Source organism: Anabrus simplex, chromosome 8 (genome assembly GCF_040414725.1).
Source record: "Anabrus simplex isolate iqAnaSimp1 chromosome 8, ASM4041472v1, whole genome shotgun sequence".
Classification (NCBI taxonomy): Eukaryota; Metazoa; Arthropoda; class Insecta; order Orthoptera; family Tettigoniidae; genus Anabrus; species Anabrus simplex.
In genome coordinates, this window is record NC_090272.1 from 98,299,621 (window position 1) to 98,587,978 (window position 288,358).

General features: G+C 41.8%; 1 protein-coding gene across 1 annotated transcript; it reads left to right on the top strand.

The window, feature by feature from the left end:
• Positions 1-12,884: 12,884 nt before the first annotated feature.
• On the top strand, positions 12,885-184,737 carry LOC136879166 (repetin). Its single transcript, XM_067152926.2, has 5 exons — positions 12,885-13,037; positions 112,111-112,216; positions 161,855-162,144; positions 172,091-172,243; positions 181,957-184,737. The coding sequence occupies exons 1-5, from the start codon at positions 13,005-13,007 to the stop codon at positions 182,137-182,139; spliced, it is 765 nt and encodes a 254-aa protein (XP_067009027.2). The 5' UTR covers positions 12,885-13,004; the 3' UTR covers positions 182,140-184,737.
• Positions 184,738-288,358: the final 103,621 nt, after the last annotated feature.

The window sequence follows — 288,358 nt, forward strand, 5'->3', positions numbered from 1 at the left end:
TAGGAGAAATGCAGAAATAAACCTGGAGAGAGCAGGCGTTAAATAAGGCGAGATCGTTAAGTTTAAAAGATCTATGGGGTGGGAAAAAGACTCTGGCACGGAAAAGGGGAAGGATGGGGGGGAGAAGAAAGAGAGGGATGGGGTGGAGTCAAAAGGAAGAATCACGAGAAGTAAGGGGGGACGTGGTGAAATGCAGAAGTATAGGGAGGGAGGGGGAGGAAATAAATAACTAGATATGGTGATGGGGATGCTGAATATTGAGGGGTTTATGGGGAAGTTCGGGAATAAGGAAATTGTGGATTTTGTGAAAGATTTTGAGATTATTGCTCTAGTAGAGACGTGGTTAGGGAAGGGGGTTGAAATTACATGGGACGGTTATAGAGTAGTTAACGTGTTAAGGGAAGAGGGGCCGAAACCCAGGGGGCATAGTAGTTTTAATAAGAAATGAGATAGCTGAATGGGTGGAGACGTTACAGACTAGGGTAGAAGGGGTAGTGTGGTCGAGAGTAAAAATGGGGAAGAGGGCAGCGGAAGCAATTTGTCTGGCACTGCTTTATAACCATCCGAGCGATTCAGTTTATGCAAATAAACATTTTTTGACGAACTGATTGAAGAAATAAACACAATTAAAGGAATGTATGTAGAAGATAGGATGATTTTATTGGGGGATTGGAATGCGAGAGTGAGCAATAGAGGAGCGGTGTACGGGAAAGAAGTAAAAGTAGACGGGGTACTGCAAAGGAAGAGTAAGGATGATGTTGTAAATAGTTATGGAGAAAGGTTATTAGAGTTATGTGCTATAGAACATTTATTTATTTTAAATGGGTGGATGAAGGGGGATAGTGTGGGAGATTTGAGGTACATTACAACAAATGGAGGGAGTGTAGTGGATATAGGAATAAGCTCAGAGATAGCGTTAAGGAGAATAATGAGTTTTGAGGTGTTAGAATGTGGGTTGACGGAACATATGCCTATCAAAATAAAATTGAGAACTTTGGTTGCTGATGAGAAGGGAAAGATGGAGGAAAGTAAGGAGAGATATAGGAATGGAGGATGGAAGTACGTATGGGATGATAATACTAAAGAGAAATTAAGACGGCATTTGAAAGTGGAGGGAGATATATTAAGGGTAGGAATTGAAAGGGCGGTAGAAGGGAATGATATGGATAACGTGCTAAAATTAATAGAACTCCCTGTATGGAGGGTGGGGAAGAAAGTGAGGAGAAGGGTAGAGGGAAAAAAGAATAAAATGAATGGATGGTTTGATGAAGATTGTAGGAGAAAACGTGAGGTTGTAATGAGAGCCCTAGCGGAGTTTAGGAAGGAGGGTGTGCAAGAAAAAAGGAAGGAATATTGTAAATTGAAAAGGGAATATAAGGAGGTATTGAATGAGAAGAAAAGAGGATGGAAGGAGGCGGAAGCTGAAAAAATAAATATATATTGTAGAGAGAAGAAATTTGAGAGGATTTGGGAGTCAATAAACAAGATCAGAAGAACGAAACCGGTGGGGATGGGGGTTAAAATAGGAGAAAACGAGTGGGTTAGGCATTTTAAAAGGCTTTTAGAAGGGGAGGGGAAATTGGGTAGAGAAATAGACAAATCACAAATTGGAAGGGAACTGGAAGTAGGCATTACAATATTGGATGGGGAGATAACAAGGCAGGAGGTAATTACAGTATTAAAAAATGCTTGACCCAAGGCTGCAGGAGGTGTGAATAGTATTTCCAATAGTGTATGGAAGGAGGTTGGGGCAAATGAACCGATGTTGAGAGAGATTGTGAAATTCTTTAATAGGTTGCTGGAAACGGGGAAATTTCCTAGAGATTGGAGGAAGGGGGTATTATGCCCTATTTATAAAAATAAAAGAGCTAGTAGTGATCCAAACAACTATAGAGGAATTACACTCCTAGACTCGCTGTCAAAGGTGTACACAGGGGGTGGCGGCGAAATTTAGCAAGATCATGATGGACCTCCAGAATTGTACAGCCAATGCCGGGGCCAGATTAGTCTGTAAAGAATAGGATAAATTGGGCGGGACAGTACGGTAGGATATCTGAGTTCAAAAATGGATTTAAGAAAGGACGTAATACAGTCGATAATGTTTGGATTCTGGACACTTTGATTACAAAGTATGTGAGGATAGCAGGGCGTAAATTATTTATGGCAGCGATTGACTTAGAAAAAGCCTTTATACGGTCAGTAGGGAGGCGCTAGTTTTGAGATTAGGGGAGGTTGGAATGTCGAAAAAATGAGGGTGGCAATAGAAACTATTTATGAGGAAGTGTTTGTGATGATTAAATTGCAGGATGGAAGGTTGAGTAAGTGTTTTGAATCGAAAAGCAGGGTGAGACAGGGATGTAAGCTACCCCGATATTATTTATATTATTTATAAATAATATTTTAGAGGGTCATGGTGGAGACGCATGGCAATGCCCTTGGGTAGGGAAAATGGAGGTTCCGGGGTTGCTATTCGCGGATGACCTATTGATTTTGGCTATGACGGCAAGTGGGTTGCAAAAAGGGTTGGACAAAGTAGTTGAATATACTAGGAAATGGTCTCTCAGAGTAAATGTAAGAAGGACTCAGATAATGGTGTGTAGGAAAAGGGGTGGGAGAAAGAATAATGAAGTCTCGAGACTAGATCAGGAAGAAATTAAACCAGGGGGAAAAATTGAGTACCTAGGTGTAATAATTAATAAGAATGCTTCTTGGAAAAAACAGTGTAAGAATGCAAAATTTAAAGGAAGAGGAGCGCTTGTGGCAGTGGGGGTATTAGAAAAGAAATTTCCAGACGTTAAATACAAAATTCAGAAAACGGTGTTTAAATCACTGGTAATGGGCAAAATGCTATTTGGGGTTGAAGTATGGGGAATGGAGGAGGGCAGGAGTGAACTAAACCAGGTGGCGGCGAAATTTAGCAAGATCATGATGGACCTCCAGAATTGTACAGCCAATGCCGGGGCCAGATTAGTCTGTAAAGAATCGATAGAGGTTGAAATAGCTAAGAGGGTGTTCAAGTACTGGATTAGATTGGAGGAAGGGAAGGGTGGGGCGTTAGTACAAGAAACGTTCAGTTTTCAGAAAGGTATGACGAATGAAGGTTACTGGGTGAATAAGTGCAAAAAATTGTTACAAAAGATTGGATTGGGGGTATATGGAGAGGTCTGGGGGGAAGGTAGGAATAAATGGGTATGGGAAAGGATAAAGATATACTAGATATTGAAAGACAGAGCTTAATAGGGGAATGTAGAGAGAGAGTCTCTTTATCAGTATTAAATACATTGGTGGAAGTAATAAACCCGAAAACGGAGTTTGAGGGTAGAAGGGATAAGAGAGGTTTGTATTGGTGGGTATTGGGATGGGTAGGTAGTGAGAATAGGGATAGATGTGTGTTATGTGGAGAGAAGTGGGAGGACCTGCATATTTTTAATCAATGCCGACCATTGGCGGAGATAAAGATCAAACTACTAAGTAAGAAGGAGCTGCATATGGTAGAGGAAAGCTATAAGATAACATCTTGGTTATGTAGAGAGTGGGAGAAAGGAACGAATATAGCGAAATTCTTAAATGTGGCCAGAGCTACATTTATAAAGAAATTGAGGGAGTAACAGGGGTTGTGCAGATAATGTGGTTCGTGCCGAGGGAGAAAGGGCGAAGGCATTCTGCTCAGAGGAATGGATCTCCGCCCTGAGCAGATGCGGGAAGGGTATCATGGTAATCATGATATCAGAAGAGGGGGCTGTAGTGTTAGGGGGAAGGGGGAGAGCACCTTGCCCTGTGGAAAGGTGAACCGCCTGGGGCCAAGGGAAAGCCTGAGAAAATTAGGTAAGAGTTGAGAAAAAGGGAGGTTGAGTAGGTTTGAGGGTAGTGTAAATTTAAGAAGTTGGTATATAGTTTAAGTTTATCGTGGATAGTTGAAATGAAGCTTAGGTGGAAGCAAAATAAAGTGAGTTGAATGAGTGAACTAATAGACTTGGAATGGAATACAGTCTGTTGGTGTGTAAATGAGGAGTGGAAAAAATGGATTGTTTAAGTGTATTTGTGTGAGGAGGGAGTATAAAGAAGGTGTATGTGATAGAATTGAGATAGATTAAGTGGGAATGTAGTCAAGGAGAAAATGTTGGCAGTATGGAAATTATGAAAGTAGGTCATATGAAAAAAAATGTTAAATGGTGTAGATGCCATGATGAGGGGTGTAAAATTGAGGGATTCTTGATGTTTATGTATTACGTTTAATAGGATGGAAGAAATGGGATGTCTAACAGTTTGATGTAATTAAGGTGCTGTAGACTGAAAAGACGGAGTGAACTAATGGATCTGGAATGGAAGCTGTTTGTTTGTGTGTAAGTTAAATGTTAAAAAAAGTTAAATTGTTTTAAGTGCGATGATGAGGGATGTAAAATGATTGTTAGTTGATGTTTAAGTCTGAAGCTTAATAAGGTGAGACGGTTTGATATGTGAAGTGTGGTGCGGTAGGCGGAGAAGACTGAGTGAACTAATGGACTACGAATGAAAACTGTGTGTCTGTGTAAAAAAAAGTTAATTGTTTTAGGTGCGTTGATGAGGAATGTTAAATGGTTGTTAGCTGATGTTTAAGTCTTAAGTTTTATAAGGTGAGATGTAGTGAGCGGGAGTAGTGCGTGAGAGGTGAGGGTGACGTATCAAGAGAAGAGGGAGGGGTGGGGACTTGACCCCACTCCAAAGAAGTTAGACTTGAGCATGTCTGTACGGAAAGGAAAAGGAAAGGGAAGGTAGTGTGCTGACATTGGACAAGAGTATGTGTGACGTACATAGCGGAAGTGTGTGGCAGGCCACCTGTTGGGTCTGGATTCAGCTAGGGTGGCTTGTAACACATGATAAGGGAAGGAACACAGTGTTTGTCAGCGAGTGTCGGTGAGATACGATACCAGTTCTCACGTGGCAAGGCTGGTTGCTGCTGTAGACGGGTTGGTGGGCGTGTGTTCCATACCAGGGCTGTTGCAGCGACCAGTCTAATTAATTTTTTTAGGTGGTAGTCAGGGGTTGGGCTTAGGGTAGTTAGTAGTGCGGTATCGTCCTGCATGTGTGCTGAATATCCGCGTACGTGTGGGATGATACTGAGTAGATGTAAAGGTAGTTAATGTAGTTAAGTAGTTTTAAGGGAGAATGGGTTGCTATTATTGCTTGTTTTCCTTTGTTTCGCTCTGTCTGTCTTTATTGCCTGTAAGCCGATGGTGTACACTAGGGTGGGCAATAAAGATATGTATGTATGTATGTATGTATATGTATGAAAGGCATTATTATTGTTGGGAATGGCTGCTCTGGAGAAATTATTTCATTCGTGGTAGTTTCATAGGTCCTGAGTTAGTTTTCCCCCTTTCAATGCACTGAGCCCTACACTTGTCGACTCCAAATTTCATACATATATCTCTCGAAAACCATTCGTTAGATGTATTCTCGAGGTCCGAAAGTTGTAGTAACAGTAAAAATAAAGAGGTATATTTTTATAGGTGTTGTTTTTCACAAGAGGATTGAGATTTGAAAAAGGTCCTGAAATATAAGAAAAATGGATTGAGAGCGAAGAATTTATATATGTGGAGATAAGAGTGGTAGAAATATTGAAGGCGAAAGGGAGCCTGGATTTTACGTAATACCGCCGGGAAAAGGCCAGGAGAATGAGTTTTTGAGACAGGCTATGTTTGCCGAGGAAGGATTTTTGAGACAGGCTGTATAGTAAATGTGAGATTTATGTGGCAGGCTGTAGTATATTCCGCTAATCCGAAAGCTGGGACCTGGAGAAGGTCGGTCCGAGATAATTATTGTGTGAAGCACAGTAAATGTCAAATAAGATCCCAAGTGAAAAACGACGATTTTGGTGGGTGACTCTTGGTAGTAACATTTCAAGTGACTAGTTACGTAAAGTCAGTAATGAATATTAGAATAATATGACCTCAAGGATAAAAAAGCATTTTGTATACACGTTGGTGTTGTTTGACTGTAAGGACGAGTTTCCAATCAGTAGAGTTCATAAATTACAACGCGGTAATTTATCAGTAAATAGGAGCATTTGTGGAATAAGATATTCGACGTTTTAAAGCGATATGTTTGACTGTGTAAATTTATTGAATTTCGTTTCAATGGATAGTCATGGATATGTATATTTGGAAAATGACGGTAGGCGATTGGAGGGCCTCGCCCCAAAATTATAGTATGGATTTCTGCGCTGGTGATGATTATTATTTTTGACGACATCCACTAAATGTTAAACGTGTGTTGGAAGATATTATTCTTTCCTAAACTTCATTGCGCGTGCTGAGATCATGTTTGAGTTGGGGGATTGTTTGCCACGCAATATTTATTTTCAAGTTCACGTTTCTTTTTTTTGCAACAAGATAGAAACTTATTGCATTTTCGACTTGCATTCGTTCTGTGACAGGAGTTGTTTCGTTGTATGTTATTCGTTTCGACCAGATCTAAAGTTTAAAATATCAGAGTTTGTTTGAAATTACGGGTTCGCCTGATGTGCTAGGGGAAGCATATACGACCCAGTTTCCGCCCGACAATAGATTTAGGACGTCACATGTTATCCTAGGAGTATACTGATGATGAGACGTCCTAGTTCACGCTCAACGATAGAATTAGGAAGGTACGTGTATATAGAGGTTAGTGTTAGGGTGTACAGATGTTAAGTAAGCCCGACGATAGGTCTGGGATGTCAGCTGTACATACTCAAGTCTTAGATTAGATGTTTTTGCGAATGACCTGATCAAAGATAGCGTCTGCAGTAATCTACGAAATATGAAGAATGTTAGCTCGGTAATAATGAGGCCAAACTTGCGCGCAGCTCCCAACAGCTGGAAGGTGTTCCCTAAGATTATGGGACCGCTATCGGCAAATGAGGGTTGTCCAACATTGGGTACTGAGCTAATGGTGATTGAATATTCTTCTGTAATTCTCCATGCGTGTTGAGTTCAAATAACTTCGGTATTTTATTTTATTTTACGGACTTAATTGTTTTGTCGTTCTGACATCCGTTTCGCTTTGATAGTGTGCATGTTGACACTCAATGTATTAGTGTGAGACTTGAGTTACGAATACGGATTCGATTCGTCAGCCAGTAATATATTTTATTTTCAATCTTTGTCGTTCTTTCATTTTATACGTAGTTGAGTTCGATGAATTGCTAGCTTTGTAGGTAGTGTGTTGGGACAAACAATAAGTAGATGGATCTGTGATGGTAGTCATTGTTAAGTAGGAAAGAATTCTTTAATTCTGTAATTTGTGTATTTTTTCTTTGTGGACTTGTAATTTTATTAATCGTAACGTAACCATTCATAACCTGAAAGTCGGTTTTATAATAATATTTTTCAAGTGATTTACCACTTTTTTTAATTATTAACTTCAGTGTTTGGCATTTCTTCTAAATGCGTGATGAATAAGTGTTTCCTGCATTTCGCAGTTTTGTTCCTTCAGAACGACGTAACGTAAGATCCTCGCAAATTGTGTTGTTGTTGGTTCCTTTTGAACATCTGTTTGGGTGATGCACGTTCAGCATCGGGATTATTTTATCACTTAAGGGTGTCATGAAATGACAAATATATGGTGGAATTTTGTTTTAATTGTGAATGCTGCTGTTAACTTGTAGTGAACACCATGCTTTCCAATAATATTTCGCAACCTATCCAAAGCAATTAATAGTCAATTTGGTTCGATTAAGGGTCCATTCGGCGGGTGTTCCGTATCCGAAAGGGTATTCGACTGGTGGATAACCTTAATTGAGAGTAAATCAGGCGTTCTACATGTTGAAGGTCAGATTTTCCACGGATCGTGTGGATTAATTCTCAGTTATCGTTTGGATTAATAGGTGCCCGATTTTTCAGGTTTTCCTTTCATTTTTTTTTGTTTCGCCGTCCACTAATTTATGATATTCCTACTTTCACCGAAGCAAATTCTTCGATATTGTAAAAGAAAATATAGACGATATGCAATGTGACTGCGTTGAAACATTTCATAATTACTAATTAATTGTTGTTCCAGGATTTATATAAATAACATTTTTTTGTGCCATTAAGATTTTAATAAAATTTGGTAAGCACATATTTGCTCCTCATTTCAAGTAGTTAGGTTCTCTTATGAACCCCATCGTTTGGTTAAGATCGTGACCGAAACATTCCCGCAACGATCCCAAGATTTAAGAGTTCGATATTGCTCTGCTGTAGCAGCTGTGGCCGACCAACGATGGAACGGTAAGTCAAGGGTTCAACATGGACGATAACTAGCTCAGAAAGAAAGAGAATAGAAGCTTTTGAAATGTGGTGTTACAGAAGAATGCTGAAGGTGAGATGGATAGATCAGATCACAAATTAAGAGATACTGAATCGAATTGGCGAGAGGAGAAGAGATATTGAATCGAATTGGCGAGAGGAGATCGATTTGGCTAAATTTGACGAGAAGGAGAGATAGAATGGTAGGACATATCTTAAGACACCCAGAACTTGTTCAGTTGGTTTTTGAAGGAAGTGTAGGTGGTAATAACGGTAGGGGTAGACTAAGGTATGAATATGACAGGCAGATTAGAGCAGACGCAGGATGCAATAGTTACGTAGAAATGGAAAGGTTAGCACAGGATAGGGTGGCATGGAGAGCTGCATCAAACCAGTCTATGGATTAATGAATCAAACATCAACAATTCGTGTAGAAATTATCTGATTACTGTACTTTATTTTTGGTGTGACTATGGTGTAAAATGTCACTTCTCGCGCACCAATTTCTTTGGTAAAATATTGTGTAAATTAATGTGAAAAAATGTGTGTTGTAATTATGGTGCAGTTTGGTGCATTTTTCATTGGTGTTAAATCGGTGCATCCTCTGTCGCTTTTGCACCAAATTAACAGAGAAGCCTTCTTGACTGGAAACCCATCTCCGACTGATGACAGCTCGATTCAAGTTCCGGGTTCGCAATGTGACAATGATCCAGTGTTATGCCCCCACAGAAATGTCAGAGATTACAAAAAAGGAAGAATTCTACTGCCAGCTAAATGAGACTATTAAGAGAGTGGAAAAGAGGGATATTATTATTGTGCTGAGGGATTTAAATGCAAAGGTTGGTTCTAACAGTGAGGGGCTGGAACAAATTATGCGAGTACGTGGAGTTGGTGACTAACAAAATGCATGCACCAACCTGCCCTATGAGCTACATTTTCACACCATTCATAAGAGGGACTGGCTGCATAAGAATCGGTATTACTAGAATAGCACATACCTTGGTCACTTTCATATCGTGAAAGCCAAAGATGACACTGAGACAGGTCAATGAAAGTAACAAATTTATTCTAGCCCATACCAGAAGACATAGTAAACACTACATCCTGCCAGCAAAGGCATAAGATTACTTGAGTGTCGCCAAATCATGTTACAGAAAACCAGATAGACCACACCGCCATAAGTACAAAGTTTAGAAGATCAACGGCTGATGTGAGAAATAAACGAGGGGCAGATATAGGAAGTGATCATCCCTTGGTAGTTGCAGAGTTTAGAATGAAAATTGTGGCAAGTGGAAGGAAATTCGAAAGGCGAAAAAAGAAATTTGATTTAAGTAAATTGCAAGATGAAAGCAAAAGGAAAGAATTCCAGATAGAATTAAGAAACCGTTTTGAAGCTCTTGCTGTTGAACCAAAACATATGATGGATGTTGAATTATCATGGAAGAAAGTCAAGGACACATATTTAGAATTTAGGGAGAAGGTGCTTGGATTTCACAATTATCTCAAGAAGGAATGGATGTCTAATGGTACTTGGAAAAAAAATTGAGGCTAGGAAGCTAGTTAAGGTAAATATTAATATGTGTAAAACAAGACAACAGAAAGCCACTGCACAAAAGTAATATGTGGAAGCTGATAAGAGTGTGATGAAAAGCGTAGGAAAGGATCATCATATACACTGGGTAGATGAACAAGCACGAATGGAAGAAGCGTCATCAGCAAGGGGAGATGCTAAGGAGTTGTATAGTATCACAATGAAATTGTCAAGGAGAGGATTTACCAGGAATAAACCCGTTAAGCCAACGGCCGTAGCCGTGTTGAAGCACCGGATCCCGTGAGAACTCCGAAGTTAAGCAACATTGGGCGTGGTCAGGAGTTGGATGGGTTGCCACGCGCTGTTGGTTGGGGGCATGGGAATGGAGGAGCGGAAAGGAACTGGCCACCCTACTGCACGTAAACTCCGGCTCAGGAACACCTCTGCGGAGGTTCGGACCTGCCTTCGGGCAGAATAACCCTTACCTTAAACCCGTTAAAACAAGAGAGGTGAACTACGGACCACCCAGAAATAAAAGTTACAGAGATGGAAGGAACATTTCTCAGAGTGGCTCAATAGAGATAGAGATAGAGATAGAGATATAGAACAGAATGGTAACCAACAAACGGTCCCAGTAGATAATAACCAAGGAATAAATTTATATTCCCCAACCTGTTCATAAATAGAGAAAGCCTTATAACAGACAAGAACTGGAAAAGCACCAGGTATGGATAATATCTCGCCAGAAATACTTAAAGCAGATATTGAGACCTCGGCAAAATTTGTAAACCCCTGTTGGAAAGGAACTGGAGTGAAGAAAAGTTACCAACTGAATGGAAGAAAGGCCCGATTGTTAAGACACCAAAAAAGGGTATATTACTATGATAATTGGAGGGGAATTACATTGTTGTCGGTACCAAGTAAGGTGCTTTCAAGATTATTATTTTAGAGCGGGTGAAGGATGTTGTGGAACTGCGCCTTAGAAGGGAACAGGCTGGTTTTCGTAAACACCGTAGCTGTGTCGATCTCATAAACACTCTGAGAATTATCTTGGAACAAAATACGGTATGGAATGGCAAAACACCCTCTACTTCGACTCTGTAAATAAAAAAGTTATGTGGCAAACAGTTGTAGAATAAGGTATACCACGAAAGATCCTGAATCTTATAAAAGGATGTGCACGAGGGTCATAAATGTCAGAGATCTTACTGCGGCTATAGATGTGACCTCCGGAGTTCGACAGGACTGTATTCTTTCTCCGATGCTTTTCCTACTTGTATTGGATAGTGCGCTGAGGAGAGTGTATCGAGGTCGGAAATGGGGGATCTAGTGGGGCTTACAAGATAGGTTAGAAGACCTTGTTTTTGTAGATGACTTCTGCCTACTGGCTGAACGGTTCAGAGACATGGAAGAGAAGATTAGGCGGTTGAAGGAAGAGGCTGAGGATGCTGAGGATTAATAAGACCAAGGAGATGAGGGTCAGTTCCAAGATTGATGATAAATTGTCTATAGATGATAAAAAGATAGAACAAGTAGACACCTTCGTATATCTTGGGAGTATGGTTACTACAACTGTAGGAGCAGAAGAAGAGTCGTATCAGGAAAGCAAATGGTGCTTTTGTTCAATTGTATCCTATATGGAGAAACAAGAACATTTCTAGAAAGGCTAAGCTACGATATTTTAATACAAATGTTAAGTCCGCTCTTACACCTGTGAAACGTGAAATGTTACCCAGAAGATGACTAAACAACTGCAAGTCTTCGTGAATCGCTGTCTAAGACAGAAGATGGCCGAACGTTATTTCATATGAAGGCCTATGGGAAGAAACTAATCAGGAGCCAATTGAAATACAGATAAGGGAGAGAAAATGGCGTTGGATAGGACATGCTTTAAGAAAGCCCGCTGGAGCCATTGAAAACACAGCGCTCAACTGGAACCCCCAAGGTGCTAGAATGTGCGAATGTTCGAAAAAGACCTAGAAAAAGACGATCGAAGAGGATTGTCTAGCAGTGGGAAAGACTTGGAACGAAGTGAAGAGGTTAGCCAACAATAGGAACAGATGGAAGTGTTTCACGGAAGCCCTATGCTCCAGGGGGAGCAACACGAAATAATTAAGCATATTAACTGATGGGCCAGGCAGGGTGGCTCAGATGGTAGAGCCCAAGTTGACGGGTTCGGTCCTGGTTCAAGCCGTTCGTATTTGAGGATAAAATACATCACCATCGTGTTGTTACATTTATCGGCATGTAAAATAACTCTAGCGGGACATATTTCCAGCACATCAGCGTCTCCAAAAACCGTTAGATTAGCATTAATAACTGGGACGTAAAACCGGAATTATTAGTTTATTATTATTATTATTATTATTATTATTATTATTATTATTATTATTATTATTATTATTATTATTATTATTATTATTATTATTATTATTGACTGCTAAGCATAGGCTATGGTGAATTGTGGAAGTTCTCCACAAAGATCGATAAAGATCGATACAGTCGATAACTGTTACAGTTACTGAAAAAGAGGAAAACGAGAGACAGTGGAGTAATGCTATTTTTATGCTACTTCTTCACAATCGTTCAGGAAGCGTCGATATATCTGGCACTGTTTTGTTTTTAAGATGTTGCAGGCTCTGGAGAGCAACGACCGGGGCGACCGACACTTCCCTTTTTTTTTTCTCTTGGGGAGCACTCAGTCATAACTTACCGAAGAATGTAAACAAAACCTTTCTCAATCCAACAGACTTGTGGACAACACGACTTTCTGATAGTGAAATATATTTGGCAACGATAAAATTGAACGATTACTTAAATAATTATTGAGTTTAAGCAATTCCTTTTACCCAATTATCCACGAAATAATGATGCAACAGACTGTACTGTTATATAATGATGAACATGAGAAACTATTCATGTAATTTTAAAAGATATAATATAACCTTCGTGCCTCGGTTCACATGTTCATGGCTGAATGAACAGCGGCGGGATACGCTACACACTGGCATTGGAGAAGGCCATGGCAAGCGAACTCCAGTATCTTGGGGGGCTCATGCAGATGGTCGAGGTGCTGCCAGTGTTGGGAGGGGAATATGAGGGGGGAAAGGAGAAAGGAAAGTGAGAAGCCTGAAGACTGGTCGCCATATAAACGTAGCAGGAACCAGCGCGCGAACTGATTTAGTGAACACCGCACAGTGTAGTCCAGTGAGGTGCTGTGAATAGTCGCCATGAAGGGATATTGTTACTTCGTAGCCTTCTGGGTAAGTAGAGCATGTGTGTTTGGGTGCAGTAAGGACCTATAAGAGTCGGCCCGAGGCTTTCTTGTGGCAAGTTGATTTCGTTTTCTTACTGTTGTATTAAGAAACGTATACAGCTTCTGTCAATATTTTTAGCAAAGTGTTCCGCAGTGTCCACTTCAATATCTTGAGTGTAGCCATAGATGGAAAAAAAAAATATTTGGAGTGGGAGATAATAAACTGAAAGGAAGTAAATCATTACAAAAATAGATTGTTTCTCGATGAATTACATAACGTTATAACTGTATAGTTGTATATTCAGTACCCTCTTTTTAACAGAGTGTTCTGTAGTGACCATTTTAATAATTTTGATTATAGCCATGAGTGTAGCTAGAAAGAAATTCGAACTGCACTGGTAACAAGCTGAAAGGAAGATGATGATTATAAAAAATAAAATGTACATATTTCTAGTTTCATATTATTACAACAGACTTTATTATGAACGACACCATCGATAAACACGAATTAAGTACATTTTACTATCGATTAATAATAATGCTGTTCAATACAGTTTTATAGCTGGAATGACTGCAAATTATAATGTACAGTCCAATCCTTCCTTCCTTTTCTATTCTTTTCTCAAAATTTTGTTCAAAAGGATATTAGAACAGGTGCACATATTTGCCAACAACACATAGCGACAGAATGGACCAGTTCAAATAGCATGTGCTATGCAACGTTGTTTAATGGCAGTGAATGAAATTTGAAACATATTCACGTGAAATATCGTCAACGATGATCTCTTTTATTCCAGGCGTTTACTTTCCTATGGCACTCATTCCTTCTTCGCGTAAATCGACTGTATAGATTTTCAACAGCCTGGCTACGCTCTTGAAAGCAGCATATTTTGTGGATAGAGCCTCCGTGGCTCAGGCGGCAGCGCGCAGGCCTCTAACCGTTGGGTTCCGTGGTTCAAATCCCAGTCACTCCATGTGAGATTTATGCTCGACAAAGCGGAGGCGGGACAGGTTTTTCCCCGGGTACTCCGGTTTTCCCTGTCATATTTCATTCAAGCAACACTCTCCAATATCATTTCATCTGTCATTCAATAATCATTGCCCCAGAGGAGTGCGACAGGTTTCGGCAGCCAGCACAATTCCTATCCTCGCCACTAGATGGATGCTTCATTCATTCCATTCCTGACCCGGTCGAATGACTGGAGACGGGCTGTGGATTTTCATTTTCATATTGTGTGGATGGAATGTACTATGCACCTTGTCAACTTTTCTGTACGAATATACTAATACGACATGCTTAATACGGATATTGCCAATTATTAACATATATAAGAAGACAAGTCTCTTTGGCATTTAGTCTGTGGACAAAACAATCGATCAACCACAAACCACGTTCGTAGTTGTTTAATCATAACTCTCCATAAGACTGGAATGGAAGACCATTCGGATATCCAAGGCTCAAATTCTAATACTGAGTGTTAATCTCCGGGTATTTCCATAGCCCCCCTTCGGAAAGTTAAGAAAATTAGCACTCTATTTAACTTCTAGTCATTGTCCTAAACCCAATCCTATTGTATACACCAGCTTAGACGACCTAACTGCTGAATATAAGACAGGTGTTTCACACACTTGGGTGAGATGCAAGAATGCTCTAAGCCATTAAAACGAGTTTACAACATCAGACGTCAAGGCGGGAGTACCCAGCGATCACAATTTAGGGCAAGGGCGTGTCTAGCAATACAATGGAGGACGTGGGAGAGCTCTTACTTGATCATGTTCAAACACACGATGATTTGTCAACGACCACGAACTTACGCCTATGAATACACATCATCATAATACGCCATTTCATTTCATTTCATTTCATTTACTATACTACACAGAAACACGTAATAGAGAATACATACCTCCATAAATGGTTGGTGTGAGGAAGAGCATCCAACAGTAAAACAAGGTCAAATCCACATCAGTTGTCCACCCCAATAAATTGGAAAAAGGTCGAAGAAGATAAGATCAACTTGGATTTTAATATGCATACTCATAGTGTAGGTCTTCGATTATTTTACAGAATTATTGATTTTGTATGTCTACCGTGCAGTTTATTGTCGAATTTTGTATGGATAGTTTAAGAGTCAATAAGTAATTTAACTATTTTAAACTTGATTTGACGTCTTGTTTACCAACTTACATTATCATTATTGGTATTTTTTAAATTATTATTGATTATTATTTACTGGCATTATCATTAAAGTCCGGCTCCTTGAGTAAATAGTCAGCGTATTGGTCTTCGGTTCAGACGGTGCCAGGCTCGGATCCCGGTCAGACCGAGGAATTAAAAAATGGGCAGTTCTTACGGTTCGGAGACTGGGTGCTGATGTCCATCTTAATGCACTTCTCTTTATCTCCATATAACGCACTACACTAAACGTCCGGCTCCATGGCTAAATGGTTAGCGTGCTGACCTTTGGTCACAGGGGTCCCGGGTTCGATTCCCGGCAGGGTCGGGAATTTTAACCTAATTAGTTAATTCCGTTGGCACTGGGGCTGGGTGTCTGTGTCGTCTTCATCATCATTTCATCCTCATCATGACACGCAGGTCGCCTACGGGGGTCAAATTAAAAGACCTGCATCTGGCTAACCGAACTTGTCCTCGAACACTCCCAGCACTAAAAGCCATACGCCATTTCATTTCATTTACTACACGACACAGAAACACATAATAGGAAATACATACCTCCATAAATGGTTGGTGTGAGGAAGAGCATCCAACAGTAAAACAAGGTCAAATCCACATCAGTTGCCCACCCCAATGAATTGGGAATAGGTCGAAGAAGATAAGATCAACATAGATTTTAATATGCATACTCATAGTGTAGGTCTGATTATTTTACAGAATTATTGAAGAACCCTCAATATTTCCAAAACAGTTAAAACAGTTAACGCTAGTATCATTGAAACGCAATTACTACTGAATTATAACAGTTTTTTACGTCACATCAACGCAGATAGGTCCTAGTTCCAGTCATTTAACTGGGTCAGGAATGGAATGAAGCCCCCATCTAGCGGCGAGAGAAGTGTGCCGACTGCCGAAGCCCATCGTACTCCTCTGGGGCAATGATTAATGACTGACAGATGAAATGCTATTGTAGAATTTTGCTCGAATGAAAGACGACAGGGAAAACCTGAGTACCCGGAGAAAATCCTGTCCCGCCTACGCTTTGTCCAGCACAATTTTCCTCGTTGTTTCTTTTGCCTTTATGTTTTGTTGTTAATTGTTGTATCTTTACAGTTATGTTGTTAGTTTTTAATTTCTTCTATTTTTTTAATTAGATGTTTTTTCCTCATTGTTTTTCCACTTATTTTATGTCTGCATTGTGTTACTCCATTGTAAATATATTTTTCATTGCGGAACTCCATAATTCGGCTTCTCGCTGTTTTGGTTTCCAAAATAAACAAATAAATAAATAAATCTCACATGGAACCAAGCGGTGAAAGGCCGGCGCGCTGCCGCCTGAGCCATGGAAGCCAGCAACAGTACCATCTGTTTAATATTTTCCGTCCCCAGTGACGTCCTGAAAATTAATTGTGCAACATATTTAAAATCAGTATAACATGGTGAAATACATATCCGAAAATTTATTTACTTTTACAACAAGGCGTTATTCTGACGTCGATAATCGATAGTAACTTTTCTCTTTGCTTGTGGTCCAACGCCGCATAACTCAGAAAGGCTTTCGATGACATGGGTGACGATTGCGCTAGGACTGGGAAGGAAGCAACTGTGGCATCAATTGAGTTATAACCCCAGCATTTGCTTGCTGTGAAATTGGGAAACCACGGAAAACATCTTCAAGTCTGCCAATGGTGGAGTTCGAATCTACCATCTCATCATTGTGAAATCACGCAGCCAATTCGCTCGGCACGAATTATAGTAAGCTACTCAAATTTAGTGTAATGTTTCTCATTTCTTTGAATCAGACCATTCTTGATAGTCAGTTTTAACCTCCCGCAGGTTTTCATGGCATTGGGATTTACTTTCACTGCTTATTCAGGTGTCAACGCCGCCATTTAAATTTTAGTTTTCACATTGTTCATTTCTCTTCAGAGTTTGTCATAATCTACATGTACAGATCGTTATGTAAACAAAACAGAGGCGATTCTATCTATAATATTCCTAGCCGTAAGATGAATAAAAATTATAACTTCGCCAGTATTAGTATTAGTATTTAGTATTTATTTATGAACAAACAGGCTTTCCGCCCCATTACATGTTCACAAAGCAATAAGACACAATATTAATAATTATAATAATAAAAAAATAATAATAATAAAAATAATAATAAAATAATGATAATAATAATATAATACATAAAAATATAATAATGATAGGAATAAATAATAACAAAAATGATAACAATTCTGTAGCAGTCCTCAGCTCGAGGATCCAGCAAACTCATCACTTGTCCTTATGCCTACAGCAACTTTCGTCACATTCATTTTCCCTGACATACTCCCGATCAATACCAAAACATCGACAGTCAGCACTTACATTCTAACCAGCCATAACACAAACAAAAGTCCTCCACGTTCACAACAATAAATAACACAATCCTAACCCAGCAGAAAATCATAATAACTTACAATCAAATTTCAACACTGGTCTCCCTCCACACTTACCTTAAATACCACTTTTATTTCAATGCATTACTACCTCTCATGTTTCAACTTGACCATTCTTTAGCCATGCTTAATCTCATTTTAAAACCCAAGCCATGCTCAACATTACATTTGCTATCGCAACCACCACTCATTACGTGTCCTTGTGGATTCAGCACATACGTCCTCTTCATTGTCCTCTAACTTACTCTCTGTCCAAACCATAACAACCAACATTCCGCAATTGCCCTTCAGTCCATCATACACTATATTTACCAACCCGCACTTAATACAATCATCTCTCCAACTCCAAAAGTTTCAGCAATAAATTAAACCATCTCATTACCAAACCATCTTCGCCTATACCAACACTTCTCCCACACCACATTTTGTTTCAATTGATAAATCTAAACTAATTCAGCAATAAATAAACCATCTACATACCAACTCCCGGATTCAGATACCACCTCTTACCCACAATTTCCATTCCAGATCCACCTCATATACCTTCCACAATACACCACTAAATCTAAATTTACAACATCTCAGATTTACAAAATAACACCGCTTAACACCGCTTCTCACCATATTTCAACCATAGTCCTCAATAACTGCGACCATTTTATACCACCACTTCTCCAACACCTCATTTCAGCAATATGACACATCTTACCTTAATCGTATCTAGATACCAGGCCATCTTCACCTTAAAATACCAAACACTCATATACCATCTCTTCACCAACACCACATTCCAATCTCTACCATCCAAAACTCTTGTCCCTCTTAACACTCACTTAGTTAGCAATAAATAAACCTCCTACCAAACCAAAAGCTAATACAGCTACCCTTCAATACCAACACATCGCTTCATATGCCACCTCTCAATCTCATACCACACTATCATGCTATCCTCTCTCTTATATACATCAACAATAAATATACCACTTCACCACTGCCACATTTCCGCCTTCACAAATAATTACCATCATAACCTGATAAATTTACAGTGAATAACAATTACTGACATATCATAAAACTTACCAATCAGCGTCAACTCCAAATATCACAATAAATATATCACTTCACCCTTACCACGTCTCAGTCTTCACAAATTATTTACCATATTTCAGTCTTCACAAATGGTTACCATCATAACCTAATAAAATTACAATGAATAACAATTACTGACATATCATAAAACCAACAGACCATGCCATCCTGTCCTCTTACCCAACTCCCCTAACTAAATACTCAGTCCCTATATACACTAACCATTAAAATTTTAACCTACTATCTCCTTCCCTTATACAGATAACTATTCTACCCCCCTATTCCCCTGCCCACCCTCTAACTCACTCTCCTTCATTTTACTCTCGCAGGCCTTTTTTGTCGCACAAAAATACCTGTTCAATTCTCCCCCTTTTTCCCATTGTTTAAGAATCCATCTCAGTATTGCGTTCTCATCCCCTCTCCCCAGTATTTCCCGATGCTCGGCACTCAATAATCTATGTCTTAACCCCCTCGTTCCCTCACAGTCTCTTAGCAAGTGAAACTCATCATTCACATCTCCACAAAGTACACACCTTGTCTTATCCCTGCCCTGTAACCAGCCCTTATTCCTTGGCAGACCTACAAGCCACCACATCATCCCATATCGATTTGACCTATCAACGTATCTAATATTCAACCCTGCTATCTCCTCTATTTTCGTCAAAACAATCAGCGAATTTCTTAGTCTGCTTTCCCCCAATAATTTCTGCCTATGGATATCCCTAATTCTCCTTTCCAGTATTTTCATCCCTCTCACTTCTGTCTTTGACCAAACCTCCCCCCACAGGTTCCCTAATCCTATCCTCTCTAAATATCCTTTTATTTTTTCTAACCATCCCCCCTTATACATGCTCTTAACTTGCTGTACATATGCAGCCTGTAAAACTCTCCCACCTTCCTGTCTTTTTAAATTCATCCAATATCTAACTATTCTTTTCACACCCTCTGATTCTAAATCCTCCCCACACATTAATTCCGCCCCTACATTTGCTGTACACCTCGGTAAGCCCATCACTAACTTAGCAAAACTACTAACAATCTTTCTTAGTTCCTCTCTTTTTTCATCCAGCCCCCAAACTTCTGCTCCGTATAATACCCTCCCCACTATTACCGACCTGAACACGAGTCTCAGTGTTTTATAACTGATCCCCGGGAACTTGAGTAGCAAATTTCTGACTGAGGCTAGGGCTGCCAAGCCTCTATATTTCATTCTTTTGATCTGGTCACTCCAAGTTCCTTTATCATTAAAAATAACTCCTAGATATTCCAGCTTCCTTACCTGTTCCAATCTTTCTCCCTGTATTACCCAATTCCCTTCCATCTTTCTTCTTTTGTTCACCTGTACTATCAATATTTTAGACTTATTTCCATTAATTTTCAATCCCCATTTCCTCGCAAATAGCATCACTGACTCTAAGGCCCTATTCATCGCCCCTGAAGTTAACGTCATCAATAACACATCATCCGCAAATATCAGTCCTGGCACTTCCAAACCATTAATTACCGGTACAGCCCAATTTCCTGCCCCAAACCCCTCTAAAATATCGTTTATAAATAAAATAAACAGTATGGGCGATAACTTGCAACCTTGTTTTAAACCCACCCTGGACTCCAATGGTCCACTCATTCTCCCTTCTCCCAATTTTACACAAAACCTGACGTCCCTGTATATTCCTTCCACTGCCCTCAACATCTTCTCCGAAATCCCTAGCCTACCTAATTTCTCTCGTAGGGCCTCTCTATTTACCTTATCAAAAGCTTTCTCAAAATCTATTGCTGCTACATAAACCGTACTTCTATTCATATTCTTATACTTTTCTAAAATAGTCTTTACTATCATTATATTATCCACTGTTCTTTTCTTTTTCCTAAATCCCCCTTGGTAATCTGTCAAAATTCCATTTTCTTCCGCCCACCCACTTATTCTGTTCGCTAGCACCCCAGTATATATTTTACTCAGAGAATCCAACAGAGATATACCCCTATAACTGTTCACATCGTTCCTACTACCCTTTCCCTTGTATATAGGGCATATAATTCCTGTTTCCCATTCCCTAGGGTAATTTCCTCCCTCGAATATCCTATTGAATAGTTTCACCATGCCCTCTATCATTATCTCATTTTTACTAATTTCCTTCCAGAACTTATTATTTATACCATTACACCCCCCGGCCGACTTCGCTCTGGCTCTACTTATCACTCCCCGGATTTCCTCTCTTGTGATTTCTTTATCCAAGTCATAAATTGCCACTCCCCTATTACTCCAAATTACTTCTTCTCCCGAACCTCTCCATCTATCACCCCCCTTTTTTCCTAGTAATTCCTCGAAGTGCCTGACCCATTGCACTTCCTCAATACTCGTTCTCTCCATATTCCTTCCACCCTTAATAATTCTATTAATCTTATCCCAGACTCTCTCAAAATTGTTAGTCTTGCAGTCATTATTTATGGCTTCCATTTGTTCCTCTAACCACGTCTTTTTTGTCTCAGAAATTTTCTTTTTATACTCCTTCCTCAATCTACAGAAAAACTCCCTTTCTTGGCTTCCACCTTTCCTTCTATATTCTCCTAAAGCGTCCATCACCCTCCTCCGCAATCCTTCACACTCCCTATTAAACCATTCTTCTCCCTCTTTCTTATTTCCTTTTCTAGCTTTCACCTTCTGCGCTATCATCTTTATTGGATGTAGCAACAATTCCAAGGCTTTATCAGTATCATTCTCTTCTAACGCCCCTTCCCACCCATATTTCAGAAGATGTAACTCCTCCTTTACTACCCTATTCCAATCCCGGCCTACCTTCTCTGTCCATTTGTACTTATTATAACCCCTCCCTCGTTTATCCTTTGTCTCATTTTCCTTCATTGTACGCTTCTCTACCTCTCTTTTCAGCATAACCCTCACCGGAAAATGGTGTGACTCAATCCAATCTCCTATTTCCATACTTACAACTTCCTCAATCATCCCTTCCGAACTCAGAACCATATCTATCACACTACCCCCTTTCTCCGTAACATATGTCAATTTCCCCGTCCTGTCACCCTCTATCCACCCATTCAGAATATACAAGTTTCCCACAGCACACATCTCTAGGAGCTTCTCTCCATAACTATTTGTAATTTTGTCCTCACTCCTTCTGCTTTCTAACCAACACATTCCATCCTCCCTACTATAAATTGGGCTCTGTTCTCCTATCCTCGCGTTCCAATCCCCAAATAACAACATATCCTCCTCCCCTGGATACATTCCCCTTATCCTACCAATATCCACCAATAACTCTTCAAAAAAATATTTATTTGCATATTCTGAATTACTAGGATGGCAGTAAACAAAAGCTAGATTTATTTTCTTCCTCCGTCCCTCTCTCTCTCCCAAATTCAATCTCAGCCATATGGTTTCCATCATATCGGTCTCTATATCCTCTACTCTTTCACTAATTTCTTCCCTAATTAGAACTATCATCCCTCCAGGTGCTCGTCCCTTATTCCTCTCTTTTCTTCTATATTTATATTTTATCTCAAACCCCTTCCATGTAATCTCCCTCCCTGTTTCCAACCACGTCTCTAAGAGTGCCACAACATCGAAACTTTCAATTACTTCCCTAACTTTCTTGTTTCCTAATTTGCTCCTTACTCCTTCAATATTCACACATCCTATCTTCCAAAATTGTTATAACTTTCCCTCCCTCCCTTCTAGGTCTCCCACTCTATTCTTACTTCTAGTATTTATCGACCTCTCTCCCTCTGTATCCTCCATCCCTTTACGTACTTTTCCCCATATGTCTTTTAAGCTCTTACTCCTGACTTTACTCATAAGTTTTTTACCTTCTTGTCGATCTGTCTCCTCTTGACCTTTCTTTTTCGCTACACCACTGCACCCTGCACTCACCTCTTCTTGCTGCTCACCCCCACTCTCCCCCTCCCTATTTTGGACTTCTGAATCCATCTCCCTTTGTCCTTTCTTACTCACTGCCCCACTACACTCTCCTCTCCCAGTTTCTTGCGGTCCACTCTCACCGTCCACTTCACTATCTTGATCTTCTGTCTCCCGGCTGCACTGCCCATTCTCTTCCGAGATGCCCTGCTCTCCTGCCACGTCCCTCCTCCTCTTCTTTTCTTCTTTCTTCTTCCCATCTTGCCTTGACCTCTCACCACTCTCAACCCTCTCGTTTTCGTCCATTTCCTTTAGCTTAGAAACTGAATGAACTCTGACCCATCGCCCGTTCGTCACCTCCAACCTCAGACCTCTTATTCGGGCCTTTAGCCCCTGGTTCCTCGCTCTCCAAAGGTGCCTATTCAAGATCTTCGCGTTCTCACTTCCTTCTCTTCCCATGTCTCCTTTCACCCCTATTTTCCGCCCTTGTAAATTCTTGCTGTTTCTTAACACAGAATCTGCCATTAGGGTTGAGAACAATGTAACCCTAATTGGCCTCCGACCTTTGATTCTACCAACTCTCTCTACATCATCAATGTCTACCTCACTAAAGTTTACCTTCATAACATCACGTATAGCTTCCACCACCTTAAATATCAGCTCAATCTTGCTCTCTCTCGCCCCTTCCTCAATTCCATATAAAAATATGGCTTTTTTCAATCTCTCCTGCCTGTACCCCTCCTCTTCTTTCTTCATCTTCATCACCTCGTCTTTCAGATGCTTCACTTCCCCTCTCAATAACTCGATTTCTTTCTCGTTATTGACCACTCTCCTGCTCGATTCCTCTGTCTTCGTTTCAAGCCATTTCTTCATGTTCCCTATCTCCCTTCTCTGCTCCTCCATCATGTCCTTTATTTCCTGCACCTTATCCCATTGACACTTTTCCTGCATCACTTCACTTACAACCACCCTGAGTGCGGCCAAATCCTCTGCGCTAAATTTTCCACTGGTATTTGGGCCTGGGTTTACTTCCACCCCCCCAATAACCAGTAACACTGCTATCACTGTCACCACCAGCACCGCTTCACTCATTTTCAATCCGTCCGTCACCAATCCATTCCTGACCTCCTTCTTCTGCCTTGCCTGCCATTTCCCAATAGCGGCCCGGTACTGTTCAATGCCAACCATGTTTACAGCACGCACTTCGCTACGCAACCTCTCTCCTCGACTGCTCGAGCTAGACTGAACTTCGCCAGTCCTCCACTGTTTATTTCTAAATGATATTTGTTCGTGGCGTTGACCTCTGAAGATATTTTGCCAGTACTTTCACCATATGATAGGAACCTGCGTGTAAGTGAAATGGTGGAAGTGTAGAGTGTTTAATGCGAGGAAAGGAACGTTAAGGACGACACAAACACCTAGTCCCCAGGCCAGGGATATTAATCATTTGCAATTAAAAACACCTGACCCGGCCGGAAATCGAACCTGGGGCCACCGGGTGACAGGCGGACGGATTGCCCCCTACACGACGGAGCCAGACTCCTCCACTGTTACTTATCTTTTCAATCCGAGAGTTGAAACTTCCACGGTCAGTTAAATATCTAATATACTTTTTTTTTCCCGAGTTCCTCCGAATTGTTAGTCTAAATGCAATATGCAGAGGTGGATGACGTTTCGAATACCTTAAAGTATTCCTCATGAAGTCTGCTCCATCCGTGGTAATCAGTCTCTTTAGGCAGCTGACATCGACTATCATTATCTCCAATGTTAGAAAGTGTTTTACAAACGTACCTTCAGATTCAGAGAGATCATCATCAGTCAGTGTTCTTCCTAGCGACAGATTTCCATTTGATCGCCCTCCGTTCTTCTCTCCCATTCGCCTTCCCCTCTTCATTCTTTCATACTCTCCTTCTGTTCTACTACTATCACCTAACGTCTGCTATCATTTTCTTCCTCTGACTCTTTCCTCGTATCAATCCTTCGAGTACCACGGCTTGCCAGCATCCCTTTCTTAAATTGTGTCCTACCCAGTTCCTTTTTCTGTTATTCACGATCTGTAGTAGGCTTCTTTTACTTCTTTCCTCTACAATGGTTATTTTCCAATTTTCATGAAATCCATATTTCAAGTGCTTCGATTTTCCCTCAACCTCTTTCTTCCTCGTCCAGGTTTCCGCCCCATACAACGCAACTTTCCACACCAAGTACTTCGCCAGACGTTTCCTAATTTATCCGTTCGGATTACCACAAAGCAGCCTCTTCTTGGCCTGCCAAGGACCTTGGCCTACCAAGCGACTGCTGCTCAGTCCGAAGGCCTGCGGATTAAGAGGTGTCGTGTGGTGAGCACGACGAATCCTCTCGGCCGTTCTTCTTGGCTTCCTAGACCGGGATCGCTATCTCACCGTCAAATAGCTTCTCAACTCTAATCACGCAGGCTGAGTGGACCTCGAACCAGCCCTCAGATCCAGGTAAAAATCCCTTACCTGGCCGGGAATCGAACCCGGGGCCTCCGGGTAAGAGGCAGGCACGCTACCCCTACACCACGGGGCCGGCCTAGCCATTCCTAAACTGACTGATTTCTTGTCCACATTTCATGTCCTCCATTGTCCAGCTTCCCAGATACTTGAAGGCCTCTACTTGTTCCATTTCCTCTTGTCCTATCATGTAGGCCTTCTGTCCTTTAAGCTTATAACCATCTATTTTGTTTTCCCTTTATTTATGTTCTTTGAACATCCTCGTATGCCTCACTTGAATCACTTAACATGTCATTCAATGTCCTTTCGCTTTCTGCTTAAAGCGCGACGTCACCAGCAAATCTGATGCATTCAACCATTTTTCTACCAACACTGATACCTCTTTACCCATCCAAGCACGATCCTACAATCTCGTCCAAATCATCATCATCAGTCGGTTTACTCATTGCTGAGCGTCGTGACCTCATTTCTTCACTTCATTAGTAACTGCATCCTTAACGAGATTTTTCCATCCAGAGCGGTCTTCAGCTCTTCTTAAGATATTGTGAAGAGGTAGCCCGGTGATCTTCTTTGCTTGCTCTAACCATCTACTTGTTGTTCTACCTCTTGGTCTGGTGCCTTCAATTTTGCCTTGCAGATTGTATGTTGTTTAGGCCTCAGCTTTAAGGATGGTTGGATCCTCAACAGCTCCGCCATCAGCTGTCATAGATGGCCTAGGCGTCACTGAAGAGTCGTACTAAGGAAATTAGGAGCGAGGTAGTTTCCCGTTGCTTTCCTCACCGAGCCAAAAGTTGCTATTACGTATCAGTCTGCCAAGCCCACTGAAATGCATGGACCAACCGACTCTATGAGCAATATTTTCACACCATTCATAACAGGGACTGGCTGCAGACGGAATGGCATTACTAGCATCACTCATACCATCACTTTCATTTTGTCAAAGCCAAGGATAAAGCTGAGACAGATCAATGAAAGTAACAAAATTGCTCTAGCCCATACCAGAAGACATAGTGCACTGTAAACTCTAGGTTCCGCCAGCAAAGGCACAGGTCTTTTCTAAATTGTCTCCTTCTCTCCTCAAAATAAAAAAATAAAAAACTGTATATATATTGGAATATTGAATAGGGTTGGGGAGGAACAGCAACACTGTCTAACACCTCTACCAACCTTGTCGTCTTGCGACGTCTTATTCTTTATCCACACTCTTGCTTCCTATTTCATTTACAAATTCTTAATCAGCCTTCGTTATTTCCAGTCCACACAGTTTCTTCTCACAATCTCTATCAGCTTCATAAATGGTCTATAGATGTTCCTAGTCGTAAGAGAAATTACGATTAATCGTTAATTAATGAGAAGAAAACAGGAAAGGCAAAGCAAACCCGTCTCTGTATAGACTATCAAAGCCCTTTGAAGAATGGAAGGTGAAGGGTTCCGTAAACTCGATGCTATCAATAAGCTCATATTGAAACCTACCTTCAATTTCTGCTAGAATCATCTACGTCCTGTAGGAAGTTCACTTAACAAAAAATAGCTGTTCCGAGGTTGAACCTTGAATATGTTGCGTGAAAGCAATGTGTGAGCAAGAGTTGGACATCCCTGAACAGCTCCAGAAACTCGAGCTTGACCGCAGCATGCGTGCATGTGCTCACCTATACTGCTAATAATAAGAGTTGGCGTCTGACATTTCTTAGAGGGAGGTCCGTCTACTGCCTGCCGAGGCGGGATAAAGGGAGTAGCTGTGTGGTTGCCATGGAAACGAGGGTGGGGCGACTGCGGTTGCCATGGAGATAACACTTCAGGGCAGCTCGTCTTGCTGGGAGTTGCCAAACCTGTCACTGTCACTGATAAGAACCTGATTGTTTGTATAAGAGTGATCGCAAATGGGACGACACCGCCTAGCCAGGTAGTCTACAACAGATCACAGCGGCCAGAATGAAGGAGGGAACAAGTGAGCCGGAAGCGAGGGGAAAGAGCATGTAGAAAGGAATGCAGGAATGTGGCAACATCGTGAAATGGCACGTGCAGTGCTCCTCCCTCCAACCTTACCTGTCAGACGCCAACTCTTATTATTAGCAGTATAGTAATCAGGTAATCCGGTTTCTACTTCAGATCCTTCCAGTTAATACTCGCAGTTAATGTTTTGGTATGTGAGCTTCCTAGAAGACGTAGATTATTTTCTTAAATTGTAAGGTAGGTTTCGATATGAAGTTACTGATAGTTCCCTTGTAAGTGGGATAGAGTGGTTAGCACTTATATCCAGTCATCGCCGTCCGCTGGGAATCATTTATAGTGAAGGATGAACAGACGTTAAGACCATGTGCAACTCCAGAGGTGAAAATCTCGTTTCTAATTTTTTCGGCTTCTGGCCGCGAATCGAAGCAATATTCTTCCAAATGAATCGAGCACGATTTTACCGCCTCGGCTATGCAACGCCCAACAAGAAGGAAGTCAACAGCTCATTTCCTTGTTTGTTAACCTTGTTTTTGTTGTTGTTTGCGTCATCAGTCCCTAGACTTATTCGATGCAGCGGTCCATGTACCCTAACAATAAAATTCCATCTAATCTGTTGCACTGTTAGATGCCCATTCATTTTCTGTACTGAAGTCCATGGGATTGAATCCTAGCAGTTTTAATTGACATTTCAGATTATATAATTAGGAGAGAGAGACAAAATCATGTCAGTACATTTAATTGTACCTTAAAGAACCCATTTATAGGAAAAAATGTACGCACTCGTATATCATTTAAGATCGACGTTAAACACATTCGAATTATTATATATATCATTCGCTGGGGCCATCAAGGACCACGTTAAGTCTTGTTGCATTTGACACTGAACTTGGCCTTCTTTAGAGCCCAAATTTCCCTCATTCTTTGTGAGTGGGCCTGCTTACGCTCCTCTGTCCAAGGGGCACCGTGTCTTCTCTTCGGTTGCTCGTCTCGGTTTAGCCCGTTCGTCAATATTTTCTTGCGGAAGAGATCTCTGTTAAGGGCGTCTTCAGCTGAGATATGTAGCATTTGCAGGTCTTCTTTGGTATTTCTAAACCAGGGAATTGTAGTTTTGGGGTTTGAATCAAAAAAGTGAAAGATTTCTTTAGTTAACTTTCTTCCATCCATTCTTTTCAGATGACCGTAAAACCGTGCCCGTCTTTTTCTGATTGTGTCGGTAATTTTCTCTATTTTGCTGTAGACTTCCTTGTTGGATCTCTTTTGATGGATTCCATTTCTGTACTTTGATCCCAAGATTCCTCTCACAATTTTGCGTTCTCTTTTCTCCAGTTCTTCAAGGAGTCCTTTGTTGGCATTTAGAGACAGGGTTTCGGCTGCATATAGAACTACTGGCTTCAGAACTATTTCATAGTGACGTATCTTGGTGTTTTGGGAAAGGCATTTTTTGTTGTAGATTGTGCGGGATGTTTGGTAGGCTATTTCCAGTTTGCGTACTCGCTCCTGAAGTGCTTCTTTGTCCAGTCCATTTTTCATGATGATCTCACCCAGGTATCTGAATTTGTCTACTCGGGTGATGTCCCCGTATTTTGTATGGAGTTTTGGTGGAGCCTCTTTGATGTTAGTCATTACTTCTGTTTTCTCAAACGATATCTGCAAACCAGTTTGTTCGGCAATTTCCTTTAAAACTTGAGCTCTAGCGGTTTCTATGTCGTTTGAGAGAACAGCAATATCATCGGCAAATGCTAAGCAGTCTGTTGCGATCCCCTTGGATTTTGTTCCTATTCTCAATTGACTGTAGATGGTTTCCTGTAATCTCACCCGCCAGGTTCTGATGATCTTTTCAAGATCACAGTTGAAGAGTATCGGGGATAGCCCATCACCTTGTCGGAATCCTGTTTTGATGTCAAAGGAATGCGAGAAACATCCGTGGAACTTCACCTTGGATTTTGTATCGGTCAGGGTGGCTCTAATTAATGCCAGCAGTTTCAAATCAACTCCAAATTCATTTAAGATGTTTTGCAGGACTTCCCGTTCAATGGGGTCGTACGCTTTCTTAAAGTCCACAAAGACAGACACATACTGCTTGGACCTTAGTGTACAATATCTGATGATCGTTTTGAGATTTTGGATCTGTTCAGCTGTTGAGCGACCTTTTCTGAACCCTCCTTGGTATTCACCTGTTTGATGTTCGACTTGTGCTTCCAAACGCTCCAGGATGGCAAGTGATAGAATTTTGTAAGTCACGGGTAGCAAAGATATTCCTCTGTAGTTGTTGATGTTCTTCATGCTGCCTTTTTTGTGTAATAGATGGATCAAAGCTATTTTCCAATCTTCGGGTAGGGTCTGCTTGTTCCAAATTTCTTCTATTTGGTTTTGCAAGATATCAAGTGATTCCTCTGGGGCATATTTCCATAGTTCTGCTACTACTGAGTCTTCCCCCGGCGCTTTGTTATTTTTGAGACGGGCAATATGGCGCTTGATCTCATCTCTGTCGGGTGGTCTGGAATCTGGGTACCTGAGTAAGGGTTCCTTGGTCTCAATGGCGCTTTGCGGTTTAGAGCAATTAAGTAAATTCTTGAAGTAATCTGCCAGAATGCTGCAATTTTCTTCATTTGACGTCGCCAGTGTGCCGTCCTTTCGCTCAAAGCATAGAGATGGTGGTTTATAGCCAGTGAGTTTGCGTTTGAAGGCTCTGTAGTACTCTCTGCTTTCATTCTTCCTAAAGTTTTGTTCTATCTTTTCAATGAGAGATTTTTCGTATTTACGTTTCTCAGTTGTGAACACCCTAGCTGCTTGGGCACGTTGGGTTTTGTATGTTTCCCAATCACATCCAGCCTGTGCTATTCCTTGGTTTTATTGTACAGCAATCACATGAAAACTTGAATTCGCCTGGATATTATATTCTGCTCGAATACATGGTACTTAACATTATAACGCACACAGATCGGTCAAGCTTAATTATTTCGCTAAGTTAACTAAATAAAATGTTCTTGTCTTTCAACATGGAACAAAATATGTGTTCATCCTTTAAATTTAAAACTTCATACCGTTACCTACTCCCTGCATTTCTCGCTTAATTTTAACGATGTACGAGTTTCTGATAATCCCAGATCCGTTTCTATGTTTTCTGATATGGATTGGAATAAAATTTCACCCTGTCTCAGTCTCATCCTTCGCTTTGACGATATGAAAGTGACTGAGGTGTGAGTGATACTAATTACACCATTCTTAATGCAGCCAGTGTCTGCGATAAATGATATAAAAATTCACTCGAACAGTCATTTGGTGAGGACATTTCAGTGGGCTTGGCAGAATGATGCCTTCAGGGTCAGCGAGGAAGGCAACGGGAAATTACATCATTTCTCATTTCGCTAGTACGCCTCTTCTCTGACGTCGAGGTTGTCCATGGTATCGGTTTATGGAGTTGTCAGGCTTCCAGTCAGGCTTCTGGTGGAGGACTCAACATAAACTCTTGATAGTATCTCTGGTAGTACAGTAGACCATCAGCATACATATGCCAGGCGTCTGAGAAATATTTACTCATTAATAATAAATTAGCATTATAATTAATTAAATGTTATATATCGCCATAATCCTGTCTAGAAAGTCAAGCAAAATATCAATCAATCAATCAATCAATCAATCAATCAATCAATCAATCAATCACCACTGATTTGCAATTAGAGCAGTCGCCCAGGTGGCAGAATCCCTATCTGTTTATACCTTGTCTTTTCTTAAAAAATTTCAAAGAATTTTGATATTTATTGAACATCTCCCTTGGTTCCAATCCTAACTCCTCTCCCCATAAGCGAATATTTGCCGTAATTTGTCCTCTTAAATTCTAACTTTATCTTAATATTTTGATCGTCCCTACTTTTAAAAACACCACTCAAAGGTATACATCTAATGTCTTTCCACGCCATGCTGACCACGTGACTTTCAATACCTTAAGACCACCTGCTTGCAGAGTAGTCGTCTTGGAAGACAAAGGCTGGTGATGGACTGTATGCACCTCGTTTATTTTTCATATTTAGATAATTGTAAGTGAAGGTTCTTGATGCTAGAATGAGGTGCTTTCTTTGTGAGACACTCCCAGCAACGAACGATTCCGGTCAATGACATCACAAGCAGACTGCCGGGCCTATGTTTACGTCATTAAATGGCCCAGTTTCCTGTTTTTTCTGGCGCTCCTAGTTCACTTCCTCCGCTTGAAAGGTTACTGGAGCATGTTTTAAGAGAAAAGAAACATGTGCACTAACAAATTAACATTCCTGTAAGACCATCGGGAAAGCTGATGTCGTTCTGAAGACATACGAATATATCCAGCGCCGGCTTCAGAAGGGGGGTGAGGCGTTCCTCCCTCTAGGGCGGTAGGATTTAGGGCCGGTAGAATACTAAAATATGAACAATAAATGCATTAACATAATAATACTTAATTTGGGGATATTAGGTCGCATAATGTTAATAATCTGCAAACGCGTTTTCTTCAGAGGAATAACAGATAATGTATTGACAACTGTCACTCCATAGTAACCAGACTCAAGATAGAGAGACCTTGCTAGAAATATAGTTCATTGCATGGCCTCCAGAGTCAAGGAGAAAGATGTTGACGAATTAACGATGGAGGGTAGCCATGATAGGCTCCGTGGCTCAGGCGGCAGCGCGTCATCCTCTCACCGCTGGGTTCCGTGGTTCAAATCCCGGTCACTCCATGTGAGATTTGTGCTGGACAAAGCGGAGGCCGGACAGGTTCTTCTCCGGCTACTCCGATTTTCTCTGTCATCTTTCATTCCAGCAACACTCTCCATTATCATTCAATTTCATCTGTCAGTCACTATACTAGACTTAACTAAAGTTGGCGCCTGACAGGTAAGGTTGGAGAGAGGAACACTGCACGTGCCATTTCACGACGTTGCCACATTCCAGCATTCCTTTCTACATACTCTTACCCCTCGCTTCCGGCTCACTTGTTCCCTCCTTCATTCTGACTGCTGTGATCTGCTGTAGACTACCTGGCCAGGTGGTGTCGTCCCATTAGGGATCACTCTTATACATACAATCAGGTTCTTATCAGTGACAGTGACAGGTTTGGCAACTCCCAGCAAGACGAGCTGCCCTGAATGTTTATCTCCATGGCAACCGCAGTCGCCCTACCCTCGTTTCCATGGCAACCACACAGCCACTCCCTTTATCCCGCCTCGGCAGGCAGTAAACGGACCTCCCTCTAAGAAATGCCAGACTCCAACTCTTATTATTAGCCGTATAATCATTGCCTCAGAGGAGTGTGACAAGCCTCGGCAGCTGGCACAATTCGTATCATCGCCGCAGGATGGGGGCTTCATTCGTTCTATCCCTGACCCGGTTAATGCCTGGAAAACAGGTTGTGTAGGTAGTCATGATCTACTCAGTATATGACAGGATTGACAGGGGTCAGCAGATTATTAACATTACGCGATCTAATATCCCCAAATTAATTATTATTATGTCGTTTAGAGGCCGTGAAAGTCTACGTATTAACAAATGCATTGTTTAAATAGATGAATTATATTTGATAATGGAAAGTTCGTATCACTGAAGATATGTGACAAAATTACTGGATTACATGGAACTCATGAATGACACATGAATTTGACAGCACTGCACACCCCTCAATAAAAACACGGCTGGTGATTTTTCTGAGTAATTGCATTACGCGAAATACTTTTAAGAGTTCATTTTCACGAGCTGTAAACCACTTTTTAATGTGTTTCGAAAACGGGATAAAATGCTAAATTTACTCAAAAAGCGAAACTTGAGTAATAAAAGGCTACATAAATACGGAAGTGACGATTTATCGTTATACTTCTTCTGTAAACTTAATCCATAAAATTCGTGCTCCCTTGGATCGCCTACAATTGCTGTTGGCAGTTAAGCTCAGTTACTCCAAGTTTGCTAAAACGGTTTTGTGATGTACTCGCGGTATTGAAAAAACGATTTTCACTAAATTTCAGAGAACAAAATAAATACAGGTTATAATAGAGGCATTTCTCGCCGTTATCTATGCACCTTTCCCATCGTTCCGGCAAGTTCTGAATTTGCGCAGCAGAATATCCCACACCATTAATGGAAAACCGCCTGAAGCTCGTCATTCCAAGTTAACTTCTTACTACGCTAGGGACAATATCCGGCGAGTTTGGTTGTTGAGACCGCACGGTGTGACAATGGACTGCAGACTGCCATGTGGCCGCAAGTGGTCATTTTAGAGAACGACATGCGCCCACAACATTTTCCGTAGTGTTTTGCTGAATGCGTCGGTAGAGTTGTAGCAGTGGATTGCAGTACCGATCACTGTCGATGGTCGGATTGGGGAGCAAGCAACCCAATAGAAGGATCCCCTCCTTATCCCAGAGCAAAGCCATCATTTGGCCCAGGCGAATAGTCCCGGGCGTGACTTCTCGGCAGAAGTGTTCCCAGCCTACTTGTACTCTATGGACTGGCGTTTTTTTCTGGAGAGTTATACCAGAACCATGAGTCGCCAATCATCTCAATTATCTCCGCTGGATTCGTGCTGTACAGTTGCAGCAACTGTTGGCATATCTCCTTAAACTTCTGCTTCTGCGCAATGATTGGTGACAGAATGGAGTACCTATTAAGCGCAGGCCATTCTCTAGAGCTCCTCATTATCCATTGCTATTGCTATTGACTTTACGTCGCACTGACACACATAGGTCTTATGGCGACGTTGGGACAGGAAAGGTCTAGTAGTGGGAAGGAAGCGGCCGTGGCCTTAAGGTACGCCATTTGCCTGGTGTGGAAATGGGAAACCACGGAAAACCATCTTCAGGGCTGCCGACAGTGGGGTTCGAACCCACAATCTCCCGAATACTGGATACTGGCCGCACTTAAGCGACTGCAGCCAATGAGCTCGGTACTCATTATCCTGTACATGAATAAACGTGTATTCTATACATATCATAAGGTATCAATCAAAGTCAGTGATCTAACAATAGTGAATCTTTACAAACCTCCATTTATACAACCTCTTTCAAAGTTACAACAGTATAGCATCATTGACGAAGACTTCAATAGTTATTATATCCTCTGAGGATACCTAGAGAATGATAATGGAGTCGCAAAGGTGTCGAAAATTTATTCTACAGTAGTGGCTTTACGAGCCAGAAAACGTACCGATACGAGGCTTGAGCACCTTTAGATACCACCGGACTGAACCAGGATGGAACCCACCAACTTGAACTCAGAAGGCCAATGACCTTTCATCGGAGCCACTCAGCCTGACTTACTATTATTACTACCTACAAATTGACCGCACTGTATAGGTCACATAACTCTAACCTTATATTCGGTAGATGATGGATTTGAACCCCACTGTTAGCAGCCGTGAGATGTATTTTTTCCTGGTTTCCCATTTTAAAACCAGGCATATGTCGAGGCTCTACCTTTATTATGGCCACGGTCGCCTCCTTCCCGATTCTAGCACTTTCCTGGCCCATCGTCGCCGTAGGACCTATGACGGCGCGACGTAAAACAAATAGCAAAGAAAATTATTATTATTATTAAATTCATGCATACATCTGACTTCAGTCCCAAAATGAGTGGACATATTAGAGTTATAAAGATAAAAGGAAAATTTTATGCATTTTGTAAAGGCTTAGCAATTCGTGAATATTAATTATATTTACATTTTATTAGATAGACACTTTTATTATCTATTAGACTCACGTCAAACTGCAGCAGAATCGTCCTGCCTTCACTTCATTTCTTTGATAGGCAGATAGCTGGTAACAAAGCAGGGGGATAATCAGAATGGATAGCATGACACGTGTCTTCAAATTGAATGCATTATTCATCAAGGAGCCTGAGGCCTCAAGGTGACGGTAGGAAGGGTTCGGAATGATTCAGACTGCTAACTATCCACACAAGCCTTCAAGGAGCCGAGAGTGGTTACTTTCAAGTTTCCGAACCTAAACAGCCGCTGAAGTGCGGCCAGTAATCGGGAGATGGAGGATTCGAACCCCACTATCGGCAGCCCTGAAGATGGTTTTCCGTGGTTCCCCATTTTCACACGAGGCAAATGCTGGGGCTGTACCTTAATTAAGGCCACGACTGCTTCCTTCCCATTCTTAGGCCTTTCCCATCCAACCATCGCCATAAGACCTATCTGTGTCGGTGCGACGTAAAGCAAATAGCAAAAGCGAACCTAAACAAAAGTAAACCGTTTAGAAACTCGACTTCTATGAATGTTAATTTGCCTATACCTTGGTCAGAAATTAATTTAAAAAAGCTGTTATTTGTTTTCTTTGTGATCGGCTCCTTGGCTGAATGACCAACATACTGTTCTTTGGTTCAGTGGCACACTGGGTTCTATTCTGGGCCAGGTCTGGGATTCAGACTGTGTATAGTTCATACCCCTGGTTCGGGAACTGGGTGTTTGTTTCAGCACACCTCACATTACAAACCAGCACAAAAACACGCATTAGAGGATGTTTCCCTTCACTCGTTAAGGCGTGAAATCTGTACGGTCTGACACCGAGGTTAGCCGGTTCGTTTCCCATTGGTCGAAAAAATTTTCACCATCAGAATATTGGCCGGCAAAGTAGGAAAGGTGGTAGGTACTATACAAATTCTGATCACTAGATGGGGTGCCAAAAGCCTGGATTCAACTCCACACCTCTCTGCAGTGCTCATATTGAGGGCATATGACGCTATTGATGGTGATTGATCCGTCGGATGGGGACGTTAAACATCGAGCAGACTCCTTGGTGCTATTCGACAGGAGTAGTCTATGTGCCGGCACCGCATTTCACCCTCTCCCTTCCTGCTATCACATATCACGTCATTTATTTTAATTTCATTCTGATGAAGTTGACGTCAGGAAGGGCATCTGATCGTAAAATGTCGCTAGGAAGATTCATCTCACTTTACACCCAATGCCTTAGCGAAACGGGACAAGGATTCGTCACACACATACAGTTGTCGTCGGGAAAGGGATCCGAGCATAAAATTGGGCTGAATGCACAGAAAGTGCTGATTCCGGGTAACTGGGAATCGGCCAAAAAGAAGAAGAAGAAAAAGAAATTTGTCTGTATTGTTCGTCCGGAAAAGGAAGCAAATGCAATTCTGAACTCACCGAGGTGAATCAAAGGATACTACGCCGGAGTCCAGAGATATGCTAATTGTTAACCTTTAGTAGCTCAACATGGTGGCGCTATTGCATCCGAGACCAGACTCCTTTTGTAGGGTATACTGATCCTTCCCCTCTACAGCGAGATAACTGTCGTCGCGCATAAACATAGAAAGAATATTCGATTCTCAATCTGTCATATTTTTGGAACGCTCATTGGTCCGAGTACGCTTCTGTAACTACGGCCGCATTCTACGTAAAAGAACGTTTGAGGAGAAGGTTTTTTTTTAATAATAATAATAATAATAATAATAATAATAATAATAATACATTTTTCTACCGTTAATTGAGGATTTCTGCGCAATAAGGACCCACAGTGCTGAAGGATTTTCTCAGAATGTTTTATTTTGATTACGTTGTCGCCCTTTATAACGTCGTTTCGCCCAGGAAAACAGCTACGTGTTAATTAATGTTTCAGCTTAGAACTCTGACTAGAAAGGTTCAGTATTGCATGAACTTGGTCAACGAATTTTCGTTCTAAGTCAAACATGTGCTGCGGGTCAGTATCTCTCCCCTCAACATTGTCACACATTGGTGTTTCGGGAGCGGAACGGCGATATTCTCACCAAATAGATAGTTTTCTTTTAAAACCTCGCGTGTCCCAATGCTCTTCCTCTCTAGGGTGACCAGACGTCCACTTTTATCCGAACATGTCCTCCTTTTTAGACCATTGTCCGGGGTCCGAGTGGATTATTTAAAACAACCGAAATGTCATTGTTTAGCCGTGGCTGCTGCTTGTATCTGAAGCTGGGTGTTGCACCAAAATTTTCATTGTCACATTTTTATAATCAGAAGTTTTACGGAAACTCTATTATCGTTAAGCTAAGAACTACATTCCTGTTAAATCTTATATATATCCGGCAATTAAAACACACGAAATAAGAGGCCAATTATTTATTTATTTATTTATTTATTTATTTATTTATTTATTTACTGCGCACTACAGGATTTCTAATCCCAAATTACAGTGGCAGATGTTTACACGTGTTTCTTTTTAATGTTTCAATCAGTCTAATAACTTAATATCTAAACTATACTAATATTATATTTACGTTGATATATTTACAATGAGAAGGGAACAGTAGTCCACATCTAATCTAATTTAATCTTTACATGAAAGAGTAAAATAAAAAATAAAAATCGTAATTGCATATCTAAACTGTTATTTTCTTCTAGTTCTAACACTTATAATTACATTTATGGGATAGGGCTTAATGTACAATGTTTATAATATATTTTGTGGTTCAAATCATCATTACAAATTAGAGAGTTTTCGCAGAGATGCTGAATTGTTTTAAAAACAGGTCTAGAGGTACACAAAAGTCTAAAGAAATATTTTTCTGAACTGCACTGTTGTAGACATTGCATAGCCTGTAGAGTGGGGAATTTTTTTGAGCGGTTGTTCTGACTTTTCTGTTATGAAAAGTTACATTTGTGCGCATTAAAGCGGGACACGTGGAAGCTCTTCACTCAGCCGCCATCATATTATACAATATAACTACAGTTATTCTTACCTCACTTAAAAATGTTTACCCTCCTGTTCTTCATTGCTGCAGAATGATGGTAATATTGTGGGCGGTCCTGTATGACATACCCTTGTGGCGAGGAAAAGTAATCACCGTTGCTAGAGGAGAAATAGCAGGGAGGAAGTCATCTCCGCAGAGTGGTGCAATCTAACGGGGACACCGGAATTGATTCACGATAGGGGGCTTGCTGCTCTCGTGCAACACCCAATGACCGATATTGGCGAGCGTGCTACCTGATGCTACGGACGGGCTAGGCTCGTCCCTGCTGAAACTGCATTGCGCAGCGCTGTCCGCTAGGGAGTTGCCGTATGAAAGCGAACCCCCTGAGTTTGTTTCGAAGCCGGCAGCGCTTATTGGTCCATTACAAAGCATTAGTACATCGAGCAGCCAAAGCTGCTTGATTTTAACGTATCTTACAATATATGTTAAACTTATTAAACTAGAAATTAGAAGAAAAGACGACAAATGAATTGTAAAATCATTGGAAGTTATGCAACACTGCAACAATACCACGCACCGCCCCTGTTTTTTAGTGAATTAGGGGTCCAGGTGGATTATTAAAACAACGAAATTTCCACATTTTTTAGTCAATCTGCATATTTTGGGACAATCTATTTTACTAATTCATTTTTACAAGTATTCTTCATTACGCAACGGCATCATCGATATCGTATCGATATATAGAAATTTGATTATGGATATACAGTACATTCGATTATTTTATGCATGCATTGTATTGTGATAACACAAGCTATTTACCTCTCTGTATACTGCATGCTTCTCTCTCGGCAATATCCCGTCAGCTAACAACGTGACAAGCAACAGGAGGTAACGGGATTTGAAGTCTGTTTTAAAAGGATAGAGATGAAAAGTGATATTGATTATTGTGACGTTGAAAATTATTTTCTGTATTTGTAATCTAAATCATTTCAAATTAATGATGTAATATATCTTTATCGTCTCTGCAATTGGAAACAATTTCTGAATGAGAGTAGTCATAAAATGATCCTGAATTTAACAACTTACCTTTTAGTCAGAAATGGGCAATGTATTTCAATTCACGTTTGACTGTATTTGACAGTTATTAAAACTTGAAGAATAATTTTGTGTCTGTACGAGGGCGGAATTCAAATGTAGGAAGACTATTTTCATTGATCTCAGCACAATGGACTGATTATAGGAACCGTTTCAAAGTAGAATCTGTGAATATCTTCTTATATAATCTAAAGAAATTTGCATGTGCATCTTTTTATTAGTGTATGTTAGACACGCCAAAACTCCTGAAGGCAACTGAATCTTCATAAAAGTACCAGCGAGGCGTGCAAATTAGTTTCACTGTTTAAATTTTGTAAGAATTTACTGTATAATATGAAACTTCAGACTCTCAATGGAAGATTTTTGTGTCCTGTTTATTTCGGCATTGTCCTCCTTTTTAAATAGTGTTGTCCTTTTTTATCTACTTGCATCTGGTCACCCAATTCCCACCCATGTTATTCCTTAAGACTGATCACGCCTCCCAGTCAAATGTATATGCAGTCCATCAGAATAATTTTATTTTCATTCGTTTTCCTATGCTAATGTGTAATGAAAAATGGACCTCACCATACCGTATTGTAGGGATGTTGTTTGCATGACGAATTTACACACTCCTACAGTATAATGTACTGTATTTAATATTTCCCTTTACACATTAGCGTTAGAAAATGACCTCAACGAAAACCATTCTGATGGACTGTATATAAATATATGGCTGGAAAGCGTGAACAGTCTTAAGGAATATCATGGATAGCTAGAACACGTGGACATACGTGGTTTTAAAAGAAAGCATTCAAAATGTTCATTCAATAGGTTACCTCTAGAGCGCAGTAGAGTTTGACGTGAAAACGACTCATTAGTCTGGCTAGTGCTGAAATGTCTGTCACAAAACGTGGGTGTCGATAGATTTACTCGCACGTGAAAGAACTCCTGTGGGACAAAATTCCGGTACTTCGGCGTCTCCGAAATCTGTACATGTTGTTAGTGGGATGTAAAATCAATAACATTATTATTATTATTATTATTATTATTATTATTATTATTACCAATATGGCGCTATTTTACAACGCTAATTTATCCGTATCTATTAGCGGAATTATATCGTTGCAAACTACAATTTGTTGACACTAAAAAATTCCTGTGACGTCACGCGTCAAAATAGGATGGCCGCCAAATAAGACCTCACATTTTTATTGGCGTACCGCGCTCGAGTTCGATCGTTATAACTTCGGAACAGTCAGTTCGGTTTCAAAAAAATATTGTCGTTTGGAAACCTATATAACAGGCCTACCTTACGAATAAAGTAATCATGTAAGTTGGTGAAGCCGTTAGGAACGGACATCTCTTTGGAAAAACTGAAAAGTTGTGAAATTTTCGATGAACTTCCATAATGTCTAACTTAAAACTACAATAAAGTATGCGAAAACGTCCGAATACTCCACTAAACATAAGAAGACTAAATTACAAACAAAATGAGACCATAAGCATTACTTCTTCTTCTTCTTCTTCTTCTTCTTCTTTTCCTGCCGCTTTTCCCACACCTGTGGGGTCGCGGGTGCGAACTGTGTCGCACATGTGGATTTGGCCCTGTTTTACGGCCGGATGCCCTTCCTGACGCCAACCCTCTATGGAGGGATGTAAGCACTATTGCGTGTTTCTGTGGTGGTTGGTAGTGTAGTATGTTGTCTGAAGATGATGAGGAGAGTGTTGGGACGGACATATACACCCAGTCCCCGAGCCAGAAGAATTAATCAGAAGCGATTAAAATCCCCGACCCGGCCGGGAATCGAACCCGGGACCCTCTGAACCGAAGGCCAGGACGCTGACCATTCAGCCAACGAGTCGGACAGACCATAAGCATTACTACAGAACATTAATCATGTGGACAGCGCTCAAAAGAATATCTCAGCGCAAGAAGAATGTTGAACAACTAAATTAATTCTTGGCAAGTTCGATTCTAGCCTGGTCCAACGGTATTTGAAGGTGCTCAAATACGTCAGCCTCGTGTCGGTAGATTTACTGGTATGTAAAAGAACTTCTGCACGACTACATTACCGCACCTTGGCGTCTCCAAAAGCCGTAAAAATCGTTAGTGAGACGTAAAGCCGATACCGTTATTATTATCTTTATAATTTTTACCTTCTACTCATCTTCGTGCTATAATCTCAATGAATAGAAAGTGATTTGAAGGTCAGTTAACAATTAAAAGAAATTATGAAATCAAAATATCGATGACCTAAGTTCTAATACCAAGTATCTGAGGATGTTCTTCCTAGCCATTATTTTCCTTAAGACTGGTCACGCCTCCCACCCACATTTCGATATGCAGTCCATCAGAGCAATATTTCGTTGTGTTCATTTTCCTTTGCGTGTGTTTGCAGGAAAATGAACCGTAAATACTGCAGGAGTGCGTAAATACGCCATGCAACATCCATTCCTAAAGTGTGGTACGGTAAGGTTCATTTTCCTTTACATGTAAGCATTTATGTTGCTGGGAGGCGTGAATAGTCTTAAGGGAAATGATAGAAAGAAGAGCTTTGTCAGATATGTGGTATTAGAACTAGGCCATCGGCATTTTTTAGATATTTTTACGCCTTTAAAGTTAACGGCAGAATGGCACTGCCTCTCTCGACTTTTCTCCCCTTGATCTTATGGACTAAATTGCGCGAAACAGAGACCTACCTGTATTCTTTTGAAGTTCATCATGACATAGAAAGCATCGGAAATTTGGAAAAAGCATTGCAAAGCTATTTTATAAACACATCTGAAGTAAATGATATATTTAAGATTCAAGTCTCGTTATAATGAAGTGCAAGTCTGGGGAGTTCCTAAGTTACAGCTCCTTTTCACGTCTGTACGTGAAATTTTCCTAAACATCTTGTGTATGGTAACGAGAGACATGAATGATGCCCTTTCAATTCTGTGACTTTATTAAAAGCTAGGGATGAAAACCAGAGACATAAACTTTTAAAAATCGGAATACATGTTAATGCTCATTGCTTTTAATTTGTTTTCGTGTTTCTATAATTGCTTACGTATGGCTTAGAAAGTGTCTTTGAAATTGCCTTCCTTCTCCACATTGTCTCCAAAACGTACATTATGTACAAAAAAGACCCATAATGCTTCTAGTTAATACTTGCATTTGAAAAATTCTGAGAGGTTCTTCTACCATAATATTGAAATAAATGAACCATTCGCACTTTATATAAACAGTTTATTAAAAGCAGATAGACTTTTTGGAACAACAATAAATGTCATACGTAGAAAACCTTTTATATCCGTTTTCTAAAAAAAAGAAAAGCTACTTTTGGTCCATAATCCCTTCTTCCCCTTTTTTTTTGCTAGTTGTTTTACCTCCCACCGACACAGATAGGTCTTACGGCGACGATGAGACAGGAAAGGGCTAGGAGTGGGAAGGAAGCAGCCGTGGCCTTAATTAAGGTACAGCCCCAGCATTTGCCTGGTGTGAAAATGGGAAACCACGGAAAACCATTCTCAGGGCTGCCGACAGTGGGATTCGAACCTACTATCTCCCGAATACTGGACACTGGCCGCACTTAAGCGACTTCAGCTATCGAGCTCGGTCCCTTCTTCCCTAAAACTGCTTAATTATACATTCTGTGGTGCTTGGTAGTGTAGTGCGTTGTCTGAATATGAATAGTGTGCCGAACCCCTCCCTTACAGATAGCATAAGATGTAAATGAAACAAACGTAACGGGAGAATGAGGTGCGGACCGCGATTAGGGAAGGCAGTAAACGGCCCTGAGCTCAAGATGGCCCTCGTTATTAACCAACGAGGACGATTATAGAAGACTACTAAAAATGAAACGCTGAATAAACATAAGGACACGGTTTATTAATAAATTAATAATAGAATCAAAACATGGAAAAAGAAGCCAATCGAATAACAGAGAAAAAATCTTAAGACATAAACATACCTTCACAAGCGTCCCTGCCGAGATCGTGGAGTGAGCTCAACATAAATTATCATAACACACACCAAATATTTCATTATCAGCTCACTGATACAGTAGTGACCTCATTACCATTAGTATTTCGATTAAATTTGCTGTGCGCACGGTAGTACAGGCAATATCCTTTTTTCACTTCAGATTACATTATTCACAGCGCATATCTTTCCATTCTCAATTCGCGCGACAACAATAGAAGCCTCCTACTACAAAAACATTTTAACCCACGTGACCAGAGAGATCAACATAAGACGCAAGGAATAAAGGAAGGAATCAGCCAAAAGCGCTGAGTACAGCATCTTTGGTCCAGCAATATAAAACAGGCATGCGAAAAATAAGAATACCAACATGGCCGACCGGCGGTTAGGCCGAGCCCAAACAAACACATGGCCAAGTAAATAACAAATCTGTACCAAGAAAAGAAAATGGGGTACCAAAACAAAATCGAAATGAAACTGAAATAAAACATGAATAAACCAATCGATAGCCCATCTTTTACTTGCATCAGACACCAGCATTCACTCGTAACATTCACACGAGGTACAAATACACATCACATGACTCACCTTAACACAGCTCCAGATCTCGCATATTCAACTAATAACGTGCACTATGGGAGCACAATATAAGAGTATATGTATTTTATATAATCGGGCAAACAGGCAGGATCGTGCACCAAATCACATTAAGCTTGAGTTTCGTACGACTTCAAATAAAACCTTGTCGACACGAAAGTCGTTGCTTCGAAGACGGCCAGGTACAACCAAAACAAATGCACCCGAACAAGTGCACCAAAAATGTGATGGGTTCGAGACCAAATTTCCAAATCAGCAGTAATCATAATATTAACCTCTCACAGTCACACACGCCATTTACACGGACCGAAGTAGAAGATGCACATCGACCGGCCATCAAGGATCGTAAAAAAAAAAGTTATGCAAACGTAGTAATAATAAAGTGACAACTGAAAGCACATACCTGTTAAATCAATACATTACTTACGGCATGAATGGTGGTAAACGCTCATTTAAATAAGGTAAAAATCCACCTAAAGCAAAGGAAGGCGATTTCACATCGTCTAGCCTCCATTGTTAAAAAAAAATCACGAGTGAGGAAGGCAAAGATATGCGTCAAAAGATGAAAACAGTAGTCTCGTACGGCAAAAGATCGTCAATACACATCACGCAGAGTGCTGCGCTCTGTGGCCTATCAAGGGATATACGCAGGTTTTTCCTCGAACTGAGGTCCACAAAACTTGTATGAGTAGTTAAACATAACATATGAGAAACATGCTAAAGGAGCATGGTTCAATAGGAAGGTGTTGGAATAAACACAAATACGGAGCTCCATTGACTACAAGATATGAGATCGAACGTAACTGTAAACAAAGAGATTATTAAAGTGCATACGCTGAAAAGGAGTACGGTATAAAAGATTGAGACTGGTAACCCTGTCAGAACAAAAGATCTGTCTACCTAATCAAACATTGGTGTAAGATTTCCTGAGCGTACTCTGCTGCCAGTATCCACTTGTCATTGTCCCGAGCATTACCGGAAATGAAACAGCAACACGACTTATTGTTGACGTACACTCGCTGTTCCTTGAATCAAGAATGTTCCCTGTTGGGCTAGGCTAATCAGTAACCCGAAGATGTGCGGACTACCTGTTTAGTAACAAAGACTTGGTTTATATCTACGGAGCAGATCATCAAGAAGAAGGCGAACTGAAAAAAGAAGAAAGAAAAAAAAAGACTTCGTCATTTGCATAACTAGAGAAGAATTGTAATTGTGTCAGAAAGGCAAATTTTCAAAAGAGCAAAATATTTTCTTCCCTCGTGTCATATTGGGTGCTACACACTTCACAGAACCAGATTTCTAAACACTGCAAGTTAATACAATATTTCCAAGAGAAGGAGAAAGAATAATAATAATAATAAGAAGAAATATTTCAGAGCATCCTAATTTTTGGAGCACCGAGCGATTTGGCTGTGTGGTTAGGATCGCATAACTGTGAGTAAGCATTCGGAAGAGGGTGGTTTCGAACTCCATCAGCCCTGAAAACAGTTTTCCGTAGTTTTCCATTTTCAGGCCAGGCCGTACCTTAATTAAGGCAAATCTTAGCCCTTTCCCATCCTTGAGTCATCAAAAACCTTCAGTGTGTTAATGAGAGTAGCGTATTTATATTGAGGGTGAATTTGCCCCTCATATTCCTTGGATTTTGAGTCCGACTCATTGGATGAATGGTCAACGTTGAGGCCTTCGGCTCAGAGAGTCCTGGTTCGATTCTCGGCTGGGTTGGAGATTTTAATCGCGTTTGATTAATTCTTCTGGCTCGGGGATTGGGTATTTGTGTTTATTCCAACACCTTCCTATTCATATTCAAACAACGCACTACACTACCAAGCACCACAGAAACATGCAATAGTAATTGCATCCCTCCATATAGGGTTGGTTGGCGTCAGGAAGGATATCCGGCCGTAAAACAGGGCCAAATCCACCTGTAGGGCAAAGTTGCACCCGCAACCCCACATATGTGGGAAAAGCGGTGGAAGAAGCAGAAGATTCTTTGGAATTCGACTAAATAGATTTGAATTTGGACCCGTAACTGTCCAAAGTTACATTTTGGTACAACGTTATGAACATTTCCTTCTTCTTCTTCTTATTATTATTATTATTTTCTTTTTTTTTCTTCTTTTTCATATACCATAACCGTTCTCCCAGACGATGGCGGCAGTAGCTCTGTAATATGGTCCCCTGTCGATTGTCAGAACATCTGTACTGTAAATATAAACTTGTATCTTCGTTTTCCTCGAGGGGGCGCAGATGTTTTCAGGCACATTCCGAAGACAGGTGAGCTGCCTGAGCCTCTTTTAAACAACGTGGCAATCCTCCTGCCAATGTTAAATTTCTACCGGTACCGAGAATTGAACTCGAGAGCTACTGCGGGCGACAGCTAAAACTAATCATTACAATATGAAAGTGGACAACTTGTACTGTTGCCAGTCCACTCCTTGGCGTCGTCGAGCCGTGATATCCTCCTCTTTGCATTCCCTTGCAGTCCCACTTCTTCCCTTGGAATATGAGCTACAGAATAAAGGGAAAAAAATGCTTCCTCGCCCGACGTGACTGTAGTATTCAAACTGTCAACGCTTAATTTTGAATAATAATTGAGAGTTCCCTTTAGTTCCTTGCAGAGCTTAAGAGTTCTTCAACTTGGGTCCTTAAAACGGGGTGGATTCTTCTGCGAATCCACGATTCTAAAGCTTCTTGACTTCACTGTGCCGCCAAAGTTCATGACTCTACATCGTACAACAAAGAACTGTTCGTAATAATAATTTCGTATGGCTATTTCTAGCCCTGGTAAGGCAGACCCTCCGATGAGGGTGGGCGGCATCTGCCATGTGTAGGTAACTGCGTGTTATTGTGGTGGAGGGTAGTGTTACGTGTGGTGTGTGAGTTGCAGGGATGTTGGGGACAGCACAAACACCCAGTCCCCGGGCCATTCGAATTAACCCATGAAGGTTAAAATCCCCGACCCGGCCGGGAATCGAACTCGGAACCCTCTGAACCGGAGGCCAGTACGATGACCATTCAGCCAACGAGTCGGGTGTGGTAAAACACCGAGTCCTGCTGCGTGATGAAATCCTGTTGCACATCCTCATCCGACAGGAAGCGTCGACCTTTCCAAGACCTTTTTGAGGGGACCAAAGGCATGGGGAGATATCAGGTCTACAGGGCCTCATCGCCTCATCCACCGCCCGCTTGATGTCGTCCGTAACGTCTCAGAGTCTACTTTTACGGGTTTTGTAGATGTCGATGTGTGGGAATTTTGTCTCGCGAGAATTATTTTTACATGCTAGTAAATCTACTAACTTTTCTTTCTTAGAGAATAACGTTGGCCGCAACTGTATGCTCACTACATTAGCTCGATCTCACTTACTACACTGCCATCATAGCTTATGTACTGGCAATGATCCTCCTGTTTCAGGTTTGTATTCCCAACGTAAATTCAGCCTCTTAAGTCTCTTCCCAACCAACATAACTTTCGCCTAGAAAATGCTAATTTTCATATCTTACTTGCTACGCACAATACCTTGTAGAAAAATAGCCAAACTTGTGGATAACATGTTAACGAATCGCAGATTCCAAGTAATTTTGGGAAACACCATCAGTAATAAGAAGAAACTTGACAATGGGCTGCCTCAAGGCTCTGTCTTGGCCCCACTTCTTGACTTTCTTACCTACGATGCAAGCTTTCAGCGCAGTTTAGCATTAACACCAAGTGGTCGGAATAGGCCAACGTGCTCACTACCTTTCCACGCAGCTGTAGAATCCCTTACTCATACTCCATGCCGTTCATGAAGTGATCCATGTAAACTGCGAACAATAAGGGTGATAGATTACAGCCTTGTCTTACCCCTGTAACTACTGTACATTGAACAAAGAACTCATTCTGCTTTAATTGCCAATATTTAATTCCTTTTAAAAATTAGCCATACAAAATAGCTATACACAATAACATTATCTCTATAATTATAAAAGGAAGTGTTTGTCTGTCTGTCTGTCTGTCTGTCTGTCTGTCTGTCTGTCTGTCTGTCTGTCTGTCTGTCTGTCTGTCTGTCTGTCTGTCTGTGCGCGATGCTCAGCAAAATCTACAGCACGCAGAGATCTGAAATTTTCAACATGGGTCGATGGATTTATTTATTTAGCGTTTGGCTGTACATATCAATATTAGTCAGGAAAAAAAAAACATTTTTACATTATTTACAGTTTGACTTTCAAGTTGTTAATAAAGTCTATTACAGCTGGACCTGCTTCCACAAAGTCACTGAAGTTGCCACTATAGGAATACGTCGGGCAGTCATTCACTATGTGCCGTATGGTCTGTCTGGGAGCACCACAACTGCATTCTGGCGAAGGTATATGTCCCCAATTGTAGAGAAGATCTGCACATCTGCCATGGTTTGTTCTTATCCTGTTCAGTGTTGACCATGTTTTCCGGGGTAGGTGAAAGCCACTTGGTGGTGTTGTGATGTCTTGCAGCTGACATGGAATGCTTTTTATTAATTCATCCTTCCAGGTTTGTAAGAGGTTGAAATTATTGTTCACCAGGTGTCTCGCTGTCCGGGATTCCGCGAACGTAAACGCCTGGCTTCAGCAGCAATGATGTCCTGGTGTATTGGTAGCTGGTCGTTTGCATTTATCTTCTTAAACTCCCGGAGTAAGGCGTGTTTTCGTTTAAGTTCCGCTGGTGGAATGTGACTCAGTGCTGGTAACCAGAATGTAGGTGTTGATTTTACTGTGCCAGATACAATTCTCATTGCCTGATTCAATTGGGCATCGACAAGTTTGGTATAGCTGCTATTGAGCCACACTGGAGAACAGTACTCAGCTGTTGAGTAGACCAGACTGAGGGCGGTGGTGCGTAAAGTGTCAGCTGACGAACCCCATGTAGTGCCACACAGTTTCTGAAGTATGTTGTTTCTAGACTTCAGTTTTTCAGCAGTTTTCTTCAGGTGTTTCTTGAAGGAGAGGGTTCTATCTAATGTGATTCCCAGATAGTTTGCTTCATTGGTGTGGGTCAAGCGATTTTTACCCAGGTACACTTCTAGTTCACGATTAGCTAGCTTATTGCATAAGTGGAAACATGTCACTGTAGTTTTGTTTGGATTTGGCTTCAGCCTCCATTTTCGGAAGTATTCTTCAAGAGTGCATAAATCAGTAGTTAGGGTATGTTCTGTGTTTTCGATCTGTCTATCCTGAATAGCAATTGCCCAGTCATCTGCATAACCAAACTTTCTTGATATGGTTGCAGGCGTGTCAGAGATATAGAGGCTGAAGAGAAGTGGGGCCAAGACAGAGCCTTGAGGCAGCCCATTGTCAAGTTTCTTCTTATTACTGATAGTGTTTCCCAAAATTACTTGGAATCTGCGATTCGTTAACATGTTATCCACAAGTCTGGCTATTTTTCTACAAGGTATTGTGCGTAGGAGTTTATAGATCATGCCATGCCTCCAGACAGTGTCGTAAGCAGATGTCAGGTCAATGAATGGAACTGATGTCTTAAGTCTTTTCTGGAATCCGGCTTCAGTGTGGGTGGTCAGTGATAGTACTTGATCGACACAGCTGCGATTTGGTCGAAATCCAGCTTGTTCCATAGGTACTTGTTCAAGAATTATAGAGCTTATCCTGTTGTACAGAAGTACAAGGAAAGGGGAAAGGGGACCGAATGCACCTCGAAGCCGGAATTTTCATTTTCACTTTCGTTTGTGAGTTATGAACGAAAAACCATCGGAAAACGTGCATGGGGATATGACAATCCAACGTGCTGTCACCGAGATTAAATGCATAGAGTCGCTGTCGCTAGGCAACGTACGTAAGATAGGTAGAGAGCACAATATTTAAGGAGCCATTTTACGTCCAGAGCGTAGGAAACCGTTTTTGGTCTTATATGGTCTGAGGGCATATGAAGCTGTTGATAGTGATTCGTCCGTCGGATCGGGACGTAAAGTTTTGAGCTATTCGAGAGGAGTGGGCTATGTGCCGGCGCCGGGTTTCATCCTCTTCATTCTTACTATTTTATTTATTTAGTCTAATCCAGGACACCCTAGATTTTCCATAAGACACAGAATAATACACAATAACAATTTTGAGGGAAGATAAAGAAAATGAATGTTTAAAAAATGTGATAGGTTACAATTAACCATGTTAAATGGCATGAACTCCATATAAATGGTGACGAATGTCATTCATTTCATCTCATTAACTCACCTGATTAGGCTGACGTCATGAAAGTCATCCGGTCGTAAAAATTCGCTACGAAGATTCATCTCACTTCATATCCAAACCCCGTAGAGAAAAGAGACAAGGATTGGACACTTATACACTTAGAGGAAACATAAATGACACAAGCAGGATGCCATTGTAAGTCCGTAGTAGGAAGCCATTTTCCTTCAATCCATGATGTTTGTCTCTCTATCCGCCTGTATTCATGTGTGCGATGACCATCCAAATCCACGGCAAACAAAGATCTAAAATTTTTGTCATAGGTGGGCATAGGTTTTCACTTCAGACGAATGGCTGTGTCTGAGAACAATTCTTACACCAAGACATGAAGCTGTCAACGTCATCAACAAGCAACACTCACAAGAATTATCCAGTTTCCTATAAATTGAAAAGTCTATCGACACGACATGTCATACAGATGAGGCTGTCAACTACACGACAGAGATTTTGAACAATTTGGAGTCACCTGGAGCAGGGGTGGACGATTGTGGCACCGATTAACCTTCTCAGAAATATGAATCCTTCCCTCTGCAATGAACATGGCTCTGAAACTGATGACGAATATTATTGAAGCCACCATCATGACTGAGCATGCCGCGGGCGAAGTAGTATTCCTCGGATTGTAAGTCCATTGTCTAGGAAGCCATTTTCGGCCCGCGACACGAAGAGCCACCAGCCCGTAATATTCGGGACATAATGAAAATAAAATAATGTATTTCATGCAACTTACGTCAAAAAGATGTGAGTTAATAAATATAATGCTTTAATGTGCTTTTAAATAAAGAGTTTAGAAATATCTAACGGTTGAATTACTAAACGCGGGCAAAGCCGCGGGCACATGCTAGTAGGTTCATAAGACCTCAGCAGCGTCCTCCAAATAAAACACATTAATACACTCTGCTTCCCTCAACTGTTCAATTAACTTGTATTGATTTTGTTAAATGTGTCGTGTTTTGATACAGCCAGTGTTGGGATATATATTTTTCAATTAATTGAGGGAAGAATGATCCAAGAATAGTTTAAGAAAACAAATCATAGGAAATATATTCTATAATTGTTGAGAGGGGAATTCAAAACCCCTTCTCTTCTCTTTCATTCTTACGAGATTCACTGCAAAATGACCCAACTCGTGATATACCTCTAAGTACGTGCTGTATCAGAGGAGATCTCATAGCAAATGTTTACAGGATTTGAGAGTAATCCTTACAACGGGGTATTTTTATCTCGGAGCAGTAAACTCTTGAGAAACAAATACACGACCGTCAGCCTCTTTCTTAGTAGACACAATGTAAATACAGGTCTATTCCTGGAAACTTTCAAAGGTATTTGCTGTTCAAGATGTGTAATAGAACACTTTGTTCTTCCCTAGGCATTAAATAAACTAAGAGGAAATACAGGATGGTCGGAAACAACGTGAACAGAGTATTTGAGTGTTAGAAGGTTGGTCATACTGATAATAAGTTTGAAAAGAAATAATTTGATATTTCCACCGTGGTCATTTTATGAGCTCCTGAAGTTAGCCAATCAGCGTTGATAAATCTGCACGTGGCTCAAGCCCGTGTCACCGTAGTGTACTTGCTTCGGCGCGATCCTGTCAGCTCGGAGGTCTGTGTTCACTCCCCTCATCTAGCGAAGTTTTATTCTTCGACTGGTGCTCTCATGCCGGTCTCAAACCTCGCACGGATTTAGCAACAGTGCCGCGCAAAGCCTATTTGAATTCGCCCGCGAAGCGATCTGATTGGCTAAGTTCAGCAGCTGATAAAATTACAACGGTGCGAGACAATGGATTTTTTTTTTCAAATTATTTATCAGCGTGACGAACCTTCTAACGCTCATATCCTCGGCTCACGTTATTTACGACCACCCTGTACACAGATAGGTCTTATGACGAATGAGATAGAAAAGGTCCAGGAGTGGGATGGAAGCGACCGTGGCCTTAATTATGGAACAGCCCCCAGCATTTGCCTGGTGTGATAATGGGAAACCACGGAAAACCATCTTCAAGGCTGCCGACAGTGGATTTCGAACCCACTATCTCCCGTATGAAAGCTCACAGCTGCGCACCCCTAACCGCACGGCCAACTCGCCCACTAAAGTATCTTTTGTTAACTATTTTAGGAAACTTGCTATCTTATTTAATAACAACACGTTATTATGTTATTGGCTTTACGTCCCTCTAACTTCTTTTACGGTTTTTGGAGACGCCGACGTGCCGTAATTTAGTCCGGCATGAGTTTTTTCACGGCCGGCCCCGTGGTGTAGTGATAGCGTGCCTGCCTCTTACTCAGAGGACCTGAGTTCGATTCCCGGCCAGGTCAGGGATTTTTACCTGGATCTGAGGGCTGGTTCGAGATCCAGTCAGCCTGCGTGATTAGAATTGAGGAGCTAGCTGACGGTGAGATAGCGGCCCCGGTCTAGAAAGCAAAGAATAACGGCCGAGAGGATTCGTCGTGTTAACCACATGACACCTCGTAATCTGCAGACCTTCGGGCTGAGCAGCGGTCACTTGGTAGGCCAAGGCCCTTCAAGGACTGTAGTACCATGGAGTTTTGTTTGGTTTATGAGTTCTTTCACGTGCCAGTAAATCTACCGACATGAGTTTGACGTACTTGAGCACCTTCAAATATCACCGGACTGAGCCAGGATCTAACCTGCCAAGTTTGGGTCAGAAGGCCAGTGCCTTAACCGTCAGAGCCACTCAGCCCGGCAACAACATTTCATTGACTATATAAAACAGCTTCTTAAAAATGTTTGTAATTAAAGCATTAGCATACACAGGGCACAAATCGGTGTTATGACAACAGAAGTGGAATTATTAATACAATAAAGTAATATACATTTATTTTACGTAAATCACATTAACCAATTTTGTAAATGTTATGCTATGACACTTCATCATTTGTCCTATTTACAGTAGTGAAGAATGTGACTAGACTAATATGTCATTATACACAATTTATTACCACGTCTCATCATTTTTTGTAATGGGCAATGGAAACTGTAATTAGTACTGTGTCAATTAATTTCGAAGGATTTATTGAATATCGCGCATTGACGTGAAATATAGAAGAGTTTATTTTATATAGAAGCTCAAAACATTTTTTAATATGTACGTACATTAAAATATTATCGATATTAACACACAATTCTGGAAGAAACTCTTAGTTCAAAGAATGCTTCAAATCTTTATATTCAGTGCATTCATGTGGAATACAAGTAAATTGTAAGAATATGTACGTAAAATATTTTGTTGGATGGGCTCATTACAGGGAATTGATAAACGTATAATAGAGATTCCATCACCGGGTACAATATGTCCGACTTGTTGGCTGAACGGTCAGCGTACTGGCCTTCGGTTCAGAGGGTCCCTGGTTCGATTCCTGGCCGGGTCGGAGATTTTAACCTTAATTGGTTAATTCCAATGGCACGGGGGCTGTGTGTATGTGTTGTCTTCATCATCATTTCATCCTCATCACGACGCGCAGGTCGCCTACGGGAGTCAAATAGAAAGACCTGCACCTGGCGAGCCGAACCCGTCCTAGGATATCCCGGCACTAAAAGCCATACGACATTTCAATTTACCGGGTACAATATTACAGTACTGGATGCACCAATATTACATGAAATAAATCTATAGGTGAATAAGTCGTAAACATTCCTATAACATTTTCTAATTCAAGTAAATATTTGCAAGAATCATATTACGTATTTTTCAGTAGACTGTAATAATTGTTTTTTTTACGTCACACCGACAAGGAGAGGTCTTATGGTGACGATGGGATATAAAAGGGTTAGGAGTGGGGAGGAAGCGACCGTGTCGTTAATTCAGCTCCAGCATTAGTCTGGTGTGAAAATGGATAGCCACGGAAAACCGTCTCTCGAATACAAGCTGAAGGCGTAATTAAAATTCGAAGCACTAATGATAAATAAAGCTCTTTCAGTTGTACCGTGCGAATTGGCTGTGCGGTTAGGGGCATGCAGCTTTGAGCTTGCATCCGGGAGATAGTGGGTTCGAACCCCTATGTCGGCAGCCCTGATTATGGTTTTTCATGGTTTCCCAGTTTCTCACCAGGCATATGATGGGGCTGTACCTTAATTAAGCCCACAGTCGCTTCTTTCCCACTCCTAGCCCTTCCCTATCCCATCGTCGCCATAAGACTTATCTGTGTCGGTGCGACGTAAAGTAAATTCTGTTCTTCCAGCGGTCTCCGAAAACCGTAAAAAAGGCAGTTAGAGGGACGTACGTGCCATTATTAATATTATTATCATTCATTCTTTCTTTCATTCTTGTTGTTTCGGTCAACTAAGGTCCACGTCATTTCAACTCTCTCTTTACCCGGGCTTTAACATTTGCCCAGTACTACCGGTGTTGTTTCTTTCCTTCCTTCTTTCTTTGTTTCTTTGTTTCTTTCTTTCTTTCTTTCTTTCTTTCTTTCTTTCTTTCTTCGATCCACTCCTTCTCTGTTTTCATCTTCGACTTTTCTTGGAAATTTTTGTAGTCTTGAAGTTTCCTCTTAAGTGGGTTGAGCTCCAGGATATCATCGTGTGTGATGCCCACCTGTTGTAGATCTTTCTCTACTTCACTGAACTACGCTCCTTTTGTCTTCTTATCTTGGAAGTAGGAGAAGATCCGCTTGGCTGACCTTGCAGGACTCAGTTTTGTCACGTAGCCATAGAATGCAATCCTTCTCTTCCGCATTGTATCGGTTATATTTTCTATTATTATTATTATTATTATTATTATTATTATTATTATTATTATTATTATTATTATTATTATTATTTCCATAGAATCAACAGGAATTTATTCGTTTCAGTTCAAATCGCTAGTGATCCTTGCCAGCTAAATTGTTAACTGCTCGGCAGAAAATAGATACATTTTGTAACTCGATTCATAATTGAAGAACATTTCCCCCCCCCCCCCACCTTTTTTTAGAAAAGAACATTAATTTTTTTAAATATTAATGGCGGTGAAAGGTTGTTTCAGTTACTTATTCACGAAATATCTTGCCTTGCATGTCTGCACTAGGCTGTTAAATCTCTTCTTCGGCCAAGCCATATTATTACTTGAGTTTCAAACATATCTTTTTAGGAAAGAACTACATTGAATTTCATTACATTCCCAGAAATAACTGTTTATTTTTGGCACTATCATTCAAGTGAAATTTTAATGTATGGAATTTCCTGCCATCATCATAGCCTTATCCATTTATTGTTCTCAGCGCAAAGTACGGTTTCTTTGAAATCCGACTTAAGAGAAAATACACAGACTATGTCGAAATTTCGGCCAAAGGTTTTACGGTGTAAGATACGTCTTTCTGCCAGAAATTAAGAAGTTGAATTAAATGTAGGAACACTATTTATTGAATATGATTTCAGAATCAAAGGTAGGCATCTTCCCTTTCACGAGGTGAGTGCAACAGCAGCTTCATGTGAAGAAGTTAGTTAAATCTGCGAAGACAATCTCGGGCCCAGTACAGTGCCTCTATCGCCCTGGCAGTTGGGTATCTCAAGTCCTTTCTGTACCACAATCGAACTGACTGTCTCTAAACACTGCATTAAAGAGCGGCAGCTTGCCAAATACTTCCAAACTCGGCCCCTAGGCACGTCTCTTCCACGAGCCGCTCGAGGTTATGGCTTGTCTGCGAGAGGTCTCCAAGCGGCTGCTTCGTCATCACTAGAGCTCTGCACGGATGCGGATATCTGCGAAGTTACTGTCTTGGCGGATGCAAACTGTATGCCAGTGCGGAGAATTTTTCTGATAATTGATAAATAATGTTTATTCATTTTCACTCAGATATACTCTTATTTTTGCTTGTGGTTAGGTGACCCTTGACAGTGGTATGGGAGAATGGTGATATATAAAGAGCATTGAGACCATAAAGCCGTAAATATGCCCGCAATTAATGGGAGGAAGGAACAAAGGCCAATACGTTGGTAGTTGCCGCAAGAGAAAACCCCTCATAAACCTGAGACTGTGGGGGGTCTGGTGCCAGGTATCTAACCTATTAACAGATCTATCCGTTTCAATACCTTGGGTGTAATACACTGTACTTAAATATTTACAGTGTCCGCAGATAACCCTTCGCGGATGCGAATGTGCATGAAGTGCGGATGTGGAACGGATGCGGGTAATATTTTGTATATCCGCGCAGAGCTCAAGTCATCAGCAGCCAACTTCCAGTCCACAGGCTCGAGGCGCCATAGAAGTGCAGGGCTATACGAACCGCAGCGCGGATGCCCCCCCCCCCCCCATCCCATTTTCTTGCTAGTTCTTCTTCTTCTTCTTCTTCTTCTTCTTTCGTTGCGGCCTCTGTAGGGGCACGGGCAGCTTTGTCATGGTTTGGGTTTTCTACTTCTCCTTCCAGAACCTTTTCATCCTCTCCCGTTCTTCAACTGATATTTTCAGTATCCACTTCCCTTGTCTCCCCCACTGGTGCTTTTCTATCGAATTCCTGTACCTTTCTCAGTCATTGAGCTCTGGCATATTGGTTGGTGTTTATTTATTTCTCCAGTTCTCTGTCCCCTTCTACCTTAATCTCCATCTCAGTGCATTCCTTCCGGAGGTCAACAACCCACTTAGCTCCAGTCCTCTTTTGTCTATCAGTTGTCTCACTCACTAATCCAGTCATCCTCTCCACGTCCATCCTCATCACATGTCCAGCAAATCTTGCTCTTCTGAGTCTTATTTCTTCGGAGACTCTCCTCATGATTCGGTACAGTTCATCCCTTGATCTTCGTTACCATTATTCACCTCCTCTTTTCGGCCCAAGTTTCATTCTTAGAAGTTTTCTTTCTTCTTTCTCCAGTTGCTCTGCCCCAAATCTTCCATGTCATCGTCTCGGCCTCGTACAATACTGCGTTCCTCACTGTTGCCTTCTAATGCCGGAGCTTTGCGTATGTTGATATCTTTCTTTTATTGTACACCTCCCTGGTCGCAAGGTAGGTAGTCATAATCATTTTCACCCTCATTTTTAGCCCATACTGCTTCTGTTCCTTCCTGTTACATATTCTCGAAAGTATTATTATTATTATTCATGTTTATTATTTTTCTCGAGATCTACAGTAAACAAATACTCTTTTGATCTGATAAAATAATGAGAAAAATAACAATGTAAAACCTTCAGCCATATTTAAATTAAAATGATATAAACAACAAATGCTGATAAATGGCCATGCATAACCTTTCCGGAGATGCAATGGCCATGGCATTACGGTAGTAACGGCACAAACAGGCAAAAATAAATTGTTAGATATTCTCCAAAGTAGCCCTACGTTCTGCTGCAAACTTCTTGAGCTTACTCGATTCCTCAGATTTCTCTCTATCCTCCAGAATGCATTTAAGGCACTTTATGATACATTTAAACCGAATATATGTAGACATTCTGCAAATTAAAATGTTGAATTTTTCAATTTACCTCCTCACTAATTTATGAATAATATTGATGGAGTTCTGCAAGAAAAAATATAACGATACCACTGGAAACACTCTAGCTCAGAATGGCAAGCTGTGCTAATTTTTGGTGCACCGCGACCAATCTCGATTTCACCATAAAGTGGCGCACTCCATCACCATTCGCCATGACGTCAATTATTATTGAAACTAATATTACAAAGAATATTTTCATCTTTTACCTCTTTAACCGTACATTGTCCGGCTCCATGGTTAAATAATTAGCGTGCTGGCCTTTGATCCAAAGGATCTCGAGTTCGATTCTCAGGTAGGTTGGTGATTTTAACCTTAATTGGTTAATTCCCTTGGCTTGGATGCTGGGTGTTTGTGCCATCTTCAGCATTAGAATTCATCATAGGTAGAGCCCGACGCGCAGGTCGTCTATACGGTGTCAACTCGAAAGACCTGCTCCAGGCCTCTCCGGAAGCTACGCCCCATTATTATACCGTGCATTAATTATTTAGATGTCATTTAGAGTTACAAAGCTATGCAGCCGAGCTTTAAAAAAATGTTATTTGTTCGTGGCGTCGACCTCTGCAGATCTTTTGCCACTTCTTTCACCTTATGAGAGGAACCTGCGTGTAATTGCGAAAACGTAAAGTGTTGAATGTGAGGAAAGGAACATTAAGGACAAACACCCAGTCTCCAGGCCAGGGATATTAATCATTTACAATTAAAAAACCCTGACCCGGCCGGGAACCGAATCCGGGGCCGCCGGGTGAAAGGCGCACGCGTTGCCCGCCATACCGCGGAGCCGGACAAGCCGAGCTTACTATACATTCTAGAGTGACGCTGGAAATTCTACGCGCGGTACACGAACGAAACGGAAGTCGCTTTCTGCGTGAAGATTCAAACGGAGCTGTGTCGGTGTAATGCTACAAGTTTTGACGCAAAACAGTGCCTACATAGTAGGTGGTAAGTATTGTCGAAATAGAAGTGCCTAGACAGCATGGGTATGAAATTTTATTGTTGATAGTTCATTTCTTACAACCATGAGTTCCAAATCATTTTCCACAAATGGGGCAGTAGATGTGCTCCGCTTGAGGTCCAGCAGCGTGGTGCTCTCATCACGGTACTCGGCCGCCTTAACTTGAAATCCTTCCGACAAGCATTTTCAAGCGTCATTGATTTAAAAAATATTCTGATAAGCTGGTGTGTGTTCTTGATCTGATCTGATCTCATCTGAACTCTTTGCATCCAAGTGGATAAATGAAGAGTGGGACCACCGAGACAGGTTGTATGCCCCATATCTGCTGGTTGGTAGGTTACTTCCTATTTTCGACGTCACTGACTAGATATAATGTAGACGTGGTATATTACGTCGTTGCAACTATGTGCCCTATTTTCCAGTATTTCAGGAAAGGTAGGAGTATTGGAGAGGTGGAGTAAATGAAATGTGGAGTTGGCAAATTGACTTACCGTTGAGACGGGTTTAAAAGTGTTTCAGACTAATATTGTAATTTCAGAAGGCACTTGCCATCTGTCTGGCTTGCATTGAGGTCTCCAAGGAGATCGGTTATGTTGTGCGGGTATTTCACGGATTGGTGGGGGGGCGTTGTAGTTTAGAAATGTGTGGTTTCTTGAGTCAGGAATTACAGGGGGTTGATTCTGAGTTTTATGAGAGACAGAAGTTGATGGCTTGGTGGTTGAGAACGTTGCAAGTTATTGCTACCGATATAGTGGGCTTTGACTGCTTTTTTGAAAAATAGGCATCCAGAGTACCTGTCTGTCTGCTGAGTCTTCACCCAGGGGCTGGTTGGATCCTCTAATAGCACCACCAAAGGTTATGCGGTTATAGGGCATCTGCAAAAACTGAAGGTGTCACCAAAATGAAGCGTACTAGGCAAGATAATGAGTTTGCCATTGCTTTCCTCACTGGACCAGAAAGTGCTGTTGCAGTACGACTGACCCTATGAGCAACACTGACGCACCGGTCGTGCTCTGGATGTCGCTGCACAGCACTCCACATACCCCAGCAGCTTCCACACAGTCACAGCCATGAATGTGACTGGACTTCCGTGGAAGATACACTTTACTTTGGTCTGTGCCCAGAGACAGGTGCAAAAGTACTGCATCCATCAATGAATGTGTGCTCGATAGTTTTGAAATGATTTATTGTCCGTATGCCACGACATCGCGAAAGAAAGGAATGTTTTGCACTTCTTTATATCATAATTTTCTTGAAAACTTAGTATTTAATTTTGTTTTCGTCATAAACTGGTAGTACTCATTTGAATTAAACGACGCCTCGCACGCCCATTCTACCACGGCGGAGTCCAGTGCTACACTAATAGGCCCTCTACACACGGAGCTACTCATTAGAAACGTGACTGGTTTGTAACCGGGGTCACAAACTGGTTAGTAACTGAATAGTGACTCGGCTCCACACACGAAGCGACTGTACGGTGACGGATTCTTCCTGATTAGCCATTTGATTGAAGTTTGGTGCGGACTCGCTAAATCGCTTCTTAACTTTGCTAGAATGTCAACCACTGACTCGTGACGAAGAAGACATGATTGTGTTTCATTATTTCAGGAGAAAAAATAGAAGAAGGTATTGGGTTCACCCATATCTTGAAAAGAACTGCAGATTATTCATAGCAGTAAAGAAGTTCGAACAAACGGATGCTGAATTTATTTATTTTTATCGTATGACCAAACACAGTTATATGGACTTGGTGCAGCTTATTGCGCCTACCATTCCACAGCGAAATACAAATATGAGGGAATGTGTGAGTGCTGAAGAAAGAGTGCTAATAACTCTGAGGTAAGAAAAGTGAACTTTATTTTTACAAAAAATTTAAAAGCTTAGAAAATAATTCCATGCTTTCTTCGTAATGTCCTTTCTTGCGTAATCCTTCTGTGTACAATTTATTGTACACTAACTTTATGTTGAAAACTTGTTCGTTCACCATCGTAAAAAGGCACTTGATCACTGGGAACTGAGAAACTAAACTCGCTGGTGACTGGCTCCGCGAGTCACCTGGAACTGATCACAAACTAGTTACTAACCGATTACTAACTGGTAGCGCCGTGTGTGGCTTTCCATTGAAATACACAGGAAGTGACACTCAAGTAGTCGGCCGGAAACTTCAGTTACCAATCAATTACTAATGAGTAGCTCCGTGTGTAGATGGCCTATTACTGTTAGTTGCACGACACGGTGATTTTAGTTCCTCAAGATGACGGTGCTTTTTCATCACCCCATGACGTCATACTGAGACCAGACTCTTGTTGCTGGATACATTGATCCTTCCTCTTTACGATGAGGAACTGAACTCTTTCGTCGCACGTGTAATCTAGAAATTATTTCGATTGTAAAACTTCCATGATTTTGTAATGCCCGTCGGCCCAAGCACGGTTTCGAAATTACCACATTAAAAAATCTGGGCGGAGTCCGTTCCTGACACCCGAGGGATGTGCAGGTGGTAAGAAAGGTAGGGATAGACCAAGGTATGAATATGACGAACAGATTAGAGTAGATGTAGGATGTAGGCGTTACATAGAAATGTAAAGTTTGGTAGGGTGGCATGGAGATCTGCATCAAACCAGTCTATGCACTGACGACCCAAACAGCAACAACAACAACATACATACACTCAAATCACATTAATCTACTTCATATTACTGCAAGAAAATTTTTGAATCTATTTGGCAATTATCGCAACAATGAAATGAAATGGCGTACGGCTTTTAGTGCCGGGAGATCCCAGGACGGGTTCGGCTCGCCAGGTGCAGGTCTTTTGACTTGACTCCCTTAGGCGACCTGCGCGTCGTGATAAGGATGAAATGATGATGAAGACAACACATACACCCAGCCCCCGTGCCAGGGAAATTAACCAATGGTGGTTCAATTCCTGACCTTGCCGGAAATCGAACCCGAGACCGCTGTGACCAAACGCCAGCACGCTAACCATTTAGCCATGGATCCGGATATTGGAACAATAACTATTTGAAATAGAGACAGCAAAGCCTATACAAGTTTTGTACTGGTCTTTGCGTGAAACATGAAACTACAAAGAAACACTGTACGGTTCTGACCTACGCATATAAATGGGCGGAGTCTGAAAAGCTTGGAAGAAACTACCCAATACAGTCATTTCTAACAATGTTGTTTAGTATAATTTATTTGTTCATGTTGTAGTAAATATTTGTCGAATACGACACGTGCCCGGAGGAGGTTTGTGAAAATAGCGATAAATTTTCTGCTACAGGTGCTTATGGATGAGCTCTAGCTGGCCTATTTTATCTCCACTCAACGGTCTTCTAACTTCAGACAGTTTGTGTATGCAGGAAATGTATGGCCAATATATATCAACAAACTTGGAGAGAGGAAGTTGAGAGTTACGACACTGCTGCTATTTTAGGATCTGTTATTCCAAGAATTCCAAGCAGATAAGAGATTCGTCTCTATGTCCTAACTGTGTTGTTGATTATGATAAGGCAGGATTTAGGAGCTGAAAAAACCACCATGCCACTGGTATACTGAATAATGTGTGATCCTGTGTAAGCAGACAGCGTCTTTTAACCCTTTAAAAATGTAGCGGCGATTGGCTATTAAAAGTGCGGGGAGAAAATATACAGACAACAAACAGTAGTCGGGTTTGTGGGATATAGCGGACGGACGGACCCGGAGGAGGGGGGGATATACAGAAAAACCGAAAAATAGAGTTACAAAACGATAAGATTTTTATGCTCTCTGAGCGAATTTCGACAGGTTACCAACTTACTTGCGGTAATAATAGATTTTTTACAATTCGATTCAGTAGTATACGATAAAAGAGCCTCCGTGGCTCAGACGGCCTCTCACCGCTTGATACCGTGGTTCAAATCCCGGTCGCTCCATGTGAGATTTGTGCTGGACAAAGCGGAGGCGGGACAGGTTTTTCTCCGGGTACTCCTGTTTTCTCTGTCATCTTTCATTCCAGCAACACTCTTCATACTCATTTCATAGCATTTATCAGTCATTAATAAATCACTTTGGGAGTGGCGACCCCATCGTACTAATAGCCTATATCTGCTTCATTCATTCCATCCCTGACCCGGTCAAAGACTGGAAAACAGGTTGTCGGTTTTCAGTATACGATAACATTTTCACCGCCGGGCCGAGTGGCTCAGACTGTCGAGGTGCTGGCCTTCTGACCCTAACTTGGCAGGTTCTATCCTGGCTCAGTCCGGTGGTATTTGAAGGTGTTCAAATACGTCAGACTCGTGTCGTTAGATTTACTGACACGTCAGAGAACTCTGGGAGACTAAATTCTAGCACCTCGGCGTTTCCGAAAGCCGTAAAAGTTGTTAGTGGTACGTAAAGCCAATAACATTATTAAAACTTTCAGCAAAGGAACTGTATTACACATTTATTGCAATTGAACAGAAGTACGGTGTGATTATATAACTAAAAATCATTTAGTGTTTGACTACACGCTAAGAGACTAACAGACACTAAGGAGACTGACGAATGCGCGCGGCAAGCGGGTGAATCTTATCTCAGTGTCCATGAACTTGGCAAAAAAAAAAATATATATACCCCTGCTACCCTTCCTCACAGCACATGACAGTCTCCACTACTTGCTGTGGCGCTAGAGAAATCGATTAGCCGGGACGAGCGACATTTTGTGCTTATTTCCGCTAATGATTTTGTCAATAATTAAATTAAATAAAGGAAAAAAAAAGCTGAAAACACAACAGGGCTTATACAAACTGCTTTTTATAATAATTACTATAAATCCTACTCTCCTACGGCTTAAATGGAATGAAAATGTAATGTTTTCTCCACAATGTGGGGGGAGGGGACGGCGGTCCAATTGCCGCTACTGCCTTTATAGCCGGGCTGAGTGGCTCAGACGGTTAAGGCGCTGACTTTCTGAGCCCAACTTGGCAGGTACGATATGGTGGTATATGAAGATGTTCAAATATATCAGCCTCATGTCGGTAGATTTACCGCACGTAAAAGAGCTCCTACGGGAAAACATTCCGGCAACTAAGCGTCTTCGAAAACCGTAAAAGTAGTTCGTGGGACGTAAAGTCAGTAGCATTATTATTATTATGGATTTTTTTACCTAAAACATGGGAGTTAAAATCTTTCAGTGTTACTGTTTGGGTCATCAGTCCATTGAATTGTTGTATGTATGTTCAGCCTTCAGCCCGAAGGCTCGTTGGATCCTCAACAGCCCTGCCATCAGCTGTCATAGATGGGCTAGGCATCACTGAAGAGGCGTACTAGGGAAATGAGGGGTGAGTTAGTTTCCCGTTGCTTTCTTCACCGAGCCAGAGTTGCTATTACATATCAGTCTGCGAAGCCCACTGAGATGCATACGCCAACCGATCCTATGAGCAACATTTTCACACCATTCATAGCAGGGACTGGCTGCACAAGGAATAGCATTACTAGAATCACTCATACCTCAGTCACTTTCATATTGTCAAAGCCAAGGGTAGAGACAGATCTATGAAAGTGACAAAATTGCTCTAGCCCATACCAGAAGATATAGTGCACTGTAAACACTAGGTCCTGCCAGCAAAGGCATATTGAATGGTTAGATGCAGTATTTCATGCAACTCTGGCATTTACTGCCCTTTTTACCAGTACATAAAATACTGTAGCTACACTACTCTGTCATATTCATTCCTTGATCCACCCTTATCTTTCTTGCCCCGAACACTTTCCTCAAAAACTAACTTAAAAAATCTACTGTAGGGTGTATCAAGCAAGAAGTGTCTTAACAGGCAAATTTCTAGTTGTTTGTGGCTGCTGATATTGTGACCATGACCACGGAATCGCTGGGTTTACGTAAAACCCGAATCCCAGGGATTCAAGTCTTTACTGTAGTTTAATAATAATAATAATAATAATAATAATAATAATAATAATAATAATAATAATAATAATAATAATAATAATAATAATAATATTTGCTTTACGTCCCACTAACTACTTTTGTCTTCGGAGACGCCGAGGTGCCGGAATTTAGTCCCGCAGGAGTTCTTTTACTTGCCAGTAAATCTACCGACACGAGGCTGTCGTATTTGAGCACCTTCAAATACCACCGGACTGAACCAGGATCGAACCTGCCAAGCTGGGGTTAGAAGGCCAGTGCCTTAACCGTCTGAGCCACTCAGCCCGGCTGTACTGTAGTTTGAAAACTCGACTACCGATACTCATACTTAGTTTCAGCATTTTCTACATGGATGCACAAAGTTGAGATTCAGCTGTCACTTTCCTTTTTCGAGAACTGGGGTCATCTCCTGAATGTCTTCTAGATGGCAGCCAAGTCTTCAAGTTGCTCAAACTGCTGGGTTGAGAGTGCCGTATTTTCGTCGTCCTTGTCTAATTGTTTTACTTGAGACCTGGCAGAAGCAAGAATACTACTTAGACGGGAATCATAAAATGACAAGTGTGTCCGCGACTATAGAGAGACAAAGTCTAAAAAAAAAGAAGATCCTAAATATTTGTCAATGGAATATTCATGGTCGGCCCCATGGTGTAGGCGTAGCGTGCCTGCCTCTTTCCCGGACGCCGCGAGTTAGATTCTGGCCAGGTCGGGGATTTTACCTGTAACTGTGGGCTGCTTAGAGAGGTCCACTCAGACTACGTGATTACAACTGACGACCTATCTGACGGTGATATGACGACCCGGTCTAGGAAGACAAGAATAACGGCTGAGAGGATTCGTCATGCTGACCACACGACACATCGTAATCTGCAGGCCTTCGAACTGAGCAGCGGTAGCTTGGTAGGCCATGGCCCTTCGGGGCTGTTGCGCTATGGGGTTTGGTTTTGGTTTTGGAATAATCATGGGTACAGGAACATGTCACCATCAGTTTCTAACTTGTTTGGAGAGTTCTAGTACACCTTTTAGTATTTCCACCCAAACCCCAGACAAGTATTTGATGTTTCATTTTTAAAAATCTCACCTGCATTAGCCGGAATCCAAATTACAGCTGCCTTGAAGGAAAGCCAGTGACCATATCACTCAGCTTTTTCGTTACCTCAGGCTCTCATGACGTGAGTAGCCTCAGGTTCATACTTCTCCTTCAGGATGTTGACCTCACGCATACATAAGAAGTAAAAAAAGAAATCTCCATCATGAACACATTTATGACCACCGTCTCATTAGCTTTTTACTGCTATAGTGACAGGGGTAAGAACCTCTCGAGGACTTTGCACACAGAGTTGGCTGTGTTTGGAGTACAGCTGTACACTTCAGTGTTTTGTTCACGATGGGATATTTGACTTTTAATTAGCACTTTGCCATGTCTCTCCTGCACAGTACCACGGCAACAAACTTTTCCAAACATAAAAACTCTGCATTGAAGAAACAAATATCTACAAAAAGTGATGTAATATCTATGATTGGTGTGATGGTTTGTTCCCTCCTTGCCTGAATGGTCAGCTTACAGGCTTCCTGTTAACAGTGTCCCGGGTTCGATTCCCGGCCTGGTTTGAGGTTCTAGCCACGCCTGGTTAAGTTTTGTAGCTCAGAGGCAGGGTGTTTGTGATTGCCGTAAGACTCAACTTCATTTACATACAACACATTGCACTACAACCACCATAGAAACAGGAAATAGTGAAAACATCCCTTCACATAAATGTTGGCGCCAGGAAGGGCATCCGGCCATAAAACGGAGCTAAACCCACACTAGTGCCTACCCCAGATAACTTGGGAAAAGGCCCGGAAGAAGATCTATCTGATAATGTAGCGACATCGTTGGCAGCCTATCACAAAAGTCGAGCGGGTCGAATTTCCAACAGTTGAGTAAAATCTCCAAATTCTCTCATTTTTCCGAGTAAATCTTTACAGTACATCGGCTAATTCACAATGTACGCAGTAAATCAAGACCGCATAACATGAAGTTAGGCGGGGGACTCATTTGTTTAGTCAGCAAACTGAACCACATGCAGTATGTGGAAATTAGGCCCACATCTACTTCGTTAGCTACGTCCTCCTTCTGTGGGTATCGACTGGTTTCCTTTAAATTAATTTTGTTTAATTTGTATTTAAACAAGTGATTCTGCTTTTTGATTCCGTCCGTTTTCTTCTTACTCATTTTGTAAACAAAACATAATACATATTGCAGATCACTTAAGTATGATCATATTATAGGAGTCAATTGACAACATCTGCAAGTTCATAGCACTATTTCTGCATTTGCATGTCTTCCTATTTACAGACAAAGTTCTCCAATAAATATTCGCAGGTTCTGTGCTTTTGCCCGCAGAAAATTTATCGGTATTTGGACCTCATCCTGTAACCATTCGTCCGGTAAATTCGCAGTTTTTCAACTAACGCTATTCCGAGATTATTTTACTGACTTGTGCACCTGTGTGCAGTATAAGGCGGAAATTAGGCCTACACGTAGGCCCTTGGAGAAGAAGAAGAAGAAGAAGGTAAAGGCTTCCACTATTCTTAACCTCGGCACTGTTAGAATGGTTCTCTCTGCGCCCCGTCGCCTTTAGGCTGGGTGAACCTTAGGGCCATATGTCGCTCCAAATGTGTGCACCTCTTTTCTTTTTCGACTTCCTGACCGGGCGTTGAACCCACGTCCTTCCGGGTGAACCGAAGGTATTTTTACCGGCTCGGCCAGGCAGTCCCTATACTATGCAAGTACGAATGAATGAATTAATTAATTTAATCAATTCACTCACTCATTCGTATATTTGAAAAAAAAAGAAGGACCGACAAGGATAAGTAACACATCAAACAATCTCATTCCATTCAAAGTCCGTCTCCATGGCTAAATAGTTAGCGTGCTGGCCTTTGGTCACAGGGGTCCCGGGTTCGATTTTTGGCAGGGTCGGGAATTTTAACCATAATTGGTTAATTTCGCTGGCACGGGGACTGGGTGTATGTACCGTCTTCATCATCATTTCATCCTCATTACGACATGCGGGTCGCCTACGGGAGTCAAATCAAACGACCTGCATCTGGCGAGCCGAACTTGTCCTCGGACACTCCCGGCACAAAAAGTCATACGCCATTTCATATTTTCATTCCATTCAAAGCCGATTCACAGTAATTCATTGGGCAGCAAGTAATATAACTAAGTAAAGTGTATAACATTTTTCTCATCTATGTAGTGGTGCATAAGAAGTGTTGTATGAGCCTACATTATTATTATTATTATTATTATTATTATTATTATTATTATTATTATTATTATTATTATTATTATTATTATTTGCAGCTCTTCACACTACTAACTTACTGTTAACGTAATAAGATCTAGCGTTATTAACTCCCTTGCTGTGGCGCCAACCCATCGTAATAATAGCACGCTTTAAGTTATTAAACGTCGTGACCAGCGAATTTTTATAATAAGTGGTTTAGCGGATCTAAAGGACTCCTCCTTTTTTATTTTGTTCGCCTCATACTGTCTTTCAAAGAATAACTTTTTGATGTGTCAGCGTCTCATTCAGCGCGCCTATATTCATGTAAAGTTGGCGTTACGAAAATCCTGGTGAACTAAAAGTGATTCAATATTCAGTATTCAATATTCAATATTCTGATATCGCTAGGTAATAAAAGGCTTCCAGTATATGCGTCAACAATAAATTAAGCGTGATGGTACAATCTCTCCTTGCAGCTGCCTCGTCCTTTCAGAGCTCTACTGCGCGGACTTCGGAGCGTGTAAACCGACTTAAAAGATTCTGATCTAGTTTTGTTTACAAATATAATTTCCATTTATAGCGAATACTATTACAAACTAAGTGACTGTGAACATAGAAAATTTGCTGCGAAGTTTTGAAAAATCACCGATTTCTCTACCCAAAAATCAATCCTGAACTCTCATGCGTAGTACTGTTAGAAAGCTCCTTCTGAATCCGAGATAATAGTACCACAATGCTTGATCTGTATCCGTTAGGGACAAAGGTACGCTGTGCCGAAAATGTGGGAATTCCTTCAATTTAACATTTCTTCAGGATGCCCACATTTCAAAGTTTCTATCTTTTTTTTACATGTAATAGTACCAGTTAAAGTCCAGAGCTCAACCTCATGCAGTAGAACATTGTAGGCCTGTACATAACAACGGAGAAGACCAACGCGAAGAACTGTCGCCAGACCGCGGCACGGCAGTGTTCTGGACATCCTGAAACAGCACCTCGTGTGATCGATCTTTCGTCGTATTTCTCGGAGCGGTTCCAGTCATCATTAATAAGACTTCGGAGATGTATGAAGCTGGAAATCTTGTAAACAGTAGGGCTGCGGGTATGAAGGACTCCTGAAACGCCACCGTGGTTCTTGGTGATGACAATTCATTTCGTATTATTCACATTAAGTCGTGGTCCCACGGCTGTACTTGCGTCTTCGACGGCATTCAGTAGAAACCAAACTGCATGTCTGTCAGAGAGGCATAATTAAGGACAGCATCATCAACACATCGGATATCATTGACGTATATGTTATTAAGTTTTACACTTTATTCTCTTCCCATCCAGGGGGTAATTGACGTTCTTCTCTGAGTAGATGTTAAAGAGCAGGGACAAAAGAGTGCAGCTTCGTTCGGAATCCTAAGTTATATTTCCTCTTAATCTTTTAATAAACTAAATGAAATCATGCAATGCTTGTATATATGTTTGAAAGTCACATCAGGTTCTGTGGTACAAGGGAATCACATATGCATTCATTTGGCGTACGAACGGCATCATTGCAGTAGACGTAGGACAAAGTTATATGGTTTACTAAATTTTGAAAATTACCAACTGTATTGAAACATGTGCCATCCGTGTTGGAGCACATCCACACTCACTCGTAGAGGGGCTTTTACTTTGGTGATGAGCTTGTCTAGCTGTCCTCTCCACGCTCTCTCCAGTCAGGGACAGTTGAATTTCATGCCCAAAGATCTGTAGAATTCTTTGTTCGCATCTTGCAGACAGCCTGGTTGTGATGTTAAGCTCCCCCAGGATATCATCCATTGAGTGGAATGTTGTCCAAGGTACATAGAATTCGCTTCCAAAATTACGTTTGAAAGAGCTGATTCTCTTCAAATGCAGCAAGAATAGTCCATGCTTCTGCCCCATACGTAAATACTAAAAATGATATAGTTCGAACTACTTTATTTTATAGTGATAAAGTGATACGTCCATAGATGGGGTAATTGTGTCATGGTGTTCTTATCTATTTCAGTTTCACAGTTTTCCTTGCTAGAGATGAATGAACCAAGGTACAACATTTTTGTTACAAGTTCTGTTTCCTGGAACATATGCGATCTGGTTAACAAACTCGCCCTGCCAATTATCATAGGTGTTTCATATTAATTTGTAATACCATCTTGGGGTGGTAGAGGTGGGATCCCTCGCTGAGTCCGAGGGAAAAACCAACCCTGGAGGGTAAACTGATTAAGAAAGAAAGAAAGAAAGAAAGAAAGAAAGAAAGAAAGAAAGGTTCTATATTTTCTAAATTTTTCTTCCTTTCTTCATTTGTTGAATTCTTATACTTCTGTCTTTTTCGAGTCATTTCAACTACGTCTTTACTTATCCAAACTATTTCTGTTGTCTGTCTTTGCTCTTACCAGAACCTCCGCTGCTGTATAGTTCTATATAACATGTTAAGTCACATTTAGAAATTGGATATTGGTATTATAAATAATCCATAGGGAAAGCAGGAAAGGGGAACATATAATTCCACGAGATCTTTAACATCATATGAGAATACGAAAAATGGAGTGTTGATATTTTTAACGCATTTGGAGATATCTGATCTGAACTTTTCTTTTATTGGCTCACCCTATGCATGTACACTTCTATACACACCCAAGTTCATAAAAGGCAGAACAACTTGAAAGACTACAGATAGGAAGTTCCTATTCACAGGACATGTGCATCAGTATGTTCCGCAGAAATGATTATCATTTGAACGACGTCGGCCCTCAGGTTCAAGATCCACATCGATATCTCGGCGCACAACCACCCGCTCGTAAAATGCGCCTGCGGCTCTTGTTGTCGCTATAAACCGAACGTAATGGATCAGTGTGACTTGTGCAGACGTGCAGGGTGCCTCGCAGACGTATGCGAGAATCGTACCGTCAAATGAGTGAGTTTAAAACAGGGTGCATTATTGGCATGAAAGAACGTGATGCATCCATCCAGGAAATTGCTGCTCGTGTGGGACGGACGAAGTGTGTCGGCAGTGCAATGGGTGTGTACAAAATGGTTCACAGAAGGCCGTAGAACACGACGAGGTGGGTTTGGTCGCACACCCAGGCACCCCCCCCCCCCCCCCCGAGAAGATCGACACCTCATCTGAATGGCATTGCAGGATAGATCTGCGTCCTCCTCGGCTCTGGTGCAACAGTGGAACAGTGTAACACATCATACACTATCAATAGTTATTTTCCATCGCTGTTTATTACGGTCTGGGTTACCGGCGTGTCGTCCACTTCTCCGCCTACCTTTGACTAATGTGCATAAACATGCTAGACTGCAATTCTGTATGGAATGACGTCACTGGAGACATGAATAGCAGCAGATAATGTTTTCAGACGAATCCAGGTTCTGTTTGTTTGAACAAGATGGCCGCATTTTGGTTCGCCGTAGACAGGGGGAGAGGCATCACATTGACTGCATTCGCATAAGACATACAGCCCCAACTCAAGGCCTTACGGTGTGGGGTACTATTGGGTATAACCACAAATCACAGTTGGTGCCTGTCCAGGGCACTGTGACCAGTTTGACATACGTGAATGACATCCTGCGACCATACCATTTCTTCACGATAATCCAGACGCCATATTTCAACAGGACAATTCGCGACCACATGTTGCTGCATGAACACGTGCCTTCTTGTTGTCAGAGGGTGTCAGACTGTTTCCTTGGCCCGTCCGATCACCGGACTTGTCGCCAATCGAAAATGTGTGGGATATGGTAAATCGACGGGTGCGGTGGTGTGACCCAATGCCAACCTCCAAAGATGAATTGTGGAACCAGGTGAATGCAGCATGGATGACTATACCACAGGACGCCATCCGCGTCTTATACGCGTCGATGCCATCACGCACGGAACAAGTCATCAGTGCCCATGGAGGAACCAGTGCCTACTAGGCAGCACGACACATGCCGAACCTAGGTGACTGAAATGCTAATCATTTCTGAAGAACATGCTAATAAACATGTCCTGTGAATTATGAACTTCCTATCTCTACTCTTTCAATGTGTTCTGTTTTTTTATGAACATGAGTGTATTTTACATGAAACTGATTTTTATTAATGTCAAAGCAAGGTCACCTCCACACAGACCAGGGAGGCCCTGGGAGGAGTGGAAGGTGAAGGCTTCCACTATCCGCAACCTCGGCACTTGATGGGGTAGTGTGGTTAGCTCTACGCCCAGCCGCCTTTGCCCCCGGAATTAACCCGGTACTCACTTGTGGTGTAGCCTGAGTGAACCTCGCGACCACGTGCTCCTCCGGAAATGGAAATCTCTTTTCTTAATTTTTTCGGCTTCCTGACTGGGAAGCGAACCCATGTCTTTTCGGGTGACCCGAGTACGCCTTTATCCATTCCGCCAGGCAGCCCCTCTTTATGAATACCATACGACTATAAAAGGAAAAACACATTGAAAAGTGTATACAGTAGTCGTTCAAATACATTGGTTTAAATATGCGTGTGTACAGGTGTTTCAAAGTGTTTGTGGTTAAGTGTTGAACGACCGGGCGAGTTGGCCGTGAGGTTACGGGCGCGCAGCTGTGCGCTTGCATCCGGCAGAGAGTGGTCTCGAACCCACTGTCAGCAGTCCTTAAGATGGTTTCCCGTAGTATCCCATTTTCACACCAGGCAAATGCTGGGCCAGTATCTTAAAGCCACGGCCGCTTCCTTTCCACTCCTAGGCATTTCCCAACCCATTCTCACCATAAGATCTATCTGTGTCGGTGTGACGTAAAACATTTTTTTTTAATTTATGCTAATTCGCTAAGCATTTTGTCCCACCCCGAGTATTCTTATTCATAAGGTGCCTTGTACGTTAGATCAACGAGCTCTTCCTAGAGAATGCTATAAATTATCTTCGTTTTATGACCTTCACCGTACAAAGACTTTACAGAGAAAAAGTCTGTTGGAATGCGGGCAGAGAAAAAAAAGAAAGAAATGAGAGTGTGTGAATAAAGGAAAGTTTCTTGAAGAGAAAACGAAATGCAAGTCATGAATGAGACCTTTGAAAGCTGCATCCATGATCGGAATATAAAGATAATGTGGGACACTGTAGTGGGCAGGAGTGCTGAGTTTGATATGTGGAGCCGTGGTCAAGAATAATTTTATAGCCTTTGTAAAACGTTTTGATCATAATGTGTATTTGTGTATACCTAGAGCGCGTTGTGCTGTCACTAGGTTTGCACACATGTGGATGTGATTGGAGTAGAGACTGGTTTTCGGTTTATATATATATATATATATTTGCTATTTGTTTTACGTCGCGCCGACACAGATAGGTCTTAGGTCTTATGGCGATGATGGGACAGGAAAGGCCTAGGAATGGGAAGGAAGCGGCCGTGGCCTTAATTAAGGTACAGCCCGAGCATTTGCCTCGTGTGAAAATGGGAAACCACGGAAAACCATCTTCAGGGCTGCCGACAGTGGGGTTCGAACCCACTATCTCCCGGATTCCGGTCAGTAAATTAGTGCTTGTGATTTTTATTTTTATGGTAAAACAACATTATCATCGGTCCTTCGTAAATTGTAATAATAATAATAATAATAATAATAATAATAATCGATGAGTAGCTCAGACGGTTGAGGCGCTGGTCTTCTGAACCCAAATTGGCAGGTTCAATCCTGGCTCAGTCCCGTGGTATTTTAAACTGCTCGTGTACATCAGGCTCGTGCCGGTAGATTTACTGGCACGAAAAAGAGCTCCTGAGGGACAACATTCCGTTACTCCGGAGTCTCCGAAAACCGGCAAAATTATTTAGAGGGATGTGAAAACAATAGTGTTCTTTCCTAATCCGTCTACCGTCCAGGGATGGTTTTTCCCTCGGACACAGCGAGGGATCCTACCTCTCCCGCCTCATGGGCAGTGTACTGGAGTGTGAGACATTGGGTCGGGGGATACAACTGGAGACAAGGACCAGTTACTCGCCCAGGTGGCCTCACCTGCTATGCTGAACAGGGGCCTTGTAAGGGATTGGAAGGGATTGGGCTTAAGTTAGGTATCATTCCGGAATTTGCTTGGAGGAGAAGTGGGAAACCACAGAAAACCACTTCGAGGATGGATGAGGTGGGAATCGAACCCTCACTACTCACTTGACCTCCCGAGAATGAGTGGACCCCGTTCCAGCCCTCGTATGACTTTTCAAATTTCGTGACAGAGCCGGGAATAGAACCCGGGCCTCCGGGGTGACAGCTAATCACACTAACCACTACACCACAGAGGCGGGCAAGAAAATATATTATTATATAATAGATATCAGAAAGCGATCAACTCTCAGAAGAATTCTGTGAAGAATGAGGTTCCAGAACAAACCAGACTGTAGGAGGCCAGGCGCCTTCTGGACAAAGAAGAGAGTGACAGGGAATGTGCAGCTATTGGGCAAACATGTAAGCTGAAAAGTTTAATGTTGTGGTCCTTAGTTGGGCCGTTCGAAAGAACAATAATAATGAAAGATGAAGAAAGTTTTCATGAAAACATCAAATGTAGAAACGCAATGAAATGGCACAAACAAGAAAATTACATTTTTTTAAACAGTATTTTGCTATCCAACTCTACTCACTCATTTTATCAGAGGAACTTCCACTCATTTCAAGCATTAACTACCACCGCATTAAACTCTGAAGTTATTCTTTTATGAATATCACACAACTATATGTGCATACATAGGCCTACATCTTCATTATCGACTCTTATGACTCTTATGACCGCTGGCACAACGCTCTATTTGTAACTAGCGCTGAGGCAACATTTATTTACATACCTCTTATCTAAATCGTCCGGCTCCATGGCAAGGTCCAATGGGTCCCGTGTTCGATTCACGACAGCGTCGGGGATTTAAACTTAAAGTATAATAATTCATTCTTCTGGCTCGGGGACTGGGTACTTCATCATTGAAAGTCATCCTAGGCAGGGCCTTGTTCTCACAGACACGCAGGTTGCTCATAAGGCGTCAACTGGGAAGACCTGCACCAGGCCTCTCCAGAGGCCCCGCGTCATTATTATCATTAGAAACCGAGTGTAACGTCTTGGTCTCCCTCTACTTTTCTTCCTGTCCATGACGAGTCTATTATTTTCCTAGGTAACCTATTATCCTCCATTCGCCTCACATGACCACACCACCGAAGCCAGTTTATGCGCACCGCTTCATCCATTGAGTTCATTTTTAACTTAACCTTTATGCCCTCATTCCGAGTACCCGCTTGCCATTGTTCCCATCTGTTTATATCAGCGATCATATTCTCGAATTTCATGTCTTTTACTTCTACCTTATGAATGAGATATCATGAATACACCCAGCCTTCACTCCCGTACAACAAAGTTGGTCTGAAAACCGATGTAAAATTAGTTTCGTCCGGGAGCTCACTTCTGTTTACTGAACACTCTTGATCGCAACTATACTACCATCCTGGGAGAAAACACATCCTAAATATTTGAAATGATCTACCTCTCCCACTTTTGTATTTCCAACGTGACATTTAATTATTCTCTTGGGTTCTTTCCCTACTGGTGTTACTTTAGTCTTCTCACTGTACCTGTTTTCAAGTTCCAAAATATTTAAACGCAAGCTTTCAGTACAATCTGCCATTAAGACAAAATCGTCGGCATAGGCCAAACTGATTACTACACTTCCACTTAACTGAATCCCTCTCTGACACTGTAAACCTTCAGTAGATGATCCATTTAAACTGTGAACAAGAAAGGTGAATGATTACAGCCTGTCTAACCCCTGTACGGACCTTAAACCGAGAGCTCATTCTACCATAAATTCTCACTGCAGCCCAATTGCCAACATAAATACCTTTGATTCCTTTTAATAATCTACCGATGATGATGATGATGATGAGGATGATGATGGTGTTTGTTGTTTAAAGGGGTTTAACAGCTAGGTCTTCGGCTTCTAATGGTACAAGGTGAATGAAATGAAAATTAAACTTCAAAATGTGTCCACTGACTAGAATGTAAAGCGAATGATGATGAAAAAATGATCGTGAAATGGAAACAATCAAAACAAAACAAAACAAAACAAACCCTATGGCACTACAGCCCTTGAAGGGCCTTGGCGTACCAAGTGACCGCTGCTCAGCCTGAAGGCCTGCAGATTACGAGGTGTCGTGTGGTCAGCACGACGAATCCTCTCGGCCGTTATTTTTGGCTTTCTAGACCGGGGCCGCTATCTCACTGTCAGATAGCTCCTCAATTCTAATCACGTAGGCTGAGTGGACCTCGAACCAGTCCTCAGGTGCAGGTAAACATCCCTAATCTGGCCGGGAATCGAACCCGGAGCCTCCGGGTAAGAGGCAGGCACGCTACCCCTACACCATAGGGCCGGCGAAATAGAAACAATCAGTGGATCCAATTCAAAATGCCTTAATTACTGGGGTGATACTTATTATCTAAAGGGGGTCAAAGTCCAGGTTACCGGCTCCCTATTATGGTACTGATCACAGGTAATGCAGAACAATGGTGTTCCTCCTATAGTGGTACTAACTATAGGTTACGTAGACTCATGGTGTTTCTCGCATGGTGGTACTAATCACAGGTAATTTAGACCCATGGTATGTCACACACAGTGGCACCACTCACAGGTAACAGAAACACTGGTGTTTCGCACATAAGGGTACTAATAACAAGCAACGCATACCCATGGTTTTACTTGCGTAGTGGTACTAATCACGGGTGCCAGCCAAAACCGTGGTGTTTCTCATAAAGTGGTACTTACTACTCATATGTAACGCAGGCCCTTTTTGAACACAGTGGGACCGACCGGTGGAATACACACAATGACAATTTATCATAAGTAACGCCCAGACCCATAGTGTTTCTCGCATAATGGTATTGCTCGTATGTAACGTTAGACCCATGGTTTTCCTCGCAAGGTGGTACTGAAATGGCGTATGGCTTTTAGTGCCGGGATGCGTCTGAGGACATCGCCTCGCCAGGTGCAGGTCTTTTGATTTGACACACGTAGGCGACCTGGGCGTTGTGATGAGGATGAAATGATGATGAAGACGACACATACACCCAGTCCCCGTGCCAGGGGGATTAACCAATTGTGGTTAAAATTCCCGGCCCTGCCGAGAATCGAACCCGAGACCCCTGTTACCAAAGGCCAGCACGCTAACCATTTAGTCATGGAGCCGGACGCAAGGTGGTACTAGTCCCAAGTAACGTCGACCTATGGTGTTCCGCACGTAATGGTACTAATCGCAATTAGTTTCATGGTTCTAATGTCATCACCTCTTGTTCGCTCTTTTTAGTCGTGTCTTACGACAGACAGGGATACCATGGGTGTCTCCTTCGTCTGCGTCCCCCACCTACAGGGTAATAATCTACCCAGAATCCCATAATCTCCCAGTACGACCAACATCTTCTCCCGCGGTACTCTGTAGATCGACGAGATATAAACATAATGTGTTTTATTATTTTCTTTTATTAAAAAAATTGTTGTTTACCCTACCAGTGTTCGAAATGTACATTTGACCCCACCCCGTAGAACACTATACATAAAGTGCCGTGTACGTTAGACCAATGAACTCTTGCTAGAGAATGCAGTAAATTACCTTCGTTTATCACTGTCACCGTGCAAGGACTTAACATGGAAAAGGTGTGTTGGAATGCGGGCAGGAAGAAAGGAGAAATGAGAGTGTGTGAATAAAGGAAAGTTTATCGACATAAATAGTCTAATTTATTTTTCACACTCCGAAGGTATACGTTCGCTCCCACAGTTAGACTGTCCCGTCACACTTTTACCACCAATTTTTTAAAAACAAGAATGACACTTTCACTTGAACAAAGAAAATCTTAATCAGAAGAACACTTTAAAATACAGACACATTATAGGCTACAAACCTTACATTCTAAATTCAGAATTGGTTCTGCTTGATAGAGTTCACCGAAATAAGCTTGGTGCATATTGCTGTCACTGAAATATACAATCAATTAATGTTATTGTGTTTTACGTCCCTCTAACTACTTCTGAAGATTTTTGGAGACACCGAGGTGCCGGAATTTTGTCCTAAAAGAGTTATTTTTCTTGCCAGTAAATCTACCGACACGAAGCTGATGTATTTGAGCACCTTTAAATACCACCGGACTGAGCCAGGATCGAACCTGCCAAGTTGCGGTCAGAAGTTCAGAGCCCAACCGTCTGAGGCACTCAGGCACTTAAAGCCTGAAGTTTAGAAACGCGAGAATAATCTCAAATCTTCTGGCTCCGTGTCCAAATGGTTAGCGTGCAAGCCTATGGTCCAAGGGGTGCCGCGCTCAACTCCCGGCAAGGTCGGGGATTTTAACCTTCATTGGAAGATTCAGATGGCTCGGGGGTTGGATGTCTGTGCCGTTTTCAGCATTAGAATTCATCAAAGATAGGGCCCCATTATCACAGACGCGCAGGTCGCCTACAAGGTGTGAACTGGAAAAATGCACCAAGCACTTAACGGAGACCACAAGCCATTATTATTATTATTATTATTATTATTATTATTATTATTATCACAAATAAAATTCGGGACATTGCTGTAGAAAATACAGTGGATTTAAAAACAGGATCTGTGGAAAAATATCTTCATATTAAGTTTCCTGTTAATTCCAGTGATATCATCATCATCATCATCATCATCATCATCTACTAAGGGCAATGCCTTGTCGCTGTAGCCACATGTGACGATCTTCTGCTAGCCTCTTCATGTTGCTATATGAACCAAATACCAGTTCACCGACAGAGTTCCTGATGTATGACATACTTGGTCGTCGCCTGAGTCTCTTTCCCAGTGATGGTTTGAAGAAGAGAGTCATGTCTCAGTACGTGTCCAAAGAACTTTGTTTTCCTCTTCTAAATGTTCCCTAATTTCTTCCACGATCACAGGAAGCGAAGTCTGATAAATAGAATAATTTGTGAAAGGGCGTGGCACCGCAGTTATCTCCTATTTTGCGTACAGGTTGGCTTGATCAACAACATGCTAATAAAACTTGGGGGTAAAAAAAAAATGTTCGCAAATGATATTATAACCTCAGCAATATTAACTTCAACATTTACTCCTGGAAACACAGATGCGGAGGGGAGACTGGTCAAGTGAAGGCTGCTCAAGAAGATCAAATACCACGTTTGTATTTGGTGTACCTCCAAAGTCACCTTCAGTATCCGTACCCCGTTTAATATCCGATGGAATCAGTCCATGCTTTGTATACGCGAAAACTAATAGATCGCTTATTTCTTTCTCATTCAAGATTCTTTCTCGAGCCATTCTGAGATTTTTCCTTCCGCTACTCACGGAAACAGCGTCTGTTTCACATGTTTCTGATATCTACGTGTGCACACACATTCCAAAATGAGCATCAATCAATCAATCAAGCAATCACTGATCTGCATTTAGAGTAGTTGTCCAAAAGGCAGATTGCCTATCATTTGTTTACATAGTCTTTCCTTAAAACAAAATTTCAATGAACTTGAAAATTTATCGAACATCTCCCTTGGAGAAATTAGGGTTTGTCATAATTACCCAGTTTTTCCTCTTGAATTCCAAATTTACCTTCATATTGTGATCTTTTTCCACTTTAAAGGAAACACTCAAACTTACTGGTCTACTAATACAATTTCTGACAAACTATTTATTTGCCTCAGATTTGTAACAATGTCGAAATTCTCGGTAAGATTGTTCCCATTTTCATCTTCCCGTTCGTTTTAAAGGTCTGACTCTCACCAGGCGACTAATACAAGCACGAAATAGTAAATGAGACCATAAGATTATTATTATTATTATTTTTATTATTATTATTACATAATGCGTTTTGCCCCCTAAGGAACACGTAGAACCTTTATTTAGCACTGGTCTTCTTATCTTCCCAAAACATCCTCATCCTTTCACTATGGGCTTTGTCTTCTCTCTTGCGTTCAAGCAGTTTTAAGTTTCAAGTTCCTGGCTGTTGGGTTCTTGGAAGTGAACTTATGTGAATTGATTTTCTATCTGAATGTGGTCCGTCTAGTTGCCAGTGGGCCAATATTAATTTCTTCAAGGTTGCTTTGAGTGTCTACCAACCAGCGTAATTTGGTTTGTTGGGTTCCGTTAATGATGAAAAAGATTATTTCGGTCAGTCGAGTGCCGCTAATTTATCCTATATGTCCAAAAAAATTTCATACGCCTCTTCCGTGGAACTGAGGAGAATCGCTCAGACATAGAATACAGTTCTTTTGAGCTTTTACGCACCCAGATACCATCTTGAATCTTGAGTCTAAATATCTTCCTGCCGTTCTATTTTCTCTTATCCTTGATGTTGATGGTTAAGGATGACGTCTCAATTGCGTAGAGTGTTTCTGGGAGAACAACTGTGTAATAGAGACGGCGTTTGGCTTTGGTGGAAAGCAATTTCTTGTTGTACATATTCCAAGTGATTGTGTAGGCTTTACGTATTTTTCCTGCACGAATTATTATTATTATTATTATTATTATTATTATTATTATTATTATTATTATTATTATTATTATTATTATTGAGAAAAAATATTTAACTAATGTCAATCTATCACCCAGAGAGCTCACAGTGGGACAAGACAAAATGATGCGAGTAGATAAGTTCAAGTAACTGGGAGAAATGGTAACACCAAACTTGCCAGTTGAAGAATACTTTACATTACGGATGAACAAAATGGAAATGGCATACCATTTAATCAAGGATGTCTGCAACAAAAGGTCCATATCTTTCAAAGCAAAGCTGAGGCATTACCGCAGTTTCATCCGTCCAGAAGTCTTATACGCTTCAGAACGTCTTGCAATGAACAAAAAAGGCCTGAACGAGCAACCGGAGGCCAAAGAAAGGAAGATTTTGAGAAAGATCTGAGGTCCCGTCAAAGACAATGGGGAGTGCAGAAGATGGCATAACGACGAACTATTCACCCACGTAGAGAAGTTACCGATACCATCCGGAATAGAAAAATTACCTTTTATGGGCATGTGACACGAATGCACGAAATAAGGCTGACCAACCGTATCATTACGTTCTTTCAGCAGAAGAAATCAAAGGTGGAGGTGGATAAAGACCTTGAAGAAATGGAAATCACACGAACACTTCCCAGAAAACAATTAAAATGCCAAAAATTACCATAAATTGCTCCAAAAATGACCTATCTCTTGTAAACGGAAAAAATGAAAAAATGCCCTAACAAATTGCCCTTATTTAATCAGTCAATTCATGAAACACATGTACATATACTCAAGCTATATTTTGGCGTTCATAAAAAAAGATGCAAAATCATCAAATGCCTTGCCCTAGTAATTACTTGTTGCAATGTCTGTGGCAAATCATTCATCCAGAAATGGGGTCTATCATATCACATGGCTTCACACACAGGCGAGAAGCCATACAGGTGCAATTTCTGTGGGAAATTCTTCAAAACGAAAGCCTACCATAGTATTCACATGCGGTCTCACACGGGTGACAAGCTATACTCTTGTAAAGTCTGTGGCAAGTCATTCAGCAGTAAATTCGTCCAAGCTAATCACGTGAGGACACACACAGGCGAGAAGCCTTACTGCTGTAACGTCTGTGGGAGATCTTTCAGCCAGTACTGGACAGACATCAAAGCCAGAAGTAGCCAGTTGAAATGACGTGGCCCAAAGTTGGCCGATACGACATGAATGAAATTATTTATGTTAGTAGTAGTGTTATACTAAAAATGACTGTCTGGAATGCTGTACCGTTTTTTGTTTGCAGTTAAGTTCTTTGTTTGCCTATGCATAGCGAATATATTTGATCATGAATTCATGACCATGTTTATTTCCACATTTTATATCATCTGATGAAGTGCCGAACGGATAATATTCAAGAATTACGAAGAGCCCCTACACCAGATTTGTAGTATAAGCGTTTTCATCGTCTGAATTGGACAGACTTTGGCTTTCAGTAAATGTAAGTCATAACTTGTTCAGATTGAAGGATCACCTCTGTGCCCGATTAAACAATAGTTCTCCAAAAGCTAGCAGCAGATGCAGCTACATCGCTACCTTCCACAGTATTTTGTATTGTGCGGGGATGTTGTACTTGTGAGCGGGTCATCAAATGGTCCGGAACTTGTTGAGCACCACACCCGTGATGAACGTTCGCATCAGCTCATAGGAGGCCCTAACTCTGCATGTTGGTTTTGTATCATGCCACAACAACTCTCATGCGATTTGAAGTCCTCCACATCGTGTAGGGTTGATCAGTACCGAGGCCTAGTTCTTCTTTGACATGGATGTTCATGAGGTCTTATTCGTTCCTCCACTTGGTTTCTAAGGATCATTTAATTCTGATATAGTGAACTTATTTGGGATGCTGGAAACTGTTCTAGTAATTCAACTTCTAGGAGCAGAAATTCCAGAGAGACGGGGAGATGAATTGTCGTCAGTGATACTCATACGCAAAACAAAAACAAGAAAAAAACGGGAACGACTAGGGGGCCACGCCGAAAACAATTAAGCCCATGACCCTATTGCTTTGCTATTCAGCTGCAGAATAAGCAAGCGCTGTGTAGTAGAGTTCGCCGCATGTGAAAGAAGTTCACGTTGGACGAAATGAGGCACGTACAAACTCCTCGTGACAAACTCTGTCATCTAGCTAGTAATTGCTCCACCTAATCCGGCGAGAAGCTGTGGCTTTGAAGGAGCGACTTAAGGCAATCACTTCGGAATGATACCCACTGTATTACTACCACCACCACCACCACCACCACCACTCATTTTCAGCTTGTATGTGGCAGATATACCTGCGATGAAATCAAAGAAGTTTGGCTATGCAGATGATTGGGCAATAGCCACAAGGAACTCAAACATAACTACCACTGAATCCACACTCACAAGAGATCTGACTGTTATAGGAGACTATTTTCGCAAGTCGGTAGATGCAGAGTGTGTTTCGGTCCTTGGGTTTCGTCCCTTAAGAGGCCACGGCTTATCCGTGGTCCAACAGCTCTGTACTCTGACCGGCCAACCGAGCAGACGAGAGGTGGCCACGGCTCTACTGTGGCTCTACGCCTGTGCATTCGGGAGACGGGGCAGGAGCACAGTGCTGGACTTCACGCCTGGCCCCATCCGTCGGCTGTCCTGAGAATGGTTTTCCGTGGTTTTCCATTCTCCTGCACTAAGGCGAATGCCGGGACAGTTCGTAGTGTAGGCCACGGCCGCCCACCCCCTCATCTTCACCGCAACAACTCTCCTGGCCTGAAAGACGGCGTAACCGTCTAAGAGGCCCGCCTCCCCCTTCAGGGGAGGAATGAAAACGTTTACTAGTAGTAGTATTTCCACAAATGGGGACTCCATCCAAGTATGACCAAGACTGAAGTTTGTTTCTTCCATCTGATCACCCGCATGGTTAACATGGATTTTAGAGTGTATTTTGATGGTAATAATAATAATAATAATAATAATAATAATAAGGGAAATGAATTTGGTAATTTTAAAATTAACGAGGCAGGATAGTCTAAATATCCTCAATCCTAATCCTAATCTTAAAAGGCACGAAATACTGGTCGAATACGCTTTACGAACCTTGGAACGTTACAGTGCGTTGTCGCTACAATTTTCCGCAAGGCAGATCCTTTATAATGAAAATGCATTATTTCTATTTCGTTCGTTCTTTGCTACACATTCTACGTAGACAGTTATTAATTATCGCACAGCGGAGTATTTAATTATATCCTCTGAAAGGCTGTAATGGATAAATTAAGGACCTTGCAATAATATACCACTGAAGACAAAAGGAACGGGAATGTGAAATATTCAAATCGAAGTTCTTCCGGCTCCTGTAGAGTATCTGCTTTTTTATTAGCCTCAATTCCATGTTTAAAGCATTTAAAGGCTCACATTCTTGAACACATGAGTACCGTATGTTGTACGAACCCGTGCTTATGTATTGACTTCTTTTATTTACTTTATTTGGCGTGGCTCAGGATAAGAAGCCTGCTGCTATATTATAAAGTGTATGCTCTAGTGTACAAACTACAGGGTTTTAAGGTTAGTTAGTTAGAAATGTTTTATTTTACCTGGCAAGATTAAGGCCTCCAGGCCTTCTCTTCCATCTAACCAGGCACTGAAATATATGTATATGACATTACAATAATATAACAATAATGCCGTCCCCGCGGTGTAAGGGTAGCGTGTCTGCCTCTTACCGGGAGGCCCCGGGTTCGATTCCCGGCCAGATCAGGGATTTTTACCTGGACCTGAGGGCTGGTTCGAGGTCCACTCAGCCTACGTGATTAGAATTGAGGAGCTGTCTTACGGTGAGATAGCGGCCCTGGTCTAGAAAGCCAAGAATAACGGCCGAGAGGATTCGTCGTGCCGACCACACGACACCTCGTAATCTTCAGGCCTTCGGGCTGAGCAGCGGTCGCTTGGTAGGCCAAGGCCCTTCAAGGGCTGTAGTGCCATGGTTTTTTTGACATTACAATAATTATATTAAATACACATTATATTAATAATAATACAAGACGAGTGATGAAATTAAATTAAATTGAAAAAATATATAATAATATGAAACACTATTAAAACTAATACCCTACATGTAAAAAAGAGGTCGTGCATAAAATGTAATAACATTTGGAAAATAAAACGATTAAGAATTTTAAACTAATCTTCTACCAGGGCATCCATGACAGTAGAATGGTTATGAGTAGTAGCATCAAGTTTGCATATGATCCTTATTGGTGCATAGAATGTCTCCAAAGTTCTTCCTTGAAAATTAGAATAGCGCTTAACCCTCTTATACTTTCGGAAAGGAGATTCCATTCGTGGCAGGGAATTACTGTGAATGATTTATCGTAAATGGAAGTTCTATGGGTAAGTAAAGCAAGGATGGAATTATTAGTAGTTTTTTTTTTTTTTTTTTTTTTTTTGCTAGTTGCTTTATTTCGCACCGACACAGATAGGTCTTATGGCGACGATGGGACAAGGAAGGGCTAGGAGTGGGAAGGAATCGGCCGTGGCCTTAATTAAGGTACAGCCCCAGCATTTGCCTGGTGTGAAAATTGGAAACCACGGAAAACCATTATCAGGGCTGCCGACAGTGGGGTTAGAACCTACTATCTCCCGAATACTGGATACTGGCCGGACTTAAGATTAGTAGATCTAGTGTTAAGACTGTGATAGGATGAGAGATATTTGAAATATGAAGTAAGGTGAAGTATGAAGGATTTTATGGAGATGGCATAGGGTATGCGCAGTGCGACAGATTTCTAGTCGGGGCCAAGATATGTTGTTATATGAAGGAGTTACATGGTCATAGTACCGTAGGCTACAGACGTATCTCACACATGCATTTTGACGACGTTGCAATCTGCTCAATAACTTGCGCCCAGCGTCTCTATAAATCGCGTAACAACAGTCGAAATGAGGGAAAACCAGAGATTCTACTAGCATTTTCTTTAAGTTTTTCAGGAAATAAGTAGGTATTTATAGCCGCGCAGCATGTGCAATGCAGAGAATGTTTTCTGCGTTTTCATAATTATAATTCATAATTATGTACCCAGTATATAATTAATACAAAGACATGCCACCTATTCATATCACAATTCACAAATAAATACAAGAAGGAAATAAACGTATGCTAGGACATTCGCAACATGAGGACTAAGTATTGGTACTCATTAGTCCTGGCATGCTAAAATTACTTTAATCAGAAGCACTCCTTCTATGCATTGCTAAAGTGTTGGCGGCTTCTAAAAAGTTTGTCGCGTTTTGATCTCATACAGGATGGCAAAATCCCGAATTGATAGACCAATAAAAACAATAATTTTATTTTCTTTCCTTATTTTATTCATTTAAGTCGCAAGGAGGTTTTGTCGTACGTAGAAGCGAGACAAAAAAATATGTACACTAACATATTGCTAGTTGCTTTAAGTCGCACCGACACAGATTGGACTTATGGCGACAATGGGACAGGAAAGGCCTAGGAGTGGGAAGGAAGTGGCCGTGGCCTTAATTAAGGTACACACACCGGGCGAGTTGGCCGTGCGCGTAGAGGCGCGCGGCTGTGAGCTTGCATCCGGGAGATAGTAGGTTCGAATCCCACTATCGGCAGCCCTGAAAATGGTTTTCCGTGGTTTCCTATTTTCACACCAGGCATATGCTGGGGCTGTACCTTAATTAAGGCCACGGCCGCTTCCTTCCAACTCCTAGGTCTTTCCTATCCCATCGTCGCCATAAGACCTATCTGTGTCGGTGCGACGTAAAGCCCCTAGCAAAAAAAAAATTAAGGTACAGCTGCAGCATTTACCTGGTGTGAAAATGGGAAACCATGGAAAGCCATCTTCAAGGCTGCCGACTGTGGGGTTCGAACCTACTATCTACCGGATGCGAGCTCACAGCTGCGCGCTCCTAACTGCACGGCCAACTCGCCCGGTGAAAACGTTTTGATGATGATGATGATGATGATGATGATTATTATTATTATTGTTGTTTAGAGGGGCCTAACATCTAGGTCATCGGCCCCTATGGTACGAAATGAGACGAACTGCGATTACAATTTAAAAATAATAAAAAATTCATCCACTGACCAGAATTCAAAACGTGATGATGAGGAATGAACTGATGAATATGAATTTAAAACAATCAGTGGATAAGACGTGCAATGCCTCACATTCTCAGAAACAATATTACTGACCAAGGGACTGCTTCCAAAGCTCAATCCTGAATCGATTATGCTAGTCTAAATGGGCCAATATCTATGTCAACGATCCCGCACAATGGCACTTATCGCTAGTAAAGGAGAACCATGGCATTTCTCAAGTTGCGGTACTAATCAAAGGTAGCGTAAACTCACGGTGTTCTAAATATTATGGTACTACTCACAAGTATTGTACCTCGTACAGGTAACGTAGACCTATGGTGTTTTTCACACAATGGCGCCACTCAGAGCCAACGCAAACCGATGAGGTTCCTCACCTAGTTTTACCAATCACAGGCAACGCAGACCGACGGTGTCGCTCATATAGTGGTACAACTCACAGACTACGCCTAGAACCGTGGTGTTGCTCACATGGGTACGACTCACGGGTGCTGGAAACCCACAGTCCACATGCATTGCTGCTACGAATCACAAACCTATTGTGTACCTAATATAGTGGCACTACTCGCAAGTAAAAGCGACCCATGGTGTTCCCCGCGTGATGGTACTAATCAAAAGTAGTTTCATGGTTCTAAGACAATCATCCCTTGGTCGCCCCTTTTAGTCGCCTCTCACGACAGGCAAGGGATACCATGGGTGTATTTTTCGTCTGCGTCCCCCACCCAAAGGGGGTTGAGAGAGAGAGATTAAAGAAGAAGAAAGAAGGGATCCGTCACTTCGAAAAATGAAGGCAAGGGCCATGAAGGGCGTGAAAATGAAAGACTCCCTAGGCCTCGAATGCTCTAATTCCGTCGGGGTCGGAAAATAACAAGAGTTGACCAAGGGAGGTCGGACAGGATAGACGAAAGTGAGGAGCCTGGCACAAGTAAGTGGAAGCAATGTCAAGACTCACCTAAGGGCCCTGTGGTCACTCACCCCCGCTCTCAAGTTGAAAACCCCTTGGGCCCCTTTCAGTCGCCTCTTACGACAGGCAAGGTATACCGCGGGTGTATTCTACATCTGCGTCTCCCACCCGCGTCTCCAGTTACAGCCCTCTTCCCCTTTCACCGCCAACGAATTTAAATAACACTTCTATAGTACTACAGTGAATCCTATCATACCTAAAGTGAAGTGCATTGTAGATGTAAAATTAGGAAATTACGGGGAAAAGTTCGGGGAAGAGATCTTCAGTAGGCCTACTGACGGAACAATTCTCTTTGGTAAAGCGTCTGAAGTTAAGGTAGCGGCAGTAAAGTTATTTAATGTGAATGCATATTGAAAGTTTTATTAACGTACTGTAGCTCTGTCCGTTTGCATGTTTTAATCTGTCGGATCTATTAGCACTAATCACCTTTTTTTTTTGCTATTGGCTTTACGTCGCACCGACACAAATATGTCTTATGGCGACGATGGGTCAGGGAAGGGCTAGGACTGGGAAAGAAGTGCCGTGGCCTTAATTAAGGTACAGCCCCAGCATTTGCCTGGTGTAAATGGGAAACCACGGAAAACCATCTTCAGGGCTGCCGACAGTGGGGATCGAACCTAATCACTTTTTGGTACTTAAAATTTTAATATTAGTAATACTCTCACTGTCTGCTACCTATCACTAAATTCTATAAATCATATTTTACCTCTTTTAGGTTATATTTAGCTAGTTTTAGGGCATATATGCTTGCATATTTTGTACTTCTTTACCTCATAAACTTCCGAACCATATTTACTACGTACTACAGGCTACTAGTAAGCTAAACAGTAATAAATCTTTTTCCAACACATAAGTTACAATGGTTTCTTAAATTATTTTTTATGAATAAAAACTATACTTTGTACTTTAAAATAATTTGCGCGTACGGTATTTGGGACGCCCTCCCCACAAGAGTTAGTAGGTAATGACGGCAGTGCTGTCAGCTAACAGACGGTCGAACAAAAACCAAAACTATGCATAGAGATAGTTGATAAATCACAGCCTGTTACTTTGTCACCGATATAACAGATACGGTGTCACAGAAGTATCTGTGACAAAATATCGTTTAAGTTGTGTTCTTGGATCACGTTCACAGGGCTATGTTATCTGCTGTAGCTCAAGGTCCATATCCGTTTTTTCATTTACCAGTTACCTACAGCGATATTAAAGGTGTTGGGCGAGTTGGCCGTGCGCGTAGAGGCGCGCGGCTGTGAGCTTGCATTCGGGAGATAGTAGGTTCGAATCCCACTATCGGCAGCCCTGAAGATGGTTTTCCGTGGTTTCCCATTTTTACACCAGGCAAATGCTGGGGCTGTACCTTAATTAAGGCCACGGCCACTTCCTTCCAACTCCTAGGCCTCTCCTATCCCATCGTCGTCGTAAGACCTATCTGTGTCGGTGCGACGTAAAACCCCTAGCACAAAAAAAAATTAAAGGTGTTAAATCATACATTTTATCATAGTGTATTTATGAGCACGGCAGAGAGAATACCTATCTGGAACTCTGTATGTTGAGAGCTAGCTCATGTATCATACGTAGCTCGAATCGATCAGATCAGTCCTGAGCTGGCGAATGAGGCATGTTTGAATACATAATATTTTTTCGAGAAGTACTTGTCCGATTTTCAAAATACGGTGCTGAATTTGTAATGTTTGTAGATTAAAGGCCATGTGTACAAAATGGTGTGGTACCGTTTGAAAAAGCGAAGTAAGTACCAGGATCTCAGAAAATATTAAAGTCATGATACAGTACTTGAAGTCCGATTATTAGCCCTTTGGTACCATTACTGAAAGTGAAAACAGAATGTCATATGTTTAACCGTTCATGAGTTATTTGACGTGGATACCTTTGCTGAATAACCCTGTATATGGGAGGAATCTTTGTATTCTATGTGTGTATGTTCAGTCCTCAGCCCTAAGGCTGTTTGGGTCCTCAACAGCTCTACCATCAGCTGTCATAGATGGCCTAGGCATCACTGAAGAGGCGTACTCTGGAAATGCTAGTTGCTTTACGTCGCACCGACACAGATAGGTCTTATGGCGACGATGGGATGGGAAAGGTCTAGGAATTGGAAGGAACTCTGGAAATGAGGAGTGAGGTAGTTTCCCGTTGCTTTCCTCACTCAGCCAGAAGTTGCTATTATATATCAGTCTGCCAAGCCCACTGGGTGCATTTATCAACCGACCCTATGAGCAACATTTTCACACCATTCATAGCAGGGACTGGCTGCATAAGAAATGGCATTATTAGCATCGTTCATACCTCAGTCACTTTCATATTGTCAAGGCCAAGGATAAGACTGAGACAGGTCAATGAAAGTGTTACTTTCATTGACCTGTCTCAGTCAATGTAGCCTATACCAGAAGACTGGGTCCCGCCAGCAAAGGCATATCTTTGTATTCTTCTTATTCTCTTCCTACCGCTTTTCCCACACCTGTGGGGGCGCGGGTGCGAACTGCGTCGCACATGTGGATTTGCCCCTGTTTTACGACAGGATGCCCTTCCTGGAGCCAACCCTATATGGAGGGATGTAATCACTATTGCGTGTTTCTGTGGTGGTTGATAGTGTGGTGTGTTGTGTGAATGTGAAGAGGAGAGTGTTGGGACGGACACAAATATCCAGTCCCTGAGCCAGAAGAATTAATCAGAAGCGATTAAAATCCCCGACCCGGCCTGAAATCGAACCCGGGACCCTCTGAACCGAACGCCAGTTCATAAATTTATTATTTTTAGTCATTTTATTTTTAAACCTACATTAAGTACTGTAAGTAATTGTTATCCCGAAGACAACACGGGTAGTCACGTTCCGTTTGTTAATTTATTGCGCATCATGGTATAAACCTTTTCCATATACATTATTAAAACATCAAATTATAAATTTAACTGTTTTTTCCCGCCTCTAATGTCCCGAATCTGCGCCCGCGACCAAAGAGTGACCGTGACGATAATCATATGCTCGTGCTTCCTGTGTCCGAATCACAGATAAAAGTTACAGATATTTTTGTGTCACAGATACGTCGGTCACAGATATTGTGAAATATCATTTAAGCTCATCTCTACGTATTCTGTCAACCTATGATAGTATAAGCCGGCATTGGTAGCACCACATCTCAAAGGTTTGAAGATTTTTTGTGGTGTTCTCTGTTAGGGCCCAAGTCTCGGCACCATAAAATAAGACAGAAAATACGAGTACATAACACCAAAGTAAATGGAGACGGAGATTGATCTTAAAGTCCCCGTTACAGAGAAGTTTGCTTATTCTTTTAAATGCAATCCTTGCCAGTTCAATCCGGGACCTAATTTCAACATCATTGTTCCAGCTGTGATCAAGTACGCGGCTGAGATACTTAAATACTTGGACTTGCTTCGGTGATGTGCCAGTTACTGTCAAGTTAACAGGTTGAATGACATGTTTACTTATGATCATTACTTCGGTTTTCTTCGTGTGTAAACGCAGACCTCCTGCAGCACTGTGTTCGACCACACAGTTCAGCAATGTGTGCAGATCTTCAGCAATTTTTGCAAGTTGAACAGTATCATCTGCATATCGCAGATTATTTGTTGTGATCTCATTAACATGAAAATGACTGCTATTATTTTTACGATCAGTAGCACGCTGGTTTGTCTAGCAATCCGTGGTTGCGACACAACTCTTGCAACGACGTATACCGTGTGTCGTATGTACGCCGGTTACATGCCAGATGCGACCGTGCCGGATGCGACCCGGCCATTATCGTGCCAATAGCGACCGAGCGGATAAGCATCGTGTCGCATGCGGCCCATCAATCACTTACAATTGATCTGCATTAAGGGCTGTCACCAAGTGGCAGATTGCTTATAAGTAGATAACTTGGTATTTTCTAAAATAAATGTCTGACACCGTTGTTAGCAGGTTCGAGTGCCGTTGGTCGAAAGAAAAATATAATAATGTTGCTGGCTTTACGTCCCATTATCTACTTTTATGGTTTAAGGAGACGCCGAGGTGCCGGAATTTAGTCCCGCAGGACTTATTTTACGTGCCAGTAAATCCACCGACACAAACCTGACGTATTTGAGTACGTTCAAATACCACTGGACTGAGCCAGGGTCGAACCTGGCAAGTTGGAGTCGGAAGACTAGCATCTCAACCGTCTGAGCCACGTAGCCTGGATGAAAAAAAATTCACCATCAGAATGTTGGCCGGCAGGGTAGGAAAGTTGGTGGTAGACAGTTTCTAATCACTAGATTGCATGCCAAAAGCCTGGATTCAAATCCAAAGCTTTTCGCAGTGTTCAAATGGAGTGAGGGGATATGATGCTGTTGATGGTGATTCGGCCGTCGGATGGCGACGTAAAGCATTGAGCAGACCCCTTGGTATTATTCGAGAGGAGTAGGCTACGTGCCGAAACCGGGTTTCATCTCTCCCTACTTATAATCCCACATCCAGACGCGCATGCCGCCCAAGGGTGTCAGGTAGAAAGACCTGCACCAGGCAAGCCGAACACGTCCTCGGACACTCCTGGTACTAATAGGACACAATAAGTAAGTAAGCCTAAGTCGTAAATAATTTCAGAGAATTAGGATCTTTTTATTGCTAGTGGCATTACGTCGCACCGACACAGACAGGTCTTAAGGCGACGATGGGATAGGAAAGGGCTAAGAATGGGAAGGAAGCGGCCCTGGTATTAATTAAAGTACAGCCCCAGCATTTGCCTGGTGTGAAAATGGGAAACCACTGAAAACCATCTTTAGGGCTGCCGACAGTGGCATTCGAACCCACTATCTCCCGGATGTAAGCTCAGAGCCGCGCGCCTTTAACCACATGGCCAACTCTCCTGGTGGAAAAAGACGTAAATGCATCACCATGTTTCGTGTTGTAAAACGAGTTTCCCCCAGAAGTGTCATGTAAAGTAGGGGCAGTAGCTGTTTATAGGACTTATTGAAATGGCATTGCACTTCGTTTAGCTTACCTTATCGTGGGTGATGACACAACTTATCAAATGACAATTTGCTTGTCAACGCCGGTCGCATCCGGCACGGTTACAGGTTATGCGGTCGCTAGTGGCACGGGTCGCATGCGGCACGGTTGCATCTGGCACGCCACCTGTACGCCATCCTACACAGGACCGAACTCTTGTAAAACCTTCAATTATTATTGTTAATATATTTGAATTCTTTTTTATGAAATGCCAAGTACGACTCTACTTTCTAAATAGGTACGGTATTGTACATTTGTATGACCTCAAAATCTGTGTAACCGAAAACTGTAGAAAACTCCGCAATAATTCCCACGCACGATAAGTAGCGAGAAAAAGCGAGTAAATACGTAACGATGGCATCTCCATGACCAGATCCTAACACTCAAAACATTATGACCAGTTCGTAAAGTAACTTGTCACAGGCCAACTATGGTGACCAGCTCCTGACATAACCTGTTACAGTCCAATCCTAGCGACCAGATCGTAACATAACCTGTTATTGCCCAATCAATGTAACCATATAGTTGGTAAGACAATACTCTTTCTGGTTGTTCCGACGGCTGTCATTGGCCAAGTTGTACGGATGCGCTGAAATACGATTGGCGCCAATCCAGTACGATAATAACATTGGTGTCTTTGTCCGTACCGCCATAGGAGGCAATAATACTGCCAAGATAGGTGAACTGTTAATGTTTCTCTATGGCGGTTCGAGCCCCGCTGTCGGCCACCATGAAGATATTTTTCCATGGATTTCCATTTTCATACCAGGGAAGTTCTGGGGCTGTACCTTAATTAAGGCCATGGCCATTTCCTTTCTACTCCTGGCTATTTCCTAACCCATCGTCGCCTTAACACCCATCTATGTCGGTGCGAAGTAAAGCCAATTGAAAGAAACGTTATATGGCCTGACCAAAGGGTGTTACAGACCTTTTACTTTGTGTTCCACCAAACTGCAGAAAGTTCATACCTGTGATATGTTTAAAATAGTATAATCGTTTGGTTCAGGACGATGCCACAAAAATTCGTTCCTTAAATATTTCATCCAAATTGCGCCAAATCCCGAGACTGCACAGACAGTTTTATTCACCTCTGACGGTATGTGCTGTCTACAGGTGTTGGCTCTTTAAGCTGACTGTACGTGGAAGTCTATCATAACGACTTGAATGTACGAATAAACACAGTTTTCGTGACAGGTGGGATCGTTCGATTTTCATACATTTGTTTACACATGTCAGTGGATCAATACTCCCGTTTCTAGGTCGACGTAAACGCTTCCAACGACATGTTCTAATTCAGCTCAGACATTTTTATGATAACTTGACCTCCCAGCTATAATAATAACAATAATAATAATAATAATAATAATAATAATAATAATAATAATAATAATAATAATAATAATAATGGCGACAACGAATTATACACCCACATAGAGAATATTATCGATACCATCCGGAAAAGAAGACTTACCTCTTATGGGCATGTGACACGAATGCACGAAACAAGTCTGACCAACCGCATCATTCATTACCTTCTTTCAGCAGATAAAAACCAAAGGGTTTGATTCGTTGAGGTGGATATAGAAGAAATGGGAATTACACGTAATGACATCCAGGAGCGTTTCCCACTTTTATGAAGAAACTTCAAGCGTTCCATGGTTTCCGAGACAAGTCAAAATAAAAAACAGGAACGGTTTGGACACAGGAGAGGAAAGAACGACACCGGGAACGCATGCGGAACGCTGCTTATATAAAACGCTGCTTTCAAAATTATAAAACCCGCACAATCACATTAATGTAAATGTGTCAGTCAGAGCGAAACACACCGGTATAGTCCCGCTGCAATACCAAAAGCAACATCTGGCGTCGTCAGTACCTGGATGGGCGACCACACTTGACTGCCACATACCGAAAAGCCTTGTTCACTGTGCTAGCTTGGTCACGAGCAGTTGCCTTGATAAATACTTCCTAAAAATGCTTTTCACTCTTAACGCTAAAAACGTCAGACTGCAAAACACGCCTTATAAGTTTGAAAAATATCTAAAATGTTTAAAAATGACGTAAGTATAAACTAAATAAAGACCGACAGAGGAGCGCAATTAAGCACACCGATATCGGTACGTCACAAACCACCCATCTATCCGAAGATAAGTGGCTCATACGGATAACCAGGGCGAAGTACTGGGCAGACATCAAAGTCAGAAGTAGCCAGTTGAAATGACGTGGTCCAAAGTTGGCCAGTAGGACATGAATAATAATAATAATAATAATAATAATAATAATAATAATAATAATAATAATAGTAATAATAATGTCCGACTCGTTGGCTGAACGGTCAGCGTACTGGCCTTCGGTTCAGAGGGTCCTGGGTTCGATTCCCGGCCGGGTCGGGGATTTTAACCTTAATTGGTTAATTCCAGTGGCACGGGGGCTGGGTGTATGTGTTGTCTTCATCATCATTTCATCCTCATCACGACGCGCAGGTCGCCTACGGGAGTCAAATAGAAAGACCTGCACCTGGCGAGCCGAACCCGTCCTGGGATATCCCGGCACTAAAAGCCATACGACATTTCATTTCATTTCATTTCATTTCATAATAATAATAATAATAATAATAATAATAATAATAATAATAATAATGACGACGAACTACACACCCACGTAGAGAGGATTACCGATACCATCCGGAAAACAAGACTTACCTTTTATGGGCATGTGACATGAATTATTATTATTATTATTATTATTATTATTATTATTATTATTATTATCTTCTTTCAAGTGGCGAAGTTAGCGCATGCCTACACTTAACCACACTTACAATACGTAGTTTTGTGCAGATATATTACATTATAATTTAGCAGATTTGCATTATGCTAACACACTCGCTATCATTCTCACTACTGTAAATTTTTTTTTTTAGTGGCTTTACGTCGCACCGGCGACGATGGGATAGAAAAGGGCTAGGAGTTCGAAAAGAAGTGACCGTGGCCTTAATTAAGGCACAGCCCCAGCATTTGCCTGGTTGGAAAATGGGAAACCACGGAAAACCATATTCAAGGCTGCCGACAGTGGGATTCGAACCCACTATCTCCCGGATTCAATCGCCCCTAACCGCACGGCCATCTCGCCCGGTGTAAAAGATTATACTGCACATTGACCAATATGAAATAATTTGCTCAAACACACACACAAGATAAATGCACATATTAAACAACTATTAACTAGGTCTACATATACCAGAGAAACACAGTCTAGTCACCATTCACACACTTAGCTATACATTGCACACGCCAGTCGGTAGCTTTCAAACAGGCAATCTCGGCAAGATCTCTTGAATTTAGTTAATGAGTAAGTGACCCTGAAACTGACTGGTAAGGAATTCCTAAGTCTGGAACCGGCTACATTACAAGAATTCTTATACGCAGATGAATGGTGAAGAGGAATTGCAAGGGTAGATCCAGCGCGAGTATTACAGTTAGGAAACGAGGACAGAAAGTGAAATTTAGAGCAAATGTACTGAGACGAGTTGCTATGTAGGACTTCATGTATTAATACAAGTATGTCATATTTGCGTCTTTTTCAGGTTTTAGCCAGTGAAGGTAATAATAATAATAATAATAATAATAATAATAATAATAATAATAATAATAATAATAATAATAATAATAATAATAATAATAATAATAATAACGTTATCGAACATGTTGGATGCGCGGCACGTATCACGCAACTACGGTCTTACAATTGGGAGATAGTGTTGTTGTTTTTTTTTTCTATTTGCTTTACGTCGCACCGACACAGATAGGTCTTATGGCGACGATGGGACAGGGAAGGGCTAGGAGTGGGAAGGAAGCTGCCGTGGCCTTAATTAAGGTACATCCCCAGCATTTGCCTGGTGTGAAAATGGGAAACCACGGGAAACCATCTTCAGGGCTGCCGACAGTGGGGTTCGAACCTGCTATCTCCCGAATACTGGATACTGGCCGCACTTAAGCGACTGCAGCTATCGAGCTCGGTAGTGGGGTTTCACTCCACCGTCGGCAACCCTGAAGATGTTTTTCCGTTTTTTCCCACTTTCACACCAGGAGAATTCTTAGGCTATTCCGTAATTCAGGCCACCGCCACTATCTTCCCAATCCCTACGTCACCGAAAACCTTCTAAGTATTACTGCGACATTAACTAACTACCAAAAGAAAAAACATTTTAAAACGTTCCATTAACCACGTTTACTTTTTAACAAACACCTTCTCGTCGGATTTCTTTGTATGCTTTGCGTTACACCGATACAGACAGATCTCATGGCGACGATGTTTTAGAACAAGATTAGGAATAGGAAGGAAGTCACCGTGCCCTTAATAAAGGAACCGTTTCAGCATTCTCCTGGTGTGAAAATGGAAAACCACAGATAACCATCTTCAGGGCTGCCAGCTATCTTCCGAATGCAAGCTCAAAGCTACATGACCCACACCGCGTAGACAACGCGCTTGGTGGTGTCAGAATTTTGTCCCCCAGGTGTGTTTCGCGTTGTGGAAGCCAATGACCACATGCAGTGCTGAAACTGTTGTGGTGGGAAATATTTTTAAGGGGAAACTACGCTGAATAAGCGATAGAAACAGACCAGAAATATATCTGCACAACGAATGAGACGGCTACGGAAGAATCACAAACTTGAGCCTACCGTGTCGGTCTCTTGTAAAAATAAACGACAGTAAAGATATGAAAATGTCTGTCCGTTTCTTCTTCTGGTTTCGTATAGGCCAACTAAAGGCCACGATATTCAATTATTGAGTTTGGGATGGGTTTGGATATTTGCCCAGTAATTGCGCATCCTCTGACTGTCTTGTTCCTTTCTCTCCTTTGTCCAGAGGGTACCTGTCTTTCATCTTGGTAGTTTTTCCTGGAATCTTATTTGTTTAAGCATCCTCCTGAAAGATATCCCGTCTTTTAAGTATCATTCTGTTCCTTCCAGTTCCTGCAGATCTTTGTTTACTTCCATCAAACATGGTGACTTGCTCTTCCTCTTTTGCCAATAAACGAGAAGCTGGTTGGTCAATCTGGCATGGTGTATCCTGTAGACGCGTCCATAAAATCCTAAACGTCTCTTCCTGGTCACATCCGTGACTTTTTCATAGTATTTATAGAGCTCTTGGTAGGGTTGCCTTTCGTATTCGTTCCATTCCTTAACTGATCCTAATATCTTCCTGAACATTTTCTTCTCCTGGATTCCGAGCTTGTCTGTGAGTGGCTTCCTGGAGTATTAAACATTCTGAAGTATGCTCATTATATGCAATTATTTACAACACACGATAGATAATTCACATGTACATCTCCGGTGGTTCTACACATTACTACATACCGTCTCTTTAACCCAGTATCCATGCGAAGATTGCTAAATAATTCTTTTTTGTTATATACGCTAGGAGAACTTACCCCTTTCGATCGAATTTTCCTTTCCACTGTCTGCTAAGTCTCATTGTTTCTGGATAGCTTCTTTATTCTACACGCTGATGTTTGAGAAATATTTAGTCCACAGACTTGATAAGCATTGTCCGACTAAGCGACTACCGGTCAGCCCTAGGATCTGCAGAACTGATCAACGCGACATATCCTCTCGGCCGTTATTTTTGGCTTCATAGACTCATAATCAGCATCCAGTAGCTTTTAAATATTGCTATCACGCAGGCTAAGTGGACCTCAAATCAGCCTTCTTATCCAGGTAAATGTCCCAGTAAAAGTGTCTGACCTTTCCGGAAAACAAATATCGGATCTCAGAGGTCAGAGAAAGGCTCGCTTATCTTTAGATCACGGGGTCAGTTTCGTCAAGCCCGTTGACGACTTCCCCTGTCCTGTGTATGATGAATTGCTTGTTGTAGGTTCTCTCCAGTTAGGCTCATGGAACTACTCCGCCAACCATAGCAAATTCACCTACCAGCGTTTATGGGTTTCTCGGTCATTTTATGCTTTTTCACCTTTTCACCTTTGGACGAAGGTGATTTATATCTGGAAACCCCCACTTGATGTCCATACATAATCAACGACATTCATTGCCAAACAAGAATACAAAAAAAAACCGCATTCCTTATTTCACATATGCACAGCCAGGCAGTGTGCTTATAACGCGACGGACTGAATTTCCTAGTTTATGCATTTTCATTCTTGTGCATTATTTAAACTCGGCCGAGGAGGCCCTAACTTCCTTAGATCTAACCTATTTTCAAAACTTAAATTACCGCCACGACTTAAAATGCTGCTTACAGAATTTATTTTACTTTGTCTTCTTAAATGAAGACTGTAACATTTATTTTCCAACTAGACAGATGAACACTAAACACACGAATGAAGATATTAACACGAGACTAAAATACTGAAGGTAGAATTTATACTGCTATTTAGAGTGGAATGGTAGCGGAGTTTTATCCACTACAACTGCTTGCACTACAACTGTAATTAACTAACTACACTACAATGGCACTTATACACACATTAACAGGTTAACAACTACTGTAATCTCGACTACTATGGCACTGTTTCACTCATCACAAACGACAATAAAGATATTCGCGAAAACAAATAAACAGTGCACACGAGAATTTCTCTCGTCTCGCTCAAATCTCAAAGCATGAAGACGTATTTAACTATTTGACCAACTTATGGTTTTATTTTAAATCCTTATTTTAGCTTCTTTGTAGAACTGCATTGTTCAATAGTCAGTCTAATGTAATTCATTGTTTTGTAAAATGTTTTGGAATTAATGTAACAACAGTAAATGTTAGACGCGGAGGAGGGAGCCGAGGTACACAGTAAAGTGGCTGTCGACGTTGATCAGGGCTTCGCGGGACAGCCTATTCACCCGCCTGCACTCTTCTTTCCCCTGACAAGCACATATTGTCCTTCCAGCCTCCTTCTGCACTATATCTCTGGAAATAGAAAAGGGAATAAGCGAAATATTTCCAGCCAATATAATAAAAATAACATAGTATAACTATATAACACACCACCATAAGTTCGACTTCGCTACATTTGTTCATCTCTTTATGCAAACAGCTACAGAGTGAAATTTTGTTAAGTGTTTTCGAACAGGCGCCGGCCCCGTGGTGTAGGCGTAGCGTGCCTGCCTCTTACCCGGAGGCCCCGGGTTCGATTCCCGATTTTTCCCTACCTGAAGGCTAGTTCAAGGTCCACTCAGCCTACGTGATTAGAATTGAGGAGCTATCTGACGGTGAGATAGCGGCCCCGAAAGCCAAGAAGAACGGCAGAGAGGATTCGTCGTTCTGACCACACGACACATCGTAATCTGCAGGACTTCGGGCTGAGCAGCGGTCGCTTGCCCTTCAAGGGCTATAGTGCCATGGGGTTTTGTTTTTGGTTTTTGGTTTTTGAAAAGGCGGCGGGGTGGCAACTAGAAGCCCTTCATGCACCAACTGCCACTTGTATACACACGTTCTTGAAGAAGCAGTACAAGATGAAAATAAATAACTCCAAATAAAAAGTATTGGTGTGCAGGCGAACGAAGTCAGATGATACAGGAAATAATAGTTAAGGAGATGAAGTCTTAATGGAAGAAGATGAAGATTGTTACTTGGGTAGTAGAATAACCATTGATGATAGAAGTAAGGAGAACATAAAATGCAGACTAGTGCAAGCAAGGAAAGTCTTTCTTAAGAAAAAGAAATTTGGACGCTTCGAATATTGCTGTATGAATTAGAAACTTGTTCTTTAATACTATCGTCTGGAGCGTAGTATTGCTTTATAAAGACGACAAGTACTTTTTCATTCTCACTCCCTGACTGCATTTCAAATGAAAACACAAAAATCACAAAGGAGAGTCTAAATTTTTCACTTAATTCCTTGGAAACATTGCGTGTTACCTAGCCACTCTGAAGTTTTAAACAGAGACGGTTTAGAATTGGTAAGGTTCCAAAGCAAGCCGGGCCCAGATTTATACAGCGGTCCATAATCGCTGCTTACTCAAGTATTAAAGATTATGGTTTAATGGTTTGTGAACCGTGTCGTGGTCTTGTAATGATTACTGCTTTTCAAGTTTTCATTTCATGAGTGACTCGCAAGAAATCTACGAACAGCTATTTATAATGCAGTGCAATTGAATGAGTCGGTGGAGAAATGAACTAGGTCAATTTTTTTTTTCACTGTTCAGGGTTAGGGTGAAACTATATTTCCATGAAAGTAAACCACTTGTGTCTTTCTTGTTTTGTTCACGAAAAATAAAGCAAAAGAAACAAAATTTATCTCCACACAGGTCATGAAGGCCCTTGGAGTGCCACTTCCACTATCCCTGTACGTGTATCTCGGCACTTTGTACTGGTACTCATTTTTTTGTGTAGGCTGAGTGAACTTCAGGGCGAACTGCACCTCCGGAAGTGGAAATCTCGATTCTGTTCATAACAAATACCTCCTTGAAATAAAGTTACAACGTATTAAAATCGTGTTCAGTACATACAGGGTCTGTTATATAAACTCAGACCGAACGCAGGGTGATTGTACTCTGCGCTACGGCAGCTGCCTCAGCCGAACTTAAGTCGCGCGCGGCCGCCCTGCTTTAAGCGTGTATGCAGTTTTATATGAAATCTTGCCTTATAAAAGACGCTGGAAGTGTCGTCCTTCCTGGGTTATACAGACATTATATCTGGTAACCACATTCTGCCTGACGCGAGTGAGTTCTGCCATTGTAATGCTTCTGATTTAATTCGTAATGTTTTCTTTCAGTTCCTCCAATGTGTGAGGGTTATGTTCGATACATTTTTTCTTTCAGATTACCCCACAAGTAAAAATCACATACTCTTAGATCTGGAGAACGAGGGGGAAACATATCAGCACCGATCATTCTGTCTGCAAACACTTCCGAGATTGTATGAAGGGAATATTCTGTTGAATGAGCAGCGACTGAAACTTGCTGAAACCAACCACGCGATTTTTCTTCTTCCGTTAACTGACGGAAGAACGGCGTCAAAATGTCACCTTGGTACCTCTTTGCCTTACTGTCGTATCGAAAAAACAGGCCTAATTATTCGTCTTCCACTAACAGCACACCAAACACCAATCTTCCTATCATAATGAGGGACTTCATAAACACCATTAGGATTGTATGCACACCAATAGCGAGAGTTATGACTGTTCACACGACCATCAAGATGAAATCAGAACTTTTACATACGAAAATACGGTGTTGCGATGATAACTGTCTCACCGTGTTAAGAACTGAGATTCAGGCTGGCGACTGATGCTTGTCAGGTCGAACATGTGCAGACTGTTTTCAAGGCGAGCGCCTCTCATACTGCAGTTGGCGTAGCCCAGAGTACAACCACTGTGCTTTCGGTCTGTATAGCACATATCGAATAGATATTAAACACAGAAAAAACTGCCAACCGGGCACGAATGGAATCCAAAATGGAATGTTTATTGAAATGACCCAAAACGGGCGTCTTGCGCGCACTCTACAGTTGTGCTGGCAATAATGTCAGTCCTGTGGCTGAAATTCTTTACGGTATAAGTAATATGACCTAGGCCACAATAGCTCAGTTGGTAAACGCATCAGACGTGAAATCGGAAGGTTAAGGGTTTGAGTCCTACTGGTGACCGGTTAGCCAGTTTTGTTCTGTACTTAACACATGACATAACAAAATAATCGTCTCATTAGTGCTTAATGTCAACTCTATTTGCCATGCATTTAAATAAATATAAACGTTAAATTGGCATTACTGTTTGTATTTGAATGTGTTCTAAATATATCTAGCCGGTCTGAGTAGCTCAGCTGGTAGAGAGCTGGCCTTCTGAGCTCAAGTTGGGGGGGTTCGATCCCAGCTCAGTCCGTTAGTACTTGAAGATGCTTAAATACGCCTCGTTTCGGTAGATTTATCAGCATGTAAAAAACTCCTGTGGGGCAAAATACCGGCATGTCAGCGTCTCCAGATACCATAAAAGAAGTTAGTGGAACGTTGAATGAATCAAATTATTATTAAATATACCTTCCTGCCATCTCGGTGACAATCACTCATTTTAAAGTCAATTGATGTGTAATACAGATGTGATATATCAATGCTTGATAACTCGGACTTCGGGTAACTCTAACAAAATATTTCGAAAATAATTGTTTACATTCTAGCACGCTAAATTTTTAAATTAGATAATGCCCGAGGCTGGCGGAGATCTTGCAGTGCAATGCTAACTACCGCTCTCATTCCATTTCGCGCTAAGTGCTGTAGTACCTGTAGTCGTCACACTGAAAGGCAAATATCGCAGTTACATATTCTCTTTATTTTAATAGCGCATCACTGCTGCCAACTTGTCTAGTTACATATTGAAATCACGAGACATAACTGTCAACAAACTAACCTCATTGTAAGTATCAATATTGGAGGTTCCCTTACCCTAGTAATTGATAATAAATGATCAATTGAACTTTTCCGTCCCATGCCCGAGTTAACTCGGATTTCAAACAGTGCGCTCTTCTCCACATCCAAGTTCAGCCTGACACTGCAGTTTTGTTGTTCATCACTTGCTCTGTTCAGACGATAGACGATTCATAAGTCATCCTGCGGTATTGGGACGATACTTGTGTCTTTCTCTGACAGCTGTCTTCCAGGATGGGTGGTCAGCAGTGTAAGGAAATCATGAAGGAATATTATATTTTATTCATGTTTGGGAATTATGGCGAGTTTGACTTTAGTGAGTACCGTTGAGGTAAGTTCCAACGTATAAAGCTGTCGACATTTCTCACGCCACTGTTAAGTTCTGGTAAAGGAGCCAAGAGAAACCTCTTGCTAATGTTGTCGTTCCATGACTGTTCAGTGGCTGTGTAAATACAAGGTAGTTTTAGCACATTCAGCCATTGTCGAAACATCCAGAAAAATCTGGTATGGAACATACGTAAGGCTGAAAAGAAATTGGGTGTGAAAAGGTTAAGATATTCATAATTAAGTCGGTTTTTAAGCTTAACGAAGAATTAAAGAAATAACACTCTCTCTCGGCCTCACTCAGTTTAATGTTATATAGTTATGCCTTTATTGTGATATACGCATTGCTACAACCATATTGTTGCGTGTTTACTTTGTGTAAATAACTCAGCTCCCTCCTTGAAATTTGCTATTACTTGCCGGACAAGAGAAAACACGCTGCAATAATACACACAAGCAAATACATTACGTGTACAAGCCGCAAGTCAATAAAATTACACAAAGGCTAAGTCAGCAAACCGTACCAAAATCGTAGCAATACAAGGTTATGTTAAGTTAGGTTAATAACGAAATTTCCTTCCATTTGACCTGAACTGATCTTTATAAAGGAGGTAATGCTGCTTCCCTTTTTCGGAGGAGTTCTTGCAGACTTTTCTTGCTTCATAGACATCCTAATCCAATTTCTACACGTAAGTATTTGACGAGCCTCTGTGGTGTAGTGGTTAGCGTGATTAGCTGCCACCCCCGGAACCGGGTTCGATTCCCGGCTCTGCCACGAAATTTGAAAAGTGGTACGAGGGCTGGAACGGGGTCCACTCAACCTCAGGAGGTCAACTGAGTAGAGGTGGGTTCGATTCCCACCTCAGCCATCCTCTTCCCACTTCTCCTCCAGGCAAATGCCGGGATGGTACCTAATTTAAGGCCACGGCCGCTTCCTTCCCCCTTCCTTGCCTGTCCCATCCAATCCTCCCATCCCTCCACAAGGCACCTGTTCAGCATAGCAGGTGAGGCCGCCAGGGCGAGCTACTGGTCATTCTCCCCAGTTGTATCCCCCGACCTAAAGTCTGAAGCTCCAGGACACCGCCCTTGAGGAGATATAGTTGGGATCCATCGCTGAGTTCGAGGGAAAAACCGAACCTGGAGGGTAACCAGATGAAGAAGAAGAAGAAGAAATATTGGACGAAATATAACCGTAATTAATAAAATGCTGCGTTCGTCTTTTCAGACCAACTACATTATTAAATGCATTATTCGAACATGCTACATTTCTACTTACCTGGTATTACCCAAACAGATTTACAGTCCAGAAAAAAAAGAAAATATGCTTTGATTATACCCGCAAATGTAACACTAGTGATTTTAGCAATACGGCAATGGCAATACATACTTTTTGCAAGTCACGAAATAAACCATGACTGGGGTTTGGATACCGTGAGATCTCTGAAGTTAAGCAACATTAGGCGTGGTCAAGATTTGGATGGGTTGCCACGCGCTGTTGGTGGGGGGGGGGGGGATTAAGGGAATAGAGGAGCGGAAAGGAACTAGCCACCCTACCGTACGTAAACTCCGGCTCAGGCACACCTCCGCGGAGGTTCAGACCAGCCTTCGGGCAGAATACACCCTTACCTCACCGTATAGTGCCAACGTGCCGGATTAACAGTAACTGTAAGGCGTCATATCGGCAAGTAGGGTCCCTAAACTGTGTGGTTAGCGACACTGAATCGAACCTAACATTTAGATAATAATTAGGGGAGAAAGAGTAAGGTTGTATCCTACAGGCTTAGCCTACGTGTTAGCGAGTATAGAACCATCCATAGGTGTCTCGGCCAGCTTAGCAAAGCAAGTCAAGCGGAGACTGTGCGTAACGACTTGCAACAAGAGAAATTACGTCTCCTTACGTGTTGGAGAGAAACTTAAAACTTGTTGAAAAGAGAATCCTGTATTTCTGTAGAAAATGTATGTTAAAAGCATCGCATGCTTGCAAATTGTATCAAAACAAAAGTTTCCAGTACAAAACGACTGAGTTGCGTAGTGACACCAACTTGAATGAGGATGTATCTACGACAATGATCTAGCTAGGTTGCAGTTTGCGATGTAGAGCTTCAAGCGGCAATTGCGAGATTTGCTACGTACATGAACAATAAATTTCAAACAAGCGATGGCTATATTATTGTTTTCCCTTTTTATCTAGAATGTGGCCTATAATTAAACTTGTCGCAATAACGTTCAGTATAATATTTCTTTTTTTATTCATGTACCCTCCAGGGTTGGTTTTTCTCTCGAACTCCGCGAGGGAACCCACCTGTACCATATGAAGGGCAGTACCCTGTACCGTGAGACTTTAAGTCGGGGTACACAACTGGGCAGAAGGACCAGTACATAACTCAGGCGGTTTCACCTGCTATGCTGAACAGGATCCTGGTTGGGGTATTGGAATATTGGAAGGGATAGACAAGGAAGAGTGAAGGAATCAGCCTGCCTTTAAGTTAGAAACCATCACCGCATATGCCTGGAGGAGAAGCGGAAAACCACTGAAAACCACTTCGAGAATAGCCGAGGTGCTCATCGAATACCCTCTACTCAGTTGACCTCCCGAGGCCAAGTGGACTCCGTTCCAGTCCTCGTTTCACGTTTAAATTTCGTGGCAGAGCCTAGAATCGAACACGGGCCTCTGGGAGTTGCAGCTAATCACACTAGCCACTACACCACAAAGGTGGACCTCAGTATAATAATATGAATAATAATAATAATAATAATTTCGTGTGGCTATTTCTAGCCGAGTGCAGCCCTTGTAAGGCAGACCCTCCGATGAGGGTGGGCGGTATCTGCCATGTGTAGGTAACTGCGTGTTATTGTGGTGGAGGATTGTGTTATGTGTGGTGTGTAAGTTGCAGGAATGTTGGGTACAGCACAAACACCCAGCCCCTGGGCTATTGGAATTAACCAATGAAGGTTAAAATCGCTGACCCGACTGGGAATTGAACCCGGGACCCTCTGAACCGAAGGCCAGTACGCTGACCATTCAGCCAACGAGTCGGACATATAATATTACTATAGATAAAGTACAGCGTTTTCATTCCTTACGGACAACTTCAATTCTCTTTGATATGACGGACTTTTCGTAACTCGGACTGAACTCGCCCCGTTTTGTACGAGTTATCAGGCGTTGACTGTACTCTGTAATATGAATTTGATAGTACCTACAGATATGGTATAGAACGTAAGTATTGTTCTGGAATCTTAATGTGTATTTCCAGATCTCACCAAAATGTATTTTAGAAAGTTCACTTTATGATTTAAAGGTAGCGTAATACCATAGAATTATCCCCGGCTCCATGGCTAAATGGCCTTTTGCCACAGGGGTCCCGGGTTCGATTCCCGACAGTGTCTGGAATTTTAACCAAAATTGGTTAATTTCGCTGGCACGGGGGCTGGGTGTGTGTGTTGTCTTCATCATCATCATCATTTCATCCTCATCATGACGCGCAGGTCGCCTATGGGCCTCAAATCAAAAGACCTGCAGTTAGCGAGCCGAACTTGTCCTCGGACACTCCCGGCACTAAAAGCCATACGCCGTTTCATTTCATTTCAGCACTGGGATATCTTTCAGAGCTGTGCACACTGAAGTTACCGCGTGTTTTCAGCATCCTTTCACAAGCGTAGATTTTCTCCTTCTTTTCCCTATTCATTAGTAATACTTGCTTGATAATTTTCTTTACGTCGCACTGACACGGATAGGTCTTATGGTGACGATAGGATAGAAAAGGGCTAATAGTGGGAAGGTAGCGACCGTGGACTTAATTGAGGTGTGAAAATGGGGAATTACGCACACCCATCTTCAGGGCTGCCGACAGTGGGGTTCGAACCCAGTATCTTCCGAATGTAAGCTGATAGCTACGTGACCCAAAGCCCACAGCCACTTGCCCGTTCATTAGTAATACACTAGAAAAAATGTTGGAAATTATAAATAAATAATTCTTAACACTGGTCGAATCATAATTCTGAGCAGACACAATAACGTCAGGTAGACTCCCAGCGAGGTTACATATTACAACAGTGCTTAATTTCTCGTATCTTAGCTTGTAGAGAGGGAATGGGAACGTTTCGCATTTTACAGTTCACAGCGCGCTTGGTCGTAAGGCGCTAATATTTCCCAGATGTGCAGTTGCTGCTTCCTGTATTTATGAACCGACGTATGAAAGCACCCGGATGTTCTGGTGCGTGGTTAATTCTGGTAAATAAACAGCAAAGTAGTCTGGCGGCCTGTGCACAACTTCGTTAATAAACTCCTTGTTGATAACACTGATGTGGGCCAAAGGAGGAAACAGCCATGACACGATACAGAACGGAAATTGAATCCACTGAAAAACTTTCAGACTCAGTTCAGGGATGTCGGCCGAGTACTTTTTTTGTTTTTTTACAAGTTGCTTTATGTCTCATCGACACAGATGGGTCTTATAGCGACGATGAGATAGGAAAGGGGTAGGAGTGGGAAGGGAGCAGCCTTAAGTACAGCCGACAGTGGGGCTCGATATCACCCTCCCCCAATTACTGGATACTGGCCGCACTTAAGCGACTGCAGCTATCGAGCTCGGTCGTTTGATTTTTAAAGTTCCATTTATTAACATAATATTTCCATCATTAGTTTTAGGCCATTCTTTCTCTGCTCAGTTCCTAAATAATTTAAGTGTTAAAACTGGTTTATGATGTTTTCCGAACACTTCTTTATTTGTGCTATCTTTGTGTGTTATAATAAAAAAAAATGGCGTATGGCTTTTAGTGCCGGGAGTGTCCGAGGACATGTTCGGCTTGCCAGATGCAGGTCTTTTGAATTGACACCCGTAGGTGACCTGCGCGTCGTGATGTGTTATAATTATGCTATAGGATATAAATAACAATAAAATACAATACCTTCAAATTAACAAATTCCATAGATAGGCCTGCGAAGTTACGAAAGAATGAACAGTGATGTAGAAAGGGTTTCGACTATTGTATACATAGACCGCAAAAAAAAAAAAAAATCAGAATATTAAGGACGCAATCCCTAACGCCCCAATATGTGAAAATTAGAAGGTGATGACATGTAAGAATAGTCGAAAACGATCATTATTATTTTCGAACCCATAGTTTTCGGGGTCGTTGGGATGAACACTGACGTTGCGGATGTCGTCTTAGTCCACATACAATCCCATCGGCATGGGGAGTGGGGAGTGATGAGAAATAAAACACGGAAAATGATCAGGATTATGGATATATGTTTCAGCATAGCTCTCAACCAAACTTGGTACACATATGACTTACTATCTGGAAAAAAAGAAAAACTATGGAGAAATTCCTACCCCCACTAGGGGTGGGGAATGGGAGGAATGACATGTATAAATAATTAAAAATAACCAATATTGTCTAATCCACTGCCTTTGTGCCGCTGAGATGAATTTTGAAGCCCTAGATACTATTTAAGCACATGTTCAGCGTCCACGGGGACGAGGGCTGAGATGGGGTGGAAAGTACTGTACATAAAATGACCGATATTAGTGCTGAATCCACTTGGGGTCGCAATCCTGACAGTTGGTATCGTGTGCACCATATCTATAGCGCGATGTTTAAGTACATACATATCCTTTATTTTTGAATGGATCAGGTATTTCACAATCAATTCGAGCTTCCACGTGGACAAAGTTTTACTCGAAAATGAAATAATCTAAAACTTGAAATCGAACACATAAATAATTCTAAAACTGTGTAATACATCGTAAAATATCAATCACTGTCTAAATAATGAATTCTAAAAAATTCACTTCACACATGATTAACGGCAATACCAATTCTAAATGTAGAAATTCAAAAACTGTTCGGGCAACGCCGGGTACTACAGCTAGTTCAGACATTTATGAAGAGGCCTAAGGCAGTTACAATGAAGTGTCATGTGTTCTAAAGCTCAGTATTTCAGTATTTATAAATAAATTAATTAATAAATAAAATAAATTATATAATTGAGTAATAATAATAATGGCGTACGGCCTCCGGAGAGGTCTGGTACAGGTCTTTTTCTAGTAGACGAACTATAAGGCGACCTGCATGTCTGTGAAGGTGAGAGCCCTACCTAGGATGATTTCTAATGTTGAATACGCCACACACTCCCAGCCCCTGAGCTATTGGAATTAACCAATTAAGGTTAAAATTCCCGACCCGGCCGGAAATCGAACCCGGGACCATCTGAACCGAAGGCCAGTACGCTGACCACTCAGACAACGAGTCGGACATATAATTGAGTAGTACAATGTGTTAAACATTCTTCAAAGTTACACCATTAACGATGTATCGTAACATGTCGGCGTACGTCCCAAAAACCAATCTCCTGATTTTGGACTTTTGAAGGTTGGCACGCCTGCGTACGAGATGTACACACTAGCTGAAGCTCGTACTGCACTCTGTATAGTACATTATCAGCCTTCACCTGCAATGGTACAGTTAACCCCAGGCTCAACACAGACCATAAGCAGCGACATTTGCTGTATTGTGAACAAGCACTTGAATTACTTGTCTGTATGCCGTGTTCTGTACCATTTGTAACAGGACTGCACACGTCCTAAGCCTCCAAGTCCCGCCACCCTCGAACCCCGGACCCCTCACCTATGAACACATCAACCAGCCCAGCCAAGACACATCCACTCTCCTAAACATACTCTTGTTCAAGTTACTCTCGACCCAAAACCCGCACCCTCCCCCCGCCATGGCAAGCAGACAGTTAATCCTAAACTAAACCCACTACACCCCACCATGGAAAAACAAACGACCCCCGCCACGAAACACAACTCACCCACACCGCCATGCTAAGCCCTCACTCCCGGAAGCTTTAATCTCCCTACCAACACCTAATGTCTTTTTCTTCTATTAACCGGGCGAGTTGGCCGTGCGCGTAGAGGCGCGCGGCTGTGAGCTTGCATCCGGGAGATAGTAGGTTCGAATCCCACTATCGGCAGCCCTGAAAATGGTTTTCCGTGGTTTCCCATTTTCACACCAGGCAAATGCTGGGGCTGTACCTTAATTAAGGCCACGGCCGCTTCCTTCCACTTCCTAGGCCTTTCCTATCCCATCGTCGCCATAAGACCTATCTGTGTCGGTGCGACGTAAAGCCCCCTAGCAAAAAAAAAAAAAAAACCGTAAGGAGACGGCACCTCTTGTAAGTTGGTCAAATTGTCAAATTGTTCTATTAAAGCATTGGAACAGACTCAAAGGTGTCATAGACAGTTAAGCAACATCGGGACTGGTCACCCACTGGATGGGTGGACTTACGACCGCTCTGCTGCTTCACTCTCACACCACAACTACCAGATGCTTAACAAGCACGCACTGCGCATATGCGCCAGGCCACACTCTGGCGAATTACCGACTACAACCATACCCTGACCCAAATCTTTTTTTTCTTTTTTTTTTTTTGCTATTTGCTTTACGTCGCACGGACACAGATATGTCTTATAGCGACGATGGGGCAGGAAAGGCCTAGGAATTGGAAGGAAGCGGCCGTGGCCTTAATTAAGGTACAGCCCCAGCATTTTCCTGGTGTGAAAATGGGAAACCACGGAAAACCATCTTCAGGGCTGCCGACAGTGGGGCTCGAATCCACTATCTCCCGATTACTGGATACTGGACACACTTAAGCGACTGCAGCTATCGAGCTCGGTGACCCAAATCTTCAACAACTCATTAAAACAGGGGAACTCGCTACTACGACAAGGCTCTCAACATCAATAGGTTGACAGGCCACAATATTCGCGGCTTTGCAACTTTTGTCAATAAGTCGACGATAGAAATGGATCTTGCTTTGTCCTATCACATAACGTGCCTAATGCCAGAATGTTACAGCCATTTTTCAGGTGCATAGTTCTCATTTAGAACCTTAAAGGCCGGTATTATAAGAGAGGTTTAAACTGGCCGTTCAGTTTATACTTTGATTTATCTGTCGGTCACGTATTATAAACACTTAAATCTTCAATTTAACTAGAGATTAATTTTACTGCCACGCATCTACCGTTTATTTTTCGCAAGTTGCTTTACGTCGCACCGACACAGACAGGTCTTGTAGCGACGATGTGGCAGGAAGGAGCTAGGCGGCGGAGGGGGGGGGGAGGAAGCAGCCGTGGCCTTAATTAAGGTACATCCCCATCATTTGCCTGGTGTGAAAATGGGAAACCACGCAAAACAATCTTCAGGGCTGCCGACAGTAGGGTTCGAACCCTCTATCTCCCGAATACTGGATTCTGGCCGCATTTAAGCGACTGCAGCTATCGAGCTTGGTCTTCTGCCGTTTAAACTGCAGTTTAAGAATACATAACTGTACAACATGGCAGAAAACCGGATCTCGATGATATTTTCGAGGTATTTGAAGAAATACTTAGCGACCATGAAGAAGTGGTACAAATTATTGAACGACCACGTCCAGCAGGAATTTTCGATCAAGGGCACGCCACTTTCAGATATGGAGTGAAGCTGAGTTATAAACAAAATGCCACACTATTTCAGCAAATCGGAGTTAGAATAAAATATGCAACGAAAAGGTAACATGCAAAAGTGGCGTTTTTGAACTGTGCAACGAAAAGGTAACATGCAAAAGTGACGTTTTTGAACTGTTAATGTACCTTAATTAATGTATATCCCCAGCATTTGCCTGATGGGGAAAATGGGAAACCACGGAAAGCAATATTCAGGGCTGCCGACAGCGGTGTTTGAATCCACTATCTGCCGATTATGTAAATTTTAAAAAACAACGGAACGCTTGCATTTGGTTAAACCACAGAATTTTCAGTGAATAAAAGGGGAATTGATTCTTATTACAAAATAATACATTCAATTTCGATGTCAGCTTTCAAGATTTTCGAGGGGCTGCCTGGCCGAGGCAGTAAAGGCGTGCTCGGTTCGCCCGAAAGGATTCGAATTCCCGTCAGGAAGTCGTACAATTTAAGAAACGAAATTTCCACTTCCGGAGGCGCACATGGCCCTGAGGTTCACTCAGCCTACACCAAAAATGAGTACCAGGTTAATACCTGGGGGCAAAGGCGGCCGGGCGTAGAGCTGATCACTCGATCCCATCAAGTGCCGAGGTTGCGAATATTGGAAGCCTTTACCTTCCACCCATCCAAGGACCTTAATGGCCTGTACGGAGATGACTTTGCTTTGCTTTCAGTATTTTCAGATTGGTAGTTTCCAGTAACACATAATTCCAAAGAGTGGTTAACTCTACGCCCGCAGGAATTAACCTGGTACTCATTTTTGGTGTAGGCTGAGTGAACCTCAGGGCCATGTACTCCTCCGGAAGTGGAAATCTCGTTTCTTAAATTTTACGACTTCCTGACGGGGATTCGAACCCATGTCCTTCCGGGCGAACCGAGCACGCCTTTACCGCCTCGGCCAGATAGCCCCCAACACATAACTCCACTGTTGTAAATCTCCTGGCATGGAAATATCACAAAGCAAAACATATTTCCGTACAAATTGCACAGTCAGTTCCGTATTTCCTTGGAAGTGAAATTATGACAACTTTTACTATTTTCATCCACCATTTTTGCTATACAAGGTAAACAAATCATAATCGATAGTCGTCTCTTCTCAGCAGTCACTGCTATCAAGATCGTAGTTTTCCTTCCTTAACTCGGTTTAATTTAGACAGGACATTGTAAGACTCAACATTGGTTTAACTCTAGTTACAGTTTAACTCAATCTTCAGTTTAAACCTTTATTATAAAACCGGCCCTTAATGAGACAATGAACCATATACTTATTTGTTTCTTCTTTTCTCTTTACAGCTACTTCTCCTAGGAGATCAACTAGTTTCGGCGCGTAAACTTAAGTCTCTCGGCAGGTTTTCATTACAAGGGAATTCTATGGGTGTGATGGACCTCGGATATGAAGGTAAGTTAGCTGTATTTACATATTAAGGCTCAGAATTGGTGCTCATCCGCATGGCAGTAGATTTATTTTTTAAAATTACGTACGATGATAGGAGGGGCTGCCTGGCCGAGGCGGTAAAGGCGTGCTCGGTCCGCCCGGAAGGACGTGGGTTCGAATCCCCGTCAGGAAGTCGTAAAATTTAAGAAACGAGATTTCCACTTCCGGAGGTGCATATGGCCCTGAGGTTCACTCATCTTACACCAAAAATGAGTACCAGGTTAATTCCTGGGGGCAAAGGCGGCCAGGTGTAGAGCTAACCACTCTACCCCATCACGTGCCGAGTTTAACAATGGTGGAAGCCTTTTCCTTCCACTCCTCCAAGGGCCTTCATGGCCTGTACGGAGGTGACTGCTTTTTTTTGTACGATGGTGACATCACCATGTGCAGCCGGGGTAGTGGAGTTATCTGCAGCCTCAAATCGACAACTGACTGGGGTCTTATTTTCTTTAGTATATGAAATTATACGAAGCGCGTAAACTTTGGAAATTAACAATACTTTTAAGTAAATAACTTACAAAACAGTTTATGACGTTCAATGACCATTCAGTCTTCACAGATGACAGTCAAGATTATTCAACCGCTCAATTCCTTCAGGAGTAACACAAATAAAGCCCTGTCTGTCACCTCGGCAACACCTGATAAGACATTCAAAGGTAGTGTGGGGAATAACCTGTTCATTCAGTCACAAGCAGCTGACTGTTTCGAAACCCACCGAAATGCCAAAGCAGCACTGCGTCCATGGTCCGTGAGGCTGACACATAACAGGCGGACCAGTTCAAATCCTGCAGGTAATCTCTTTTCTGTTTGACAGGATGCCATTATTTTTGGACCACTTCTCTTCCCTTTTTATTCCAGATTGAAGACGTTCGCTGACTGGATAAATTCTGAGTGCGGTGATGTAGTATTAATAAACTAGCGGAAAATTGCATTCTAAAACGAAGAACGAGATATGCTAAATAAATGAAATTCGGCAGGCGTGTTTGCACTTCTGAAAGATAACGACTATTCAGATTTGCACGCTAGTCGACGAGGAGTGGTGCCAGTAGCACCACTATGACCTTGCACGGCAAGTATGCTTTAAATACGCCCTGTACACTTCGTGAGCGTTAGTCATCGTCCGGTGCCGACGTCGTGATACAGATGAAAGTTAAATGTGCCTTTAAGTAGCTTATTGAATTTGAATGAGGCCGTGTAATAGGGTTACGAGAAGGTGGAGGTTTTCCCCGCGATATTGAAGAAGACTTGCCACGGATGTATCCACAGTGCATCGGTGTTGGCAACAATGGTCATGGGAAGGTACTGTCTCAAGGAGACAAGAGGTCCGGCCGCACGTGGGCGCTAGGGAGAGGGAATACCACTGTATTTGCCGCATGACTGATGGATCGTACTGTATCCGCAGCAACCATTAGAGGTCCAGTTGGCACCAGAGTGACACAGCGAACTGTAACAAATGAATTACTTGAGGGATAGCTCCGAGCTAGACGTCCTGTAGTGTTCATGCCACCAACTCCGAATCACTGCCATCTGCGACTTCAGTGGTATCACGGTAGAGCTCATTGGAGGGTGACGTGGTGATCTGTTGTGTTGCCAGATGTGTCTTGGTACCAGTTTGCACTTGAAACCAGGCTGACTGTGGCGTTGACACACTGGACCTACACCACTTACAGTATTATGGTCTGTGGTGCGATTTACTTTGACATCAGGAGCAATTACATCGTTATCCCCATGAACCTTGACAGCGGATTTATATGTCAGACTAGTAATTCAATCGGTTGTGCTGTCACTCATTTACAGTATTCAAGAGGGTGTTTCCCAAGAGTATAACGCTCATCCTCATACCACTGCTGTCACCCAACTTGCTGTACAGAATGTCGGTCAGTTGCCTTGGCCTGCGAGATCACCAGACTTTTGCCCATTGAGCACGTATCGGACATTATGGAACGAATAGTCCAGTTTCATCGAATACCAGCGTTAAAAGTTGCTGATTTGACTGACTAAGTGCAATTGGCGTGGAATTTCATCCCTCAAAATGACATAGGGCAACTGTACGACACAAATGCATACACTTTTGCATGCTTTCATTGAAAATTGTGGAGATTGCAGCTGTTATTAATGTACCAGCATGCAACAGGTCTTCTTGCGCAAACTAGAACCTGTGATTTGGAAAGTTTATTCAACTAAATGTGTTACCTAGAAAATTGCTCAGCCAAAATTGCATTCCTCTAAACTAATTTTTTTCTTGGAGTTGCGATTTCATTTTCTCCAGTGTATGTGAGACTGACAAAGAGCAAGGCGTTTTCATTCTAGAGTAGTAAGCGAGGTATTCTCTACCAAGAAGAGCAGTTTTAACTTCATTCACAGAATTCTCGGTGTCCATCTTCCAAATGGAAATACGTACGTAATATACTGAAATGCTTCCGCAGTACTGGGTCCGTTCTAAACGAAGAACAAACACGCAAGACCAACTGTGTTAACTGAAGAAGAGCTCGCCGATTAGCCTAGTGAGTCACGTGTTTTGCCCATAAAACGCATGAACTCTTGAAAACCAAACCGTAAACACACACAGCTGTCAAAAAGTTAAGAGGCAATGGCGCATGGATTGAGAATTTTAAACTGGTTTTTGCAGCCTGTTTACGATGTGTATGTTGACCCGGAGTTTTTGTTTTCTAGTGATGCTTATAGTCCGGAGTTTTAGGCAGTAATTAGTTAGAATGAAAACGTATTGCAGGGGAGGTGACGCACCAATAAGGTTCAAAAAAGTCATTTTTTTTATTAATTAGGAATTTTAGTTATTTTAAGTATGTTTTATAAGATATCATTAGTTATATTGACGAAAGTCGTTTCTAACGGTTCGTATTAAATTTTAATGTCAAGTTGACAGTTGAGGTTACGCCAACCTTTTTGGCAAGGTTTGCGCATTAAACAAACTCCCTAATTTCAAACTTCGCGGTATAGCAGTGCAGCCTGGTCCATTCGAGCATCTCTTTTTAAATGTTTAGTTCCTTAGACACCAGAAATAGCTAAGTTATGACTGATATTTGGCGCTGATATGCGGAGATTTGGCACGTATTTTACCGACCAGCGGACGAGTGCCTCTGTGTCGTCAAATTGCCGTGCCTTCAGTGGTGCTGTTGAACAGTTATAAAATAATGATCTTGTGCAAGTAAAATATGACCATAAAGGATACAATATCCCAAGAAGGGAAAGGGAGATAAACTTGAGCAGAGATTTAGTCACTTTATTACGTGAACTGATGTCTTCATCCTGAGGTGGTTCAGCTTTCTTCAGGACAGCCCCAATTGAGTTACATGTACCATTTTAACAACATACCAGTCCTCCTGCCATTCTTAAATTTCTGGCAGTACCGGGAATCGAACCCCGGCCTCCGAAGACGGCAACTAACAGTGCTAACCGTTACTCTACGGAGGCGGACAGCCAATTAACTAACAACCTAAAATTCCTGGACCCGAATTCCATATTGACATTTTCAAAATCATTACGTCGTTGATAATAAATGGAGGAGTGGCGTCGTTGTCCCTATACAAACCTGGGAAGATGAAGATGGAGTCCGCCGCTGTGGTGTAGTGGTTAGAGTGATTAGCTGACACCCCCGGAGGCCCGGGTTCGATCCCCGACTCTGCCTCGAAATTTTGAAAAGTTGTACGAGAGCTGGAACGAGGTCCACTCAGCCTCGGGAGGTCAACTGAGTAGAGGTGGGTTCGATTCCCACCTCAGCCATCCTCGAAGTGGTCTTTCGTGGTTTCCCACTTCTCCAGGCAAATGCCGGGATGGTATCTAACATAAGGCCACGGCTGCTTCTTTCCCTCTTCCTTGTCTATCCCTTCCAATCATTTCATCCTCTACAAGGCCCCTGTTCAGCATAGCAGGCGAGGCCCCCAGCGCAAGGTACTGCCCTACTTCACAGTTGTATACCCGACCCAAAAGTCTCACGCTCCAGGACACTGCCCTTGATGCAGAGGTGGAATCCCTCGCCGAGTCCGAGGGAAGAAACCAACCCTGGAGGGTAAACAGATTAAGAAAGAAAGAAGAAAGAATGATCAATTTTTTAAAAAAACTAAAAAATTGCAATATGCGCTGCCAAAGGTTGATAGCTTTGATATATGTACAAATTTCAGACATAATTTCCAATATTATTGCCTTCATTAATCATACACAAGTAGCGAGCAAAAGACGGTATAACGGTTGTATACATTTAAATAAAGGAATTCCACACCACACTCCGCAGTATTTGACCATGGAGATACTTTCAAATGTTATTTTATATTGCTTGGGAAAATTAAGAGACTATGAAATTGGGAAGTTGTAAGGACGGCTATCGATCAGTAGACAAGTAACAAAATTAAATTTAAGCATGGACTCAAACGATTGTTAACAAACGTGAGGCCATCCAATCATTCCTTATCCGCTACACTCGTTTAGATGAAACTCTGGGATGAAATTGCCTTGGTGGCATATGCAGGATGATAGGAAACAACCTGAACCGGGTAAGCGTTAAAGATTTGGTCATACTGATAAATAACATGAAAAAAATAATTCGATACCTCGCGGTGTTGTCATTTCTTACCTCCTGAACTTAGCCGATCAGATCGCTTCGCGGCGAATTAAAACAGGCTTTTTGAGGGCACCAATCGACGACTACTACTACTACTACTACTACTACTACTACTACTACTACTGTTCAAAAGTATTCATTTCTCCCCTGAAGGGGGAGGCGGGCCCATTAGACGGTAACGCCGGCTCTCAGGAGATGCTCGGAGAAGGTGAGCGAGTTGGCGGCCGTGGGCTATACTAGAAACTCTCCTGGCATTCGCCTTAGCGCAGGAGAATGGAAAATCACGGAAAACCATTCTCAGGACAGGTGACGGTTGAGGCCAGTAGTGAGGTCCAGCCCTGTTCAGTTTTTCGAATGCAGAGGAATAATAATAATAATAATAATAATAATAATAATAATAATAATAATAATAATAATAATAATAATAATAATAATAATAATTTCGTGTGGCTATTTCTAGCCGAGTGCAGCCCTTGTAAGGCAGACCCTCTGATGAGGGTGGGTGGCATCTGCCATGTAAAGGTAACTGCGTGTTATTGTGGTGCAGGATATTGTTTATGTGTGGTGTGAGATTTGCAGTGATGTTGGGGACAGTACAAACATTCACCCCCTGGGCCACTGGAATTAACTAATGTAGGTTAAAGTAGGTACTGACCACGCGCAATGTTGCTTAACTATAGCTGGATCAATACCGCCGATTTTTCGGGAATTTACTGTTGCGTACATTTATTGCGGATGTTAATTGGAAAGAGCAGCGTAATGTATCGGACTGGGGAGGGAATTAATACGGACCTCCGAGGCAACAGGACAGGATCGCGCCACAGCAAGCACGCTACGGTGACATAGGCTCTGAAACCCACTGTGTGTTTGTGTTTGATGCTGATTTCGCGGCGTGGCTCCCAAGCCGGGGCAGATTTAGCAACACCACCTCGTATAGTCCATTCGAATTCGCCCGCGAATCTCATATACACTATTCACGATGTTTCTTAATCCGTCTACCGTCCAGGGTTGAGTTTCCCCACGGACTGAGCCAACGGATTCCACCTCTACTGCCTCAAGGGCAGTGTCCTGGAACGTGAGACTTTGAATTTGGGGATACAACTGGGGAGGAGAACTAGTACCACATCCAGGCGGCCTCACCTACTATGCTGAACAGGGGCCTTGTGGGGCGGGGATGGGAATATCGGAAGAGATAGACAAGGAAGAGGGAAGGAAGCAGCCGTGGCCTTAAGTTAGGTAGCCTACCATCCCAGCATTTTCCTGGATGAGAAACAGGAAACCACGGAAAACAACTTCGAGGTTGGCTGAGGTGGAAATCGAGCCCCCCCCCCCCTCTACTCAGTTGACCTTCCGAATCTGAGTGGACCTCGTAAAAATTTTAAAATTTCGTAGCAGAGCCGGGGATCGAACTGGGACCTCCGGGTGTGGCAGCTAATCACACTAACCACTACACCACCGACCCCTGAATTAATACGAGTATTTATGTTCATATTGCTCCAACATAATATATTTGAACGACATCACTATAATGTGATAATTTTATGTGACGTAATTGTATACTGACATATATTTTAGAATTGTTGATATTGAAATTATGTTTTCAACTAACCATATCCGATATCTATTAATATCGTACGCGGAACAACCCTTAATTTATAAACAAGACTCAAATTAACATAAACCCTACTTCAAACACTCAATTCCCCTGCTAAATTCCACAAAGTGCACAATTAACAAGCTATATTTACATCAAAATAATTTCCATTCACGTTCATTTTAATATTTTAATACATTTAGTTCATTTCCTACGTTTTGATGTGTATTGACTTTAAAGTTAAAACTCCGTGCAGGCTATGTGTCGCTGTGAACTAGTCCGGAACACTGGTCGTCAATACACTGAACTAGATCTACGCTTCTCTGGAGCTGGCTACTGTAGAGCGACGTATCCAGTCGGCCGTGGTGTATATATACGCGGATATTTGCAGGCGATGCAGCAGATGGGTTACATATTCGGTACCTGGAATTATTATTATTATTATTATTATTATTATTATTATTATTATTATTATTATTATTATTATTATTATTATTATTATTATTATATCGTTATGCCCTACTCAGGAGCACGGCTGAACTTGCTTAGCTGATGTGTTGGCCTTCTTTTCCTCCCAAAATCTCTTCATCCTCTCGCTGAGCTTCTTCCTTCGTTCTTCTGTTTGGGTTTGTCTTCAAAGTGGTGATTGTCGATTTTGGTTCTGAATTTACATCTGTCCTGTACAGTGTCTTCTGAGATGTTGATTTCCTGGAGATCTGTTTCAGTTTCACGAAGCCAGCTGTTCTTGGTTTTAGACGAAAGGGCCAGGTTGAGAATTCTTTTAGTTAGCCTGTTAGTGTTCATTCTGATGATGTGTCCATAAAATTTGGATCGTCTTTTCCGAAAAGTGTGAGAAATTTTTCTGAATGACAATATATCTCCTGAGATGATTTTTTCTCCATATTCCTTCTATACCAACTGGGCCAAAAAAATTTCGTAACATTTTCCTTTCTTGTTTCTCAATGTCTTTGGTTGAAGATCCGACACCAATGATTAAGGTTTCTGAGGCATATATCGCTTCAGGTTTGATCACTGTATTACTGCATTATAGTGTCTAAGTTTTTCATTCCGAATTATTATTATTATTATTATTATTATTATTATTATTATTATTATTATTATTAAATTTTGTTTTACGGCACACCGACACATATAGGTCTTATGGTGACGATCTGATAGAAAGGGCTTAGGAGTGGGAAGGAAGCGGCCCTGGCCTTAATTAATGAACAGCCCCAGTCTTTTCCTGGTGTGAAAATGGGAAACCACGTAAAACCATCTTCAGGGCTGCCGGCAGTGGGGCTCGAACCCACTATCTCCCGGATGCAAGCTCACAGCTGCACGCCTCTAACAGTACGGCCATCTCGCCCGGTATTATTATTATTATTATTATTATTATTATTATTACGCAAAATTTTAACAGATATTATTTACAGAAGAATGGAAAGAGAAGTTGAAGGTGAATTGGGAGAAGATCAGTTTGGCTTCAGAAAATATGTAGGAACACGTTAAGCAATACTGACTTTACGTCTGATATTAAAGGATCGAGTTATGAAGGACAAGCTCACGTACATTGCATGTGTAGATCTAGAGAAGGTATTCGATAATGTTAATTGGATCAAGCTACTTGAGGATATAAAGATGAATGGGATCAGATACGGAGAAAGAAGGATTAGGCCTATCTACAATCTGCACAGAAACTAGTCTGCACCGATAACAATCGAAGGCTAATCTAGAAAGGAGTGAGGCAAGGCTGCTGTTCGTTCCCTCTCCTCTTCAATGTTATTATAGAACAGGCGGTGAAGGAAATCGAAGAGAGTACTTTTATAAAGGAATCACAATCCAAGGAGAGGAAACGAAAACTCTGGATTTACCGATGTTATTGTTATTTTATCTGAGTCTGCAGAAGACATGGAGAATTTGCTCAATGGTATGGCGGAAGCCTTGGAAGAGGAGTACGAGATAAAAATAAATAAACCCAAAACAGAAGTCTGGGCTAATGAGCTTTGCTCTTAACACACACACGTTGATTCTTCTCCTCCACATATTCTTCCTTGTATATTCCAATCAAACGATCGTTATTTGTGCTATTAATAAACAAAACTTTTTAATTCTGTATTTGACAACTTCGTCCGCCTCTGTGGTGTAGTGGTTAGTGTGATTAGCTGTCACCTCCGGAGGCCCGGGTTCGATTCCCAGCTCTGCCACGAAATTTGAAAAGTGTTACGAGGACTGGAACGGCGTTCCACCTCAGCTATCCTCGAAGTGGTTTTCCACTGGAGTCAGGTGATTCAGGAAATATATAGATTAGGAAATGAAGTCTTAAAGAAAGTAGATGAATATCGTTGCTTAAAAGAAACTAACCCCATGGCAATACAGCCCTGAAGAACCTTGGCCTAGCAAGCGACCGCTGCTCAGCCCGAAGGCCTGCAGATTACGAGGTGTCGTACAATATTGTTTCTTAGTTGACAGAATATCTAACGAAGGCAGAAGTAAGGAAGACATAAATTGTAGAGTAGTAGAAGCAAGGAAGGCCTTTGTTAAGAAAATAAATTTTCTCACTTCGAATAGAAATTAGAAAGGCGGTTTTGAAGACTTTCGTCTGGAGCGTGGCAATTTATGAAAGTGATACATGTACGATAACTAGCTCAGAAATAAAGAGAATAGAAGCTTTTGAAATGTGGTGTTAAAGAAGAATACTGAAGGCGAGTTGGATAGGCCGAATCACGAATAAAGAGATACTGAATCGAAATGGTGAGAGGTGATGGATTTAGCGAAATTTGACCGGAAGGAGGAATAGAATGTTAGGACATATCTTAAGACACCCAAGACTTGTTCAATTAGTTTTTGAGGAAAGTGCAGGTAGTAGAAACTGCAGTGTTAGACCAAGAACAGATTAGATTAGATTTAGGACGTAATAGTAACATGAAAAGGTTAGCACGACATAGGATGACATGGAGAGCTGCATCAAACCAGACTGTGGACTGACGACCCAAACAACAACAGGGGAGGAGGACTAGTACCTCACCTGCTATGCTGAACAGGGGCCTTGTTGGGGATTGGAAGATTGGAAGGAATAGGCATGGAAGAGGGAACGGAGTGGCCATGGTCTGAAGTTAGGTGTAGGAGAAGTGGGCGACCACGGATAACCACTTCGAGGCTACGTGAGGTTGGACGCCGTTCCAGTCCTCGCACCACTTTTCAAATTTCGTGGCAGAGCCGGGAGTCGACCCCGGGCCTTCGGAGGTGGCAGCTAATCACACTGAACACTACACCACAGAGACAGACGAAGTTGTCAAATACAGAATTAAAAAGTTTCGCTTATTAATAGCACAAATAATGATCGTTTGAGTGGAATATACAAGGAAGAATATGTGGAGGAGGAGAAGAAGAATCAACGTTCTGTGTGTTAAGAGCAAAGCTACCGGGCGAGTTGGCCGTGCGCGTAGAGGCGCGCGGCTGTGAGCTTGCATCCGGGAGATAGTAGGTTCGAATCCCACTATTGGCAGCCCTGAAAATGGTTTTCCGTGGTTTCCCATTTTCACACCAGGCAAATGCTGGGGCTGTACCTTAATTAAGGCCACGGCCGCTTCCTTCAAACTCCTAAGCCTTTCCTATCCCATCGTCGCCATAAGACCTATCTGTGTCGGTGCAACGTAAAGCCCACAGAAAAAAAAAAAAAAAAAAAAAAGAGCAAAGCTCATTAGCTCAGACGTGAAAGCGCTGGATTCTAAGCTCTTGTTCACTAGTTAGATCCCAGCTTATCCTAACGTATTAAAAGCGGCTTAAACACGACAATGTCATTTCAACCAGTTCACCGGCATGTATAAATGAACTCCTACGAGACAAAATAAGTAGTTAGTGGGACATAAAAATGAACCCATATTTTATTATTAAAAACATTTAAGCTCATTAAGCTCCTAGGAACCTTATTTTTTCATATTATTATTATTATTATTATTATTATTATTATTATTATTATTATTATTATTATTATTATTATTATTATCATTATTATTATTATTATTATTATTATTATTATTATTATATTACCGAGCAAGTGGCTCCGGGTTTTGGGTCACGTAGCTATCAGATTGCATTCGGTAAATAGTGGGTTCGAACCCCACTATCGGCAGCCCTGAAGATGGTTTTCTGTGGTTTACACCAGGCAAATGCTAGGGTTGTACCTTAATTAAGGCCACGGCCGCTCCCTTCCCATTACTAGCCTTTTCCTATTCCATCGTAGATATAAGACCTACCTGTGTCGGTGCGACGTAAGCATATTATAAAAATACTAGCTGCTACCCACGGCTTCGCTTGCGAGGATTTCGTAATTTGATAAAAATTAATTGTTTCTCGGTACTGCACTAAGACATTATCTGAAAATCCCTAAAGTATAAAAACTCACCGAAAAATTGTATTTCATTTACCCCAGAACGTCTTTGTAAACCACGTTTGTGGCGTTGCCTTGTGGGACTAAGATGACCAGGCTACTGGCAGAGCTAAATCTTGAACATGCGACATGGAACTCTACATGTGAGAAACAGTCCTCTTTTAAGAAGAAAAAAAAAAGGGTTTCTTTATTTATACACGAGATTACAGATACCGATTTTCACGTCTGTAATATCATAGTTTTTCAGATATAAGTATCCTCATAAAGAGAATTTAACTCCTTCTTCACTTATTTTCGATCTCCAGCTTTAAGTTTATTTTCCGAAAACAAAAAGTATGTGTTTCTCAGTAGCGTAGCCAGGATCGACCAATGGGGGAGGGGCTTTGCAATTACACAATGGTGGTAGATCACAATGAAGGTGCGTGAATGACATGTCATGATAAGGATACTGATACAAGTAAATTACAGATCTGATGGTGCTACAATTATGTCTCTGAATGTTTATTTAGTTTGTCAGTTTCTGTTTCTGTTCTACTATTCCACGGGCGGGGGGGGGGAGGATAACCCCCAGTAAACCCCCTCCCCTGGCTACGCCCCTGATGTTTATTTTTTTTTTTTTTTTTTTTTTTTTTTGCTAGTTGCTTTACGTCGCACCGACACAGATAGGTCTTATGGCGACGATGGGACAGGGAAGGGCTAGGAGTGGGAAGGAAGCGGCCGTGGCCTTAATTAAGGTACAGCCCCGGCATTTGCCTGGTGTGAAAATGGGAAACCACGGAAAACCATTTTCAGGGCTGCCGACAATGGGGTTCGAACCTACTATCTCCCGAATACTGGACACTGGTCGCACGTAAGCGACAGCAGCTATCGAGCTCGGTTCTTTATTTTTACAGGTGATTACAAATACCAATTTTCACGGCTGTAAAATGTTAAATTTATGAGATATACTCATTTTAAAAACTGTCCCACTCCTTGCTCAGAGGTCAGCGTTGAGGCCTTCGGTTCACAGGGTTCCGGGTTCGATTCCGGGCTGGGTCGGGGATTTTAGCCGCGTGTGATTAATTCATTTGGCTCGGGAACAGTTTTTTTTGTTTTCCCAACACTCTCCTCTTCATATTCACACAACACGCCACATTACCTACCACAACAGGAACACGCAATGGTAATTACTTCCCTACACGCGGGGTTGGCGTCAGGAATGGTATCCACCCGTAAAACAGGGTCAAATCCAAATGTGCTACACAGTTCGCACCCGCGACCCCACAGGTGTGTAAAAAGCGGTAGAAGAAGAAGTTACTCATTTTAAAAAAATTATCCGCTTTTTTAATTATTTCACCCCCTTATGGATTTTCGAAAAAAAAAGTGTGTTCATTTATTTTTAAAGGAGAATCCAAGTACCATGTTTAATGTATGTAAAATATTCAGTTTCTGAGATATATGTATCCTCATATAAAGAATTCAATGCCTTCCTCATTTCTTTTCACCTCCCCCTCCCCAACCTTAAGTGGATTTTCTGTAAACAAAAATTTGTGTTCTTTTATTTTTAAAGGAGATTCCAAATACCAAGTTCCATGTCTATACATGTTAGGTTTTTGTGATATAATGTAGATAATCTCGCTGCTGTAAGAATACTGGAGCTGACGTTGCCATGGTTACAGCACTTTTCCTAGACAAGGGGGTAGTGTGGTGCCAATATCTCCATAACGGTTGGTTTTAGGGCCTTAAAACATGGTTTTCGGGCCCTTAGGGCTTACCGAGTTTTGTTCTTTGCGTCAAGGGGCTTAAATTGAGCTTTGTCTCGTCCTTGTACGACAAATTCGATATTTCGCCTATATTAGCCTAGTATTTCTGTATCTCTCCCCATGCCCCCCTCGAATTGATTTGAAAATTAAATACAGCACATGTCCCTCAGGGATAATGAATATTTACATTAGTGAAAGAATGTTCAGAATCGGTCCAGTAGTTCCTGAGATTAGCCATTACATACAAACAAACTTTACCTCTTTATTTATTAGTATAGGTACTACCTCATGAACTGCACCGCAAGAACAATATCCATTAGCGCACTCGCTAAAGACTGGTAAAGAGGAACCGCGTGCACCTACAAGCGGACGAGGCATGTTCAACAGAGTGTTGCAAATTAGACAAGCATACGGCCTCCCATCACTGTGCGTTACAATATGTGTGAGGCAGAGTTCAGCTCTAAATGTCCTCTCACAGAAGGAACACATGGACACACGAGCACCACTGTACGGACCTGCTTACAAGCTGAACGCTAGTATACGCACTTAGGCCATCTACCTCTCTTCCGCCCCTTAAAAGCCACCCCACACGTGAGACAAGGGATTAGCCTTCTTTCATTGTGACTATGAATGTGTCTCCTAAGAAAAACGACCGCTGAAATGCACTCCCACAAATAGAACAACCAATTGGCCTACCCCCGCTATATGTAAAGCTGTGTGATCCAAGAGAGGATTTATCCTAAAGGAGCTCCAAAGGAGTTTTGTAAGAGGTCCCACAAGCGGAACGGAAGTCGATCCCCACTATGACTGCTAGTAAATACCTGACAATGACTATCTGACGTTGTACCTTTTTACTCTATGGAATTTAATTACAAATGTAATCATTGTGAATTATTGTGTGTATGGCCATTGGCTGCAATAAATTATTATTATTATTATTATTATTATTATTATTATTATTATTATTATTATTATTATTATTATTATTATTATTATTATTATTCGCAATGAAATTATATCTTATTTTTAAGTGCCTAATGTATCTCGCTCATGATATTTATTATCCGCTCAATCTTCTTTTAAGTTGTTTTTAAATGAAGCCATTGTATTCTCCAGAGAGCCATAGAATGCGAGAGTAAAGACCATAGCACTGAAAAAGTTATGAGTTTTTAAATGCGAGAAACATGTTGCAGTATATATTAGAGTCGCGTAGAAAAACATTTCAGCAACACGGTGCACAGTAATCTGATATCGTGAAAAGGTAGGAATAAAAAACAAAACTAACGCTATTTAGCAGTGCAATGCAAACAATTACTTAGCATCCAATATTTATACTGTGAACCAGAAGATATTGAGTTCTTTTGTTGTAGCCACAACTCATACATTCAGTATGTAAATGCTACGTGGGTGGGGGCATAGATTACAGTTTCCTCTTTTAAATTACCCACGTAAATAGTTATACGGACAAAATAATTGATGTAGGGGACTTGATTGTCGAGTGGTATCGTCGCTGGGTTCTCACCTAGGTGACCTGAGTTCCAGTTCTGGCGTACGGGGCTTCTGAAATGAGAAGACATGTCGTCGTGTTTCGGATTCTACGGAAATCTGGAATCTCATAGCTATGGCCATAATATCAAGTCACGTCGAACTATAAACTTGACTGTTTGAATAATTTGTGCTTTCCACAGAGTGAGTTGGCTGTGCGGTTGAAGTCACGTAGCTGTAAGCTTCCATACGAGATATTATGGTAGGCAGGCTTGAATATGGTTTTCAGTGCTTTTCCATTCTTACACCAGATAAAAGTTGACGCTGTATCTGGCCACGGCCAATACCTGCCCAATCCTACCACTTTTCTAACCATTTCCGTGGTTTCCCATTTTCACACCAGGCAAATGCTGGGCCTGTACCTTAATTAAGACCACGGCCGCTTCCTTCCAACTCCTAGGCCTCTCCTATCCCATCGTCGCCATAAGACCTATCTGAGTCAGTGCGACGTAAAGCCACTAGAAAAAAAACCTTCCTAACCCTGCGTTGCTAAAACCTGCCATGTGTTAGTCCGACATGAAACCAGAAACAAGAAAATAAAATAAAAATGTAATAATTATTTATATTTATTTATCGCATGGGTTTTAGTGCCGAGAGTGTCCGAGGAAATCTTCGGCTTGCCTGATGTAAATATTTTTATCTGGATGACCTGCGCGTCTGGATGTAGGATAATGATGCTAATGAGGTAAGCAAAGGGTGAAACCCTGTGTCGGCACGTAGCCCACTACTGTCTGCTCAAAGTTTTACGTCCCCATCCGACGGACGAATCACCATCAACAGCGTCATGTGCCCTCATTCCATGTGAACACTGCGGGGAGATTTGGTATTAAATCCAGGATTTGGGCACGCAGTCTAGTGATTAGAAATTGAACATCACCATCTCCCTTAGCTTACCGGCCAACATTCTGGTGGTAATATTTTCCAAACAATGGGATTCAAACCTGCTAACCACTGTGGCAGACCATTATAGATTTAATGCCACCAGAGGGGCTATAATAATTATAATAATAATAATAATAATAATAATAATAATAATAATAATAATAATAATAATAATAATAATAATAAAATAGTAATAATAATAATAATAATAATAATAATAATGTCCGCCTCTGAGGTGGTAGTGGTTAGTGTGATTAGCTGCCACATCCGGAGACCCAGGTTGGATTCCTGGCTCTGTCACGAAATTTGAAAAATGGCGCGAGGAACGGAACGGGGTCCACTCAGCCTTGGGAGGTCAACTGGAGTTCCATTCCCACCTCAGCCAACCCCTCGAAGTGGTTTTCCGTGGTTTCCCAAGCCCATGGCCGCTTCCTTCCCTCTTCTTTGCCCATCCCTTCCAATCTTTCCATCCTCCCAGAAGGCCCCTGTTCAGTATAGCAGGTGAGGACACCAGGGTGAGGTACTGGTCCTCCTCCCCAGCTGTACCTTCGACCAAATGTCTTACACTCCACGCCACTGCTCTTGAGGCGATAGAGGTGGGGTCCCTCATCTAGTCCGGGGGGGAAATCAACCCTGGATTGTAAACAGATTAAATAAATAAATAAATAAGTAAGTAAATAAATAAATAAATGAATAAATAAATAAATAAATAAATAAATAATATTAACAATAATAATAATGTGCTTCCTTACACGAGTAATAATATCCACAAGACAAGACATGCTCATTGATTGAAATTGATAACGACTTCCATAATAAGTAAAATGCATATTGCTCCTCCTGAGGTCTAGTGATCTGGGTGGGTAGCAGCCATCTTGGCATGCCAAGGCCCTCATTGGACTGTTTCGCCATAGCGTCCGGCTCCATGGCTAAATGGTTAGCGTGCTGGCCTTTGGTCACAGGTGTCCCAGGTTGATTCCCGGTAGGTCCCCTACGGGTGTCAAATCGACATACACCTGGCGAGCCGAACATATCCTCGGACACTCCCGGCACTAAAAGCCATACGCCATTTCATTTCATTTCGCCATAGTTTCATTGGTTTACTTTTGTTTGTTACATTGTAACAATGGGTTGAAACAATAATCCGCACCATCACACCTTCGAGAGGGACTGACGTACTTGTGGACATGCACAAATATGATTCCGAAGACGTAATTATTATTAGCAGCTTAGTAGATGTGTGCCTCGGTATTCAAGGAAAAATCCGGCCCCGCGGTGTAGAGGTAGCATGCTTGCCTCTTACCCGGAGGCCCCGGCTTCGATTCCCGGTCAGGCCAGGGATTTTTACCTGGATCTGAGGGCTGCTTCGAGGTCCGCTCAGCCTACGCGATTACAATTGAGGAGCTATATGACGGTGAGATGGCGGGCCCGGTCAGGAAAGTCAAGAATAACGGCCGAGAGGATTCGCCGTGCTGACCGCACGACACGTCACAATCTGCAGGCCTTCGGGATGAGCAGCGGTCGCTGGGTAGACCAAGGCCCTTCGGGACTGTTGCGCCATGGTTTTTGGTTTGGTTATTCAGGAAAAAGATTGGCAAGCAGACTGCTAGGTAAAACATACAATAAAGCCACAATGAGAAAAAAGTACGCGAACAAGCTATTATTCCAATTTTGACCAATATTTCCCGTATAAAAGAACGTGATCGCGGTTTTAAGATATCTGAAACCTTGCGTTCTTTTTATAACCGGCTTACGAAGCGCAACTTAGGTATACTGTAGTTTACAATTAGCCGCAGTGTTGTCACTGTTACGTAAGAGACAGCAAAAAATACGTCAGTTACAAATACATTTCTTCGTAATGGTTCAAGGTAAGGTAAGATGAAGGTAATATCTCCGTCTCCTTCTCTACCTCCCGATATCCGCGCGCGTGTAATACCAGGTATATACAGTGCTACTGCACCTGACACTTAAATATGAATAGGCTGTAAAGTTTAGAACTTGGGTTGGAAACTACCAGGACCCTGTCTGAATGTGACATTGTTTCCACCTCCTACTGCCAGATTCTTTTATTTGATCAGGTTCCCCTAGGTCAACACTTGTTAATGCACTTGAGAGGCCCACGAATTCTTTCACGTTCACAATTTTCCGAGCCCTTCTGTTCCTTCATTCTTTGAAAGGTCAGACCTCTTCCTTTTTTCTCATATCATTGCTGCGCGAGCAGTACCTCATATCCCACAATGCTCTTACTGTCCATTATTTCCGTTAAGACTGGTCAATCAATCAATCAATCAATCAATCAATCAATCAATCAATCAATCAATCAATCAATCAATCAATCAATCAATCAATACTGATCTGCATTTAGGGCAGTCGCCCAGGTCGCAGATTCCCTATCTATTGTTTTCCTAGCCTTTTCATAAATGATTGCAAAGAAATTGGAAATTTATTGAACATCTCCCTTGGTAAGTTATTTCAATCCCTAACTCCCCTTCCTATAAACGAATATTTGCCCCAATTTGTCCTTTTGAATTCCAACATTATCTTCATATTTTGATCTTTCCTACTTTTAAAGACGCGACTCAAACTTATTCGTCTACTGATGTCATTCCACGCCATCTCTCCACTGACAGGTCGGAACATACCACTTAGTCGAACAGCTCGTCTCCTTTCTCCCAATTCTTCCAAGCCCATACTTTGCAACATTTTTGTAACGCTACCCTTTTGTTGGAAATCACCCAGAACAAATCGAGCTACTTTTCTTTCGATTTTTTCCAGCTCTTGAATCCTGGGACCCTGGCGAGGGTCCCATACACTGGAACCATACTCTAGTTGGGGTCTTACCAGAGACTTACATGCCCTCTCCTTAATATCCTTACTACTACCCTAAACATCTTCCTAACCATGTGCAGAGATCTGTACCCTTTATTTACAATCATATTTATGTGATTACCCCAATGAAGATCTTTCCCTATATTAAGACCTAGGTACTTACAATGATCCCGAAAGCGAAGCAGCCACACATGGATATGCTGTCCATCAGAACAATTTTCGTTGTGTTCATCTTCCTATGCCAGTTTATAAAGGAAAATTAACTTACTGTACTCAGTAGCGGTGCTAAGAAGCTCGCCCCCCGCCCCCCACCGCAATAATTAAAAATGGGTCCGTCGTTTCCTAATAAGGAAAGTTACAAGTTTATTTCGTAGTACAAGGCAGAATAATATTACATTGAACAGCAACGACGTTAATAATAATAGTAATAATAATAATAATAATAATAATAATAATAATAATAATAATAATAATAATAATAATGTACACTATTCAGCTTTCACATCCGAATGAAATAAAATAATACGTACACGGACATGGTACGAACAGACTTGTACAAGAAATGCATATTCCAATTATAGTAACCAAACACGCTGAGTGTCACAATATTTAGGAATAATCTCGTTCCCAGGACCAAATAAATCACTACTATTTACAACTCAACCGTCAATCGTAGGCCTACTTAGCTACACTAACTGCTGAGCGTTATACACAGGCTCGAGACTTCAGTCTTTCAAGTTTAGATGAGGAGGATGTCTTTGTTATCGCATCTTCGCTGACTACTTGGTTCTCAGAACTGGCTAATGACTTCAAACGTCTTGTTGATTGTTGTGAGTGGCGGCAAGGGATGGTTATTATTGGAACAGTTTGGAAAATCAACATTATTTCAGAAATAACTACCGTACTCCTATTGACGAAAGAAGCTCTGCACTACGACGGCCTAAGTTTGGAATAATCCTCTGTAACACAAATAATACTGTGTTGTGTGCTGTAGCTTTATCAATGTATAAATCACTCTTCACAGTCATGGACCCCTTACAAGCCAAGGTCCCCCCTCCCCCAGCCCCGCGGCTCCTTATCACCGCCACTGACTGTACTGCACGAATGTATAATTTCATGAAGTATTTACTCACTCCTACAGTATAATGCATTTCAGGTTCGTTTTCCTTTACACATGAGCACAGGAAAATTAACACAACGAACATTGTTCTGATGGACTGCATATCAATGTGTTGCTGGGAGGCGTGACCGGTCTTAAGGAGGATAATAGATAGGAAGAGGACTGTGGAATACCAGGCATTGCTCACACAACGACTAGATAATAATAATAATAATAATAATAATAATAATAATAATAATAATAATAATCATCTCTATCTCCTTCTCCCTTTCTGCCTCCCGGTATCCGAGCGCGTGTAATACTAGGTATAAACAGTGCTACTCCACCTGATACATAATTTGAATAGGCTGTAAAGTAAGAGAAGAAGAAACTATGGACAGAGAGATTCCTTGAAAGAGGGTAGTAAATATGGAGGGATTCCAAAGAAGATTGAACAAGAAACCTGGTGCGAAGTAGTCTGAGGACAGAAAGAAATAGCACAGTGAGAGGATCAAAGAATACTGGAAGGAACGGAAGAGAAAACAACAAAGTATGAAGAACTGAATTGAAATTGGTCCGTCTCTGTGGTGTAGTGGTTAGTGTAATTAGCTGCCAACCCCCGGAGGCCCGGGTTCGATTCCCGGCTCTGCCACGAAATTTGAAAAAGTGGTATAAGGGCTGGAACGGGGTCCACTCAGCCTCGGGAGGTCAACTGAGTAGAGGGGAGTTTGATTCCCTCCTCAGCGATCCTGGAAGTGGTTTTCCGTGGTTTCCCACTTCTCCTCCGGGCAAATGTCGGGATGGTACCCAACTTAAGGCCATGGCCACTTCCTTCCCTCTTCCTTGTCTATCCCTTTCAGTTTTCCCATCCCCTCACGAGACCCCTGTTCAGCTTAGCAGGTGAGGCCACCTGGGCAAGGTACTGGTCCTCCTCCCAGTTGTATCCCCGACCCAATGTCTCACGCTCCAGGACACTGCCCTTGTGGCAGTAGAGGTGGGATCCGAGGGAAAACAAACCCTGGAGGGTAAACGGACTAAGACGAAGAAGAAGAAGAAGAAGAAGAAGAAGAATTGAAATTGGCACGTAGTCCTTAACAGGCCCCATCGGAAATATAATAAACATCATAATAATAATGGCGTGTGGCCTCTCGAGAGGCATCGTGATGAGGATAAAATGATTATGAAGGCGGCACATACACCCAGTCCCCGTGATAGCGGAATTAACCAATTATGGTTAAAATTCCCGACCCTGTCGGGAATCGAACCCAGGATCTCTGTAATGAAAGGCCAGCACGCTAATCATTCAGCCAAGGAGCCGTACAGCGACTATATGATCAACGTTAAGAGAGGATAGCTATAAACAACTCCACCATCCATCAGATTTCAGAATCAATGGTCGAAAGAGTGTTAGGTGTGAGAATGTCAATGCAATTACAACACAAACTTGAGATTTTAGGCGGAACCTAAAGAGATTTCGAAACGTTTAAGGACATTTTATTAGTTCAAACTCACCGCACGCTCAGCATTTGCAGGGGCATACTAGTCCGAACTCAATCATCATCATCATTATCTGTTTACCCTCCAGGTTCGGCTTTTCCCTCGGACTCAGCGAGGGATCCCACCTCTAGCGCCTCGGGGGCAGTGTCCTGGAGCTTCAGACTCTTGGTCGGGGGATACAACTGGGGAGAATGACCAGTATCTTGCCCAGGCGGCCTCACCTGCTATGCTGAACATGGACCATGTCGGGGGATGGGAAGATTGGAAGGGATAGACAAGGAAGAGGGAAGGAAGCGGCCGTGGCCTTAAGTTAGGTACCATCCCGGCATTCGCCTGGAGGAGAAGTGGGAAGCCACGGAAAACCACTTCCAGGATGGTTGAGGTGGGAATCGAACCCACCTCTACTCAGTTGACCTCCCGAGGCTGAGTGGACCCCGTTCCAGCCCTCGTACCACTTTTCAAATTTCGTGGCAGAGCCGGGAATCGAACCCGGGCCTCCGGGGTGTGGCAGCTAATCACGCTGACCACTACACCTCAGAGGCGGACTCCGAACTCAATACAAGGTAAAATAAGATGCGGCCAAACTTTTTTTTTTTTTTTTACAACTTGCTTTACCTCGCACCGACACAAATAAGTCTTATGGTGATGATGGGATAGGAAATGCTCAGGAGTGGGAAGGAAGCGGCCGTGGCCTTAATTAAGGTACAGCCCCAGCATATGCCTGGTGTGAAAATGGGAAACCACGGAAAACCATCTTCAGTGCTGCCAACAGTGGGGCTCGAACCCACTATCTCCCGGATGCAAGCTTACAGCTGCGCGCCCCTAACCACACGGAAAAACTTTTAGGACACATTACTCATTACATTGACCATGCTAAACACAGAGGAACAGAACGCACCATCATACCGCATGAAACTCTCTGTTACATGAAATGTTCAAAATGTACCGGACTGAGTAGTTCGGACGGTAGAGCGCTGGCCTTCTGAGTCCAACTTGGCAGATTCGATTCTCGATCAGTTCGGTGTGCTCATATACGTCAGCCTAGTGCCGGTACATGTTTGGCACGTAAAATAACTCCTGCGGGACTAAATTCCGACACCTCGGCGTGTCCGAAAAACCGTAAAAGCAGTTAGTGAGACGTAAAGGTAATAACATTATTATATTCTAAATGCCCTCCGCTAGCATAGATACATGCACGGAGTGCATTTGATTTATTATATATGTTACGGAGATATCCGTGGTAGTTAGAGGTGAAAGAAGGTGCGGGCTGGAATAGGTCTCAACTACAAAATTAAAGTTAATTTAAAACTTTAACAAAGGTTATATTTTCAAAACTTAACAGCGGTCACATAGAATTTGAAAACTTAACAAGTCAATAACAAGCCAAAGTCAGGTACAAAGAAATTATAAGTGTTAGGGGATAATACAAGATCTGGGCTTCTAGCCCCACAATAAGAATCCTTGAGCTATGAGCCCAACTTTACCAATGTACCCAGTTCACACAAAGGGGCAGAAAAACCCCAATTATGCCAAGGAGCACTTGCTCCCAATTACCATGTTAAGCCTCCTAGAGGCACGTTTCACACACAAGAAAGAGCAGATGCGCTCTCAAAGTCTTCAAGCCTATTTAAGAGGCCATAAACTGACTTTACATTAACTGCCCTCAAGGCACACATACAGTGAAGCAGGGGTATCTAATACCCAATCTACTGGGCCTTCGCAGGAAGGAAAACAAAACGGGTTAAGTAAATGGCCCAAAATACAAAATTGAATGGAGGCGATAACTTGCACTCCTACACCAAGTTTTTGTCTAAAACCTATGTGGCGCTAGGCCGATCATACAGGGGCTAATCCCAAGCTAGGGAGGTGACACGTAAGAGAAAACTTACTACATAAAGAAGAGAAGAAGATTTATGAAAGCGTATTCACCTCCTTTTCAAAAATGAAGGGGAGTTTGAGAGGGTGAAGCACACTCTATCCCCGCTTTACAGTATTTTATAGATTTTAGATAGACAGCAAAGAATTTACATTTTTAAAAGGTAGGTTACATACTAAAGGTTTCGAACCCTCCCCGAGAGTTAAACTGCTGAGCAAGCAAGAAATGAAGACATTAACAGGCTATTACCTTGTAGATGAACTGCTGCTTGAAGAAAGAGACGCTTCCAGGCCCCTGCTACATATTCACACACTAAGAAAGATGTTACTGAAGTGGCATCGAGACAAGAAAATCAGCAGTTTATATACCCTCGTGGAACATTCGAGACCTTTCAGGAATGAGTAGACACACCCTTTCGCTTTTATTGGATAACAGCAAAAACTAATACACAAGACGAGGAAGAAACACCTTATTGGTTGAAAATTAATTACATAATTTCCTGATTGGTAACATTCAAAACGGGCGGAAAGAAAGGATTTATATTGCCAACCCACAAACCACAGAACAAAATTTAGTAAAAACAAAACTTAGGAATACAATATTTCTTCAAGAAAGTTCATTCCATTGCACCAGAGTGTGTTACCATAGTTTTGGGTAGAGACATCTGTTAGTGATTGTCCACACCTCTTAATCGTTGAAAAACAAAAGGCAAATAAAAAACACTCAGTGACATCTTCTGAATAACCGTTGAATTAGTTCAGTAGTTAAAGTTCCAAGTTTCTCCAGTAGAGAAGTTTCAATTGGCGCAATATTTCAATTAGCGGCGTGGTGGTGTACCGCCCGGTACAATATATATTATATATATGTTATGCTGATACGTTCTGTTCCTGTGTGTTTCCCATGGTTAATGTACTAAATAGAATTGTAGAAAACGAGTTCTCTCAGGGAAATAAATCGTTTCCCGACCAATGTGCATATAACATATTTTCTTTCTCTACGTGTGTCGAATGTGTCCGAGCTCATTGTCTTTCAAGATCTGTCCTCCGAGTTCATTATCTTTCAAGATACGTTCTCCGACTTCATTATCTTCCAAGGTACGTTCCTCGAGCCCATATATCTTCCAAGATATGTTCTCTGAGCTCATATATCTTCCAAGGTACGTTCTCCCAGCGCATATATCTTCCAAGGTACGTTCTCCCAGCTCATATATCTTCCAAGATACGTTCTCCCAGCTCATTATCTTCCAAGATATGCACTCCGAGCTCGTATATATTCCAAGATATGTCCTTCGAGCTCATTATCTTCCAAGATATTTTCTTCGAGCTCGCATATCTTCCGAGAAGTGTTATCCGAGCTCATTTTATTCCGGTACATATTAATCTAAAATGAATATCTTCTAAAATATAGAGGTTGATTATCTGGATATACTGCTTCTTAAACAAAAATCGCTACCACACTCAATCTAAAACACATCATTCTCAACTCAATATCTTCATTAATGCATTAGTCCGAACCCAACTCGATGTCAGTATCACTCGAGACATATTCGTCTGAATGCAACCCGAATTCGATATGTGCAGGGACATACTAAGTAGGTTACAAGAGACATAGAATGAACCTCTCACGACGACGATATTCTAACTTCTTTTTTTTTTAAATGTTTCTTGCAGTGAAGTAACAGTACTGCGTAGAGATGAGAAGAATGCAAGAATGAGGAATGTGGCCTGCAAGCACGAACTTCCTGTTCTGCGCAGACAGATCGGCTCTTATCTGCTACACGAAAACATTGACTGACACTTTGCAGTTTGCTGGATTACAACTGACAAGAGCGAAGAGCTGCCAGTAGAAGACAATATAAAGTCGCCTGGATAGTAGTGGAGTTGCTATGGTAACCATTGCGTCACGGGCTCTGCTAGTGAAAACCCCTTCGTCCCGTGCCTCACCGGGCATGTGCATTCTTCTGATCTCCCAACAGTACCATCTTCGCCATGCTGACGCACACTGTACTGCTCAGCGCCATCCATAGGCATGAGTTGGAACTACGAATCTCTGAACACGGCCAACTAGATCTACGTCGAGCTAACTGGAGTGACGCATTAAGTCGGCCGTGCCTGAATTGACTGTGTCGTCTTCCACGGTGATACTAACAAAAACGAGAACACTTTTAAGGCTGAAATTGGCACCAGATAAATGTTACAAGAACAGTGCAATGCAGCACGATATATTTTGGGTGATTTCCGACAAAAAAGTATTGTTACGAAAAATTTGCAAACTTCAGACTGTGAAGACTTGGGATTAAGGAGACGGGCTGCTCGACTCAGCGACATGTTCCGAGCTGTCATTGGACAGATAGCTTGGAATGAAACTTGTAAACGAATAAGCTTAATTGGAGCTTTTAAAGGTAGGAATGATCATATTAAATGAAGATAAAATAGGAATTCAGGAGGTCAAATTGGGGCAAATAATTTGTTATAGGAAGAGATTAGTCCGCCTCTGTGGTGTAGTGGTTAGTGTGATTCGCTGCCACTCCCGGAGGCCCGGGTTCGATTCCCGGCTCTGCCACGAAATTTGAAAAGTGGTACGAGGGCTGGAACAGGGTCCACTCAGCCTCCGGAGGTCAACTGAGTAGATGTGGGTTCGATTCCCACCTCAGCCATGGTGGAAGTGATTTTCCATGGTTTCCCACTTCTTCTCCAGGTAAATGCCGGGATGGCACCTAACTTAAGGCCACTGCCGCTTCAATGCCTCTTCCTTACCTACCCTTTCCAACCTTTCCCCCCACCAAGGCCCCTGTTCAGCATAGCAGGTGAGGCCGCCTGGGCGACGTACTGGTCATCCTCCCAATCCTCTCCACATTTTTGTAGTTCAAACTCACCGCACACCTCAGCATTCGCAGGGAAATACGAGTCCGAACTCAATAGAAGGTAACAATACGATGCGGCCAAACATTTTTTTTAACCGCTTGCTTGACGTCGCTCCGGCACAGATAGGTCTTATGGCGACAATGGGATAGGAAAGTCCTAGGAGTTGGAAGGAATGTCGTGACCTTAATTAAGGTACAGCCCCAGCATTTGCCTGGTGTGAAATTGGAAACCACGGAAAACCATCTTCAGGGCTGCCGACATTGGGTTTCGAACCCACTATGTCCCGGATGCAAGCTCACAGCCGCGCGCCCCTAACTGCACGGCCCACTCGCCCGGTATTAAAACTGTTAAGAAAAAGAACAATTGAGTATCTGGGACACACAGTGTCCTGAGAGATTTGGACTCTATCATTTAATACTTAAATAGAGAGTCGCTGGCAGTCGTAGGTATGTCAAAACCTCGGTTGATCTGTCTAAAAAAATTGAAGATTTGGTTCAACAATTCATAGACAGAACTGTATTTTTTTAAACATGTTGCTTTACGTCGCACCGATACAGATACGTCTCATGACTACGATGCGATAGGAAAGGGCTAGTCGTGGGAAGGAAGCGTTCTTGGCCTACTTTAAGGTACAGCCTCAGCATATGCCTGGTGTGAAAATGAGAAACCACAGAAAACCATCTTTAAGGCTGCCGACAGTGGGGTTCGAACCCACTATCTCCCGAATGCAAGCAAATAACTGCGCGCCCTTAACCGCACAGCCACTTGCTCGGTAACAAGAGCTGATTTCTTTCTTACATAATGTCGTCGATCGTAACGTCGAGCTCACTGCATTAGCTTTGTTATATCATTTTTTAAGTTTCATTTAATGTAGTACAATTATGTCAGACTGAGCATTTTAGAAGCTAGTTGCTGGTCTTCTGAGCTTAACTTAGCAGGTTCGATCTTGGCTCATCCGGTGGTATTTTATGGTGTTAAGAATACGCCAGCCTCATGTTTGTAGATTTACCGGCACGTAAAGAGAACTCCTGCTGGACAAAATTCCTGCAGATCGGCGCGTCCAAAACCAGTAAATATAGTTAGTTGTACGTCGAACCACTAACATTATTACTACCACCCTGGAAGGATACACATCCGAAATTATCGGCCTCTTCCAATTTCGTATTCCTGATTGACATTTAATTCTCTTGAGCTTCCCAATTGACTTAACTGTAGTCATGAAATTGCTAATTTTCATATAACACTCGCAGCACGTCTTTCCAAGCTCCAGGGTACTAGATTGCTGGCTTGAAGGAAATAAATCAAGCGGGGAAGGAAAATAATATTGAGGCTCAGATCCAAGTTAAAATGGCATGATAAGCCCGCCTGGTGGTCATGATCGTTAAGGCGTTGAAGTCTATATTGTCTGAGGCCATCGTCAGCCCGTTCGAGTCCCGTTGGTCGAAAACATTTTCACGATCAGCATGTTGGCCGGCAGGGTAGGACCGGTGGTCGTATACGGTTTCTGATCGCCAGATTGCGTGCCAAAATCCTGGATTCAATTCCAAACTTTTCCACAGTGTCCATATGGAGTGAGGGCACATGACGCTGTTGATGGTGATTCGACTCTCGGGTGGAGACGATTGGCTTTGAGCAGCCAGGAGTAGGCTATGTGCCGACACCGGTTTTCACCCACTCCCTACATAATTTTCATCATCCCACATACAGACGCGCAGGTCGCCTAGGAGCGTCGGACAGAAAGACCTGCACCAGGCGAGCCGAACATGTCCTCGGACACTCCCGGCACTAAAAGCCATACTATAAATTAATTAATTAATTAATTAATTAATTAAAGGCATGAACTCTTCAAAATAACTTTCTTGTTCGGGAGACAGTGTATTCGAACCCCTTGAAGATGACAGCCCTGAAGATGGTTTTCCGTGGTTTCCCATTTTCACACCTGGCAAATATTGGGGCTGTACCTCAATTAACGCCACGGCTGCTTCATTTCCACTACTAGACCTCTCCTGTTCCATCGTCGCCGTAAGATCTATCTGTGTCTGTGCGACATAAAGCAAATTGTTAAAAGAGAATATACTTCTGGAAGGACGTTCTTAAAGTGGTCAAAGAATCAATCAATAACAGCTCTTGAGACGACTTGATTAACCATATAGACAGTGTTTCTTTGTATTCTGGCTCATTACAAGTTTAAATGATTTCTTTATTCGCTTTGGTTGTTTGTAACTGATCACATTAGAGCGGGCGGTCATGTATTCTACTTTCTTCTGTTGTGTACTTCAGTGTTACGTAAGTTGGGGTGTGAAAGCAGACAGAGACTTGTTTAAAACAATTCTATCTGCACCACGTTTCGCTCCATTTCGTGATCACTTTACGCTTCACAGAACGCGACCGCACTTCTTACATCAGATACGGCGGAAGAGAGAAGCGACAACACTTCTCTGTACTTTTAGAAGATCTCATGTGCATGCAATGTCACCCCTCATGAGAATATTTAAGTTATCCCAAAAATGCTTTTAGGAATACAATATGCGTTGAAAACAATTTATAACAATGAACAACACAAAAATATAAATGAAAAAATATTTTAACATGAATATATGTTTGGGTTAGAGGTCTGTCTGGAATTAGTGTAATCAATTTCCAGACAACTTTGAAACTATGGCAACCATTGTTCGTCGACTATATATAAGGTTCTTTCCAACACAGTCCCTGGTCTCCTGAAGTCTAAGCTGCTGTTCAGAAAAACTAAAGTCCTAGTGTGTAAAGTTTTAGTAAAGCCTGAATTAACATATGGTGCTGAGACCTGGACAGCCTCAAAATCTGATAAAAGACAGTTCAGTATATTTGAAAGAAGGTTTCTGGGGAAAATGTTTGGGCCAGTGGAAGAAAATGGTGTTTGGAGAAGAAGATATGAATTGTATAATTTATATAACGAACCAAACATTGTTAACTGAGTAATGATCAGAAGGTTGGAGTCGGCAGGACGACCTGCAGATTACGACGTATCGTGTGATCGATACGACGAATCCTCTCGGCCCATATGTTTCGCTGTCTAGACTGGCGCCGCTATCTCACCGTCTAATAGCTCCTCAGTTGTATTCACGTAGGCGGAATGGACCTCGAACCAGCCTCAGATCCAGGTAAAAATCCCTGACCTGGCCGGGAATCAAACCCAGGGCCTCCGGGTTAGAGGTAGGTACGCTACTCAGATAGGTATTGTGGTGGCGATGGAATTAGAAACGGCTAGGAGCGGGAAGGAAGCAACTGTGTCCTTAAGATGCAGCCCCAGCATTTGCCTGGGTTGACAATGGGAAACCACGGAAAACCATCTTCAGGGCTGCCGATAGGGGTGTTCGAACCCACTATCTCCCGAATGCAAGCTGACGGCTACGTGATGCAGACCGCTCAGCCAATCGCTCGGTCTTGGCAGACTGTTAGAGTTAGAATGACAATACCACACAAACTTCTTCAAAGAAATTGAATCCGAAATTCACTTTACAGGCTTCATTTTCAGTAGGCCTGTATTGACATTTGTGTGTGCCTCTGATATGTTCCACATTGCCTTTCACTGTCAGGCCTTTTAAGAGATAGTGTAATAAGAAGTATCTTAGCTGTTTACCGAGGACGCCAGCGATAAGCTTGCCAAATTTAAGTTCGACCGATTAAGTAATTTTTATGTGAAAAATGAAAAGAACAACAGGCAGGCAAACAGACTAACATTGAAGTTTATGGTAGTTGATGTTTCTTTTTTCCCTTTTTTACAGTTTGCTTTACGTCGCACCAACACAGATAGGTCTTATGGGGACAATGCAATAGTAAAGGGCTGGCAGTGGGAAGGAACCGACCGTAGTCTTAGTTAAACAATAGCCCCAGCATTTTCCTAATGTGAAAATGGGAAACCACGGAAAACCATCTTCAAGACTGCTGACAGTCGGGCTCGAACACACTACCTTCCGAATGCTATGATAGCTGAGAGTATATTATTATTATTATTATTATTATTATTATTATTATTATTATTATTATTATTATTATTATTATTATTATTATTGTCCCGTTTGACCATTTGTAGGACTGTGTGTCTTATCGCCTTCGTTACTACCTTAAACATTTAGTTTATTAAATAACCTTGAGTCATTTGCGTCACTTAGAATTGAATACCAAGAACCATTCATCTTACTTGTGCTACTATGATGACTGGCAACAAATAAAAAACCTTGAGGGATATCTGAAGGACAGAGATGTTTAAAATGTCCTCTGGGATTGCCCAATTTGCTTGCTGAACTTAGTTTAGAAGAGAAACAGAATGGCATTTTCATCGTTCATATGATGTAAACTGTGATATGTAGAGGAATAGAAGTGCTGTTATAGAATTTCTATGTACTATCTATCTGCACATTACAGTTGGTCATATCTATGACGCCGGTGACATTTTTATGTTTCTCGATGTTGGCTTTACTGACCAGTATTTTACTAAAAGGTTGACCTCTATCAGTGAGTTCCTACAACTAATGTACTGTCGGTGCAACCATTAACCTGTGCCCTCAGCTTATGGACCCGCGCTGCTTCGTTATGAACAGGCCAGATAACTCGTCTTGATATGCCTGTCGTAGTAACATTGTTTTACCTACACTTTTCAATAGTTTTATGAACATTTGACACCGTGACATAATAATTCATCCATTCGTAATGTAGTTTATAACACTCCTTGCCAGGCAATATTCATTATGCGTCAAAAATTCGTGCGTATCTGGATCTTAACATTTTCAAACGATCTTGCCCGAGATAGTGCAACATACAATTGGCCGTAACTTATTGATCGTTCGAAAAGTAGACGCCTACATTTTCACGAGTTTACCGTGTGCATGGGCACAAAACATTTGAAGTCACGGCGATAGCCACTGCGCCACCGTGTCAGTTGAACGTGTTACGCTCTAGAACAGAGGCATGGGCTCCCGCAAGGGGGGGCAAGGGGGGGCACTTGCCCCCCCTGGAATTCTAAAGATGTTGATGTTCAATTGTTTAATATCATACCAGATTATTTCATAAACTGAAATTACTGACAGTCATCTAGCATATGTTATAACTGGAAGTTTCTGTAAACAATTTAATGTTGCTGACGTTATATTGGTTTTCATATTCAAGAAAATTGTTAATGTGCCCCCCCCCCTGGAAAAGATTCTGCGGGCGCCCATGAACAGAGGTGCTCAGCTGGACGCCCATTGAGGCTAGCCCAGCGCGGCTGGGCTGGCGTGACGTAAATGCGAGCAGGAAACAAGCCTACGTCACAGTGAAGCAAGAGAGCGAACACACTTTGCAGGGAAGCGATTGAACATTGACATTCGATTGTGATTACGAAGTTCTCCTCCACTACTCAGCGAAGTGCTGATTGGGTACATTATTTAAAATAAAATTCTGTAATCGCGACAACTAAAACTGACCTTTTCAAGATATTCCGGGTTGATTCATACTGCACTCGATATAAACAGTCAGTTTTATTTTCTTTTAATGGTCATACAGAAGGCTAGTCGACTTGATACCTTCCCGTCTCTACGTACGTCGACTGTTTTCTCTTAACAGCATGTACAAAGTTATTACGGATATTCTACCATCTGTTGAGTATATTTAGAAGCTGGGGAAGGTCAGAGAATCAAAGAGTATCTAGCAGAGAGTAGTATTCTTCCATGATCAGAGGAAGTATATAGTCTCTGGCTTGACAGGTGGTAACCAAACATGGCTGCATGCAATCACATTATTAAGAGTGAAAATCACATATATCAGTAAAGCCCGGATTTTCATGCGGTAATAGGTTAGATTGCAAACTAACTTGGTTAGTATGAAATGCCGACCACCCGCAGTTCCATAGTGTAGAAAGAGTAACATAAACTATAGGGGTTCTGATGGGCCGTACCCCTAATGTTTATGCAAACCCCGTAGCATAATCGTCGTGAAGGTAGACTATACGTACTTCTCGCTTCAGTAAGTTTGCATTCTAACCTATTAATGCATAAAATTCCGGGATATATATATCAGAATATTAATGAAGGTGTTAGTCGCCTAGCAACCCGCTAAGTACCGCATGTAATGCGGGCTAGGGTAAGCCTTCGCCTGCAATTATTGGAGTGCTCATTTGTAGATTTGATTTAGGATTACTCAAAGTGGACTGAACTTTGAGACTTATCAATGTCTGATGATTCACAGGCTGGTAATTCCGGAGAGAATAAAACGAAATGACGCAAATCGGCCCAGTATTACGGCCGAACGAACTGGAAAAAGCTGGTTTTAGTAAACTTTTTAAAATATATAGACCAGAGGACTCGTGCTGGTCCGCAGCAGTCGTTATATATAGGTCAGATAACTCGTCTTGAGATGCCTGTCGTAGTCGTATTGTTTTGCCTGCCCTTTTCAATAGTTTTATGAACATTTAATTGATAAGAAGCGCGTTAGGGTATGCGCAGTTCGTAGTCAAAATTCACCCATTCATGCCGTCTGTTTGGCAAGAATCTATCCATATATTCGCTTTTTTTATCCTGCAGTTCTTGTTGCAAAGATTGGTATTGTGTCGTAGAAGGCTATGATACTTTTAATCGCAGTTCTTCTAGAGTATATACCCGTAGAACTGTTGTCATCTAAGCTCATAGGTTAATGTTGAAGTGGACTTTTTAGCCAGGCAGAGAACGTTTTAAAGATATATGACCTTCAATCCTTCTAGTGTAGCTAGATTATCCTTTGATAGGTGTTCCCAGATAATGTCTAAGTCTTATGCCATGTTGAGGTCTGTTTGTACGTAGACTTATTTTTCTCTTAGCAGCATGTAAGTTATTACGAACACTCTGCCATCTGTTGAATATATTTGGAAGCTGGAAAAAGTTAGAGAACCAAAGAGTATCTTGCAGGGAATAGTATTATTCCGTGATCAGAGGAAGTGTGTACTCTCCGGCTTGACAGGTAGTGATCAAACATAGCTACAAGCAATGACATTACTAAGGATGAAAATCATATACCAGAATATTAATTAATGTGTTAGTCGCCTAGCAACCTGCTTAGTACAGAATGGATTGCGGGTTAGGGTAAGCCCTCGCCTGCAATTATTGGAGTGATCATTTAATGATTTGATTTTATGATTACTCAAAGTTGGATGAACTCAGAGACCTGTCAATGTCTTATGATTCACCGACAAGTAATTCTGGCGAGAAAAAAACAAAAATGAAGCATATCGATCCATTAGAAGGGACGGGCGGATTTGCCAAAGCTGTTTTTAGTAAACATTTTTAATAAATAGAATAGGTAGCAAACAGAACTTTTAATATTAAATTTTGAAGGTTCTTAATCTTGGATCCTCCACATCCTCTCTTCCCCAGTATGTCCTCCTCGATATAATTGGTCAAACATTTTTGTGCCGCCAAGCATGCCCAACGAATTTAGAAATGTTTTCCTTCTCTGAGATTCACCAACAATATTTGTCATTTAATTTGGAATCCCTTCTACGCTTCTGTGCAGTAAATACCTCCGTTATATAGAAAAATGGAATGCAAATTCTTTCTCATACATATTCAGCACTAAATTAGAGCTCTCGACTTCTGCCGAACACGACTTGATTGAGGCGGTTAAATACTATCTTCAAAGTGATTGCATTAATTATGCGTTTTCAACCATAATGGCTAAATAAAGAACGCAATTCTTTTACGTCGCACAGACACAGATAGGTTTTATGACGAGGATAGGATAGGGCAGGGCTAGGAGTTGGAACAAAGCGACCGTGGCCTTAATTAGCATTTGCCTGGTGTGAAAATGGGAAACCACAGAAAACTACAGGGCTCCCGACAGTGGGGTTCGAACCCACTATATTCCGAATGCAAGCTTACAGCTACATGAATCAAACCTTGTAGCCACACAGAATGCTAAGAGCATAGGAAAAGCTCGGAATTTCCTGGACAACCAAGCATTTTTGCCCTTAAACATTAAATTCCATTTGAAAAAATGTGAATCGGTGTTACATTTAAAGCCTTATAGTGAAATAAATATGGATAACAACGCTGGGTGACGGGCTTTCTAATCTTGCTTGTCACTTTCGCTCGGAGAACAGCGATTCCTCTCTCTCTCTTACTTCATTTCTCCTTACAGCAGTACGGCACTGAATGTGATAAAAAATAACTACCTTATAAAGACAAGAACTGTAGACATTTCTTTTTGGATATACTGCAAGAGTATGTGAAATAGAATTAGTTACGTGAATAGCATGTTGCAGTGTAATCCACTGGAACATTTAAAGGCATGTTTAGTTATTGAAATTTATAATGCTGAATAGAAATATTGCAGAGTAATGAATATATTACCCGTTATTAGTACCCTTTTCTTTCCTTCTCCCGTTATCATATTCCCCTCTTCCCATTATCTGGACCGTATCCTTCTCCTTTTTCCTTTCCGTCTCATAATTTTTCTGTTCTTTATTCAAGGTATTTGAGGTAACAAATCTGTGTTTTAAGGAAGTTAATATTTTAATGCTACTTCATTGCTCACTTTACCTTAAGTAGCTTTACTATTAACGTAGTCATACTGTTATGTGCTCATTCAACTGTCAGCCCTGTTGTAGCTCCCTATCCTGGAAGGAATGAGGGAGTTAGGCCGGAGACCTCGCGGCCGGCCTAAGAGCATGTGACGGCCTCTCGTCTTTTTGTGCTTTCCATCTCGTGTCTCCGTGGATTTTCTGGAAGGTGAAACTAGAACGTTTCCATTAATGGACGTGCTCCGAAGATACTAGAACTTCATCAGCAAGTATATAAAAGCAGACGCTCTGTGATCAGTAGAGTGTGTCATCGTTGAAAAGTGTTGTGGTGTTGACTTGTTAGTGTTGGTTAGTGTTGAGTTGTAGTTGAGTTGATGCTGAGTTATTGTTATATCGAGTGATATGACCTGAGTACTCCATTGTGTGCAGCAGTCATATGAATTGATTTTGTGACTTATCGGCCTTGTCTGGAGTCGAGCGAAATGTATTGTGATAGTCAATAGACATGTGTTCGACCTCGACTACAGGGGGCTGCTGAGTCAAGTGACCGATGCGTGAGAAGCAAAGTGAAATATGATAATAATAATGTTATTGGAACGTGAGAAGCAAAGTGAAAGATGATAATAATAATAATAATAATAATAATAATAATAATAATAATAATAATAATAATAATAATGTTATTGGCTTTACGTCACATTAACTACTTTTATGGTTTTCGGAAATGCCGAGGTGCCGAAATTTAGTCCCTCAGGAGTTCTTTTACGTGGCGGTAAATCTAACGACACGGGCTGATGTGTTTGAGCACCTTCAAATACCACCGGACTGGGCCAGGATCGAACCTGCCAAGTTGGAGTCAGAAGGCCAGCGCCTCAACCATCTGAGCCACTCAGCCCGGCATTAAGATTAAGGAAAGATCAACCATTCCAGGTAAATAACAGCCAGTAACTTTCTTTTTACACCTTGTTGGGTTCGCGGGTGCAATGTGAGAAGTAGAAAACTTGCTAAGTCCATCAACGGCAAATACCGCTGACATCCAAATATTTTTCAGTCGTAATGATGAAGAGTTAAATGGCGATGTTGTTGGTGGTGGTGGTTGTCAATTAGTTTTATGGAGTGATGCGTAGTCCAGCTAACTCTTGTGCTATTTGCTTTACGTCGCACCGACACAGATATGTCTTATGGCGACGATGGGCTAGGAAAGGACTAGGAAGTGGAAGGAAACGGCCGTGGCCTTAATTAAGGTACAGCCCCGGCATTTGACTGGTGTGAAAATGAGAAACCACGGAAAAACCATCTTCAGGGCTACCGACAGTGGGGCTCGAACGCACTATCTCCCAGCTCCCTCTTTGGCTTGGAAGTTGTTCAGTTACCCGTCACTGATGAGCAGTATTGCTTTTCTCACATATTATACGTTTCGTTTGTTAATATCGCTAGGTTAATTTATTTTGTGTAAAATATAGTATATTGCATTTATTTTATATATATATAATTTTAGGGTGTTCTCGGATTTCCTCTCTGTTCTACGTTATGCAGAAGTACTAAACAAACCTAACGATACACTGTTGATCTTCCGATTTTCTTCTCTGATGAGTCCTGAGAAATCCCTATTGAACAGTTTCCTTATAATGCTGCAGATTTTCTACTTGTCTGTCTTATCCAATTCCTGCAACTGTTCCTTTCATTATCGGAACAACGGTGACTCTATCCTGATGCCAATCTCTCTTATTTCATTGGGCTTTATCGCTGATCTTCTGGATGTTCTGAGGAGCTGGAATTGCGATGTTGTTCACATATGTTACTTTTAATGCCTTATCTGTCAGTACACTTTCAGGTTAGTTGTAAGTATTCTATCAAGCCGTACGTTCATTTTTCCGTACACATCTACACCTGATTATCGTAAACCTTTTTGCAGATGGTATCTGTAGTAAGTTATATCCCACACGTATCCACTGATGAATGACTTTTGCAACGCTGGCATGTCGCTAAGCAGGGGTTAGGGCAGTGCAGCCATACGTGAACTCCTCCATATTATCTGTGTGTGCGTTGCATGTTCTACAGAGGTCGTTACGTAGAGTTTAATTTTTAATAATGTACTGTAGATTATTCTTCGTGGCTACTACTTGGCCATATATGGAAAATGTTACCTACCTGCAAATACATACATGATGAGTCTGAGTCAATAACTGGAGCTGTTTGCTTTTCCGCCCTTCTTGCATTGCAATGGCACCGTCGATACCGATGACATCCACACCATGACAGGTCCAGTGCCACACTTGTCCACTCCCAGGAATTTTGCGTCTGTGCATCACTCCTCACGGTAGCTTCTGTGACGCTAAGCCTTCAACTCTGTTACGATGTGTTTGTCCACTGACATTTGCACCGGTTGCTACCCTCACAAAGGAACTGTCCATACTGTCATATCGAAATCGACAATGAAATTTGACAGAGAGGATGAGGGATCAATAAGAAAGCAATGTACAAAACTTCAGTTGCCATTTCGCTCTGTAAGGTCCTGAATCCGATACGGAATAGCTCGACGTGGACAGCCCTGGTGACCAGCTGAAGCGACCGGGTTACCTTGAGCTTTCTGCGCTAGCCAGTTGACACATGCTCCCTTGAAAGAGCAATCATGAATCCGACTAATTTTCTACAGTATGCTTTACGTTATTTCCGTGAGAAAGGTTTCTCCTGTTCCCGTGAAATGATTTCGGAAGAAAGGGAGATGGTTCGAGATGTGATCGAACTAATTGAAAATCATCCCATGGTTGTCAGCATCGTCTCGGAGTCGTGTCTGGAGAACAATAGTGACAGTGATAGTGGAAGGAGCGACACCTCATCCGCATTCTCTGAAAGAGAAGGCAGCACACCATTGCCAGGAACAACATGTGTTACGGATCCGAATTTGAGCCCCGAGTCTGATCCTCGTCAATCCAGTGAAGAGACACCGCAGTCACCTAGCAAATCTACTAGTTCACGCTATGCTTTCAGTCCACAGAAGAAAATGAAACGAACTGTAGATCTTGCCTACAAGAGAAAAGCTGTAGATTTATGGTTAAATAAGAGGGCTAAGAAGCAGCTTTCATTAATCACTGTTCGCAAAATTTGTCGTAAGGTGACGTCACTACGACAACTGTACAAGTGGAAGAACTAATTAGAATCTACATCGGTTAAGCCCCACTGAACACAGGAAATTGATGCGAACAAAATTATTTTCTCATTTTACAGAAGCAAGAAGACTGAAGCGGAATGTATGCGATGAAGACCTGCGACTTGGAAATTTCGAGAGAGAGTCCAATGGGGCGAACTAATTTCAGCGCATGTGCTAGTTGGTTGAGTCGTTTTACGAAAAAGTACAGAATAAAAAGTAGAAACATTACGAAATTTGTATCCAGTACGTATCTGCAAGAAGATGGAAAAGATAAAGTCGCAAGGAAGTTTGTGGAAGCAGCTACAGAACAATTTTTAGACTACACCCCTTCTTCAATATACAATACTGATCAGAGTGATTTCGTGCGTGAAATGAAAGCGAAAAAGGCTCTATCGTTTGTTGGTAAGGAACATACAGAAACAGTTGCTAAATCAGTTAGTGCACTCACCCATTCGTACACAATTTGGCCTACAATTAGTACGGCCGATACTTTCTTTTTCCCGAAATTATTCATTGTACTACAGGAGTCAACTGGAACTTTTGGTCCGAGAGTTTCCAAAGACCGGACGAGTTGGCCGTGCGGTTAGGAGCTCGCGGCTTTGAGCTTGCATCCGAGAGATAGTGGGTTCAAATCCCACTGTCGGCAGCCCCGAAGATGGTTTCCCGTGGTCTCCCATTTTCACACCAGGCAAATGTTGGGACTGTACCTTAATTAAGGCCACGGCTGCTTCCTTCCAACTCCTAGACCTTTCCTCTCCCATGTCGCCATAAGACCTATCTGTGTCGTTGAGACGTAAAGCCACTAGCAAGAAAAAGGTTTCCAAAGAAATTTTTCACGCCAGAAATATAATTGTAATGAGAAAATGAAAAAAAAAGGAATTAAAGTATTAGTTTAAATAATACTTCTCCCCATTTGCGGAAGAGAAGTGTTTGCTACTGCTAGATTCCTGACTACTTATAGTGATAACAGCTGTCTTGAAGACATTCCTCCACGCAACAGTGTAGAAATTCTCCAGATTCCTCCCGGCACTACAGGGAAAATACAGCCCTTGGACAAGTTTTTCTTCCGGCAGTGGAAGGCTTTGTATCGCTGCTTAAGGATACCGGGAAGTGTTCCAAGCAGAGCGATGCGCATCTTGGTATTTCATTCATTTAAACATTAAGTTTTCAGTGGATTTTGTTAATATTTTTTCAGTAGTTTATCAAAGCCTGTTCTTTGATTGTTCATACATTCGTTACTCTAAATCAGAAAGCTTGTAAGTAAATGAGTCATAAACTTACTGAAAATTCTAAAAACCTTTGAAATTTTAGGTACAATTTCTGAGAGCGTTTCTAAAAATTTGGACTTGAGATTTTTACATGGTATTATACCACTGTTATTTAACCTTGGTAAGTAAATTCAACTTCCTAACTGAAATATATTTCAGTGAAGAAAATAATTACCATGCACTAAAAAAAAATTTGCCAAAATCCTAAAAACACAAATTTAATATCTTAGAATCTATTTAACCTAATTGCATAATTTTACTTACCAGCGGTCATTATTACATGTACAATGTATGGTCCAAATTTAAGCATTCTATGGCTAACAGTTCCTGAAAAAGTCTACCTATGTTAACAAAAATATAGTATTGAGAAAAAGAGATTAAAACATAAAACTTAGTTTTACAATTTACTTCAGTGCATCCCTGAAGGATAGTCATCATTATCTACCTTCCGTTTTCTTCTTTTTGCAATCTTACCTTCCTTTGATGAGGCTTCAGCAGCTCTTTCAGCATATTTTACTCGATCTTTATCGATTCGACACAAAGCTGTTGTGGTGTTATAACCTGGTTTTATGCCCATTGCCTTCAAAACTTTAATTTTCCCCATTGCACCCTCATTGAATGTGATAGCAGCATCACATACACCAATAACTATTGCACTATATTCTGTGAAAACAGTTTATGGTAGGCGTTCCCACACATAATTATTAAAACTTTCATTTACATTTTTAGTCTGCCCATGAAGACATTTTTTCAAAAGTTTCTCTTCACTGAGATCTCTGAAAATAGGTCTCATGGCTTCTATCACCGCACTAGGAAATGAGTGTTTGTGCTGATAACTAATACCACCTGTAAAGCTTTCTGAAAACCGCACCATGACTCCTCATCTTTGGGGCACAACTGTTGTGGGTATGATTCGGTAGTTGCCTTATGTAAAAATATTGCCCACACCGCTGACCTCATATCCTTCAAATTTTGGGTATTTCTTCTGATAGCTAACCCATAGTAAGTCTGAAACAAGTCTATTTCTGAATCAGTTAACCTACCAGCACCACCTATTTGTTTTTGTCATGGAACACTTTACGCTTCAAGTCTCTTTTTAGTCTCCTAAGTCTGGCACCCATTCTTTTCTGCACAAGGCCTACACATTCAAGTTTCTCTACACTTATATTACGGCCATAAGGCTGTGCTTCACTGACTAAGTTATATCCTTTGGAATCCCCATCTCCTACGTAATTCACATACCGCACTACTCTCTCATCAACTGATCGAAGGAAGAGTTCTTTAGCACCAGCTGCTTCCACGCCCCCACTGTTGCCGTTATAGTTCTTTACACATTTATGGTCCTTGATGTTTAACCTTCATCCTCTGCAGTACTTCGTGAGAATTTGAAATTCCAATACCTTACCAGTGTCACTAGATGTGACTGCAACTACTCCATGAGAGGAGGTGTGGCCTCTCATCGGCCATGTCCCATCTAATCCCACAGTAATGTCACTATCACCATTGTTTTCTTGGATAGCTTCCGTTGCTGCAGTTCTCTCACAGCATACTGAAAATGAAGTCCTTCATTCATTTTCAATTTTCTTTGCCACGGTTCATGGACATGATTAAATATTCGTGGTTCGCAACCAATTATACAACGGAGAGACATCCCGATTTCGAAGTGCCTGCGAAATATTGCCTTCAAACAAGTATAGAAAACTGTGAAGACCAATATGGCTTCAAAGTGCATATTCGTTGTGCATGGTGCCAAAAATATTTGTGTTTTATCACGCAATTAAAACACCTCACTTATATTTCACATTTGTTCCGTAACGATAAAGCGACCTTGGAGCGTGGTAGCCTTCCAGTTCGCTCTCTCTCTCTCTCTCTCTCTCTCTCTCTCTCTAGCAGAACTGAAACTCCACTCCGCTGTGCGCCGCTTGAGCCAGCAAGGAGCGAGGGTTGTCCAGTAAGCTGCGTTTTCACACGGATTTTGTATCAAGATTTCGAAACCTTCCAGTTCGAAATGGCAGCTAAATTTTTGTACGTCGCTATTTCATGGGCCTCTTCATGGCCTCTGCAAAATTTCATTGTCGATTTCATATGACAGTATGAGCAGTTCCCTTGTCAGATCATCTTGGTGGTCCCGAGCAGTAGCACTGCGCCACTGAAGTACACATTGACAACACATCGATTTTTCCGAATGAAATTTTCCACTTTCCACTCTGACCTGTTCTCCTAATTTACAATCCTGGTTTTATAAATCGTTTCCACGCCCTTCCAACAACAGATTTAGCCTCATTAAGATCTACAGCCACTACACGTTAAACCTGCCTTCCTCCATCAGTGTAACTGCACGAAGTTTCCACCTCGTTCTTCTTTTAAGTGACTGTACATGCTGCGTTGTTGGTTTACAATTCTCTTCTTGCTTGCATCCTACGCTGAGGGATTACTTTAATCTGGAATTGCTAGCCAGTACTCTCGAGGGAGGGATGCGCTCATCTCACATAAGCTCTGACAATATCGTATTCAGACTGAAGAACGGTCCTATTTAAGCCATTGTTTATGAATGTGAGTACTTACAGTTTTCAAATAGCCATTATTAGCGTGAAACTACAGTGTTCCGCGCGTGGGAAATATCGAAAGCAAAATTATTCATCTGGTGGGCCGGTTAACCCAACGCTGATTAACAGGATGTCCGTTGTGTTTCATGTGCAATGAGAATAAAGAGGCTATCTGAAACACTCTAGATATTGCAGTTAAGAGCATTTATGCATGTCCATATTATTTGATCTGAAGCGCAACAAAAGAATTTTTCATAGCGAACGGATCAACTAAATTCTTCTTTACTAAAATAATGTATATAGTCGTTGCGCCTAGGAAAACCGCTATGTGGTAATATTTTACATTAGAACTCTGACCTGAAAGTTTCGATCACCTAAGTTTCAACATTTTATGAACTGTATCAACGAATTTTCGTTCTAACGGATACATGTGCTGCGGGTCAGTATTTCTCTCCTTAACATTGTCACATAAGGAAGAAATTAGGTACTTCTTCTGTTGTAGCGAACCCTTCTCCAGTTAGCCGAGTGCATTAAACCTAGTTTTGCGGTCGGATAGCTTTCCTGACGTCATCCCTGTGTGGAGGGATGTATTCAATATTACTTGTTTCTGTGACTGTTATTAATGTGATGTATTATATTTAACTGTATGGACAGCATTGAGCCCTTCAGTTCAGAGGGTCCAGCGTTCGATTCTCGGCCGGGCCGGGGATTTTAATTGGGTCTGATTAATTCTTTTGGCTTGGGGACTGGGGGTTTGTGTTTGTTCCAAAATTCTCATTTTCGTATTCAGACACACTACAAACCACCACAGAAACACGCAATAGTGATTACAGATCCCTCAACATAGGGTTGGCGACGGGAAGGACATCCGGAAGTAAAACAGGGCCAAATGAACAAGTGCGACGCAGTCGCACCCGTGACCCCACATGTTTTGGAAAAGTGGAAGAAGAAGAAGAAGAAGAAGAAGATTGTATTTAACTGAAGATGTGTATTAAGACGATCACAAAAACCCAGCTCCCGAGGTAGAGAAATTAATAAAACGTGATTAAAATCCCCGATTTGGCCGGGAAACGGACCAGGACCCTTTGTAATGAAGGCCATTGCGCTGATCATCCAGTGAACGAGCTAGACTTTAAATAAGATACAATACTACCGAACAAAAAATAACACCTATGTGATTTGTTGTGTTTGATAGAAAATATCATACTTGAACAATGTATAAGAGGGTACATGAGTGTATCTTCATTCTTAAATGAATTTGTGAAGAAAATGTAAATTGTTTTAGAGTAACAAAGTATTCCTCACATTATTTCAACTCATAAAATTGATTTCAAGACTTGTATCCTGAAATAAGCTTATGATTTCTCAACCAAATAGATTACATCAGTACCGAACATTGAAATACGTCTTTCATGAGTCTAAAACGTGGAAGCTCTGCAAGGTCTTCTCTCTTTGAATTAAATGCAAGATGGTTTCAGTAGTTGTCTCCTTTCTCGGTTCACACAAAGGAAGTGCAATATGCACTTTTTAATCATATATTCCAAATATGAATCAAATTATTGAAAGAGACCTTTCATGTTCGAACAACTATTAAAAGTTTCATTTAAGATAAGAATCTTATACTGAAAGATTTGATTCACTTCATATAATTTATCGATAGTTGACTAGCGAATTAAAATCCGAGTGAGTTCAAATAAATCAGATAACACTACCTCTCATTGCATACATTAATAATATTGATTTTAAGTCCCATTAACTGCTATTACGGTCTTCAGAGATGCCGATGTTCAGGAATTTTGTCCCCAAGGAGTTTTATAACGTGCCAGTAATTCAACCGACACGATGTTGACGTATTTGAGCACCTTCAAATACCCCGTCTGAGCCAGAATCGAACCTGTCACGTTAAGCTCAGAAGGCCAGTGCTCTCTTGTCCCAGCTACTCAGCCCTGCACTGCATACATTATTACGGCGACAGAAAAGTGACCCTTCCCAAGTCAATACACATGCAAATTTAAAGTCAGACCAAATAGCTCATCAGCTTTTAGTTCAATGGTACATAGGACTGCGAAGAGGCCAATAGAACGACAACCTGACCAAGAAAATAACATCCTGTTTCAACCCATTTATCAGGTTGAAGTATAATCAGTATTGAGTAGATAGAAGAATGGGAAAGTTAATGGTTTGGGCGATGAACTACGCTGTATTTAGGAATGAAAACCAAGCGCTGGAATTTGAACAATTGAACAATTGCATTCAGACTTGTAAGATACCAATGATCTCGAGGAAGGGCAAAGTTATAATTGTCCGGAAAGATCAAAACTCCCAAAAGTTATTGACCTATTTCCTTTCTAAGCTTCCTTCATAAAGTACTGAAGAGACGTATCCTCAATTGATTGATAAGTGGATTAGAACCCCATTATTATTCCACAACAGGCCGGATCCAGATCTGGGAAAGGCTGCACATCTAAAATGTTGAAAATGACTGAACACATCGAAAAAAAGCTACATTACATGAGCTGTTTTCATAGATCTGTCGGCAGCTTACGAAAAGGTAAATTATAAACTTCCCATGCAGAAACTTTACAGCATAGTATCATGAAGGACCATAATGATCATGGATATCCTACAAAATAAAAGATACTTTGTTGAATTCTAGAAGAAAAGTAGTAGGTGAATAACAGAGAAGATTGGTCTACCTCAGAGAAGCGTGATTTCACCTTCATCGTTCAACATATATACTAATGACCAGCCGCTTACCGATGTAATACATATTTTCAGCTACGCACATGACTGTGTTATCACCGCCCAAACCGGCTGCTTTTAAATACTTGAACAGAAGATAACCGATGACTTGGAAGAACTCAGTACCTTGTACAGGGAAAATCAGCCGAGCCAAAACCAGATCCCAACAAAACCCAGACCTGGGTTTCACGTAAGGAATAGGAAAGCTGATATACCTCTCCATATTACATGAGAAGGGACACCACTAGAACAATACAGAACTCCAAAATATCTAGGAGTCACTTTGGATCGTGCTCTCACCTCCAAGAAATACACCAAGTAGAAAATGGCTGCCAGGAACACTGCTGTTCGGAAGCTGACAGTACGAAATGGACAGCACATACATGAGAGTGCTCTCGCACTGTTCTAATCAATGAATTTGCATGCTCAGTCTGAAAATTCTAGCCATGCTAAAGTAGTTGACGTGGTGCTCAATGGTCACATCATTACGGGAAGCCTGGGCCTACACCTTTGGAAAATCTATACTGCCTTGCTGGGATTGCACCTCCTAACATTCGACGAGAGATACGAGATGAAGAAGGCGTTGTTGCCATCTGAAGTCCACCGTCTGTATTGCCATCAGCTGGCACGACCAAGACTAAACTTGAGGAAAGGTTTCTTCAAGTCCACAGAAGCTCTAAACAGGGACACCTCATCGAGCCGGAGATGATACGTGACGTGCAAGGTACAAGGATGGAATGGATTGGTTCACACCATATACGAATTTTCCGCTTGTCCTTCAACATGGAAGTCACTCAACAGACTATGTTGGGGTTTTACGAGGTACAAGAGCAGTCTTCAGAAGTGGGGTTTCCACGTTGATACGGTGAAGTGTGGATGTGGAGCCGAGCAGATGCCAGTTGTGATACCTCAGGTGACGTACAGCTACAACTCAGACCAGGAAATTCAAGGTCCACTGCTGAAACTACTGCGTCAAGCGGGAAGAAACGGAAACAAACTACTTCTGAAGATGAGATAGACAGGCGATATTTAGAACAATGGAAAAATTATCGTCGTCTGCTGGAGACAATAACGATCCAGATCTATTATTTTTCAAAAGTTTGCTGCCACGAATCAAACAATTGAACTTACTGTAAATAAGAACTTGCGTTTTAAAGTCGAGGTCGCTCAACTTCTTCTGCGCAAACTCCAGCCAATTGTCCGTTCTTCACCTTCCTGTGAATCATTCCAAGCTTCGACCTCTAGTACTTACACAGAAACCGGCAATTTGCAAGATCAACAACTAGAGCAATTGTCGTCCTTTCCCCAACGCTATTATGAACAACAACAACAACAACCTCCTGAGTAATAAAACACTTCTTTTTGAACTCAGCAGTTAGTAGTTATTTTCTTTTTCTTTTATACAACTTTTATAAATGTCTGTACGTTGCAATTATGTTAATATCATTGTAATTATAATATTTATGTTAAAATATAATCTGTATTGACATTAATTTGTGTGGTGTAATAAATACTAATTTGCATTACAAGTAGGATTTGTGTTAACTTATTTTTAAAATATTGCTAGGGCCTTTCGGTAATTAGTGTTTTTCTTTTCAACTTCATTCCGAACCAGGTCATTAAGCTTCACAAAACTTTCATATCTCGTTCAGAAAAAAATTATAAAATTTGACGGATCGTTCACCAAGTAGGGAAACAAATGAGAGAAAGCACCAGAGATATCTCTCCTGAAATTAATCGGATGAACTCGCAATAGCGATCTTGCTTTTTTTTTTTTTTTTTGGCGAACTCTCCGGGGCGCAAAACTATAAATTTAACTAGCTCACATTCCATTTCCAAGGCAGAAGGAAAACTGAATTCTATCCACACCTTGTCCTTTCTTCTGGGGATGTGACTGGACTGGACTGGACGTGTTTGGTTTGAAACCACAGGACTTAAGTAGACGAGCTTGGCCTTGACGGACCTAGACTTACCTAGACGTGACTGGACTGACTTGTAAAGACTTCCTTGGTGTGAAACCAGCCTTACTGCTCCAAGTTTAAACAGGCTTTCTGTGTGGCCTTAGCTTAATGTGTATGACGAGTTAAATGAGAAGTATGAAGCTGTCTGATGGAACACAGAAACACCTCTGATCGTAATGTCGTATTGATGTAAAAGAGGCATCTGCACGTAGAAGCACTGCAATACGGCCAAACGTGTTTCTTTTCATATTAGTTATTATATTTTGCTGGCTCGAGTAGTTTTTTATTTTGTTTATTTGTCTTCAGTCATTGTACAGAAAAACCGTGGAGAATATTAAATATATTTTAAAATAAACAATTTGTAACATACATTCAAAATAAATCCAACATAATAGTTATACCAATTTGTACATATAATTTTGCAAACTACTAAATTAAATTAAATGGCACGTAAGTTTAAATTAATTTAAAGAAAATTTACTAAACTACACACACACACACACACACACACACACACACACACACACACACACACATCATTCACTCATTAAGATTCACACCGTTGGTTTATACACCTAAGAGGTATTTTCTGTAGGAAGATTTGAAAGACTATAGTGAGTTACTGCTTCGGATGTTAGATGGAACAGAGTTCCATGATCTACTTCCCGTCGCAATAAATGAGCGTTTATAGGCAGCTGACCAGCTGAAGGGAATGGCAAATGTAGTAACAGAGCGTGTATTACGCTGGTGAAAAGAGGAAAAGTACCTATGTAAAGATTGATGACAGGTAGTGGGGAGTTCTCTCAGTTAGTGATCTGAACACCAACACGGCTACTTGAAGATTTCTGAGGTCTTCAGTTTTTAAGAGGGAAAGTTGCTTGTAATAAGGTGTGACATGAGTGTCGTAGCGTAACGAAAATATAAATCTGATGCAGGAATTCATGGTCCTTTCTATCTTCCTAATTTGTTATTTTGTTGCATCTATGAATACAGCATCACAACAATAGAATAAAGGGAGAACTAAGGTTTTTGTAAGCCTGACTTTCATATTTAATGGTAAAATGTTGTGGTGGTATTTCAGCTGATGGAGTGAGGAATATACTCTGTTACAGATAAATTACTGAAGTAAGTCTGATAGTCATAATTTTTATAAAATTTTTTACTCCACAACACGTTTCAAAGTCTAGAGTCCATCGTTAGGTGGTGAAATGATGACGTTTAATTGTTCCTCTGCTTGATTATACTGTTTCATCTAAGAGTATAAGCTGTATGCATTATGAATTTATTATATCTGTGTTGGGTCAATGGTGTATAGGTGTGTGTCGTCTCAGAAACATACGGTTTCTGTTAAAGTTCAATATTGTTTATGAAAGTGCATTTTTTTGCTATTTGTTTTACGTCGCACCGACACAGATATGTCTTATAGCGATGGCGGAATAGGAAAGGCCAAGGAATGGGAAGGAAGCGGCCATGGCCTTAAGGTACAGCCCCAGCATTTTTCTGGTATGAAATTGCATTTTTAATGTCATCATTGAACATGTGTCGAGTATCTATTAACTGAAGTCTATACATTTCTGGGGTTAGTTTCCTAACTATTGGATGTGTGCGTAAACTGGTGAAAGAATTTTGTATATTTGATATTTCATGTACTGTGTCATGTAGATGTGCAGTAACTGTTGAATTTCCATTCTTACATAGCCGAAGTGCCGCCAGGTGTTTATGAAATCTGATGTGAAATCCTCTTCCAGCTCTCCAAAGTAAACACATTCCCAGTTTTTTATGGGTGACTTTATATACACCACTCTGTTTGAATTTATCTGGTGTAGAGGCTGAGTGAGGTAGAATATGACTGACCCGGATTTTTTTTTTGCTAGTGGCTTTACGTCGCACCGACACAGATAGGTTTTATGGCGACGATGGGATAGGAAAGGCCTAGGAGTTGGAAGGAAGCGGCCGTGGCCTTCATTAAGGTACAGCCCCAGCATTTGCCTGGTGTGAAAATGGGAAACCACGGAAAACCATTTTCAGTGGGATTCGAACCTACTATCTCCCGGATGCAAGCTCACAGGCGCGCGCCTCTACACGCACGGCCAACTCGCCCGGTGACCCGGATTGTTCATGGTTGACAAGCTGATGAGTATATCATTATACACTGAGTTTCTCTCATCGGTTGGCCGGCAGGTACGCCCAGCTTAGCTGCCTCCCGTTGACTCATCACTTCCCGCTCCGCGGCGTAGCAACAAGAACTGCACTTCGCTCACGTTATCCATGCATGACATGAGATAACAATTAAGTTAAGAAGTAGGAAAATCAGTACTTAAGAATTAAGGAAATAAGCTCGTACCTTATGACAGGAGATGTTGGAAATGTTCTCCTGCAGCCACACATTTCTGGTATCGTCTTAGGAAACTCCCAGTCACAGAGATAAGTTCATCTTCCGTAATTGATGCTATTTCTCTCCGGTTATGTTCTTTCAGTTCGTCCATCGTTAAAATCTGGGGACCGTGACGGTCATAAGTCCGTACTGATAACACGGTCTTTAAACATTTGCTCAGTTAAGTTTAATGTGTCATTAGTTGTATGCGCGGTGGCAGAGTCTTGCTTAAAATATCCATTTCGACAGTCAGTGTCAACTCAGTGTCAAAAAAGGGTTTGAGCATATTATTCCTGTATATTTTTGCATTAATTGTGCCATGAAAAAGAATAGATCCTATAATTCTGTATCCATTCACTGCGCACTATACTCCGATCCGTTCGTCATGTAGAGGAATTTCGTATAAGCGATGGGCGTTTTCTCTGCTCCAATATCTGTTTTCTATGTCGAAACATACCTGTGTAAATGGAACCATGCTTCGTCAGAGCGTGGATCAATTATTTCATCACGAACGTTTCTCATCATACAATTACTGAAACGCACCCGCTCACCGTGATCACGTGGATGCACTTTGTGTACTGCAGTTCCCTTCTATGGTTTCAATTTTAACATATCCGTAGTCCGCCATACTGAGCTCTTCGAAATTCCGGTTTCTTGTCCAAGTTGTCTTAGGGATTTCGTAGGCGTCTGCTCTAATCGTTCTGCGATTTCATTTATTTTTCCCTCATTTCGCTTCTTATCGAGTAAAGAATCAGTTCCTCTCAATTTGTTTACGAGTTTCCGCACGGTCTCTCTATATGGAGGGCGTACACCTGGAAATGTGTTACAAATCGCCTAACGACCTACCTGCAAAACTGTTTTCACATAATTATCGTACATAAATACCCTTTCCACTACCGTGTACACATGTAGAGGCATTATGAGAATTATACCCCGAAGTAACACTTCACAACTCGAGAACAGTTGGAGCGATAGATCAACACTTAATACACGTTCTAAGCACGGACCTAAACTGCGAAGTGCGGGCATCACCATGCTGTCTCTGCGCTGTGTAACGGGAAGTGATGACTCAATGGGAGGCAGATAAGCTGGGCGCGCCTGCCGGGCAACCGATGAGTGAAACTCACTGTATGAACCTTTAATATATAATACTGTAGGAGCGCGTAAATACGTCATGCAGCATATATTCTTACAGTGCGAAACGGTAAGGTGCGTTTTCCTTTACGCATAAACGTAGGAAAATGAAGGGGGTGTATTCTGCCCGAAGGAAGGTCCGAACCTCCGCAGAGGTGTGCCTGAGCCGGAGTTTACGAACGGTAGGGTGGCCAGTTCTTTTCCGCTCCTCCATTCCCTTACCCCCACCAACAGCGTGCGGCAACCCATCCAAATCTTGACTACGCCCAATGTTGCTTAACTTCGGAGATCTGACGGGATCCGGTGTTTCAACACGGCTACGGCCGTTGGCTAGGAAAATGAACACAGTAAAAATTGTTCTGGTGGAATATGTGTGGCTGGGAGACTTGACCAGTCTTAAGAAAAATAATGGATGGGAAGAACATTGTCAGATATGTGGCACTGTTCGCGCAGCAACGAAATTATGTTTCCTGAGGGCTCTGGCTATTTGGTATGATGATGTTCCAAGGAATGGTATGCTGTGATACTGTACGTCTTGTTTTTGGTGTTCATTTTCTTGAAATGGTTTTTCTACTGTTTTCGTGATATATCCAGAAGTCGGTGATTGTAAGTTTTAGTGGTTTCCACGATAACAATATTATCAACAAACCTATCAGCATCTCAACATAGACAGATCAATTTCTAGTACAAGTCAACCTCGTATTACAGGAATTAATATAAGAATATTTCCAACAATACCATTAGTATTAATATTTTCGTAGGCAGTTAATAAAATGTTATTGAAGCAATATACTGTGAAAATGTACTGATTTTTTGGGGTAGGAATTTGTTATCGATTTTTATGCTATGAAAAAGAGTTTTCTTTAAATGACATTTAATGATTAATGTATTGCTTAGAACCTGGGAGTAAAGTTACATTTTATACAACTTTATATAATGACGAAGAAGAATAATTTTCAGCCTAACTTGTACTTGAAAATTTCAATTATTGTTTTTCAAACATTAAATGAATTTTCTCCATTTTAGCTGATGTCGTAAGGATTTCACACCAGGGACAAAAGCGATCGGTTGCCACTTCGGGTGTTAAGGCCTCTAAGACCTCTCAGGACCATGCACAAGTCCACGACCATTACTCGCACAAGAAGGGCTCGGAGGGTAAGGAAAAACAGGCTGTCACTCACGCAGAAGCTGGAGGAAAGAAACACAGCTCTGAGCAAGGAGCCAGTCACCAAGCTGGACATCATGAGGGCCACAAGGGGCAAGTTGGTCACAAATACAACGGAGGTGATCATCAAAAGAAGACCGGTTTCACTAAGGTAAGCCCATCATTGATTTATCCCATAATTTATATAAAGAGAACATAGTTGTGAAGTACGCTCCAATTGGAGACCTCATAAAGCGTTAAATAACACGAGAGTACAGTTTGGCGTGAGGTCTTGTGGACAGCCCCTCAAAAAACAGGGTCACACAGACATTTTTGGGTATAGGACAGCTCCGATTCTCACGGTCAACGGTGGTCATCTGTCCACCATCTTGAAGCCAAACTATTTGAACCACCATCTTTCTTTTTGTGCCGGGCCGAGTAGCTCGGATAGTAGAACGCTGGCTTTTTGAGCCCAACTTGGCAGGCTCGGTCCTGGCTCAGATTGATGGTATTTGGAAGTGATCAAATACATGATAACTTCATACATTTTTAAGTCGCCCACATATAACTGACATTCTGAAAGTTTTATTCTTTGCGGTAAATTAATGAATATGATGAAAAATAATGGACCTACGTTTGATCCTTGAGTAACATCGGAGGTAGCTATGCATTTATTGGATTTATATTGATTATAAAAACCGTATTGCCGTCTACCGTTCAAGTGTGATGCAACCAAGTTTAATAGCAGTTCATGGAGGAAAAAATCAGAGAGGTTTAAAATTAATATATAATGATTTTTTTCAATTTACAGTTTTTTATTTACGCCGCACCGTCACAGATAGTTATGATAGCGACGATGAGATAGAAAAGGGCTAGGAGTGGGAAGGTAGCGGTCAAGACCTTCAGTTAAGTTACATCCCCAGCATTTGCTTGATGTGAAAATGGGAAACCATGGAAAACATATTACGGGCTACCGACAATGGAATTCGAGCCCACTATATCCCGAATTCAAGATAATTACGTGATGTTAAGGCCGGTGTTAACTTGCATAGACCACCTACCGTAGTTCTTGATATATTACTTACTAACATATGTTGGTTTGTTCTTTCTTTCACGTAAAAGCTATGTGACAGATAGACATCACATTTGGCAAGCTTATAGCTGATAGCTTTGGTTAACATATAGGCTATTTACTGTCATGCTGCCGCCTAAAGTTAGAAAGAAACACAATGAAGTAATTAAGAGGAAAATTAACGTCTGGCAACTCTGAAAGTTAATCCGCTGCCTAAATGGTTAGTACCATTAAATGGAGCCTATTAAGTGGACTTAGAATTCAGTGTTCTACAAGACAAGTGTATACGCATTTTCTTTCCAACATTCTCCTAGGGAAAATCTTTTTCTGTGATTTGGGGCATGATTCAACCTATGGAAACCAAAATAACGGGCGAACTCTTAGTCTGAAATGCAAAAGGAGCAGAAGTGAAGGATTTAGAATTTCATAATAATAATAATAATAATAATAATAATAATAATAATAATAATAATGGTTTTTATATCCCACTAACCAGTTTTATGGTTTTCGGGACAGAATTTTGGTCCACAGGAAATTTTTGTACGTGGTAATACATCTACCGACACGAGACTGACGTGTTTGAGCATCTTCAAATACCAACGGACTAAGTCAGAATCGAGCCTGCAAAGTTGGATTCAGAAGATCAGCGCTCTACCGTCTGAGTTACTCAGCGCGGCTAGAATTACATTTCGTACACAAATGCTCATACTCATTTTCTTCTTAACTTTTATGGTTTTGCTAAAAAATACGCTTTTACGTGTTAAAGGAGTATTTCGAGCCTTGGTCCTTGGTATCCTAGATAATGCCACTGGAACGTGGTTAACGTCCAAGCTGATCCCACACATATTCAATCAGGGACAAATCAGGGGATCTTGCTGGCCACAGCAGTACCTAAACATCACGCACACTGTTCATAGAGACACGCGCCGAGTGTGGACGAGCATTGTGTTCTTGTAAAGTGGCACCACTATACAGTCGCATAAGAGATAACGCATGAGGACGCAAGATGTACGTGACGTACCGTTGTGTCATCACAGCTCCCTCAATCACTACCGTCCGTAACCTGAAGTCTTACTCGATGAACTCCCCACATCATGACGCCAGGAATAACACCGCTGGACCTCTCCAAAACATTGGAAGAATGGGACCTTTTCCCCAGGTCGCTGCTATAGACTACTTGCAGAAGATGGTAGTGGAAGGGGTAGTGCAGAACCACGATTCATCGCTAAACACAATGCGATGTCATCCATCAGTAGTCCATGCTTCCCAGTCACAGCACTATTCCAAACACAGCTGTTTGTGCTGTGGTGTTAATGGAAGCCTACGCATGCGACGGCAATTCCCTAGTCCGACTGTTGCTAGTCTCCGACCAATCGTGCGGCATGACTCAGAATGTTGCACGGAGTCCATTACTTGTTCTCGGATGGCAGGCGCAGATGTGAAGGGGTTACAATGTGCTTGGTGCACAATACGGTGATCACCCCTTGTGGTGGTCAGACGTGACAACAAGTATGCCTGTCCTCACACTCCCATGCAGTCCAATATCAGGCCACTGTCACATCCGAATGCCTCACAAATCTGGATTTTGCACAATTCGACCAGTCGGCCAAATGGAGACCAACAATAAGATCCGTTTCAAACTCTGTCAGGTGCTGATAACGCTGTCTCATGAGTACGCGGCATCTTCATGCCCTTCACAATGATCACTCAACATCTGACGCTGTTCACGCCCCTTCTATACCCTACTATGCCTGGTACCAACACTAAACATGAGCGATACTAATGCACGTTGGCGACCGTTCTACGTGTCGCAGAGTATTGCATCTTTAATCATTTACATGTCCGCCGATGGTTTGTACGTGTTACATTGACATTTCACCATTTCTTGTGGGTGCTTCAATATTTTTGTCAAGCAGTATATAAAACTAAAACACAGGGATGGCTCCCAGGTGGGTTATTTCTCTATTACAGTACAATATAAACGAATGATATTTGATGCTTTTTCCTTACTACGGTTTCCTTTGTAGCTTCGAGATCGATATCCGACAACATTAGGCGTTCAGTAACTGTTCGTAGGCAACATTTTTTTGTTTCCATACCTCTACTCTCTACTTTTTATTTTCCACGGAATAGAGCTGTGAGCTTACATCCGGGAGATAGTGGGTTCGAATCCCACTGTCGGCAGCCCTGAAGATTATTTCCGTGGTTTTCCATTTTTACACCAGGCAAATACTGGAGCTGTACCTTAATTAAGGCCACGCCCACTTTCTTCCAACTCCTATGCCTTTCCTATCCCATCGTTGCCGTAAAACCTATCTTATCAGTGCGACGTAAATCCACTAGCAAAAAAAAAAGAGCTGTATAGGTGGATGAATTCGATTAAAAGCGGTCGAGGTATGGTTCTCCAGTCCGACATTATGTACTACAGCGAAGTGCACAGTTAGAAGAATGGGTTAAAACTGAAGCTAAGACTGAAGACCTCAAATACGCTCCAACTTGCTCGCCGACTTACCTGTACGCGCACAGAAAAATCAGTTGCCGACAGATTTACTTCGAGCCAAGGCTAAGACGGTTCAGGGTCGAATATTCTACCACACACGATCTATATTATTTGTCATCTTAGCGCTGCGCAGGCAAGACGGACCCTATATGGAGCCCGTAAGTTGGATGGTGGTTCCCAGTGGAGGAAATGCCACTGAAACTCAGCAGGCAGCGTCTGTTCTCCAGGTTAGGGGTGGCCTCATTGAAACCTAGCAATTAGGTTTAAAATGCATGGGGGTGTGGCTAGCCCATTGTAATAGTAGCCTATATGAAGCGTAGAAGTGGTGTAGGACAAAGGCAAAGATTTAAAAAGTAACCCTAAAGCGACGCGAATTTCTTGTGTCTCCAGGAGGAGCAAGAAATGATTGAAGGTCAATGGCCCATAGTCCAACTTAGCAGCTCTCTGGATAGGGGAGACGGAGTATGTTGCTTGCTTTACGTCCCACTAACTAAACTGACGATTTTTGGAGATTCTGAGGTGCCGAAATTCCGTCCCACAAGAGTCCTTTTACGTACCAGTAAATCTACCGATACGAGGCCGACATATTTCAGCACTTTCAAGTACCACCGGACTGAGCCGGGATCGAACCTGCCAAATTGGGATCAGAAGGCCAGTGCCTCAACCGCCTGAGCCACACAGCCCGGCGGACGGAGTAAGAACAAGAAGTATAGCTTTAGAAAATGTCTATCATACGTACTTTTTTAATACGGTAGATTTAGTTTGCATTCACGCGGATGTTAAGGGGAGGCTAATTCGAAGGATCACGTCTTCATTGAGTCTCGTCGAGGGAATGCCGTAGTCTTACTTCCGTCAGCTACGCTCACACTGACTCGCTTCGTGTACTGTTCTGTTCACATGGAGTGGTGGGACACTGGCGTTTATAGTCGTAATATTGAAAGATGCGTTCTGGCAGTTCTTACAGGGAAGACCGTTTACTGCTTGCCTGGGTGGAGGGAAGGGAAGCGTGGATGGAGCCACTGCAGTTGCCATGGAGATAAGCCTGCTAGTGTTGGTTCAAGTTGCCAAACATCTTAGAACAGAACACAGCGGTCTGAACGAACGAACAAGTGAGCCGAAAGCGACGGGAAGGAGAAAGGAATGGAAGAATGTGGCAACATCATAAAATGCTCCTCCCTCCAGCCCTATCTGTCAAAACGCTTCTTTTAATATAGTGGGGATAGTGTTGGTTACTGAGTGTATGCTTCGAAGCAGTGTACCGTTTCAGTCAATTGTGAATCGAATCACAGCAGTGGCGCACTCGTGGATCAGCGAGACAACACACAGTCCATTATCGGAACACCGGAAATTGACGGGAAGACGAACTTCCACTGCGGACGAGACGTAAAAAGCCATCACTCGCTTTAAGAATCATAGGCTTGTGTCTATATAGTGGACTCTCGCTCTCAGCTCATTTAAAAATAATACACAGTTCTTGAAAATAAACCTGAAATAATTCACGATGTGCATTATCTAATAATAATGTTATAGTTTTTACGTCCTACTAACTACTTTTTTGGGCGGTTTTTGGAGACGCGCACGTGCCGGAACTTAGTCCAGCAGGAGTTCTTATAGCTGCCAATAAATCTACCGACACGAGGCTGACGTATTTGAGCACCCTCAAATACCACCGGACTGAGCCGGAATCGAACCTGGGATTAGAAGGCCAACGCGTCAACCATCTGAGCCACTCAGCCCGGTGATATGTATTATCGTACAGCATGTTATTTCAGTACACAAAGTTTCTGTTAACTGTGAAAACCACATGTTAGTGTTTCAAATTTGAGATATGTCCGTTATAATAATAATAATAATAATAATAATAATAATAATAATAATAATAATAATAATAATAATGATAACTACTATGGGACCGAGAAGTCATAACCGATGTCACGCTCAGCAACAATAGGCCAGATATTATTCTAATCGATAAATCAAAAAGATCCGCATCCCTTATAGAAATTGCTTGTCCAAGTACCTCCAATCTGCAAACAACAATAGCCACAAAGATATCAAAATACACAGAACTGGCAATAGAAATACAACGCCTGTGGAAACTAGAATCAGTCACCACAGTTCCAATAGTAATATCATGTACCGGTGTTATTCCAAAATGCTTGCACAGCTCTCTGGCCGCATTAAACCTGCATCATCACACACACGTAGAACTGCAGAAAGCCACCCTCCTGAGCACTTGCCACATTGTGAGAAAGTTCCTAGGAACGACTTTTCCTCTGACTCACGCCAAACAGCATGAAGTTCCAGGCCGCAGTTCCAGTAATACTGAAGAACAGATTCCCAAAACGGGGACATAAGAAGTCCGAAGTTGTTTGTATTTATTGTATAAATGTATATGTTGTAATTATATCTGTTGTAAACATTTGTACATATATGTACCTGTAGTTTCATAATCAAGAGGGTGACTCCTTGCTTAGGCCTAGTCAGCCCATTATGTTACCGGCACAAGCCGAGCCTTCCTAAATTGATACTAATAATAATAATAATAATAATAATAATAATAATAATAATAATAAGGGGAAGAAGAAGAAGAAGAAGAAGAAGAAGTGCCGACCCCGCGGTGTAGGGGTATCATGCCTGGCTCTTACCCGGGTTCGATTCCCGTCCAGAACAGGGATGATTTTTACCTGGATATGAGGGCTGGTTCGATGTCCACTCAGCCTACGTGATTTCAGCTGAGGAGCTATATGACGGTGAGACAGCAGCCCCGGTCTAGAAAGCCAAAAATTACGAGAATTCGTCGTGCCGACCACACGACACCTCGTAATCTGCTGGCCTTTGGTCTGAGCAGCGGTCGCTTGGTAGGCCATGGCCTATCGGGGCTGTTGCTTCATGAGATTTGGTTTGATTAAGCAGTAGTAGTAATAAATAAATAAATAAATAAATAATATCCTGATCTACGAAACTTTTGTACTATAACTCAATAGAAAGTATCCGTGTACTGGACAAGTAGCTGCCTCTGTGGATCAGTGGTAGAGTGTCGGCCTCCGGATCCCAAGATAGCGGGTTCAAACCCGGCAAAGGTAATCGGATTTTTGAAGGGCAGAAAAACGTGCTTTCGACACTCCATATCGTACGATGACGGCATGTAAAAGATCCCTGGCGACACGTTTGGTGTTTACCCGACAACAGTAATTCAATCTCAGCAGTAGACGCCGTCCAAGAGAGTTTCGGTTTACTCCGTCTGCCATCTAGCAGGCCTAGAGTAAAATGGAACGTCGAAATTGACGAGCAGACAGCCAGTTGGCGTCAAATCGAAATGTCTGCACATGGTAGCTGAGGCCATACGATTATTATTATTATTATTATTATTATTATTATTATTATTATTATTATTATTATGATTATTATTATTATTATTACCGGAAAATTAAGTTTATCATGTATGTCATTTTGAAACAACTTTCCTTTTCTTCTTCTTCTTCTTCTTCTTCCTTTTCTTGTTTTCCTCCATTTTTTATGTGGATTTAGCCCAGTTTTACGGCCAGACTTACGACTCACTTGTTTTATATTATCATGTACTTATCTTCATATTTAATTTTGAATAGTTGATAGAGCTTTTAAATATCGGTGTAAAGCTTTTGTAACATCAAACGACTTTCAGAGAAGTGTCTGCAGGAGATATCTGAAAGGTGGATGATATGCGTAGGAAGGTGTTTAATAGAATGACGACTAGATGGCAGCAGTGCGCACTGCGTGTTGTTAATGCGGCCTGCCAGTACGCAGCTGCAACAGGAAGGGTGACTAACATAACTATCATGTAATGGATCACCACTGTATTGAGTCAGTAACGTGAATAGAATCAAATGAATCGAATCAGTAAAATTAATCGAATATATCATCACTACTGACGTTATCTCACGAGAAAGCTACTGGTTGGAATTCATATCGTAATTCCACGCATGCGTAACAGCGGGTAAATGCTAATATCAAAATGATTATTTCTGAGAGGTGTCAGACAAATAATGGACACTATTTATGTAAGTAAGTAATGGGGTGTTAATTTGGTTTTCCTATTTTAAAAATTCAAAATTCACTTTTCTGTATTTTTTAATAATGTAGGTGTTAAACTTTCCACACTTGCGATACTTTCGAAGTTATGGGCTAATAAAATTGGACATTACAGTGGGCGTCGCTCACGGCGTCTAGAAAAAATTGCTACACACTTCCTCGGACTCACACTCACTTCTCTGTATTACCCTCTAACGAGATTAGTAATGTTTTTTGGTCACAGATGGCAGCATATGCAATATTCTGGTGATTATATACGCGTGTCTTTTGTTCGTTGCTATTGTATTTGCACGTTCATTCCAGTTGATTGGAACAGATGCCCTAAAACTAAATTTCTTGGTAGGGATTCAATCACTATTGGAGAGTTAGATGCCATTAATGTTGGACATCAACAGAAATGATATTAGAGGGAATGGGCGTGGAAGCTGGATTCTGGTGCACTGCAAAACTTGAAAGTCGCGATATTACTCGAGTAAAAAATAGTAAATATAAGTACATGGAAGACAGGAGTAATAATATGAAAACAGCAAGCAGAAAAAGAAGAAGGATGAAGAAAAGGAAACTGGAGCACAGGATTATATATGGAATGTTTTAGACTTTTAAGTTGTATCACTGGCGTAATTTCGCATGGTTTTCTTTGAACACTTTTATCTGTAAATTTAATTTTTGACGACATAAGGTAAATTTCTCAAAAACTATCCAAGGGAATTAAATTTTCGACGATGTTTTATATCCTTTATAGATACAATATAATGAACCATCATTCCGATACCATACTTCAATTAGGAGAAAATTTCATAAAATGATAAACTTATAAGGGTTTAAGAATGAAGTTTATACATTTATCATTTTAGAAGATGCAGAAGTATGAAAATTACTCTTCATCAGATCACGCCATAGACACACCTCTTCAAGACTAGGAAGTTTCAGTGTTTTCATTCCAATACATTTCTAATAAATGTAGGCCTACCTGAAATGATACAAGATAAAGGTAGAAGTGGTAAAATTTAGGAGGTGTAAGTTAGTAGCCCTGTGATGTTTGGAACTGAAATCCCTTTTCTATTATCAAACATATGTATTTTGTACGTGGAATACATTTCAGAGACAATGAAAAGAATGGATTTTAAAAGTTGTCAGACCATTTGGGAGGTAACTAAGTTAACGCCCCCTTAAACTACATAGTGTATTATACGATTTCATGGACAATAATGTACAAGATAAGAGCGTTTGAACTTAGCACCACGTTGAAGGTAGCCTACATATTGTGTCGATCTGGCTCGAGGGGTTAAGGGATTAACAAAGCATACTCAATTTCCTACTGTCAGGAGTCAAATCCAGAACACTCTAAACCAAAGGCCGACATAGGTCCTACTGACCACACGTCCAAAGAGCCGGATCTTGCAGTATCTCCAAGGCTATATAAATGCAGTTGGTCTGACAACCTTCTTTGTGCTTTTAGATTGTGGCGGCAGCAAGGTGATGAATCTTATTGTTTTTAAGGGTAGAAACAGCTTTTTATACCATAAGAGAGGACGCTGATTTTGCGCTCGAGCAATGGAAAGGGCTATCAATAAATTTCGAGACTATTCAATTCTCCTTGCATCACAAATTGCATGCAATATTGTTCCACATAATAAATAATAGATTTAAAAAAAATACTCTATATTTACATACTGCAATATCTGTGAATACGTCAAAATTGTTTGTTGTTATGAAACATGTGTAACTGTTTGTTAAACCATCTTTCTAACTGAATTCCCTAAGGGGGTTCCTCCAGTTGTCACTAGCAACTAAATATCTAAATACTTGAAGGTGAAACAGACTTACTTTCTTAGAAACAGTCTTTTTTTTTTTTTTGCAATTCGTTTTGCGTTGCACCGACACAGATAGGTCTTATCGCGACGATGGGATAGGAAAGACCTAGGAATGGGAAGGAAGCGGCCGTGGCCTTAACTCAGGTACAGCCCCAGGCATTTGCCTGGTGTGAAAATGGAAAACCACGGAAAACCATCTTCAGGGCTGTCGATAGTGGGGTGCGAACCCACTATTTGCCGGATGCAAGCTCAAAGCTGCGCGCCCGCAGCCGCATTGCCAACTCGCCCGGTAGGGAACAGTATAATAACGATGTGTTTGCTGTAGCGGAAATGGAAAAAAGGCCTTTATCAGACCTATCAATAATAATCTAGGTTGAAAAGGGCAGAGTGAACTTCCACGTCTCAAGGAGTAAGTTTATCGGATAATCTGTTACGAAGAACTAAACCACGCGGAGACTTGACTTATCATTTCAAAAGTCCCATGTGTATTGGCTGGAATTCGACGATTAAAGATGTCCTTCTTCTACTATTACACCCCGTTCTCTTAATTTTAATGAGATCATAAACATACATATTTTCCTAATCCTTAATATAGTGTTACTCAATGCTCTATCACGTTTTGAGATTTCTCGATTTCTATATTCTTTGCTATGTTATTCAGGGCTACCACGGCAAGTACCACAAGGATGAGTACCACAAGCTAGATAAACACTGGAAGAACGCCAACGAGAACGGCCAGTACCAGAAGTATGGTGAACAGGGAGAGCATTTCTATAAGCAAGGTTCCAAACACAACAAGGGCGGTAAAAGCACGGTAAGTTACAAGGATTATTATCTTTGATAGAACTAGTTTGTGTTATCGTAAAATGAAAGGTGCCACAGAATGTCTTGATGTAATAGTTTATGCTGATGTGAGCGTGGGTAAAATCAGGTTTTGTCAGCTAAAATTAAAGATAAGTGCAAAAAAGATCCCAAAGTGATCTTCGATGAAATTAGGCTCCACTAGCATAAAAAATAAATCATCGTTGCGCCAAGAAAAAACCGCTATATGATCATATTTCAGCTTATAACTTTGACCAGAAATGTTCTGTGATCTAAGGTTCAGTATTGAATGAACTGTATCAACGAATTTTCGTTCTAAGTAATACATGTACTACGGGTCAGTATTCCTCCCCTCAACTTTGTCACATGATATTTCGAAGTGTAACGACAGAGTATAACTATCACAGAAGCTCTTTGCGTGATTTTCAGTAAAACTGTTAGTAAAACATTAAAGTTAGTAGAAGATCTTGAGCATATTCCCTTTATTCTTGGTGAGTTTTAAAATGATTTATGATGATGTGATGGTTGTTGTTTTAGGAGGTTAATCATGCCCTCTTTACACTAATCAGTGGGGAAGGATTCATATGCAAGATATGCTGGATCCAGGATAGGCCTATGTGCACTAAGAATAATACAATACGGACTTTTAAAATGACAGTTCTAATCCTTCAAAGGTATTTGCGAGAAAAGGGAGCGGGCCATGAAAGGCGTGAAAATGAAAGACTGCCTAGATACCGTCGGTGTCAAAAGAGTTGTCCAAGGGAGGTCGTGTAGGAAAGACAAAACTCAGAAGTCTGGTGCGAGTAATCGGCAGCAATAACAGACTGAGATAAACGCCCATACCCGTCACCCTATGCTCCCAAGTTAAGAATCCCTTGGTGTCACCCCTTTTAGCCGCTGTTTATAATGCGCAGCGTGGTTGCGTTCCACGCCGCCATCAAGCGAGGAGTAAAATCATTGACAGTTAAAATGTATGTAAATATGATGACAAGCACTGTAAGAGAAGGATTATGAGCTATACTGGCAGCAATCAGCAGTGACCGTGAATTCACAGAGATTCGCAGCACTACTTTACTGAAATTCTACTTCAACTGGCTGAATAACTAGAATAATATTATTGAAATCACCAAGGATCAGATGCAAATTCTAGATTCTAGATTGGTAACTGAAAGTTATACTTCCTTCCTTCGGTCATTTCAAATGTATAAACATTTTTTTTGTTTTCATGTTTTTTTCTTCTGTATGTGTTTTGTAAATATGCATATATTATACATTGATTAGTTAGTAGTAGTAGTAGTAGTAAGTTATGTTAATATTGTTATTATTTTAATTTTTATATCATCTATAATTGGAGAAGCAATAACTCTGTTAATGATAAATAAACAAATCAAATCAAATTATGTACTCAATACTTTGTCGGTAGTTATTTGCACAGTTTCTGGCTGTCGGCGCTCAGCCACATAGCCCCAGCAAATCTTCGTCGACAGGATGCTTTGGTTCGTGAGCACAGAAATGTAAACACTAAACCCCAATGTTCCAATACACAGGGATATACTTACTGTCTCTGGAAACAGAAGACTCAAATCAAGAAGACCAACAGGCCAACAGCTGGAACAAAATAACTTGCAACATTACAACTTTTGTTTTTGCTATTTTGCTTTACGTCGCACCGACACAGATATGTCTTATGGCGACGATGGGATAGGAATGGCCTAGGAATTGGAAGGAAGCCGCCGTGGCCTTAATAAAGGTACAACCCCAGCATTTGCCTGGTGTAAAAATGGGAAACCACGGAAAACCATCTTCAGGGCTGCCGACAGTGGGGCTCGAACGCACTATCTCCCGATTACTGGATACTGGCCGCACTTAAGCGACTGCAGCTATCGAGCTCGGTCAACATTACAACAAAGTGAATTCAAAAATGGAAAGAGGGAACAACACTTGCTCTTCACGACTTCCTGGACACGAAGAGAAAGACCGCTAAAATTGAGCCTTTGAAAAACTTTGAAAACTCTAAACACAGTGAGGATAAACCATGGAAGATATGGCTACCTCCTATACAAGTGAGGAAAGTGCAGTCACCGGCATGCGATTGTGGTGCAGCTTGATAGACTATCAGTACATAGTGACTGAATGCCCTCAACGTTCGTACGATGGGCATATAAATGACCTTTTGTTTGTTGCTCCATCCGTACTTCAGCGGATTCAGCAATCCACAGTTAAAATTTAATAGTTTGTTTTTATTACCATATAGGCTACTTTTAATGTTTTATTTCATGTGTAATACCATACGCTAAAGAAAGAAATGCATCTATAAGGTATATAAAACATAAGAGTTTTGTCTGCATATTTATCAGAATTTAAAAAAAGAATGGTATTTCTCTATCGGTTGTGTCCACAGTAACAAGGAAGTGCACTTTTTTCATATATCTGTATCTGTATGTATGTACGCATATCACGAGAAAATAGCCGAAGATAATTTAATGAGAAACGGTACGTGAAGTCGGGGAATCAGGCACTACAATGTAAGCTATAATTTTTATTCACGCTGAGTGAAATGGTTTAGGGGAAAGCCTAAAATGTAATTCTCAAATATTTATGTTATTTGTGGTCCTATCGATAAACACTACATAACTAAAGTTATATAGTATTAAATGTACGATCATTTATGTCTTATACATTTTTTTTTGCTATTTGCTTTACGTCGCACCGACACAGACATGTCTTATGGCGACGATGGGATAGGAAAGGCCTAGGAATGGGAAGGAAGCGGCCGTGGCCATAATTAAGGTACAGCCCCAGCATTTGCCTGGTGTGAAAATGAGAAACCATGGAAAACCATCTTCAGGGCTAGCGACAGTGGGGTTCGAACCCACGATCTCCCGATTACTGGATACTGGCCGCACTTAAGCGACTACAGCTATCGAGCTCGGTTTTATACATTTTTACCGTACCGGGCTATGATAACAGAGATATCTATGGATTTTAAATTTTGTTGCTTAATCCACATCAGCGCCGAGCATTGCTAACACAGAAATATTGTTTGATCGTTTTAACTGGCGATTGTTTTGTTATGATTTTCTGAAGGTGTAAAACCGCGTGTAATGTTTTACTTCATACGAACACTGAAATGTCATAGGTTACTGATTTATTCTTACAAAGAATTATCCTCTGCTACAACAGCATCAAACATCACCATGACTACTATACTATTACTTTCATGGAGTCCATATTAAGTAGATAGCAAGAGTATGTTAACGTCCATGGAGGCTCAAACTCCGTAGCTATGTAGCGAACAGGTACGGTCAATTAGATAATTCTCCACACTCCCCACCTTGAGCCGTATCACGGTTGCTCAACTCCAATGGATGTACCAGTTGAATGGGTCTTCGAAACACTCTCCCCTCTTTGTCAGTCAGCTCACAGGACCTGATCTTCCCATCTCGTCCCATGATGAGTTTGGAGATTCTAGCTATCTTCCAAATTTGCCTTGGTAGTTTATCGTCGCTTAGTAGCGCCAGATCTCCTTGTTGAATAAGTGGACGATTCTGGTTCCGTTGCTGAACTTCATGGAAACGATTTAGATCCAATAGATACTCGTTCCTCCACTGCTTCCAAAATGTGTTGAGTACAGACTGTTTTTCTATCCACATCTGATTCATTTATTCCTTTGTTTTGTTACTATCTTCAACATTGGTCTTTCTGTCTGGTAGCCTTGTTGTGTTATCACCAATAAGAAAATGTGCTGGTGTCAGCGCACGATGCTGAGGATCGTTTTCCACATACGTCAAGGGTCTACTGTTGATTGTTGCTTCAATTCCGACGAGAACTGTGTAAATGTCTTCATCATCGAACCGCCTGCTTCCTAAGGCTTTCTTCAAACAGCTTTTCACTGTCTGTACCATTCTCTCCCAGAATCCTGATTTATTCTTACAAAGAATTATCCTCTGCTACAACAGCATCAAACATCACCATGACTACTATACTATTACTTTCATGGAGTCCATATTAAGTAGATAGCAAGAGTATGTTAACGTCCATGGAGGCTCAAACTCCGTAGCTATGTAGCGAACAGGTACGGTCAATTAGATAATTCTCCACACCGCGTGGTCATCGGTGCGTATCGACAAGGAAAATTGTGAAGATGGTCATAAAACATGAGAGAAATCGCAAAGGAACGACCGCTTGAAAAACAATAAGTCAAGAGGGAGTCATGACGGAAAGAAAGGCTTCTCTTAGAGTAGATGCCCTAATATCACAGAGTCGGAAGAAAACTAAATATGAAGACCTACAATATCGAAAGCTCATACACCTGATCAACAATAGCATAATATTGACCATTGTTGTGATGTGATTTTTCTCTTCTCCTGCCACTCATCTCCGATATATGGAGTAACTGCTGCGTACCAAGTGAAACAACCTGGTTGGATAATGATGAGAAGTAGCTGCGCACCTGCTATATGATTGTCAAGTCAACGACCGGTACTACAGCTAGTAAATAAATAAATGTACAGCTCCAGTCGAACTGGAGAATGTATTTTCTCTTGTCAGTTTCATGTGGTGTCATGAGCGAGCTTCCTTTTTTCTTTGACATAAAAATAATTATCTTAGGCCTGGGGGTCATCCGAAAATTTGCGTAACGAAATAGTATCATGTAACAAAATGTGTGACATGATGTTACCTAGCAACAGTACCTTGAGAGCTGCACAGGCCGTGGGTCTGTATGTCATGGCCATCCATCAGTACTTCATATGACAGCGTGCACTGTTGCTAGGTAACATCGCGTCACGTGTTTTATTCAAAGACATATTTATGATCGTTTGATTTTCCTGAAGGGATAATTAATAACATTTGTTCTTCTGGTGTGTACAACCCTGTATATTTTTCAGGCTTGTAAAACGTGACTGGGACCGATGACCTTAGATGTTAGGCCCCTTTAAACGACAAGCATCATCATCAAAACGTGACTGCATAATCCTACCGTAATTTATTTTTGTCTGTGTCTTCAGCTACCGGATGTCCGGAAATTTCCATTACAAACTCCTAGACCGTACAGAGGGGACTAACAATGAGTAGATAAAGTTTTGAACAGGAACAGGAACGCACGTCTGGACACGTCCACTTTCTGTGGTCACGATTAACAGGAAGAGAATCATCGGGGTTGTTATTCATCCAACAATAAGGTTTGAGAGTAACAGCCACAGATCAAAGAAGGTGATTATGGAAAGAAAAGTCACCACGAACGCTGGTTTAAGTACTTTGAAGAAAAGTATCATGTAATCGCCAGTTGCTGGGAGATCATTGGGTTGGTCTTCGGTGCGTGAGGATCTGTCACAAATTTTTCAGTTAATTCATTCCTTCATTTTCAAAAGATAGTTGTTTATATGATTTAAGTAATTCATTGTCAATGGTGAATCACCATTTGTACTGTATATGTAGAGGCTTTTTTTTTTTTTTTTTTGCGTTAACGATAAACGCGACATAAATAATTTGAAGCGATTCTGAGATAACGAATCATATGATTCTGGCTACGGAAATATTGATTTTGTTTTTGCGAATTACAGCAAATTAAAGCTATAAGGCCATATTTTTAAATCGAACTTATTTTGCGATAAGTGAGAAACTGCAGTGAAATTCGTGGAAAATAACGAGATTGAAATTGTATTCCAAATATCAAGTGTGTGAAGAGAAATGGAAGACAGAATAAGATTTCTCAATTCGACAGATATGCCCGTACGTTTTAATATTCTAGGAAATGCAATGGTATGGCTATATACAATAACAGCTATGGCCATGTCGGGTAGGGTGACCAGATCCCCCTCATTTTACGGGATTGTATATTATTTATCTAAAGTGTCCCGTTGTCCCAGCAAGAGATATTGTTCCATTTTTCGTAAACCGTCCTGTATAAAAGTGCTTATACTTTATTTATCAAAAATATCTGATGTATATTTTCATTGTGTAAAGCAATTACTGCTTGTTGGTTGGCACTAAATGTAACAAACCAGTAAGATCCACGTGTATAGAATGTAAACATGGCAACTTATAAACAGTGTTTTTGCAACACTTCATGTCTTTGTTATGTAATTGAATTGAGCCGCTTCTATTTTTAATAATAATAATAATAATAATAATAATAATAATAATAATAATAATAATAATAATAATAAGTACTGGTTTTCTATTAAAAATGGTACTCCTTGTGGGGTCTGTGGCTCCTGTCAAGAAATTCTAATCTTAAGCAGGACCTAAAAACAACGTCAGTCGATGTGCACCGTATTTTCATGCTTGTAATCTGATCACCCTAATATAGGGCGAAAGAGTGTACGGTAAAAGGCTGAAAGGAATAACGAATGATTATCAGTTTTGTTTATAAATATTTCACAAATCGCATGAACGAGACTTTTATGAACAGTTTTATAAGATGATTAACGGGTGAGTTGAAAGTGCGGTTAAGGGAGCTGTGAGCTTGCACCCGGGAGATCGTGGGTTCGAGCCCCACTGTCGGCTGCCCTGAAGATGGTTTTCCGTGGTTTCCCATTTTTACATCAAACAAATGCTTGGGCTGTACCTTAATTGAGGCCACGGCCGATTCCTTCCCACTCTTACCCCTTTTCTATCCTATCGTTGCCATAAGACATGTCTGTGTCGGTGCGACTGGCCGCACTTAAGCGACTGCAGCTATCGAGCTCGGTAGGACAACGACTTTCCTGACCTTAACACTTCCTATAGTGCTCATAACATAATGTGGTAATGAGCCTTAATTTCAATATCAAAACCACTTCGGGTTGCGTTCATGGATATAATACACTTGCATTCTTTCGTATTACAGAAATTTAGCGTAACTAAAAATATAACAAAATTATCTCCTGTTCCAGACAAGTCAAAACCGGTCTCTCGCTAACTTTATCACTCGTCATTAAGATAGCCAGTTCTCAATGAGAGTAACTTTGCGTAGTGGTCTACTCAGATGTGAAGTGGATTTGTAAACTAAACGGAGAACATCCTGTTTTGATATCTGCCCTGTCTTCTCGCATATGAAAAGAACGATGAGAAAGACCTTCTTCATCTATCATCATGACCATCGGACGCTAAGACGTTCAGACGCTGAAGCCCTCAGACGCTAAGATGTTAAGACCTCAGATGTTAAGCTGTTAAGATGTTCTCGTATTAAGACGTTAAGACCATTTCGAGCTCTTGTCGTTGAAGTACATAGACTCTCAAATCTCCCTCCATCTCTCATATCACATGGTCCAGCAAGATCTGATGTTCTATCTCTTCTTTCCATCGCTGTATATCCATCACCTTGTTTCGTATTGTTCATTCACATAAGTTGAAATTTCGAGGGCTTCGTAAGCGTCAGGTAGCCAGCTTAAAAAAGTGGGAGTTGAAAAATTGTAACTCTCTCTTCAGAATATCGAGGGGATTAAGTAATTATGTAATCTTGATGATGTCCTTTTTTTCTGATAAAGGGCTAAAATTAGCATGGCGTGCCCGGTCACCTGGCCTCGGGCTACTGGAAAATTACTGCAAGCTACAAGGGGGTACGGAATGCCCTATGCTTCCAATGATAAAATCGGCTGTTTATGTTGTACTTTTCCTCTGAAACCTCTGAAGGTAGACACTTCAAATTTTTACAACTTATAGTTGAATATCTTGACCTTCTACTGAAAAAAGCATAAATTTTATAAGGGCCTACTTAAGGAAGATATTGTTTTTTATTTTGATACTAGATATTTTTGGTATTTTTAGAATATATTTTTGTTTATAAAATTTGTAATTCACAGGCAAATCAAAAACTGTTGTTTCAGCAGTGGAAGGAGGTATTTATAAGTATGTCCTACAAATTTCAAGTTCATATAATCAAAACTGGCTGAGAAAATGCACCTTAAGTATTAAAAAAAGTAAACTTATGGGAAACGGGCTTCAAAGTTAACACATCAATGCATGCCAGGTACGTAGCTTGGATTATCTGGTTCTTCTTCAAATTCCTCTTGTAGTCTCTTGTTGGCACCTCTCCTGTCCTTTCTGGCTTGAAGGGCTATATTTTTAATGGAATTTTCAGCAGATCTTAGTCTCTTTTTTTTGCTAGGGGCTTTACGTCGCACCGACACAGATAGGTCTTATGGCGACGATGGGATAGGAAAGGCCTAGGAGTTGGAAGGAAGCGGCCGTGGCCTTAATTAAGGTACAGCCCCAGCATTTGCCTGGTGTGAAAATGGGAAACCACGGAAAACCATCTTCAGGGCTGCCGATAGTGGGATTCGAACCTACTATCTCCCGGATGCAAGCTCACAGCCGCGCGCCTCTACGCGCACGGTCAACTCGCCCGGTGATCTTAGTCTTACCAGGTCACTACACAACATTGCATCAACAGTACGACACTCAACATTCAACCCTAATACTTGCAGAACTTTGCACTTTGTGATGTTTCCGTGGTTAAAACTTAAAACAGCATCATATAAACCAAAATGAAGTGTGCTGAAACCCACAAACACTGTTTTGGGTAGGTGGTTCCATATGACACTATTGACACATCCGTTTGAGTTTTATATCCTACCGTGCAGGCATTTTTTCAGGAGATTATTGTCAGAAAGATCCCTGAAAATTGGTTTGATTTTATCCATAATGGCTTGTGGCAAACTATGAGGATGGTTATATTTCTCCCCTGTTACTTTGCTCCTGTTATATTTGCACCAGTTGTCTGTCTCTGAAGGACACAAGCCATGTACAGGATTTTCATTACTGGAATAAATGTGGAAATATGATGCCCTGACAGCTTTCCTCATTGCTTCCACATTATGAGTATTTTGTCTGATGGCCAGACCATAGTAATTCTGGAGAGTATCAATGACTGAATCAGTCAATATGTTCTTACCCTCTAATGTTCTATCATCACTAAGTTTCTTTCACTTCATGCTAGATTTTAGTCGTATCAATCTTGTCCCCATACGTTTCTGAATGTGACCAACACATGCCAATTTGTTTATATTTACATCATTTCCATAAGGTTTAGATTCCTGAACCACTTTGAAAGCCTTAGAGTCACAATCCTCTAAGTAATATAAATACCTAGCATTGTACCACTAAATAGAACATTGGTCAAGTGACTTGAAAGAGACCGTCATGTCTACTCACAGCAGAAATCTAGCGTGCATCATCATATAAATTATTTTAAAAAGCACACTTGTAGTTATCATATCATCATAATTCATACACCATTTTAAAGAGGACATTTGACATATTAAGAAATAACAATAATATAAAAATGACAAATTTTTGGCAAAATGCCCATTCCGTATCCCCTTTATGGATGATCTTGTAATACCGTACTCAAGGACTTAACTCTTTCAGATTTCGTTATTGGCATGTTACAAAGAAATGAGATGATAATTTGAAATAGATGACTAAAACCACTATGTATATGCATAATAATCTAGAATGACCTACCATAAATTAAATATATACATATTTCCAATTAATTACACAGTTTGATCATTTTATGTAATGCTGCGATGTTCAAAACATCACATTGTTGTATCCGTAGCACGTAAACTTCACGTTTCCGGACATGGGTTTCTGTACAAAATGGTGTCTACTATGTCCCGTCTAAACTCCCTAAGAGTCTGTATAGGAAATTTCAGGACATCTTTTATATCTATATCGATTCTAATGGATTTCGTGGTTGTATATTTTTCTTTTCAGAAAAGCTCCCAGGCCAGTCAGCACGGCAAGAAGGGAAAGCACGCTAAGGGCCACCAGTCGTCTGACCAAAAGGGCCACCAGGGACACAAAGGACACCAGAAACAGAGTGCTCACTCGAGCCATTCCGCCAAGAAGGGTGGACAATCCGGAGGAAAGCAACACTCCTACAAAGTGCACGAATAGTGCCACTATTCTTGAACTCATTGGGTGATAAAACTGAATTAAATTCTTAATATAATAACCATATCCGAGTGATTGGTGATAATTATAGTGAAATTTCGTCTTAGCTTCTTTAAGAATTCTATACTGCACATGAAGTTTCACAATAATTCGTGAACATGTTGAAATTTCTAATGATGACGTTCTTAAATCGTAAATGAATGATTTATTAACAGTTAAGTGATTTTTGTTTATGATAATATAATATGAATAGTTTAAGCATATGCCGTATTGCATTGACCGGTAAAGATTCGAGAATCAATACATTCGAAGTATTATTTAAATTCACAGACTGCCACCTTCATACTTGAAAACTGATCTCAGTATTCAACTACTTTCCAGGACTGGTTTCTTCACCCTTTCCTTCGTATATTCACGTCTGTGAGGGCTATTGACATGAATCACACCTCCTCCATTCAAATTTGACAATCCGAAACAAGTACTTAGCGATCAAAATATACTGAGTTCATTTTCCTTATTATACACATCAAAATAAGTTTTGCATATTATCCTAACGCATTGTTAGGATCTAATGAAATAAAATAAATCCCATTATAATTTACGAGTAGCCAGTCTAATAACAAAGGTTTATAAAACAGTGATATAAAAATCATTTTGTATGCTTCCAGGGAAACAAAACTGAGTTCAAATCATCTCTCCGTTGTATAAAGCCTGACATGACCTCCGCGCTGCCTGAGACTTAAAAAAAGCAAGCTTGCAGTTTTATGTGGCAATTTATTAGTACTGTGATCATAGTTAGAGAACCTTCGGTTTAGGAACAATGCGAACCAGAGAGACGGGATTTTAAATGTCAAAATTATCAGAATTTGGACCACGTCAAACTCGGTGAGAAGTAGTGACAATGTCTCTCAGCTATCCGTACCTGAGACTCTTGTCATCTTTGCATAACAAATCTGCTCATTAGAACAAAGTGTTTTTTGAAAAAGATTGTGAGATTACTCTATTTCTTCTTTATGTAGGCTAGGGTGTCTTTCTCAAGAGCACGGGTGGTGCTGTATTGGTATTTTTAGCGCTGCTAAAATCTGTTGTATGTTCTTAAGTTCCGGTGAACCGGTAAGTCAATCCATTCTGTGAATATCATACTCAGAAAGAAACTCGTTCACCATTACAGCTTTGAGACGACGAACACTCTCACCCATAAAAGTGGACTTGGATTGTTAGTTTTTCACGATAAACGTCAAGATGCTTTCCTTGTGCATTGAGCCTCTGTTCCGTACAAGAGCAGAACGACGTCTACATATTATGTTACCCTAAAATGTGACACATTTTCTCTTCTCTGTTGGCGCCGTTGTACAATGGACAGACAGTGTTTATCTTGTCTTCTCCATACACTTATAGATTTGCATATGAACTAGAAACTTGGTTTGCCCCATTTGCGTTCTGATAATTACATAGCGGCATCATGCAAATATCTGTGGTGTTAAGGCAGAACCCAATATCTTATGAAAATAGAATGTTCGGTTTTTAATGGCAATATGGCAGATTTTGCGACGATTATAATGACAAAGCTCGGTACGATTCTGGTGCCCGCACAATACGCTCCTCCCCAAATAAAGATTTCGATATGTTCAGTACTTAGAGACACCCGTGTGGTTTGTTCCCTGAACTTGCTGAAAAAAAAAGAATAAAACTTTCTCCTTCTTTTTATTGCATTTGCATATGTAAGCCACTTCAATTTAGCGGTAATTGAAATATAAAATTAATTTCAGTTAGCTTGCTAACTTTTGTAAGTGCCTCCTGAAAAATCAAGTTCTTTGACACGTCAGGTCCTGCCTTAGTACCACAGATCATTCGATAATTAAGATGAGTAAATACAAAGGATTGATTGAGTATTCGAGAACGCATATCTACCTGAAGGATATGGTTGGTGATGGTGTCTAAAAGAAGTCCCCTAGATGGATGGTAGAGGTCATCGTACAATTAAGTATAAGTAAGGATCCTCTCTGCGTACTATTATGGGTACATTTTGAGACATAACTCTTTCCTTTGCATTTGCCGCATATCGGAGTAATGTCGCTTTGGCTAACGTGAATAAAATCAGTAACATGAAGCTGAAGAAATCTTGTACTTCGGTCACGATGTCATACTAAGCATCCTCACAAACACTAAACGAAATATCTATAAGCCGCGCCATTTGATATGCTATTTTCCACTTCACAATAGCACTCTTGATAACTTATTACGAACATAAGAAAGTAACTTCTGTCTGAAAATATGGCAGTGCTAACATAATCCAAAACATACACAAGATAAATACGTTTCAAATCATTGTATGTTGATGTGTAGGCCTAATGTTGACGTGACTATAGGTAAATTAAAGAGGAGATGTGAGAGGGATTTCTTAACTCTAAATAAATATGTTATCACTTTGTCTCTCAGCCTTGTCGTAATCTGTATGGGGTAACGCTTCATATTATCTACGACAAGCTCAATTTCTGCACAACAAAATGAAGTTATGTGTAATCAACTCTAGATGAAACAATGTAATACAATGTTTATCAAATTAAATGTATTTTTAATAAAATATGAATTTTAACCCTATGTGTTGTTCATTTTTACAAATAAAATAATTTCCTGAATCTCATTACTTCTGTTTTGTTGGTGTTTGTGTCTAGTTCATTTTTTTTAGAAAATACATAAAGTTTGTTCAGTCCCTCTTGTAGGTCCAGTCTACTTCTCGAGAGAAGCACCATGTCACCCACGTAAAGAAGCATTGCTATTTCCTCTGACGCCACTTCTTCGACTACATCGTGGATATTTATATTGAATAATGCCGGAATGAGTGGGTCTCTTTGTTGGCATAATGAGCCTAGATTGACTTATCCTATCATTAGGTGATAGCAGGTTAAACGCCAAAATATTCTCAGTTAGTTGTAGGAGGGAGTTTCGTTGTCGTAGTAAGTTTTCTTACCAGAATGTTCGGGTTTACACTGTAAAAGTATTTAGAGAAGTCGACGAACGTGGCGAATAGATGTCCTCTTCTACGACGTCGGCGTTTGCAGAGTGGGTTTTCGCTGGTGCGAAGGCTCTGCTCTCAGACCGTAGAGCTCTGCCGTGGCTCTACGCCTCTGTATTCGGGAGACGGAGAGGAGCTGGTCCATTTTCCATTTTCCTGCACTAAGGCGAATGCCGGGACAGTTCTTAATATAAGCCACGGCCGCCAACCCGCTGGCCTGAGAGACAGCGTCACCGTCTAGGAGGCCCGCCTCCCCCTTCAGGAGAGAAATGGAAACATTTTAGTAGTAGTAGTAGTAGTAGTAGTAGTAGTAGTAGTAGTAGTAGTAGTAGTATCCCTTATGTTGGCAATAGGGTTGCCAGGGGTCGCGTATTAGAACGGCTTTCTCATATTTGAAGGTTTGAAGTATTGCCCCATTTTAACAGCATACGGATCGCCCTTTTTCCCCATATTTAAACAACTCACTTGTGCAATGATTGAAACTATCTATTTACAGAGCATTTACTGATCCTCCATTTCAATTCATTGGTCTTCATCTAGCAATTCTGCACTATGATTGAAACGTGTAGTAGGTGAACGATCCGCCGACAACGAGCCCAAGCGTGGGAATTTCAGGAGCGAGGCACAGAGGCATCTGGTTTTTTGTCAACGCAACAATTAACTAAAGCCTGCATTTTTTCGTTTTCAAATCCTTTCTAACAGAAATTTTTAAAGCTGGCAGTGTGTGTTGTGCTGTGGTGGGGTAAGAATAAGCGAGTTCATACTAATGTTGACAAAAAGTGTAATTCCCCGAAAGTAAGGAAGAAGAGACTTTCCATTTATAAAGGTCAGTCAAATGAAAGCTAAACATCCGCCACATCGTGATCATGGAATTGTTTTATTCAAAAGTAATTACCAAAAGCGTTAATACATTTATTCCATTGAGAGAGAAGACTATCAATTCCAGTTTTGTAGAAAGAGGTAGGTCGCCGACGGATCCACAACCGCACCCACTCTTGCACTTCCTCGTCCGAATGGAAGCGACGTCCACGAATGTCAATCAATCAATCAATCAATCAATCAATCACTACTGAACTGCATTTAGGGCAGTGGCCTAGTTGGTAGATTCCCTTTTCTTAAATGACTGCAAAGAAACTGGAAACTTATTGAACATCTCCTTTAGTAAGTTATTCCAGTCCCTAACTCCCCTTCCTATAAACGAATATTTGCCCCTTTTTTACTCTTGAATTCCAACTTCATCTTCGTATTGTGATCATACTTACTTTTAAAGACACCACTCACATTTTTTCGTCTACTAATGTCATTCCATGCAATATCTCCACTGACAGCTCGGAACATATCAATTAGTCGAGCAGCTCGTCCCCTTTCTTCCAAGTCTTCCCTGCCCAAACTTTGCAACGTTTTTGTAACGCTACTCTTTTATCGGAAATCACCCAGAATAAATCGAGCTGCTTTTCTTTGGATTTTTCCAGTTCTTGAATGAAGTAATCCTGGTAAGGGTCCAAGACACTGGAACCATCCTCTAGTTGGGGGCTTATCAGAGACTTATATGCCCTCTCCTTTAAACCCTTACTACAACCCCTAAATACCCCCATAACCATGTGCAGAGATCTGTACCCTTTATTTACAATCCCATTTATGTGATTACCCCAATGAAGATATTTCCTTATATAGGGTCTTTTTTTTAGCTCGCTCCGTGTGATGCACGGAAGGTGATAGCGCGGCCGGGTGACTCATTTGCCGAGAGATATATTGCTTCATGACCGGCTAAGATTATCTAATGCAGTACGGTAGCGATAACCATTGCTTCACTGCAATAGTTCAGCTTAACATCTGTGGTACTGGTAGCGTGTTCGGTGTGTTCGCTTTAAAATAGGAATACTAAAGTAATCGTGTGTTTAACGAGTGATGTATACAGTAGAACAACGTGTATTCATTGTGTTGTGCTATGCGAAGTATTCTTCTTATCCAGAGTGCCGCTTTCTATTCATTCTCAAATTTCCTGGCATCCTCCATAGGAGTACGGTACGTAAATTAGTGAAGAAGTTCCGCACCACCGGGTCCATTCTTAACAAGAAATCACGTGGGAGTCAAACCGTTTTAACCAAGGAAAAGTTTGACGAAATAGGAGCTCTCTTGGATAAAAACTCCCACAAAATCCCTCTCGCGTCTCGCCGTACAAGCTAATGTGTCATTACTTTCTGCCCACAAAGCAATAAAACTGTTATAAGCAAAACCGTACAAACCCACACCTGTCCAATATTTAAGAGGACCTGACAGTTTCGCTAGGGTTCGGTATTGTAACTGGTTGCTTCAGTCAGTTTACGAAGCGCATGTTGACCCAGTACTCTTATTTTATAGTGATGAAGCATGGCTTAACATTAGTGGCTATGTAAATAGTCAAAACAATCGCTACTGCTGTGCAGAAAATCCCCACCAGCTGCATGTCCATCCACTCTATGAAATAAAAGTCGGAGTTTGGTTCGCAATAAGTGCTCGTAGGGTTAGGCCCCATATTTTTCCGTGAAACAATGAATGCTGATCGATATACTGTATATACCTCATTCTCAGACCATTCTAACAAAAGATAACGGAAGAAAAAGAGTAACGGTTATTTCATGCAAGATAAAGCGACGGCACACACTGCTAAACCGGTCTATGGAGGTAAGGGAAGTTTTTTACGATCGTGTGATAAATATCCCCTAGATCTCCTGATTTAAATCCCTGTTGTTATTATTACCTGTGGGGGATGCTGAAGGGAAAATATATGTGAACAATCCTCACATAACAGAAGAACTACAAGAGAACATATTTCGATCATCAAATGGGCTGAGATTCACTGAGTGTCTGCAAACCTATTTACGAGGTGTCAGGCGTGTTTGACTATTGAGGTACAGCATTTTGAACATCAAATGCAATAAGAGGTAGGGTTTAGACTAATAGTTTTACTAAAAATGGATTTCTATAAGTTTGAATTGCCGGAATAGTGGGGAGGAAAAGCACGCATTATACCGGCTAGCGACGGAGTGTCATAGCGCAAGCCGTGCCGTGCTCTCAGTGCTGTTGCGGAGCGAGCTAAGAAAAAAGACCCTGTATTAACATCTAGGTACTTACAATGAACCCCAAAAGGAACTTTCAGTCCATCAACGCAGTAATTAAAACTGGAAGGACTCTTCCTATTTGTGAAACACACAATCTGACATTTTACCCCGTTTATCATCATACCATTGCCTAGTGTCCATTTCACATTATAGAGGTCATTTTTCAGTTTCTCACAATCTTGTAACTTAATTATTACTCTATACAGAATAACATCATCCACAAAAAGCCTTATCTCTGGTTCTACTTCTTTACTCATATTATTTACAAAAAGCCTTATCTCTGGTTCTACTTTTTATTATTTATATTTATAAAACTAAGGGGCCAATAATACTGTCTTGAGGAATTCCCCTCTTAATTATTACAGGGTCAGATAAAGCTTCGCCTAATCTAATTTTCTGATATCTATTTTCCAGAAATATAGACACCCATTCAGTCACATTTTTGTATAGTATAATTGCACTCATCTTAACCAGTAGTCTCCCATGATTTACTCTACCAAATGCCTTAGATAGTTCAATCGCGATACAGCCCATTTGACCTCCTGAATAGAAGATATATGCTATATCTTGCCGGAATCCTATAAATTGTTCTACAATGGAATAACCTTTCCTAAACACGAACTGCCTTCCATCGAATGAATTATTAATTTCAAAAACATGTGTAATAAAGTCATAAAGAATTTTTTCCCTAAGTTTACAAGTAATACATGTCAAATTGACTGGCCGGCAATTTTCAGCCTTATGTCCATCACCCTTTCCCTTATACGCAGGGGCTACTATAGCAACTCTCCATTCATTTGGTATTTTCCTTAATGCAAACAATAATCAAATAAGTACTTCAGATATGGTACTATATCCCAACCCATTGTCTTTAGTATATCCCCCGAGATCTTACCAATTCCAGCTCCTTCTCTAGTTTTCAACTCTTGAATCTTATTGTAAATGTCATTGTTAATCATACGTAGGTAAATTTTAATACTTCTTTAGTATTAATTATCTCCTCCATCTGGACATTAGCCTTGTAACCAATAATCTTTACATACTGCAGACTGAGTATTTCTGCGTTTTGAAGATACTCGCGTACACTTCTCGTTGTTTATTAATGATTCCTGGAATGTCCTCTTTGGAACTTGTTTCTGCCTTAAAGTACCTATTCATACCCTTCCATTTTTCACTAAATCTGTATGACTGCCAGTTATCCTTGGGATCATGTTATTCTTAGGAGCCTTCTTTGCTAGATTAAATTTCCTAGTAAGTTCATTCAATTTATCCTTACTTTCATAGCCATTTATGACTATTTCTTTCCAAACTGCGCCTCCTTTTTAGTCTCCTTACTTCTCTGCTATAATATGGTGGGTCTTTACCATTCCTTACCACCTTAAAAGGTACAAATCTGTTTTCATATTCCTCAAAAATTGCTTCAAACTCATCCGAGAGTCTGATTTGATTTTTATTTACCGTTTTCCACTGATTACAGTTACTTTTTAAAAACTCCCTCGTGCCTGTTTTACCATCCATATGGTATTGCCTAATAGTCCTACTTTTAAGACCTTCCTTTCTATCGCCTTTTTTTAACTACGACAAAAACAGCTTCGTGATCATTAATACCATCTATTACTTCGGTTTCTCTATAGAGCTCATCTGGTTTTACCAGCACCACGCCCAAAATACTCTTCCTTCTAGTTGGTTCCATCACTTTCTCAATCAGCTGTCCTTCCCATAATAATTTATTTGCCATTTGTTGGTCAGGCTTCCTGTCGTTCGCATTACCTTCCCAATTGACTTTTAGTAAATTGAGATCATCCGCTACAAACACGCTCCTTTGCATATTGTTTCCCACAAAGCTGATTATCTCATCTAATAATTCCGAATTGGTGCATACTCAAAAAAACATCAAGGAATAAGCCTTATGCATAGAATTTCATGTTTGTCAACTTTTTCGTAGTTTACACATTCTTCTTTCATCAGAATGAATACTCCCCCTCCTACCATTCCTATCCTATCTCTACAATAAACACTCCAGTTCCGTGACAGAATTTCTGCATTCATTATATCATTTCTCAGCCTTGATTCAACTCCTATCACAATATCCGGTAAGTATATGTCTTAAATTACCTAATTCTATTCCTTTCTTTACAATACTTCCACAATTCAACACTAACATTTTTATGTCATCCCTACTTGACTTCCAGATCCTTGTACCCTTTTCACCGCTCCGCAAGCCACCCCTTTTCCCTGAATGTATCTCCCTATAACCCTTCTAAACAAATTTCGTAACTTATACGTACCACTGCGGTGTAAGTGAAGGATATCTGAGCGTAGTTCATTATCTCCTACGTACCCATTAGGATCAGGAAATCTCACTTCCAGTTTCCCACATACCCACTCCATAGCCCCATTTAAATCCCCAATCACTTTCCAGTCAGCATCCCTTCTACACAGTATTCCACTGATAATCTCCGCATCCTTAAATTTCACCCGTGCTGCATTTACCAGATCCTCCACATCCCCAACTATGTTGGTGCTTATACATGCTTGCCTTACGTTGATGGTACCAACGTGAAACAATACCACTTCTCCTCTCCCTCCAATTCCTGGATAACACTTTACCCTAGTTCCCTTTCTTCCGCACACTTTCCCCAGATGTCTAAGAATGGAATCCCCTGTGACAAGAGCCTCAACCGTACCCACCTCATTTAACCCCCTCACCTCCTGTTCAGCCCTATCTTTCCTGACGGCTGCAGAAGCTACTTCCTCCTCCCTTTTCTTCCTCGCATGACCCTGTTCCACGTGTCTTTTCCTATCATCTGCTCTACATTCTCTTTCCTACCTTTCCCTTCCCTCGTAATACTGGGGCTCTACCTTAATTAAGGCCATGTTTGATTCTATTCCATTCCGAACCCTGTCCTATAAGATGCAGACTAGCACAAGCAAGGAAGACCTTTCTTAAGAACAGAAATTTTCTCACAGGGAATATTGATCTAAGAATTAGAAATACGTTTTTGAAGACTTTCTTCTGGAGTGTGGCATTATGCTGATGTGAAACATGGACGATAACTAGGTCAGAATGAGAGAGAACAGAAGCTTTTGAAATGTGGTGTTATAGAAGAATTATCAAGGTGAGATGGGTAGATCGAATCGCAAATGAAGAGATACTGAATCGAAATGGCAAGACGAGAACACTTTGGCGAAATTTGACCAGAAGAAGAGACAAAACGATATTACACATCAAAGAAACCCAGGACTTATTCAGTTAGTTTTTGAAGGAAGTGTAGATGGTAAGAACGGTAGGGGTAGACCAAGGTATGAATATGACAAACAGGTTGGAGTAGATGTAGGATGAAATACTTACTAGAAATGAAAAGGTTAACATAGGATAGGTTGACATGGAGACTGATGACCCAAATAACAACAAGAACCCTGTTCTAGTTCATTGTCACCGTAAGACCTGTCTGAGTCAATGCGACGTAAAACTAATACAAACAATGTGATGCAGTCCATTTGATCGGAAATATAATGGTTGCTTTGTAATCTGTAAGTTCAGCGATGTGCAAAAGTCCCCATAGTGTGAGAATAAAATATAGGCTCGTGGTTTTCATACCAGCCTCAGAGACAGACAGAAACTGAAGATAAGGTTTAGAAGGAAAGAGACAAGGCCAATATTTTTTGCTCCCGCGTTACTGAGAGTAGCAACCCCTGTATATTAAATAAAGAACCAGCCGTCATGTCGGTTACCTGACATGGCTGTAAACCACTCACATGTAATCGGAGAGTTGTCTCTGAAATTCACCAACTATGTACAGATATAAAGCTTGATCAGAATATGACAAGGTAAACGATGAAAAAATAGCAGCGCTGAACAAGTTGACAGGAAATCGAAGCAGTGCTCTTCAAACAATATCGAATCGATTCCCGAGAGCGGTCAAGGCCATAAGTCTCGTACATTGATAAATATATGTTTACTGAGAGCCAAGCTTGGAGTAGATAAATTATATACTCGTATTACACAGATACAGGAAGAAATATAGTTTCGTGTTCCGACTCAGTACAGTGTAAAACCTGACTCATAAAGCATTCCTAACTTCCACTCGTATCTATCGACTTTCAGTACGTGAGAGTTTTAACTCTGAAGCAGATATGACAGCCGAGTGGTATCATGACTGGCTGGTAGCCGCTGTTGCAATCCCGACCAATGGATGCGAGATTTATTTAAAGGAACTCTTTCCATTCGATACCACATATATCGATATTAGCCTGAGTGGAGAAGTAAATTTATTCTTATTTTCCATGCAAAACTTCAGCTGCGTATGACGAACAGTTCCGAAGCACCAAAAGGACAACTTGATCACAATAATTACGTGAAATAAACTTCATGATAATACCCGTATTGTTATAAAAGAATATAAATCCTTTAACAAACACTCCACCTTAACAATACAAATTATTTGTCTTTTTAAGACAACATTATTGAAATTCGAAACCTGTTTCGTCCTCTTTTAGGACATCCTCAGTCGAAAACATACAATAATTTTTTTGCAACTTGCTTTACGTCGCACCGACACAGATAGATCTTATGGCGGCGATGGGACAGGAAAGACCTAGGAATTGTGTAAAAATGTGAAACCACGCAAAACATTCTTCAGGGTTGCCGACAGTGGGGTACGAACCCACTAGCTCACAGCTGGGTGCGCCTAACCGCACGGCCAACTCGCTCGATTCAATAGATTTTAAAACAGAGCAAGGACACTGAACACTTTGAAGTTTCAGTCAACATTCAAAGTGTTCAATGTCCATGTCACATGTTAATTGGACGCATGCGATTTTGAACTTTCAGTCAACATTCAAAGTGTTCAATATCCTTGCTATGTTTTAAAGTGTATTGTATATTTTCGACTGAACGTGTCCTAAGGGACGACGAAACATGTCTCGAATTTTAATAACATTGTCTTAAAATGAAGAGAAGTAATTAGTATTGTAAAGGTGAAGTGTTTGATAAAGGATTTTACAAGCGTATTGAACACAAATTATTGTTTGATTACTTTTTGCGTATTGAGTAGAGTACGTGTGTACTAGAATCTAATAATTCTGATAATGATACACACGCACATGCACATACATGGTGTCCCGATATAAACAAATAATTGCGTCCCCCCACCTCCTCGCTTAATGCATAGCTGCAGATAGACAGCCCGCTACAAGACTGTTGTGATTGAAATGGGCACATGGTGGATGTATAGCAATACACACACTGTGCCTTCAGCACTAACCGTTTACTCCCCTGCCCCCCTTTTCAGTACTGGAGTGGCCTTAAACACTACCTCTTCACTCCCTCTCCTCCTTTTCAGTACTTACTGGGGCAGTGTTTATTTCGGGACACCATTTCTGTGCATGCGTGTACATTATACAACCAGCTGTTCAACCCGTCTTTGACTGGTGATCAGATCTTCAGAAATGACACATATAACCTGATTCAACTGGTGGTCATGAGTGAAGAAGGTTGTCCTGGACACGCAAACTCCGACAGCGGTTCAACATCTGCGATCCGGTAACTCTTATTCGGAAAACACCAACTAGGAAGAGTTACTCCATGATGGAGGTGAAGCTGACTCGTGCGCGCGGTCCCCCTGCATAGACACTTGGATTAGATTTTCCAGTACTGAACCGAGCATCAGCATTCCAGGCGTACACATATAAGATATACTAATAATAATAATAATAATAATAATAATAATAATAATAATAATAATAATAATAATAATATAAGATATATGATGTCATCCCTGCCTCTCACCCGGAGGCCCCGGGTTCGACTCCCGGCCAGGTAAGGGATTTTTACCTAGACCTGAGGACTGGTTCGAGGTTCACTCAGCCTACGTGATTAGAATTGAGGAGCTATCTGACGGTGAGATAGCGGCCCCGGTCTCGAAAGCCAAGAATAACGGCCGAGAGGATTCGTCGTGCTGACCCCACGACATCTCGTAATCTGCAGGCCTTCGGACTGAGCAGCGGTCGCTTGGTAGGCCAAGGCCCTTCAAGGGCTGTAGTGCCATGGAGTTTGGTTTGGTTTTTAATATGACGTCATCTTCACAAAAGAATTTTTCAAGGCTAACTATAATTACTTTTAATATAGAGGGACTTTCGACTCCTTGGCTGTATGGTCAGCATTGAGGCCTTCGCTCCATAGGGTCCCGGGTTCGATTGCAAGCCGAATCGGGGATTTTAATGACTTTGATTAATTATTCTGGCCCGGGGACTGGGTGTTTGTGTTTGATTCAACACTTTCCTCTTCGTAATCAGGCAACACACAACACTACCAACTACTACAGAAATACGTAATAGTGATTACATCCCTCCATATAGGGTTGACGTCAGAAAGGGCATCCGGCCGTAAAACAGGGCCAAATCCGCACGTGTGGCACAGTTAGCATCCGCGACCTAATATGTGTGGTAAATGCGGCAGAAGAGAAAGAGGAATAGAGGGACTTTTATCACCAAAAGCAGAACACCTAAGTGAAATATGCCAAACTAACAACTGTGACATAGCCTACTTTGCCAACAAGAGACGCGTAGAGACAATCAATAACGACGTCCAAAAATGCTGGGAGATCTCACACACAGTACGGAAGTGCTTTATTTGTTCGGCCTGATCTTCAAATCACGTCCACATCCGTCTCTGAATATGAGGATATAGAAATATTAACTGTTGAACTGGGTAACTGCACCGCGTCTTCTGTGTATAAACCACCGGGTGTTGAGTTTTCCTTTGTAACCATTGACAGTTTTTAAAATATAGTGTCAACTTTGTATCTGGTGACTTTAACGGTCACAGTACAGTAATGGGTTATGCACCATAAGATAATGGAGAAGAGGTGCTAAAATGGGCCGATACCTTTCAGTTAACCCTCATTCATGACAGTAAACTTCCTCCATCCTTCAATTGTGGACGCTGGCAACGCGGATACAATCCAAATCTGATTTTTGCTAGTGAACACATAAACCAACAATGCATGAAGACAGTCTGCTCTCCAGTACATGACTCTCAACATAGACCTGTGATGTGCCAAGTTACTGCACTAGTGCGACCGATCACTATACCCTGGATTCAATTTCCGGAGAGCTAATTGGCAGAAATTTACTTTTACACTGGATAGTTTTCTTGCTGATATCCAGCCAACACCAGAAGAATATGCCAAATTTGTGGGTGCAGTGAAGAAGGCATCTCGGTTATCTATGCCCCGAGGATGCGGGACACAATATTTCCATGGCTTAACATCTAATACAGCTGATCTTATGAGTAAATATCTTTCACTCTTTCAAGACAAACCATTTAGTGACGAAACTAGTTCAGTAGGTAAAGAGTTAATATCACCGATAGCGCAGAACAAGAGAGAAAACTAATGGATAAAACTGACTTTTCTGTTAATAGTCAGAAGGCTTGGACACTTCTGAAGAAACTAAATAATGATCCTACTAAGAGTAACAGACACACAAACATCACGGGCAATAAAATTGAATCACACCTAATAAATAACAGTTCGCCAATATTTTCATTTAGAAGATCAGGCTTCATACTTGAAGACAAGGCAAATAATCTTAACAGTGAACTCACTAGACTACTGAAACTTCCTTAATTAGAAGCAGCTATCTGTACATGTAGGAATGGCGAGGCAGCAGGATTGGATGATATCTGTGTTGAACATATTAAACATTTTGGTAATGCCACGAAAATTTGGCCTCTACATCTATACAATCACGCCTTTTCATTCTTCAAGGTCCCAAAATTATGGCGCAAGGCTCGAGTAATTGCTATTTTGAAAGCTGTTGAAGAACCAAATGACCCCCCATAAGTTTCAGACCAATATTACTCCTTTGCCACGCCTGTAAGATCCTAGAGAGAATGATCTTGAATCGGTTAACTATTATACTTCATCGTCTTCTCATACCTCAGCAATCTGGATTAAGACCAGGGAAAAATTGTACTTCGCAAGTCCTACACTTTGCTCAGTTCATTGAAGATGGCTTTGAAAAGAAAGTGATCACAGGAACTCTCTGCTGCATACGACATCGTAAACCACAGAATGCTGTTATATAAACTCTATAATCTTATTAACAATTGCGGATTCACTATGATGATAGCTACACTTTTACAGGATCATCGGTTTTTCGTAGACTTCCAAGGACATCGTGCTCGATGGAGAACTCAGAAGGATGGATTGATCCAGAACTCTGACCAGAAGGGTTCTGTCATTTAATTTATCTACTGTACGAGCAATATCAACGAATTTTCGTTCCAAGTGATACATGTACTGCGGGTCAGTATTTCTACCCTTAACATTGTCAGATTACGGTATTTTCAGTCGCAACGAAGATACATGTCCCCCTCTGTGGTGTAGTGATTAGTGTAACTAGCTGCCATCCTCGGAGGCCCGGGTTCGATTACCGGCTCTACCACGAAATTTAGAAACTGATACGAGGGCTAGAACGGGGTCCACTCAGCCTCTGGAGGTCATCTGAGTAGAGGCGTTTCGATTCCCACCTCAGTCATCCTCGAAATGTATTTCCGTGGTTTCCCAATTCTCCTCCAGGCAAATGCCGGGATAGTACCTAAATTAAGGCCACGGCCTCTTCCTTCCTCTTACTTCTCCATCCGTTCTAATCTACCTACCCCCCTACAAGGGCCCTGTTTAGCATAGCAGCTGAGGTCGCCTGGGTGAGGAACTGGTCCTCCTTCTCAGTTGTATCCAGGATACTGCCCTTGAAGCGGCAGGGGTGATGTCCCTCACTGAGACTGGGGCAAAACCAACGCTGCATTCTAAACGGATTAAGAAAGAAAGAAAGACAGAAAGAAAGAAAGAACGACGATCCATTATGTTAGTTACAGAAAAGTAGTCACTTCCTATTTGTCGTTTCTGAAACACGGTAAACATCGTTATGTTTTCAACTTAAATAGAAAACTTGAAATGAATGTTTGCTATTGTTAAAAGCACTACAGGAAACTCCGTTTTGAAGACATTTACCTTAATTATTTAGAGGAGTATATAAATGTCACCGTTTAAATGTATATCAGTCCTTTTAATCGACTGGAATAAAGGAGAGGTATTAAAATGTTTCTCCCGCATCATGGTCGTATGTCACAACCTTTATTTAGTCTTGGAGAAATGGCCACGTGGGCAGTGAGGACTACAGTGTCTGATAGCAAATACTTGATTGTGTCACAACCCTAATAATTAACCAGCTTTAGTTCGATATGCGCGCATGCGCACTATTTGGAATGCTTTACTTACAACTTCCCGGCTTAGCGTTGTATTTTACACCAAGTCAAGGACCTTAAAGGTAGTAAGAGGTAACTGAAAATTTCATTTTTTCTGCTTATTCATGTAGGCGTATTCTTTATCTATGGACTAAACAGTAAGTAAAATCTAATCGAGATGTAGGGCTAAGGCCACGCTTGCGTTATTTCACGCTGTGTCAGTGCGTGAAATCTTGCCTCAAAACTTCACAAGACTAATTTGGACAGGACCGGCCACACGCAGCGTGATTTCATGCTGTGTTACTGCGTGAAATATCGCCTCAAAAATTCACAACACTAATTAGGACAGGACCGGCTACACGCAGCGTGATTTCATGCTGCGTTACTGCGTGAAATATCGCCTCAAAAATTCACAACACTAATTTGGACAGGACCGGCCACACGCAGCGTGATTTCATGCTGCATTACTGCATGAAATATCGGCTCAAAAATTCACAACACTAACTAGGACAGGACCGGCTACACGCAGCGTGATTGCATGCTGTGTTACTGCGTGAAATCACGCCTCAAAAATTCACAACACTAATTAGGACAGGACTGGCCACACGCAGCGTGATTTCATGCTGTGTTACTGCGTGAAATATCGCCTCAAAAATTCACAACACTAATTAGGACAGGACCGGCTACACGCAGCGTGAAATATCGCCTCAAAAATTCACAACACTAATTAGGACAGGACCGGCTACACGCAGCGTGATTTCATGCTGTGTTACTGCGTGAAATCACGCCTCAAAAATTCACAACACTAATTAGGACAGGACCGGCTACACACAGCGTGATTTCATGCTGCATTACTGCATGAAATATCGGCTCAAAAATTCACAACACTAACTAGGACAGGACCGGCTACACGCAGCGTGATTGCATGCTGTGTTACTGCATGAAATATCGGCTCAAAAATTCACAACACTAACTAGGACAGGACCGGCTACACGCAGCGTGATTTCATGCTGTGTTACTGCGTGAAATATCGCCTCAAAAATTCACAACACTAATTAGGACAGGACCGGCTACACGCAGCGTGATTTCATGCTGCGTTACTGCGTGAAATATCGCCTCAAAAATTCACAACACTAATTTGGACAGGACCGGCCACACGCAGCGTGATTTCATGCTGCATTACTGCATGAAATATCGGCTCAAAAATTCACAACACTAACTAGGACAGGACCGGCTACACGCAGCGTGATTGCATGCTGTGTTACTGCATGAAATATCGGCTCAAAAATTCACAACACTAACTAGGACAGGACCGGCTACACGCAGCGTGATTTCATGCTGTGTTACTGCGTGAAATATCGCCTCAAAAATTCACAACACTAATTAGGACAGCACCGGCCACACGCAGCGTGATTTCATGCATGTGGTCCATCTGCGTTCGTTTTGTACTTTTACTTTGCAAAATGGAATTAGAGAGTGAATTAATAATTTTGGAGGCACAAAAGTACCCATGCCTTTACGATACAAAGGACCAAGAATTCAAATACAGAGACATGAATAGAGATGCGTGGTTATCAGTAACGCGCGCTGTGTTGGGAGGGGGAGACGTGTTTCTTTTGCGGATAGCATTTTTCAACAAACCGAAAGAACATTTCAAATGAGTACACGGGCATTTTGTAAACCTCATAAATTTATCGTGGTTGTCTTTTAGTTTATTGTGTAGGAGCACAAATTGTTCTCTCCATGACCTGCCACTTATTATAGGAGGGATCCAATATTTGCCGCCCCTGTGGGGTAGGGGTGGCGTGCCTGTCTTTTACCTGGAGGACCCGGTTAGATTCCCGGCCAAGTCAGGGATTTTTACCTGGATCTGAAGGCTGGTTCGAGATCCACTCAGCCTACGAGCTTACAATTGAGCAGCTATCGGACGGTGAGATAGCGACCTCGCTCTAGAAAGCCATGATTAACGGCCGACAGGATTCGTCGTGCTGACCACATGGCACCTCGTAATCTGGAGGCCTTCGGGATGAGCAGCGGTCGCTTGGTAGGCCATGGAGCTTCAGGGCTGTAGTGCCATGGGGGTATCCAATATTTTCTTTGACGAGGAAAACGATGACAATCAACCAACGCAGCACATAACGATAGAACGGTGTTAGTATTTAATGGAATTCCTTCCATGCGCAAAGCAATGGCTATTCCTTCCTACTTAACAATACACAATACACTAATAAAATCACGCCGTGCATACACGCAAGTGTAGCCACGCGCCCTGCCTTTCAGCTTCATCAAAAACACGCGGAAATCCAGCGTGACAAAACGCAAGTGAGCCCACGCACCCTGTCTTTCAGCTTCATCAAAAACACGCGGAAATCCAGCGTGACAAAACGCAAGTATGGCCACGCGCCCTGTCTTCCAGCTGCATCAAAAACACGCGGAAATCCTGCGTGACAAAACGCAAGTGTGGCTACGCGCCCTGTCTTCCTGCTGCATCAAAAACACGCAGAAATCCAGCGTGACAAAACACAAGTGTGGCCACGCGCCATGTCTTCCAGCTGCATGAAAAACACGCAGAAATCCAGCGTGACGAAACGCAAATGTAGCCACCCATCTCGCAGGTCGTCCAGGTGCGTGAAAAACACGCAGTAACGCAGCTTCAAATCACGCAAGTGTGGACCTAGCCAAATGGAGTGAGTTCGTAGTTGCAGCCAACTTATTCTAAAAGGGGCGAGTTCCAGGCCGAAGCAATTCTTGCATGGCCTTGTTGTCTGACTGCACTTCTCTACAAATCAAGAAAATCATGTGCGTTCAGTGTCAGATCTCATACCACTTTGCCATACCTCACCGCACCGTGTAACACGTTGTAGGTCGGTCGGAGTAAGGTTGCACTTGACAGTTGTACGGTAGAGCCTAATCAATCCGGACTAATTGAGACTCTAGGTTGTCCGAATTAATTAAAATCCGGATTAAACAAAGTAACTTATGAAATGAGCCACGGTACAAATTTAAACACACTGTTCAGTAAAAAGGACGTGTACAATACAGTATTTTAAGTTTAAAAAATGCAAAGTTTTATTTAGTACACAACATATAATGCAATACAGTATTAGGCCCTACAAAATATAGTATAAGTCGTGCAGTACAGAATTACAAAATGGCAATCAAGGCACACCTTCACTGACCACACTTGGCATGCTTACTGGTTTGAAGGAACTGCTGATCTTTTGTTGTTCCCTTTGACAGTAATTTCCTTAATAATTAACTCACGCAGATGCCTAAAATGTTCGTAATATGCAGATATGTTTCATCGTTGTTATAGTCAAGGTATTAAATGACAAAGTTTAGATGGTATTTAGTTTCACTAAGTTATGGCTTGGAGTCAATACTATCACCTGTTTCATCCTGGTCATATTCATTCGTTTCGGAGCTTTCTGCAGCGATCACACATTCAACGATCTCCTCCTCTGTTAAAATGTGATAATCTGGATCATCTCCATCTGCGTCTAGCCAGAACTCAGTGTCTTCCAGTGTTGCTGAATTTTTACCACCTTATGGAGGGTGTTGTGAAAATCCTCTGTTTCGAATCCAGTCGTATGTGGTTCAACTTCTTCATTTATTAAAATGTCCGGCTCCATGGCTAAATTGTTAGCATGCTGGCCTCTGGTCACAGGGGTCCCGGGTTCGATTCTCGGCAGGGTGGGGAATTTTAACCATCATTGGTTAAATTCCGTGGCACGAGGGCTGGATATATGTGTTGTCTTCATCATCATTTCATCCTCATCATGACGCGCAGGTCGCCTACGGGGGTCGAATCAAAAGACCTGCACATGGCGAGGCGAACTCGTCCTGGGATTTCCCATCATTTCATATCATTTATTGAAATTTTCTTCCACGAGTTAATCAAAGTTGATGGTTTTATATGATTGACTGCAGAAGGGAAATTGAAAATCATGAATCTGAAATTTTTACTTCATTTATATATTTTTTTGCTATTTTGCTTTACGTTGCACCGACACAAATAGGTTTTGTGGCGACAATGGGACAATAGAGGCCTAGGAGTGGGAAGGAAGAGACCGTGGCCTTAATTAAGGTACAGCCCCAGCATTTACCTGGTGGGAAAATGGAAAACCACAGAATACCCTCTTCAGGGCTGCCGAATGTGGGGTTCGAACCCATTCTCTTCCGGATGCAACCTCACAGCTGCGCGACCCTAACCGCACGGACAACTCGCTCGGTGTATCATTATTAAACGGCTGTCCGGATTATGCGAAGTCTGGACTAATGGGGTCGGCATTAATGAAATTCTACTATACTTCATGTTGGCACCACTAAGAAAAGTAAACGAGAAACGCCACCCGTCAATCATGATGACCAATCCACTACTTTTTTTTCGGATACAGTTACACATACATAGTAGTAGTTTGTATTCAATTTCCTATAGTGCTTATAACGCTTATTTACTTACAAAATTACAAGCATTTTTTTAAATGTAAACTTCAAGTTAGCCGCAAAATAAAGATGAACGATTCTAATTTTTGTTGGCAATATGGCTAGTAAACCTATAGTAGAGCAATCTATAAGTAGCTGCCTGACTACCATACTGATGTAATGCCACATGTCCTGTTGTCGTTAGCACATGCTCAATCAAGGTTGGCGCGTTCATGAAAGTTGGATAGTATCGTGTTCTGTATGAAAGAATTGTGAGGGATATTCTTTTTTAACTACTGTAGTACAGTGCGATGTCACGGAAACGACGACGACATAGTGTTGAATCGCGAAGTGATAATCCTTTGCGCAAAGAAGTGCCCCTTAATAGTCAGGCATGTGCATTATAGCGGAGAACTCGTGAGTTTTACAAAAGGGAAAGGGAATTTGGTCGTCCTCCAGTTCCTACAGAGCAATCTGTGGAACCCACATTGTGAATAAGGTTTCTAAATTTTCATAAATTTAGTAGATTTTATTTGCTTCTATGATAGCACCGGTAAATATTATTGTAATGTTTATTGGTGTGTTTAAGGTGGGATATTTGCGAGCCGATTTCTTCTGCTTTTTCTTCTTTCGAATTGGGCCTCTATGGACTGCGTGTTAACAACCAATTTTATTTTCAGTGTCAGTTTCCCAATTTCATTTTCGGTGTTTGTGCCTTGTTCGTCTGCCGGCTTTGATATCATGCCATTATCTCTTGAGCCCTTCGATCAGCGCTTTCTTGCGCTCCTCTGGTAAAGGGCCTCTCTGTCTTCTGGATTCTGTCTCCACCATAAAACCCTGATAGCTTTTCACCATCCTTCTGAAACTAACCCCGTCATTGACTTCATCCTCCGTAAAGCCCACCTCTCTCAGAGCTTTCTCACACCCTTGGAACCATCTCTACTTAGATGCCTTTGGTTTTGGAAAATTCCAGATTTTCTTTGTGAGCCGATCATTATTCATACAGAAGATGTGCTCATAAAAGCAGAAACACTCTCTTTCTAATTGCTGTATTTCTGCATTTTGTAACACCGCGACAATAAAAACCTCGCAACAGAATTATCGAGTATCATTTTGTGTGATAATATATTTTATTATAACCTCGATCGGTGTGTTGAAAGTGCGATTGCTATCAATCGATTTAATTTGTATGTGTATCATTGCGATTAAATTAAAAACATGTTTGTTTTAAAACTCACCGTGTCGTGCAATCAGCTGTTTTTATGGCGGTAACATCACTTCGGACGGCACTGCAGTGTGACCAACATTTTGCGCAGCCTTACGCCGCCCAACCTATATAGTGATGGGACATTCGATTCATTTTACTGAATCGATTCATTTGATTCTTTCACGTTACTGAATCGATACAGTGATCCGATTCACGGCACATTAGAGTCATCGCTCCTACTGCATCTGTGTAGTATGTACAGCAGCAACAGCATTCATTGCTCGCTGTTGCCATCTTGTGCCTTCATACTATGAACTCCTTTCTTAGAAAAAAATGCTAGTCACTCTAATACATAGAAGGTTCCCGGCGACGCAGGATGGGACAGGTCTGAGATTAAGAAGGTAGGAGCCATGACCTTAATTAAGGTACAGTACCAGCATTTCCTAGTGTGAAAATGGAGAAACTACGGAAAACCATCTTAACGGCTGCCGACCGTGGGATTCGAACCCACCTTCCCCCGAATACAAGCGCATAGCTAAGCGATACTAACTGCACATCCAACTCGCTTAGTCATTTTTAAAAATATGTATTTTGCTATCGGCAGAGAATTTTTTTAAAATTGTCATATTTTGTATAGGCTACCCGAGATGTACAGTAGCCCACTGGTTTTCTGATACTACATCCTGTTGGTTAAGTTATTGCGTCAGTCGGCTCATTTACTGTCCACATATGATTGAAGTCTTGTGCAACGATGTGACATACGAACCGAGAGAATACTGAGCCGTTCTTCCCAATATAAAACAGGTACTTTTGAGTGGTCATGAGCATGACTCATAGTCATAGGGCAGGCTAGAGTCGAGTTTAAATAATTGTCAAATATCAACTAAGTTATAATACTAGATTCATTAAACTATTAAATAGTATAACCTAATAGCCTACCTACTTACTAGCTACTTTAGAATTATGTTTTGACTATCTTTTTAACACACTATTATTTAAACGCCCTGTAAGAAGAGGACAGTGAATTCAAGTGGGTATTATTTTCAAATGAGCTGAGCTCGAGAGTCCATTATAGCATATGATTCTTTCAGTGTACCACGGCTTTGTATGTATTGCTTCAGAGGCCCCAATGTGCAGTGTACCGATAATGAATGGTGTGTGTGTTGTGTCCCACTGATCCGTGCCTGCGTACGGTTCTTTCGGTGTGCCATGCCTCTCTGTAGGTCTCGCTGCTACGGAAGCTCGGCTCTCCGCTAGTGTCCAGTGTACCGATAAGGAGCCGTGTGTATCTTGTGTCTCACTGAGCCGTGCTTGCGCACGATTCCTTCGGTGTGCCACGATTCCCTGTCTCGCTGCAGCGGAAGCTCGGCTCCCCACCAACGTCCAGTGTCCCGCTAGTGAGCCGTGAGTGCGCTACTCAGCACTGTCCACTGGGAATAGGCTGAATCGCGTGCCGTGAGCTCGCCGTTCTTGTGAATCGATTCACTCGGTCACTTGAATGAATCGATACACTGCTTTGAATCATGCATTCAGTAGCCAACACTACACCTATAGGGAGGCCGGCTCATAGTTCAGCATTCCGGCCAAAACCAAGATATTCTCCCATTGGAGTTGAGATGCGCCCACGTTCCGCAGAAAATCCACCCACTCATTATGCCTTTACTCTCTTTCAGATATACAGCTTGCCATGATACTGTTCAAGTGTCATCGTCTCATAGTGCTACTTCTCTCGATGCTGACTGAATCAGCCATTTCTGAGAAAACCCTCGTCAAGTTACGTAAGTATATCATAAGGTAATACGATAATTATAATTAGTTACTAAAGGCGATGCCTTGTCGATGTAATAATAATCTTCTTCTGTATTTTTTAACAACGCGATAATAAGAACCTCAGTCCGGTGGTATTTAAAGGTGCTCAAATACGTCAGCCTCATTTCGCTAGATTTACTGGCACGTAAAACCCTCATGGGGGACTAAATTTCGGCACATCAGCGTCTCCGAAAGCCATAAAGGTAGTTAGTGGAACGTAAAGCAACATTTTTATTATTATTATTATTATTATTATTATTATTATTATTATTATTATTATTATTATTATTATTAAGAGCCTCGTAGTAGATTTATCGAGTATCATTTTCTATGGTAATTAGACATAGGATTTGTATACAAATGCATATTTTCTTTGCCGATATGCATACCTTCAAAAACGACAAGGAAGTACGTTTGAAGGTGAAACTGGACGAATTGTTAAGTATAATAGTGCATAATGAAATCTCGTATGGCTTTTTAGTGCCGGGATATCCCAGGACGGGTTCGGCTCGCCAGGTGCAGGTCTTTCTATTTGACTCCCGTAGGCGACCTGCGCGTCGTGATGAGGATGAAATGATGATGAAGACAACACATACAACCAGCCACCGTGCCATTGGAATTAACCAATTAAGGTAAAAATCTCCGACCCGGCCGGGAATCGAACCCGGGACCCTCTGAACCTAAGGCCAGTACGCTGACCGTTCAGCCAACGAGTCGGACAATAGTGCATATATATATATATATATATATACATATTCGCATATATTTAAGACATGTGTTTCAAATTTCGGATTCATTGTGCATGTTTTCGACTGTTATTATGCATATTTTAACGTGTTTTACAGGCTGTCTTCAACAAAATATAAAGTAATTAATGCCGTGAACCGTTTCGGGAATGAAAAACTTCCAAATCATAGCCACTAGAATCAGTCAAGAAGCTAGAAACACGTGGATTGCATCTTCGTTATTCGCTGGATATTATGAAGAATGCGAAGCGTGAAGTGGAAGGTATCCCAGGAAACGCTCGGACTCCATCTGCAAACAAAATATCGTTATGTTCTTAAACGAAATCCGGAATTCATCATGATACCTATAAACAAATATTTGGCTGGTACTTCTAATGTGGATCTACCTGAATGTTTAACACCTACGTAATTCAAGTACTGTCCTGTCACATCCGTAGATGTAGAGAGATCATTCTCTGCATTAAAGCTAGTTTTAACAGACTAATGCCAGGGATCTGTTGGAGAAGACTGTTGTAATGTAATGAAAAGCAAATTATGTTCAAGAAAAGTAGGATGTCAGTGTAAAATGAAAGAAGAATGTGTATTTAAGTGTGTTTTTTCATGATTGTCTTTTTTTACACGGTTTTCTTAAAAACTTACTAATTTACTTATCATGTGTAGTAATTAACGCACTGTGTCTTATCTAAGAGAAGTGTGCATATTGTTTTAAACAGTGAACACTGACAGATTGATACATCGCAAAAGCTATGCACGGATTGTTTGTTCTTGTGGAACAGCCGCAGCTGTAAGTAGCCTAGTGTGACATTTTTGTTTCCCATTCAGATGTTTATTCATGATGATGATTTTATGAATTGATGTGGATGAATTGTGTGTGTCTATTAAAGAAATGTTACGTTTGCATTTCATACAAGAGTTAAGTAGCATTAAGGTATGAAAATATTTGCCGGGTACTGATAATGTGGATCTACCTGAATGTTTAACACCTACACTCGCATATTTTGCCACTTTTGCAGCATAATTTCATGCTTATTTTGGTGATTTATACAGCATATAAACCGTGTGTCTAGTGATAATGTACTTTATCATCATCTTAATCGGTTTGATGAAGATGTGATGTTGAAACACTTGAGATAGGGAAAGAGCAGTGGCGTATGCTGAGTCCAAGACGTGGGCTACCACTAGACTTAGGTTACCCCTTTGCGATGGTTGGTTTAGTGAATGTCAAGCCTTTTACGCGTTTTGAGCTGCAATGAAGAACAGTTGCCTTATATACACTGACTGACAGTGACAATGCAACACCAAGGAGGAGTGGTTCGAAAGGGATGAAAGTTGGGGAAAAAACAGAGACGGCACGGATGAATAATTGATGTTTATTTCAAACCGATATGCAGGTTACACAATGCGCACGGCATCGACTCAGTAGGATGTAGGACCACCGCGAGCGGCGATGCACGCAGAAACACGTCGAGGTACAGAGTCAATAAGAGTGCGGATGGTGTCCTGAGGGATGGTTCTCCATTCTCTGTCAACCATTTGCCACAGTTGGTCGTCCGTACGAGGCTGGGGCAGAGTTTGCAAACGGCGTCCAATGAGATCCCACACGTGTTCGAGTGGTGAGAGATCCGGAGAGTACGCTGGCCACGGAAGCATCTGTACACCTCGTAGAGCCTGTTGGGAGATGCGAGCAGTGTGTGGGCGGGCATTATCCTGCTGAAACAGAGCATTGGGCAGCCCCTGAAGGTACGGGGCACCGGCCGCAGCACATGTTGCACGTAGCGGTGGGCATTTAACGTGCCTTGAATACGCACTAGAGGTGACGTGGAATCATACGCAATAGCGCCTCAAACCATGATGCCGCGTTGTCTAGCGGTAGGGCGCTCCACAGTTACTGCCGGATTTGACCTTTCTCCACGCCGACGCCATACTCGTCTGCGGTGACTATCACTGACAGAACAGAAGCGTGACTCATCGGAGAACACGACGTTCCGCCATTCCCTCATCCAAGTCGCTCTAGCCCGGCAGCATGCCAGGCGTGCACGTCTATTCTGTGGAGTCAATGGTAGTCTTCTGAGCGGACGCCGGGAGTGCAGGCCTCCTTCAACCAATCGACGGGAAATTGTTCTGGTCGATATTGGAACAGCCAGGGTGTCTTGCACATGCTGAAGAATGGCGGTTGACGTGGCGTGCGGGGCTGCCACCGCTTGGCGACGGATGCGCCGATCCTCGCGTGCTGACGTCACTCGGGCTGCGCCTGGACCCCTCGCACGTGCCACATGTCCCTGCGCCAACCATCTTCGCCACAGGCGCTGCACCGTGGACACATCCCTATGGGTATCGGCTGCGATTTGACGAAGCGACCAACCTGCCCTTCTCAGCCCGATCACCATACCCCTCGTAAAGTCGTCTGTCTGCTGGAAATGCCTCCGTTGACGGCGGCCTGGCATTCTTAGCTATACACGTGTCCTGTGGCACACGACAACACATTCTACAATGACTGTCGGCTGAGAAATCACGGTACGAAGTGGGCCATTCGCCAACGCCGTGTCCCATTTATCGTTCGCTACGTGCGCAGCACAGCGGCACATTTCACATCATGAGCATACCTCAGTGACGTCAGTCTACCCTGCAATTGGCATAAAGTTCTGACCACTCCTTCTTGGTGTTGCATTTGCTCTGTCAGTCAGTGTATAATACAGGATAAACAGGGGCATAATTACCCATACTACATTGCCTTAGGTGTAAAAGAGAAAGGGTTTCACATAATTGGTCATTAACAAAAGGCAAGGAGGCGAAACTCCAACACTCCTTTTAGAAATTACTAAAAACCTAAGTGGGCTTACGGCCCAAAGATACAGAGGTTAATCCCATACTACAAGAAGGTGACTAAAGGAGGAGCCTTTAAAGCCAAGACGAGATTTACAAAATTTAGAGTTTGAAAACTTTAGTCACCCAATTGCAAGGTTGAATGGAAGACGGCAGAGGTCACCACCCCTTTCCCTTACATTACATATTTCCCGGTAGGGAATAGAAACGAAGTCCTCAGATTTCGCCGAAAATCCTACATTTAAACCACCAGTTCACAAAATTATATTAAAAGAAAACGGCTAAATCTTTCCACCCCCTACCCGCAGGCGTTATCACATGTTTAGGAAAATTTTGCTATTACCTTGTATCGCTGTATATTCTTCAAGCAGGCTGCGCCCCTGCCTCCTAGGTCTCCGTCAAGTCACACTCCCAATCATTGGATCAATTCAGACAAAACTGCCCTAAAGTGCCCTGCTTATGTAGTTCTGTAAGAGGAAGCTTCGCGATTAAATTGAAATACACTTTGCTGATAGGCTATATTCCTGTACACAACCCCGGTTTTAATTGGCCTGAGAACATATTTACAAGCATCTGATAGATTACAGTAGAGGAGGAACGAGCTGAAGTGTTGACAACTTCGGTACAATAAAAAAAAACAGTCTTCAGAAAAAGGTTTACTAATAAAAAATGAAATCTCGTAAGTTCTAGGTTCGTTTTTAATGCGTGAGAGTGAGCTAGCAAATCGATGTTAGAGCCATCTAACTGTAAAAGACGAAATTCTTTGGGAGTTTACAAGTTCAAGTCCGTTGGCATAGATGGTCTTAGAGAAGGCGCTTACTTTAAATAGCCGGGGAACCACTGGTATTATTATTATTATTATTATTATTATTATTATTATTATTATTATTATTATTATTATTATTATTATTATTATTATTATTATTTTCATATGGTTAATCACATCACACTACCATCCACCACAGAAACACGTAAAACTGATGACGTCCCACCACACAGCATTGGTGTCAGGAAGGATATTCAGCCGTAAAACTAGACCTAACTACGTTACGGGTTGACTAATGAATTTAGTAATCGGACAGGAATAATAATAGCAATAACAATGATACTTTCCCCTGTGGGTGGGGCCGGGAGAATACACTCACAGAGAGCCATGTCGTAAAAGGCGACTAAAAGGGTTCCGAGAGGCTTTCATTTTTGCAGCACTTTTGAGCCTGACATTGCTTCCAGTTATTTGTGTCAGGCTACTCCAAACCCAAACCCCATTGCACTACAGCCCTTGAAGGGCCTTGGCGTACCAAGCTCAGCCCGAAGGCATGCAGATTGCGAAGTGTCGTGTGGTCAGCACGACGAATCCTCTCGGCCGTTAGTCTTAGCTTCCTAGACCGGGGCCGCTATCTCACCGTCAGATAGCTTCTCAATTCTAATCACGTAGGCTGAGTGGACCTCGAACCAGCCATCAGGTCCAGGTAAAAATCCTTGCCCTGGCCGGGAATCGAACCCGGGGCCTCCGGGTAAGAGGCAGGCACGCTACCCCTACATCACGGGGCCGGCGTCAGGGTACTCGCTTTCATATATCTTATCCGACCTCCCTTGGTCAACTGTTGTTCTTTTTCTGTCCCGACGTTGTTAGGTTTCCGAGGCCTGGGGAGTCTTTCATTGTCAAGCCCTTTATGGTGCTTGCATTTCTTTGGACAATACATTCATTCTAAGCATTGTTGGAACTTTTCAAATTCTGCCTAGGGTGATTGCCCAGTTATACTTCCCCTTGAGTCAATAGAAACTTGAAAAACTGCATTCCTTCAGACCATTTACAAATGAAACTGATCAATTAAAGGATGATGTACATCAAATACAGGCATTAGTGTTAGTAACCACCAAACACACACTTTCCTTGAAATACAGTACACTGGCGATTCAAATTTTTCACAAAGAATGATGAAATGGAAATGACGTATGGCTTTTAGTGCCGGGAGTGTCCGAAGACAAGTTAGGCTCGCCAGATGCAGGTCTTTCGATTTGACACCCGTAGGTGACCTGCGCGTCATGACGAAGATGAAATGACGATGAAGACGACACACCGTGCCAGCGAAATTAACCAATTAAGGTTAAAATTCCCGACCCTGCCGGGAATCGAACATGGGACCCCTGTGACCAAAGGCTAGCACGCTAACCATTTAGCCATGGAGCCGGACACAATGAATGATGATGACATTACATAGATAATAATAGTTTGTATGTAGATACGATAATAATTTTTTTTTTTTTTTTTTTCCACAGAGAACTTTGCTCTGCATCTTCGAAAGATAATCTCGTCTATTTACGAGCAAGACCTCTCTAAAAATGAATGAAGGTTTGAATCGGGTGCGTATCGACCAGGCAGTGCTTGAACTTAAGAATGCTTTACCGTTGCCCATACACGGCCGTCTGGATCCATCGCTGCGCTGGAGCTAGCTAGAGCGACGCATCATGTTGGCCGTGGTCTATAGTGAGTGGTACTCTCGTTTGCCACTAGATGGCTCCCTGTGCGCAGTGTGAACCATCTCGTGATGAGGAGAATACGAATTTGAAAAAATCGGAAAGAAATAATAATAGTGAAAGGACAGGGAAGAGAACTATCTATTGTCAGGATTTGTACGTATTTCCACAGTTTCCCGTATAACCCCGGATCTGTAGTGTTAAGTGTGGCTAAGAGGTCGAACACCTGGTCGGCGGATGCAGGGTGAGTCTGGGCCCACAAGTGGGCACGACTGGTCCGTGGTCCGACAGCTCTGCACTCTGACAGCCCAACTGAGCAGAGGAGGGATGGTCACGGCTGTACGCCTATTAATTCGGGAGACGGAGAGGGGTGGTCCCCACCTTCGGCTGTCTCGAAAATTGTTTTCCGTGGTTTTCCATCCTCCTGCACTAAGGTGAATGCCGAGACAGTTCCTAGTATAGGCAACGAACGTCTACCCCCTCGCTTTCTCCAAGCATCTCCTGGTCTGAGAGACGGCGTGACCGTCTAAGAGGCTCACTTCCTTCTTCAAGAATGGAATGAATACATGTTAGTAGTAGTCGAACATCTTAGAACGCGACATCATGACCCGTTGATAGAGCGCGCTCAGGATTTGTCTGGCTGGTTGAGACGGATATTACGTTGGTGTTCCTTGATACGAGTACCAATGGAACCGGAATGTTTGGCCAATGCATACCTTGCCGCAAGTACAGGGAATTTTGTACACCCCAGGGTGTATTTTGTATGGCTTATTACTAAGAATGGTACAGCTTTTGTAAGGCAGACCCTTCAACGATGACGGGCACCATGTATTATTAGTACAATGTACCTTTAAAAAATAAGGAAACAAGATCTTGCACGGAGAAACTTTATTTTACAGGCAGATAAAATAATACATAGTAGTACACATTGCTATTTAACATCGCTCAGCGCAGCTCGACAAGGTCTGCTTTTTTCTAGGTGAGATAAAGAGAATAGAACTGTGTTAGTATGTTTCTTGGGGGGGGGGGTGCCGTGAGGCTCCGCCCCGCCTCACAGCCCGTGGTGACCTACCTGTTTGGACAAATGACCGACAAGCGAGTACTAACGCAGGGACATAGCCTAGTACAAGAGTACAGAATAACTTGAGGTGCAAAGGCTAGTCTTCTGCCAGCTACTTCCACCCCTCCGTAAAGGAGAAGTTATGAGAAACCTCCCTAAACCCACCAGGCAATCCCATATCTCCTTTCGGCACTGGTTACCCTGTCGCGGTCGTACCAAGACATCCCCGGCGCTAGAACACTGCCGCTCAAGAGCCACTGTCACCCCCGGTCCATGGCCGCCTGCAAGGCTTTCAAGGTAGAAAATGGAGAAGATAATAGAATAAAGAAGAAATTTTGACGCGCGGTCGAGGGAGAATAAAGAAATAAAAAGTAGTCTTGCAAACGACCATGCGGATGGCCAGTAATGCGAAAGCTCTTCCCATAGGAGCTACTTCGCACACCCCCTTCAAAGTAGGATATTATTGCAGCCGCCACTTATAACATTAAGGACGGACCGCATAGAGAATGTGGTGCCGCACCATTGTTGTCACAGCGGTGGTGGTGAATGTTGTTTTAAGAGGACGTACAACTGGGCAATCATCCTCCCATAACACTAATCAGAGGGGGGGAGGGGAATAGAAGGGATCCGACAATTAGAAAAAGGAAGATATCGGCCAAAGAAAGACAAAGTCCACTACGGGCATGAAAATGAAAGACTCCCTGGGCCTCGTGACCTAATACCATCGGGGTCTGAAATGAACAAGAGTTGATCAATTGAGGTCGGATAGGACAGATGAAAGTGAGGAGGCTGGCACAAGCGATGCCAGAGCTCAACTAAAGGCCCCGTGGTCACCAACCCACGCTCCCCAAGTTAAGAGTCCCTGGATCCCCTTTTAGTCGCCTCTTGCGACAGGCAGGAGATATCGTGGGTGTTATTCTACTGCCCTCACCCACAAGGCAAGTTAAAGTACAGTATATTAAAGCTCCTACAAACTTTACGTCTGGTATAAGAGAAATAACTGACATAGCGAGCATCACATCCGGACTAGCATTCATCTCTGGTCTTCTGCTGCAAATATTCGTTTATAGGAATATTTATATTGCAGTTATTTAAGAAAAGACTAGGGGATATGTCACCTGGACGACTACCCTAAATGTAGATCAGTGTTGATTGATTGATTGATTGATTGATTGATTGATTGATTGATTGATTGATTGATTGATTGATTGATTGATTGATTGATTGATTGATTGATTGATTGATTGATTGATTGATTGATCAGTGGCTTATACTTCGATGGTAGGTTTAGTGAACGTCAAGCCTTCGGCGTTTTGAGCTGCAGCTAATAGCCAACGGAAAAGCCTGCTGTGTTGTGAAATCTGCTTCACAAGCTATTCGTTGCCCTGCCCTCTGCTGCTGCCAATGCTCAACCCCTGATCAGTGGAGATGGTAGCTGAAGGTTTATCAAATTAAAGTCCGGCTTTGTGGCTAAATGGATAGAATGCTTGCCTTTGGTCCGATGGGCCCGAATCAATTTTCAGAATCAACCTCCTCATACTGTTATTTCCCCTGGCTTGGGGACTGGGTGTTTATGACGCCTTCACCGTTCATTTTATCCTCATTAGGACACCACCAACCCTACACAGATTCCATGCACCATTATTATTAATAATGTTATTTGTTTTACGTCCCACTAACTACTTTTTAAGGTCTTCGGAGACGCCGAGGTGCCGGAATTTAGTCCCGCAGGAGTTCTTTTACGTGCCAGTAAATCTACCGACACGGGGCTGTCGTATTTGAGCACCTTCAAATACCACCGGACTGAGCCAGGATCGAACCTGCCAAGTTAGGGTTAGAAGGCCAGCACCTTAACTGTCTGAGCCACTCAGCCCGGCACCATTATTATTATTATTATTATTATTATTATTATTATTATTGTACCGGGCGGTACACCTCTACACCGTTTATTTAAAAGTTGCGCCAGTTGAAACTCCTCTTCTGGAGGAAGGTTGAACTTTATCTATTCTATTAATTCTCTACTTTCTCAGAAGATGTCACCACGTGGAAAATTTTGAGTTTTTGAACTGTGTCACTTTTGATGTGTTTTTGTTTCGCTTGAAGTAAGAAGTGTGAACTTTCTCTTCTAGAGGACACTACTGAAGATCAACAATAGTGCAACCTAGTGCGGAGTCAAAGAACTATTTTGTTGAAGAAATTTTTATTTCAAATGTTTGTTCTTTGTTAAATTTCTTTCTGCCATTGTTTATGTTGGCTGTATACCCCTCTCTTTCCCCTTGTTTTGCATGTAGCCAATCCCGAATTTCTTAAATTAATTTCTATCCTATCAGATGTATCTTCCCCCAACTTGAATCGATTGCGGGGTCCTATCCAATAAAAACATTGTGGGCGGGTGTTTTCTTTCCCCTAACGCCTAGAAACTTCCGCGAGAGTATATAAACTGCTGATTTTAGGGTCTCCGGGCCACTTCTGTTCCATCTTTCAGTGTATTAAGTACATAGCAGGAGGCGGGAAGCGCCTCTTTCTTCTTCAGCCGTTCAACACCAGGTAATGGCCTATTAATAACTTCTTTTCTTGCTAGGTCGGCAGTTTAACACTCGCGGCGGGTTCGAAGCATTTCCATCATGTAACCTTTTCCTAAAATGTAATTACTCTTTTCATCTTTTCTTGTAAAGCTACATATTGGGATAGAGAGTGCTAACCCTCTCGAGCTCCCACTCACATTTGTTTTGAGGTGAACTTATTTTCTCAAACTATTCTTCGTTTATGTAATGTAAAGCGTTCTTCTCTAAGTCACCTCTGTAGTATGGGATTAGCCCTTGCGTTAGCGGCCCAGAGCCAGATTAGGTTTTAAAAACAAAGTGTATTAGGAGTGCAAGATCGCCTCCTCTCAAATTGTTATTTTAGAGGTCATGTAATCAACCTTCTTTTCATGTAATAGACCTCCGTAGGTTGGGTATTTTACCCCTGTGAATACGTCCTTAGAAGGACAGCTTGAAGGTAGAGTTTGGTGTGGCCTTGTGATAGGCTTACAATTTTGAGAGCGGATCGCTCTTTGAAATTTGTTTCTGTATGCCTCGTGCAGGCTTTATGTGTAATGTTTGGAGCCAGTGCTCCTGGGCATGAATGGGGTTTTCTGCCCCTTGGCTAAAACTATTTTTTGGAGTAAGGCGGGGCTGATTGCCCAAGAGTTATGAAGTAAGGGCACTGAGCCCGAATCCAATAATATGGTACCTACATTTTTGCTACTCTGTACCTGTTATGATTGTTATCTCTTGTTTTTGAAAAGAAAATATAACCTAGTTAAATTTTAAATTAATTTTACATTGCACGTTAAATTCGTAGCTTGAAACCCATTCACACCCGCACTTTCTTTCACCTCTACCTACCACGGATATCTCCGTAACAAGTGGTAGCAGAGCGTGGTTGAATGGGTCTCAATTTAGCCCCTTTTGACGGCTAAACATTGCTTTGATTCGAACTCTAATAATTTTCTCAGTTGCTGGAATTTTTTGAGTTTTTCAAAATTGTTCTGTCATCATGCCCGGCCCTCGCGATGTTCTCCTCCTTAACTACTTGCGCAAAGAGGAGTTGATATACGAGTTAACTATCAGAAATGTTCAATCTGGAGGCACGGTTGCAATAGACACTAACAAGCTTAGAGAGTCCCTTGATTTGCCCATTTCCATCCCCAATTTGGGAGAGAAAGAAATTGACGACTCTCTTTCCACGATCACGGAGAATATTACTGGGCTAGCTTCCGTAGTTAGTTTTTTTGATGAAAATGATCCGTCTCCTAACCAAATTAAGCGTGTGCAAGGCAGATTATATCACTTTTCAAATAGAGTTAATGATCTGTTGTCTCTGAAGGTGAATGACGTTCAGAGGAAGCAAGCTAATACGCTCTTTGAAACTATTTCTGAATTGTCTAATAAGGTCACTCAATTGCTAACCGGCGAAGTTCCCCCCAAATCTGATCAGCCCACCATTGTGAATGTAAGTAGTGAGGAAGAACCTGCTAAGGGAGAAGGCAATAGGATAACCGTTGCTGCTCAAACTATCTCTGCCCCATCGAACAACGAATCTGAACGCCGTGCGTCATTGAGTAACATCCGCTCTGAATTAACTTCTTTGCCATTGAAACCTTTAACGACTATGTCACCTGGGTTCAGCAGCTTGCCTCATCCATTGGCAATGTTGCTTAGGGGTATCTCTAAGTTTTCCGTAAACACCACCAGTGACGTAATTTCATTTTTAAGATTTCTAGTGGAATTTCAGGATCATGCCCTTGTGTTTTCTCTCTCCCCATGTCAAATTTTGCAAATTATCTATCCTTATGCTATTGGTGTTCTATCTGATAAAATCGTAAGAGCCATTGCCGAGCAATCATCTATTGAGGATTTCCATGCCCATTTGCTAGCTAACTTCATCCCGGCTAGGGCCAGGTCCTCCCTGATTCAGAAGTACTATTACCGTGTACAGCGTTTGGATGAAAACTTGGCTGATTTCATACAGGACATTAAGTTTTATACTAGGGTGTTTGCTCTTCACTTCCCTGAGGATCAAATTGTACAGGCTATTGTAGAAGGTATTTCGCCATCCTACAGGTCATATTTGTGTTTCGCGGCGTGCCCGCAAACCTTCTCTGAACTGGAAGCATTAGCCGTCTCTGCGGAAGGAGTTAGGTATGCCGATTCCTTGCGCGTGGCAAAAGAACCCCCGCCTTCTTTTAGTAACACTCGGCCTCCACCTCGCCGACCAGTCAATCCCCGTAAATGTTATGCGTGCGGGTCGCCTGACCATCTGCGGAATAAGTGTCCTCTGATCAAATCAAGTGGGACAAGGAATGGAGCAGGGTCATCACAAGGCTGTTTTAAGTGTGGGGCCTTCTCACATATCGCCAAGAATTGCCCAAACTCAAATAGCACCCCCTCCTGCTCAACTTCTGGTGCAAATTCCATCTATGCCAATAATAAAAAGTGACTAGTGGCGTCGGCTGAGCCGACTAATCCATCTTCCCGAGACTCAGCCCCTAGTAAACAGATTGTAAATGCAGAGAACGATCAGCCTTCAAGTTCATCTTTTGAATGCCCTAAAGAATGTCTTAGGATTGCGGCGGATACCCCCGCACCTGTTCCTTTTCTTAAGATTGAGGTAAATAACGAGCCTATAACAGCTCTCTTAGATTCAGGCAGTGTTTGTTCCATTATTTCGGCTGATTGGTATTCTAAATTGAAATCTGTTTGTAAACTCCCTGACTATGACTCATCTCCTGTTAAATATGTTTCGGCTAATTCATCTCCATTAGAAATTCTAGGTTCCTTACATGTCAAAATTCGGGTTTTTAAATTTACATGGAAGATCAAATTGTTTGTGGCCAAGCGTTTGTCTTGCCCCATCATATTGGGAGCGGACTTCATTTCTCACACTGGTCTTGTGCTCGATCTCCAGAGTAGGTCGTGCACATTCAAATTTGCGTCCAGTTGTAGAATTCCCTTGTTAAAGTGTAATTCTGTATCATGTTCATCTATTTCGCCTACCCAGGATGAGATGTTGTTAGACCTTAGACATCTACCTGAGGAGCAGGCTGATAGTATTCGGAAACTGTGTCAGTCGTTTCCCGAGGTGTTCTCTGATACTCTTGGTGTTACTGACCTTATTGAATACAAAATTGAGGTTACGGATTCGATTCCTGTCCGTTTTCCACCGTATAGGCTATCTCCACCTAAAATGAAGGCTCTGAAAGAAATCATCGATCAGATGTTGAAGGATGGTATTATTAGGCCCTCTAAGTCAGCGTATTCTTCGCCTATTTTTCTAGTCCTGAAACCCCAAGGAGGCTTCAGGCCTGTCATTGATTACAGGGCTCTCAATCGGAAGGTGGTGTTGCAATCTGTGCCCCTTCCCGACCTTCATTCTTGCTTTTCATGGTTTCGTAAGGCCAAGTTCTTCACCATCTTGGACTTGAATCAGGCCTATAATCAAATTCCCCTTGCCGAAGAGTCTAAACATCTTACAGCGTTTGCCACGGACTGGAACTTATACGAATACAACCGCGTGCCTTTCGGGCTCCCCACGGGGGCAGCTGTGCTCACTAGGCTACTAGATAGGGTCTTTTCTGACATCAAATTTGAGTACTTATATCACTACTTGGATGATGTCGTCGTATTTTCCGAAACCTTTGAAGAACATCTAGATCATCTGCGAGAAGTTCTCAATCGCCTTCGTAAGGCTGGGTTAACTGTTAAGTTGTCCAAGGTTGCCTTTGCTAAGCCCTCTATGTCATTCCTAGGGCATATTGTGTCACCTGATGGTGTAGCTGTCGATCATTCTAGAACACAGGCCATCCGTGATTTTAAACCTCCTAAGGACATCAAAGGTATCGCTAGATTCATTGGTATGGTGAATTTCTTCAGGAAGTTTATTCCTAACTTCGCTAATAGAGCGGCGCCCTTAAACCTTCTTCGTAGGAAAGGCATCAAATTCGAGTGGGGACCGTCTCAACAAGCCGCTTTTGAAGACCTTAAATTAGCTCTCTGTAATGCCCCTGTACTTGCTATGCCGGATTTCTCGAAGAAATTCATCGTCCAAACCGACGCGTCGTCGTCGGCGGTAGCTGCAGTCCTTCTTCAAGAGACTGAACTAGGGAGGCGCCCCATCGCCTATGCATCTAGGTCTCTCTCGGCTCAAGAAGCAAAGTACTCCATATATGAGCTTGAAGGTTTGGCAGTTTTATTTGCCTTAGAAAAGTTCCGTCTCTATCTGGAACATGTCAAATTCGACTTGGAGACAGATAATCAAGCCTTAAGCTGGGTCTTAGGTAGGCCGCGTCGTACTGGTCGTATAGCCCGTTGGGCCATCCGTATTTCCGCCTTCCAATTCGATGTCAGGCATATCAGAGGTACCGAAAATGTTGTGGCTGATGGACTCAGCCGTATGTTTTCAAACGAGGTCGAGACCCATGAACCGGTCGACAGTTCATCACCTTCCGAGTCCATACTATCTGAGGTTAATGCCATCCTAACAGATGCTCCCATGCTCTTTAGGGATATCGAGAAATACCAACGTGAAGATCCGACGCTGGGTCCGATAATGGAAACCCTTTCTTCTGGGGAACATGTCGTCCCTTATGTTCTGAGGAATGGTGTTTTATGTTGCCCATCGAGGCATGATAAGATGATGAAGGTTGTCGTGCCAGCGGTTCTTGTGCCTATGATCTTCAAGTATTATCATGAGACCCCATTAGGAGGGCATCTTGGAATCTTTAAAACCCGTGAAAAAATTCGTGAAATGTTCATTTGGAAAGGTATGGACGGTGAAATCCGTGAACTTGTAAAAGCTTGTAAATCTTGTTTGCTTAGTAAACCCACCATGTCCACCAAGGTAGGCCTTTTGTCTTCGCATCAAGCGTCGCGCCCCATGGAACGCCTGTATATCGATTATGTAGGACCCTTCCCCCAGTCAAAGGGTAATGCTAACAAGTTCATCTTTGTGTGCGTAGATGGCTTTACTAGATTTTCTTGGTTATTTCCGACTAAGCTGGCTACCGCTCAGTCCACCATTACTTGCCTAAATTCTATTTTTGCTTCTTTTGGTCCGTGCCAATACATTGTATCTGATAATGCTAAAGCTTTTACATCAAATCTGCTTCGTAAATTCTGTTTTGACTTGTCCATCTCTCATGTAACTACATCTGCTTATTACCCTCAACCATCTCTGGCTGAACGGGTTAACCGTAATCTCAGGTCCGCACTCATTGCCTATCATCATGAAGATCCTTCCAGGTGGGACACGTCCCTCCATTGGATTGCTTTTGCTTTGAATTCGGCGGTTCATGAATCTCACAAGTTTACTCCAACTTCTTTGATGTTCAAGTTTGTTCCCAACTCGCCGCTCTCTAACCTCTGGTCTTTGAATGACATTCTCCCCGAGACAATAGATCCGGATAACATTAAAGATCTTTGGAAGAAGGCTAAAGCCAATCTTAAAGTGTCTCATGAAAAGGTTAGGGAAAGGTATGATCGTGGACGGAGACCCACCACTTTGAAGGTAGGTGACCAGGTTATGGTCAAAAATTTTGTTCCCGCGGGCAAGCTTGCCCCCAGATTTCATGGGCCTTGTATCATTCTCGATTTTCTTACGCCGGTTACCTTATTGCTAAGTAATCCAGCCACCGAGAGGATATTTAGAGTTCACCTGTCCCAGGTGAAACCGGTGTAATTTTGTGTTAACTTGCTTCATATTATTTTGAAAGGATATGAAGGTTATATTTTTTTTGAGTTTCACTTTTAAGGCATTCTGCCCCTTCTGTAATATTTTGGTTTTAGATGTAAGCCTTTTGTAAAACCCACCCCGATCCGTTAAACTGCCATCCTGTTCTTGCCACGGCCATTACCACGCTCCCGTCTCCTGCTCCACCTTACACTGTGGCTTCATAATAGTAAATGCCATGGATATCTACACGCCGCTGGCCCCTCAACCTCTCCACAAGCCTGTACCCTCAAAGAAGATGATAGTCCAACACAATTCTGCCGCCTAGCTTTAATGTTTCAGCGCCCCCGCAGCCGCGCAGCGCCGTGCAGCGACTGGGGAGGGGGATGGGCCCCCTCCTCTCCAGCGAGGACGACATGTGCACGGCGAGCCGGAGCTCACCTCCCGGCCAAGGCTGATGTGCGGCGCACGACCTGCTACATGCCCGCAGCCTGTATCTGTTCACCGCGGGCGCGGCGTACTTCAACACCTCTGCTCCCCTCATAGTGCGGGCGAGCGGTATCTCAGGGTACTTGAGGGGTCCGAGCGGCCTCCATTGGACGCAAGCTGCAACGGCCGGTCCGGCCATTCGACTCAATCTACATCAACTACATGGACAGTCACCATAAGCAATAATTACACTTGGGAATTCAACAACAATATTTGGTGGACATTGCAAAACTTTTCTTCACTTTTAAGCATTAAAAGTTTATCTTCAGAAATTCAAATTCTACAAACATAAAGACTTTCATTCACCTGCAACAACAACATTTTGAAACTGAATTAAGAAATCTTGTAAATGCTTCTGCTATCTATCTTCGTATCAACATCATTACTTGGACTTTGTTTCAAACTGATTTCATGTGTCACCCCTGGAGGAACTTTTGGGGGGGGGAGGTCTGTACCGGGCGGTACACCTCTACACCGTTTATTTAAAAGTTGCGCCAGTTGAAACTCCTCTTCTGGAGGAAGGTTGAACTTTATCTATTCTATTAATTCTCTACTTTCTCAGAAGATGTCACCACGTGGAAAATTTTGAGTTTTTGAACTGTGTCACTTTTGATGTGTTTTTGTTTCGCTTGAAGTAAGAAGTGTGAACTTTCTCTTCTAGAGGACACTACTGAAGATCAACAATAGTGCAACCTAGTGCGGAGTCAAAGAACTATTTTGTTGAAGAAATTTTTATTTCAAATGTTTGTTCTTTGTTAAATTTCTTTCTGCCATTGTTTATGTTGGCTGTATACCCCTCTCTTTCCCCTTGTTTTGCATGTAGCCAATCCCGAATTTCTTAAATTAATTTCTATCCTATCAGATGTATCTTCCCCCAACTTGAATCGATTGCGGGGTCCTATCCAATAAAAACATTGTGGGCGGGTGTTTTCTTTCCCCTAACGCCTAGAAACTTCCGCGAGAGTATATAAACTGCTGATTTTAGGGTCTCCGGGCCACTTCTGTTCCATCTTTCAGTGTATTAAGTACATAGCAGGAGGCGGGAAGCGCCTCTTTCTTCTTCAGCCGTTCAACACCAGGTAATGGCCTATTAATAACTTCTTTTCTTGCTAGGTCGGCAGTTTAACACTCGCGGCGGGTTCGAAGCATTTCCATCATGTAACCTTTTCCTAAAATGTAATTACTCTTTTCATCTTTTCTTGTAAAGCTACATATTGGGATAGAGAGTGCTAACCCTCTCGAGCTCCCACTCACATTTGTTTTGAGGTGAACTTATTTTCTCAAACTATTCTTCGTTTATGTAATGTAAAGCGTTCTTCTCTAAGTCACCTCTGTAGTATGGGATTAGCCCTTGCGTTAGCGGCCCAGAGCCAGATTAGGTTTTAAAAACAAAGTGTATTAGGAGTGCAAGATCGCCTCCTCTCAAATTGTTATTTTAGAGGTCATGTAATCAACCTTCTTTTCATGTAATAGACCTCCGTAGGTTGGGTATTTTACCCCTGTGAATACGTCCTTAGAAGGACAGCTTGAAGGTAGAGTTTGGTGTGGCCTTGTGATAGGCTTACAATTTTGAGAGCGGATCGCTCTTTGAAATTTGTTTCTGTATGCCTCGTGCAGGCTTTATGTGTAATGTTTGGAGCCAGTGCTCCTGGGCATGAATGGGGTTTTCTGCCCCTTGGCTAAAACTATTTTTTGGAGTAAGGCGGGGCTGATTGCCCAAGAGTTATGAAGTAAGGGCACTGAGCCCGAATCCAATAATATGGTACCTACATTTTTGCTACTCTGTACCTGTTATGATTGTTATCTCTTGTTTTTGAAAAGAAAATATAACCTAGTTAAATTTTAAATTAATTTTACATTGCACGTTAAATTCGTAGCTTGAAACCCATTCACACCCGCACCTTCTTTCACCTCTACCTACCACGGATATCTCCGTAACAATTATTATTAAATACAAATGCTGAATTTTACAGCAGTCCTACCCATCGTTCACTGGTTTATTAGCTTCCTCGGGAAATCAGTGGTGGTGTCTGACCCATAATCACGGGTTCGATTCCAACCAACAAAAGAGAACCCGAAAGATTGCATTTCATTTTAGCAGTTGTATCTATAAAAATAAAACTATATTGCTCCTATAACAGCAGCCCTGCAGTGTCTTCCTACAAGGATGTAGAAGGAAACGGGAGTGAAATACCAGCACTCTGTTATATATGATTAAGTCAGAAGTATGAGATGAGGAAGTATATACGATAGGTAACGCATGGTTGATAATTAGTAGTGGCGATCTGACGGACCCAAGACTAGCACACCTATCCCCCCGTCCCACGCTCCTATCCAATATACAGCAGCAAGCCGCTTGGGTGAGTAGAGGGGAGAGGGACGGGAGTCTGGGCTGCGATATCAGTCTCTGGTGCTTAGCTCTCAAATATACGTGCGACGTTTTTTCTCACTGCTTTCAAGTTTTGAAAACTGAACAATGTGTCAGATGCTTACATTATAATGTGCTTTAGACTTCCATCGTTCTCTATTGAGGTTTGGGCTTCACCGTTAGCCTTGGTAGCCCTCAGTATACGCCACTGGAAAGAGTCTTTAGTCTGCGTTTATAGTGGAGTGGGGAGGAGTGCGAAAAGGAAAGTGGAGAGGAGAGCGGAGAGTGCTTCGAGTTCATAGTAGAGTGGCGAGGAGTACGAAAAGGAGATTGGAGAGGAGAGCGGAGAGTGCTTCGAGTTCATAGTGGAGCGGCGAAGAGTGCGAAGAGGAAAGTGGAGAGGAGAGCGGAGAGTGCTTCGATTTCATAGTAGAGTGGCGAGGAGTACGAAAAGGAGATTGGAGAGGAGAGCGGAGAGTGCTTCGAGTTCATAGTGGAGCGGCGAAGAGTGCGAAGAGGAAAGTGGAGAGGAGAGCGGAGAGTGCTTCGAGTTCATAGTGGAGTGGCGAGGAGTACGAAAAGGAGAGTGGAAAGGAGAGCGGAGAGCGCTTAGAGTTTATAGTGGAGTGGCGAGGAGTGCGAAAAGGAGAGTGGAAAGGAGAGCGGAGAGCGCTTTGAGTTTATAGTGGAGCGGCGAGGAGTGCGAAGAGGAGATTGGAGAGGAGAGCGGGGTGCGCTTAGCATTTATAGTATAGCGCCACTATGCACAAATGAGAAGGAACTGTCCAACGTCATAGTCAGAGTTTACTGAATCTAATCGCAGCTTCTACAATGTGTTGTCAAGGTGTCTCTTTCGAAGTATCATAAATGGACATGTCTTGAAAGTACTAATGCGGCTAAATATTATTACATATACGTATTCAGCCAGAAATGCAAGACGATGAATCGTTCATCCTATTAATACGGATTGGCCAGAAAACGGGGAATTCAGTCGTTTGTACAAGAAGTTACGTTTACATGCAGATAAATTTCGGCAGTATTTTAGGGTGTGTATTCCAACATTCGATTATATCCTGCAGCTTGTCAGTGAGAGATACTTGTACTCTACAACTCAGATGCCACCTTGTCCCAAAGGTTGTCCAAAATGTATCTGTTGTGGTGTTCCTTGTCCCTTTGGTCCCACAATGGCTGGCGTATAAAAACTGTACTTATTAATTGCTCAAATGAAAAATACATTTCAAGTAAGTGAACGAACACACATGGTCTACGTTATGCACAAAGCTACACTCTCAGGAGGGAAACCACGTATCCAACGAAAACGACCGAGGGTCGCCGAATTTATCCGACAGTGCTGATCACCTTTTCGCTCTGTTCCGCTTTCCTCGCTCCTCACCATTCTGAGTTCTGTATCGATGCTGACGGGGAGCATTTGGAACATTTCATATAACAAGGATCTTCATTTGTTATGCTGGTACGTTCCGTTTCTGTGTATTTCCCGTGATTAATGTACTATGCAGAGTCGTCGCACGCGTTGTCTAGAAATTATCACAGAGCGAGTTGGCCGTGCGGTTAGGGGCGCGGAACTGTAAGCTTGAATTCGGGAGATAGCGGGTTCGAACCCCACTGTTAGCAGCCCTGAAGATGGATTTTCATAATTTCCCATTTTCAAACTAGGCAAATGCTAGGGCTGTACCTTAGTTAAGGCCACGGATGCTTCTTTCCCATTCCTGTCCCATCATCACTATAAAACATACCTCTATCGGTGCGACGTATAACCAACTTGTAAAAAATACGATTTTAAATCTGAAATAATAATGTTATTGGTTTTACGTCCCACCAACTACTTTTACGGTTTTAGTAGACGCCGAGGTGCCGGAATTTTGTCCCGCAGGAATTCTTTTACGTGCCAGTAAATCTACCAACACGGGGTTGACGTATATGAACACCTTCAGATACCACTGCACGGAGCCGGGATCGAACCCGCCAATTTGATTTTAAACATTCGTGTTTCTGTAAAGGTGACCGACCCAAGTAGGTCCAGAAAACACAAACGTGTTCTGCGTCAAAACTCAGATTTTTATTTCCCCCGGTACATTAAATTACTCTCCGGAATCAGATTCCGCCTGACATGCAGCTATAAGGCCGCTCCCTTTACCTACTGATATTTGAACCCCTAGGACTATCTGTCGGTAGACAAGTGAGTACATGAGATGTAGCCCTGAAATACAACCTTTCAAAAGTGATCTGTGTTACTGTTTGCCACAAGAACTTCAGGCCTCATTGATCATCATTTTTCGTCTCACCAGTCATCGTTTTTGAGTGATTCTCGTTTATCCTGGCTTGATCTAAGTAATATATGATTTCCCTTCTGTTCGCTCATTTTTCTTTGGAGTGTCGAACGGTGAAAATGCGGTGTTGTTGATGCAAGTCCAGTCTTTGATGTTTTGGAGCCTTAATATCGGTGGTCTACCAGCCCCCCACTTTTCTTTTCTCTTTCCTTGTAATATCAGGTGTAGAAGTCCGTACTTTCTACCTCGTAGAACATGGCCTAAATAAGCTGTTTTCTTGGCTTTGATGATGTTTGCCAGCTCACAATCAGCTCTAGCTCTTCTTAACACTTCATTCTTGGTTAAAAGATCTTGCCCGGCTATTCTGAGTATTCTCCTACTGTATGTAACCACATTTCAAACATCTCTACTAATCTGTTCATGGACGAAGCTTTGAAAGTCCAGGTCTCTACTCCATAAAGCAGTGTTGGTAACACGTAACATCTCAACAGCTTCTGTCTTACTTTGATGCTTAAATTATCATCACAAAGGAATGGTCTCACCTTTCGGAAAGATGATCTGAAAATTTCAATACGGCATCTGATCTCTTCTTCAGGGTCCAGATTGTCCGATATGGTGCTCCCGGGGTATGTGAACTGTCTTATTCGTTCAATGTTTTCATTATTCAATGACATGGACACCCCTTCATGGTCTCTTCTGCTAAATACCGTGAACTTAAAAATGACATCACACAGACTAACTGCTTCGCTGTGGAGAACTCACCTCAACCATAAAACTGGAATAGCTTACTGAGTAAAACATTCTGACAAAAATCGTCACTTGCAGTTACTAGTTTTGGTGTCGTATGCAATTTCCTGGATATTTAAACTGCACTCTCTCACTTATTTGTTCGATAATTCCACCCCACGAATAGTTCATTTCTCTCTAAATGCGCCCGTGTGCTGTGCGCTCTTGGCATCCCCCAGCTTCTTCTCGCTTACAGGAATAGTACGCCTTAAAAAGTGAATTCGTAAATCACTTCTCTCCAAGGTGGTCGTAGTTGTAATCTTGGACAAGGTGAATTGGAGTTTTGAAATGTAAAGTAACCTATCTGTAACTGGTATTCTACGTAAAATTGGAGGTCCCGTGGCTATAATCATAACATCAACGGCCACGTAAATTTAAAAGAGAGGGTTCGATTCACACCTCAGCCATCGTCGAAGTGGTTTTCCATTGATTCCCACATCTCCTCCAGGCAAACGCCCGGATTGTATCTAAGTAAAGACCACGTCCGCTTCTCTCACTCTTCCTTGTCTATCCTTTCCAATCTTCTCACCCCCCCCCCCCGGCCACCAAAGTCTCTATTCAACATAACAGGTGAGGCCGCCTGATTGAGGTACTGGTCCTTCTCCCGAGTTTTATCCCGTCCCAAAGTCTCATTCTTTACGAAACTTCCCTTGAGGCGGTAGAGGTGGTATCCCTCGCTGAGTCCGAGAGGGAAAATCAACCCTGGAGGGTATATGGATTAAAAAAGACAGAAAGAAAGGAATAATAATAATAATAATAATAATAATAATAATAATAATAATAATAATAACGTTTTTCCGGCCCTGCGGTGTAGGGGTAGCGTGTCTGCCTCTTACCCGGAGGCCCCCGGTTCGATTTCCAGCTAGGTCAGAGATTTTTACCTGGACCTGAGGGCTAGTTCGAGGTCCACACCGCCTACGTTATTACATTTGGGGGCTATCTGACTGTGAGATGGCGACCCCGGTCTAGGAAGCCAAGAATAACAACCGAAAGAATTCGTCGTGCTGACCACACGACACTTCATAATCTGCAGGCGTTCGGGGTAGGTAGGCCATGGGCCTTCGAGACTTCCATAGGGTTTGGTTTTTTAAATACATTTTTTAGCATTGAATTTTGAAAAAGATTAAATATTAATTTGTCCTCCACGTCAGTCTTGCTGTCAAGTAATGCTGTACCTCAGATATCTCCTCTGCAGCGCATGATCTAGTAAGACGCCTGAAGTTTGAGTGAGAGTAATTCTTTAACAAGCCATTTAATCCTTTAGCACAATCAGCTGGTTATTGACTCTGTAACCTTCAACCTGGAACTAACTGCCAAACTTGGTCACATTCCGTACAATGGAATGGATGATCTAAGATTAAGTACATTAGATGGTCTTAGATCAGGAGGAACTGATACATTCTCAGTTGACGTGGCACTTACTGGTAACTAACTTCTTGTACAAGTGAGGAAGCACGTATGTGGAAGAAGTTAGCAACTATCGCTGAAGTTCAGTAAGACATTAATTTTCTTTCGTATTTACAAATAATCTGCATTTAGAGCAGATTCCCTATCAACTGTACACCTTTCCCATTCTTAAATAATTACAAATAAGTTGTAAATTTACCCAACATATCATTAAGCAAACTATTCCAGTCCCTAATTCCTCTTCCTATGAACGAATACTCGCCCTTCATTCAAGTGACGTGTTGCTGAGTGTAGGTTTTCGGGTTTGCTTGTATGTATATCTGTAGGTCATCAGCGTATAAGTGGTATTTACAGTGTTTTTATCCGGAAGCTATGCCATTTATATACAAAGAGTATGGCGTCTTCGTGAATACTGTATATGAATATGGAACTATTCTGTTTCTTCTCTTCAACCCAGAGATTGGTGGGCTAGCGATTCCTTCTTTCTAGGACCTGCCTTGACCTAGTCCATGAATTTCTGCATTGGTCTCCCTCACGCAAAACGACCTGCCACTTGTCTCTCCAGCAAGGTCATGAACCATCTTGAATGTCGCAGTAGGTGACCTGTCATATCATTTTCCCTCTTGCCTGCTTGGGATAATACTTTCTCGTTACTCACTCTTCCTATCCACCTTCAACAACCTCCTCCAGCTCCACATTTCGAGAGCCTCAATTATTTTCTTTCCTCTTGTTCTTAAAGCCCAAGTTTCAGATGCGTAAGGTGGCTCATCTCCAAATAAAACTTTTGACAAATGGTTTTCTAGTTTCGAGTGACACTTTTTTTCTTCAAGTTAACAGACTTTTCTTCTTGAAAAATCCTTCCATCGCTTGGGGTGTTCTATATGGTATATGAACTGTACGTCTGTCGTCCGATGTGAAAGAATTAACCTGTATTCGCTGTTCTACTTCTAGCCATACTTGTGCGATATGTTCTCCATCACTTGAGAACATGATGTTCGATTTTTTCCGGTTTGTCTTCATGTTACAGTTATTCCTTCATCAAGTCTCTTCTAGCTCCTCCTCCTCCTCATTACCCAGCAAAGCAATGTCATATGCAAAACGGTTAGTTTTGTAGCATTCACCGCTCACCACTGTTCCACTCCTACTGATCTCTGAGAATTCTTTCATAGCGTACTCTATGCACAAATTGAAGAACAGTGGAGAGAATCCTCATGCCTGTGGAACATCTTAGCTTGAAGTCCTTCCTGTGTTCTAATCCACAATGTCAAATGCCGTTCCAAGGTCATTGAAAGCCATCGAAACCTCTTTGCTAAGTCTCAGCGTTTTCCCTATAATTATCTAGAGACGTAATACACCTCCTGGTGTTCCTCGGTTTCTTCGAGAGCAAATTCATCTTTCCCGAAAATTTTCCTTCATTTTCTTTTCCATACAATGGTAAATAATCCTAGTCAGTCCTTTTGATATTCTCAAGGTTCTGTAATCTTCATACTTGCGTGCGGTGTTGGTCTTGCTTATGCATATCATGCCTATTTCAAAGTCACGTTTGGTGTACATCTTGTTTGTTATTTGAAATGAACAGGTTTCGCATTTTATTCTTAGTGTTTTGAGAATTTCTCCTGGGATGTTATTAACTCCTGAACCTTTATTCTCTTTCAGCTCTTTTGATGCTCTCTCGAATTCGTCTCTTAGTATTCGTGGTCCGGTCTTATGAATATGGATAACGGAAGGTTATCAATAAAAGCTTCGAATTGTGCAAGTTATGATCATTGAAATAAGGTCTTCGGTTATATATTACTGAGGGTATGATATTCTATACAATGGATAATTAATAACAAATGATAATACGGTCTCAGAGTGAATTTTAAAAAGGATTAAATGACAATCAATCAATCAATCAATCAATCAATCAATCAATCAATCAATCAATCAATACTGATCTGCATTTAGGGCAGTCACGCAGGTGGTAGATTCCCTATCTGTTGTTTCCTAGCCTTTTTTTAAAAATGATTTCAATGAAATTGGAAATTTATTGAACATCTCCCTTGGTAAGTTATTCTAATCCCTAACTCCCCTTCCTATAAACGAATATTTGCACAATTTGTCCTCTTGAAATCCAACTTTATCTTCAATTTGAGATCTTTCCTACTTTTAAAGGCACCGCTCAAATTTATTCGTCCACTAATGTCATTCCACGCCATCTCTCCGCTGACAGGTTGGAACATGCCACTTAGTCGAGCAGCTCGTCTTCTTTCTCCCAAGTCTTCCCAGCCCAAACTTTGCAACATTGCGATTATATGTGTGTGTCATTTTGAAACGAGTCTTCGATTATTATATAACCACTGATAAATGTTATGATTATTTTCCTGCGTACATCTATTCTGGGGCAAGAACCTAGATTGGTATTAGTATCATATACTATGCGTAGGTGCGGATGAGAGATATCTTTGCTATACTGTATATGCCCGTGTTTATTTAAGTCTAATCCAGCTTATGAATATACAGTAGAACCTCATTAATCTGGAACTCATTAGTCCGGATTTCGTTTAATCTGGACAGCTGTTTGATAATAATGCTTAAATGCAATTACAGTATAAAGCTCAGTTACAAGCGCAATATTGTGAACTACGCAGAGGAGGAGATCGTTCGAATTATGATCGCTGCAGAAAGCTCTGGAACTGATGAATATGGCCAGGATGATGCAAGTGATATTATTAGCCCTAAACAAAAAAAAATTAGTGAAATGAGAGACCATTTAAATAATTCATTAAATTCATTAAATATGTTCATTAAAGCGTTGGAAGCGTATCTGCTTATCACGAACATTTGAGGCATCTGCGTGAGCTACTTATTAAAGTAATTGTTGTCAAAGAAGACAACGAAAGATCAGCAGTTTCTTCAAACCAGTAAGCTTGTCAAGTGTGATCAATGAAGTTGTGCCTTGATTGCCATGTTATAATTCTGTACAGTGCTAGTTATTCTGTATTTGCTAGGGCCTAATACTGTATTGCATTATATCTTGTACACTAAATAACATTTGTATTAAATTTAAAATATTGTACTGTACTCGTTCTTTTTACTAAGCTTGTTTAAATATCTACTTTGGCCTAATTTCTTAAGATTTTATTTATTCCGGACTTTCATTAATTCGGACAACGTAGAGCCCCCATTAGTCCGGATTAATGATGTTCTACTGAATCTGGATTGATATCAAAGTCTTCGGTTCGTAGAATTAAATAACGTAAATAATGACTTCGTAGATCCAGTTCACAGGATATTTTGTCCGACTCGTTGGCTGAATGGTCAGCGTACTGGCCTTCTGTTCAGAGGGTCTCGGGTTCGATTCCCGGCCGGGTCGGGGATTTTAATCTTCATTGGTTAATTCCAATGGCCCGGGGGCTGGGTGTTTGTGCTGTCCCCAACATCCCTGCAAGTCACACACTACACATAACACTATCCTCCACCACAATAACACGCAGTTACGTACCCATGGAAGATGCCACCCACCCTCATCGAAGGGTCTGCCTTGCAAGGGCTGCACGAAATTATTATTACAGGATATTTTGGAGTGGTGGTATTAGCCTATATGTTGCGTGTAAATATGTTTATTGCTTTTACGTCCCATGAACTGCTTTCCCGCCGGCCCCGTGGTGACGGGGTAGCGTGCCTGTCTTTTATCCGGAGGCCCCGGGTTCGATTCCCGGCCAGGTCAGGGACTTTTACCCGGATCTGAGAGCTGGTTCGAGGCCCTCTCAGCCTACGTGATTACAATTGAGCAGCTATCTGACAGTGAGATGGCGGCCCTAGTATAGGAAGACAAGAATAATGGCCGAGAGGATTCGTAGTGCTGACCACACGACACCGCGTAATCTTGGAGACGCCAAGGTGCCGGAATTTTGTCCCGAAGGAGTTCATTTAGGTGCCAGTAAATCTACCGACGCAAAGCGGACGTATTTGAGTACCTTCGAATACCACCGGACTGAGCCCGGATCAAACCTGCCAAGTTGGGCTCAAAGGCCAGCGTTCTATGTCTGAGCTACTCAGCCCGGCTAAAAATGATATAACAGAGGCAGGATCATCGAATAAAATTTTGTTACGTTATCAGGCAAGATTCCAGTTACGGGACATTGGAAAGGGGATGTTATTTTTCTAGGTAATCAAGAGACGACGCTGCAGCCATTGCACATCCGAGATATTGTTTTTTATCTGCGTGATTTTGTCGAGACCACTTGTTTATTTCCAGATATTTTTTGCAGAGGTACATTTTTATTCCTCTCTTGTGTGTTATCTGTTTTCAATATTAAGTGTGCTATTTTTCTGATGATCGTACATGGAGAAATAACGTTGTGCCTTTTTGTTTCTCTACCTATGTTTGTTTTTTGTTATCGAACGAGACTCTTTGTGTTGTATTATTTACAATTTAAGGTAGTCGTCTTCATTTGTAACTTTTTTATGACTACCAATAAATAAAAATATATAAATAACATTACTTAAAAACTTCATAAAATACTTGAAATAAATTAATATTACTCAAAATAATGTATCGAAATGTCCGTAGTATGGGCGCCAGAGTTCACCAGAATGGATCCCACGAATTTAGATAGAGCATGATAAACTTTATATCCCAGGGCGTGTACATAATGCTGCGTACTGGTACATCTGCTGCAGGCCTTACCTAACCTCCTGAAAACGACTAAATAGGTAGGAACTGCACATAAGTTCAACAATAACTCCACTGATTCTAAAATAGGTAACTATATTCTTAACAAAATCCGTGCATGAACAACTCATCAACACACAAAATTATACATATAATACACACAGAAAATATTGCTGGAAGACTCCATATTTACAACAACAATGAAAAAGAGTGGGAAAACGAAAGCGAGAACTAAACTAACATTTGTAAATAGTCCGATGAACAATGTACATACATGTAGATAAATACCCTTCACTGTCTCTGTATCAATACTGCTTGCCAATTCTCATAATCAGCACTTCTAACATCACACAGATACTGTACCTCGTAATACTGTGTTCACAGACTTTAACACTTGTTGTAAAGATATATACATTTAAGTAACACACGCTTATCGATCCTGAACATAAATTACGGAAAGTCTGAGATAGCTTTCACCAACATATAATGCCAGGCCGCCACAAGTGCTACAATACTTAATGCGCAAGCACTCCACAATCTGCCGATCATCCACTTTCCACGAACATAACAAGACTACGTTCCACGAACGTTTGAAGTCTAGTCCATTGCAGCCGTGTCACTCCAGTCCGTGTATTAGCACCACTTCCTTCCCGTACAGTGTGTCATTTGTGGTTCTCTTCCGTAGTGGTTGTCTGGATCCCGCCGTTTGATCAACCTTTATAGACATCAGCATTCCTCTTCCTCTCAGATAATACGTCAGGATTGGTCCTTGCCAGCCAATCATCAGTGATCCTTTTAACAAGACCATGCCCTGAACTTCCCCTTGGTGCCAGGACATAAACAAACGCTGGGGTATATCACATGAGTCATCGAACTTTCCTAGTACCACAACAAGCTCATCTCATCAGACTGGGATATATACATGACTCATAGAACTTCCCGACAACAAGTATATCTCAACAAACACTGGTATGCCCGCATGAGTCATCCGAATTACCAGAGTCCAAGATAGCAATGTTTTCCTACTCGTGAAAAAACAAATTACTCATACTACATATATGGTTACCTTCCAGCTTACAAAGATTAATAACAAAATATACAAATGAAATACTGATAATAATAAATAATAATACTAATAATAATAATAAATCGAATACTGAAAATCTCTCTCGCTTCTACATACAGTGCGAGGGTGTGATATATGTACTATCACACATTCACATTAAAGAAGCTTATTTAGAATTCGGGAAATAGTGGGTTCGAAACACACTGTCGGCAGCCCTGAAGATGGTTTTCCGCAGATTTCAATTTTTACACTGGGACTGTACCGTAATTAAGGCTACGATCGCTTCACCTCACTCCTAGCCCTAAAACAAATTGTAAAAACAGTAAGTAATGTGATGCATTACGTACGTTGTGCTTGAACAAGCGGTAAGAACAATTATGGATATGGCGTGCGTTATATTATTGTTCGAATCGACTTAAAATTGTTATAGTAGCACAGCAGAGGCCACGAAAGCAATATGCAGTGTAAGGAAAATTGTAGCACTATCACTGAAAACAGCCATGAGAATTTTTGATACGATGTTATCTACGATCTGGAATTAATATGCGAATAACTGACCTTCACTGACTTAGATCACATAGAAGAGGTGAAAGCTCGTTTCCTAAAACATGACCTCAGGGTGGGAAAATACGCGCCATCTAGACTTGATTACGTACTTGCCAAGGAAACTTTTTTTATGGACTACCTCTGCCTTCTACTGGGGCATCCAAGAAACTACTGGAACGTAGGAGGACGAAGAGAACAGAGAGAGACATTGAATTCCATGGAACATCAGCGATAATCGACCGCAACTGGACAAAACCAAACCAAGAGCATAGACATACCATTACGAGACTGGCCATTCATGGATTTCATTATAAGATTTGTGAGAATATGCTGTTTCATTCGCCGAACGAAAGGTGTGTGTGCGAATTATGCGGACAGAGATGTACCCATGAAAATCTCTTTCTGATTACAGCAGTGAAAACTAACCCCTGTTAGGGAGATCATTTCAATTTTATTATGCTTGTTTATTGTACTCTGAATCAGGTCTCCATGAGTGTTAAATTATGTTTGGTTTGTAGCTAATGCTCTTTCGAGTGTACCTTAATAAAATAGATTGTCGATTGTTGCCAAGGTGATGTACTTAACTCACGAAATCCCATACTATTGTTGTATTTTAGAATCAACTACCAACTACATATTTCGTTTCTTTCTTCTTTCCTAATCCGTTTACCTTCCAGGGTTGGTTTTTCCCTGGAGCGTGAGACTTTGGGTCGAGGGGGATGAGTACCTCGCCCAGGCTGCCTCACCTCCTGTGCTAAACAGGGGCCTTGTGGGGCGATGAGAAGATTGGAAGGGTTAGACATGATTGAAGGAAGCGGCTGTGGCTTTAAGTTAGGTATTATCCTGGCATTTCTTGGAGAAGTAGGAAACCAAGGAAAACCAGTTCTAGGATGGCTGAGGATAGATTCAAGCCCCAGCATTTGCCTGGTGTAAAAGTGGGAAACCACGGAAAACCATCTTCAGGGCTGAGTGGACCCCGTTCCGGCCCTCGTACCACATTTTCAAATTCCGTGGTAAAGCGGGGAGTCGATCCGAGTCTCCAGGGGTGGCAGCTAATCGCACTAACCACTACACCACAGAGGCGGACATATTTTCTTCATTTCGTTTAAATGCTATAATGTTCCATAAATACTGGAAACTCCACTCCTTACAAGCATCCACAGTAAAATACATCACTGGCGTAGCCAAGGGGGGGGCCCACTGGGGCCGGGCCCCCCCCAAAATGTCTCCTGAAACTAGAGCGAGGATCAGCCGTTGTTTTACGTACGATACGAACAACTTAAAACTTACGCCTAAATGACGAATTAACGTAGCGACAAAGAATCTACTAGCAGGGCTCAATACGGCCATTCATAATTCTCCATATTTGTACTGCTTGAATGAAAGGAAGTCACTTAGGATTGTGATGCGCGAGGATATTTCACTGTAGAGGCCTCAGTATTGGGAATGTGTTGACAAATGCCAAAAGATGAGGAAAGGGGCAATTAGCCAGGGATTACTCAGTAGGGGGCCGGAACGTGACCACCGAAATAACGGGGTCCACAGCCAGAAACAGTTGAACAACATCGTGTCAGCTTTTGAAGATCAGTTCCACGAAACTGGGGTTGTACCGTGGTTGAAACATGTGCTGTGTTTAAGTTGCAGCGTTCGGAAGACTGTGACAGGATTGTGAGCTGCACGTTAGTTTCTCATTTTGTGCCATATAATAACTTTGTCACTAAGGGCAAAATAATGTGCATCCTCGGTAAGTTATGAATTTTTTTAAATTCTAATAGCAAGACAGATCGCAGATGCGTACCTTAGTTCTATAGGCAGTAGCGTAGCCAGGATTTCAGTTTGGGGGGGGCCCATTTATTTTGATAGGTGACCAAACTTCCAGAGTTTAGGTGGTATAGAATACCTAAAAAGGAAATGAGTGTCCTTGGATCCAAGTAAGAGTGGTGGATATATGCGGATTCCGGAAGCTAATAGTGATCATCATCATCATCATCATCATCATCATCATCATCATCTTCTTATTCTTCTTCTTCTTCTTCTTCTTCTTCTTCTTCTTATTATTATTATTATTATTATTATTATTATTATTATTATTATTCCGTTTTTCCTACATCTGTGGGGTCACGGGTGCGAACTGTGTCGCACATGTGAATTTGGCCCTGTTTTACGGCCGGATGCTCTTCCCGACGACAACCCTATGTGGAGCGATGTAATCACTGTTATGTGTCTCTTTGGTGCTTGGTAGTGTAGTATGTTGTCTGAATATGAAGAGGAAAATGTTGGGACAAGCACCAAGTCCCCAAGCCAGAATATAAATACGGTAATTTTATTATAATAATGGTCATGTGATAAGCTATAAAGAAGTGACATTTTATACGATTAATGCGGCAAAGAAACACACACATACACGTCGAATAAAGGTTTCTCGCCCTTCTCCATGGCTAGATGTTGAAACCAAGAGAATGATGGCCCACCGTGACTCGTTATTTCGACATTATAAACAAACCTTAGATAACACAGACTTCGAATCTTACTGCATCTTAAGATATCGCACAAAGCAGTTAATCAGAAATTTTAAAAAATGTGCATATTTCCGGAATTTAGCTAACAACTTTAATTCCAGTCGCGCATGGGACCAATTTAGAGCTCTGGGAATAGGAAAACATCAACAGAGCCAGACAACTCCTGCCATTCTACTTGACGAACTGAACAATTACTCTAGTAGAATAAATATTCAACCTACCCCAATTAACTGCACCGAATCACCGCCCTCCCCTCCAGCCAATCCACCATTCACATTTCACAGTGTCACAGAAAATCAGGTTAATTTGTACTCGATTAAATCAAAGGCCACGCGTGTAGATGATAATCCTATTACTTTTATACATAACATTATTGGTGCTGTCCTGCCTATACTGACGCACATACTGAACTACTGTTTTCTAAAAGGAATTTTCCTTACTGTCTGGAAAACAGACAGTATTGAATATTACACTGGTACCTAAGAGTTTAGACCCACAATCTCTCTCTGACATTCGTCATGTGTTCATACTCCCTGCGCTTTCTAAAGCCTTTGAACGTTTAGTATATGAACAAGTTCTGGAATACCTAAATAAAAATGCTCCTTTGAACCCTTTGCAATCTGGATTTAAGAGGGGTCACAGTACCGCGACAGCACTTTTGAAGGTAAGAAGAAACGCTATAGAGAAACGACTGCTCACTAAACTTATAATTCTTGACTTCAGTAGCACCTTTGACACTATAGAAATTCCGATTATGATAAAGTAAATGGAACTGCTAAATTTCGACCTGGCTGCGCTTAAGTTTCTTAGTTATTATTTGAGTAACCATCAACAGCGTGTAACAGTAAACGACAAGGCCTCTAAATGGAAAATGAAACTTAGTGGTGCCCCGCAGGGCAGTATTCCAGGGCCCTTACTTTTCTGTATTTATATCAATGACATGCCATCCGTAACAGGAAATAACATATCGACACTGCAAGACAAGATATTAACAATGACCTCTGATGACTCAGTATATATTCACAACGAAATTCTCTTATACTAAACTCCACAAAATTTCAGGCAATCGTAATTGGACCACGAAAATTACTGAGCTGCTCAAACAATGTCGCAATCCCGCCTATCCTACTGAATGGGAACATTATTCCCCGCAGTAAACCGGTTAAAAATCTTGGCTTAATTATGAATGAAACACTTGATTGTTCTGGTCACACGAAAGAAATACGTAAAAAAGACTTTTGGAGTGCTTCACCCTCTTAAACGGCAGAGGGATATATTTCCATTTGAGCTAAAGGCAAAACTAATACAGACACTCATTCCCCCTATTCTTTATTACTGTTACGTTGTATTAGTTGATATGATGAGAGAAGAAACACTTAAACTTCAACGAGCACTGAGATTTATTTACAAAATCGGGTACGATGTTCATACCACCCCATACTATCAGGCTGTCTCATGGCTGAAGCCTGATAAACGTCGGCAGCTACACACTTTAACGATGGTGTTTAGGAGTGTTAGCTGAAAGTCAGCCACTGTATATTTCTTCTAAATTCACCCTTTTGTCATCATTTCACAACTTAAATACACGTTCTAGATCCTATCTTTCTATTCCACTGCACCGCACAAATACAATTAATAGATTATTTGTGGTAATCGGCGTCACATTATGAAATTCCCTGTCAGCTCAGGTCAGAGAAACTAGCTCTTTATTAAGATTTAAAGTCACCTGCCGAGACGTCCGACTCGTTGGCTGAATGGTCAGCGTACTGGCCTTCGGTTCAGAGGGTCCCGGGTTCGATTCCCGGCCGGGTCAGAGATTTTAACCTTCATTGGTTAATTCCAGTGGCCCGGGGGCTGGGTGTTTGTGCTGTCCCCAACATCCCTGCAACTCACACACCACACACAACACTATTCTCCACCACAATAACACGCAGTTACCTACACATGGCAGATGCCGCCCACCCTCATCAGAGGGTCTGCCTTACAAGGGCTGCACTCGGCTAGAAATAGCCACACGAAATTAAATTAAACCTGCCGAGACTACCTGCTGAGGACAGCTGACTGAATGGTTGAAGTGTGAATGTGTGCGTGCCTGAGGATGTCATTTTTAAGAGTTTTTAATATTGAAATGAAATGGCGTATGGCTTTTAGTGCCAGGAGTGTCCGAGGTCATGTTAGGCTCGCCAGGTGCAGGTATTTTTATTTGACACCAGTAGGCGACCTGCGCGTCCGGATGAGAATGTAATGATGTTGAAGACGACACATACACCCCGCCCCCGTGCTAGCGAAATTAACCAATGATGGTTAAAATTCCCGACCCTGCTGGGAATCGAACTCAGGACCCCTGTGACCAAAGGCCAACTCGCTAACCATTTAGCCATGCAGCCGCACTTTTCAATATTAATTAGTTTTAATATTAATTTAGTTAGTAATGTATTTAAATTTCTTTTTAAAACTATTAATTTATGTAGTTTTAACTGTTTTACGTATCTCAGTATTTTATTTAAGATTTTGATTAGTATGTGGTTAAGTATACGAGAGGGCCTCGAGCCCTAACTTCGCCACTGTAAAAAAAGGCACTAATAAATAAATAAATAAATAAATAAATATAGAATGTAAGGGGTATGTGTATAAATATTTTGTTGGTAAAGAAAAATATATGTCACAACATATGCTAGGAAGTGTTTACCTTGTCCTATTAGTTTCCCTAGTGGTTAGGGCAGCGCAGCTGTGAGCTTGCATCCGGGAGTCAATGGATTCGAACCCTTCTGTCGGCAGCCCTGAAAATGGTTTCCCGTGGTTTCCCATTTTCACACCAGGCAAATGCTGGGGCTGTACGTTAATTAAGGCCACGGCCGCTTCCTTCCCACTCCTAGACCTTTCCTATCCCACCGTCGCCATAAGACCTATCTGTGTCGGTGCGACGTAAAACATATTGTTAATCAGTTTCCCTCGCAAGCCTTTGACACAGAATATAGTACCGTAGCATAAAGTTACAGTTTTGTGACGCTAATATTCGTATGTATAATTTTTATTAACGCGCCATAACCAACGACACGGAGCTGTTGCCATTTCAACACCGTTTTAAGGGCCACCGACCCAAACCGGGATTTGAACCTGCGAACTCAGACTCAGAAGGACAGCGACTCAACCAACTGAGCCACATGAAAAGGAGGCGTTTGTGATTATTGTTATAAATACATGCTGTTAGTATTTTTACAAAGGTTTTATGAGGAGCATTTATTACGGCGTACGTTTTCCAACTGTCCTAAATGCACGAGACCGGACGGAAGAACTAGCTGGAAGCGAAAGAGCCTTGCAGGGGTGTCGCTTCCTTCTCTGTACACTTTTCCAAACCAAACTCCATGGCGTAACAGCCCCGAAGGGCCATCGCCTACTAAGCGACCGCTGTTCAGCCCGAAGTCCTGCAAATTATGAGGTGTCCTGTGGTCAGCACGACGAGTCCTCTCCGCCGTTATTCTAGGCTTTCTAGACCGGGGCCGTTATCTCACCGTCAGATAGCTCCTCAATTATAAGCTCGTGGGCTGAGTGTACCTCGAACCAGTCCTCAGATCCAGGTAAAAACCCTGACCTGGCCGGGAATCGAACCCGGGGCCTCCGGTAAGAGGCAGGCAAGCTACCCCTACACCGCGGGGTCGGCTTGTTACTTTCAGGTCACCTTATTTTAGAATTAGACTTAAGGCATCCTGCATTCGATGCCCGCCACTGACAGAGTTAAGAAAGGCATGGGATCGGGAAGATACAGCCTTGTTTGTGGGTGCAATAGAGTTGGCCATGAGTCTCCCGTGATCGAAATATCTACGACCTGGCAGGTAGTCACCTTTACGGGGCGTCGTACCAAAGTGGTTCTTTTTTTTTAGAAGAAAAATTAAATGAAGATTCTACTTCCTCACAAACGAAGAACGATATTATCAATTTTACGAACAGTTTCAATAATGGAGCCGGTTTAGAGTACAGAAGCTATGATTTCGAATGTTGGATATAATTACATGGTAACAACCAAAACCATCAATATCTACAGAAGATCCGTCACCGCACTCGGTAGGACCGGCTTTCTTTTCATATCCACCGGGCGAGTTGGCCGTGCGGTTAAGGGCGCACAGCTGTGTGCTTGCATCCGCTTCGAACCCCACTGTCGGCAGCCCTAAAGATGGTTTTCCGTGGTTTCCCATTTTCACACCTTAATGACAGCTGATGGCGGAGCTGTCGAGGATCCAACCAGTCTTAGGGCTGAAGACTGAACATACAACATACAATTAAGGCTACGGCCGCTTCCTTCCCACACCTAACCCTTTACTTTCCCATCGTTGCCATAAGACCTACGGTGCGACGTAAAGCAAATTCTAAATACAAAATAAAACATCTTTTCACAACCCCTTTCATGGAAAAGTTGTATCCACGCTACTGGCCTAGACTTGGCCACTGAAATTATTTCGTGGGTACGCCACTGCATCCACTCACCATTTAAGGTACAAGGTAAGCCCGAAGAATGGTTGATACTCAAAATACACCATCATAAATGATGCGGTTATTACTCAAAAGTACTAAAGAAAGGTAAGGCACGCGACCTAGTGTTTTAAGCAGAATCTGTATCAAAAGAAGACTTCCCATTTTAAAAATGTTTAACGCATCGACTGCGACTCAAGCCTCGGCCGTCTTGATGAGAAGATAGAACCATTGGAACTGAGTTATCACGTCCGCTAATTACAAGATAGTTACAAGCAGTACAGTGCCATTTGAAGTTCCAATCAGTCCCCGGGCATTTGACAAAATATATGGACCTACCTATAGAACTAAGGTACGCATCTGCGATCTGTCTTGCTATTAGAATTTAAAAAAATTCATAACTTACCGAGGATGCACATTATTTTGCCCTTAGTGACAAAGTTATTATATGGCACAAAATGAGAAACTAACGTGCAGCTCACAATCCTGTCACAGTCTTCCGAACGCTGCAACTTAAACACAGCACATGTTTCAACCACGGTACAACCCCAGTTTCGTGGAACTGATCTTCAAAAGCTGACACGATGTTGTTCAACTGTTTCTGGCTGTGGACCCCGTTATTTCGGTGGTCACGTTCCGGCCCCCTACTGAGTAATCCCTGGCTAATTGCCCCTTTCCTCATCTTTTGGCATTTGTCAACACATTCCCAATACTGAGGCCTCTACAGTGAAATATCCTCGCGCATCACAATCCTAAGTGACTTCCTTTCATTCAAGCAGTACAAATATGGAGAATTATGAATGGCCGTATTGAGCCCTGCTAGTAGATTCTTTGTCGCTACGTTAATTCGTCATTTAGGCGTAAGTTTTAAGTTGTTCGTATCGTACGTAAAACAACGGCTGATCCTCGCTCTAGTTTCAGGAGACATTTTGGGGGGGGGCCGGCCCCAGTGGGCCCCCCCCTTGGCTACGCCAGTGTCTATAGGTAGGTCCATATATTTTGTCAAATGCCCGGGGACTGATTGGAACTTCAAATGGCACTGTACTGCTTGTAACTATCTTGTAATTAGCGGACGTGATAACTCAGTTCCAATGGTTCTATCTTCTCATCAAGACGGCCGAGGCTTGAGTCGCAGTCGATGCGTTAAACATTTTTAAAATGGGAAGTCTTCTTTTGATACAGATTCTGCTTAAAACACTAGGTCGCGTGCCTTACCTTTCTTTAGTACTTTTGAGTAATAACCGCATCATTTATGATGGTGTATTTTGAGTATCAACCATTCTTCGGGCTTACCTTGTACCTTAAATGGTGAGTGGATGCAGTGGCGTACCCACGAAATAATTTCAGTGGCCAAGTCTAGGCCAGTAGCGTGGATACAACTTTTCCATGAAAGGGGTTGTGAAAAGATGTTTTATTTTGTATTTAGAATTTGCTTTACGTCGCACCGTAGGTCTTATGGCAACGATGGGAAAGTAAAGGGTTAGGTGTGGGAAGGAAGCGGCCGTAGCCTTAATTGTATGTTGTATGTTCAGTCTTCAGCCCTAAGACTGGTTGGATCCTCGACAGCTCCGCCATCAGCTGTCATTAAGGTGTGAAAATGGGAAACCACGGAAAACCATCTTTAGGGCTGCCGACAGTGGGGTTCGAAGCGGATGCAAGCACACAGCTGTGCGCCCTTAACCGCACGGCCAACTCGCCCGGTGGATATGAAAAGAAAGCCGGTCCTACCGAGTGCGGTGACGGATCTTCTGTAGATATTGATGGTTTTGGTTGTTACCATGTAATTATATCCAACATTCGAAATCATAGCTTCTGTACTCTAAACCGGCTCCATTATTGAAACTGTTCGTAAAATTGATAATATCGTTCTTCGTTTGTGAGGAAGTAGAATCTTCATTTAATTTTTCTTCTAAAAAAAAAGAACCACTTTGGTACGACGCCCCGTAAAGGTGACTACCTGCCAGGTCGTAGATATTTCGATCACGGGAGACTCATGGCCAACTCTATTGCACCCACAAACAAGGCTGTATCTTCCCGATCCCATGCCTTTCTTAACTCTGTCAGTGGCGGGCATCGAATGCAGGATGCCTTAAGTCTAATTCTAAAATAAGGTGACCTGAAAGTAACAAGCCGACCCCGCGGTGTAGGGGTAGCTTGCCTGCCTCTTACCGGAGGCCCCGGGTTCGATTCCCGGCCAGGTCAGGGTTTTTACCTGGATCTGAGGACTGGTTCGAGGTACACTCAGCCCACGAGCTTATAATTGAGGAGCTATCTGACGGTGAGATAACGGCCCCGGTCTAGAAAGCCTAGAATAACGGCGGAGAGGACTCGTCGTGCTGACCACAGGACACCTCATAATTTGCAGGACTTCGGGCTGAACAGCGGTCGCTTAGTAGGCGATGGCCCTTCGGGGCTGTTACGCCATGGAGTTTGGTTTGGAAAAGTGTACAGAGAAGGAAGCGACACCCCTGCAAGGCTCTTTCGCTTCCAGCTAGTTCTTCCGTCCGGTCTCGTGCATTTAGGACAGTTGGAAAACGTACGCCGTAATAAATGCTCCTCATAAAACCTTTGTAAAAATACTAACAGCATGTATTTATAACAATAATCACAAACGCCTCCTTTTCATGTGGCTCAGTTGGTTGAGTCGCTGTCCTTCTGAGTCTGAGTTCGCAGGTTCAAATCCCGGTTTGGGTCGGTGGCCCTTAAAACGGTGTTGAAATGGCAACAGCTCCGTGTCGTTGGTTATGGCGCGTTAATAAAAATTATACATACGAATATTAGCGTCACAAAACTGTAACTTTATGCTACGGTACTATATTCTGTGTCAAAGGCTTGCGAGGGAAACTGATTAACAATATGTTTTACGTCGCACCGACACAGATAGGTCTTATGGCGACGGTGGGATAGGAAAGGTCTAGGAGTGGGAAGGAAGCGGCCGTGGCCTTAATTAACGTACAGCCCCAGCATTTGCCTGGTGTGAAAATGGGAAACCACGGGAAACCATTTTCAGGGCTGCCGACAGAAGGGTTCGAATCCATTGACTCCCGGATGCAAGCTCACAGCTGCGCTGCCCTAACCACTAGGGAAACTAATAGGACAAGGTAAACACTTCCTAGCATATGTTGTGACATATATTTTTCTTTACCAACAAAATATTTATACACATACCCCTTACATTCTATATTTATTTATTTATTTATTTATTTATTAGTGCCTTTTTTTACAGTGGCGAAGTTAGGGCTCGAGGCCCTCTCGTATACTTAACCACATACTAATCAAAATCTTAAATAAAATACTGAGATACGTAAAACAGTTAAAACTACATAAATTAATAGTTTTAAAAAGAAATTTAAATACATTACTAACTAAATTAATATTAAAACTAATTAATATTGAAAAGTGCGGCTGCATGGCTAAATGGTTAGCGAGTTGGCCTTTGGTCACAGGGGTCCTGAGTTCGATTCCCAGCAGGGTCGGGAATTTTAACCATCATTGGTTAATTTCGCTAGCACGGGGGCGGGGTGTATGTGTCGTCTTCAACATCATTACATTCTCATCCGGACGCGCAGGTCGCCTACTGGTGTCAAATAAAAATACCTGCACCTGGCGAGCCTAACATGACCTCGGACACTCCTGGCACTAAAAGCCATACGCCATTTCATTTCAATATTAAAAACTCTTAAAAATGACATCCTCAGGCACGCACACATTCACACTTCAACCATTCAGTCAGCTGTCCTCAGCAGGTAGTCTCGGCAGGTTTAATTTAATTTCGTGTGGCTATTTCTAGCCGAGTGCAGCCCTTGTAAGGCAGACCCTCTGATGAGGGTGGGCGGCATCTGCCATGTGTAGGTAACTGCGTGTTATTGTGGTGGAGAATAGTGTTGTGTGTGGTGTGTGAGTTGCAGGGATGTTGGGGACAGCACAAACACCCAGCCCCCGGGCCACTGGAATTAACCAATGAAGGTTAAAATCTCTGACCCGGCCGGGAATCGAACCCGGGACCCTCTGAACCGAAGGCCAGTACGCTGACCATTCAGCCAACGAGTCGGACGTCTCGGCAGGTGACTTTAAATCTTAATAAAGAGCTAGTTTCTCTGACCTGAGCTGACAGGGAATTTCATAATGTGACGCCGATTACCACAAATAATCTATTAATTGTATTTGTGCGGTGCAGTGGAATAGAAAGATAGGATCTAGAACGTGTATTTAAGTTGTGAAATGATGATAAAAGGGTGAATTTAGAAGAAATATACAGTGGCTGACTTTCAGCTAACACTCCTAAACACCATCGTTAAAGTGTGTAGCTGCCGACGTTTATCAGGCTTCAGCCATGAGACAGCCTGATAGTATGGGGTGGTATGAACATCGTACCCGATTTTGTAAATAAATCTCAGTGCTCGTTGAAGTTTAAGTGTTTCTTCTCTCATCATATCAACTAATACAACGTAACAGTAATAAAGAATAGGGGGAATGAGTGTCTGTATTAGTTTTGCCTTTAGCTCAAATGGAAATATATCCCTCTGCCGTTTAAGAGGGTGAAGCACTCCAAAAGTCTTTTTTACGTATTTCTTTCGTGTGACCAGAACAATCAAGTGTTTCATTCATAATTAAGCCAAGATTTTTAACCGGTTTACTGCGGGGAATAATGTTCCCATTCAGTAGGATAGGCGGGATTGCGACATTGTTTGAGCAGCTCAGTAATTTTCGTGGTCCAATTACGATTGCCTGAAATTTTGTGGAGTTTAGTATAAGAGAATTTCGTTGTGAATATATACTGAGTCATCAGAGGTCATTGTTAATATCTTGTCTTGCAGTGTCGATATGTTATTTCCTGTTACGGATGGCATGTCATTGATATAAATACAGAAAAGTAAGGGCCCTGGAATACTGCCCTGCGGGGCACCACTAAGTTTCATTTTCCATTTAGAGGCCTTGTCGTTTACTGTTACACGCTGTTGATGGTTACTCAAATAATAACTAAGAAACTTAAGCGCAGCCAGGTCGAAATTTAGCAGTTCCATTTACTTTATCATAATCGGAATTTCTATAGTGTCAAAGGTGCTACTGAAGTCAAGAATTATAAGTTTAGTGAGCAGTCGTTTCTCTATAGCGTTTCTTCTTACCTTCAAAAGTGCTGTCGCGGTACTGTGACCCCTCTTAAATCCAGATTGCAAAGGGTTCAAAGGAGCATTTTTATTTAGGTATTCCAGAACTTGTTCATATACTAAACGTTCAAAGGCTTTAGAAAGCGCAGGGAGTATGAACACATGACGAATGTCAGAGAGAGATTGTGGGTCTAAACTCTTAGGTACCAGTGTAATATTCAATACTGTCTGTTTTCCAGACAGTAAGGAAAATTCCTTTTAGAAAACAGTAGTTCAGTATGTGCGTCAGTATAGGCAGGACAGCACCAATAATGTTATGTATAAAAGTAATAGGATTATCATCTACACGCGTGGCCTTTGATTTAATCGAGTACAAATTAACCTGATTTTCTGTGACACTGTGAAATGTGAATGGTGGATTGGCTGGAGGGGAGGGCGGTGATTCGGTGCAGTTAATTGGGGTAGGTTGAATATTTATTCTACTAGAGTAATTGTTCAGTTCGTCAAGTAGAATGGCAGGAGTTGTCTGGCTCTGTTGATGTTTTCCTATTCCCAGAGCTCTAAATTGGTCCCATGCGCGACTGGAATTAAAGTTGTTAGCTAAATTCCGGAAATATGCACATTTTTTAAAATTTCTGATTAACTGCTTTGTGCGATATCTTAAGATGCAGTAAGATTCGAAGTCTGTGTTATCTAAGGTTTGTTTATAATGTCGAAATAACGAGTCACGGTGGGCCATCATTCTCTTGGTTTCAACATCTAGCCATGGAGAAGGGCGAGAAACCTTTATTCGACGTGTATGTGTGTGTTTCTTTGCCGCATTAATCGTATAAAATGTCACTTCTTTATAGCTTATCACATGACCATTATTATAATAAAATTACCGTATTTATATTCTGGCTTGGGGACTTGGTGCTTGTCCCAACATTTTCCTCTTCATATTCAGACAACATACTACACTACCAAGCACCAAAGAGACACATAACAGTGATTACATCGCTCCACATAGGGTTGTCGTCGGGAAGAGCATCCGGCCGTAAAACAGGGCCAAATTCACATGTGCGACACAGTTCGCACCCGTGACCCCACAGATGTAGGAAAAACGGAATAATAATAATAATAATAATAATAATAATAATAAGAAGAAGAAGAAGAAGAAGAAGAAGAAGAAGAAGAATAAGAAGATGATGATGATGATGATGATGATGATGATGATGATGATGATCACTATTAGCTTCCGGAATCCGCATATATCCACCACTCTTACTTGGATCCAAGGACACTCATTTCCTTTTTAGGTATTCTATACCACCTAAACTCTGGAAGTTTGGTCACCTATCAAAATAAATGGGCCCCCCCCAAACTGAAATCCTGGCTACGCTACTGAAATACATTATGTATTATGTTCTCTGCATCATGTAATGGAAGTTTTATCCGATATCCATGTCAGGAAAGAATAATGTATACCTCGAAAGAAACCAGTTCTAGGATGGCTGAGGATAGATTCAAGCCCCAGCATTTGCCTGGTGTAAAAGTGGGAAACCACGGAAAACCATCTTCAGGGCTGAGTGGACCCCGTTCCGGCCCTCGTACCACATTTTCAAATTCCGTGGTAAAGCGGGGAGTCGATCCGAGTCTCCAGGGGTGGCAGCTAATCGCACTAACCACAGAGGCACGGCCCATCTAATCAGCTTCACGACCGTTGAGATATTTTCAGAAATGAAATAAAATAGCGTTATGGTCTTTAATGCCGGGAGTGTCCGAGGACAAGTTTGGCTCGCCAGATGCAGGTCTTTCGATATGGTTCCCGTAGGCGACCTGCTTTTGGTGATGAGAATAAAATGATGATGAAGACGACACATACACCCAGTCCCCGTGTCAGCGAAATTAACCAATTATTATTGAAATTCACGACCCTGCTGGGAATCGAACCCATGATTCCTGTGACCAAAGGCCAGCACGCTAACCATTTAGCCATGGAACCGGACGATGTTTCAGAGCACTCTACCAAGAATAAGCACAGGAAGACAAAAAGACGAGTGTAGTATGTATGTAGACTATAGATATATGGGTATGTACACCCATTAGTCTCTTACCCGGAGACCCCGGGTTCGATTCCCGGCCAGGTCAGGGATTTTTACTTGGACCTGAGGGCTGGCTCGAGGTCCACTCTGCCTACGTGATTAGAATTGAGGATCCATCTGACGGTGATATAGTGGCCCGGTCTAGGAAGCCAAGAATAACGGCCGAGAGGATTCGTCGTGCTGACCACATAGCACCTCGTAATCTGCAGGCCTTCGGGCTGAGCAGCAGTCGCGTGGTAGACCAAGGCCCTTCAAGGGCTGTAGTGCAATTGGGCATGTACACCCATTAGTTCCGTCTCTTGATACACAGTCGGGGATGTGGTGCGATGAATTTTATGGCATGTTTTCACGGCCGGATGCTCTCTTCCTGACACCAACCTCAATTGAGGAGCTAACGAAGATGAGGTGAATGATGGTTGAATGAAATTGGATAAGGCGGTGGAAGGAATCGACAATGGCCTATGAACGGGAACTGTCCCAATATTTACAGTACCTAGAAGTGAAAACGGAAAATGCAGCCACTCTGTTCGGTGTACACCTTCCAGATCCACATGGATATGCAGTCCATCAGATCAGTTTTCGTTGTGTTCATTTTCGTAACTTTGTGTATAAAGGGAAATAAACCGTATATACAATATCCTGTTGGATTGCGTAAATACGTCAAGCAAACATACAGTACATCCCCACAGTACGGTTCATTTTCTTTTGCACGAAGCCATAGGAAAATGAACAGAACAATAATCGTTCTGATAAGCTGCATATCCATGTGTGTTTTAATAATAATAATAATAATGTTATTTGCTTTACGTCCCACTAACTACTTTTACGGTCTTCGGAGACGCCGAGGTGCCGGAATTTAGTCCGGCAGGAGTTCTTTTTACGTGCCAGTAAATCTACCGGCACGAGGCTGTCGTATTTGAGCACCTTCAAATACCACCGGACTGAGCCAGGATCGAACCTGCCAAGTTGGGGTTAGAAGGCCAGCGCCTTAACCGTCTGAGCCACTCAGCCCGGCATGTGTGTTTTCTACAAGTTGTTTTCCGTCTCACCGACACAGATAGGTCTCACGGTGACGATGGGATAGGGAAGGGCTAGGAGTGGGAACGAAGCGACCATGGTCTTAACTGAGGTACAGCCCCAGCATTTTCCTGGTGTGAAAGTGGGAAACCACGAAAAACCATCTTCAGGGCTGCCGACAGTGGGTGTCGAGCCCACTACCTCCCGAATTCTGAATACTGGCGACTGCAGCTACCGAGCTCGGTTATTCATAAGTGGCTGGAAGGCGTGACGTGTCCTAAGGAACATGATGTATAGAAAGAGCCTTGTCAGATAGGCGGTATAGTTCCTTAAGCGACAACACATTGAACGTGCTGTACAGTTTATAATGATCATCAGTAAAGCCCGGATTTTTATGCAGTAACAGGTTAGACTGCAAACTAATTTGGTTTGTAGGAAGTGTCGGTCACCCGCTCTTCCAAAATGTAGCAAGAGTAACATAAATTATAGGGGTTCTGATGGGCAGTACCCCTAATGTTTACGCAATCCCCATAGCATAGTCGTTGTGAAGGTAGACTATACTTGCTACTCGCTTCAGTAAGTTTGCATTCTAACCAATTAATGCATAAAAAATCCGGGCTCTAATCATCAGTTCTACACATGTCCATACAATTATTTTCCACGCGAGAGAATCCATGGCAAAGCATGTATTTAATAAGCTTCTTATCGTTGTGTTCTATATTGTTACGAACAAAACTCCTTTTGTTTTATTACTCCATTTTATTTCAGGATGACCTAATAAATGCTCCCACACACACACACACACACACACACACACACACACATATGCCCACACAATTCTAATTAACCTTGAATGGCCACACTTACTATACTGAAATTCAAGTCAAGAGCTTAGGAAAAGTATCCTTCCGCACGTGAACACGTCCCCTGTTCCCCCTTCCCGTCTCCGTCTCCGTTCTCCATCTCCGCCACAACCAGCTTATTATTAACGTCGTGCGTCCATCTGACAAGTACTTCATTCTCAAATAGTGAAGTATCAAAATCAATCACTTCCTTTCACAAAGCTGTATTTTGATTACGTACCGGTACCATACCAATTTATTCCTTTATTGACCATGTAAAACCTACAGATTACTGATGAATACCAAGGCAAGAGAAGCAAGGTTTATTTTTATTTCATAATGCAATTTGTGTGAGGCACATGGGGACTTAAAACATACTGTAAGTATACGATTCCACTCTCGTGCAACGACTGTCAGTGGCAGTTTCTCACAGTTCAACAAGCTGAAAAACCCACCTGTGAGTGGGATTGCAAAATACAATGTTTCCTGGATTGTTGTAAATATTGTAGTCTCGTTATTCGGAAGGTGAAAACGAACTCACGATCCCCTCATGACAGCATTTCTGCAGGTAGAGGGCGGTTACGAATATAAAGTAAAGTAAAAATTATTATTATTATTATTATTATTATTATTATTATTATCCTCATCATCATAATCATGGAATACGTCAAGGGTCCTATTCCCATACCGTGTTAAGGCCCTTTCTGTTTTATTTACGGCGAGTGCATAGTTCGAACTGAGCCTACTAACGAGCAGCCAAACGAGCAAACGTTTTCTATCACACACATGTGGCATGCAGCTTATTTGAGTGACATTTTCATTCACATTGATTGCTTGTTTACATATTGAGACACTTTCTTAAAACTAAAATTCAGCGACTTTATGGAAACGTGTCATCAGAAACACTCACGACATATATAAACAGCCACAGGAGAGCATACGATATAGCACCACAAGAAAACATAAGAATTCCCTTAAGACAATATATGATTTGTATTGAAAACAGTATAACTTACGAGCGACGTAGCTAATCTCCATCCATTTCTTCTATTCCGCTGAGACTACCGCTCGACGATTCATTGTCACTATCAACGCTGATCACAAACCTATCTTCTTCTGCATCCATTAGGAAGTCCAGGTTCCACAATTTTGCCTCTTCTCCCATAATGTGATGGACGCAGTTCACCCACTTTTCGGGTGTAACTTCGGCTATTCCTTCCTGTAGTAACCTTTCGACATCATCAAGTTTAAAAGTGGTGTTGTTCAGAGCAACGTAACCCTTGACCTGGTTGCATATTAGCTCTGTCAGGTTCAGTTCACGGTGATATGGAGGTAAACGAAGCACAGTATGTCCAGCTGTCAATGCTGTCAATACGGTAACTTTCATACTTATGTTTCACAGTTTGAATTAAACCCATGAGTTCTGATTTATCCAGCTGTCCTCGAAGTATACTCCCTTCTCCCTTAGGAACTTCTGCATGTCAATTTTCTTGGAAGACGATGTAGGGATCCTTTCACGCTTGACAGAGTGATAACTGGCATTGTCCATCACAATCACACTATTCGGCTGAATTTTCGGCAGTAGTTATTTAAACCAAGCTTCGAACCTGGGACCGTCCATTTCCTGGTGATAATCTCCACTGGACTTTCTGGCTCTAAATACAAGTCCCGCACCGTCAACGAAACCGTTCTCGCTCCCACAATGTACTATGATCACACGACCCCCTTTTCCACTTGGGGCTTTCAACCCGGTACTTACACCACTAATGAAAGCCTGGCGTTTGCTTTTCATCGCACTGTCCTGCCATACCTTAGATGGTGTATGTCCAGCGCTGCACCAAGTTTCGTCAAGGTAATGAACCGTGCGCTTCTGTTTACGATAATCCTTGATTGACCTTAGGTACTTGTGACGCCACTGAATTAAATCCGCTCGTTCCAGTAGAGCTGAAGCTCTATTCCGCCTCGTAAGACAAATCCTAAATCCGTCATCAACCTCCGAATTGTACTCTCACTGAAATTAGGTAACTCGGTATCCCTATTTACTGTAGTTGTCACTGTCTTGACAGTCGGAATTTCGTTCTTAAGAAAAAAACTGTGCACTTTTCTCCGAACGCCACTTAAAACAAAATCAGAATATTGTGACACACGAACTCTCTTCCCTTTGGACGCCGGTTGACCTTTCGCTGGAGACTTGGATTTTCCGTGGAGTTTAAATTCCGCGCGAGCGGCGTAACACTGTACAGAGAAACACCAGTCAGCTGCGCGGTCTTTTTCACCACGTCTTCCACAGTCCACAGCGGATTCTCATCTCGTAGCCTACTGTATACATTTAAAACAATTTGTTTAGATTTCCTACTTAATTTTTCTCCACTTTTATTTGCCTTAAAGTATTTCACAGGGGACTCAAGCGTCACTGCATCACACACGTCTTGCTCACAGGTGGCAGCCATTATGAATACTGAACATACTGTTGCACTGCAGCCAGTATTGACAACAGATTTCTTGGATCCATCTTCAACGTCGCAAATAGTATGCGAACTTATCAGCAACGGAATGAACTCGAACAAAGCTTACTAAGTACACAGTGCAATAAGATATCAATCTCATGTTAAATAAGTATTATTTTGCTACATACACCACTTAGAACAGTAACTATTCATAGCCATCTATGTATGAAATATAAGAGTTGGTAACGAACCCGAATAACATACAATATGTGATATATTTTCCACATTTATATATGGCAAAAAATTTTAATTCGTCAAGTCAGTTCACCAGAATATCTAACCAAACTGAAGGAAGCTCCTGGCTTCAGGAACAAGTAACAAACCTAGGGAACTATTTGGCGCTGCGGAAGCCTTTACACCTACCAGAAGTCTGACTAACATCAAAGGGACCGCTAAGGTCTTGAGTTGACTCTCAGTATAATTACAAGTCTATTCACAAGTCCCTTTTCCTTATGGCGCAACAGGCGGTTCAGCCCATTGCTATACCCATGGACGTTTAATCCTTACTTTCACTTTCCTCAAGTCCAGTCACCTCATAGAGCAGCTGATGTGAACACAAGGCTGCCGGCCACTCGACACACGTCCAATGTTTGTTGGCTCGATTCCACAGGCAGGCCAGCAATTCACGCAGTCACACACAACGAACAACTAAACGGCTCAACAGTATTCAACAGCAGGACGATACTCACAACAGCGAATATTCACACAAGTCCATTTTTCCTCACACTCACGACAGTGGCTCCTCTCGCTGACTCAAGGTGATCCTCAGTGCACAGTACTCTCAGGTAGTTCACAGTCTTCGTTCAGTGGTCTCCAGTCCACCTACTCAATGGACTCCCCGACACCTTGTATTTATACCTCGATGATGGGCCACTAGAACATTCAGGACAGCGTATGACGAGACATTTTAGTGCACAGTGCATAGAAGAGGTGTATTGACAAGCTTGCTTGGACGTTACCTCAGCTCTAGTGTATTGGATTTGTTTATTAGTTGTGAATCAAATGTTCCTAGCTGTAAAGAAGACAGGGTTGCCATGATTCAAACGAAGTACTTACTATCTTACAATGAATGAAAATAAATATTAGATTCTGGTGGATGAAATGGTGCTTAACTCTTCGATGAATGATACTACAGAATATTTTAGCTTTTAATACAAACTATACAAAGGCGCTAAAACCCTATTAGTTGATATATTCATACCCTGTACGCGTTAATACAATAATAATAATACATAGTTTGAAGAAATTAGGTGGACATGTTTTTGAACGTATGCCATGCTCCATGAAACAACACCACACACCCAGGTATATTACCAACTAAACCTTTACTCTTTACCGTTGAAGTATACAAAACAACATCGATGAATTCGCGTTTATTTTCAGGACACAAAAGGAAATGTCCAAATACAGGCAAAAATAAAGTGATAACAGTCCTCCAGGGCGGATTCATTTATCACTTGGAGAGCTTAAGTGGGGCGTGTGTCTTCCACGAGCATTAACCACAGCTTGGCACCTACGTGGCATACTCCGTATAAGTCGACGGAGGTCACGTTGCGGTATCAAGTCCCATTCTTCAATGAGAGCCTGTTCGAGGTCTTGGAGAGACTGTGGTGGAACAGGACGCCCACAAACAAATCTGTCAAGCCTATCCCACACATGCTCGATGGAATTAAGGTCGGAACTCGCTGCTGGGCATTCCATCTCTTGAATGTCCAGTTCTCGCAAGACAGCTCTGGTGATGCACGCTACGTGAGCCCTGGCATTGTCGTGCATGAGTACGAATTTAGGGCCGACACTGTATGAAGCAACCAACACAAGCTCTAGCAGTATATGCTCTATGTACCTCTCAGCGGTAAGATTACTACAGACGACGACAAGATCCGTACGGCCATCAATACTGATGCCACCTCACAACATCACAGGACCTATCCCGAATCGGTCGCCTGCCTGGACAACACTTGGTATGTACTGCTCGCCACGGCGTCTCCATACACGTTGACGTCCATCACGGTGTGTCAGGGGAAATCTGGACTCGTCTGTGAACAACACAGGTCTCCTTTGGAGAAGTTGCTAGTTGACGCGGGTACGGGCAAACAGAAGGCGAGCTGCGCGATGTTGCTGCGTTAAACGGGGCACTCGAACAGGACGTCTGGATCGTAAGGACAGTTCTATTAACCTGTTCCTTACTATCTGGTCAGACACTGTGACTTCAGGGAACCTCCCGAGGTCTTGTTGTAGTTCTCTGGCATTTGCTGAATGACGCCGCATCGCACAGATGGTCAGATATCGGTCATCCTGTGGGGTTCTCATGCGTCCACGACCTTGTCCAACCCTCCTTGTGAACTGGTCTGTCTCACTGTGGCGATTCCACAAGCGGTGAATAACTGACGGAGAGACATTGAGACGAAACTTCAATCCTTCCTGGATCAAAGAGACGGCCCTTGTGACTTGAAACTCGTTAAGATGTCTCATGGAATATGCTGGTTTACGTACAACGTGCTCAAATGACCACAGTAATCTGTGTATCTCACAAAGACACACGGGCACACCGCTGGTCACTTCGTTTTGAGGGGTCACCTCACATTTTAATGCCTACGGATGGAGTAAAACTTAGATTTGACATACGCTGAGTAGCTAAGATCTCAAGGTATACCGTACGACCATTGGAACCCCATCTACCAAATTAACGTTCACATCCCAGACGATAAAACGTATGTTCAAATAATTTTTGAACTGTGTAATAATAATAATAATAATAATAATAATAACAATAATTTTACGCTGAACTAAGTACTTTTACGGTTTTCGGAGACGCCGAGGTACCGGAATTTAGTGCCACGGGAGATCTTTGACGTGCTTGTAAATCTACCGACACGAGGCTGACGTATTTGAGCACCTTCAAATACCGCCGGACTGAGCCAGGATCGAACCTGCCCGGCTTTAGTACAGTAGGTTTGTACAGCTTGAAATTCTGTTCATGTTGTCGAAAATTAATTTTCTGTGTAAAGTGTTTTGTATTAGATCTACAGAACAGGCTTATTGTCATTCTATATCATCACTTTTTTTTTTTTGCTAGGTGCTTTACGTCGCACCGACACAGATAGGTCTTATGGCGACGATGGGATAGGAAAGGCTTAGGAGTTGGAAGGAAGCGGCCGTGGCCTTAATTAAGGTACAGCCCCAGCATTTGCCTGGTGAGAAAATGGGAAACCACGGAAAACCATTTTCAGGGCTGCCGATAGTGGGATTCGAACCTACTATCTCCCGGATGCAAGCTCACAGCCGCGCGCCTCTACGCGCACGGCCAACTCGCCCGGTAGTATCATCACTTGAATAATAATAATAAGAAGAAGAAGAAGAAGTAGAAGAAATACTTCTTCCTCATATACTATTATGCCTTTCAGTGTTCAGTCTGCAAGCCTGTTTAAACTTACTAAAGGCCACCACAATTCTCTATTTGTAACTAGCTCTGTGGCGTCGTCGGCATTGGGCCTAACTGCTTACGAATAATAATAATATTCATAATAATAATAATAATAATAATAATAATAATAATAATAATAATAATAATAATAATAATAATAATAATAATAATATTTCACGGCCCGAAACGTAAAGAAATTCATCTTATTTTCTTGACACGCCATAAGCCCAAAAGCCTATATCATGAATACTACTACTACTACTACTACTACTACTAATAATAATAATAATAATAATAATAATAATAATAATAATAATAATAATAATAATAATAATAATGTTATTAGTTTAACGTCTCACGATCTACTTATATGATTTTCGGAGACGTCGAGATGCCGAAATTGTGTCCTGCAGGAACTCTTTTTAAGTGCCAGTAAATCTACCGACACGCGGCTGGCGTATCTGAGCACCTTCAAATACCACCGGGCTGAGCCGGGATCGAACCTGCCATCTCGAGCTCAGAATGCTAGCGCTCTATCGTGTGAGCTACCTCAATCCGGCATCATCAGTTAACAGCTCCGAGCCACCCAGCCATGTTACAGCACCTTCTTAGAACACTGTCATTCATTGTATGGTAACATTGTTATTACGATTACTTCTCGGATATATTAATTGATAATTCACACAAGATTCATTGACATCCCTCTTATTTAACCTAATCAGTTCCCGTATTCGTGGGACACATGGTTATCTGTTTGTCCGGCCACCTTATCTTTCCCCACGCCTGCCGGGGAATCAACCTGTATGAGAGAAATCCGTTTTCGTGACAGCGATGCGAACCCACGTGCTTTCAGGTGATCCAAGCATGCTTTCAAAACATTGCGATGCTCCCGCGTTGGGAAATCGTGACGGGGAATCGAAACCAATATTAGTTCCTGGGCTTCCCATGTTATGAATCATAGACCCCAACACCTTGGCTAACTGAGCTACCAACAATTTTCTTTCGTATAAAATGATCTGCAATGACTCAGATTATATGTTCCGTAGAAAGTAGGATAAATAATTGATCTTTTTTCATTTTCGCAGTATTCCTAGTTGAAGACGATGTCAATTATCTACAGCATCTCTTCACTGCTCCCTTCGAGAAACTCCAAGACATCTACAGAGATCTGCAGTTAGAGAAAGAGTTCCTTTTGACCAATAGACTGGACGTAAATTACACCTTAGAAGAGTGTAAGTAAACTTTGATTTTTTAGGTTTTTGTATTTTTCTTCATCATCACATTTTCCCCAGTTATTTGAGGATGGCGATAGATGTGGATTACGCCCATGTTTTACGGTCGGATGCCCTTCCTGTCGTCAGATTCGTATGGAAGATTATATTCACTAGTGTGATGTGTTGTATGTAGTTCTAAATGTGTATTAAAACGAACACAAAAAATAGTCCTGTAAACAGAGTATGAACCCTGTAAAGTTAAAATTCTCGTCTCAGCCGGAAATCGAGCCCGGATCCCTCTGAACCGAAGGTCACTACGCTGGCCATCACGAGTCGGACTAACTGCTGATATTTATTTATTTATTTATTTATTTATTTATTTATTTATTTATTTATTTATTTATTTATTTATTTATTTATTTATTTATTTATGTACTTAAGGATTGTTGTGAATATTACAAGTTTCCCCAAGTACAATGCTTACTACTATTTTAATATTAATAACAATGCAGTAATTAAACTGTTTCTACTGATAACAGAACTTAATTTGAAAAGAAAGAGTTAAGCGGAAGGGAAAAATAATAGCCTATTATCATTGGATACATTCAGTTATATCAAAATAGCATTAAACTTACAAAATTCGTACCATTCTATCACAACATGTAGCAAATTCTTGATCCGACATGCAGAAAATGTCTATATGAAGATAATTTGGGTCATAATTCTGTACAAAGGGGAGTTCTTGTGTGGATATGTCTTAGTTTTCGATAAGAAGAATATATTTCGGGGTCTACTGTGAGTTATATCTGCAACATATTTGTTATTTTTTGTCTGAATTAACTATCGTCAATTTAATTAAACATGATATCGTTTGCGTGCGATTATTTACTCGTGTCAGAAACGATGCATGAAAAGAAAACAATGTTAAACAAAGTAAACTTGTACAAGCATTAAAAAAGAAATATATAAACACACATACATATATTATCATTATAGACCGTTGTGCCTTTCAGCATTCAGTCTGCAAGCCTCTCTGAATTTACTAAACGTCGCCACAATCCTCTATTTGCAACTAGTGCTGTGGCCTCATTTAGTTCTGTACCTCTTACTTTTAAATCGTTAGAAACTGAGTCTAAACATCGTCATCTTGGTATCCCCCTACTTCTGTTACCCTTCATAACAGAGTCCATTATTCCCCTAGGTAACCTATCTTCCTCTATTCGCCTCACATGACACCACCACCGAAGCCGGTTTATGCGTACAGCTTCATCCACTGAGTTAATTCCTAACTTAGCTTTATCTCCTCATTCCGAGTACACTCCTGTCATTGTTCCGACCTGTGTGTACCAGCAATAATTCTCGCTACTTTCATGTCTGTTACTTCTAACTTCTAACCTAGTTTTCGCTCCCGTAAAGCAAGCTTGGTCTGAAAACAGACCGATGTAAAGTTCGTTCGGGAACCGACTTCCTTCTTACAGAATACTGTTGATCGCAACTGCGAGCTCACTGCATTATCTTTACTGCACCTTGATTCAATCTCATTTACTATATTCCCATCCTGGGAGAACACACATCCTCAACACTTGAAATTATCTACCTGATCCTGCTTTGTATCTCCAATCTGACATTCAATTCTGCTGAATTTCTTACCTACTGACATCAATTTAGTCTTCGAAATGCTAATTTTCATACCATGCTCATTACATCTATTTTCAAGTTCCAAAATATATATAGCACATAAAAATACTCAACGGTCACAACTGAAAAGAAAAAGGAAACTGGTTATCATAACGAAAGAAGACAAACTAGTGACAGCGTCCTAGGGGCTGTACTAATTTTCTTTTACATACTAATTTAGAAATCCAGAAGTGGTCTTTATAGTTTCGTCGTGTGAACCAGACAAGCTGCCGAAAATCTTAAGGTTCCGTGAAGACTTAGCTCCGTGTCAGCATTTCAGAAGATGTGACAGAAATATACCGTTTTCCTGCAATGAGGTTTAGGTGGGGATGACATCTGACCCACGGGTGGGAGGGGCTCTCTCCATATCGGGGATACCGCGAACAGCCAGTTGTCTTTTTTTTTTTTTCCTTTCTTTTCTGTTAGTTAGTTGTAGTTCTAGTAAAGGGTGGTACAGCTCATGGTCTGGTATTCCGCCTGTGCGGGCGCCGCCAAATTAGTTAGAGTATGTAGTTAAGTAGTTTTAAGAGATATATAGTAGATATTGTTTGTTCACTTTTTGTTTCTGTGTGTTTCATTATCTTTATTGCCTGTAAGGCGATGGTGTATACTAGGGTGGGCAATAAAGAGATGTTCTGTTCTATTCTACCGCTTTCCTGCGTAGACATTATTATTAAAAATGTGTATTCACAAGAAGGTGGATATTTTGAACAGCATAAGTACAAATTCATGTTTTTCATACCTAAATACTGTATTTCTGTTGTCAAACCTCTACTCCATATATTATAATTGTAATATATACCAACTTTCATGCCCAGACATAACAAACGCTTCATAAACTTACAGTATAAATAAATATTTTCATAAGGCTTGGATTTTATTCCTTGCATTAAGAGCCTTCTGTTAACAAATATAATACCCTTTTCTTTTCTTTTTTTCAATTTGCTTTACGTCGCACCGGCACAGAAATGTCTTATGGCGATGATGGGATAAACAAGGCCTAGGAGTTGGAAGGAAAGGGCCATGACGTTAATTAAGGTACAGCCCCAGCATCTGCCTCTTGTGAAAAATGACAAAGCACGGACAACCACCTTCAGGGCTGCCTGGTGTGAAAAATGGCAAAACCACGGCAAACCACCTTCAGGGCTGCCGAAGGTGGGGTTCGAACGCACTATCTCCCAGATTCAAGGTTACAGCTGCGCGCCCTAACCACACGGTCAACTCGCCGGTACGAAATTAATATTTTCGAAAATCTGTGAAACTAATTTTATAAGTAGTGATTAACAATGAAGAGAATAATTAACAGAAATGTGTACATACTGTATATATACATACCTTAGTCCCGCTTCTTTATACAGAGTCGAGAATGTGTGTGATGAAATTATATGGCACGTTTTTACGGCCCCATGCCCTTCCTAGTGCAATGAATGATGGTGAAGAAAATTGGTAAAGAGGTGGAAGGAATCGTCTTTGGCCTATGAATAGGAACTGTCCCGACATTTGCCTGAAAGTGAAAATGGGGAACTGCAGAAAACATCACAAGGACAGTCGATGGGGTGTTCGAACCCTCTCGTCTCCCAAATGCAGAGTTTGGCTTCATAGCCTACCGCGTCAACATGCGTGGCTACCCCGCTCGGTAATATTGAAAATAGAAATTCATTAAGAAGAATTTAACCGTAATCAATAAATCATTTCTTTCCACCACCAAGCTCTCAATTTATTTCACATCCAGCTCCTCCTTCCGTCATACCTGCTCCGAGCACATCTCCTCTTAGAGGGCTTATGCGACCTAATCCTTGCGTCAGGTGGGGAATGAAATCATATCATGTTCGTAGATTATAGCCAGTGTCGTGACTTTCGGATCAGAGGGCCGCGGGTTCGATTCCCGGTCGAGATGCAGATTTTAGCAGCGTATGGTTAATTCCTCAGGCTTGGGTTCTCTCTCTCTCTCTCTCTCTCTCTCTCTCTCTCTCTCTCTCTCTCTCTCTCTCTCTGTGTGTGTGTGTGTGTGTGTATGTGTGTGTATTCGCCTCTTTTCACGTTTCATCTAATCATAAGCAATAAACTTCATGATGATCCGTGTTGAAGAGCAATTTAAAAAATGAGAACAAAAGGTGGAAAACGGTGGAAGTGCCGAAATATGAAAAATGTGTTTTTTTGTAATAACGGGATGCATTAGCCATGCCTCATATGGTGGTAACTTGTGCATGTGCCTGAGTTCATTAGTTTAGTTGGTAAGAATTTCAACAGGTAAAGCCACAGTCAAATGTGGCCAACTGAGTTTGGTGAGGAACAGTGACTGTGCCAGCGTCTCGCACTACAACTCTTCTGTACTGTCCATTGTGTCAGTCGCCCATGTATTTTCTCATTCCTGAGCCACTTAATTAAATAAATTAAATTTATAGAACCTAAATAGTGTCATGTAGTCATATAAAACGTATTGGATGTAGTATACTTGCACTTTAAAGGCCATAGGTAATCATTAATTCCTAGTCTCCTTCGGTGAAAGTGCCATTGTGCTAGTGAACACTAATATTGGTGTTTGCTCGAAAACATGTTTCTGGCACTTTCACCTGTTTCCATCTTTGATCCCCAAATGTGAAAGGAAGAAGTAAACATGTTCAACCTGTCCAATACTCATTTATAGTAACAATAATTACATAGATTTGGGACTGATTAAATTCTTTCTAGAGACCGCCTTCAGCCAAAATTATAATATTAAAACAAGTCATGAAATAAAATAAGTGCAACACAAGCTAAATATCACAAACTAAAACTGTATCGTCGAAGTTCTATACAATAAAAACAAAAATATGTTGAATGGAAGACATTCTTGATGATTAACATAGGTTCATTTGGCTTTGATGCTGCTAGGCCAGATTACTAAAGTTATTAAAAATGTTTAGCACTGGTTTAGTGTCCGGCGCCATGGCTAAATGGTTAGCGTGCTGGCCTTTGGTCGCAGGGGTCCCGGGTTCGATTCCCGGCAGGGTCGGGAATTTTAACCATAATTGGTTCATTTCGCTGGCACGGGGGCTGGGTGTTTGTGATGTCTTCATAATCATTTCATCCTCATCACGACGCGCAGGTCACCTACGGGTGTCAAATCAAAAGACCTGCATTTGGCGAGCCGAACTTGTCCCCGGACACTCCCGGCACTAAAAGCCACACGCTATTTCATTTTTACTGGTTTAGTCCTATATAAAAGTTTGCACTTATTGAAGTCTTCAATTTTAAAAAGTTAAAATATCGATACCTAGAAAATGTTTCTTAATACCAAGTTACAATTGATCGAATATATACGGAATCATGTAATATTCAAATGGGACACTTTCTTTCTTTTTTAACCCGTTTACCCTCCAGGGCTGCTTTTCCCTCAGACTCAGCGAAGGATTCCACTTCTACCGCCTCAAGGGCAGTGTCATAGAGTGTGAGAATTTTTTTTTTTTTTTTTTGCTAGTTGCTTTACGTCGCACCGACACAGATAGGTCTTATGGCGACGATGGGACAGGAAAGGGCTAGGAGTGGGAAGGAAGCGGCCGTGGCCTTAATTAAGGTACAGCCCCAGCATTTGCCTGGTGCGAAAATGGAAAACCACGGAACACCATTTTCAGGGCTGCCGACAGTGGGGTTCGAACCTACTATCTCCCGAATACTGGATACTGGTCGCACTTAAGCGACTGCAGCTATCGAGCTCGGTGGAGTGTGAGAATTAAGGTCGGGTATACAACTGGGGACCATGACCAGTATTTCGTCCAGCGGCCTCACCTGCTATGCTGAAAATGAACCTTGAGGGGGATGGGAAGACCGGAGGGATACACAAGGAAGAGGGAAGGAAGCGTCCGTTGCCTTAAGTTAGATACCATCCCGGCATTTGCCTGGAGGAGAAGTGGGAAACCACGGAAAATCACTTCCAGGATGGCTGAGGTGGGAATCGAACCCTCTCTATTCAGCTGACCTCCCAAGCCTAAGTTGACCCCGTTCCAGCACTCTTACCACTTCTCAAATTTTGTGGCAGAGCCAGACTCGAACCCTAAACTCCTGGAGGGTGGCAGCTAATCACACTAACCACTACACCACAGAGACGGCAAATGGAACATTCTTGCGTACAAGTACAATGTTGAATGTTGTGTCTGCTTTGCAAAACGGATCGCTGAAATTGCCGTTCCAAACAAAGTTGAAGCATATATACGGTGTCGAGTTTTAGATCACTCATCTATATGCAATACTCCACACTAATTGCAACCTCAAAAAACACGCAATAGTGAAGATTTCTCTCCACATAAGATTAGCTGTAAAACTGTGCTATATCAACAACTATTATCAAGTCCAAAAAATTGGGAAAATTCCCAAGAAGAAGAATTTTAGATCGCACTACGGCCACTCTTGCTTTCTTTCCATTTCAATTCCCTGTTAATCACAACTAAGCTACAACAAATCAAATGTTTATATTGTGCGAATGAATAAGGTTTCTCTTACAGTATGTTTGCGGATGAATAATGGCGTATCAGTCATCATTGAACTGACTAGAGCTGAATGGGAACCTATCAGAATGATAACAGAAAAAGCAGATGTTCCCCATATCTACGCGGATGTGACGATCTACCCCTTCGTCTTGGCTGCATTCAGGTTCATCGTCTGGAGAGGTGGAAGTGAAGCAGTACTACTCTTCAACTCCGAACGCGGTATGTTTCAAACAGGAACTATTTCCCATTTAGAATTATTTTCCTTAAATAAATGAAATATATTCCAAAATACTCATTTGTAATATTAAGTTAAAAATAATTCGAACTAAAATTTTATACACATGCATTCAGACTGTACAATGTACACTGATTGGCCAAAAGTCACGGGAATGGGTGTCCCATTAGAAAATGTGTCGAGTATAACTCCTGAGAGTTGTGGCTAGCTGCGTCGTAGATGAGCAGTCTGCCACGGACACCAGTGCCGTGAAGATGGCAATATGTCGCGAGTTAACCGACTTTGAACGTGGGATGATCATTGGCGCACGGCGCATGGGTCATAGCATTGCGGAGATTACAAGCGAATTCGCGTTTCCGAGGCCAACAGTGTCGAGGGTGGATCTTCATTATCGCAGAGAGAATGTTACCACTCGCGTAAACCACCGCACGGTAAGATAACAGGTGTTTTACGAAAGGTCATCACTTCGCCCTCCCAGAACCATACTAGGCGCTCGACGGGCGACTGTTAGTCATATCACCGCTCAGTTGAATGTTGGAAGTCAGGAACTCATTTCTACCAGGACTGCAAGGAGGCAACTGCACCGCATAGGCTTCACCAGCCGACGACCAACCCGTGATGCTTTGCTGACACCTCGACACAGAGTTCAACGACGTGCATGAGCTTGCGATCATCGGCAATGGACCATGGAACAGTGGCGACGAGTGGTATGATCTGATGAATCCCGGTTCCAGGTAGTATCGAGCTGATGGGCACTTGAGAGTGTGGCGTATGTCCCGTGAAGCTATGGATCCTGCGTGTCAACAAGGGTGTGTCCATGCTGGAGGTGGCTCAGTTCTGGTCTAAGCTGTGTTCTCATGGTTGCAACTAGGTCCCATTGTCTGGCTGCAGGTAGCACTGACAGGTGCACGTCATATGGACATTCCTTCAGACCATCTGCATCTCTTTCTGGCCCTAGAGTACTCTGATGGAGATCCCGTGTATCAACAGAACAATGCGCCATGTCACCGCTCTGTAATTGCCCGCAAGCGGTTGGAGGAGCACTCCAGTGAAGTTACGACCATAATTGGCCCTCCAGATCCCCCGATCTTAATCCAGTCGAGAATTTATGCGATGCTGTCGATCATGTGTACGCTCCATTAACCTCGCACGAACTACACAAGACCAATTGTGGGTAGCAGTGCAAGATGCGCTGGTCCAGATCCCTCCAGAACGATTCCAACACCTTGTAGAGTCGATACCTCACCGTATTTCTGCCGTTTTGAGGGCTCACGAAGGAGCAACTCGTTATTAGCATCACATTCAATTCCTTCCCATGACTTTTGTGCACCCAGTGTAAATTTACAGACAAGGATAGATACAGAATCTAACCCTGTACTTTCACGCTTAGCTTTTAAGAAGGAAAATCGTAGTTTTAATTGACTGTTGATATCCTGATCATAACTACGGGATATGCCCTTTTACGTTGAATCCGAGCCACAGGGACATGACTTTACATTTTGGCCGGCATTCGAACTGTGGACGCTTTGGTGAGAAGCCAGTGACAATGTCACTGGGCCATCGCAAAGACATGTTGTTTTGTTATTTACACAACGCAGCGGTGTCGAATAGGTAGAAAGTTTTAATACATTACAAATGTTCCAGCAAATATTTCTAATTCAGAAGTGAGTTGGTGTATTTCTTCTGCATTGAGGTGTTCGTAAGAACAAAACAAAAAAAGTAGATAATGGATGGCAAACTACCAAATTAAAGAACTGACTAGCAGTTTCCCGCTGGCTCCGCCCGCAATGTACAAAGTATGGTGTTGTTCGTTACTATCCTCACGGATGTATTTGCAAAGTTACGAGTTAATGAAATAAAGCACATGATCTGCTGTGGCACAACAAAACACTTGAAAATACATCACACAAAGAAATTGAATTAAACGTTTCTTGGAACAACACTACACGCCGAAATGTTAACAAGTCCTTCAAATATCTCCGTCATGGAGACAAATATACTCATAAGTTTTCTCAGAAACAACCAATTTAAGTAGTTGTTGCCTCAAAAGAAAGAGCTTGATCCACTGAGTGTTCTTAGATAAAAACTAACTGCGTACGTCAATTAGAACGAAAGATATGATTGCTCCAATGAGAAAAAATGTTGAAGAAATAAAACGCCAAATTGAATGTGCACTCATAACTTTTCTCAGATTTTTTTTTTTTGCTAGGGGCTTTACGTCGCACCGACACAGATAGGTCTTATGGCGACGATGGGATAAGCCTAGGAGTTGGAAGGAAGCGGCCGTGGTCTTAATTAAGGTACAGCCCCAGCATTTGCCTGGTGTGAAAATGGGAAACCACGGAAAACCATCTTCAGGGCTGCCGATAGTGGGATTCGAACCTGCCATCTCCCGGATGCAAGCTCACGGCAGCGCGCCTCTACGCCCACGGCCAACTCGCCCGGTTTTTCTCAGAATTAGCCAATTTGAATAGTTAAGATCTGGAATGAAAGAGCTTGATCCACGAAGTGTTCTTAGGCTAAAACGAACACCGTACCTCAATTAGAACCAAAGATATGATTGCTTCAAAGAGACAAAAATTGAAAAAATCAAATAATTTGAGGTAGGCGGAAGTTAAGTGATTTATAGTACCTGATGACAAATCTGTTCATGAATACCTTTCAGTTCAAAAATGATAATCGACCGGATAGAATGGCCGGACTGACTGACTTTAGTTTTCATATTTTTTATTTTAATATATAGATTTATTCTTTCCAATTTTAAAAGGTATTCACGACTTTCAGCATTTCACAGAATAATTGCAAAAATAAGTAGAGATAGTTTACAAAATAATAATAATAATAATAATAATAATAATAATAATAATCCAATGGTCTTGAATTTCATACCATTTAGACTCGTTGCGTATCATTTTTGATGTTCTATTTAATTACACCATTCGGCAGAGGAGTGGACATCTGTTGGACGTTCTCCGGCTACGTTTTAATTAATTTTTGTGTTATCGCCAGAGAGTTTCTATATGTCATCATCGTGCTATCTGCAGTACCGAATTTACTTTTCCCTGGCCTTCAAAAATCCGCCTTTCCTGATCTGGTCTAATGAAAATGAAAATCTACAGCCTGTTCCCAGTCATTCGGCCGGGACAGGAAAGTGAGGAGTAAGGCCCCCATCTAGCGGCGATGATAGGAATTGAACCGGTTGTGGAAGCCTGTTGCACTCGTCTGGGGCAATGATTAATGACTGACACGTGAAGTGAAATGAAATGTTAATGAAGAGTGTTGCTGGAACGAAAGACGACAGGGAAAACCTGAGTACCCGGACAAAAACCTGTCCCGCCTCTGCTTTTTCCAGCACAAATCTCACATGAGGTGACCGGGATTTGAACCACGGAACCCAGCTGTGAGAGACTGGCGCGTTGTCGTCTGAGCCACGGAGGCACCCGACATCATTAATTCAGAATTGAAATCTCTCAAAAAGTCTTCTTCAAAGCTACATCGATTGAAGCGTGTGCGTGTACAGATTTGGGCCCACAGTCTTGAGATATGGAAGCTGACACTATGCCACTCATCCACAGAAAGAGCTAACAGTGTTAGGAAAACAAACAACCTAGTAGTTTCACACGACATTCGGCATACCACAGGGCCATTTCATTTCAAGAATTTCACATGCATTGGCCGGAAATCAAACTGCGACCGCCTTGGTGAGAAGCCAGTGGCAAATGCCACTCGGCTATCATGTCCCATAATGAAATGAAAATGTTGTCAGTTCATGCTACTACATCATGAGATAAACCTCAATAAGAATCTTATTTCATGATACCAGGCTTAGTGATTGAGAAGGTAGAATCACCTAACTTGGCGGGTTCGATCCTGGCTCTGTCCGGTAATATTTGAAGGTTTTCGAATACGGCAGCTTGTTGCCGGTAAATTTACTGGCTCGTAAAGGTACTCCAACGGGTCAAAATTCCGAGACACAGCGTCTTCCAGAAACCACAAACGTAGTTCACTGGGACAAAGAACCAACAACATTATTATTAAACTAAAATACAGGCTCTTAGTATGTACATACTCCGCTCCATTGCTCTTGATTGAAGCTATTAAAAAATTAAATTCACTGTACGCCGTACAATAAAGCTCACCGCATAAACGTCCGTTTAATACCGCACTGAACCAAACTTATAGGCTGGTAACAGCTTGTTGAAACTAGTTACCTTCTCTTATTAAGTTGTATTACTCCACCTGCAATCAGACGAGCCACTACTACTAAAAGAAATAGAAAGAACTAGGCCTACACTAACGAAGGATAGAACGCTACTAATGAAATATTGAGAATCTGGCAAAAATTCCTCCCCCCAGTAATTATTAAGCGTGTGACTTTCGAAGAGGCCTGGCACAGTTCTTTAGAGTTGATGTCCTGCGAATATGTGAGGTTGGAATCCTATCTAGGATAAAATCTAATGTTGAAGACGACATGCTTGTAAGAAAATCTTTCAAGAATGGCGAAAGGGCGCAATTATCACCTTAAATAAAGAACAGGGGATGCAAAGGAGTGTGGTAACTGCCGAGCGATTAAAATATTACTTTGCCATTTTCAGAAACTCTGGGAGAAAGTCATCGAGAGGAGAATGATATCACTGAAAACCACCTCGGCTTCATGCCAGGCAGGTATACAACGGATGATGTGTTTGCCCTTAAGCTGCTCATGGAAAAGTACCGCTTGCATAGGAAAGATCAGCACATGATATTTAGAGATGTGGAAAAGGACTATGACCGATTACCACGGCGTCTTATTTGGTGGGCGCTTTAGAGGGAAAATGTGCCACATCCGTACGTCACGATCAGCCAAGATGTGTACAATGACTGCCAAACATCTGTACGCAGCTCATGAGGAACTGCTAAAAGCCTGCAGTTTAACCGGGCCTGTGTCAGGTCTCTGTCTTTAGCACAGAACTGTTTGTAATGATCACTGAAGAACTAAGTAAGCACATCCAAGAGGAAGCCTGATGGAGTATGCTGTTTGCTGATGACATCGTCCTTCTGGCCAACCGTGAGGGTGTGCTTCAAGATAAGTTCAACAACTGGAAGGATATACTGAAGAGAAACGGGATGACTATTAGCAGTACTAATGCAGAATACATACACTGCACCTTTTCTGTGGATGACCGGATAAGTGAAGGTCTAAGTATCAAAACGAGAAGGTCATCTAAACATGTACCTTCGGGTATCTTGGTTCAGTGGCACAATATCTCAGAGACATATTGTAGATAAGGATGTCATCAGTAAGATAAATAGTGACTGGATGAAATGCGGGCAGCAGCAAGTATTTTATGCAACAGTTCGATGCATTTATATCTTAAAGGCAGGTTATACAAAATAGTGGTTCATCCAGCCTTATTATGTGGTTTGGCTACCAAAAGGAGGGATACGCATAAACTGCATGTTGCTGAAATGCGAATGCATTGTGAGGTAACCAACCTGGATATAATTCACAACAGTGTTGTACACTTATGAAAATGGAAATTGCAAAACCATCAAGGCATTGGTCGTTTGTGTTGATTTTCAAGATATGGAACGATGCCATGTAGGTATGAAAAGGATCAAAGTTTCAGACCCATTGGATTGTTGCTACAGGTCTCCCCACGTGATTGGTCGCGGAGGAATCAACTCCAGTATACGAACTCTGGTGTAGCGTAGTTGACTTGCAGTCTGTGCAGTGAAGTGTTCCCCGTCAAACATACCTCGACGACAGAGAAGAGCACTCTATCAACAACTGTCGCCGTTTGAGAGGGCTCGGATAATTGGGCTGTGTGAGGTTGGATTATCGCTAAGGACTGTCGTTACAAGTGTTGGCCGTCAGGCATCTACGGTACAACGTGTATGGCAGCAGTGGTCAAATTACCCACACTCGTAGATCTGGCACAGGCCCAGCGCGATAGACAACTGTGAGAGAGGATCGCCGCATCATTCGGATGGCCCGGATGGAACCCTATGCAACACCAGCGCAAATTCGAGCAGCTGTGGCACCCCACGTTACACAACAAACAGTTGGTAATCGACTGCGTGGAGCTGGCTTACGAGCCCGTGTCCCTGCAGAAGGTGTTCCATTGACCCCACAACAGCGACGTGAAAGGCTGGCCTGGTGTCGAGAAAAAACGACGTGGGTCAACGAATGGCATAGGGTCGTCTTTAGTGATGAATCGCGCTTCTGTCTTGCGCGCAGTGATCGCCAGATTCATGTGCGCCAACGTACCTGGGAGAGGGTCCGCCCAGATATCATTGTCGAGAGGCACACAGGGCCAACACCAAGCATTATGGTCTGGGGAGCTAATGGCTTTAATGTGAAATCACAATTAGTGCTTCTTGAGGGCACTATGACTGCTCGACAGTACGTTGATAGGGTACTCAATCCAGTGGTTGTCCCTATGATGGCGAACATTGCTAACGGGTTGTTTCAGCAGGACAATGCCCGGGTTCACACTGCACGCATCTCCAGAGAAGCTCTCCACGGCATCACAACCTTAGAATGGCCCGCCAAATCCCCGGACCTCAGTCCTATTGAGCATGTGTGGGACATGATGGGTCGACAACTGGCCAACCGTCCTCAGCTACCCACAACTCTGCAAAAACTGACTCGTCCAGTGCAGCAATCATGGGCCATAATTCCTCAGGGAGCGATCCAGGGCCTTATTGACTCCATGCCTCGACGAATTCATCAATATATTGTAGCTCGTGGTAGGCACATCCTGTATTGATTGTTGTCCAAACTTGCGGTCAGAGGAACCTGAAAGTGTAATCATCGAAGTACAACCGAATACTCATCCTGCGTGTTCAATTGCAGAAATGTAGCACCACTCCTTCTGGGTGTTGCAATTTCCATTTTCTTCACTGTATAGCAATCTTTGAGAGTGACTTCGGGACAGTAAAATCTTCAGGAGAAGCGTCAGAAGTGGTATGGACATCTGGAAAGAAGACCTGAGGGTCATGTCGTGATGTCATTAAAGAGAAAGAATAAATTTAGTAGAAAAACTCGACACCAGACATACTGTATACAAACAATTCCAGGCTGAGTGGTTCAGACGATAGAGCGCTGAACATTCAAAACGCCCATATGACAAAAGTCCATGGAGTTCAGTTCGGGTGATGGCATAAATATAGAGTCCACCCCGCAATGTTAGTAACATGAGACACCACTATGTGGCGTACGCGAAGTGACTGTCCTTTGTTTAATACTTAGGTTTCCACTAGTAGCGCTGAGGCAAGCAGAATACACTGGTGCCAACTGTTGGTTGTTGATTTGATGAGGCTGTTTTTTCTTTCTTACCGTGCGGACAGTATGCGCCGCGGCCTTAGAAAAAAGCCTCTCGAAAGGAGTGCGGTCCCGAAGGGAGTACTGTTCTCAGTACACAGATTGGCCTTGATATGAAAAAATACGTTACCGCAAGTCCCGAGATTAAAGGAGTAATTGAGAATGTGAAGGTTATCGTCTAGCGCCATGATACTTTCAAATTTCGTGGGCCTATTTAGCCTTTTTTCATCTGCAGTGGTTGGTAAAGAAATCTCTGTCTCTTCATTGGTGGGAATGACGTCTTAATCTTCGATATCTCGGCCAATGGCCGTGATTCTTGGCGGAAGGAATGGATAATGGAACCTGGATCATTACTTTAGGTTATAGAAGTAAATATACTTGTAGGGGCGGGAGGGTTGGTCCCTGACAGGCGTAATGAACACATCCCTCCTCCAGAATCATTTCTAGGTAAGAAGAGCAGCACTCAAACTAACTAACATACCTGTAGGTGAAACACGGGTTGTAAATGTATTAGCTAAATTTAAAAAAACATTTTATGTTATAATCCTTGTGGGGCGGACTCTATATTTCTACCCGGGTGACCATGTTGACCATTCCAATCTATCGTCTGGAGAACATGTCATCCAAACAGCGGCGTACGAAAGTTGCTCAATGAGGCAGTCTTGCATAAGCCATTCTATAAAACCGCCGATTACGTCATGTTCTCTTAACATTCATTACCTATCACACACAGTTACTTTCTCTGGTGACTTATGAATCAAAGAAGAATGGACCAACGGTCTTAGCATTCCATAAATCACACTGAAGAATTACTTTTGCAGAGCCGTGACATTTGTTGTCGATAATCCAGTTAGGGTTTGTGTTTTACCAGTACCTCACATTCTGCTTGATGATCTCCCCACAAACATAACAATTTACTTCTTCGGAGACCATCACTCCCTACAAGAAGAGTTGTTTTAGAGTAATTTCGCTGAGCAACTATTCACACATCTCAACCCTTCGTGTAGAAAATAATTTATTTGTAACTTTCCTATTACGCCTATGTATTGTGTTACATATTTTCTGGCTTTTGTCACTTACTAGCTACGTTCAAAAATCATTCATACAGCATTCTAATCACAGGACCTAAATTTCATAATTAATCCATATTGTCTGCCTCAACAAGATTTTAAGAAGGGGCATGTTTCGTCTCTTCCTTGTGAGACATCTTCAGTCTAAAAAATTATAATGATGAACACACGATATTCTTAACACTAAAAACAATTACTTATCCTTAAAATGTTTAAGAGTCAAGATGACTCACTCTGTCAAATGTAAACACTCTTTTAAAAAGTTCATGTTGTTAAAAATTGCCGTAAGACCAATTACTAAACGATGGAAGCCTCATAGAGTTTTGATACTCAAAATAAAAATGAATATGATGATCACAGTCTTCTAAAATCGAAAATAAATCTTGAAATTAAGTCGATGTCATCTCAAGTTGGAAGCTTCCAAGGAAGAGACAAACATATTCCTTTTCTTAATAAAGTAAAAAGGAATAACATTGTACTGTATTTTAAAGATGGAGTCACTCAGTTATTAAGACCTATTTTGTTGCATTCTAATTAAGCAGAAACAACAAAACAAATTTGCAAGAATAGATTGAAAATTCGGTCTCCGTTGGCAAGTCACCCTTGGGTCACATCTGCAAAAAATGTCAAATATTTCATATCTATAAAAGAATGAAGAGGAATTTATACTGCTTCAAGAAATATTTTGATTACATGAATTAATTTATTTCGATTCTATTTTTGAGATATGGGTTTCTTTGTGTATTTCCTTCCTTTTATGATATCTCGATTTTATGTTCTCGTATAATAAACAGCATAATTAAGTTACTTCATGAAATAATTTGATTACAGAAAATCATACATTTTATTCGTAATTTTTAATTATGTTGTACTTCATAACTCGTATCCCTCTTATTTTGTGTAAATAACTTTATCATCACTTCATATTGTCAAAAACAAATGACATGTAGAACTAATGACAGCCTTTTTCATTTTAAGTCATGATTGATTGATTGATTGATTGATTGATTGATTGATTGATTGATTGATTGATTACAACTAAATCTAATCAAGAGTTAATCACGGTTGATAATTGAGATGTATTAATCGTAAAGCATAAATCATGATAAAAAATTGTGGACGTTAGCTTTCTGTTATTCTTCTTACTGAATTTGGCGAACACTGGTGTAAAAAGAAATAAATTTACACCCTCTTGCAGGTGTGCTGCATGTACCTTTTTAACCACTTATGAGCGCTCCTATCAATCTTACATTTCTGAGAATAACGAAATAGAACCCGGGCCTAACACTGTTGGAAAGATGAGAAGTGTGTTATTAATACAGGGTCTCTCACATGAAGTAAGACCGAAGGCAATGGTCTTTGTACTCTGCGCTACAGCAGCTACCTCAGCCGAACATGTCACGCGCGGCCGCTCTGCTTATATGAAATCTGACCTTATAAAATATGCTGGAAGTGTCGTCCTTCCTGCGTTATACAGGTATTGTATCTGGTAACCACATTCTGGCTGACGTGAGTGAGTTCTGCCACTGTAATGTTTCTGATTTCATTTTCTTGCAGTTCCTTCAGTGTGTGAGGATTTATTCGATACACTTTTTCTTCCCGTTTAGCCCACAAGTAAAAATCACACACTGTTAGATCTGGAGAACGAGGAGGAAATAGACCAGCACTGATCACTCTGTCTGCAAACACTTCCGAGATTGCAAGAAGGGTATCTTCTCCTTATGAGCAGGGGCTGAATCTTGTTGAAACTACCCACTCGATTTTTCTTCTTCCGTTAACTGATGGAGGAATGGCGTCAAAATGTCATCTTGGTACCTCTCTGCATTTACTGTTGTCTCGCAAAAAATAGGCCAAATTATTCTACTTCCACTAACAGCATACCAAACACCAACCTTCCTTTCATAATGAGGGACTTCATAAACACCATTAGGATTTTCTGCATACATATAACGAGAGTTATGACTAGAGTCCAGATTATTAGTTGCTGATAGGTTAGAATGCAAACTTACTTAAGCCAGTAACAAGTATACCCTACACTGTACAACGGTTATGCTATGAGATTTGCATAGATATTAGGGGCACAGCCTATAGAACGCCTTGAATTTAAGTTACTCTTCCTACATTACGGTACAACGGGTTGCAAGACACTTCCTACAAACTAAATTACTTTTCATTCTAACCTATTACCACCTACAAATCCGAGGTATAGTTATGACGTTATGACCGTTCACACCTCCATTAAGAAGAAACCAGAACGTTTACATATGAAAATGCGGTGTTGCAATGATAACTGTCTCACCACTTTGACAGTTGAGATTCACACTGGTGACTGATGCTTGCCAGGTCGAACACGTGCAGACTGCTTGCAAGGTCAAGAACTATGCACGCGCCTCTCATACTGGAGCTTACGTATCGGAGAGTAAAAACACCGCTTAGTTTATATGAGAGACCCTGTACAGAGTGTAACAGAGGTGATGTCACAAGCCAGAACTGTGGAACGTACACGATAAGAGAAGAAAAAAGGTCCTCAGTGAACATCGATTCGCATTCAATTCAAACCGATCGTGAGATAATGCCGGACGTACGTTGACGCTTCGCCACTGACGTGAATTATTATTATTATTATTTTTTTGTTATTTGCTTTACGTCGCACCGACACAGATAGGTCTTATGGCGACGATGGGAGAGGAAGGGGCTAGGAGTGGGAAGGAAGCGGCCATGGCCTTAATTAAAGTACAGCCCCAGCATTTGCCTGGTGTGAAAATGAGAAACCACGGAAAACCATCTTCAGGGCTGCCGACAGTGACGTGATTTTGTGTACACATCGTGTGCTTTAGGTGTTCGTACAATAAACCCGGTGACGTCGTCCAAGTTAGTACGTACCAAACACCATGTACCTTGGCAACAATAGACAACTGGCTTTCAATGAGACCTGCAGGTTGAATACATATTGCCTAAATACTACTCCGACAAATAAGCTCTATTATCCGGCTAGAATAGCGCCACCCTGTGTACGTAGAGAAGTAGTTGGCAACAGGGAGAGGGTTCAAGTGGAACAGTACCGGGCGAGTTTGCAGCGCGGTTAGGGGCGCGCTGCTGTGAGCATGCATCCGGGAGATAGTGGGTTCGAATCTCACCGTCGGCAACCCTAAAGATGGTTTTCCGTGGTTTCCCATTTTCACACCAGACAAATGCTGCGGCTGTATCTTAATATTAAGGCCATGGCCGCTTCCTTCCAAATCCTGGGCCTTTCCTATCTTCGCCAAAAGACCTACCTATCTGTGTCGGTTCGACGTAAAGCCACTAGCAAAAAAATGTAGAACAGAGCAGCACCCACCCGCTGTATGGACATATCCACCTCAGCAACGGCTGAGATCCCGGAAGACCTATCTGAAGCGCTTACCGTCTCACCAGAGAAGGCAAGGATGGAACTTTGGGAGAAGAGAACCCCTCACTTCCGCGGATGGATGCCAGCAGTTACCAGCTGGACATAATGAAAGCTGGCCAGGTTACGATCAGAAGTGAGAAGATCAAGGGATAATTTGAAGAAATGGGGTTTCAGTACAAGTGAAACAAGGTGTGAATGTGGACAAGAACAAACTACGAACCACATGCTTCGGTGCCCTCTGTGCCCAACATCTTGCACAGAGGATGATCTCCTACAAACGTCCTCGAGTGCATTGGAAATTTAAAATTTAAAATTTAAAATTTAAAATTTAAAAATTTAAAAATTTAAAAAATTAAAAATTAAATAAAATTAAAATAAAATAAATAAACAAACAGATATTGCTAACAAAATGTAATGTAGGTTTCCGTTATTTGGTACTAGCCAGGAAGACGAACCCGGATGTGCAAACGTACCAAGCTCAGGATGTGTCCATTTGTAGAAGTACCCACGTCCGTGAGGCGACCGTCAATATACGCCTGCCATTATCAGACAAACGGTTCGATTGCGACCACATGATTGCCGATGCTTTTCTGCTTCTCTTATCGTGTAACGCTCCACTGTTCCGGCTTGCCACCTCACGAATTTTCTTGTTCCCTTCACTCAAGCTATAAAAGGGGCGACTAGCCGCGGACAGTCAGGCAAAATTGGGCTCCGTGGTGGAGCTATAGTCAGTGTTAGTGCTGGACTCGGAGTCAGTGTTGGACTCCGTGGTGGAGCCATTGTGTTGGGTTTCGGTGGCTGGGCTCAGGGCGACGGACGTGTTAGCTGTCGCTAGTGTCCCACCGAGGTCTGAACCAGGAGCTGTGGATGTGGTGTCGGAGAATCTAGTGAGTAGGTGATCTGTAGACGACGGAATGGAATACTGTGTAATACGCGAGCGTACTGTGTGTTTGTGTATTTCAGTGAACTGACGATCGCCGTGAATCAGCGAGGGAAACCGCTATCGTGAGTGTGAAGGTAAATGGATCTGTGTTAAGTTTCGCTGTTAAGAGTATCGTCATGCTGTTGAATACTGTTGAGCTGTTTAGTTGTTCACTGTATGTGAATTACTGGACTGCCCCTGGAGTCGAACCAAGGAATAGTCATCCTGTGTTGGGTAGCCCGTTGCACTATGCTTAAATCCAGCGGTCTACACACCGTCCCGGATATAGCAATGGGCCGGACCGCATGCTGTGTCTTAAGGAAGAAAGACTTGTAAATGGCCGGTAATTAGTAAGTGTGGCCATTCATAGCTAAACAGGCTTGTGTGTGTATATATATATGTGTGTGTGTACATTTACTGGGTCATCCCGGAAATAAATTACAGTAATACAACAGACGGAGTATTATTCGTAACAGAATGTTACCTAATGATATTTACTGTAAATCATTTCTGTTTCAGATATCTTTGATGCGCTGTATTATGCTCTCGGAAACCCCGTGTTGAGGTTTATTACAGTCAATGTTCAGAATGACGAGGAATTTAGGAATCTGTCTCTCAGGAAGACCAAACATCAACAGTATGTTTTATTTGGCTCTACGAATGAGATCATAACGGCTTACAAGAAAGTAAGTACCATGCTATAACATTTTACATCTAATAGTTAGTAGTTAATACAGGAGCCACCGTGGCCTAGATGACAGTGCACCGGCGTCTTACCGCTGGGGTCCGTGGTTCAAATCCCGGACACTCCATGTGAGATTTGTGTTGGACAACGCGGAGGCGGGAGAGGTTTCTCTCCGGGTATTCCGGTTTCCCTGTCATCTTTCATTCCAGCAACACTCTTCAATATCATTTTATTTCATCTGTCAGTCATTAATCATTGACCCAAAGGAGTGTGACACGCTTCGGCAGCCGGCACAATTCCTACTACCACTAAATGTTTTCATTCCTACCCTGAAGGGGGAGACGGGCCTCTTAGACGGTGACGCCGTCTCTCAGGCCAGGAGATTTGTATCGGAGAAGATTTTTTTCTAGAATGTGCTTTACGTCGCACTGACATAATGATGGGTTAGGAACGGGCTTGGAGTGGGAGGAAACCGGCCGTGGCCTTAATTAAAGTACCGCCCCAGCATTTGGCTGGTGTGAAAATGGGGAACCACGGAAAACCATTTTTAGGACTGCAAGCTCACAGCTGCGCGCCCCTAAGTGCACGGCCAAATCGCACGTTGTATAGAATAGAATACTCTCATCCGCTAGTTCCGGATCGCCTAGAACTGGAAAGAAAGAAAGAGCGAGAGAGAGAGGGAGAGAGAGAGAGAGAGAGAGGGAGGGAGAGTAATCATTTATTGCAATTTATATTATTCTGTTACAAGCATAATATTCTTTTTTTTACATTTAAATATATCTTCTGTTACCTTAAACAGTTTCATAGGCTCTGAGACAGTTCCCTGCACTGAGTCGTAAAACTGTGTATTCTACATTCCATACAGATAACCCTCGAAAAGTTTCGTTAGATTCAAATACATTAATCGTTATCCATTTCAGTTTCATTCATTGAAAAACACATTTATGATTTGATCTTTCCAGAGGGAAATTTGACATTATTTTATGGTAAATTGTATGTATTTCTAGCCCATAGTCCCGCTTACTCATACCGGGTGTGGGATGAGGTGGTATGAATTTTTTTTTACTATTTGCTTTACGTCGCACCGACACAGATAGGTCTTATGGCGACGATGAGACAGGGAAGGGCTAGGAGTGGGAAGGAAGCGGCCGTGGCCTTAATTAACCACCGAAAACCATTTTCAGGGCTGTCGACAGTGGGGTTCGAACCTACTATCTCCCGAATACTGGATACTGGCCGCAGGTACGAAATTAGATGGTATTTTAACGCTGGATGACCTTCCTGGCGTCAACCTCATTTTGTGGGGCCCATGAAGATGAAATTAATGACAGTGAATAAAACTGGGTAGGGAGGTGGAAGGAATCGACTGTGGCCTGTGAATAGGAACTGTCTCCGTATTAGCTTGGAAGTGAAAATGCAAGAAAAACAGGAAACTATTACCGGGACAGCCGACGGACGAGTTCGAACCTACTCGTCTCCCAGAATCCATGGCCATAGTGTGTCAGAAAACACTCGCGACCACTCCGCGCGGTCTTCCTAAATTGTATGCAATAGACAATACACTGGCATATAAGTATTCAAAAAGTATTCCTATTGCCAATTAATTTTCCAGTAATTTGTGAACAGAACGTTTACCTCTAAAGCTCGTATTCACCAACGTCACTTACTTTTGATGTTATCCTAGATTCCTAAAGCTCAAATAACGCTCACTTCTGTTTTCACTATAGAATTTATTGTCTCGGATTACCAAAACAATGTTTTCGTCTCAATCTGAATTTTAACCTTAAATTTCTCATACTCATACACGGAAAACAAATGACTACGTGCTGTCGTCACTATCGAAATACAAACAAGTTTTAATTACATTCGGTGTTTACAAATAACTGATGATAAATCATGTCGACTATTAACCAGAAGGGGAAGCAAGAAGCCTAATGTGACGTTCCAAGAGAATAATCTTTTCTTGAATTTGGTGGCAGAAAGCATTAACATAATAGCGAATAAGAATACAGTAGCTTACACATTCCATATTTCAGTCAAAATGTAACGCAATATTCCTTAGTTATTTATTTAAAAGTCAACCAGTCATGAACCGTACAAGATACAAGCTACAATCGAGAATTCATCTTAAACCTACCTACGTGTTGGGAATTCCAGGTTATGTTCGATCATGGTGACAGTGTCGAATCTTTAGATAACCTAAAATATGTTTCAAAATAAGTGCCATTGCAGTCTTCAAAGTAGGTAGCACATTATTTTTCTTTTTTTCATCTAGAAAGTTTTGTCGCAAAATCTTGGTCATATTCCACGTCGTTTTGATTTTCTCTTTCAGTTAAAGAGTCCAGCTGTCTATGAGCTGCCATCTTGAAAGACTTACCGGCCAACCTTTCTCCGGTAAAATTGCAAACCAAGATAATATTGTTGGTGAATACAAATGTAACTGTTATCTCGGTTTTCTTAGTTTTAAACCACGATGAAAGCTTTTACTCACTTTGGTGAATAAGCGATATATCTTGTATGGTACACGCCTGATGATATTTTTTAACGAAGAACTTAAGGAATATTGCCTTATTTTTTAGGGCAATACCGGTAAACAGTGTGTAGGCTATAATTTGTTTTCGTATTCTCTATTATATCAATGCTACCAAATTCAAAAAAAAATTCCTTCTATGCTCTTGCAGTGGTGTCTCAACGGCGCGTCGTGGAACTGATGAGTCCACTGCTATACTGGGACGAAACTCTGGTAATTTCACCATTGAAAAGGCCAAAAGAGATTGAATGATTTTAACAATTCCTTTCCTTGGAACATCATGTTGGGCTTCGTTTCCGGTTAATAGTGGACATAATTTATAATCAATGATTTGCAAACACCGAATGCAATTAAAAAATTGTTTACATTTCAAAATTTAACGTTCAAATTCAGATTGAAACGAAAACTTAGTTTTGGTAAACCAAGATAATAAAAGACAAACAATATCAGTAACATCCTATTCATTTCATTTGCAGCTACAAGCCGCGAACATCGTGGACGAAGATTACGCTTGGACCCTGGTTTTCACCGATTTTCTGTTCGCAACATTTCCCATGGAAATACTAAACAGAACTACATATTTTGCTGTTATGGAATTCGACTACTGCTGTGAACTTCAAGGGAAGAAGCCTGACTGCAGCTGTATAAACATTCAGGTAAGAAAGGAAGTCACTTCTTCTTCTTCTTCTTCTTCTTCTTCTTCTTCTTCTTCTTCTTCTTCTTCTTCTTCTTCTTCTTCTTCTTCTTCTTCTGTCGGGGGTGACTCGCTCAGACAGTAGAACGCTGGATTTCTTAATTGAAGTGGGTAGTTCGAACACAGCTGAATTCGGTGCTATTTGAAGCTGTTCAAACACACCATTCTCCTGCTAACCGGCAAGTAAAATAATTCTTCCAAGACAAAACCTTAGGACCTCAGCGTCTCCGGAACCCGTACTAATGATTTGTGAGATGTAAAACCAATGACATTATTATTATTATTATTATTATTATTATTATTATTATTATTATTATTATTATTATTAGGTATTAGTTTCATTTGAACATCCTATGGGATGCGATCACAGAACTTCCATCAGTTTCTCAACTTCTTTCCACTTTCAGTAGTACTCATTTTAATCAATCACCACTGATCTGCATTTAGGGCGGTCTCCCAGGTGCCAGATTCCGTATCTGTTGTTTTCCTAGCCTTTTCTTAAGTGTTTGCAAAGAACTTGGATATTTATTGAACATCTCCCTTGGTAAGTTATTCCAGTCATTGACTCCCCTTCCGATAAACGAATATTTGTGCCAATTTGTCCATTTAATTCCAACTTTATCTTCATATTGTGATCTTTCCTGCTTTTAAAGACACCGCTCAAATTCGTCTACTAATGTCATTCCACACAATCTCTCCACTGACAGTTCGGAACATACCACATAGTCGAGCGCTCGACTCCTTCATCCGTTGGCTTACTCGTGCTCGTTCTTTCGTCGTGAATACTCTCCTCTTTCTCGTCGGACAGATCCTTCCCCTCTGCAACCATACTTCTGAATATTTTTCTGTTTCGTACGTCTTCTGCCCTGATTCCACACTTTTCTGGATCCCGATGGACTTCTTTCACCATTGGAACTTGTTCTTTCCTGTTCTCTTTGAAAGTGGGAATCCTGTTGGCGAGACTTTCTGGCTCCATCCTTTTAATATGTCCATAGGCAGCCAATCTCTTTTTCTTCATTTTGATAGCGATATTGTCAAATCTTTTCTATAGTTCTTAGTTTGGTCTTAAGCGGAAAATAAAGTCGCCTTTTGGTATTATTATTACTATTTTGGTTCGGTTTGGCCTCCTAGGGACCACGAGACTCGTCTTAACTCTTAGTTATGGTCGCTTGCTTCTTCTTGGCCCAGCACGCTTTCATTTTCTGGCTGTGTGCCTGCTTACTTCCATCCGTCCACTTAGCACTGGTGGTCCCTGTTATCTCTTTGCTTGTGAGGGACAGTGGGAAGACTCCCTGTAGGATGAGCTGGCGGTACTGAGATCAGTTCCCTGTGGTCTCTAATGGGATCTTTAGTTCCTCTTGGTGTGATTTTACTGAGGTGATCCACTTTCTCCTACTTGTCACTGTGAGGATACTGTTGGTGAGCCTGGAGGGTTTCAGGCGGGTCATGTGCCCGTAGAAGGTCAGTCGCCTTTTCCTCATACATGTGACTATGTCTTCCTGATCTACGTAGAGGTCTTTGTTGTGCGTGGTCCTGTAGGTGTCTTCCTCCTCTCTAATGGGTCCTAGTATCCTCCTCAAGATCTTCCTCTCTTTAAGTTCTAGTTTTTCCTGCGTGGGCCCTTTCGATTCATCAAGAGGCACTCAGAGGCGTAGAGTACAGAGGGTTTTACTACTGAGTTGCAGTGCTTCAGCTTTATGTTCTTGGAGGGGTACTTGGAGGTGTAGATGCTTTTACAGGTATTATAGGTCCTCTCTAACTCGGTACCGGGCGAGTTGGTCGTGCGCTGTGAGCTTGCATCCGGTAGATAGTAGGTTCGAATCCCACTATCGGCAGCCCTGAAGATGGTTTTCCGTGGTTTCCCATTTTCACACCAGGCAAATGCTTGGGCTGTACCTAAATTAAGGCCACGGCCGCTTCCTTCCAACTCCTAGGCCTTTCCTATCCCATCGTCGCCATAAGACTTATCTGTGTCGGTGCGACGTAAAGCCCCTAAAAATAAATTACGGTCTAACTCGGTACACCTTGTGTCTATGACCGAAGTTTCGCTCTCGCTGGCTGAGATCCATTCTCCTAAGTGTTTGACTGCAGGAGCTTTACTTATGCTGTTGTTTCCTAATGGGATTGTAGAAGGAGCTTGCTTTATATTAGTGATGAACTCCGTCTATGGTCTTCTGCCGGATTTTACTGCAATACTGCAGAGGCTCTGTAGTTGGTGAGTAGTCTCCTCCATGCTGTTGGCATCAGCGAAGGCTAGACAAGGTACACTGAGGTCAGTAGCGTAGGTCGGTAGATGCAGAGTGGGTCTCGGCCCATAAGTGGCCACGGCTGTCCGTGGACCAACAGCTCTGCACTCTGACCGGCCGACCAAGCAGAGGAGGGGTGGCCATGGCTCTACAGTGGCTCTACGCCTCTGCATTCGCAGGACAGGACTGGACCTCACGGCTAGCCCCAACCGTCGGCTGCCTGAGAATGATTTTCCATAGTTTTCCATTCTGCTGCACTCAGGCGAATGCCGAGACAGTTCTTAGTATAGGCCACGGCCGCCAACCCCCTCAGCTTCTCCGCACATCTCCTTCACCGTCACAAATCTCCCGGCCTGAGAGATGGCGTCACCGTCTAACAGGCCCGTCTGAACATTGCAGCAGCAACAGTAGTAGTAGTAGTAGTAGTAGTAGCAGTAGTAGTAGTCAGTAGCGTAGCCAGGATTTCGATTGGGGGCGGGGGTGCATTAAGGTAGGTCTTCATCTAGAATTTTGTTTTGGCGGGTGTTCAAACTGCCAGAGAATTTAGGTGGTATAGCATACCTAATAAGGAAATGAGTGTCCTTTGCTACAAGTAAGAGTGGTGGATTCGTGTGGATTCCACAAGCTAATAATAATATTACACATTATATGCATAAAATGCTTAATAAAAGTGCATTCGTTAAAAGTCCTGGGGTGTCTGGACTCCTTGGACTCCGCCTCCCTCGCTCCACGCAAACAACTCTGGATACGCCCTTGTCTTCATCTGTTATTCCCTTCTCAACATAAATGCAGCATTTCATATATTCTGAATAAAAGTGGAATGAACGTAAGAATAAATAGTTTGAGGGAAGTTGCTATATTCTGTTTAGAATGACTACGATAAATTTATTGCAATAATGCTCATGCTATAAGCTATAAAGAAGTAATATTTTATACAAATAATGCGGCGAAGAAATGTACACACACACACACACAAAAACACAACATAGATATAGAATGTAAGGGGTATGGGTATAGATATTTTGTTATTTGGCAAAGAAAAGTACATGTCACAACATATGCTAGGTAGGGTTTACCTCGTCCTACTAGTTTCACTCGTGACGGGCCGAGTGCCTTAGACCGTTAAGGCGCTGGCCTTCTGACCCCAACTTGGCAGGTTCGATCCTGGCTCAGTCCGGTGGTATTTGAAGGTGCTCATATACGTCAGCCTCGTAGATTTACTGGCACGTAAAAGAACTCCTGTGGGACTAAATTCTGGCACCTCAGGGTTTCCGAAAACCATAAAAGTCTAGACACCCCAGGAATTTTAACGAATGCACTTTTATTAAGTTAGTAGGACGTAAATCAAAAACATTTTTTTAATGTATATTGTATTAGATTCACTCGTAAGCCTGGGATACAGAATATAGTAGTATAAAGTTACACTTTTGCGACAGTAACGTAGGTCTGTAAATTTTTTATTAACGTGCCAGAAACCAACGACACGGGGCTGTTACCATTACAACACCCTTTTAAGGCCTACCGACCCAAGCCGGGATTTGACCTTGCGAACTCGCACTAGGCATTTGTACTTATTGTTATAAATAGGTACAGTTAGTATATTTACAAAAGTTTTATGAGGAGAATTTATTAAGACGTACATTTCCCAACTGTCCTAAATGCATGAGACCGGACAGAAGAACTATATCTTCCAGCTAGTTCTTCCCCTTCACAGATGTTGCTTTCTTCTCTGTTTACTTTTAAAGACCAAACCCCATGCCGCAACAGCCCCAAAGAGCCATCGCCTACAAAGCGACCGCTGCTTAGCCCGAAGGCCTGCAGGTTAGGTGTCGTATGGTCAGCACGACGAGTCCTCTCGGCTGCTATTCTCGGCTTTCTAGACCGGGGACGCCATTTCACCGTCAGAAAGCTCCCCAATTATAATCACGTAGGCTGAGTTGACCTCGAACCAGCCCTCAGGTCCAGGTAAAAATCGCTGACCTGACCGGGAATAGAACCCGGGGCCCCCGGGTATGAGGCAGGAACGCTACCCCTACACCGTTGGGCCGACTGTTTACTTTTAGGTCTCCTTATTTTAGAATTTGACTTATGACATCCTGCATTCGATTCCCGGCACTGACAGAGGTGAGAAAGACATGGGATGGGGAAGATACATCCTTGTTTGTGGGTGGCATAAAGTTGGCCTTGAGCCTCGCTTAACCGAAATATCTCTGACCTTCCAGGTACTACCTTCACGGGGCATGGTACCAAAGTGGTTCCTTTTTTATGAAGACAAATGATATGAAGATTCTATTTCCTCACAAACGATGAACGATATTAGTAATTTTACGATCAGTTTCAATAATGCAGACGGTTGATTTTAACAGTACAGAAGGTATGATTTCGATTGTTGGAAATAATTACATGGTGTCAAAACCATCAATATCTATTGAAGATTCGTCACTGCGCTCTATAGGACGGGCTTTCATTTCATATCCCCCTCCCAAAGAAAAGTCGTACCCACGCTACTGGCCTGGACTTAACCCCACCCATTGATATTATTTGCTGGGTACGCCACTGCATCCACTTACCATTTAAGGTACAAGGTAAGCCCGAAGAATGATTGGACACTTAAAATACACCACCATAAATGATACGGTTATGATTCAAAAGTACTAATTAAAGGTAAGCGACGTGATCTACGCTTTTATGTAGAATCCGAACCAATAGAACGTGACTTCCCATTTTTTTAAAAAATTGCATGCATTGACTGCGATTCAAGCCTCGGCCGTCTTGATGACAAGATAGAAGATGAGTTATCACGCCCACCAATTACAAACTGGTTACCCCCACTTTGTATAGTGCTATTTGAGGTTCCAATCAGTTCCCGGTCATTTGACAAAACAGACAGGTCCACCTATAGAACTTACGCACCATCCGCGATCATGTCTTGCTGCTACATACTAGTGCTGCTGTTAGAATAAAAAAAATACTTCTCATACTTACCGAGGATGTACCGTACGTAGTTTTGGCTTCTTTATGACAAAACGGTCCGTCTTCAAGAAAGTCACTAATATGGCATAAAATGAGGAATAACGTGCAGCTCGCAATCCTGTCACAGTCAGTCTTCCCAACACTGCAGCTAAAATACGTCACATCTCTCAACCGTGGTACAACGCCACAGTCACGACCACGCTGCGCCAGGTTCCCTGGGATATCGTTGTTTCCAGAAACCGAAGTACAAAAGCTGTCACGATGTTGTAAGCTTGCAACTGTTTCTGCGCTGGCCCCCCTTATCTCGGTGGTCACGTTCCGGCCCCCTACAGAGTAATCCCTTTCAAATTGCCCTTCTCATCATCTCTTAACATTTATCAACACGCGGATACATTCCCAGTATTGACGCCTCTTCACGGAAATATCCCCGCGCATCACAATCCTAAGTGCTTTCCTTTCATTCAAGCTTCTTCAAGCAGTACAGAAATGAAGAATTATGTATGGCCCTACTGAGCCTTTCCAGTAGATTCTTTGTCGCTACGTTAATTTTACATTTCGGCGTAAGTTCTTAATTTGTTCGTACCGTACGTAAAACAACGGCTGATCCTCGCTCTAGTTTCAGGAAACCTTTGAGGTAGGGGCGGGGGGCTGGGAACCCCCTTGGCTACACTAGTGACTGAGGTTGTCTTTCTTGTACCCAAAATACAATCCTGCTTCTGATGACGATGTCTTGATGGTCCTCTCTAGTACACAGTTGAAAAGAATGCAAAAGAGACCATTTCCATGTCTTGACTCTTGTCTGGATGGGAAAGCTCTCAGAGAGCTCACCCCTGAACTTTATTTTGGAGGTGATGTTTGTCGAGGTAGCTCGTACCAGTCTGGTGGTCTCCTCATCTAGGCCTAGTTCCCGCATTGTAGAGAAGAGGGTTATTATTATTATTATTATTATTATTATTATTATTATTATTATTATTATTATTATTATTATTATTAATTATTATTATTGTTATTATTCTTTCGGGATTTAGTAGACCAGAGAGGTGTAGTAAGGTGCTGGTATGAATCGGTGAACAGAAAAAAAATGAGAGCATAATTTCAAACACTAAATTTTGTAATTTTATTCATTTCCTTTCTTTTTTAGTTTTTAAAACTTTGATAGAAAACCAGAATAAGCAACAACAAATAACAGTCGAAGAGTTCGTCTGCTCGTGTAACAAGGTTGGACTATAAGTCCAAAAATCAGGTGCAATAGGAACAATTTTCGGCACAATAATTTACAAAGAATGACCTTTGTACAGTAGCTCTAAAAGTACACTATTTCAAAGAGCATATTTGCTCCACTCACTTTCACCGTATCGTAATTTGAGCTTCAAACGTCTTAGGGCCATTTTCTCCAAATCGAGTTAAACCTGGTATAAATTAAACCCGTTTAACTTTAGTACCTAGTTTAAAGTTGCGTCCATTTTCTCCACCAATTTCTGACACTCGTTTAGTTTAAACGGGCGAGCTGTCGTTGGCGCTAACGTTGGCTGCACTGAAGGAATAGTCGAAGGCATGGTCGATTGGAATTGGCCAATCAGAGCCAAGTAATTCAATGACCGACATTTTTGTAATAATATCAGCTGTTTGTGGCGAATTAATGCTATCGTACGTAGTGAATAAAGAACAAATTCGGCGGGATATTAGCTTTACTGATAAATAAATTGTTTACATTTGTGCGAAGTGTTGTGTCATATAATTCTACCTATTGCTGTCTACAATTTATTGGAACGCACTTTTATTTCTCATTTTTCTCTGTCATGCTTTACCATAAACAAGTACCGTGGGCCTAATACGTGTCTTTTGATGTCTGTATTGTCTTACGGAACACACGGGAACGTTGAAATATTAAAATCCTGGTCTTTCAGCAATAGGCCTACGGTATTCCTTTCCTCAGAAAATCAACATTTATGTGAATTTCAAGTAAACAAATTCCAAGCATGCTCGGGATCTATCTCCTATCAAAATCCATCGCCCTCGGCCGGGATCAATCTCACAAACCTTGGATCCAGCAGACAGACCACTGAGGATGTATTATTTGGAGATGTATTACTTGATTCCATATTCGTTTATAACATAACCAAGTTCGCGATATGTCGTACTGTATGCATAATACTCTTCTCCCTATAGCATTAATATTTCTATTGCTGGTATGCTGGCAATAGATACGATGAAACATTCTTAACTATAATCTATTCTATTACAAGTTTACTAGCAAGCATGAAATACTTTATTGTTTTTCTGGTCCTATAAATATATAATCTAGCGATTAGAAATTGTATACCACCGCCTCTCCTACTATGCCGGTCAACATTCTGATGGTAAAAATATTTTCGACAAATTACATTCGAACCGCCTCGTCACGGATTCGGACGATGCTGACTTCACGCTTTAGCGACCACAGCCACCAGGTACCGCATGAAGAGCGGACGTATTACACGACTTATGTAAGAATATTTTTATGCTTCACATTACAATATTCATACCACGAACAGTATTTTACAGTATATAATACTATAAAGAGACTGCAATTTAAGGTCTGTGGTCCCCGTTGTTAATGAAAAAATGCCTGCTGCATCATATCTTAAAGCAACCAGAATCATTGCTTCTAGCGAAATAGCATTATTTCGTGCAGTTGACGTTTTAAATGAATCCTTCTTCGATACTAGACAATCCTTGCTGTTCGCTTATGAATTATAAATCCATCAAAGAACTCCGTTACATCCGATTTTCCAAGATTGTAAACTTTTGTTGGAACGCGGCTTCTTAACCTCTCTTGCACATCAAAATTATTTCCTACTTCAATAAATTCTCCCATTTTTCTAATGCTAATACTAGGTTATAATTTTAGTACGTTTTTCATTAAAGTGCTGCAGTACTGGTAGTCAAAACTAACCCTTCTATTAGGAAAATCACAGATACGTTAATAAAATGTCAAGAAAGTTGAATACAGCAGTTTAAACCAACAATATAGAAGGTTTAACTCTGAGCCAGGTTTAAACTTGATACAAAGTTTAAACCAATATGGGGAAAATGAATGTTAGTTTAAACTCAGACTTAAACCAGATTAAAATAA

What these genes read in the sequence shown, in the direction of transcription:
- LOC136879166 (XM_067152926.2), top strand. Translation starts at nt 13,005, where the DNA reads ATGAAGGGATATTGTTACTTCGTAGCCTTCTGG. An exon ending in GATGGACCTCGGATATGAAG is followed by an intron (nt 112,217 to 161,854) that starts GTAAGTTAGCTG and finishes TCTCCATTTTAG; the next exon opens with CTGATGTCGTAAGGATTTCA. An exon ending in AGAAGACCGGTTTCACTAAG is followed by an intron (nt 162,145 to 172,090) that starts GTAAGCCCATCA and finishes TATGTTATTCAG; the next exon opens with GGCTACCACGGCAAGTACCA.